General features: G+C 39.4%; 3 protein-coding genes across 3 annotated transcripts; 2 read left to right on the top strand and 1 right to left on the bottom strand.

Annotated features, from left to right (window-relative positions):
* Positions 1–84,526: 84,526 nt before the first annotated feature.
* On the bottom strand, positions 84,527–166,740 carry OTOG (otogelin). Its single transcript, XM_054390346.1, has 56 exons — positions 166,689–166,740; positions 166,540–166,600; positions 166,363–166,417; positions 165,179–165,269; positions 158,923–159,015; positions 158,548–158,702; positions 158,037–158,155; positions 157,442–157,647; positions 155,711–155,841; positions 154,324–154,430; positions 153,342–153,451; positions 152,415–152,540; positions 151,439–151,547; positions 150,575–150,621; positions 149,595–149,740; positions 146,903–147,035; positions 145,761–145,938; positions 143,880–144,004; positions 142,220–142,432; positions 139,105–139,270; positions 138,509–138,583; positions 137,351–137,394; positions 135,976–136,129; positions 133,034–133,141; positions 129,449–129,587; positions 129,071–129,202; positions 127,889–128,035; positions 127,159–127,278; positions 126,198–126,314; positions 125,276–125,432; positions 124,250–124,276; positions 121,490–121,657; positions 119,107–119,385; positions 112,246–112,363; positions 111,490–111,569; positions 107,507–111,090; positions 106,909–107,077; positions 106,255–106,391; positions 105,530–105,619; positions 104,969–105,152; positions 102,285–102,505; positions 101,281–101,419; positions 99,527–99,721; positions 98,430–98,642; positions 97,641–97,745; positions 97,158–97,268; positions 96,158–96,259; positions 95,612–95,710; positions 94,640–94,680; positions 93,577–93,652; positions 92,485–92,663; positions 91,630–91,734; positions 91,114–91,233; positions 89,771–89,816; positions 85,966–86,045; positions 84,527–84,727 (listed from the first exon to the last, which is right to left on the bottom strand). The coding sequence occupies exons 1-56, from the start codon at positions 166,738–166,740 to the stop codon at positions 84,527–84,529; spliced, it is 10,485 nt and encodes a 3,494-aa protein (XP_054246321.1).
* Positions 166,741–171,081: 4,341 nt separating this feature from the next.
* USH1C (USH1 protein network component harmonin) lies at positions 171,082–203,350 on the top strand. The gene is made up of 25 exons (XM_054390757.1): positions 171,082–171,117; positions 174,704–174,771; positions 176,746–176,889; positions 177,375–177,513; positions 182,143–182,251; positions 182,354–182,378; positions 183,036–183,093; positions 183,848–183,942; positions 184,549–184,633; positions 184,931–184,990; positions 185,237–185,293; positions 185,711–185,853; positions 186,449–186,514; positions 187,643–187,767; positions 189,617–189,666; positions 191,140–191,292; positions 191,659–191,775; positions 193,818–194,054; positions 197,097–197,216; positions 199,073–199,135; positions 201,078–201,119; positions 201,417–201,470; positions 201,624–201,723; positions 202,485–202,594; positions 203,291–203,350. The coding sequence occupies exons 1-25, from the start codon at positions 171,082–171,084 to the stop codon at positions 203,348–203,350; spliced, it is 2,316 nt and encodes a 771-aa protein (XP_054246732.1).
* A 13,596-nt stretch (positions 203,351–216,946) lies between these two features.
* ABCC8 (ATP binding cassette subfamily C member 8) lies at positions 216,947–286,896 on the top strand. The gene is made up of 40 exons (XM_054390602.1): positions 216,947–217,094; positions 218,414–218,555; positions 221,215–221,336; positions 224,816–224,982; positions 226,572–226,814; positions 227,689–227,877; positions 231,004–231,168; positions 233,157–233,312; positions 239,184–239,318; positions 240,760–240,922; positions 243,863–243,903; positions 244,208–244,353; positions 248,466–248,568; positions 248,802–248,912; positions 250,564–250,639; positions 250,730–250,835; positions 254,593–254,628; positions 256,066–256,101; positions 259,017–259,115; positions 259,966–260,050; positions 261,337–261,417; positions 264,408–264,545; positions 266,849–266,974; positions 267,632–267,731; positions 268,300–268,550; positions 268,697–268,699; positions 269,512–269,672; positions 271,265–271,334; positions 272,014–272,171; positions 273,332–273,424; positions 276,884–276,986; positions 278,331–278,444; positions 279,071–279,191; positions 279,344–279,474; positions 280,138–280,216; positions 281,057–281,165; positions 281,684–281,787; positions 282,510–282,643; positions 283,937–283,999; positions 286,735–286,896. Exons 1-40 carry the CDS (start codon positions 216,947–216,949, stop codon positions 286,870–286,872), a joined length of 4,746 nt encoding a protein of 1,581 aa, XP_054246577.1. The 3' UTR covers positions 286,873–286,896.
* The last annotated feature ends 1,462 nt before the right edge of the window (positions 286,897–288,358 follow it).

The following is a 288,358-nucleotide window of genomic DNA, read 5'->3' as shown; positions in this document are numbered from 1 at the left end:
AATGAGGTAGCACAGTGAAATGCTGTTTGTAAAATACTTGGGTTAATTTTATTTTGGAAGTAATGTTAGAAGTGCCTGTTTTCACACTCACCTCAAAGCTTAGCTTAGCTTTCCATTGCTTTCATTTTCTAGAGAGTCAAAGACTCTCTTCCTCTTGTTGATATTTCATATTTGCAAAAGATGCATCTCTGTAGCATTTAAAGACAGTTGAGGTATTTGAGGATGTTTTTCAGTTTTGCTGGAAACAGCCATGTCTTTTTTGCCTTCATCAGCTTTCCTGCTTTGTTTGCATCGGTACCCTGATAAAGTTGCAAAACTTTGTGCCTCTGATGTAACTTCTGTCTGGAGCAGTTCATGAAGTTCCATAGGCTTCCTTGACATGAGTCTGCACAGTACAGATACTCAGAACTTGTCTGACTTGTCTTTCTTCTTTTACAGTGAAGTTCTTCCTTAAGGAGCTTCTCTGAAACATGTATCACTATTTCCAATGCAGTATCAAATGTTGAAAATTTACCTGCACTGAGCTGTTCTCTCCTAGTCTTTTCCCCTGGTATTTACAAAATTATTGGGTGTGCTGATTAGGCTTTGCAGCTCATGTGTGTCTTTAAGAGCCAGATCTCTGCCAGTGTACAGGAGGCTGTGGCTTGGCTTGGCCATAGGCAGCAACAAGAGCTGCCCTGTGCGGCAGCCTCTGGCTGGTGGCTGCAGAGGGTTGGCAGCCAGGCTGAGCAAGCTGCAGGCTGGTCAGCAGTATTTATTTCTTCTCTTATTAATGTACTTAAACTGTAAATGGACTTCTAGTTTCAACTGGCATTGGCTGCTCCTACCTGTTTGATTTTTTTTTAAGAGGCTTTGCTTAGGAGTAAGTTAGATAATTGTCAGGGTGTTCACCAGCCTGTTATTTCAAACCACATTAATAAAAACATAGGCCAGCAATCTTACAGCTCATCCTTGCAATCTGTCCATGGCATATCCTAAATCCAGTCACTTATTGCAGGTCTCAGCACTGGGTCTCAGCACTGGAGCAAATTCAAGGAGGTTCTGTGGAATTTCTGAAAACATGTGGCGCACCCCAGGCAACAAGTTGCATAAGGGGGTTATGCAATCCCAAACTGCCTAAAGTCTGTCCATGTGTATACCTTGCCTTTCTGTTCTACCTTCCTTTTCACAGCTGGGGGTAAGAATCTGTACTTAGTTTTGGACGAATAAGAAAATAAGACTTGACATGTTGAAAAAGGCAGTACTTTTTTCTTTTGTACAGCCTGTGCCATCTGAAATCAGTGACTGCAGGTAATGTAATGCCTTCCAGGACTTTAGTAGGTGCCCATCAGACCTACCTCTTTGAGGTGACCATGAGCAGATGCAGTCTGCCTCTTCTCCTTGATGGAAAATGACAGGACTAGTGGAAATAGTAAAAGCTGTGCCAGGGGAGGTTCAGGGTGGATGCTAGGAAATACTTCTTCAGAGAGAGGGTTATCAAACATGGGAATGGTCTGCCCAGGGCAGTGGTGGAGTCACCATCCCTGGAGGTGTATAAGCAGTGTGTGAACTTGGTGGTTAGGGACATGGTTTAGTATTGACCCTTCAGTGCTGGGTTGAGGGTTGGACTGGATGATCTTTGAAGTCTCTTCCAACTGGATGTTTTCTGTGATTCTGTAATACTTGAGCAAGTAAAACACAGGCAAGGGGTAAAGATCCAGAAACCATTCACTATCTTGCTGCTGTATGCTACTGATAATCAGTCCCTGCTAGTACTAAGAGCACTTATTTCTGAAGTACAGGTACTCCTGGGAGTTAAATGTGCTACTTAGCTTGAGAGAGAAGAAATTAAAGCCACAGATATGGTAAGATGTGTGCAAAATGTTTGCAGGTGAAGAGGAAATGATTCTAAATGTTTTCGCTTTCGTAGTCACCAAAAAACACTGAAAGCACTCTTTTCACAGTTTTTGTTTAAAAAATAATCCTTTCAATTTTTAAATTAAACTACTTGAGAAAAATAAAAGAAAGAAAAGATTGTTTATCTGAAACTTTAATGTGAACGTTCATCAGCTAAGTGTTTGCTTAAAACTGCATTAATATGGATTCAGCGTTGGCGAATCAGACAAAACAGAAGTGGATAATTTCACTCAAACATCATAGACCTTAAAAGCTATGCTAAATTGAAATGAAGTAATTCCTCTTCTAGTGCTAGTCACAAATGACCCTTTTGTGATGCTTTCTGCTCAAAACATGGCTTTTCAGCCACCTATATGCCATCCTTCACAGTGTTAAGTGTTGTGATTGCATATGATATTCTGCCTAATTCCATTTTAATGGCTTTAAATATATTATAAAATTCTTATAATGGTGGGTGTTAGATTGTAATATGTGGCAGTATGTCCCAGACAAAAGTCTTTTGTGCCGATTTGCAGGGATTAAACAAATTATTTTTGATTTCAGCATCTTTAATGCAGAACACTTGTTGAATTGGGCATTCTCCTGATTTCATTGGGATTATGAGGTGTAACTTGGAGTGTGTTTGACTCCTATCGGTTCAGGCAGTCAGAACCATTAGTTGATGATCTTGGGGAAGTTAGTTATTCTGGTCTTTAGGGCACAGCAGTATTACTGACAGTGATGCAGTAAAGCGCTTTACTTGTTCATTTTTAAACCCACTAGCTCCAGTTGCTATCTTTTTTAGAATTTAGAAATTGCTGTGCTGACTATTTACAAATTTCACAGAACATTTTGTTCTCTGGTTTAAATCCTGCATACCAAGCGCCTGCCTGGGGCAAAGACAAAAAAAAAGTTAGCTTTGATACTCCAAAACTGGTTGAATAAATCCCATGCAGCTGGCTTGCATGAAATGTGCCCAGTGACAGCAAGCCACAGAGGATTCAGAGGGTTAGGAAGAGCTCTGTGGCTGTCAGATGCTAGGGGTGTTTTATGGCTTTTGCTGTGAAGGGCAGTAACATGTATGCATCCATAACACTCAGTGTTAAGTGTGCAAAGTGGTGATTGCCACGTGGCTCCCTCAGGCAAATATGTGGACAAACCTGATGCATAAGTGTGCAATATTGCCTTCTTTGTATGTTTATACATGCTTTGATGTTTTACAATTTTGGAACTGTGGTTAAAGCCTCAAGGGAATCAGTGAGTGTGCAGCAGCTGAGAATATGTTTCTAGCACTGAACTTTGCTGTGTGGTTCTGTGAATGTCTCGTTGTTGGCGAGGAAAGGGTGCTGTCTAGCCTGTGCTGCACTGTTTGTCAAGGAAAATTCTCAGAGACTTACCTAAATGGGCAAGCCAACACAGTACAATTTACGCTGGTGTGTACTTACAGATGAGACGCCAGCAACTGTTAGGGACTGAAGACTATTTCTTCTGTCTCTGCTATTCTCACCAGCAGCTCTGTTCCTTTAACTGTCTCTGCTTTGCTTCTTTTTGTAATGTAACCCGCCTGAGACATGGTCCCAAGGTGACTTAAACAAATCTAAGTCTCAGAAAGTCATGAATTAAAGTTCAGAAAAATAAGTTTTGGAATATGATGTTATGAAGGCTGTGACTGGTTCATGTGAGCTGCATGGAGCAAGGTTGTGTTTTCCTCTAATAGTATATTGACAATGGACAGGAATTTGTAAAGTCTGTTTTTACTCATGCTTTGTGAGCGGAGTGCCCTTGGCAGTGCTCAGCCATGCCACCTCTGTGGATCCAGCTCCATTCTCAGGCTCCAGAGAACTTCCAGGTTCTCTAGAAACAGACAGAAGAGTAACTGCAAGGATCTGCAGAGCTGACATTTATTGTTCAGAGTGAAGGACTCGGAAAAGAAAAAGTACGGAAGTTTTTGTGAATACAAGCATTTATCAGTAATACTCTTAAGAGGGACTTAAAAAATGGATTTGTATGTGTTAGGTCATATCCACCTTCTAGCAAAATGAAGTAAGAAGAAAACGTTCCTTGGAGCCAATTTGGCCAGTAATGGTTTCTGGCAAGGATTATTTGGTACTCTTCTTGTATCACTTTCTAGTGGCCATACGCTGAAATCATGCACCAGGCTATGTGGACCACTGGGCTGAGCAAGTGTGTGGCAATTTTTACAATGCCTTTGCTGAAAGACTTCTGTTAAAGGACCATTAAAGGGTTTTGTCTGATTTGTTTCAGAGTGGGATCGCCTCTGTTCCTGTTGATGCATGCTCATAATCTGGACTGCAGGACTCAAGCAGGACTGAGGGACACATCTTGTCAGGCAACGGTAAGATTGTTACCTGTGTAGAGGAGGATGTTGAATTCTGGTTTGTGACTCAGCTGTTTGATCGGAACCAAGGGACAGGAAGGTTTCTTTTCCATTTTAAGGGAAGATAAGTGCAGAGCAGAGAGGAGGTGAAAAAATCGTTAGGAAAACAAAAAAGAGACTAGGAGCAGCACAGAGCATGGTCCAGGTCTTTTACTGGTGTTTATAAGCATTGCTCATATAACTTCAAGATAGTACATGCTTTAACTGAGCATGTACCAGCTGAGGACTTGGCCCACAATGTCCTTTATAAAGCTCTGATTCCTCCCCAAATAGTTTCTCCCTCTCTCTTCAAAGAGGCACCTGTTGTTGGTGGAGTTGGTGATGATGCTGGATTAGTGCACATGCGGTCAGCCTTCTTGGCTTCGGCCCTTTGGACCCAAAATGAACTCCAGCTGCTGTTACCCAGAGCAGGTGCTTCAGCCCTAGCAGCTGCTTGAATGTACACTGTCATGGCTAAGAGGAGGGAGTAGATCTCCTGAAGTACCCAGAGGAAGGGATGATCAGCAGGAAAGAAAGAAATGGGAGTGTATTACAGAAACCTGATTTTTATCCCCAGCATTTACCAGACAAAAGTTGCTGTAGCATTTCCTTGTGGAAATAGAAAATAGTGGCTGCCACTCTGTGAGTGCTGAGCCTGCACACCATTATGGGTGATGGGTGATGGTTCGCAAAATGAGGCTCAGGGACCATTAAAGACTAACAGGACCATGACAAATGATTGATCTCAAAACTGCCAAGTCTGTAATATCAGCTGAAGATAGGATGCAGGTACCTGATGGTGTGTAAGAAATTCTGGGGGCTGGTAGTGTTTCATAGTTCAGAGTTTGGAGTTGTTTGAAAGCTCCAGTGAGCAGCCTGGCAAGAGTGAGATCAGGCATGGAGCAGTTTACTGCTGCATGTGACAGCTTGGGGCCCACACTCACACTGCCAAAGCCAGCAGCAAGGGAAGAAAACAACGGTGGAGATAACCTGGGATTATGAGGCAATCATAGGGGACAGTGTTGGGAAAACGGAGGATGAAGAAGCAAGATGTGGATATGGATGGTTAGGAGGTAGCAACCTTCAGCAGGAGTTTGAAGAGGCAGCACAGATAGCCTATGTCAGAGGTACAGCAGCAGCAGTCCAGTGTTAGAATGAAGGGGACAAGACAAGGATGCATGTTTCTTGGAGTAAGGGAATCACAGCCTTCAAAGGGAATAAAGCAGCTTAGAGTAAGGGCAACCTAGATCTGCATGAGGAAGTATTGAAGGAGTGTCTTGCAAAGCAAGGAGTCTCATGAGAGTCTTTGAGAGGTACAAAGTCATTTCCATTGCTGGCCTCGCAACCAGCCCTTCCAAGTCCATTTTAGCTTGTTTTCAACTTATGCACCTTGGTCTGTTTCCACTGACCCAGGAGAGGTCTTTGTCTAGTCCTGCACTCTCTGACTACTCGCATGCTGCCAACGACAGCTATCCTCATCTTCCTTTCCAAAAGCATGTGCCCACATAAGTCACTGTCAACATTAACACCAAATTTCATTTCACTCTTTAGGGTTCTGTCCTCTTTTTCACTAAAGTTACCAGAGTCCGTCCAGTTTCTCCAACAACCTGTTGGTCCCCTTTGTATCCCTACTCTGTCCTATCTCTTCAGCCAGGCTTTTCATTCTGTGTATGTATGCTGATTGCTCAACCAAGTTGCCACTGAACCTCCACAAAGAGGGGTAAATGCTAAGCAGGGGCGCTTTCTCTGTGTAGCTATAAAAGGATTATACAGGGCATGTCTTATTACAGCATGGCCCAAGAGCAGGGGGAAAACAGGAATATTGGAGGTCTCTCTTTGTCAGGAAATGGGATTTCCGCAGGTGCTCAGTTGCAAATGCTCTGCATGCTTCTAAGGCTTGGGATGTGGCATTGCTAAATCCTGATTCAGGATGCAGGAATGTCTCATGGCCCCTGCCATGTAAACTGGTGTCTTGCCATGTTTGGACATCAGCAGTCAATGATGACAGTAGATGAGTATGGGTAAAATGAGCAGCTTGGCTTCAGCACTAAGCAAGATGTTAAACATCATAAATACAGATGCCAGTTCATATTTGGAACAATGAAAATTAGGACCTTTTCTGTAGCAAGAAGTTGAATCATCTTTCTTCATGTCCTCACTGCCTTCCCAGCATTGAAAATGTGACAAAGTATTTTGTCCCTTTACAGGATTAAGTAAAACTTGTGACCAAAATTATTGTATAGAATTACACAGAAATACTCTAGAGAGCCAAATACATTGATTTAAGATGAGCAGTGTAGTGACAGAGAAATGATTTTCATTTTGGACTGGTCAGGTTGTCCAGCTGACTTGAGATGTTTGTTCTTCCAGAAGAAAAACTACTCAGAGTACAGGCCTGAAAAATTCCTGTCCCACTGCAGCTCTTCTGTCAGGTGCTCATCCTATTTGTATTGCTTCTACACGAAAATCAAGGAATTAGGAAAATAGCACCAGAAACCTTGTAGGAATTCAGTCCTTACAGCTGTTAAGGAAATACATGCATTAGAATTAGGCAGGTTCTGTGCTCACATCCCTTGGCCATGTCACACAGCATAAGACTATTGGAAGTGTATGATGTACATCTGTGCTAGAGGAGGTGTCATCTTATGTGCTCCTGGTTTCTGGTCCTATGTCTTTGCCACTGTCAGTAAGTTAACACTACACTTGTGCTGCTCTGGGTTTATCACCAATAGATGCCACCTGTCTCCTCATCTGCCTGGTAGCACACATTGCTGCTTCATTGGCAGTGGAGAGGCAGGTGGTACCTTGCCTTCTTCCTCTGTACCTCTCTTCCTCAGCTTCCTTCACTGTTTTCCTTATGAAAAATGGAAGTACAACTTTCTGTACTGTACTTCCTAAAACACGAAGCACTCTCAGAGAGGCCCAGGGTCTGTATATAAGTGTGGCAGCACATTTCATTTTGTTTTCCGGAGATTTTTAACTACTGACATTGATAACATTTTTTTGAAGCACCTGTTTCTCAGTAGTTTAAACGTACTTGCGTACCAAGTTGCTTTTTGGATTTCAGCTATTCCCAAAAGGTGTGTGGCAATGTCCCATGTCCTGTCTGGTGAGGAACAGCAGAGTGAAGCACTTTGGCTGTAGTAAGTCATAACTCACTAACTGCTGGATTAAGATTAAGGAAATAGCTTTTTAACAGGCCTCCATGTCTTGGAGATCTGGAGAATAGGGGTTTTTACTTTGTATGAGGCCATGTGCAGAAATTTCCCCATTCAGGGTCAAAAATACTGAAAGTACAGCCGACGATTAGCTTGCTGCCAGTAGGAGAAACAATCATTAAGTGGTGAGTGAAAGTAGCGTCAGAAAGGGACCTTGACAGAGTGGTAACATACAGTCAGACCAAGCGACATTCTTCACACCTGCTGTGCTGCATAACAGTAGCTGGCTGCCTTAACCCGTGGCACTACAAGTGGAGCATTGTGCTGTGGCACGGCCTGGACAGCGATTGAATTACACACCGATTAGGTCTTCGGCTTCTCCCTGTCAGTGTGGACAATGAAGAATCAGAGAAGTGGACATGAGAGCTTTAGCAGGCCTTGTGCTCTTGAACAGAGAAGGATTAATTTGTAAATGGTAAATTGTGTTGGGGCCAAGAGTCATAAAACTGAGCTCTTGCCCTTCTGCTCCGTCAAAGGTGCAGGCTTTGCAGAAAATCCCTTCTCCTACTTCTATGGACTGCTGTGATCAGGGGAGGGGAGGCATGTGGAATTCACTCTTCCTTATCTCTGCCAAGAAGGAAGAATACACTAGTGCAAATGTTGCTCAAATGTTGCTCCCCTATCTCTCACTATCTTAGAAAGGGCATAAGACTAAATTAATTGGTCTTCCGCCGTTTCCACAGGAGTGTGGGTTTGCCTCTCACTGAGGTGCTGCTGGCTGGGTCACGGCCTTGCAGAGGGTGTCTAAGACCTGATCTACCCCAAAGTGTACACTTTCTCAGAAGGTCTGCAACAAGCCTTGAGAATTGCAAATGTTCCATTCTTTCCCTCTTGTCATCTGCTTCCACCCTGAAACGCTCCTCATGATGGAGCTTTGTACTGAGCTGGTACAGAGCAGACTTTGCTTCTGGTGGCAGTATCCCTTGTTGTCATGTCATCTGCAGAGGAGTTCATTCCTGCCTTTATTCCATGGGGACCAGCAGCTCCACACAAAGGAACCAAAACTGGTCAATTTTCTATATCTTCTTTAGTTTTCAGTGAAGGTCTACATCATGTGAACTTCTTGGGTTTTTTTGAGAGGTGAAGCTTTAGTAAAAAGAACAGGCACTTTGAACCCAAGCTGGAGAATCATAGAATCATAGAATCAAGAAGGCTGGAAGAGACCTCAAAGATCATCGAGTCCAACCTGTCACCCTAAACCTCATGACTAAACCATGGCTCTGAGTGCCATGTCCAATCCCCTCTTGAACACCTCCAGGGATGGTGACTCCACCACCTCCCTGGGCAGCCCATTCCAATGGCCAACCACTCTCTCTGTGAAGAACTTTCTCCTCACCTCCAGCCTAAACCTCCCCTGGCGCAGCTTGAGACTGTGTCCTCTTGTTCTGGTGCTGGTTGCCTGGGAGAAGAGACCAACCCCCTCCTGGCTACAACCTCCCTTCAGGTAGTTGTAGACAGCAATGAGGTCTCCCCTGAGCCATCTCTTCTCCAGGCTAAACAGTCCCAGCTCCCTCAGCCTCTCCTCATAGGGCTTGTGCTCAAGGCCTCTCCCCAGCCTCGTTGCCCTTCTCTGGACATGCTCCAGCAATTCAACATCTTTCCTAAACTGAGGGGCCCAGAACTGGACAACAGCATTGTGTGGCTGATACAGTGCATGGGAGAACAAAGCACTCCCATTCCATCTGGTCTTGCACATCCTCTCCCTGTGGTAACTGTTAGGCATGAGTGTAAACTCAGAGATGGGCAGAACTCGTTTGCCATGCAAACATCTATGTCATGGCTCTATCCGATTTTGAAGAACCAAGATTTTCTGTAATAAAGTGAACATCTTAAAGCGTTGTAGGGGGCAGGGGGGTGTAACTGCACTTAACCTAAGTTTGGATTAGACATGCCTTATATCCTGGAGTTTGCCAGTAAATAGCAAAGTATGTGGTCGGTGTAAATAGGACCTTGTTGATCTGTTACTACAAAAATGAAAAGCACAGTCCTGAAATCTATCAATCTTTCAGATGATCTTAAGGCATATTGACTCTTAGTCATGACAGTGAAACTCACTAGGGGTATTCCTGTTGGTGACCAATGAATATAGATGTGGTTGTATACATGGGAAACTATCTTGTTACAGTTACCTCTATTGCTGTTATAAATGATGCTAACGCTCCTGATGGACCTGATCCTATTTGCTGTGTTGGCATTTCTTTTGTTTTGAGCTGGGATGCAATGCATACCTAGATACTGTAAGACTGTAAGAGACTTGGAGTATACCATTTAAAAAGAGTTGCTTGTGCTCTGGTTTGAGTGAGAAAAGATACTTATATTTCATACTCCTGAAAGTAGCAGTATCAGTTCCAGAAAACTCCCGAATCTCTTGTGCCCACTTTCTCTAAGAGGTAGCAAATCCTTATTGCCTCCCAAAAGCTGCTCACAAATCTGTAGTGTATAAAGGCTTTGCTTTGGTTCTTTTTTTTTTTTTTAAGGTTGGTAAAAGAGTACAAATGAGATAAACTCATCTCTTTCTCTACACTGTCACTACTGTCTACTGGTAATTTCTTTTCAATACTGGAAAACAAGTGCTGTTCTAAGTAGCCACTGTTGTCTTTAACACCATGGACTATTTCAAAGGTAAGTTTTAAAGAAAAAACTGAAAACCAGTCATTCACCAGTGCTGATACAGGAATGACAGAGGTTAATACCGCTGACATCATGTTGGAACTGTATAGCATTTTGTTAATGGTTATTAATGCCCTGCTGCTAGGAGACTGACAGTGCCAGCTGCCAGTTAGTGTGGTCTCTCCCTGCAAGTGTGCTTAGGCCTCTGCTTGGAACAGAGAGGGGCATGAGTGAGGTTCAGATCTGCTCCCTGTCTGGTCATCTCTGGACTGAAACAGGAGGAGAGGAGATACTGAGAGAAGGTGGATGCAGTGCCTTGCTCTGGCATCTACTGACATCACGAGAGAGTGGAGCAGGAGCAGCAAACATCTACAGAGCCATGTCTAGAATGCACTGAAGATGTGTTCAATTCATATCTTCAGGTCTGAGCTGAAGATACACATTCTTTGGAAGAAAACAGCGAGAAGTTTAGATAAACATATATGGAAATGATGCTAGAAGGCTTGGGGAAGAAGCCTAGGTTCACGTTAGAGAGCCTTAGAGCTCAGAAGTTGTATAGAATGGAGGAAAAAAGCCCTTGAGAGGAAGAGCAAGGAGCTTTGTAATGGCAGAATGATGATGGATATAGAGCAATTAATTAGCTTTGACTAAGTCATACTCATTGTACATCCTGATTTGTAGGTTTAGCTGCCTCACATGGGGCCAGCTTATTACTTTGCTTAATACCTTTGAATTTCATCCACCATAAGGGAATGAAAAAGATACAGAAAGGTGCAATATGTCAGTGTAGCATATCAAATTGGGAAAGGCATTTTTAGCAGTCTGTATTGAATAGAGATTTAAACCAGCATTAGATTATTCTTTAAGTGTATTGTTGTTATGACAAATCTGAAAGGAGCTAAAAGCATTTCAGCAGATGAAAAAAAAAAAGGAAGTATTTCCTTTCCCATAGCTTGGACCCAAAATGAGATTGGCAGCCAGGTTTGCACAGCCTGGCCTTTGTACTACACAGGCACCCTTTGGTGCATTTGAGTAGAACATGCAGAGATCAGCTGAGAGTCCTGCAGGAGGAAGCGGCTCACCAGACCTCTCCAAATTGTTCAACTTCTAGATCTCTTTAAATCTGGTGTAATGTAATGCGAGTAACACACTGAGATTGGTCAGCAAAGAAATGTCTGATGGCCCAAGGACATTTCAATGGTAACTGCTGTCTGATATGCCACACAGACTGTTGTATTCTCTTCCATGCTAAGGAAAAAAGTATATCTACTTAGGAATGCTTTCTAAAAGGGAAGATGAGTGTTACCAAGTAGTTGAAGAAGTATCTGGAAACAGTGAAGTGAATCAGGCTTTTCTTAGGAAAAGAATGGAGTAATATGTCAACCTTGCAGGCTAGCATAAGCATCTGTCTCTGAATCTGTACATAAGCCATCATCAAATTGCAGAATAGGGCTCAGAAGAACAGTGCAAGAATATGGTTAGTAAAACTTCAGGAGAAGGGTGGCTCCTTGTGTTCAGAGACTGCTTTATTTTTAAAAATAGACGCCTTAGTTTCCACTACCACAACCCCGTGGTGATTGGCAGTGCTTCAGCCTGATCTATGAACTTAAAACACATTTGATCTGTATGATGGTCCTTACTGCCAGGTCTGGCCACTCCACCTGAATAACTATAACATGCTCATAAATCAGGGGAGAGCATTCTTCTGTGACACCATCCCAAATGCCCTACTGAGCTGAAGCCTGTGTTAGCCATCAATGCCTCTTATATAAACATGTCATACTTTAAAGTAAGGTCTTACAAAAGCACAAACAATATACTGCCATAGAGGGGCCACACAAAGTCAAGAGCTGTTAAGTGGTGGGAAGAGGAGGAGAAAACTCTCTTGATGATAAATATATCTACCAGATATATGTCGAAAGAAAATAGCAGTCTAGGTTACATGCCCTTCAAAGTGAAATAGTCAAATATAGACCTGTTGCCTCTTTCCTTGTGAAACTTGGGATTTAGGAGTCACTAGCAAAATAACAGTACAAGGAACACTGAGTTCTGTTGTGTTCACTTTAGCCTGGTTGGAGACTCGGATGCCTCATGCATCACTGTTTCTTGCTTAAGAAGACCTTTGTGGAAGATTAGTTGTTCTTTAGTCTTAAAGTGGTGTAGTTAAGAAGCATGAAGGTTGGTAGATGTGGTGGCTAGGGACATGGTTTAGTGGTGTCCTGGCAGTGCTGGATTAGTGGTTGGACTCTATGATCTTAAAGGTCTCTTCCAACCAAAATGTTCCAGTGGTTCTATGATTCTGTTTCTTTACAGCACCCCTGTGTAGGTCTTGAAGTAGTCCTTGTGCTTGATTAGATAGTAAAAAAAGCTGTTTTGCATTTGATCTTCTATAGAAAGCTGATCTTAGTTCTTGCACAAGGTGATGCCACTTTTAGGCACAGTGAGAGAAATACTGAGGAGCATCTCAGGCTTACCTTCATCACAATGCACAGCTGACTGGCTTGTAAAACTCCTGTTTGTGTTGGTGCAGCCTTTGATCTGAATCGGTAAGGCAAGTGCTCCCAACAACAGCAGCTGGAACACACACAGCCAAAAGTGACACCAGGCTGTAAACAGTGGCTCCAGCCATCGTTGTCAGATGGGTCACAAATCACAGGGGCTGACAGGTGCCTGTGCTGGTGTCCTGCATACAGGGTGTGCCTTGGTGTGGAGCAGCAGGTAGGAAACCTGCGTGGTGGGTGGCCAGCTTGTGACTTCAGTCACTCAGATTCTCTGCTTAGCAGAAGCCTGTTGCACAGCTTGGTGCACAAATAGAAATATTTGCTTTTCCTTAAAGTGGGCTGACTGCTGCATGTGCTCTGACTTAGAGTGTGTTGGCAGTACACATAGCTGCACTACAAAGGAAGGGTTTTTTCTGCATCTCAAAGCAAAGCTGCTCAGATAGGTCCAGCAGCCTTGATCAGACCAGTATTTCTGTGTAGACCATAAATTGCTATCTTACAGGTTCCCTCAGCACTTCCCTCAAATGTGCCTTTAAAATTCAGCCACTAACAAGCTGACATGAGTCACTTGGAGTTAGTGACTTTAAAAATAATTCTATATTCTTAACAGTTGTGATAACCTTACGGTTAACTTGTGTTAAGGCAAGTGCATTTTGTGGAACAGAAGACTGAGCCTGCAGTTCTCCAATTGCTCTTACTGGAATCCTCTCTTCAGCACACAGGTTTCTTTCTGAAGGAGACAGATCCAGCATGCCAGAGGAAGGCATAAATATGCTTCATCCTGGAAGGGATTCAAGGTGTTTGGACATGGACTTGTCAGGGATATCTAACTTATCACTGGGAGTAATGTCTTTTTTTCTGGATGTAGCTGGAGGAATTGATGAGGAGCTGTGGGAGACTGACCTTGTTATTGTGATGACCTGATACATGGAAAACATGACACAATCTTTTCACTGCCTGCTTAGAATTGTTTTTCAATGTCTTACCTTCTGCCTGTGTACGTCAATTTCAGTGCTGCTCTTATCCCCTCACCGCCTCTTTCTGTATATAACTTAAGGCCTCCAGGGCCTGATGCAAAGCAACCAACCTGGAGTAGCTGCATATTTTTTAAAATCATAATACCTTGTTCACATTAGCTGGAAGCAACTCTCACCTCAGGTAGGCAGTGTAGTGCCTTCACAAAATCACAGAATCACTATGGTTGGAAAAGACATTCAAGATCATCGAATCCAACCATTATTATCTAACTCAGCCAGGGCTGCTACTACACCATATCCTTGAGCACTGTATCTAGATGGTTTGTAAATAATCCAGGGGTGGGGATTCAACCACTTCCTGGGCAGCCTGTTTCAGTCTTTGATAACCTTGTGGCAGGTCTGTGCTTTCACATCCCAGGCTTCAGTGAAGCAGGCAGGCTTTTGTCAGAGGGAATAGCTTCTGCATAACTTTAAGAAGCACAAGGCAAAGCCTGAACTGCAACTCTAAACATGCACTGCCCTCAGGAGAGGCTCCTCAGTGCTGTGCAGCTGTTGTGAGAGCTGAGGAGGACATGGGCCTCCATAGGGGAGCACCACATGTGCTTAGGCAGCTCCTGGCAGTCAGCAATCCTGCCTGAAGTCAACTTCTGTTTAGGTGGATTTTAGTTTTTTTGGGGTTTGGTTTGTTTTTTTTTTTTTTTCCAGAGTCACTTGATAGGGTATAATCCTGTAAGATGCTCAGCAAAGAAGCTGATACAGTAAAGTATTTCTGCAGATGCTTAATTTTCAGTGAATAAGTGGTCCTTTTATGTGGGTGGGTGCACTCATGTGCTTAAAGTTAAGCACGTGCTTAAGTGCTTTTTTGGATCAGGGCCAAAATGGTAATATGCTGAAGGTTCTCTTTCTTCCTCAAGTAACAGGCAGTGTTCAGGACCTTCATGTGGACCTTTGGAGACCTGCAGGATTACTCAAATACACCCATGACTGACAAGTATTAGAGACTTACGTTTTTAAACCTTTTCAGTAAAAACTTAATGAGTTTTTGCTATATTATGACTTTCATACAAGACAGCTCTTGGCTAGGCTTGTGGCAGACCTGAAGAAAAGCTTGTTTGCTGACTTTGAATTAGATGTATTTAATAGGATATTTTATATTTCTGTTTGAGAACAAAGTGTTTGCTGTAGCATCTTCTACTCTGACCCCACTGCTTACCTTTAAACAATTCCTGCTGCACTTCTGGAAGGGAATAATCTTTTAACAGGTGCCACTTAAATGTTAATTCAAACTACTGGGAGTCTCTTGTGTGATATTGCACTTAGTGATAATAGTCTGCTTTGATGACAACACTGGTAATGGGCCCAAAGGACATGTGTGGGGTGTAACAGTGGTATGCACCTGTCCCAGGTAGGGAGCACTAGGTCTTCCTCTAGGGCAGCCTTTGTGGTGGCTCTGCTAATCACCAAGAGTGATACTCAACATGCCCAGCAGACTGGAGAACGTAGCAGGGTGTTGTGAGTCTAAATACACAGCTGCTTCTCAAATTATAATACAGAGGTTCAGAGGTCAGTGCAGTAAAAGCAGATAAAATTATGCTTTCTACCACTACCATGCCACATCAAAATAGTAAATTGATTGTTCTTTAGTGGGTCTGTCGAGCTATTTGCCCTGAGTATAGCAAGCACATGAATTTTTCAGATCAGTTGTAGTGCTTTAAAAATAAAGGGGGTTGTTTACCACATGCCATGTTAGAGATTTCTTTCTATCCGTTGTTGTTCTTTGACTGCTGCTAGAAAGTAGAACTTTGTGACATGTTTGCTCGGTAACTAAGCTTTAAGGCTTTGGCAGCAGGTTGAGGGTGTGGGGCCAGCAGTGCTGCAGGATTTGTCTGTTCCAGCTATGCTCCGTGTGGGCATGATAGCCCCTGGCTTCTCCTTTCAGATACCTGGAATTCAGAGCTAAGCTGCAGGCAGATGGTTATACACATGAGGAGCCATCTAGGTTAATAACCTGGGCAGTGATGTTGTCAGACTTCCTGTGCACAGCTACTGCTTCTGTTTCTATTTAGCAAACAGGGCAGATCTTTATCCTGTGTGCAGCGTCCCTTCACTTTTCTCAGAATTGAACATTTTTTATTTCCAGTCACACCTCATGTTAATCTTTTGCAATCAGCAATATTTTTCAAAGGAACTGTGTAAATGTTGCTGTCCTGTCTTTCAAATTGTGGACTGCGTATTTCAGATGCTTTTCTCCAGAGTGCATGGTCCGAAAGAAATTAGGCAGTGCTCCTTGGTGATTTGAGGTGGTGCTCTGTGTCAGGGCTCAGAATACTTCTGAACATCTTGATCATAAGGGTTTGTCCAAGGTGGATCTGTTGAAGCATGTGAATTCTGTGACATGCCTCTGCCAAGTTGGTGCCTGGATCCTGTGGTGTTACTCATTTAAGAACCCAGCACTCAGTATGAGCTCAGACTGTCTGCAGATCCCACTTAGCCCTGAGGAGTGAGGGGGGTGATATTTCTCAAGCCATCATCCTCCATCACCATAGGACAGAAGTGACTAGCTGGAGGTTGTACAAAGCACCCAGGGGTGCTTTTAAGCTCTGGGAGCACTGAGTCTTCCCCCAGGCAGTCGTGCCTACCATAAAGCTGGTCATGAGCATGCTTCAGTAGATCCTGGCTTGTCTTTGGGGCAGTGTAAATACAGCCAGAAGAACAGTTTGAAACAGTTTGGTGAATGCCTCTGGAACTACTTTTTTAGTCACTCTGTATCTATTGGGAGGCTGAAGGACAAGCCTCTCTAGTGTCCTTTCCTCTGCTGTGGTTGTACTGAACAAGGGATGGGGCTTTTAAGGAACTTGCTGAACCAAAAGTGGGAACCAGGCTGAAAAAGCATAAGAATTAAAACATGTAGGGTATGTGATGCGTTCTCCAGCTTTGACTTTTTTTGAGTTCTTCTTATTGTGAATTGCTTGTTAATTTTTTGTTAAATTCTTTGACCATAACTGTGACCAAAGAGAGGAATGCATTTGACAAGCGCAATAAAGCAACTGTTCCATGTTTATGGCAAGTGCTGTACTTTTATGCTATTAATTCAAATTGCCTGGATCCTTGCAAAACTGAGACAGCGTAGGATTACCTACCTTGCTGGAATGTGGCTGAAACAGAGCATACTACAAAGTAGTACACATCTCCCTATCAAAATTCAGAGGGAACAATCTTGGAGTCATAGGGTAAGCGTGTATGTATCTGTGCACAACTGGTTTAGATGCATTTTTGTATGCTGCAGCAGCTGGAAGCCTCTACGTAGAAAAATGGCATTAGGTAAAATAGAACAGTTCAGTGTAAAAAGAGTAACAGGTACCTGATGTGTGAGGATACAAGGACAGGGGTAACTTCAAAAATGCATTTTGCTGCAGTACTGTAAATAAGCAGAGAAGGCACTGCCAGGTGGCTTCAGTAGTCAGTCCTCTTTGAAGAGGAAAATTGTTGCGTGTGTGAGGATGCTCTGGTAGTCCTGAGAAAATGTTAGTACTGAAGGCTAGCGTTCCAAACTTCCTTTGAACACGCTTCTGCTGAAAACCAGAGGCGTGAATAATTGGGGTTTGAGTTTGGTTGTTTTTGGTTTGTTTTTTTTAGTTTTGTGGCTGGACAGGCAAGAAATTTTTCCCTTGTGTATGAGAAGTGGGCTTGTATTTGAGGTTTTTATCTTATACCTGTGTCTTCTCTTCTGAAAACAGTATCCATACTAGTATTTAGTAATTCTGTTCATCTAAACAGTTTCTAAAGAAACATTTCTTCATGTATTTGGGAAGGTAGAACTATAGAATAGTGAGATTGTCTGCTCTTGTGCTGTCTTCCTTCTATATGTGCCTTTCTTAGAGTCCACTGTTAGATCCACGGTGGAGCCTGGGACAAGTAGGTCATCACATGCTACATGTTATTCTGTAGCTAATGCCAACTGTAATTTCAAGTGCTCCACACTAATCTCTTCCTCTCGTGTATTATTTCCTTGTGCAGCATTAGCAAACCGCACGCTGATCCACTGTTGCTTCATGGATTTAGAAAACAGTCTACAGGCCCACTATAGTAATGTAATGATGTAAAACATTAAATATTGTTTTAAGTATTGGAGGCGCCATCCTGCCTGCGTGGTACTTAGGGTGGGCAGCATGCCAGCATGTTTGCTGCCATGTGGCTGAGAACTGGAGCATGCCCACTCACTGTGAACAAAGCAAAACCCAGGACAATAAGGCAAGAATGATGACAGACAGAAAAGGGCTGTCCTGTGGGTTGTGCTATTTGACCATAATACCAGCTTTGGAGACTGTTCTGTCTGGAGTGCTAAGAGTTTCTTTCTACACTCCTGCCTTACTGCCTGCACCTGCCCATCTGAGGGCAAGCAAGAATGAGGACAACTTTACAGGTCTTCCAGGAGCTTGTAAGTTAGTTATTGCATAGTAGGTTTGCACTAGCTGCCTAATACTTGTTCTGTTAGTTTCAGCATTGCCAAATAACACTGGGCTGAATGCATTTCTCCTTGGTTTGCTTCTCCCTTCCTTTTTGCAACAGCAAAACGCCTGTATATGCATGCATGAAGAGAGCTGAGGAAGACTGTATGTTGCATGTGTGACTGACACAGCAGAGCCTAATAGGAGCTGTGGTGAGCATTAAGTGTGGGAGCTGGGAATAACCCTTTCATCCTCATCTTGAGGAATGCTGCTTCAAAGCTCCTCTGTATGTGGGTAGTGTTTTGGGATCAGTCCGGAGAACCTGTATGCAGACACCTCTCAGCTGTGACTTTTCTTTCTGCTTCAGAGGAGTTAATTGCAGGCTGGCTCATCTTCACTCTGTGCTAAGTTATTCTGGTTGGTGTACAGGAGTTCGGATGGAGCTCTTCAGCTCCTGGTTTTCAGCAATGAATCCATGCCTAAGGTCACCTTTTGGACAGGACCAGCTAGGAGAGAAGATGTTTTTTCTTTTCCTTGTCTCAACTTTGACCATGGCAGTTTGAGTGATCATAGGGAATCATCCTGTTTCCATACTGAAAAGCTGCAGTTGTGTGATGTCAGCCTAAAAGCTGCAGGACCTATGAAAGTGGTAGGGGTGGAGTATGCAACAGCTCACCCCTCTGAGCACAGCCTGCCCATCTACATTCATCTGTCAGGCATAAACTGTGCTGGAGTTTTATACTGTGTCCACTGCCTAAGGACCAGTGACCTTATCCTCACCTAGTATGTTTCAGATGTTATGAAAACATCAGTTGCCTTTAACTTCCTCATCTCTACATTGGCTTCTGTCTTTGCTCTCAAATTCCTTGGAAGGCTGAGCACTCATCCTTTGCAAGGTATCTCTTCACTTCTGATCTCAAGGCATAGTGCATGAGGTTTTGAAAGACAAAGCTTCAACTACTGTTGGAAGCATCTACCCATGAACTACTTTATGTAGTTCAGCATATTACAGTGTGTGTGGGGAAAAGACAGGAGAGGGTTGGCCATGAATAGTATCAGCACTAATAAGCACAGTATGGTCTATTTATAAACTCACCCTTTAATGCATGTGAATGTGCTAATTCTGTGAGGACTTGCAAAGCCATAAGCAATATGAACTTGGATGCCACATACTTCTTAACATACTATTTCTACTTTTGTCTGTAGATCCTTCTAACACCAAGTGGGCCAAGAGCTTCAAAGACCTGCCACAACTTAAATCTGTCCTTCACGCTTTCACTTCCTTCAGCATTGTTCTGTGGCCAAGTCAGCTTGTCACTGACTCTGCATCCATGCTTTAAATAAAAAATAATTATAGCAGCTTATTACCTGGCCCAGAAATAGGCACCTTATCTTACTAGAGAGGCAGTCTTTCACTGAACTCAAACTCGTCAGCCATAAAATATTTCTCACTGCTCCCGCCCACCAAGTCACAGCTTACTTGGCCAAATTCAGTAACTCTTATTTCTAGAAACTGCTGTATCTCAGTGGGCTTCTGAACTGATCACAAGGGTGACCGTAATATACATATATATAGGGTACCTGACTGAATTTTCATGTAATTGGCACAAATTACTTGCTGCAGTAGCTTTCTTTTCTAGGAAATGAAAGCAAGCCTTGCACAGTATTGATGTGCAGGCTTGGAGTATTTATATGACACAGACGAGACTCATGAGTTTTATCTTCTCAGATGCTTAAGTCTGTTTGCTTAGAGTCTTTTCTTTTGGAGAGTTGGTGTAACTAATTAAGTTGAAAGAGGAAATGAATAAAAGCCAGAAATGCAGCTTAGCTACAACCCCTTGAGTGCAGTACTCTAGTCTTTTAACCTACAGGAAGAGTGTATAAAACTGAAAACTGTGTGGGAAAGACATGAAAGATGTATAATACATTGAAAATGTTGTGGATAAAAGTATCTTGTTAAATGGACTTCAGAAATTCTCAGCATTATCATTTTAGTGTGGTTTAGTGTTTTTTTTCCTCCCTCTAATGACTTGCTCATGTGATAACATGGAGTTTTGTTCCACCAACAAAATGGGGCATTAGCTTAGAGTACTGGATTACTCATAGCACAAACATGGCTGCTATGTTCAAACTTTCTGTGTTTTGCCAAGGTCAATTTGTGGGAGTCAAGGTGAAGCTGTTTCCTAAACTATGAAAGTGATCCTCAATACCCAGCCTGCTGGAATGCCTCGAGGTTTTATGGATTCCTTCTCTGTTAAATTCACTAGTATGGTATCTGCCAACGCAGGCTCTTTCCCTGCCTGCTTCACTCTAGTGAGGCACTGCTTTGTTTTGACTCAGTTTTGTTTTCTGACTTCTTGTTTGCCTCCAGAAGGAGCACTTAGAGCAGACTTTTCTGTAGATAACTACAGCAAAGGGACTTCAGGTATTAGAAAAGCTGAATGCAACTCTCACATTTGAATATGGCACCAGGACCACAATAGGAGTTGGGAGGTGTCAGGTGGCACTCAAACCTACTCTCATAGCATGCAGCAAAGGTGCTGTCTGCCACCAGCAGTTCAGCAGCACTCCTGCTGCTGACCTGGCTCTGGGTATCTCACTTGCTGTTGTGCAGGTACAGACCAAGGGGACGTGCAGTGGCCAGACACAGCATGGCCCAGGGATTCTTGCTGCCTGTGGCCAGATTCTGGGCCTGAGAGGCTCACCTGAAGCGAAGCTAAGAGGCAGAATTAAACACAGGTAGCTTTATGTCTCTGATCTGGCTCAGTCCTTAACTGAGAACCCTAATTTGGGAAGGGCTGATGAAAGTCCTCATGTCATTCAGGTGACGGAAGCAAAAGCTAGCAAAAAAGGTTTTGGGCTGTGCCTGAGGATCTGCAGCAGGCTTGCTCTTCTCGCCAACTCAAAGAGGGTGTACACTTGCTGGTGTTTTAACCTGGCAGGTCTTAGTTGTGGGTAAAGGTTACTGGAAGAACCACTCTTGAGGGGACTTTGCAAAGCACCAAATGTGTTGGCTTCTGTGTCAGATTGCCTTTGCACCCTGCAGTTCACAAACTGTTGTTGGTCTGGCTCTGTTTGCCCGGTGCTCCTGCAGGTGACCACAGCCTCAGTCACAGCTTCTTATTTCTGATAGCTCAGAAGGGCATGCTCTGGGAAAGCTTGGTGTTAGAAGAGTGCACCAAAATGAAGATGTCAGAGTGGTTTCTTTAGTGATGCAGTTCCAAACCATGTCTGTTTATGAAAACACTTTATGGAAGAGTGGAAGACTTCATAGGATGAAGCTGATAAGCAGCACCTAGAAAGATAAAGGTGCCAAAGGACTGGTTTTCTTTATGTAATGTAACTCCTAAGGTCATTTAATGCGTCTCCTTAATGGTGACTGGGAGCTAGTTTGACTTAAATTCAGGGCTTGCATGCAACTGTGGAGAGTTTGATGCATGCTTTAGGACACCAGAAAAATCAGTTTTTGTCTCCACAGAAGCAGAGAGCTGTGCTGAGCACACTAAGGTGGCCACACTGGTGTGACATTCAAGTTGACTGGAGTGAGCCTAATTTTATCTCAGTCAGCCAGCACTATTTTGGAGCAGAAGCAAAGAGAACCAAAATCAATATCTGAATAAACAGCCAATTAATTTGATGACAACTGTTCTCCATTTCAGGGTCCAGAAAGCAGCCCAGGCAGTGAGATAATGAGAACACCAGAGCTGTGCAGACTTGGGGGAGGTGGGGGGTAGAGAAGAAAACAGAACAAACACTCTTCTTGTAGCTTGGAGCTAAGGGGATTCAGCCAAAGGTTAATTGCTTTTTACCCTAAAATGCTGTGAAGTGTTGCTGCATGGTGTCATACAGCTGCTTCGTTCCAGCCTCAGGGTGTCCGTTTCAGTGGTGGGTGGCATGAGCCAATATCCTTTTCTTGACTGCACAGGGGTGTTGTGAGGTCTCTTGAGTTAGGACTTCCAAAAATCTGGTTGAGTTTGGTTGGTATTGTTTGGGATATCTGCACCATGGAAGCACTGAGCAAAAATACCAAATGAGCAGCTCCTTGGCCTCCTTGCTTCTGCTTCACTGGCAAAAATGTGAAGAGCAAGCGAGTGGTAAATTCTTGATGGATGAGCCCTGTGTAGCTGGGAGGAAAGGGGCAGATGATCACTCTGTGGTCACCCATTTGTGCAACAAGCATGTTTGCTGCCACTGCTGCCAGTAGCCCATTACCCAATTCTGTGGGCTTGCTCAGAAACCGAGGTGCTGAGCTTGTGTGCAAACCATCTTCCCCCAACCTGCCTCCATCCATTGCAGGCTTGAGGCTCTACAGTGGATAGCTAGTCACAGTAAACATCCAAAAATCAGTGAAAATAAAGTATTTTGGGCAAAGTGTTAAGGGCAGTAAAAGGCTGTGAGTGAGACTTGAAGGTAACCCCCAACAGTCCAAGTAGGATGCCCAGGCCTGCAGCCAGCTGGTACACAGGACAGGGGAATGAAGCTTTTGAGCTCATCACATCTGCCTTGCAACTGTGCCTCTTGGCCATCATCTTCTAGCAACATGGAAAGACCTGTATGCAGCACCTGACTGTGTCCACTTGCACAGTGAAAGTTTGAGACCTTCTATGCTCAACTTTGTTGCAGTTCATTGTTTTCTCTGGCTCATCTTTATACTATTGAGTAAAAGGTGCTACAAGAATCAAAAGATAAGTACAAAAAGGAGGTCCAGAAGAGACTTCCAAAATTAGAGAAATATAAAGTCATTCACAGAAGCCCTGGCCATTTAGGGATGTCTCCCTTTAGCCTGCATCAGGGGTTAAACTACAGTGGTTATTTTGCCACCTAATGTCCCTTCTGCAGCAGAGAAAGGGAATAAGAAAAGGGAGAGGAGACTCACAGGTTGGAACAAAAATGGATTTAATGAAATAGCCAAATTAATACCAATAGAAAGTATACAAAGTTATACTTAGCCCAGCAAATATATATGGTGTTCACAATAAACAGGAAAGCAGCTCTCAGGAGCTGGGAGGTGAGGAGCTCAGGCAGGAGGCCCTTCATCCTCAGCAAACCTCCTCCTGTCTGTTGAGTGTGATGTTCATGGTATGGGATATACCTGTGAGCCAGCTCAAGGCAGCTGCCGTGGCTGATTGCGGACTGCTAACAGTCTGCAGACTGTGGCTGATCTAGCATTCTGTCCCAGCCAAGCTAAGACACCAGGGTGTAGGTGTGAGTGGGTGTGAGCAGGCTGCTGTGGCAGTTGGAAGAGCAGCAATAGAAATGTCCTTCCTTGGAATGGCTGAGCCACCCTTGGTCTGCTGCAGCAGCACCTCATTTCTGGCAGTGTGTGCAGGGGTGAGTTTTTCCTTGAACACGTGTGGGTGTGTGAAAAGTACTATTTTTAAAAGTCTGGGAAATCTTAATGTTCTCTCCTGGCTCCTCCACAGTCATGGTAGTATCACTGAAAAGGGTTTTGCACGAAATTCAGGCATCCTGTTCACTCATGTTGCTGACAATATCATGGACTACCACATCCAATTCTCTAGCTATGACGACTTTTGAGTATGTTGTAGTATTGGTTTAAGAGTATTCATATGGCTGTTGTAACCAGCATCAGATGTTGCTTTGAAGAATAAGCTTTCTGCCGTGAAAAACCTCTTTGGTGCCCCTTGGTTGAAACTTTATCTTGAACAAAGGGAGTACCATAGTGAAATTCTCCTTAAACTCTGTCTTGGTCTCTGTAAAACATGGTTGTCTCTTCTTGACCTTTCTAATGTTTTCTGGTTGAAAGTGTGTTTTTCTAATTCAAAAACCACCTAGGCTATTTCTCCACTACTAACTTGTGCTTGAGCGAGTGTTTGCTCATTTAATATTGGGGCTTGACTAGTTTCAATGGCCAGCTCAGGTAAGGTGGAGTTGTTTCCTCTGTGAGTCTTACACTGAATGACAGGATGGTCTGAGAAAGCCCTGGAGGTTTTATTAGTGTCTCTTCCTATCTCAGTCATGTGTGCATAGCTCAACCTGTGCTGCTGTGCACTTATTCTGGTTCCATCCAGCTGTGAAAAGGCAAAGTGCAGGGTCACAGCCCTGTTCAGAGAACCAAGCTTTTTACAGACACAGTGCTCCTCAGTAAGAGGAAGTTGCAGGCAACAGAAACTGGACATAGATGTGCTTTGGACTCTCATATTTGTAATCCTGTTAAGCTCTCCTAAGAGCTGACTCAGGGTTGATAGAGACAGAAAGGCTGGGGTAAGCAGGCAATGAAGCACATGAGAAGCCTGAAAATCTTTCAGGGTCTTAGTGATCTCCAAAATAGCTTTAGGCTTTTGTGACTGTTTCATGGGAAATTAATCTTCCTGTTTCTTTTGTTCCATTTGATAATAGTGTTAAACTCATTTTATGCAAGCCTGCTTTCAACTGTCTGGTTAGTTTATATTGGAACTAATTTGACACACCTAATGAAAAGCATAGTGGAACTTTGCTATGAACTGCAATGTTCTCTTCCACTTGATAACTGTCATAACAGCAGTTAAGTAACCTGACTTCTTCCCTTCCCTGCCAGTGACAAAGGCTTAAAATGTCTTAAAAACTGTAACTCCTCTCTAAAGCTTCCTTTGCAAAATGGCATTTATTACTCTCTTAATGTCTTGCTTTCTAATAATCAGATGCTGCTTAGCCTTCAGAGAGTTCTCACTGGGATAGGTAACCATGGCAAGGACTTCAGGCACTTTAGGGCCACTGCTCATTGTGAGGACTCCAAGAGGATCATGGTCATCCTGTTTGACTGCAGTCTTCTTGAACAGAGACCATGTTCACCTATTCTCAAATATATAATCTGTTCATATTATGTGCTTCTCTGTTAATTCCATGATGGGATCCTGGTCCATACCCAGAACTTTAGCATTTCGGGCCAATAGCTGTACATAACTCTGCTGCTTTGGTTGCAGCTCTTCCTAGCGTGCCCCTGGAACAGCAGGGGCCACATGTGTGGTGTATTATTTTTTTCCTCCTCTCCCATAGGGTTCACTGAAGGTTTGCTTACAGCTTGTTGTTAGCTCAGCAGTCTGTGCAGGGTCTACTTCCTATGGCTGTCCTCTCTCTGCCAGAAACGGTGTGGAGAGTGTGCTTCCAAAGAAAAAAAGAGATCTCTCCCTTCAAAGGTGTGAAGTTGGGCCTTGATGTGCCTTGTCTGTGTGGCTGATGCAGCCTTGAATGGTGCAGGCACTGCTGGCCTCCTCCTTCTTGAGGCAGATGGAAGCAGGGCTGAGAGCTTGTCCAAAGGGGCTTTTTGCCTCCAGAATCAAACTCTTGAAAGAAACTCATCTCATCTCTTCTTTGACAAACCAACTTTGCCTGTAGGTGCCATAAAAAAAATAAGCCAGTGTGGCTCAAAGGTCTCTCTCATTAACACTGTCTAGTAGAACTTCTTTTGGACTGCTACAACATAGCCTTCTCTCAGTAAGAGCTGCTTCTGCCCCATCCTGGGTCCAGCAAGGCTCTTAGCCCATCCCTGTGAGAATAGCTGCAATGCCATGAATTATTCTGTGGGGAAAGTTCAGCTACTATGCTCAGTGGGTTTACAGAAGCTTTTTGAGTCTGCTTTTAATGTATTTGTGTTGGTGGGGATTCTGAGTGGAATTACATGCTCAGGCTTTCAGATAACTGCTGTAAATACACAGATCCCCTCTAGTCTCTTACTTCACAGTAGCAGCTGCTGTGGTGTTACAGAAACTCCATAGCTTTGGCTGCATCTTATTAGTTCAGCACACTATTAATATCCCAGCAGCTTTTTTTATTAGTTTCCACACTTAATACTGCTTCTCCTTCATTCTTCTCCACCCCCTCCTTCACACTCAGTGATTAAACTGAATTCATCTTGAGGCTGTTTCATTTAAGATGCCCCTGCTGCTCACACTGAAGAGGGAAACCAGATGGGAAGCAAAACGATTGTGCTTACAGTCACCAGGTGTATTTAGTGGCAGTGTCATCTGATGTGCATTTATTCCTCAGAACTGCATCTTTCTTCTTCCTTGTGAAGGACTTGTAGTACTGGCGAAATCTTTCCAGAGAAACAGTTGCTGATTTGCTCCTCTTGCCTATTTGAGGAAGGATCTGTCCTTAAACACTTGGTTACTCTGATGCTAAAAAATGGCATCCAGCACTCAGCACTATCAGGATGGCCTTAGAACTTTACTGAGATGTATTGGCTGCATTGCACCAATGTCTGGTGAATCCTTGTCTCCCCCAGAGAAATGACTGCACACATACCAGCAAGACAGCTCTTGGGTGTAGGTACATCTTAGGCAAGTCACTGCATGAGGCTCTAGAATGCAAATTATGATCTTCCTCTGGAAGGCTTTAAAAGCAAGGGTCACATTATTAGGGTTAAGTGGCTCTGGTGAAAAGACTGATGTTCATACCAGCTACTGCCTGTTCTTTATGTAAAGAAATTCTGTCCCAAATGGCAGCAATGCCTCTTCTTGGAAGTGTTGTATCTCAGTACAGATCATCTTCTGAGTAGAGATTGGGAGCCATCTTGCCTTTGACAGTTTGCTAATAACAGAAGCAGGGCAGGAAGGAGGTCTCCATCAAACATACAGCATGACATCCACAGCCCTCAAGTGAGCAAACCCTCTGGCTGACAGCTAAGTGAGGCACAGGTCCTAGGGTGGGCAACTCCCGAAGGAGAATAGAAGTATCTTACCCCTTTGGTTGAGGGTAAGCACTCACCACTTGTCCCTAGAGCTCAGAGTCTGGAAAACATGACATCCAGACAGCTGCCAGAGTATAGAGGGGAAGGGATGGGGTTTACCCCTGAGCCCAGCGGGGTTTGATCACTTCTAAACTGTGACATCTTGCACAACTGTGAGCAGTGAGTTCACTTGTGTGATACCATCTTGAAACAGAGGCTGGCTTAGGGCACTCTCAGGGTCTAGGACACTGAAATACCTTCCTGCCCAAAATAGTTTAAATTAGTTGATCTGCATGGCATGCTGCCAACCTTCAAGGAGAACTGGGGTGGCCTGGCTACTGGTCAGAAGGCTGGGCTGGCAATAGGAAGTTATTAATAGCTGCTTTACCATGGAAAGAATGAGTTTGGCTTAGATGTGCTGCAAAGCTGCTAGCTGGTACCACAGCAAATGCTGGAAGTGTTTTTTATTAACACTTGAGGGAGCAAGTTGTGCCCTGTGGACAGCTTTGAGCTTGTGGCCTGAGGTCTTCTGGATTGACCTTTGAAACCGAGCTGTGTGGTCAGGCTGTGCAGATGCAGGGCTGAAAAGAAGAGTTTGGCAGCTCTTGGTCAGCTTCAGGGTGTGGTGAGTCTTTCCTCTTTTCCTCAACAAGTTTAGGTTCCCTCAGGGTTCCTTATGCCCCAGTTCTCACTTGTAAGAGTCAGCTCTCTGTCTCTGAAACAATTTGATTTAAGCACAAAGTAAGAAAGATACTAAAATTTTAGTAAGGGAAGATTATCTGAAAAAAACAAACTTCAACAGTGACCAGTGTGGAGCAAATGGTGGAAGAGGTTTGGAGAAGTAAACGAAGCAGAATTTCTTGAGTGACATGGTGATGAGGAGCTCTTTAGGGAGGATGTGGGTGGATCGAAGGTTGCAGTAAAGCACACAAGTTTAAGAGGCTCACTCCTCTGGAGTCAGGGCTGTCAGTGCAGTGACTGTGCTCATCTGCTGTCAGTTTGCTTAATGCACCAAAAGAATATGAAAGCTTAACAGCCTTCAAGGTCTGGAAAAGCCACTTCTTACTCAGCTGAAATGAGAGTCCAGTTTACAAGTTGCTTTGGACATGGTTTGTTTGCAACTTCACTTGGTGTATAATGAGGAAAATGCCATAAGCTTGCTGTCCAGTTCAACATCCATCTCTGGAATTGTGCAGTTGTGTCAGCCTCTTGTCTGGATTTGGGGCCAGCTGAAGTCAGGTGAATGTTTCTGGAGTGCAGTAGCTATAGCACACTCTGGCCCTCAAGAGTGGGACTAGCTCCTGATGACATGACCAGGTGGCACAGCATTTCACAGGAGGTACTTGCGGGAGTGACTTGGTCAGAAACTATACCAACAAGTCCTCTGCTTGAAATGGCTTTTGGACAAACTATCATCAGAGTTGCTTTAATGATGTTACTTCAGGGTCTGTTGGCTTTGTTCTGGTGCCTTTGATTGGGGTTTGACTTTTTTGGTGGGTTTTTTTGTTTGTTGGTTTGGTGTTTTTTTTTTTTTTGGTTTTTTTTTTTTTGTAAGGTGAAGGCTAGGAAAATAAAGTGACATTGTCTTCAGTCTGGGGCTTGTATTTTCCTTTGTATCCTTCAGTCCCCTTCAGGAACATCTACCACTTGCAGGAATCTAACACAAGGCTGTGCTTTAATACACAGAGGTCTCCAATCCAAGCTCTGTTCCAGGGACTCGCATAATACATCTATTGTAGCAACTGGTGATTCTTAAGGGAGCTATCTCCCAGAATATCTCTGTGGATCAAGTTTTGGCATCTCCCTCATCTTAAAGTTCATACTTCTGGTTGTCCTGCTTGAAGGAGGCTTGCCAAGAGAAAAGAGGAGTAGTGAACAAAAGGTGATGGAATATCCATTTCTGCTTATTAAAAGTAGTTCTTATGAAAGTAGTTCTTGTCCAGACTCTTGTAGAGAAACTGCATTTCCTTGGTGCTTTTTGTTGATCTATGGTCTTGTCTGTTTGATTTCCGCCCTGGAAAACAGGTGGAGAGATGCTATAAGCAGTGAGAAGTCTCATGCATGCGGTGAGTTCCTCACAGACTAAATTACAGTTTTCCTTCCTGTACCACAACCTCAGGTCCCTGACCTGCAACTGCAGCATATTTTCTGTGACTAACAGCTGTAATTCCCTAATTACCATGCTCTGTTCTCCTGCTGCGCTGTAGATTTTGTTACCAAGGAAGCAAACCAAGTTTCCTCATTCCTGCCCTTGCTCTGTATAGTTCCAACTGTTTTAAATCCACCATTTGATGCAGCCCATAAAGACAAATGACTGTCTCTTGTTTCAGATATTCAGAGTCTCCAGAATATATTACACATCTACATGCTAGGGAGGAAGAGGGCAAGAAAAGGCTTTCTGGCCTCTCTGTTAGTGAAGGCAGCTGGTCCAAAGCTATTCCTGGGTTAGAAAAAGTACCTTTAGTAGCTGTAACCATCCTGTGCAGAATGCTGGACTACAGGTGGTGTGCTGGACAGTAGGCCCAAGGAAACCATACTTTTGTAAGGTGACTGGCACAACTTGTGTAAACTATCAGAAGGTGAAGGTGTGTGTTAAAGTCCAAGGGCAGGCTGTGTGTGTGCTGTTAACTGGCATTCAAGCCTCGTCATTTGAGGTTGACAGATATGGTAATGGAGCCCATGGGTCACTTCCTTTTCGGCCCCCCCATTTTTGAGGTTGGGGGCAAAGGGTTTGTGTGGCAGATAAAAATGAAAATAAACCTGTACTGATCTGGATGATTAGAGCAATACAGCCAGACTGTGCTGTGACATGTAAGCAGTTGATTCAAATAGCACAGAAATGTGTTAAGCAGCAGGAAAACCTTGTTTCCACAGAAGACACAACTGCATATTAACCTGTTGAGTACCCAAAAGCATACCTGGCTTTGCACTTTGTGCTCCATTAGATGATGCCCATCCTTCTCCTGAAGGATGCTGGTAGTAATGCTCTAGACAATTGTTATCTAGGGTTTGTTCAGCCTGACGTGGGTGTGTCCAAGACATTTGTGTAAAGCCCTTGGTGGTGTGGGTGCTAAACAGGAATGCCTTCCATGGGCCCAGCCTCCAGTAATTCCTGTTTCACATCTCACTCCAGAAATATCATCCAAGTTCCAACAGTAATAATGTCTCCCAGGTCACGGGATATAAATTACTGACTCCAGGGGGATTTGCTGCTTGACTCTTCTGGCTGTTAAGCTAACATGGAGGAGGCTGCTCCTTCCTCTGGATCACTGGAATTTAATCCACAACTGGGTCTAGAAAACATGACACCCAAGGAGGGGGAGGTGCAACAAAGGAAATTTTCTGTTTGCCCTCAATCAGAGGAGAGGGAAAGAAGACCTAGAGCTGCCAAAGAAAGGGAGAAGGCGCAGACAATACAAACCTCTCTGTAGAAGTAAGCTTGCTCAGCAGCAATTTATCTACAGACTTTGCAAGAGGCTTTATACAGTGCAGTGGAGAGCTGGTAAGCGCAGGTCAGGTGTAGATGGACATAATGCTGTGGGGCCTGTTGTAGTTGTATCTGCACTACAAAATAATGGTGGGAAGAGCTAGATGACCTCTCAAGATGCTTAGTTTCAGTCTCTGCAAATTTGGTCTTGTACGTAAGTGTGTAAATGTGAAGTGTTGCACACCTTGGCATATACTCATCAGAACGTAAAATGTAGAAGCTTGCTTTTAAGATGCCTTAAAGTCAAGGTTAGAGGCAAGAAAGTTTTGTGCTTTGTAGAAAATCAGGTTACAGTGGTGGCAGCTCAGCAGATGTTTTGGCTTGGTAGCACCACACAATGTGGCATTCTTTTGTAATGTGCTGTGCTAGATGGTAATGGTAACAGTGCCTAGCTTGTGCTGGCATGCAGAGTCTGACCACAATTGAAATACTGGTGAGAACTGTAAGAAAACACTGGATTTGCAAACGCTTCAAAAAAACCCAAACTGAATTCAGTTATTTTGAGTACAGTGAACGTCTGAGTGAGAGTCAACTTGCACAAGCTCAGTGCAGCAGAGGCACATCATGTGCATGGAAGAAGCATTCTTTATCAGTGTCTATGTAATCTGTCCATGCTTCAGCTGGGGAAGAAAAGATGCTGAAATAAGGGCACAAAGAGCTCATGGCTTTGACAGTTGGCGTGGTTGTTCTAATGCTTTACCTGTACATCTTTATGTAAGAACATACCCTATGATGTGATTTGAAACTGGTTTAGGTTTCTCTGGCTGCTTGATGAGTGTCCTTGGACACACCTGTGAGGCTTCCTGCCACAGCCAGCAGGTCACAGCAGGTTTGCCTAAGTCTTCGGATGGGAAAAGTCACCAGTGCATATTGTGTTACCTGTCACATTGCTACTCTTCACCAGCAAGGTGTGCAGGTTCCCTTCACTCCTACCAGCACTAGCATTCTTTCTCTTGGGTATCAAAATCCCTTCTGAAACAGGAGTTGGATTTGTAATTTAAAGCCTTCTTTTCAGGTATAACAGAGGATCCAAGATGTCTTCTTCCCTTCAACATGGCCTGGGAGAAACTACTTTGTACCACTCTACAGCTGGTACTTGTTAGCTTGGTAACCATGCCTCAGAGGGGTACAGTTGAGGCAGTCTTGTACTCTGAAGATCTGTACTCCTTATGTAGTCAGTCTGAGTTGTTCAGTGTCTAATGGTTCAGTGGTTTCATAAACTCCACAGGTGAAGTTGTTCTCTTCCCCAGCCTGGGCTCTCATGGATGTGTGCTGCTGGTGGCCTCAACATGGAAGAAAGTGGGTGGCTGTTGGTGACCAGAGCAGCTTTTAGATGCTGAAGGCCTCCAGAAGAATGTATTCACCTGCCCTTGACTCAACAGATAAAACATTTTAAATATCGTCAAACCGAGGGGCCCTTCATCCCTTACAAAGAGTGAGTAACCTGATGAGCAGTCCTAGCAACTACTGTGGTAGCTCACTTGGAAACTGCTTGTCTTAGCATAAACTTTAGGGACTAGAATGGGTGTATAGACTTAACTGCAATCTTATAGTAGCACAAAAGCAATCGCTGTCAGGTGCTACGGTTCTTGAACTCCACTCTGGGTAAGCACAATATAATGGTTTCATCACTTTTTTATAATGTGGGTCTCAGACGGGGGGGGAGTGGAGTTAGCAAGTGGCTGAGTGCAGAGAGGTAAGCATCCAGATTTACTGATCTTGAGTTTGGAGGGCTCCAGGGGTGGAGTCATGCAGCCCTGACTGGGAGGCAATTCATGGGGTGCCTGGCCATGTATACTGCTTGGCTGCAAAGGCAACATAGGTCCTGTTCTCCTGTGCCACAGCATGGCCGTGCTCAGGCCTGCACCCTAGCACAGAACATGCAGCAGCTCTTTGAAGTGCTGGCTTCCACCAAAGTAAGCTTGGTGCTTATACCCAAGCCCAACAGAAAGCATGGCACTTGCTGCAAGCTTGGTTTGTTATAACAGGGCCAGGAGTGGTAAAGTGTGAGAGAGCTGGCCCTGCAGAGCCCCTGCCTGTGGTGCAGCCCTGTGCCTATGAGGAGTAGGCAGATACATGACCAGCCTGAATGCCAGCTGTGCTTAACAGCCGGCACTGTCCTGCAGCCTTCCTGCTGTGGCACGCTCTGAGCTGAACCGCTCCTGCTGGCGCTGGAGAGCTGGGTTACACACAGCAGCAAGCTGGCATTCATGGCTCTGCACAGCTGGGCCGCAGTGCAGACCAAGTTGCCTGGGGGCTGCCTCTGACTTGCTTCTATGAAGGTGATGTCAGCTGAGGGGGATGGCTGGAGCATGTGTCTGGTTCTCATGAGAGGGGAAGGGGTGGTGTTGGTAAGCAGCCTGTTTTGGTGAAGTGCTTTACTGGGGGAGAGTGCTTCCAATTGGCAAATAAAATAGTAAAATTAATCTTTCACTGGAGAGTTGGGACTTAAGGCAGCCAGGCTGAAACCCAGACTGCAGAGGAGTGATACCAAAAGCCAAGGTAGCAAAGCTTGTGGGGTTTGCTGGGTTTGTTTTTTCTCTTCAAACAGGTGATGCAAAGCAGGTGCTTCATAGTTATTGAAATTAACCACTGTTGGGGTCCTGACAGGGAGTATCTGTAGAGCTGCAGTGGTAAAGTGAAGTATCTGATATGAGTAAAGGGGCTAATAATATCATAATAAACGTCTTAAAACCTCTGCTGTGGTTACCTTGCAAGTCTTTATTGAGCTCAAGTTATGGAACAGCAGCTTCCTTGCACAGTAAGTACCCATAGAACACGTGTGATTGATAGAAGTTGCATGTGAGTGTATGGTGCACGTGGGTCACACAAGAACTGTGTGTGGGTGTGCAAGGTGAGGGTGCAGTAGGCATGTGTTGTGTCATATATGGCCATGCAGCATGTATTCAGGGGACTGGTCCTGTGGTCTGTGTCATGAGTACCCTGTGTGTTGGCACACAGATGTGGAGTGCCATGTGTGGTGCATCACGCATGTGCAGTATCACATGTGATTTGTGGTGTGTCATGTCTGCAAGCATGTCTGGTATGTGGTGCATGTAGGGTGTGAGGCACATGCAGCACATAGTGATGTAGGTACATCATGCATGGCCCAACAGGTGAGGTGTTTCATGGGTGTGGACACGGGGTCATGCATGTTGAGTCTGACATGCAGCATCGTACATGTGCGTTGTAATCTGCATAGTGTCATGTGGTGTCACAAGTGGTATGGCAGAGATGTGTGGCATATGTGCAACAGAAGCGTGGTGTGTCCTGATGTGCAGCCCTTCATGGTGTGTCACACATGTGGCATCATGGGTGCTGTGCAGCACACCCATGGTGTTTGTGTGGGCAGCAAATGTTGTGGTGCATAAGTGTGCAGTGCCCGAGTGTCTTGTGGTGCAAGTGTGCACAGTGCACAAGTGTTCTGGGTCATGTACTCTCAAATGGGTTGTGGTGCAGGTGTGAGTGCTGTGCAGCACACAGGTGTGCAGTGGAGTTGCTGTGGAGCACATAGGGTGCCCTACCCCGTTGTGTGACTCACCTGGCCTTGTGCAAGTAGCACACAGGTCCTGGCTGCACTGTGTGTCACTGCCCTGGTTTGTGTCCCAAGTGTGGTGCGTATAGAGCCCCACGCTGGTTTTAGTGTGTGCAGCAGGTCAGTGCTCTGTGTGGTGGGTTGGTGTGCAGGGGGTGCTGTGTGTTTTACACGTGTGCAGGACGTGCTTTGGTCTCAAGTGTGGTGTGCAGGAGTGGTCAGAGTCCACACTTGCCCCTGGGTGCCCCTGCAATTTCCCCCCAGCTGCCTACTCTGACCACTCGTCTCCCCCTCCCTCCTGCCCAGCACAGCCGCTGTCAGGGCTGGCTGCAGCTGTCTGGGGTTGGAGCTTGCTGTTGGGGTGCCAGCCAGTCTGGCTGCTGTGCAACAGGAGCCTGCTTGCTGCCCCACGGGTCTTTTTCAAGGCTAGAAGGGTTTTGTGTGTCCCACTCCCCCTCACCACCCAGACGAAGCCCTGGTGGAGTAACACACCAGCAGCTTTCTGCTACAGCAGCCCTCACCCAATCAGCCACAGTCTCAAAGTAAAGGTGCAGCAATGCAGAATGGTTCCATGCAGCATCTCCATCAAAGCAGGACACATGCTGAGGGTGCAGGAATATGTCCAAGTGTGCTGGAACAGAGCTGCAGCTCCTTGGGCCACAGCTGCTGGGTTTTTGTCCTCATGGCAGGCCATCTGCAAGACCCTAAATCCCAAGTGAAGTTAAGGGTTAGAGAGGCTCCTCCCTGCATAGGTCTGGCTGGAACTAGTAGTTTAAGGGCAGTGGTTGGCTGCTCACCCACTGGAGGAGTCTTGAAAGCATCTGTATGGGTCAGGAACCAAAAACTGAAAGGGGCCTTTAACTGTAAAGTTGCCTCGATGCTTTTGACTGCAGCACCAGGAGACACTTAAGTGCTTGTTTTCAGCCCCTTTGCTTCGGTGTCTCATGTCTGATTTTACTACCACAGTAACTGGAGCACAACTCTTCTCTGGTTTTGCTGTTTCAGTGCAGCTGAGAGCAAACGCCCTCTCCATTACACTGTGCTGAGCATTACAAGTATTTGGGGTTTATTTACCAAGGTGCCCTTTCAGTTTGTTACTAGTAACGTCTACTTACACAATCAATGAATATACACAATGGCAATTAACAAAGGAAGAAGGGGCAAGGAGTGCTCTTCATACCTCACTCAGACAGCGAGACAAACCACCCAGTGATGCTTTTCCTTCAAAGGTCTTCTAGCGTATCACCTTCCACCAGAGAAGGCTGATGTGGGCAGCTGGGCACGCGCAGGGGGATTTCCTCAGCCAGGCTCCTTGCACAGGGGCTGTTGCTCAGCTGCTGCCTGAAACGAGTGCCACCCATTAGAAAAGCTGCAAAGCTCTGACCCAACAGCTGCTGCATCTCCTGCATGCAGCCCTTTCTTCTCAGCCTGGCATTGGCTTGTTAGGCTTTTTAATAAATGCATGTACAGAAACGCTCTCTATCTGCATACACAGCCACACAAGCAGGTACATATTTACCTGTATATCCATTTATGGGCAGGCCAATGCAGATGGATGTGTGCTTGACTGGAAAAGACTCCTGGAATAGACAATTAACATCTGAGCACTTCATGGCCCAGTTCAGCAGTGGGCTGCAGTCCCATGCACCTTGCAGTCCTGCCGGCAAGTTAAAATACAGCTTTTTCAGCCTGTGTGACAAATGACATGAGTGTTCATGCTGAGGGCCAGCAGCAGGTAACCTGCCATCCCGAGAGTTGTTTCCATCTCAGCAGTTGCAGCTCTGCCCAGTGACATTTCAGAGCCCCATGTCACAATGTTTAATGAACAAAAAACTGAGGGACAAGAGCAGTAGTAGGGAAAACTGCATTTCCAGAGACATGATGGCTCCCAGAGACAGACAGCAGGTTTCCAGATCCTGTTCTGGGGCAAGGATTCTGGGTGCCAGGCTCCAAGACCTCTGAGGACACAAAAGCTGGCTTGTACCACCCAGCAGAAGCCTGGGTCAATGGCTCATAATTTCTTCCTGTGGTTCGTCACATCCTGACTTCTTCCCTCCCCTGACCATTATCTCAGGTACTCTGCTCCTGCTTGAGGCAAGCATTAGGTCAGCTTCTGTGCATGCATAGTTGAAGTGCATTCAGCACCTACTGAAACTGCCAGAGCCATTTTCAAATACACATATAGATGACATTTCATAGAGAAATAATGATGTCTATTGGTAGGTGCAGTTATACCAAAAGTAAATAAAAGATAAGCAAGACTTTTATATACATGCATTTTTTTTTTCTTAGCCTGTACAAAGACCCCTGCATAACCAAGTGCCTACCCCAGACTGTCTGAACAACCCTGTCACCCACAGGGAGCACCAAAACATGCCCCCTGAGTAAGGCATTGGAAAACCAGAGGCAGAGGGAGTGGAGCATGGCCCTGTACCACAGATGTGCTTGTAAACCTGGCTCTTGGCAGGGCCAGCACAGGGGTCAGTTCATCTGCAAAATGGGCTTGTTCCTGACAGGAAAGCATCCTGGATTTACAGGACAATTCTCTGGCTGTAACAGGAGCTGGTACTGTATGTGCCTCTTGTGGTGCTTTGTTGCTAGGCTCGCGCTATAGAGCCCTCACTTGTCTGCAGAAGACTTTGTCTCTCTGGGCATTTTCTGCACCAGCTTTACATTCCTCCCCTTCTCCCCAACCATCCTTCCCCAACAAAGACCCTTTTTTTCAGGAGAATTAAGGCACAAATCGTCATATCTGTTCCAAGGGCAGAGTGTGTCAGCCTTATTTACTTAGCAAGGAGCACTGGCATTCATGAGACCCCAACAGCTGGATCTGAGCACTTCCTTTAATTGAACAGGTTTGCAGTCTTTCTGCAATGAAGCAATTCTCCACATCACACAAGGCTGCATACCAGAATAAAACAAGAATTTAGGAGAGCTGGCTAACAAGACCGAGAAGCTCATTGTTTAAACAAGAGGCTGATTGTTTGGGTACGCGAGTGCCTCGTTCCTCCAACATGAACCCCCGGGAGGAACAGCAGCCTAATCCACAGCTTGCCGCCAGGTGGAACAGAAATTAATCTTCCACTTACCCAGGCTATTAGTTGCGGTGGTCATGAAAGTTTGCAGTCCAGCGAGACGAGCATCTGACATTTTCTCCTCGTCATGGAGGGTTGTGGCAACGTGAAGTATCAGCCTCCAGGAGTGTCCCTTGTGGTGAGCGAAGTATGGACAGCACACACTGCTGGGAGACTCTGGAGAATGGCCCCCAGGATCTTCTGCTTCAATACATGCAGCCCTGAGCTGTCCAACTGCACAGCAACTAGGTTGGAGGCCAGGAAATGGACAAGGAAAGCCCAGGCCCACCAAGGACCCAAGCATTAGTCCTCTGTAACATGGAGAGCTGATCAGGTTTGGTGTTTTATGAGCAAATTAACTGAATACTGACTTTTTCCTCACCACCACCAAAACTCCCATGCCTAGTCTGAGAGGACCCCTGGGAGTGCTGGACATACACCACAGGGACCCTTCACTAGGCCTCTTACATCTCAGGGACATACTTTAAATCTGCTTGCCAGGCCATATCACTCATCTTCCTAACAGGGTATTAGCAGAACAGGGGAGGAAAGGAAATCCTGTCCTTTGTTGGACTGCTGCTCTATTGAAGTTCAAGAGGGAAAACAGCAGCAAACAGTGATTAACACAGGGACCACACAAGCTGCCCTACAAATATTTGAAAGGGTAAAATCTCACAAGTGTTTAGCACCATTGCTTCCAGTTTTCCCTCTGATCCCATTTCCTTCCAGACCTAGTTCTTCGCAAAGCACTGCAAAGCTTTCCATAGCCCTAAGATACATACGGTTTCAGTTCTCCCCATTCTTCCCTAGTGTTTCCCCAGCATCTTACAAACATCCCTGGCTACAGCTTTTCTTACTGCCCTCTCAATGACTTTCCTAGCCCCAGGAGCTTGATCTTGTGCCATGAGAAGATGGCAACCTCTTCATTTCCCTGTCTAGTGACCAACCTACTTGCTGTGAAAATAACAGAGCCAAATGCAAGTCAGTCCTTTGCCACGCGTTTGCACATGACTCTGACTTGGTGCCCAGGTATGTCTCCAGGGCATCCCAGGTCATTCCCCATCCCAGAGAAGTGCTCTGGCAAAACACAGCTTTTCCCAAATGGTAACACCACAGTCCCCCTTCACTCCATATAGTCTTCCTGTCCATGTGGCAATGATTTAACCACCTTTATGCACCACCTTTTCCGTATCTGCTACTAAATTTTCAGCTGCACTGTATTTTTATTTTTCCAGGGTTTAATTAGGCTAAAGGTCCAAATTCTGCAAGATAACAGAAGAACTGGAAAAATCTGAAAGGATCCCTGCAGATTTTTATGGATGCCATGAATACCATCAGAGCTAATCTGAGCTTGGGTTTAGAGTGCCCCTATTACAAGAGGGATATGGACATGCTGGGAGGTGTCCAGGAAAGGGCCACCAGGATGATCAGAGGGCTGGAGCACCTCTGCTATGAAGACAGACTGAAAGAGTTGGGACTGTTCAGTCTGGAGAAGAGAAGGCTCTGAGGTGACCTTACTGTGGCCTTCCAGTATCTGAAGGGGGCCTACAGGAAAGCTGGGGAAGGACTTTTTAGGCTATCAGGTAGTGATAGGACTGGGGGCAATGGAACAAAGCTGGAAGTGGGGAGATTCAGGCTGGATGTGAGGAAGAAGTTCTTCCCCATGAGAGTGGTGAGAGCCTGGAATGGATTGTCCAGGGAGGTGGTTGAGGTCCCATCCCTGGAGGTGTTTAAGGCCAGGCTGGATGGGGCTCTAGCCAGCCTGATCTAGTGTGAGGTGTCCCTGCTCATGGCAGGGGGGTTGGAACTGGCTGATCCTTGTGGTCCTTTCCAACCCTGACAGATTCTATGATTCTATTCTAGAGGAATTTGAATCCAAATTATTTTTGTTCCTCCTTTGGCTAACTTTATAAAATATACAGCAAATAATTCCAGAGCCTCTTTCAAACTCCTTGCTATAAATAAAAATTACCATGGAAAATAAATGTATGGAGTCAGACCTGTGCTGTGAGAGATTCATGTATCACCCACGAAAGGAGCTTCCAAGTGAGTTGGGCAGAGGCTGAAAACTAAATTTCCCAAAATAGGAAACAGTGGGAAGAATGGAACAAATAGGGTGTTTAATCCCTTCTGGTGCCATCTCTTTACTTAATCTGCTATTAATCCCACCTGCAAGCACTTCCATGGGATGAGTCACCAGACAACCACACACCCAGACCCAGCCTCCAGACTAAACCTGAGAGGCAGGGCAAAGAACAGAAGCAAGTCTGGGATCCCACTGCTAACCTCTATCCATAGCTGTCACTAGATCTACCCTTTGGTAACTTGTTCTTGAGTCAAGACTAGCAAACCAGTTACAGAACCACCTGGGGTCGTGGGAGTGGCAAGGCTGTCTTTGTTCAGCCAGATGACACATCCCTGACTAACACTAGACATGATACAGCATTCTCCTTTCCCAACTTTGACTAAACTACAAGTATCCATCTTGGCACTAACCACTACCATAAGACTAAATGAGTGGTTAGTTCTGTTTAGTAAATCTAACCCTTAACCCTGCTCCAAAGAGAAGGAGGTTTCTGTCAATGGTAGCTCTCATCATATCTATGCAGGACTATGTTTCCACAGTAAGTGTGTGTCTAACAGCCATGAAGACAGCTCCAGTTCTCATGAACAAAGCCCCAGTCAGCAGACTCAGTTGCAGTCACCATGGCATTTCTGGCAAACACAAAACAGAAACACCTGCTGCTAAATCTGGCCTTTATCTTGTAGCCTCAACCAACCAGACAAGAGGAGCAACCTGTAGGACAGGTAATGTCTGCCCCTAAAGTGCCTGGCCAACACTGCCCTAAGGCAGCAGAGTTATGACCATCTTCCATTTGAACACTACCCTGAGCCCTGACTGACGCAGTGAACAGAGAGAGCCAATTGTAGAGGATGACAACTTCTTGAATTAATAATCCCTAATACTGTTGCCGCTTTAGAGGGTACCAATTTTTCCCATGTATAGCCTACAGAAGGCTAGGGCTGCAACATCCCTACAGGCTCATTCCTCCTGGAAAATTTGTTACTCAGCATGAGAAAACCATTTTGTTAGATACTGTATTTGAAAGTATCTTAGTGTTTTACAAGTACTGAGAAGTTAAGTTGTCTCTTTGTATATCAGAAATATATTACAGATAGCTGAAATTTTACAGCCAGCTCCATTTTCTGGTAAAAGAGTCACCTCTGCTACTTTATTTCTTTTGAAACACCTAACAGAGATGTGCTTCCCACCAGTGACTGGCTAATCTTTATACATAAGCACTGCTTTCTAGGAGCACTTTAAATTATTTATACTCCTCCACCAGTGTCCTAGATTAGCTATGTGCTAGTCTGGGCAGATAGAAATTAAGGTGGAAACATGAAGAACAACATTCACTGGAAGAAACAAAAATTAAATGCAATTTTTAAACTTTTTTTTAAGACTAGAAATTTCTTTTTCCAGTCATTCTCCATTGAAAAATATTCTTTATGTCCTTCATCAGTCTTGTACTTTGCTACAGATGGAAAATATTAGCTCTGGTTTACAAAACATGGTCCCGTTTCCTGTAACACAGCACAGGTTGGACAAATCTGTCATTTGAGCAGTGTGTCTATTCTGTGGCCCATTCTGTAATCTACAAGCAATGTAATCCTAAACAAGGAATCTCATGTTAGCAGCCAAGATTGGAAAATCCCTGTTTAGTGTGATTGCTGCCAAAACCATCTCACTTGCTAGGGACAAACTAATTTTCAATCTACAGTTTGAGAGCTGTTGTTTATTCTTTTTAGCTCTAGTCTAAATATATATAATAAATAAAACACACCTTGCTTTCTACAATGACACAAATACACATTTTTTTTTTAAAGTGCAAAACAAATTTAGGAAAAGTTTGCAGTCTAGGAAAAATATAACACTGCCTATAAAAAAAGATTGTTCTGTTTTTTAATATCATTTGAACAAATGCCATTGTGCACATTTGAAGATTTGTATTTCAGAGCAAACAGCAATGTGTGCAGAAATAAGAGGAGAACAGCAAGGGCACACCAAAAAAAAAGGGTTGTTACAAAATACAGATTATGACATAGATTGATGATGATCTAGGTAGAGTTTCAAAATAGAATTTGACCTCGAGGGCAATATAATTAATAGCAATGAGGATGTGAGATGATTGCAACTAAGACGGAAGCAAAGCTCAAAAAAAAAATTAATTAAAAAAAAAAAATCAATATATCCAGGCTGGTTGTCAAAGAAGTGCAAGAAAGGCAGAGAAAGCTACATGGTATTAATGGTAGGTTTTCCAGGTCAGAGATGCTTTCAGTTAATCAAAAAGCATAGAGTGCTGAAATTTAAAAGTAGAGCTCAGAGAATTACCCCACAGAATCAAATTTAAGCATTTAATGCTTTTGAAGAAATCTTGAAGGAAAGGAGAAAGAACCTTGAGAAGACAAAGGAGAAAGTGAGCACATTTAACACAGACTCCTTACAAAGTATTGTGCTTACCTGGTTAAAAGACTTTTTATTAACTTTCATTCAGAGAAAGACAATCTTTCATGTTTGGACATTAATAAATCATTTGACATGGTGACACAGGAGAAAATACTTAGAAGAAGATTAAAGATCAGCAGAGCAACTATAAATTGCATGAGAAGTTGAGCCAAGACAAAATGGAAATGAGTGGGTTTGAGAAGTAAAGTATCAGAGGTTGGGGAAAATACTAGCAGAAACTGTCAAGAGAAGCTCTGGGGTGGATCTTTATTTTCATTCACCATATTGAGACAAAAATACAAAACCTTTCAATGAATTGAGATGAAAAGCATTGCCAGCAGAAAGGAGTTTGGGGGCTGCTATATATGCAAGGAACTCTCTAAACTGTATTTTGTCACTTGCCTTCAAATGAAGGGTCACCTTGGTCCTGCCCAGTTTGATAATGCAACAGAAAAAGGCTCAGAAAAATTCCCTAAGCTGCCTCAACTCACATTTCTATCTCTTATTGAGCACACTTAATTGCACTGAAGAAATCCCTTTTAGCAGAAACTCACTGCAATTGCAGGACTCTGCTGTGCCCAGCACCTACCACTCTTCATCTCTGTCAGTACAGCCTTGTCCAGAGCAGCTCCCACTGGGAAACACCAGTCCTGAAAGCTGGTGTGTGGCAAATGGGTATGGGAGCCTTGGGGAAATATCCCTAGCCTCATATCTCATGCCATGGACCTTCTCTAGCAGAATACATGAGCTAATGATGTCCCTCTGCTTCTGTTAAACAGCATTTCCACCTCTTCATTTTAACTCTAACTAGCTGCTCCAGTTAACCTGCATTACCAGTTGCTCCTTTGCCTTACCACCAAGTGTCAAAAGAACCCAGAACTCAGCCTGTGGAATTCACTGAGTGGTGCTTTCTTCTGTTCTTGAATGACTAGAATTTTACATGCAAGCCTCTAAACATTCAAGGTTTGATTATTTTTGTTAATATTAACAAAATTTTTAAGAGACAACAGAGATCCAGCTTTCCTTGGAGAAGGCAGCTACTGTGATTTCCTCAAGAGAGTCACAACCACCAGTCAACATGAGAGGGACAAAGCCACAGATCCTGATCTGGGATGCATTGAGGACCACAGCCCTGCCCACAATAGGCAAACCCCTGGTGCTGCTGCACTCTTGAAGACGCACTTGTTGGGGAGCTGGAACTGAAGAGTAGGATGGGCACAGGCATACAGGGACCAAATCCTCCATGTATCTCACCCTGACGCTCCCTCGGGTTTTTGTTTAAGATACAAAAGCCAGCACAGCTCATGGGTATGGGGAGCAACCTGTCTATGTCCAGTGCATCCCTGTCTCCCACTGGAGGCTAGGGCCAAGAAGCTTCACTACAAGACAACCATCAGGAAAGCAAGGAACTTCCAAACCCAGTTTTCATGGTTTTCTTTCAATTGCTGTTTCTCAGTGGAGGTATTTATTGCTTCCTAATATAAATGCAGCAATTGAATATTAAACTAAACAAAGTATATGATTATGAATGTATGATACATGATCTATTATCAAATTGAATATTTATATTGAAAGGCTTTATCTGGGCTGTTTTCTGAAATAGTTTCTCTGCAGCAGTGATTAGATTTCAAACATTAGATCAAAATAAGGAATGATTGACCAAGAGGAAAAAAAAAAAAGGAAAAAAAAATAAAGCTAGACATGTTTTTTATTCAGCAAGTAATTTGGAACAACTGAAATTTAAGCTGCTTGCTATCATCTAGGAAATACTAACAGGAGTAACTATTTGCTCCCTACTAGCACTCCGTCTTCAGTTTCACATGAATGATAATCCAGGCTGCCTTTGCCTTAGGAGCCAGGGTTATGTTTCCAACTGACCTTCTACAGCAGCTTCCAAAAATAGGGGACCAGGAGGGGGATGGCACCAAGCACCCACGGAGCACAAACAGCTCTTCCTGCTTTGCTCCAAGGGTGCAAAGGATTTCAAGTTTTGTTTGAAATGCTTTCTCACCCTTTCTCTTAAAAAATGGCACTGAAAATACAAACTAATGAAAGTGAAGTTTGGGGTTTTTTTCCTGTTTCTGTCAAAAAAATCATCTCCTTTTCTCTTGTAAAGAAATAATTTTCATATGCTTCCACAAACACTCAGGAATGAAATTGGGAGCTGTCATCTAAAAGATCCTTCTTTTTAAGTGTTCACTTTCTCAAGGTACACACATTTTTATATATATATATATGTGTGTGTGTATGAAATAAAATTAACTGCATTTATGGACTATGCAAGTGTTAAAATGAAGTGACTGGTACACTGCAGACATTTTCCCCACACCTTGAAGAAAGAGAATGAACACCCAGACAGCAAGGACAGGACAGAACGACCTAATATTTAATATAAAAACTTGCATAGTATCCTTCTCTTCTACAGAAGATATCTATGAATACAGAAAAGCTGTTAATTTTTTAAGATTACTTTTAGCCCCACACTACTTGTTTCCAACGAAAAGACTAAAGGGCACTGTACATTTGGGTTGTTTCTAAAAAACAAGGGAAACCACACAATTCCCTGTTACCACTCTTGAAAAGCAAAAGCCTTTCACAAGGAATACTATAACAAATTCAGCTTTGCAAGTGACACTTGCTCACAAAGTTCTTCCATATTTAACTTTGGGAATGAAAGGATGTGTCAGGAAGCCTTTGGCAGTACATTTTCCATTCATCACACATTCTGCTTTACCACGTTTGTTTCCAGTCCTGCAATATGCTTTTTACTAAGGCACAATATGCTTCAGGGGGAAATATTGTTTGAATTGTTTGGAATTTCATACCCTGTGCAGGTGTGAAAGGCTCCGCTGACCATTCTGCAAGTGGTGTACATTTCAGTGGTAAAACACCACTAATTATCTAGGCATAAATTACACTTTTCTCTTTGTTTAAAGCGAACAGTCCTGCAGGATTTTATGTAGCACTGCCATTTCTGACATTTGGTGAATGCAGAAGTTACTCAACACCCACCCCCCACCCCCCTTTTTTTTTTAGAGCCTCATTATAAACTATGCTCGTGTCTTACCTGACAGACTTGCACAATAGAGCTATAAACAGTGCTGAAATCGTAGCCATTGCAGGCTGGCTTGGCACAACAGATGAGCTACCTAAAAGAAGCCTTGTGTGGAGATAGGGAGGCATATTCCCATCCCAAATGAGGGTGCATTTTACCCCCATGCCCTCCAGGAAACTTCTAGTGTTGAGTTTACATCACAGTGTTGGATTTCTCCACAGAGGCACGCACCAATCTGCAGTCATTTATTCCTCTTGACAAAGCAATTTGCTGTATTTGCCTGAGACTTGCTGAGCATTGGGGTCATTACCAATCTCAATCTGTTATCCAGATCTGGAAAGCATTGGTACCAAGAAGTTACATATAAACACCAGTGTGTGCAAAGGTATCTTAAGGTCATGAAAAAATTTAAAACCAAAAGCAAATTCAATTAAATTATTTTTCTGTTTAAAATAAATATGAATATAAAATACCAGGGCATACAAGAATGCAGCTTGAGAAGAACCTTAATCCAAGCAGAAGCTAAGTCTCCCAGAGGTTTTCTTTGTGAAAAGACACAGATAACGTGCATAAGGTCACTTCATATGTATACTACCTCCACGAGCTAGTGAAGTGCTTGGCCTTGGTAGTCCAGTGGACAACAGCTCACAAACACCATAGCCTTTTGTGTGGGCAATGTCAAGAAATTATGAATTTGATCATATTTTTAGATGATAAATCATCTGTAAGTTTCTACAAACAAGGCAGCCAGACCACCCTATCTCCTCACAGGCTGTGGGATACCTGCTGTCAGAATGTGCACAGCTCCTCTCACAGTGATGAGAAGATGCTCATAAAAAGAACAGACAAAGTGGTATCTGTTAGTGTGGCTGGTCCTCCCTGACAGGACATACTGAAGGCCTTCACTAAAAGAAGTTGCACAGATTTAATTATGTGTGTAGAGTTAACAGAAGTACAGCTCCTATTTTCCTGTAGGAATGATTCCACCAACACAAGTCACCTTTTCAGTCCCCCAAGATCAGTGCAATAAGCTGAGTTTCCATCACCATCTTATTTTCACCAGCTTATGTCTTCCCATTACAGTGTTAAAAAAAAAAACACTTGCCAGTAGTAACATTATTTAAATAAATGACATTATTTTAAACAAAATTCCACTCCTTTTGCATCAATGGGTGCAGCACATAAGAAAACATTGCAAAGACAGCCTGGGTCCAGCCTGGGTCTAAGGCACTCAGTTTTATTTCCAAGGCTCCTCAAACCCTTCACCAACAACCACACTGGGCCAAACCCTACCCCAGCCACACATCCAGCTCATTGGTCCTGGGGCAGGGGGACCTCACAGGCTGCAAACCATCACGAGCTGTCGACAGCCCCAGCAAATCTCACGGACATCTGTGGCTTATCAAGCCAGCAGCATTTTTCCTGTATTAATCTCTGTTAGGCCTGCCCCAGCTTTCATTTCAAAAGACTTGGCATGATATCTTCAAGGAAAAAAAAATTAAAATTGCTCAATTTCTTCAGATGCAGCTGGTTGGGAGGAGGGCCTTTGAAATCTGAGCATGTCAGAGAGATGTGGACATGCTCATTGCAGGCAGCTTGCAGCACAGAGGACACCACTAATGACTGCAAAAGGCTTTTAGATGCTGCCCCTTGGGGGAGCACACTCCCCTTCTTTTGGGGTAGTTTAGGGAGTGCTCTAAGTAGCTGTCGTGTTGGGAGGCTCATCTGGACACAGTGCATGCCTGCTGAACACCTTTCTCCAGCCATTGGTTCTGTGAATGACTCTCAAAAACCATCTGGGAAAGTTGCAGCATCCTCCCACTGTCACCAGCTATGTTGGTGCACATGGTCTCCAATGCTGGCATTGAAGACAGTGGGCAAAGTAAGGCAACAGTTTTCACTGCTAACATGATGAAAGCCCAAGAAACTGCTGCACAACCCTGCACGTGTCCACTTTGGACCCCCTATCCCACTGGTCATCCCCCTTCCCATGGCGCTGCCCATGACATAGTCCCCATATCCCTGGCTGTCCTCTGATACTCTGGGACATCCCAGACTCTGCAAGCAGGCTCTTGAAGGCATGCCTCCTCCTTACTGCCCTGGAGGTGCTCCTGTCACCATTACATGTCAGCTCATGTCACACCATGTTTTAAAATGTGAAAAATCCCCACTGCAACACTCTCACTAGAGACTGAAATTCATCTTCAGTCAACACATATCAATTACTAGATGTTAAATTCCAGTTAGGACCAGATAGCACCAACCTGACCACCTGCCTAGTGAAGTCCACAGACTTTTCTCAGAGCTTCATGAAACTACTTCATGAAGCAACACTTTACAGACAACAACTAAGTCTTACCTTTTTTCTTGCCTTTTAAAAAAATAGTAACCTGAAGGATCTCTTATGATCTTTTCAATAACAGCTAATAAGCAGTAATTAACATTCATTTTTAGTTAATAGCTACACAGCCAACAAATTAACACAACCTCATACACACAACAGTCTATCTGCCAGTGTCTCAGTTTACCTGGTACCTTTCAATGTCCCTATGGTGTGCAGGTCAGGCAAGTAGGTTACCATCCTTACATATCTAAAAGCACAGGGGGAGGGCCACACAGACCAAAAAAACAAAGGACTAATGGTGTTTATAGTTACAGGCTGTCTTGAGCCCCAGCTGTCTCAAAACAGAGTGACATAAGACACGTAAGTTGGCTGTATTTCACAAGAGGATATCCATGTGCTTTCATATCACATTAAAAATGTCAAAATATCCTTCTGTCTGGAGCGTGCCTGCCACGAAAGGGTCAGTGTGGCAGTTTCAATGCTGAGCATGTGGTGCCCATCAGCAGGCCAACTCATTTTTTCCATGAGCACCTCAAACTGAATTATCAACTTGGATATCCTTCCCTTTACAGAAAATCACTGAATTTAAAAGCAGGAAGCTTTACATAGCGTATGTGTGTGTGTATATACATACACACACACACACACACACACACATATGAAAGAAATACTTAATGTGAATCAAAATTCATTTTAAAACTAACCCAAACTTTAGATCAATCTATAGTGCATATCACCTTCTCTGGTCAAGAAAATGTTAAAAATCGAATATCTAATTGCTCTAGAAATTCAGCTAAGCAAGTACACCATTCATATGTACAAGAAAAGAACTGTTACCTGACTTACCTCTTTATAGTGGTCTGCATACATTCAAGCAATATTTATTTCATTGTGGGTTACTCACACTGAAGTAGCTTGGAAACAGCTTTTGATATGACTGAATGTCCACTGGCTCCATGAATGGGACACCAAGATTCTCAGGCTTTCACATGGGCAGGAAGAATTGTGACTAAAGTGGACTAAATTAAGATGTCTTTTTGTATAAAACTTTTCAGCTGAATCATCATAGTCCTGAAGTAGCTGAACGTTTACAGATCACTTAATGCCTCGAGGCAGGGCTGTAGTGAGGAAAGTTTGGAATCCCAATAACTTTGACATTGGAATTTACTACATTCAGAGACCCAGGAATGCAATAAAACTGGGGGGTTATTGAAAAGACTGCCAGAAACAACCAACCCATATCTCAGGGGAACACTGGTCCAGACTTAACACAGCAGCACTCAGAAAAACATAACTCTGCACCAATTGTCTAAAGATTAATCAGAAAACAAAACAAATCCTGCTTCTAGCCACAATTCTTTAAAAATTAGATTCTAATGAAACTAATGTGCCTTGTGCTCAAAAAGACAATGAACTTCAACCCTAGCCACTGAGTTTCCAGAGCATCTTCTGAGTAACATTGCCAAAGCAGAAGAAAGCCTTGGGACACTGGGATGAGCATCTCTAGGATCATACACTCTTCTTCAAATTCCATAATGCAAGTGTCCATATCTAATGATAACTCTCACATGTTATTTTCAGTCACAGGGAAAAGGGAAACAAAAAGAGAGAGAGAGAGGGGAAAAAAGTATTTCTAAATTAAAGACTTTCTCCTCTCAGCTACACAGTAGTTTTCCACTGATAACCCTCAACAGTCAGTCTATTCTTAAGAGACAGAAATTAAAGAATAACACCAAAATTAGTACAGTTACATTAACACAAACACTAAGCTCAACCATAATGAACTCTTCACTCTTTAGCTTTTGTCTTTCTCTGAGCTACTGTATATATTTATGGAGATATGAACACCCATATCTCCATGTTCAAACTGCCAGTTGGTATCAATTGACATGACTACTAAAGCTACCTTTAAAATTCCAGCACCAAACCCAGGAACCATCAATTGTTTCTTGCTGGGTTTGTTGGTAAAGGAGTTTGTGAACATCAAGCAACACCTAGTTTCACATTTAAGGCAAAGTGAAATGTAATTCCATAGGAAGGCACCTGACTGCTCTTAATGAATAGATTTTTTTTCTTTTATACATTTCACCCATGCTACCACATCTTGACCTATTTATTTATCTTAAGTTCTTATGGTCTGCTAGAGACTAGACTGCCATTTTTCTTAATATCCTTCCATGTCCAGCCATACTGATCCATTAGTTGTTTGCCATGAACTGGAGCCATGTCTATGTCTTATTTTAAATAGTCTTACCCATACAAAAAAAGAATGTTGCTTGGCTTGCCCCTGTTGCAGTAAGATTTTTGTATATGTGTATTACCTGTCTTTGCCTGACACCAACTAAACCACGAGAAGAAACATATTCCGTTTACATTCCATCTGTTCTCAGGTTTGTCTTTAAGGTCTGTTACAGTGTGGAGAGGTCATATTTTAGTAGCTCTGCTGCTTGTTCATAGTAGCTTTTCTGTACAAATCCATAGGGTTGTTAAGCTGTTCAGTTCATCCTTCCCCACAGGCTATGGGTTGGCTCATAACTGTTCTGGGCTTACTACAAGTGTCTGCTCTTGTAGCAGTAACCTGCAGCACTCCTCACTATGTTCAGTGTCCACCTTCAACTCAAATGCACTCTCGGTACTTGGGAGTGTTTTATGAAGCGTTGCTGTAAGCCTGTCACCAAGCAATTACTCCCATACAAAATTAATAGCTACACATTCTCTTTAATTGTTCCAGGCCCTTTGAAATCTCTTTACTATTCTTATCAGACTTAAGCCTACAATTCTTCTCTCTGCTTCTACTTTTTGTGTCTCCTATGTGTCCAATCTATTTTTATGAAAGCTTTTCATTAATTAAAAACACTAAAGAAGAACAGTTTTATCGTTAGCTGTTTCCACACCCCAAAAAGTTCTCTTTCCCCATTTAACACTGCAAGAGACTGGGTATGTCCAACACCACCAGGAACAGTGTGGGTCAACTTCAAAGCAGGCTCCTGTTGACATACTAATTCCCTATCACCTCAGAGAGTTCATGTGCCAATTTCTTCAATAATTGGGCTCTGCTAGAAAAGAGGTGAAATTATTATTTTAATATTAGCCTTCCTTTTATCTTTGTAAAAGAGCATTTGTTTTGGCACTATCAAGACAAACCTTAATAAACTGACTGGCAAACAGTGTGTTTAGCAATGAAAATGATACCCGAGCAGGGATTATAATGTAAGCAATAAGAGGGAACAGAGAGATTTAGGAAAGGATGTGATTTATAATGACTTTAAGGAGGATAAGCTTCTACATCTGTGATAGCTTGATTCCATAATATTTTAATTGATTATCAGAGCTAACAGGTTTATTTTTTCATGTGAATAAAAGCTGTTTTACTTTAGCTTTCGTTTGCATTTATTTTACAGCCTGTATTAGCATGGATATATTTTCCTCGATTTTGGCTCCACCATGTTGTACTCATTCCATAGGCTTAGAAGCCTAAATTAGCTGGGGCTGGGGGAGGGAGAAGGGAAAGCCTGTGGTTACACCTGTTGCTCCACACAGTAGTGGAGGGGTTTTTCAAGATTTTAGACCAAAACTAGCATCACTCTGCACTGGCTCACCCTCCTTTCTTTACTGTCCTCTGACAGGTCCCCCAGTAATTACTGCTCTCCCTTTCAGGCCAATGTTCAGCCATGCTGACAAAGTCACTGAAACACCCCACTACAAAACCAAATAAACCCCACATTCCCCCTGCAATCTGGGGAGGCACCTGAAGTAATTTAATATTCAATTTTTGCACCCTGATGAAGATGACATATTTTAAGCTGGTCACTCACCCTCCACACCTGTTTGTGAAATGGGGTAGGGCTTGTTGTTATTTATTCCTCTATATACTAACCATCCTCTCACCAACTCAAAATTCAGGGAAGATTTGAAGTCCTGGTGAGAATGGACAGAAACACACAGCACTGCTGAGACAGGGCTGCTCTTGTACAAGTGCTCTTGTACTGAAGTTTATGAAAAAGGTGAGATTTGGAAATATTTGCATGAAAGTTCTATTATTTAAAAATATCTTTTTTGGTAATTATTTACCAACAGGGCGGTGGAGTGAGAAGGGAAGTACACGCTGAGCTGTACCTTCTTCCCTTAGTGCCTTGAATGGGTGTGCACCTTTCCATTATAAACACTGGCACCTGAGGGGCACATCTGCACCATGCTTTTTATTCAGCACAGATCAGACCCTCGGCAATATCTAAGGTAAGTGACTAATATATGCCATCTGAGTTTCGCCCCAAAAGTGCATTTTTCTCTCCACTGACTACAAGGTAGTATAGATACAGTTTTTAGGTATCTAGCAATAGGCAAGATGAATGCAATGCTATATCCTCTAAGTCAATTTAAAAGCTCAAGAACTCACAATTTTAAAATTAAATAAGTTCAGAATTAAAGACTTATTTTTCCCCAGCTGCACGATTCCCCGAGCTCTGTGACTGTTCCATGAGATAAACCAATGACAAGGAGCAACTATTGAATACAGCCACAGGGCTGCTCAGCTCCAGCCTCTGCCTGGCAAATCAGCAACATGAACATTAGGCATCTGTTTCTGAGGCTTACAAGAAAATCTGCATCTTTCATACATTCCCCCAATCTCATTCAGCATACAAGGATGGAGGTGGTATGGTTGAACTTGATGATCTTAATGGGCTTTTCCAACTTAAATGATTCTAAGATTCTTCAGAGTTGTGGGGTTTCTGAAGTTACCAGTTAGGACATGATAAAATGAATCCTGGGGCAACTCCTGGGAAGGGGGTGGGAGGGGGTAGAAGCAGGCAAAAGCTCAGTGGCTTTAAATAAAAATAATAAAAGAAACTCTTTACATATTGTCTGCCATCCAGCTAACAGCTGATTGCTGTCAGCAATGGCTTTTACCTCTGAACTTCTATGACGTTTAGTAGACCTGATATTTAAGGCCTTTTCATTTCTTTTTCAAAAATGTAACCGTTCATAGCACTGCCTTTGCATGAAAATCAGCTCATATTAAGTTATTCCTGTGCATTTCCTACCTGACTTTTCCAACCAAGACTTTTATATCTTTTTCATTCTCTTAAGAGTATTCTGAAACTTTTCAACATAGTTATTCAGCAGAAAGCCCTGAGTCAAAGATCTTAAGGAAAAAATCTGTTTAATTTGATTCATGGAGCTATGGGCTCATTTGGGGGAGAAAAATTACTAACCAAGCAGTAAGCAACCCAGATATATTAAACGAGTAAAATACAGATTCAGGTTATGAGGGTTCCAGTTTCCATGGCAAAAGCAAGAAAGCTTGCCATATCCAAGACCACAAATTCTTTCAGTAACGCTTGGAAACCAGACATTAAGAGCACCTTGCTTCTAGCCGCAGGTCCCTTTTAGCATGCTGCAGTGCCAGTTTTACCTTTCAACACTTGATGGAGCAGTTTCCCTGGATTTATGCTCTGCCTGGGTCCCACTCCAGTCTACCTTCATGCTACCTCAATTCCTTAGGAGTGTTTCCTACCAGTTTACTCCCTTGGTACTACTAATGAAACAAGCCCAGATTGAGAACCTGGCAGAAAAGCATGCTACTGAGCATGACCTGAGTAAAAGGAAACTCAGGAGCTTAGTTTTCCATTCCTTGATAATTTTTAAAACTGCTGAATTCTTCTGTTGTTTAAATAGAAGTATTAAAATAGATTCTGACCTGGGGCAGGGGATGTGAAGAATAAGCCTTAGGGCTCTGTTCAGTATATCAGAAGTTGGAAGGGCCCTCAAGAGATCATCAGGTCCAATCCCCCTGCCAGAGCAGGATCACTTAGGATAGTCTGCACGGGAATGCAGCCAGGTGGGTTTTGAAAGTCTCCAGAGAAGTAGCGTCCACAACCCCCCTGGGGAGCCTGTTCCAGTGCTCTGTCACCCTCACTGTAAAGAAGTTTCTCCTCATGTTGAGCTGAAATCTTCTATGTTCTAGTTTGAACCCATTGTTCCTTGTCTTATCACTGTGAACCTCCATAAACAGCCTGGCCCCCTCCACTTGACACCCACCCCTCAGATATTTATAGACATTGATCAGATCCCCTCTCAGTCTTCTCTTCTCAAGACTAAACAGCCCCAGGGCTCTCAGTCTCTCTTCATAGGGGAGATGCTCAAGTCCCCTGATCATCCTTGTGGCTCTCTGTTGGATTCTCTCCAGCAGGTCTCTGTCTCTCTTGAACTGGGGAGCCCAAAACTGGACACAGTATTCCAGGTGTGGTCTCAGCAGGGCAGAGTAAAGAGGTAGAAGAACTTCTCTAGACCTGCTGGAGACACCTTTCTTGATATATCCCAGGATCCCATTGGATCTCTTGGCCACAAGAGCACATTGTTGTTCCAGGTATGGCCAGTATCCTCCAAAGGAGACTGAAGGAGGCCTACAAGAAGGCTGGGGAGGGACTTTTTACAAGGGTTTGTAGTAATAGTATGAGAGGGAATGGATTTAAGCTGGAAAAAGGTAGGCTGGATATTAGGAAAAAAATCTTCACAGTGAGGGGGATGAGACACTGGAACAGGTTGCCTAGGGAGGTTGTGGATTCCCCTTCTCTGAAGGTGTTCAAGGCCAGGGCTTTGAGCATCCTGGTCTAGTGGTAGATGTCCCTGCCCATGGCAGGGGTTTGGAACTAGATGATCTATAAGGTCCCTTCCAACCCAAATCATTCCATGATATAATTCTATGAAGTTTTCTCTTGCACCAGTATAAGAACAGACTTCAGCATGGGTTTCCTTACTTGGCTTAACACTGTCCAAAATGTGGATCTCTCTCTATAAAGCAAACTTTATAGGAAAGAAGAAAAAGAACCAAATGGATATAGATAGCCACAGAAATGGAGCAAACACTGAATCTCAGGAAAAAGAGACTTCACATTTCTTATTAAACAAGGTCTCCATTTCTATACAGATATACAGCTACAAGCTAATATAGAAATAAGGATACACAAGGTTTTTCTGGAGGCTTAAAAAAAAAATCCAGTGTAATCAATATAGTAGCAAATTACAACTTTAGCAGCAGCAGTTTGGCATCTGGCTTACTTCCTAATCCTTTAATCTTGTCTGTTACGACCAGGTCAATACTGCCAGCAAATGCCATGCCATAAAAGGTGGGTATTCTCACATACTTTCCTATGCTTTGCATAATTAGAGCTTAAATCTACTCATCACAAACTTCCTGAATGATAATGGGATTTGGGCAAACAGTCAAGATTTCTTGGTGACACTTGTGAACGGTAGGTTTTGGTTGAGAGGCATCCTTTTAAGCATACCAAGAATTGAAGTTCCTTCTTCTCTTTTCTGTTTGCAACTGTTTGCAAATTTTATCAGCCTCATTTGGTGAAAAGTGATTCTTATTCCATATTTTTATGTGAGGCTTCGTACAGCACCAGTGGTAACTGCTAACAACAGAGCTGATGTCAACAGGTGACTCACAGCTTGCAACCAAGCAGTCTAAGAACAAGGAGTCTCACATTAAAGATTTCTGACTGCTTGTCTGGGTCTATTTTAAAGAAAGCTGCTGTAAGTTTCTTGTAGTCTTGCACTGCAAGGTATCAATCACGTATTTTGGTTAAGAGAAAGACCTATGCCTATGAACAGGCTCCTGTCAGTTCACACCTTGGGAGATGAGCCAGAACTTCTTGTATTCCCACTGGAGTTGACATTCAAGACAAACAAAAACAAACAAACAAAACCAACACAAACACTCCAGTACCTCTGCTTTTATTTCATTTGATGCAGTTGCAAAAGACAAGAAAAATGTACAAGAGCACCAGGACAGGAGAGAGGAGCAAAAGAAAAAGAATCAGTCAGTCCCAACATGCATACAGAGCTACAGAACTTCAGTGTCTTTGAAAATAAAAGTCAGAGAGACTTTCTCCTACCAACATTTTAGCCTGACACCTTGGCCAAGCCCCTCACTGGCATAAATCACAGCAGCTTTGCAGAAGTTGCCTCTATTTATAGCAGATGAGGACCTGGCACTGCAGTTGTGCAGAAATAAAGAGCTAGTTTGTACATGTGCAGTTCCTACCAAGTTCACATCTGAGAAGGGTACAGAGGCAAACCTCACATACCATCATGGTGTCAAAAGTCTACCTACTTGTTCCTAAGCCACTGTAGTAAACTGTGCTGGTCTGGAGAAAACTTCTCACTTCTTCCTTTGCATATTTCTCCTACAACCCTGGCATTGCAGGCTTGCAAGAGCACCTTCTAAACAGTGAGGGTTAGAAATTACTCTTACCCAGGAAGATAGATGGGTCTCATTTTGGTCTGATGCATGGTATGACTAAGGCAACAGGAACATTTGTCTCCCATCACTCATGTAACAGGACACAATATGATCTGCCCCATTTTTATTAAGCTGGAAAGCACCCAATAAACTTGCTTAGGTTGTTTGCTTTGTTATTGAACTTAAAGAAAATAAACCCCCCAGACACCCAAAATAAAATCCACCTTATAAGGGAACAAGGGACCAGTGAAGATTAAAGCAAACAAAAGCAAATTTCTTTCCTTCCAAACCCCATCAGAAGGACAGCAAACTCAGATCCTTGAAACTATTTGACTTAAAGAGTGGGACTTGGCTTAGGTACAGCTAAACCCCAAGATAGTGGTCTCGGAGGAAACCCTGTCTCACTTTGCAAGCAGGAGGGCAGCAACACACAGGCTCCCCACAGACAATACATCCAACCATCCTAAAATTCCTGCTGACATAACCCAAACTGAATTGTTCCCAGCTTTACTTCCTAACTTTTTAAATGGTACTTCTCCTGTGTTGTTGATTTCCCTTTTCCAGGCAGAAACAACGTTCAAGCTCATTAATGAGCAGGTTTTATCTGAAATGAGCTGTTGTCCCTCAGGAAAGTAGTGGAAAATGTAAAATTATGACAAAAGTTATACGTGGAAACTCCACATGAAACTTTGTTATGGGAAATATGCTGCTTCTGCTCAGTGAGAGCCTTGGCAAAGTTAAACTTTTTTTTCCCAGAAATCAAGTCCCATATTGCTATGTGACAAAAGTAAATAATGACTCATTAAATGATCTTAAAAAGAAAAACTGAAGGCTTGCTCCTCTCAAAGGTATTTGAACTGGGAAATTTGATAATGTCACCAACCACAGCAGCAAACATTACTTGAAGATTTTCTTTCTTCGTTCAGCCAGCCAGCAGCATGCCAAAACCACTGCTCTGTGTGGTTGTGCAGTCACCTTCACAACAAAGCTTTGTTTTTCCATCCTCAGACAAAGTTCAACACAGAAAAAGTTGTAAGTCAGAAAGACTCTGTGCAGAATTACAGGGCATGCTGTGCTTATGAGTCCAACTCTCTCACTAGAAGGCTGTTTAAATTTCTTTAACACCCATTACCCCAGTACTCACAGCCCTTGTACCAAACTAAAAATTTATGCAAGACTCTCAGTGACAAGAGGCAAACTCATTTAACAAAAATAGGAAAGCACAATATACAAAATGTGATATTGAAATGTCTGATACTACACAGTAAACCCACCCATTTCCCATGGCCAAGTGTGATCTTGTACTGGGACTCTATTATCTTTTCCATAGCAAACTGCTTATCTTCTTTCACAATACATGACCACCTTGTGGACATTTAACACGTGCCTGTAGCAGTGTTTATTGCAAGAGGCAGAGTGAGAGTATTCCTCAGTTTATAAACAGACAGGCTCCTTAAGCCTTCCCTGACTGATAATTCTAGATATAAGGAGAGAGCAGGTTTTCTATCTGTCTGTAAAGCATTTCTAAGTAATTCCAATAAGGAAAAAGCTACTGGATTGTAACAGTTTCTGTTCTGCAAGCATCATGGTGTCGCATCGAATGTTTTCACCTTCTGGACTCTAGCTCAACCAAGCAACTACTTGTCATTCCTACAAGAGACTGCAGTTTATTGCAACTTTTCCCCTAAGTTTACTCTCCTGTACAATCTCTAGCTCACAGAACACTTCTGATAATTAAAATGACTAAATTCTGAAGGTTGCCAATGCCATGATGTTATGTATGAATCATGTTGCTGCTCTTCTATAGCTTCCTGGCACTCTTACAAGCTGTCTTTATCACTGCTCAACTTCCTAAACATACTTAGGCTCAAACAAAATAGTGTCAATACCACAGACAATAGTAACTGCTTCTTTACATGTAAAAAGCTCTTAAAAGCTTTGTTGCTGTTCTTTTGGTGTGTGGGTAGTCATTTACATAGTGGAAAGGCTTTACTGTTATCAATTCATTTTGTGGCAGTTCCATAGTATGAGTACATACTTTCTAACAAAATCTGCATAAGAAGTTTAGTCCTCTTTAAGTTGGATAAAGCCATCACCCTTTTTCCTCATCAGTTAACATGCACAGGCTTTAAATACAGTATTGTGGGTATCGCTCAGGTCTGAACATCTCCAAATTCTCTTTCACTTTCTCTCTTCTACTCCTCACCTTCCTCTTCCCCATGATCTGCCTCCTGGTTTCTCACATCTGTCTGACAATACACAGAATATTTTTGTAGGGAAATAATACCAGCAAAATTTTAAGATGCATTGAAAGCCAGAGCAGCATTCTCTTGCCAGAGTCTTGTCTCCAAAGTCAATATAATTGACAGGTTGTGCCCACATTCATATCTCATTTAACTCAGCCTTTCCAGCATGCTTGTTAGAGGACAACCTTTCTAAGGAAAAAGGAATAAGTCTTGCTTGGAAGAACAGCAGGCACAGCCCTGCACACTAGTACAGTGTACTTTCCTAAAACAACATCCAGCAGACTAAAGCAGAGGCTCTGACTACAGAAATCACTTGAGTTCTGCTCAGGTGCATGAACTGGTGACAATTCACCTGACAATCTGGCTCCAGAGGACACCCTGCTGTACCAAGTTACATCAGCACATATATTGAACCACTGTGGGCTATTTAAGCAAAAAGGTAAAAGGAACAACTTAAATGCTTATCAGGGGCTGCTTTAGCTAGAGATATGTAGCCAGGAAAGGTTAGTGGAAAAAATTGGGCTGACTCTGACAAAGACACTACCAGAGGTGCTATTAAAGGTTAAACAACTGAAGAGTAATCTTTAACTTTAATCTGCAGATGGCTATTTGAGTGGATTTTTCCCCAAGGAGCTCAAGCATGCCCCTGCACTGCCCTTCTCGCAGTAACCAGCAGCCTGCTGCAGCATAAAGCAAACCAGCTCAGCCCACAGCAGGGTAGAACTATTTTAAGTAATAGTTTCTGATACTAGAGGAGCATGAAATTCAGTCCTGTCATAGCTGAAATACCTACCCTCCTCCCCCCCACCCCCCCACCCCAAAAAAAAAAAAAGGTATTGAAAAAATCCTCCCACAGGCTTAAAAAACAGAACTCTGGAATTGGCTCTTAAGTTGTAAGCCAGTAGAAATTAAGATCTGTGTCTTAAAACTTGCTATTAAAAAAACAAACCACCAAACCACCAAAATACATCTATCCACAGCAGCAGCTGTGTCAAACCCTAAAACATACAGGATTCTGTTTAGAGAAATTCAACTCAACTAAAACTACAGAGAAAGGAAGAATAAGATACATAATTATTTTCGTCATCCCATGTAAGCAGTGAAAAAGCCTCTCTTAAGAAATGCTTAAAGCTGGTATCTGCTGAGTTTGCCCTAATAATTTTCTTCTCCCAAGGAAGCCACAGACAGTGCAATCATGGGTGGTCCATGTAAGCCACACTTCGATATATTACTCTTGTTTATTTTTATTAACCATCGCAGAAACAAAAAACAAACTAAAAAGTCAGTTGAAAAGGCAACCAAGAGCAAAAGAGTTATTTACTTAATCATGGCAAATCCAGCAACTAAGTGTCCCAAAACAACAGTCTTTTAATCCCTTCCTCAATAGTGTTTCCAAAGAGGCAGGAAAGTGGGTTGTTTCCTATCTGCCTAAAGACAGAGACAGCCAAAACCGAGGTCACCAGGGCCCCAGCACCCTGAAGGACCTCTTCTCCTTGGTGTGCAGTCAGAGGGGCAGCCCCTCTATTCCCTCCCAGCTCCTATGCCCTAAGCTCCTTCATGCTTTGCCTCCATCACAAGTGCTGGGCTATGAGCTTTAGGAATAGGCAACCTCATGCCAAAGGCAGGCACAGAACCAGGTTGGAATTTCTTGATTTTTTTTTTTTTTTTTAAACACCTGGTCCTTTACTCCAGCTTTTTCTCCAACATCATTCTTCCTGATTTCATACACATTTTAAGCTCCCTGTGTCATGGGTTATTTGTACACTCAGCACTTGCTGAATAGTGTAAGTAAACTTTAGATTCTGTCCCTGTCTACTAATGCTCTTAACAGATATACCAAATATCAGATTAACTGCATTTCTTATTCATTGTTAATAAGTCATGTAAAAATACAACTGAAGCTTTTTTTCCAGAGCTGGTATTCAGCTGATGTTGCTAATCATAATTTGCTGCACCTTCCTGTTGCAAGCAGAATGCTTGGTCAATGTAATTTGATAGTTGCGGAGGAAAGGGCAGGCCCTTTGCCAGGGTAAGTTGTCAGAAATCCACTGAAAAACACAGAGCCATAGCAAAACACCAGCTGAGCATTTGTCCTTAAACATAGCCCTAGGCACAAGATGCAGAAATCATTTCACCAAATTGTGTCTGCGTGACACCATTCTCAGTCTTAAAAATAGTAAGAATACTATTTGAAAAGAAATGGACCAGGCAAATTTTGGCACGTGATGGGGAAGCAGTGATATTGCCATGACTCAACAGATATTTAGCCAGCATGTTAAAAGTACAGTTCAGAACAGGAGAGAAAGCTAGCCCCATCTATCAGTATGAAGTAGACTTTTACTCCCACTTACAGCTTGAGTTATCAATCAGTAGAACACACCTCTAATGCCCAGCATTTACCTTCTCCATCACGTTCAGGTGGCAAAGGCAAATGCAAAAATGCTGCCAGAAGAAAAGCTGAGTGCACAACTCCAAAGGCAAGCGTTCATTACAACAGTAAATGGTCATTTTGTTTCTCATGTGCTGCTCTCTCTTTCTCTCACTGCTCATAATACTTTGGGACTTAAAAAACTTCCGTATTTAATGGAGGGACAACAAATAAGTGCGCTTCAAAAGAGCACAGAGAAAAAAGCCCTTCATCAAAATATAAAAGTATACCTAAATAATGGTGGCTCCTACCTATCCAGCAAGAAATCAGGGGACTGCTTTGCCAGACATTATACAGACACACTTTCCTTACATTTCTTATGAATGAAGAAGCCCTGTTTAAAAAAAGCAAGAGCAGCTGTTAAGTTGAACACTGAGGTCTTTGAAAGTTATGTGACATCTTCAGAAGGAAAAATCTATGACTCTATCCACACAAATGTGTTGCTTATATAAGTGATGAAATAGAGAAAAGAGTTGAAGGATTACTTTTTTAAACTGCTTATGCCATGACTAATGTGAGTCCTCTTTGGTTACTTTCCACTGAAACATCAGAGTGTAAAAATATTACCCACCTATTTGGTGTCCGTTAGAGTAAGTCACTTTGCCTGTGCTACACTATAAATAATGGCAGGGACTCAATTCCCCAAACCCTAGCAGATACCCAGCACTTTACTTGTCTGGGCAAGCAAATGCTTCAACTCCACACAAGCAACTCCTCACCAGTTATGTTTGGTTTTGGCTTTTATTTGTTTGTGATCAGCTTGGCTGCATATTCAACTAAGAAATTACCTGTACTAAAGTGAGTAAACATTTCACTCTGACAAGTTAACTTGCTAGTGTTTTTGCCAAGAGCTGCAATACAATCCTTCTTTCAACCTGGGAAGATCTGTTCGGTGAGGGTTTTCAGAACCCTTAGGACATCACTGTACCACTGCTCTGAAGTACATAAGACATCTAGAAATAATAGCACATGTACTTATATGCAACCCATTTTATGCACCCTACAGCAACCCTTGTGTAAAGCTGATCCAGAAGAACATTCTGCAGCCAAATACATTTAATGAAGTTTCTCCTCTGGTCCTGTCTGTTTTTCTAACCAAGCATGTAGTGCTAGCCCCATAAACCCAGGATCTTTGCTGCTTTTTGAGTCTATATTGTGCTTTACCTGTTTCCACACCATGCAGCTGTATAAGATAACCTACAAAGAGCCAATGCTTCAGTTAAGGCTTATATCTGTTGTTAACTTCACTTGCCTCTCCTGGGGAGAGGTAACTCAGCACCAGATTTCCCTGCAGCCTTCACAAAACAGACTTTTATAATAGGAATGATTTGCCAGTTCTAACAGGGATTTGCCAGTTTAAAAGTTGTTGTACACCTCCGGCCTGGGGCTGCTCATCTTCCCCTAATTCTGATTGCAAACATTGCCATATTTCAGAAGAAAAAACCTTGAACCTCACAAACGTTTTCATCTTATTGTATGTTAACTGCTCCTCAAGGTGCTAAATCTGGCACAATAGCCTTTCATTGAGATCTCTTTAGAAAGGCTAATACATGTAATAAATGTTTCTCCACCTGAAGTTTTAAGTAATTCTCTGCTGTCCCAGCTGTCAAAAAGTTACTTTGTTTCATATTTTTCCTTCAAGAGCAAAAGTTGCCATGAAGTGTTTTCAGCCCCATCCTTGTATATCAGATTTCAGTGTAAAGTCTTAACTCCATGTCAAAGACTTGACCATCGCACAAACAGCTCCTCCTGCTGCACCACTGCCTCTTTCCTCTTCTCCAGATATGCTTTGGTCTGTACCACTGGCTGGAAGCAGCACTTCAGGGAGCATAGAGGGGATTTAAGGACCTAACAATAGAAGGCATTTACTATGAACTGTTTCTGGGTTTGTATCCCTGGGCTGTTTTCTGGATCAAAGCAGGGGTGCAGGATGCGTTACTTCAAGTGCAATTTTGTGCGAACAGCACCACAAACAGCAACAAATATTATTTCCCATACAGCACAGTGTCACGGATTGAGTTGAACCTGCTACAGTTATTCATACCATGCTGCAGTTATGCCAGCTTCAAAAATGAAAGTGCTAACTGGAGCAAAGCATTATGGAGCTCGAAGTTCAGATTGCAACATGGGAGGCTTCCTGTTCCAGTTGCTGCTTCTGGGTTCTTGGGGGTTGGCTCTTTTCCACAGGGATGGCATGTGGGAGTCAGGTAGCTGCTGGGTTTGGCTTTCTGTTTTATGCTGGGTGTTTGGTTTGAGTTTTTTTCCCCTGTGTTTCACTCTGCTTCTGCAAATAGGCTAAGATAAGGTAATCATACTTTGTATTGTTAGATCAATGAAATTATTAGCTAAGGTAATTATGCATTGTGATTATGATATCTCATGTTATATTAAACTCTTATCTCTTTATCTGAGCCCTGAGTTGTGTGTGTTACTCTTCCCCTCACTTTCGTGCTGGGGGAGCAGGTAGGTTAGCCCTTGCGCTAAACCATTACACACAGAAATACCAGATGCTGTGTTACTAGGGGCAGGTAGTCTTAGAAGCAGCCTGTAAACTAGGATCTGTTCTAGAAATGTATAGGTTTCCTGTTCTCCTGTGCTTTGCAATAGAATGCTAGGCAGAAAAATCAGGATGAGGAAATGGGGGAAGGTCACTAAATATTAGATAGTCTTACCACAGGAAATAACACAAGGCTGTGCTAGCAGAACAGAACCACAGGCTACTTGTATTTAATTAGCAATATTTAGTAGGGATCTATAGATATTTTGTGTTGTAATTAGTATGATAAATCCAAATGAAGCCCTTTGTCATATTGAAAGGCAATGTTTCTAGCACTACTTTTAAAATTTTAAGTAATATTATTTTTGAGTCAAGTTTTGATTTACCTAAACCACGTTGGATTAAAATTTGCTAATTTTCACACAAAACAAGAGATGCTAGATTTGACTGATCTAATGTATGCATGTCCCTCTGTTGGGGAGAAGCACATTAGTCTTTCATTAAAAAAAAAAAAAAGGAGAGAAAGAGACATTAACTTTCTCGAGTTGAAGAAGGCAAATTATGGAAGCAGATTAAAAAGTGATCTGAGTGCGACTGCCCACTTTCCATTCTCATACTGAACTCAGACTGCTGCTTTTGTTTATTAAGCATCATTTATGAACACTTTAGAAGTCCTTTCAAAGACAGACAGACTTAATGTGAAGTTACCAGGTATCACCAGATGCCCAGTAAGTTTCACAAGTGTACATTCATTTTTCTACTACCAAAACTATTTTTGGTATGTTGCCATCTGATTTCCTTAGTGTATGAATATTTAAAAACAGCTCTAATGGATTTTTTAATCAGAGATTGCTTGAAATATTTAAAGGATCATGAAAAAATATTTTGAAAAACAGGATAAGAAAATAAATTAGGCTCCTTTTGCCTACTACTGGATAACATGATAGTCTGAAGTGCCCCATGGCTGGAGGAGAAATTGAAAATAAATCCATTGGTTTCAGTGTGCAACCGTACATCTCCTGCATTTCAGAAGTGATTCCCCCTAGTCAAAAAGCATTAAACAATTTTGTGGAGAATGAAAGGAGAGGGGAAAAAAAAACATACAAAACCCAGTCAGCCTCAGCCCCATCTATCTAGTGCAACACCAGTCCATGTCATCTTCTGGAAAAGTAACCAGATATCTTTGCTAGGGCAATGAGAGATCACATTTCATGGTCTATGACTTGTGAAAGTACTGATCTTTCCTTACAGCTGAAGGAGGCTGGCTAGCACTGAATGCCTTGTTAAACACGGATGTTTCCTCCCTGCCCCACATGGACCCACAGCAGTCACCCAGCTCTATGTCTGCTCTAAGGCTGCAGGTCCCTTGCAAGGCTCACGCTGAGAAGGGCTAAAGAAAAGGTTTTCCCCGTGGCTGGTTCTGCCCTATGGGACCTTCCCAAGAAAAGCAACCCAATAACATTATTTCAGCTCCCCTTTTTTCACCCTCACTATACCTCCCCCCAGCACCTGCATGATCTATGGCAGTTAAGACTGCAGTCAGGTCCATAGCACCTGCCGTGATTTGATGTCACTGCAAGAAAATCTACTCTTCTCTGTTGCTACAGGACCAGGGGGATGTAACAGCACAAATAAATCATCATGAATGACACCACATGACACATTCCCCATTACCAATTTCCTCCACATGTTGCCATCGCACACTCTGGGCACTAACAGCCCCATTTACAACATCACAAAGTTACAAGACGTCTCGTTAGGGAAACCAGTGATAGCCATGAACTCTCTGGTCACTCACAAATCATTTCCACCCTGCTGTGCTACCTCTGAGCCCCTGGCTGCAAGGCACTGCCACCCACAAAACAGCATGGGCATTCATTAGTTCTGCCCCATGACCAGTGAGCACCAACAGCACAGCCTGGCTCTTGTGACTGGGACCACCAGCTGCTTCATACTTGATGCTCATCAGAGGTCTGCCAGGGTACGCTGTATCTTCATATCCATCCTGCCCTCCAGAGGTGGGCTCAGCACACTGCCTTAACATCCAAAACAGCTCTGCCATGACCTGACCTCCAATATCTCACTATGCAGGTGGCTTCTGCAGGTACTCCCCAAAGACAGGCCACTGTCCGCTGAGGAAGGCAGTAGTCTTCCTGTGCCCTGTGAAGGTGGTCATGCCACAGCTGAGGCAGCCACGTTGCCCCCTGGGAATACATGACAAATGCAACCAACTCCTTCCAGAGGCAAACATCTTCCCAAAACACAGACTGATTTTTTTTGCCCCTAAATTTCTGAAAAATTTTGCTTGACACAAAGTTTATAACACAGCCCTGGAGACTACATGTTAGGTGACATATATAAGGGTAGGTACTCTTGGGTCTGAGTTGGCTATCAAAATAGGCTTCCACTTATACATGAAGGTATCAAATGCTACTCTCAACATATTTGAACCCTTCTAAATGGATGCTGAGCAACTTTACATCCCCTTTGGGCATAGGAATAGCAATAACTTAAACCCAACTATTCCTGCAGTAAAGGAGCTGATGTGAAGGCCTAGTAGATTACTACACTGGTTAAAAACATTGCAGGCAGGCAAGTCCAGCACCAATCTCAAGCCACCACTGCATGGCATGGGTGAGACGTCAAAGAGGTCTCACACTAGGTCCTGGCACAAGCTGCCAGGATTCTGACAAAAAGTTTTCTTGTCCAGAGACCACCCCCAGCTGCCCTTCAGGCAACCACATAACTTGGACAATCATCATCTGCCACTGAGTTTAAACTGGCATTTGTAGGGCAGAAAAGCATCAGGACTCTGCAGGCACCACAGCAGGTAAGAAGATCTGAGCTCCTGAGATCTCCTCTGGTGGCTGAAGTAAGAGAGGACTTTTTAAGCACCACTACTCAGGAAAAGTACCATGACACATGTGAGAAGTTTTAGGAGTATCCAGAAGGACCAGTGGTCACTGTATTTGCAAAAAGCATTATTAGATGTTGCCCGATTTCAATCTATGACCGAAGAGCTGCCACAGAACTTCTGTGGTCCTGCTGTCAGGCTCAAGTCCAGTTTAAATGAAGAATAAGCAGCTAGTTACATCTCAAATTAACCTGACTCACTTGCAACATCAGCTTAATTTTAGTTCTCATTCACATGCGTCTTATTCACAGTAAGTAAAGCTAGACCTATGCAAAGGAAATTAACCCAAAAATCTTAAACCCCATACCCTAAATCTAGAGCAAAGATCAAGTGAAGAACATTAGAACAGCATTGCCTCATCCAAAACATCAAGTGACCTGAAATAATGAAAAAGCATTGCCACATGGTGTTTTTTCTCCTGATTTATTGCTCAAGTCAGTCAGGAACAGAGAGGATTATCAGTAGCTTTACCAAGTACAGTGCACCTCTAGTTATCCTCTACCTTGTGTGTTACAAAGAATTAGTTTTGTTCTTCTGTTAATGTTAATCCTTAGAATATTGACTGTCATATATTAACTCAAAATTAAGAAAGGATATTAAACTTTATTTTAAGTATTAATTTTCTAACATTAAAATCTGTATTATCCTTAATTTAATTTACCTAAAGTAATAAAATCCTGAGAGTCTTATTTTGGCAGTATATCATACTTTGGAATAATTTAATTAATCTGGTCTTAGTAAAACTTGGAATCAAAGTACAGCTGTTGAGCTGTAATGATTCTTGAATCCCTGGTATCATGCTGAAAACTTCTCCTTTCTCACATTACTGCAAGATGGGCTGATATTTTGGAAAGTTTAGAAAAATAGCAGTGCAGTAAATTAATATTTGTCAAAAGCCTCATTGCTTTCCAAAGTATTGATAATCAGGTCTGAAATATATTGCCTTCCCTGATCACACCCTTTGGTAATTGTGAAGCAGTCCCAAAATTTGCACACAGTTTATTTTAGCAAGAGCCCAAATGGCAATCACTACTGCAAAAATAAGCAATGAAGGGGCATTTCAGTCAACAGCTTGAGGTTGGTTTTTCCTGCTCTTCAACACACCCAATATCCTCTCTTTGTTGCTGTTTGCTTATGGTGGATGAAGTTTGGCCCCACCTGTAACGGTCCACATTGGAAACTAAAAATCACCCAGAACACACCTGGCCACCAACCACCTTCGCTTTGCACTTTCATTCTCTCTGCACAACCCCTGCATTACAACTGCAGGCAGAAATGCATTTCCTTCACAGCAGCTTTGACAGAGCCTTCACAGTTTATCTTTACGCTTAATTCCCTGCAGCTGTCGGGGATGGTGGCAGCACTGGCTGCTCGCGGGACCCCACTGCAGCGCCCCAGAAGCGCTTTGTCATTTCTGCCTTTCTCCCCCTAATCCCCTTTGCTGGCCACAATCCGACCAGCGCCTCATGAAAAAACAGATGGCAGTAACCGATACGGTCCGTAATTGTGGCCAGTTAATAGCAGAGGATAAGACTGAGATAAGGACCAAGCGCTGGTGGCCAGCTGCTGCTGAGTTAACCCTTCCCAGCATCACCTCAGCAGGGCTCAGACGCCTGCAAAGTCCCAGAGATGAATTATGGTTATTTCTAGTTCCCCATCTCTGCTTTTTGCCATTTTGTTCACTTCAGGGCTTTTGTGCCTATTAGGATAATGAGTTTAAAATTTGATTCTTCCCTTCCACCTTCAAGCCTTCTGTTACTGAATTTCTTAATGGAGCAGGTAATCCTTGCTCCATTTTAAACAGGGATCAAAAAGGAGGAGAGAAGCTAAGCGATTTCTCTAAAAGCTCAGCACCAGATTTATGCTAGTATACACTCAGCATAACCCAGTTTAAACAAAGGAGTTGCTCTGTGTTTCAATCATATTCCGTCATCTAAGTAAATAAAAACAGAAATTCCTTCTTTCAAGCTCTGAATCCTATGTACAGTTCAGGGTAACCATAAACAGTCCAGAGGCCCATGGATTTAGTATTCTATTTTAACATATTCTTGTTGCTGTTTTTTTCTCTAAAAAAAGTTATTTCACTCTATGACATGATACGTCACTGTTTTAGTCTAAAGCCAGAGGTTTACCAAACTTCTCTACCTTGTTTTAGCAAATGAGATTGCATCATCACTGCCAATCTTGTAGTTCATCCCTGAGCACTTGCAGGCTGTACTCCAGCAGCACTTTCCCTGTCTCACCCCAGTTAGTACAGTGGGGCAGTTGCACCCCGTAGGTAGCCAATGCCATTTGCACACTTTGCTCGGAATATACTTTAGAACAGAAAGGAATCAGAATGTGTACTTCCTCTCTGCTATAAACACTAACAGATGAGTCCCTTCATATCCTCTTATATAATTTGTATCTCCCCACAAACAAAGAGCACTTGCTGTTCTTTGGCATCGATGTAAGTAAAAACTAAACACTGTCCCCTATGGGCTTCCCATTTCTTTTCCATTTGCTGTTCTATGGCATGAATAAGGCAGATACACTCTGCCATCTTAGCAGCAGGGCATGCAGAGGCATAGCCTATTCTCTTACTAATATCATCAGCATTCAACAAAACAAACAAACAAACAAAAAAAAAAAAACCCACAAAAAACCACGCTGCAGCCGAACCACAAAAGATATTGTGTTACAGTATAAACCCATCAACAAGACAGCTTCAGCAGATTCAGCAGCAAGAACTCGCAGTGGGATCAGGCTGCATGGGTCAAATGCAGAAGGACAACGTGGAGAGCACACACTACCATAAATACATCAACTACAATGTTGTATATGTAACTACTGTAATACTACACTATGCACTTTCACAGAACTGTTTTGGTTGGAAAAGACCTCTAAGATCATTGAGTCCAACCATCAAACTAACACCACCATGGTCATTAAATCATGCCCCAAAGTGCCATGTCTACATATTCTTTGGACATCTCTAGGGATGGTGACTCCACCACCTTCCTGGGCAGCCTGTTCCAATGCCTGACCACCTTTTCAGTAAAGAAATATTTCCTAATATTCAACCTGAACCATCCCTGGAACAACTTGAGGCCATTAACCTCACGGAAAAAGTTTTGAAACTATTTTAGAGACTTCAGTGTCTCCTGCTTAATAAGAAATTAATTGGGGTTTCTCTTAATAAGAAATTCATTGGGGTTTCTCTTCCTTGTTTCTGCTCTGGAGGCAGAAACATGCTTTTTGGTTATGCAGATCTTTGTATGACATTTGGATATCCTGTGCCCAGAGTCACACAGACTCAATGCCCATCCTGCAAGACAAGTGGGACTGCAGAAATTTAAGACATTAAGGGCAACAGGTAATACAAATACTGAAGCAGATTTGCATCAACTAAGAGCTGTTCAGAAAATCCAGCCTACTTAGGTAACTCAATTATTTTGTCAGTTAGCAAGACACTGAAGGTGTGGCTGCATATACTATTTGCCCCTCAAGCCTCTTCAGGCTACTCAGACTTCTGTAAAATGCAGCTTTTTCCTTCAGCTTAGACCAGGAGCTTGGCCTCTAACCAGAGTATTAATGACATTCTTTTCCACTTTCATTTTTGCTTCTTTGTGGATAAAAGATATCTGTATCAGAGAATTGGGTTTTTCTCTTATGGTTTAGTTAGATTTGATAACTTTGTTGAGAATCAGTTCCCAGATAGTAATTTTAAAATTTTTAAGCTTGCCACCGGCATTGTGGTGGGTCCCTGCAGCATCACAACAGAAAAAATATCTTCTTAAAACTACTGAGCTAAACTCTGCAGTGCCACAAATGTATTTCTTTAGTAAAACACCCCAATGACTATGGCTTGAACCACACAGACCATATGATGACTTTGCCCAAGTACAGGCTTTGGTGAGATTAATCCAAGTATGAGCCACACCAGCAATGAGAGAGGGACCGTCACTTGATGCCATATAGCACAGAGTTGTAATGATTATACATTTTCTAATCCTGCTTCCTTCTGGTGAAACAATAGATTTACTATGATTTTATAGCCACTGTATGTCAATCAGTTGGGTTTCTATCACCAGCATTCCTCCCTCACCACTGACACGTTGCTTCCACTTGGCCATAAGCCGCACACTAAACCCTTTCGTGCTGTAGAATTTGGTTCAGGCAGGAGGAACAGCCCAGCTCACGTGCCTCTCTTCCAAGTGCAGAAGGCTGCGGTTGAACATCTTGTTTTTTCATTTGCTATAGACATTTGTTCTTGCAGCTGACCATGTGCAGGAGAATTTGCTCATATTCCAGAAAAGGACAGCTGCACCACAAATTACCTTAAACCTCCTTGCTCCAGGGATTATCTGGGTACAGTGAAGTGTGTGTATCCTAGGGCAGTGGTCTTTTCTTACTATAAACAGAGTTATTAACCTCTTATTTACTAGAGGTGTTTATAAACTCAGACAGTTTACTTCACTAGTAACTTCTTTCTGGTAACTTTTTGTTTTGGTTTGGTTTGGTTTTGGTTTTTTTGTTTTGTTAGTCTCTCAGTCTACATTTGCCGGCTGGTCCCTAGCTCCCCTCTGCCACATCTTCATTTTTTGATCCTGCTACAGTAACGTCTCAGTGGTCTTCCAGTACCCTTATATTGAGCAACCTCTATAGTGATTATGCTAAGCATCAGTCTTAGCTCTCAGCATACTTAATTTTGGTATTTACAAGAGGAATGACAGGAGCAGAAGGAGCATCATTAAAGCCAAAAATAATCCAAAGAAACACTTCTAAGAGTAAATTTATAAGCACATCACTTCAACAGCACAACTATAGAAATATATCTAAATGCAGACAACAAGCACTGTCATCAACTGACTGCTGTTCAGCATCAGGGGAAGAATTAGTCAAAGAACAGGCAAAGACAAAGCCACTGACACAGGTCCCATGAGACTACCAACTTTTCACAAATCTAAGCAATAATGAAGACATAACTAAATGGACCTTTAAGACATAACAGCATCCTGGCCTCAATTTGGTTTTTTTTGTCTTTTATTCTTCTCCTTTTCTGTTTTCCATTAGTGCAAACATTTTCAATAAAGAGGCTTTCCACGTGTGCTTCACACAAAAACATTCCATCTCCCTCTGGCTGAGATCAGTGTACCTCCCCTTGGCTAAGCCAATACCTGCATTTGACACTACAGAAAATTCTCTGCTACTACAAATAATAGCCCTATCTGTTTCCAGCAGGAGAGGTCTTGCTTCTCTACTTAAATCATCACAGTAGACAAGAAGTTTATGTATTTATCACAGACAAATACATTTGTTCTATGAAACATCTATCTGAAGCTAAACTAGAAAGAAAAAGTAGAAAGGGAGTTTAATGGTCTCCTCAGAGAGCTCTATCTTACAAAATCAATCAGGCTGAATAAAAACGTGTCTTCATTCTAGCTTCAGATAGGACTCAAGTGGAAATTTCATGCATTCTCCAACTCTTCATTTGTAACTGGATGCCAGTTAAGAGATCTGTAAACACACGTCAATCAAAAAGCCAGACCATAAAGAGATAATGAACAAATAAAAAAGTACTAAAAAACACTATGACCAATAACTGTTTCTTAAAAATAATTCTGAAGAATTGCTGCTTTAAGAACAGGTGCCCAGCTGCCACAGCATTCCAGTTGATATGCCATCCAGCATGCCTAACAGGCCTGAGGCAGTATAGTCAGTCATACTGAGTCACTACCAGTTAATGGGCTACCCTGTGGCTTCAGCACACAGCTTAGGACTAGACAAGGAGCAGCGTTTCCTTCCACTGCAGTTTCCAGGTACTAAATCAATGTGCACCAGGCCAATGACCTGCCAAAATAGCAGAAGGCACCAGGAACCCACAGACCCTGAGCCCATGTGGCAGCACTGGCTTGATGGCAATTCTCAAGATATTTTAGAGGTTTTCCCTGAGTCATCAAGTATTTCTATAAGGTGTAAAATTGAATACCAGTTTATACTAGAGGTATCCCTCTTACTGCACATTTTAATAAGTCAGATTTTTGTTTCAAGACATCTAGGATCTCATGTGTAGACCCAAAAGAGAGCCAAATACAGGATATATTTAGGGAGACATTTTTTACATGCAGAAAACTCACCCGCAATATTCTCAGCAAATTCAGAAATTAGATACCAGTGGTCAAGGCAAATATTAATAGCTTTTAATTTTTTTTTTAATTACTCAGCTTCTTACCAGTAGAAAAAGCCCTTTAAAGTGGTTTTCAACATTCTGCTTCACTGGTAAAAGCACTCTGACCCTCCACATTCAGTGGCATGATGTTATTTGGCAATACTTTGGTAATGCCTATAGCCAAACACTTCCTAGATCAAGATAATCCTGTGTTTAATTTTTAGGCAACCCTTCTGTTCACATCACTTGGTAACAACAACTCTGAGATATTTACATACATCTAATTTTAAAGGTTAAAGATCTTATCTAATAAAAGCAAGGATATCACTACCTATTAATTCATCAAGGCTTTTGCAAGTACAAGCTACACCATCTAAGAAGTGTTTCCATTTGTTCCAAAACTTTCACTCCAGTTCTAAGCAACATTACCACTATGATGCTTTTATCTAGGATGTGTATTGTATCACACTTCTAAAAGTCAGGGGTTAGATACTGCTGGGAAAACTATGCAAAATGAATTCCTGAACTGTACTGGCAGCCCACAGCCACATCAAGACCAGTCTGAAAATAAGTCAATTTGCTCTGGTCCAGAAAGCAAAGTACCAACACCAACTCCTTGTGAAATAATCTTCCTTGCACTGTTACCAAACAAGCCAGAATCATTGTCAAGGAAAGAATTCCTGGAAAGAAGCACAAACCACTGCTCTTTGTTGCAGTAGTATGTAATGAGCTTCAAGGCATATTTGAAAATAAAATGGCAAAGGTGCCTCTGAGATTCTCAGTTTTCATTTTATCACCATCCTCCCTCATAGCATCTGAGACTGTCTGTAGTGTCTACATATAAATCTCAGTCTTAAGAGATTACCAAAAACTAATGCAATCCAAATGCAACCAAAGAGAAAATACACTATTTTTTCCCCCCAGAGACCAAGAAACGAACACAGATATATTCTTATGTGGTACAGAAAATTCTCTAACTTTTCCCATTACTGGAAAGTGTGAAGCACTGGTATTTGTTGACCTGATGCACATATATCCACCACTTTTGCAATAACTGCCAACCTTTTTCTTCTACCGGCAGAGGAGATCACGTCTCCATAGAGATCAAGCTGAATCCTGTTCTGGCTTTTACTATTTTAGGCCTTTTTCTCCTTAGTGAGCTATCTTTGGTCTAACATGGATCAACCATTGTTTGTCCACAAAAAAGTCTAATCCTTACTGACGTAATACAAACCAGCATCTGGGGATGGGGAGGAGACTATCTGAAATCTGACAATCCTTTCCTGGTCAGTCAGATGATTAGAAAAAAATAATAGTAGCTTATACTATGATGGATACATTTGAACTGCAATCAACAAGAATACTCAAGAAAAGGTGTACTTTGTACCATACAGAATCACAGAATCAACCAGGTTGAAAAAGACCTCAGAGATCACCAAGTCCTACCTATTACCTAGTACCTAACACCTCCTGACAACTAAACCATGGCTCCAAGTGCCACTTCCAATCTTCTTTCTGAACACCTCCAGGGATGGCAACTCCACATTTTCAGACTTTTTCTGAATGCTACGCTTACAAAAGACATAGTTCCATTAGTTCTTGAAATATTCACTGATCAGTCCACAGTTTTCTACAAGCCTGGGTGCTGGAAAAAAACACACATCTCAGGAAATGAGGGCTAGTAATTCTGTCAGCTGGAATACGTGAAAGCAAACTCAGTTTTCCCTGTTCTTCTGGACTGGAAAAGGAACAGCTGGCAGAAATAGTCCTTTCCAGGTATCTGCTTTCTTATGGGGTCCCAAAAGCAGGGAAAGGGACACAATGCCCTCCTGCTTCTGGAGGATGGGAAAAGACTGTATCTCAGCAGGGAACACAGCACTTCCTTCACCAGAGCCAGAAAAGGAGATGAGAGTTCAGGGAATGACGAGGGATCAGGGATGAGAGTTGTGGGGAAATCACTGTACCTGAATGAGACTGGAAACTTAATGGGAAGGGTTTGGCTTCCTCAGGAAGTCTTGTGGGGTGAGGAAGAGATTATTTTTGTTTGTATGTTTTCTTTCCTAGAGGCGTTGGAGGTAAGAATTTCTTCAAGATTAGTTCAACTGGGATGTCAAAGAACCTAAAGGTAACACTTCAGCTGCATGTATTTTATTAATAGCTTCTGCTCCCAAAATATGGAGCTGCCTATAGAATGCACATTGACTTTTATTACCAGAAAGGAGACAAGCAATGTAAGGATGTTTATGACCTGTACATTCGGTTGTGGTGAAGAGCAGTGGTAGAGACTCTTCACATGTGCTCCCACAGGGACCAGTGCCCCCCAGTTATCCCCACCATCAATCCAGGGCAGCCAAGGGCAGAACTCACCCTTAGCATTTACCCATGATTATAGGATCTGCATGAGGCAGCAAGCAGAAAATGTGGCACTTATCACTTACAGAAGAGCCATGTGAAGACAGCCTGAGGCATATCCTAAAGCCCATTTTGTAAACATTCACCTTTTGAGAGATGCAGTCACTGAAGTGCTAGAGCATCAGTCAGGACCCTCTTAACTAGGATGCCTTTGTGGAGCACAGGAGATCTTGCCAGGCAGTTAAATGATAATCAGGCATCCCAGACTTTCACAGCACATCCACTACATTTTGACAAGACAGATCAACTGGGGCTTTTCCGCTGCTCTGAAAGAGTTAGATTAAATTAGATCCCACACTTCCATATTGTCACATTGTCTTACATTAAAACGAGGAAATACATCCCACTTGCTTTAATATCCTTTCAGTCTTAACATGAATTAGTTAAGGACAGAAGAGGGCATTACTGTTCTTACACAAACATGGAATTAAACTATCCCAACTTGTACATCTTTTCACCTACAGATATCAAAATGCTAGAGTTTCTTTAGAAAACTTTTATCATGTGGCAAATACAAAATGATAGTAAATCAACAGGAAAGGCACACAAGAGTAGACTATGGTTTTCCTGGCATCTTGTGTCAAGCCCCTCAATGACCGATGACTGACCCACTACAAAGCATTTGAAACCAGAAAGACAGAAAGATATTCCTATCTAAAGAGCATCTCTCAGCTTATAAGTCTTGTGATTGTTATGTCTTAAAAAAAAAAAAAAAGAGTCTCATTTTGAAATGTTTAGACTCTGAAGAAGAAAAAAAAAAGGAAAAAAAGAATAGGTCTGAAAGAGTTAAAGAGTTTATTGTGCTTTTACACATTTTAAGAGATCATCTTTCAACAATGGCAGTAAAATCAGCATGTAGCCTTAATTTTCTATGGTTGAACCTTGAACGTGAATCATTATATTACAATGTACTTATTGATTTCAACAGGAAGAGGATTAAGCCCAGAAAATCAGGTTAGGAACCTGAAACTGGACTGAGGAAAATGGAATTTTTCTGGTACTAAAACCTTCTTATGTTATGTAAAATACATTAGAATTTTAAATATGAGGTTTTGTTATTTGGAAAATATTCTTAACATCTTAAAACTTGGCAGAGATGTGACAAGGTCAGTGAACTGAAAATCTGATTAGTAGCCAGTGCTTTGAATAAAACAAAAAAACCCCAAAACCCAACAAACCAACACCTCCCCCCGCCCCCCCCCAAAAAAAAGCAAAACCAAAACCAGAACCCACCATATATTATACAGTAATACCTGATTTTACCTACTGGCACAGAGAGGCACATACAAAATGAAAAGTGTTTTAATGGAATATTCAACAAGTTTAAAGAGAAAACATCTGTGACCACTGTGTGCTGTTTGCTGGCCACAAGTACCACATTACCTCATTTCCATTGCACCTCTATATAATACACACACACAATGTATTTACACCTCAAGTAGAAGTAGAACATCAAATAAGTGAAACTCCTTCCAGTTACCTGCTCACTGAGATCCAGGTGCTGCCCCTTGCTCGTCACTCCCACAAGGGCTGAACTTCCTAGAAAGTAACATATTTCAGCTGCACAGCCCTTAATCCCCCCATGCATTATTATTGTTTGCTAGAGCAGGTGTCAGCAAACCCCAAATAATTTACCCGGAACTCTCCCTTGTACGAGTCTTAATTTTGGAAGTTTAGTTTAACAAACAAATAATATGGACAGAAGTTTACTGTAATGGGCATATTCCTCTTTAAGATTGCTATGGATGCTATTGAAGATCTCAGCTGAAAGTTATTTGCTTGCCTGTATAATTAGAAGATATACATATACACACACACACACAGAGGTATGTCTGGGGAGTCATTTGCCTGAGAGTTTCTGGTACTTACAGACTGTGAAACAGAAACACAGCAAGGACCAGCCTGAGCACAAAGGTGGTCACTTTAGCCTGTAATAATTCACCTAGTTTGCCCAGACATAGTTGTTTCCCCACAAGCCAGCTCAGCCCCACTCTGCCATCTTGTATCTCATTAATACCAGCTGGATCTGCAGAAACCTGAGAGGAAGAAGAGGGAAGATGGAGTCGACGTTCAAGAGAAGACTGGATAAGGCACTTAGTGCCATGGTCTAGTTGATTGCTTAGGGCTGGGTGATCGGTTGGACTGGATGACCTTGGAGGTCTCTTCCAACCTGGTTGATTCTATGATTCTACGATTGTATGAAGAGGGCAAGTTTGGGGCAGGCAGAAGCAGAGAAAGCCAGTGGTGACGAGGCAGGTTGCTTTGATGATTTGGGGCTTTTTTCATTACCATCTGTATTGCCACAGCTTTCAGACAACCAACAAAGGAGATGGAATAAAGAATTAAAATAGAAAATATATGTGTATGTGATGCCCTAACATGCCACACTGCCTTGTCTGGGCTTTCCTAACCTCTGCTGACAGTGGCAGTCCAGCCACCTAGAGACAATGCACATGGCTTAAGCAGAGCCACTGCTTGCAGCAAGAGAACTGGGAAAAGGCTGGCATCATTTCCCTGGGAGTTCTCAGGCACTTTTCGTTCATTTAGAAGAAAATCTACCCATATTCCATATCCAACAAATACTTCTTAAAATTCTCTGAACAAGGAGTCTTACACAGAGAACAGCAGTGACTTATTTTAAAGGGTATGCTGAAAACATTTTCAACCACATTGAACTTCAAATGACCTGGTAACAAAACCAGACTCTGTAAGCACCAAACAAGTCACATCAGTTGTGTGAGTAAGCACACAACTCATTGTGATTTCCAACATATTACAAATACTTAAATTGAAATTAGCTGTGTCAGAAAAGAGGGAAATTAATTTATTGAAGTTCAGCAGGAGGCTGGGGTTGCTGGTAATGTGTGGATGTATATAATTTCTGAGGTGCCATCTCATTTTCATTTGAAGCAAACAAAAGGGTGATAAAAATAATTTAGGCTATGCAAGGTGGCTTGAACTAGAATACAGAAGTACTGGAACTGACAAAACTTTCATCAAGCAAAAGAAAAAGATGCAGCAAGGATGGGAAATTAATCCAAACTCACAATCACAAGTCATGTCTCTCTCCACCCTCTCTCATTTCCCCAGTAGCCCCCAGCTACCTGCACACTGGTGACAATTGCTACCATCAGTGCTTTGATCAATGTGTCACAGGCTCTTTGTCACCACCACAACATGTGTCCAGCTAATGGGCTCTCAAAGGCTGCACAACAGGGTAGAAAAATTGCTATTTAATTCCACTCCAGCAATACTTCACTGAAGCTACAGGTCAAAAGAAATAGATCTGTGGAATACATGCTGGGGGATGGTGCAAGCCCAGAGAAGATGATATTACCAGAGCACTCCAAGTCACAAGACAACAGGAAGAATTCTTGCTAAGCTGTAAATCTTATCTCATAAAAGACCAGATGGCACTAAGTTGGCACAGGTCGTATGAAGTTGTTTAGGGTAAACTGCAGTCTAAATCTGGACAAATATCTCACTTCTGGTTTTAATTATTCCATTGTTTATAGAGTTAATTGCATGGTCACTTGGGAATAAGCCCTTTGCACTGAATTGAATGATAAAAAAATGCCTTATAGAAATAAACAAGCACTTCTACTAGCCACTCACACCAAGCAACTTTCATAAATCAACAACAAACCCACAATTTTCTTTGGATTTTGGCATTCCATGTTTAACGTGACATTTTTACAAAGCCTTAAGATACCATGTCCTTTCTTGTGAACTGACACAGGGTAGTGCTGGAAGAACATCAGAGGAGGCAAGAGTCATGAGCACCCCAGCACCTCTGTGCCAACATGAACATAACACAGAAATCTGTATGGATCAGGAGTGTTGATACCCAACTAAGGACACCTTGTCAAAATGAAGCTTGGCATAGAGAGTAGGACATTCAAGCCCCACAAAGGTATAGAGAGATTACGCTCAGATCTTGTAGTTGAGCACAACTAGCGTGCACAAGCAGGGGCATGGCTTCCAGTCAAGGTAAATGGCAGCAATAATGAAGCTTGCTACCAATTATTCAGTCATGCATGAAGTGGAGCATCTGAAAAATTCTTGCTACATTCTGGAGATACACTGCTCTTACTTGATATTCCTGTATAAGCATCAAACTATTTTATTTTAAAAGGCATGGTAAATTTATGAATGAAACTGTGCAAGAGGGATTTAATAAGAGATCCATAGCAAGTGTTCAGTGGTCTGGACGTTGCCTGCCACCAGGGTAGCATGAAATCATTTGATAATTAGACCATGGCCATGCAGGATTAGCATACCATAAAAATGTAGGACTGCATTATTTTTATTTATATAACAGATGGACATTTTAAAAGGTCGTGCATTTTTAACGAATGCGACGTCACGCCACTGTTGACAGAAGATTTGAAAGTGCTACAATATGGCCAAATCTAAAGCCTAAAAATGCCACCTTCCCTTCCCCCCTCTCCACTGGTCATGAAGCCAAGAAACAAATGTGCAATAGTGCTGTGTATTTCATTCCAGAGATCAGCTTAAGAACAGTATTTATGGGGCACAAGGTTATATGTGCTTCCATTGTAGATAATCATGAGACTCCAATCACTAGAGCTATCTAAAGGTGCCATATTCCTCCCCAGGACACATGGATAAGACAGAAGAGTAAATGCTACTAAAAATATACAGTAAAATGCTAAATCTATATTTAAGAGCAATATTTGCAACATTTTCCATTAGGTACAGATTTGCAGAATATTTTTCTTGTTTGAAAAAAGCTGAGGAGGAAAGCTCTGGTAATTAAGTACCAGTTTCTAATATGTAACATCATAGAAACAACATCCTTGTGCATCCTTGCACGGAGATCTACAACTCTGTTGTGATGGAGATGCCATGGCTTGCATGGGACCACAAAGTTAATTCTCTCATAGCTTAGCTGTGAAGTTTTGGGCTGCCCACCAAAACACATAATTAACTTAGTGGCCCTGTGCAAGCCACTGTGTCTCCATCATTTTCTCCAGACAAGTCCCAAAACGCAGCCCTGAGAAAGCATGGACACATCCAGATATGAAATAATGCAAAGAGCCAAAACTTTTCAATAAAAATCCCACAGGTATTTGTTAGGGAAAACAGCAGCAGTCTTCAGACTCTGCCTGTTTAGCTTGCTCTAACTCTGGCACCACCAGCAAAACACATGGGCAATGGGGAACAGATACACACAGTAAAACTATATTAATACTGCACCCAGGTCTGCACGCAAGCTCATCTCTGTCAGCATAAACACAGAATGCATCAAGGAAAGGTTTTTTCCCCCTCTCTCTCTAATGTCCAAACTCACTCCTTAGGTACTGATTTCTACTCTCCTCTGCATGACAACTTCATGAGAGTTGGGCTTGCCACTCCAGTTTGAGGGCATAAACTTCTAAACATTTTCTGTCAAAATCTCACCTCTCATCTCCTTTTTCTCAGTCCTGCAGAGGAGAAGAGAAAGGGATGAGGGCCATGGATAGTTCAAATACAGCTGTCGTATGAAATGAGTATACTTCAAGACATACATGAAAAACAGTACAAGACATTACCATTTAAATATTACCATTACACCATCAGAGGAGCTGACTTTGGAGCCGGTTGAGGTCTCTTTAACCATTGAGGCTGAATTCTATTCCAATTAATTTTAACAACATAAAACCAAGGTGCCTAACCACATCTTTACCATTCAGGTTCTCTCCACAGTAATAAGGAAAGATGATACCTCTGGAAAATGATTTATCACATCAATCTTAGATATTTGTTCCAGGATGGGATGAGTCACTTTCTGGATGCACTTCTCTTTTTTTTGGTGATGGATAGAGCCTGAACACCTGAGTTAATTCAGATATCTATGTTTTAACACAGTGAGCTGACAAGCTCAAAGCCTTGGTCAAAAGTCCTTACAGAAAGCAGACCTGAGGAGATGGCAGTCTGTCAGGTACTATTTCTAGAGGGGTTAGACATCTTCATCACACTGAGAGGGCATTTATCAAAAAAAGTCACTGTCTGCAGAGCAGCTGTTACTTCATTTTAATAATTCATACCTAGCCACTTGCACTGGAGAGAGAAATGATGGTGGGGGCAGAGACAACAGGGAGGATGAAATTTTTTTGGATGATTTTGGTCTGACTTCATGGACTGCATACTTGAGAGGCCATCTGAGGAAATGCGGATTAACTTGTGACTAACAGGTCACATTAAACTACAGAACAACAGATGCAAATATTTCAGATTAATTTACCTCTAATTAAAGGAAGCATTACTCAAGAGGCTGTTATCCTGAGACCAGATCATGTACTAATAACCCCAACAGTGGGAGTTTAGATAGCACAATTATTATAATTTTTTTTAAGGCCTTTCTTAACAGCCAATATCCATCATACTTAAAGCTCCAGCTGCTAAATATATTTTCCTCTGAATCTTGGCTGGGTAAACTTGTTCGAGATAATGTAAATAAAGTATTCCTTAAAGGAGGTGACAATGAGCAACCAGCACCATAACAAACAAGCGGTGTTTCCACACTCAAATCACTAAATATTTTATTCAAAGACAGAAATCAATTCAGCCTTGGAAAGATTTTTAAATCCTAGTCTTAACAACATATAATACATATAACATAGAAACATTCTAAGCTTGTATCGGTATTATATCTGTTACATTTATGATATATCTACACTAGGAATCACTTTGGTGGAGAAACAACACATATGCAAGCACATGCAAAGTAAACATGGCCCTCAGGGGTGGACTTAAGTTTTGAGACTAGTAAAGAAACAGTTTCAGGAAGGTCAGGTTTCACACCCACAGCCTTTTCACTCACATTAAACAAAAATAATTATCCCAACCAATTACTCAGTCTCTCACCTACCTTTCAAAGAGAACTTTTCATATTTGGCTTCTTTTATTCCAGATAAGCAACTTTACAATGCACTCAACCCTGCAGAGCAGGAATCATAAGAGGTCTGCCAGAGAAGCGCTCATTAGCATTCACTTGGAATCACCTGAGCTCTATTTTAGAGTTTGATCTAAATTATTTAGCCTTGCACCTGACAACAGCACTGGAGGATGTTAGCAGCTGTGTTTTCCTCTAGCACTTAACCAGTTTCACCCACAGCAGTGAGGCAGGTGCTCCCCATCTGAGAGCTGATTCTCCCAGCAGAGCCTGAAGGGCTAATTTAATATGGCTGTACAAGCACAAAGGTTTCCAGCATTTTTATTTCTTTGCTGCTTTCACCACCAAGAAGTCAGCTTTCACAAAATAAACTATTACCTTTTCAAATTTTAATCACAGCCGCAGAGAGGCGCAAGGGAAAGGCCTCTAAGGCCACACACCTTCTGTCCCCCATTTTACAGCCCACAGACCATCTACCAACCGGCCAGGCCCCTCTCCTAAAACAAGTGGCCAGTTCTGTAATAGAGCACTCACCAGTCACTCTACCTTTCACATACTGCTTTTATCCCTCAGGCACCATCTCCACCTTCATTGCCCAACAGAAACACACTTCATGTGGTGCAAACTGGAGGAGGGGGCCTTTCCTCAGCCCCTTCGCTGAGGCCGCAAGCACAGGGCACAGCACAGGTGCTTCCTGTCCCGTGCCTGTGAGGTCCAGGCCACCACCCTACAGCTGCCCCAGCACTCACCTGGCTGAGATGGCTCTACAAAGACTACCTAATATCTGCTGGATGCACAGCTTTGTTGTTTTTCTTTGACTTCCAAAGTCAGTGTGTGGGTGGGGGTGGTGGGGTGGTGCTTGTTTGTTTGCTTTTTCTTTTAGATTGCAAATTTTAGATGAACTCAGTGAAGGATCCAGTCTCAATTTTGTGAATCATGTTCAGTGTGCTGCTGCTGTAGCAGGGACAACCATAACCTTGGAGCACCTTGTAGCGGCAAGGCTTTTAGAAAGCAAGTTTTATGTGTTGAAAACAGGACTTAAGAACTTACACAAAGGCTCCCATAATAGGATTGTACTAGTAAAATACATGTATTCTAAAGAGTATAGCTTCAATGATGTAGACTCTTCATATTACACCTACATAATCAAGCAAAAGGCAAGGTCTTAGTAAAAAGAAAGTTATTTCAGAACTCAGATACTGTCATAATCTAAGTACCTCCTGCATGGGAGGGCTAGATGAAATCCACAGCTCACTGAGGTCCCTTTGGTTTCCAAAGACAAGGAAATACAAATAAGGCAAAATCCTTTTCCAGCTGAGCTGCTTTGTGTGAACATAGCATAAGGTAAACACATGGCAAGGGCCTGGGTTGCTTTGAACTAACCACAGACAGGCAGGCTAAGCATCTGTGAAGGAATTTAAGACAGAGGCAAGAAGTATCTTCCCCCTGTCCAACCACAGGCAGTTTGGATCTTTCCCTTGTTTCTCTCAGAATTAGTCTAACATTTACAAAATCACAAGGACTTAGTACAATGTTTATTTTAAGTAGAAGCAGCAGCAATCATTCATTACAGTTAATGGGTACACTACAGTCACACTGGAGTTCGCTTTCTACTATCACTTCTAGTATTTCTTTTCAACCAAGAGTTCAAAGATTGTCTCTCAAATGTTTTTCTTTCTGAGTAACCAGCCTTAATTTGCTGGAAGCAATGAGTGCTTTGCCATTAGCTTGAGTGTCAAAGAGGAGGGATCATGCCATAGCCAAGGGCAGCATGGCAGCTGGCTAAATTCCAGCTCAAATTCTGCCCCTCATGTTGGTGGTTGGCACTTCACAGCAAATACCACCTGGCTTGAAAGCAAAAGAAATATATCTTCTTATTAACTGTCTAGGATGGTATCTGCTATCTGGTACTGAGGGAAGCTGAACTTCACTTTTGCAAATGCCAAAGATTCCATTTCAGGCACTTGAGTTTACAAGACATTGAGCAGAGTTGAGTCCTTAAAGAGCACTTTTTTTCCTCTGCTTTAATCCATAGTTTTCCAAAGGATGCACTCCTCCTAAACTCCGTTCTTTCCCCACTGTTTAGATGTCTTTGAAAAAGGAGCACGTCTTGCTAAATGGGTAGAGACAGCACATTACAGCTAGACCTTAACTACTTACCTGGCCCCAAGTGCTGAATGGTAATCATCACTACAAAACAACTGTATTGTAACATAATACTTGTATTATAACATAATACTTACTCAAACCAGTGTACTAATTGCAAATCAGTCCTGGAAGACAGTTAAGGAAAAATCTGTGGAAAGAAAATGGGCGGTGGACACTTACCCTTTCTTCCCCCCCATTTTTTCTGACACTTAAGAATCAGAAATGTGTTATTATACTTCAATGAGCAATGGTTTACCAATTTTTCTTTTGAATTAAATGAGAGTTGAATTTTGCATTTCTGTGGATAAAAAATAACTGTGATGGAATCAGAAAAATATGTGGATTTTCAAAAATCTATATGCATGTCTTCAATAATGTAGTATTAGCTCATTAGCACTAGTGATAAAAACAATCCCCGAAATGAAACACATGCACTGCTGAAAAAAAAGAAATTAGTAAACATTGGGTTGAATCGCATGACAGTAAGCTGATTTAACAATGACAGCAAAATTAAATGTAACAAAATAAGACTTTCTGTTGTTTATTAGATATTGTAAGAATGAAATGTACAGTGTACAAAATTAGTATTAAAAATGTTTGTGATTGATTTTAATGACATTTTTTCTTTGGATTAACTGCAGAAAACCAGCTTTAAGAAGTTATGCAGAGATTAATTTTCTATTATAGGATCTCAAGTGTATCACTGTGTTCTATCTACAGTTTTAATCTACATAATAAAAGCTACTTGATCTTTGCTTTGATAGCATTTGCTGAAAAAAATACAGAACAGCAACATTAGCTTAGAGGAGAAAAATATTACTTCATTATAACAAAATGCTAATTGTTCAAGTTCATAAGCAAAAAGGCTTTAGGAATTTCAAACCTTACAAATGTATATTTTCAGTATCAAACACTTGCCATAAGAAGTTGCGTTCTACTATACTGGTGACAAAAAATTTTCAGCTTTGTTTTTCTTTTAGACAGGTATATAATCCTGGTTTTATTTTTCCTAATGAATTTTCACATCTTTAAAATTAGTGTTAAACAAAGTTCCTTCTCCTAAAAGCAATAGCTTAATTGTGGTACAATTCAAGATGAATGTTTTAATTTACGATGTATCTATATAAGGAATATAAAATGGTTTTCATTTGTTAAATCTGTGTATTTTCAGTTTATGTCATATTGTTTAGCAGCAAGATAAAGTAGCCACTAGTGACTAATCTAGATAGCCTAAAAATAGTAATTTTCTTCCATACATTATGTTTGCCATAATGCTGTTCACTACATTACAAAATGCACTAGAAAAACTGAAAATACCAGGAACTGTTACATGCATTATCAGTATTGACAGGTTCCCTGGTTTAAAAAAAAGAAAGAGAAAAAAAAATGTCTTTAGCTAAATTTCTTATACATGCTCTACTTTCCAACATGATTCTTTAAACTGAAAATTCTCATGTTATCTGAACCATTTTTCTTAATAGACACAGAATGTATTTGTGCAATTGCAATGCATTTAAAACAAGGAGCTGCAGCTATGCAAGCTGGTCAATGATTTTAAAAGGGAATGGGTGTCTGACAAAGAGTGGGTCAGCCTTCCAGAACAAAAGAGGTGGTATTCCTTCTCTTGAGGAGTCTGTGATGTAAATCACCTGAAGTTGGCACATATCACAAGAAATCTTTAAACAATCCCTGTGAATGAATGTGAAGACAAATCACAACACAAACAAAGCAAAGCCATTCTTCAGAAATTTAGAAGAGTCCAAAGACATTTTTACTGTCTTATCATTTTGCATTAAACTGGTAAAATTCAGTGGATTGGGTATTGTAGTTTTAATAGGTAATTTCAATAGTTTATCATATGCTATAAACAGCTGGCCTTGCTGGTTTGTTTCCTTTCTTTTCTTTTCCCTAAGACCACTGGCAAGAACAATCTGTGGGCTCTTGAACTGAGTAGCTGACCCAGGTTGAATTACTGGTGCAATACAATGGCACTGTTCGTTTCTGTAGCCCGAGCTCCCTGCAGCATTTGCAGAATCTCGCGTACGTGTTGATGTTGTAGTTGTAAATGCTTGCTGAAGGACATTTTCCATCACATGAAACAATGTTCACCTGGTAACAAACATGAAGAACCATTCGCAAATTGAAGCAACCAGGAAATAAAGCCAGGAGTTCTCAAGGAAGTCCAGTGACATTAGACATTCAAACCAAATGGCAAAGCTATGAAAAATCTGGAGGTATTTTCTCCAGCCCCTTAGGAAATCTCACTATTTCCAAATAGTAAACTCTGAAGTGCATTTCCCAGACGCATCCCAAATTTTAATCTCTCTGAGACTAATGATGACTTTCCTGACAATTTCAGTAATAGCAGATTTTGGCCATTAACAGGCACAAAGAAAAAAAATTAAGTTCTAAAGTAACAGCCTTGGCCTAAACATAGCACCAAATGTTCTATTCACAGCTCCTTACAGTATTGATTTCAGTGATATACTGATGCAGTGTTGCTGTATTGATAAGGAGGAATTAAAAAAAAAAATTAAATCAATCTGTTGGAAAGCCAAGGGGAATTATTACTAATTACACCAGAACTGTAATACAGACTGTAACAGAAACAGTCATATAAACTGATACATTTGTCAGGTTTAATAGTCAGGATTTGTGTTTCTGTTCAATGAGACACCGAGACTAAATTTCCTGGCTGTTGCACAGTTTATTCTACAAAACATACTCTCAGAGTCATTTTAGAGGTTACAGCTGTTTCCCTACACGCTTTTATTATGGATTTTGCAGATACACCCTTACACATCTCACATGAGATGCCTGTCTGCGCCCTTGCTGCCTCTCATACTGCCTTCCAGCCCAGCAGGACACTGTTGGTGTCCTCCTACAGAAAATCCTTTGGTAGACACACAGATAGTGCCTCATTCTTCCCACACATTTCACAGTATATTCATGCTGCTGTCTAAAAAAAACTTCAGGACCCAAAATTCCTTTCTTCATGAAGTTGGCATTTAAAATTTCCCTAGAGAGATGGAAAATCAAACACACCTACAGCCATTTTAACTGTTAAGATTCAGTGATATCAAACTTAATTTGCATATCATAATTGGATTATAGGGTGAAATAAGACCTTGGATTTACACTAAATCAACATGCACCTAAATGCATACAAAAGCAGAAGGTCCCCATGTCCCTTTTTCCTACTGAGAATGTAGAGAAACATTAAAGCAGCTCCATGAAATACTGAAACCTCTGTCCCCGAGAGACACACCTGTGGAATTCGTGTTTCCTTTTTGTTTCTCATATTGTTTCCCTTCTACTAAAACAAATTGTAATAGCTATTTACTTACTGGTGTGTTACTCCTGCAGTCATTCTTGCGGATAGTCATCCTGACAGTCACCTTTTTACAGAATTTTCCATCTTCCTTACCTGCAAAATGGGCATTGATTGAAAAATATCACTCAAAACTCTAAGTGTTTCATAGACAAGAACATTCCTGAATGTTTTATGGGATCAAGAGACTTAACAAAGAAAATATCCAATACATCACTATGCATGCAAAACTTTAGCAAGGTGACATTAGCTATATATTTTATTGCTATTAAAGCTATTCTGTTTCATGTATTGTCTCCTTGTAGCTTCAATGACAGTCATGAAAAGTTCATTAAGTCCACCATCTTTCAAAAATTACGTAAAATAGATCAATCACTCCTGTGAGAATGCTTGTTAATGATGCATAAAGATGCATTTCCTATGAAATAATTGTAACAAACTTTAATAACAGCAACTGTGTTTCAGGGGGATAAGCACAGTTTAAAATCAACACTAAACAGCAGAATCTGATACAGAAACATCAAGCCCCCTGTTTTTATTAAATAAGAAAACACCAGTGAACAAATTAAATGTTTTATTTACATTTTCATTAGCATTATTTCCACAATTTTTCTCACAGAAGTATGTACAAAGAATATGGATGAAATAAAGAAGAAATTTTGAAATTAAATGAGGAGTTAAGAAGGGAATCTTGAACATTTGAAGAAAAGCGAGGAAGTTCAGTATGAAGTTTAGTTGCTAGCGATCAGAAGGCACAGCATCTTCTCACAGTGATGCTCTCTGTGCTGAAGCAAGCAAATTATGCCACAGATCTGTAAGAGAAATGAATAGTTCATTTCACTATAACAGTTTCCACAGTTTCACAGTAGATTTTACACATCATGGTGCAGTCCTACATCATTCTTCACTTACAGAACTGCATTTTCTTTCAGCCAAGAAATCCAGAGATGTTGACAAAAGGTAAATACTTTTAGCTTGAGAAAAGCAAGAGCAATGAAAGACTTCTTGGTTCATGCAATATCCAATATTGAACTACAACAGAGGTTTATTACACCTTGATGTGTAATATCCGGTTCCTTGCTCTAATCACTGTCAAACCAGGTAATATATTTTTTATTAAAACATAAAGGGCTGCTACTGTTTCTAAACATAGCAGAGGCTTCTGGAATATGAAAGAAAGGCCAGTAATGAATCTTCTTGGAAGCAAATAAAAAATTTACCATCAGAAATGGCTGGCTACTGCTAGTGATCAGCTACCATTGAGCTATATTTGCTTAGGGAAGAAGAAAATTGAGAAATGAAGAACAAATAAATTGGGTTTGAAAATTGAAAAACTCACCATTATTTTATGTTTCTCATAGTCCTGTTTGTGTCCTTTCTTCTTTTACATTATAGATGGTGTGTAGGATGAAGAACTCAGTGCAGCTGTGGCTATGACTTCATCCAGGCTATAGTGAAAGTACATTCTCATAAAGAAATAAGTATCTAATGTATTTCCATGCATGCATGCACTTAAATGCCCAGTAGCTTTTAATGAGCTTTACAACATGACATACTTTTTCATGAATAACCTTACAAAAATGTGTGCATCTTACACACATCTTATTATAATGAGGTTTTTTCTCACAGTCTGTATGGTCAAAAATCCTTGCTTAGTTTTTGGGTTGACTTTTAACAAAGTTGCCATTTAAAGTTATAACAACGTGAAAGAATAACATAGATTTCAGAGCAGTCCTCCTGGAGTCATGGCTGTAATTTAACAAAGGATGTATCACTCCACGATGCACAGAATTACAGTTAACATCAATACTATGTTTTCACAAAATAAATTCCAGAACACTTGCATTCATAATATATTACAGTTCCCCAAAGTAACCTGCTTTTTCAAAAAGAACAAAGATAACCTCAAATTTTCATGGAGAAAACACAGGCTGGCTATTTTCAGTTAACTGTCCTAACTATGGATGGGAAGGAAATTACTTGCTTCTACAGTATATGCCACTGAAAACGAAACAACATGATACATGATCTGCAAAATGTTGCTTGCATAAAGAGCTTGAACAAGCAAAGCCATTAGCCTCTATGTTCTACAGCACTGCAAACGTAATTGCAGTAGCTTACATATTTAAACACAGCAATTTTACACATGCAACAAGCTAAAGACCATGCAAGTGCGTACTATCAACAGTACATTGTTGGCTAACAACAATGCACTGCCCACACAGTGCAAAATAAAAAGCAAACCAAAACCAAAATGTGAACCGCTCTGAACCACAAGCAGTCATGCTACACTGCAGCTTTTGGCATGATTGGGTTATGTGAGGCCTGATGCTCCTATCAGGGAGTACATTGTTGGAAATCAACAATGATGCTGTTTGGGTTGGTCCTACTTATTTCCAGGAAAATGTACCTGTGTAACAGCTACCATAGGCTGTAGGAGTGACTGGGCTAACAGGGAATGGGAGGAGCATTGACACTGAAGAACCTGGTAAGAATATTACATATTGAACAGAGTACATGTTACAAAGTATTCCCTATCAGTGTGAAACATTTTGGAGTTACTAGACTTTGACATATTTGAGAAAATAATCTAGCCTTAAAATATCTGTATATTACAGGATCACAGAATGGCTGAGGTGGGAAGGGACCTCTGGAGGTCATCTGGTCCAAACTCCCTGCTCAGGCTGCTGTGCCCAGCAGCTCAGGACCATGCCCAGGCATTACTTGCATTGCTAAGCTGCATGTCAAACCAGGAAGAATCTGGTCTACACCAGTATAGCTAAGACAGTCTGGTACCCTAAATTTAAGTTGTCCTTTAGGGCTACAAGAAAGAAAGAGTTCATTTCCTCTGAGCAGTGTTTGTAAATATTATCTAGGCTTTGATGTAACTGAAAGGAAAAATCACAATGGTTTCCAATGGTAAAGTACTGCAAAAGAAAACAAAAACCTGATAACCCTTCTCATAAAATGTCACAGACAATCAGCTGGCAGCTCTCATGTCAGATTTGGATGGAGTCAGAATAAACCACATGATTCACAGAGATTGTTGTCTATAAACAGGTGTGAAATGCAAATTGTATGAATCTATTCTTAAATGCACCTTAGAAGTCACTGAATTTTTCAAGGGTTTAATTTTACTTTGTAATGTGCACTCCAGATTGATAACTAACTTTTGCCTTAATTATTTAAGAGTGTGGTCATTACCTTTCTCTAACTATAGTTATTGCTTTTTTAAAAAATCCTTTATTAGCTCTCAGATGTCAAAATATATCTCGATCATCAAGTAAGGGAGGATTTTTAATTGTAAGTTCTTTTAAAAGGTATTGCTGAAAGCTTCTGAACTACTATTATTATTCTGAACTATTACTATTCTGAAATACTAAGCTAAGACTACATTGCAATCAGTTAATTATTTACAGAATTAACTTACAAACTGCATAGATCAACCTTCATTTTTACTGAACATGAAAAATATGAATGTTGATGAAGCACATTTTCAGGTGCCTTCCAAAACACAGTACCTTCCAGTATACTAAATGCAGTAACTAATATTTTGAACAATTTCATGTAAGAATCACAAAATACTCACAGTAGCGATTTTAGTGACTTGGCCACCCACAATCACTATCAGTGGAGGAACCCCTTCAATGTTAAACTACTTTCTACTGATTTAACTCCACTAGTTTGGACTGGTATTCATGTGCAAAACTGGGAAAAACATGGCCTTTGGGATCTGTGAGTCAAGCTTTCATGCAGGAAAGTATCACCCTTGTTTCCAAGGTAACAACAAATGACACAGACTTGTGAGTGCCATTACTTACATGTTTTGCAGCATCCTTCAAGGAATGGCACAACATAGCCTCCAACCTGATCAAGAGAAAAATATAGAGGAAGAAAAATTGTGGTGTATCCCCTTCCCACCCCCCAACATTTACTCCCTCGTATGCCTGTGCTATTAGAAGTATCTTTCAGACAAAGCTCTGCAACATTATTCAGGCAAGTTGAGTACTCTGGTGAATGGATGAAGGTTTGGCTGTAAATGGTCTCACTTGACTAGTTTAGCACAAATGAGTATTAAGTGGTTGTCACTGAATTCCGCTGTACATCACCAGCTACCAAAATGCCACATCTGGAGAAGAAATGACTGTGTTAAATCTGACTCCATCATGTGTTATCTAAATTAAATCCATGACTTCTTGTAGAAGCCATATTGACAACCACAAAAAATTTATTTTGAATTTAAAGCAGGAAGAAGTCTCATCTAAATGAGAAGCCACTCACTCCCCGTAGTGGAGATTCACAGCTATATTCAGTGCTGTAATATGAAGCACTCCCCATAGCACCATGGGAAGAATAGCTGCAGCTTTTAAAGAGGCTTTCTCAGGATAACATTAGAGAGTTCAGTTTTGGATGTCCACCTCAGTATTTCAAGCCACGATGCTCCCTCCTTAATTCTGTTTGCCTAAAACAGCAAAAAGTTTTTCACCAACTATGTAACTGCAAGTCTCTCTGAAGAACAAACCCACTGTGATCTGTTAGAAGGACCTACAGCCACCTAGTTCCTACATATGTGCCATCATTCACTAAGGAAAGTATTCTCCAACCCACATGTAAATGTAGAATTACAGAAAGCAATATGAGATTGCTCTCCACATGTACTTTCTGGCACTTAGTCTAATCTCACTTAGCAAATTCAAATAGAGCTTTTGCTTCTGCTGCAAAGCTAGTCCACAAAACATTGTCTCACTGTAAAAAAGATTTTCCTGATATTCAATCTTTCCTTCTCTTTAGTGTTTTTAACCATTGTGATGAATTAAATTGCTGTACATAGAAAGCCTGTCAGAAAGGAGAAGTCTAACCCAGAAAGGTGCCCAAATTCAGAGAGCAGCAAGAGGATTAATTTGATATTACAAGTCTCTATGAAAAATAAATAAATTTCTGAGAATAATTAGAAGTCTTCAGCTGTGTATCTTGGCAGTCTGGTGGCACACTGCATGTGTGTAATTAGAGCTTTTCACCTTCAAATGTCTGTCCAAAAAAGGCAGGCATTACAAGAATTTATTATTTCCCCTTTTCTTGAGGTAAAATCATCTTTTGTCATTGTTAACCATGTAATGTAAACATAAATCACAGTCAGAATGCAAACAATGTATTGAACACTGACCTTCACACATTCAGTTTCATTAAAAGGAGGGCAGCCAACTGAAGAGGAAACCAGAACCGGTCCTATTGTTGTGTTAGTGCATTCATATCTGATGCAGTTTGAAATCCAAACAGTACCAGGCTGTTAAAAAATGTAAACCAGAAACTTTACCTGGCACCTCAGCAAAAACAGTATTACAATGTGAATTTGTCTGAAATGTAATACTTAGAAGAAAATACAATTTGATGCATGCTAAAGTTCTGTAAATATAGAACTTTAAAGTCCACTAAATAGATAATGTTAATCAGGTCACATTAATAACAATTCTTTGATATACCAAAATCCCCTAATCTTTGTAAACAGCTATATGATTGACTCTCCAATAAATTAATGTTGCATATACGCAAAACTATTTGGACAAATAAGTTGGTCTTAGCACATTTTATATGGCAGTGTCTGTAGAGTATGTTTGTTGGTTTGTGGTTTTGTTTGTTTACTTATAAATATTTTGAAGGAATAAGAGACACATAAACTTACCTTAAAACTGGAAACTGTTCCATTGCTGAAAGTGTGGAGACAAGACAAGTTCTTACAGCTACCACAGCACGTTGTCAAATCTTTTGGAGGCTGATAGACTTGGTTCTGCCAAAATCAAAGAGATTATATATATATGAGACCATCTTGAAGCTTGACATTTTGCCACTGTACGGGGTTTTCAGGTATTTGCAGGCACTTTAGGGATGCATTTTATTAAATAACTTTGAAACCCACACAGATTACATTTGTACATTCACAATGATTTTATAAAGTATCTTTGATCTTAATTGAAGTAAATGAGAAAATAAACTAGTCTTTCTACCATCTTCAAATATAAGCCTGACTGCTTATTTCAAGAACCACTAAAATTTTGACTTTTTCCTCATTAGACATCAAGTAACTCCATAATTAGAAAAAATAATCCATGTAATATTCCCATGGCAATATATCACACTATTTATAAAGACAGGGATCATTTGCTTATTTTATAAAGTTGTTTTTAACACAACTTGAATTCTTCTATTTATAATTATTCTCTTCCCGATTCTTATTGAGCTAATATCTGCCAGGAATTTGCACCAGTTTGCACATAATGCAGCTGAAGTTATACAGGGATGCAAGTAGAAGTATGCTACATAGATTAGTTTATATGAGATGTCTACAGAGGCAAAAACAATGAAGGGAGTGACATTTCTGTAAACGTCTATCAGACATGCAGTAGCACATCATTAGAGGGCAATCTCATAGTTGACTCTTTCCAGATTGTTCTATGACTGTTGTCTACTCAGCAAAACACAACAAAATGTCATTAAGACCAGTAGTCACAAAACACGTCTGGAGTTCTGAATTTCTTACAGCTTTGCACTTGACAGCACAGTCTATTGAAGATGTGTTCAGTTGGTAGTATTTAGTGGAGGGATCAATCACATCTGTACAATAAGAAACATGACAAAGGCCATCTGAGATGCGTTCCACAATTGTCTGTCCAGGAAGCAGCACACCTTGCTCGTTACTCAGGCAAACTTTGTCTCTCACTACAAGAAAATAATAATAAATGGCATGCTCAGGACAATCAGCTTGGTATCAGGATTCTCTTAAAAATGGTTTCAAACAGTAAGTCAGTAATACAGAAATAGAAAAGGCTACTCTACCCCTTTAAGAATTGTAAGTCAGACTTTCAAATAGCAGTTAATAGTGGTCTAATGCTTAATGACAAAAATACCTGTGTGTGTATCTAAATACATATATAATATTTTATTAGTTACACCACCAAAATGACTGGCCATGTTTCTTCAGCAGATTTGGTTTATAAGTTTATTTCAGAATAAGAAATGTACCTGAGAAAAGACTATTTCTCCCCACTGACTATTTAGGTCACAGAGGCCTAAATTAGTTCAGAAGCACACATCTTTGTGATGGAAATCTATTCAAGGACAATCCTAACTCTATCGGCCAACTGAGTGTCCCACAGGAATTACTTTTTCCTGAGTCTTCCCAGACACTACTGGGTATGCTCTAAGATGAATTTCCATCATGCTGAAATCTGTCCTTGACCTTGGGAAACACATAAACATGTCTACCAGATCCTGAATAGTCCCATAATGGGATAGCAGGATTTTATATGAACACCAAGTGTGTGTTCCAGTTTCTGGCTGGAGTCCTTGCTTCAGCTCAGCAAAACGCAGGCTGCTTAGTCAACTTTCCCAAAACTCTGCTGTTTCCCTGCACAGATCTCCTGCTGCAGGAGCTAACAGAACACAAGGATGGCCAGAATCAACCAAATATTTAGTGAGTGATCCTATTTTCTTGCCTTTTCTTAGACTGTTTGTGAATTACACCAGTCAATTCTTTTCTTCTCAGTACCATGTTCAAAGTGAACATCAAATTTCTGGTTTATTTTAGCATTTGAATGGGTATTTCTTTGAATTAAATTATTTTCTGACTTACCGCATTTGTACTTTACACAGTTACAGATATTTTCTGTACTGTTCTGAAATTGTTCATCTATCTGAAGTTTCTGCCCCTAAGTGTATAAAAGAGGGGGGAGGGGGAATAAAAAGAGAGAGAGAGAAATGAAACAACAATATTTTCTTCTTTGTATGATCTTTTGAACATCTTTCCTTCAGGATTTCAGTAGCAGTATTTATTGCCCCTAGAAACCTGTTTTGACAGGAAAGGCTAAAGCAGGCCCATAATGAAATGCTATAGCTTGCCTTTGTACAATCTCCACAGTGTGGAGTGTGTGAATAATTTAATGGATATAAATAGTCTTACAATAGCACAGAGGTACATTTTCATTTTGCCTTTAATTGTTTATATGTATGCATATTACGATTTTTCTGCTAGATTTCTTGAATTCCTGATTCCTAATGCCCCAGTTTCATGATTTACGAAATTAAAACACTAGAAACAACCCCACTTACAAAGTATTTTGAAATTCCCCAATAAAAAAAAGATTACTATTTTGAGTTCCTTCCTAGGACTCCAGATTATAATTTTTATCCATTATTTCCATGGCAATATTATTTTCTGGATAATGACAAGCAAAATCAAAGCATATCCTGTATTGACTGAGAATCTAATTCAGAAATATTAATTTTTGTAAAGCAGAACAAGTTGCAATATAGTTTAAAAGTTCTGCTCGGTCAGTTGTTGGCATAAAACATATTGACTATGAAAAACAATATTGACAAAACAGTAATGCTTTTGAAGTTCTGAAACTTGAAAGCCAAAATTTTATCCTTAGGCAGACAAAAGCAATTTCACTCTGCAAATACTTCAGGACAGATACACTCATAAAAAGCTCCAAGAAATACCAATACTATAAAGGTATTTTATTCTGCAAAATATTTACCCTTAACTGGTTTCATTAAAATGGATACATCTTCTAAAGCAATTAAAAAAAAAATGACATGGCATTTCATCTTTCACTGATGGAACTATTAGTAAGACTAAGAGATTCATTAAGAAATTACTAAAAGAATACTGACAAAGATGATTAATTTCATACCAGTTTGCACTGAGGTTTGGGGATTGTTTCGCATGCACATTCTAAAAGAAAATACAGAAACAATATTTTAAAAAGTAATATGCCATGTGCTTAAAAGAGAGCATCAGAGAGAACAGGAATTCCAGATTTACAAGTCATAATTGAAGGTATTCTGCTGGGTTTTGAAATTATGTTTGATTTCCATTCCATCCTGAAAGCTTCTATGACCACCTTCAGAAATTACAACAATTTACTGCAGTCTACCTGAACACATTAAAAAAATTATTCTAGTTGTTAGCCTCCTTGTAGTGATGACAATCATTACCAGCAATATAAACCAATGGAGAACTGTGTTTAAGGTATCACAAAGAGTATGATATACTACTGTCTTTGTAAACTGTCAAATTCCTGACCTGTGAACCTAACATGTTTTCTCTTTAGCCATAAATCATTTACTAACTGTGGTGGATTGACCCTGGCTGGATGCCAGATGTCCACCAGAGCTGCTCTATCACTTCGCTTCTCAGCTGGACAGGGGATAGAGAACATAACAAAAGGCTTGTGGGTTGAAGTAAGGGCAGGAAGAGATCCCTCGCCAATTACCATCACAGGCAAAAAACCCAGACTTGACTTGGGAAATTAGTTCAATTTATCAGCAATCATATCAGAGTAGGGTAATAACTCTAGCTTTGGTAGTTCTCCCTGCTACCAAAACCTTGCCACACGAACACAATGCACTTATGCAAAATTTTTCAAGATGCTAAGTTTGGACAGGTAGATTCTACAGTATCCTATCACCCTCACAAAGCAAGTAAACCCCAAACAAGCAGATTAAGAAGTTCTGGACCATATCTGACTTTTGTTTATATAATTGTTTCATGAGCAGATAACAATGGTATAGCTGGCTGAAACTGGATTCAAACCTGAAAGACCAAAGCTCTTTGTCAGTGTCTTATTGTCTAAGGTAGCTAAAATGAAAAACAATCATTTTACCACATGTCCGAAAGGGGCAGCAGTTGTCTGGGCTCCATACCTCCACCAAAGACATGCCCAGCATACATTTGAATTCAGGACAACGATGTATTTCACAAACTAAAATTGCAGAAAAGAAAGTCTGATAAAGACAAGGTTTTCATATTTTGATGAACAGAAATATGTATCAAGAGACAGTATATTACTTATTCATACTAAATATATTCAGAAAATGTCTTACTTGAAAGGACTAGAAACCAAAATTTAATCATTAACCATTGCGTAATACTAGTGTGGAGTACAACTACTCTAGACAAATATTAAAAACAGTTTTCAATCTCCAGAATCTGGGGCCTGATATTAGTCATTTGTCACCATGATAGAGATATTCAGATAATGCTTAGGCATACCAGGTTTTAAAAGTAAAGACTATCTGTTCAGGACTATAGATGATAGCTTGTTTTTATACATAAGTGGAGCGCTATTCTTTAACCAAATATTTTTTGCACTAGGCATCCATGCTACAGTATTTGACGTGTTTTCTATTATTTAAAATATCAAACTTACTGCACTGGTATGTAGGGCAACACCTCTCTGTAGTGTTGTCATCCACAATAAGAACTTCTCCTTCTTGACATTTGGGTATCTGATAGGAGCAAGGCCTGCATGCTGGAGAAAACAATTATTTAAATCTAAAGCATAGGAAGACATTTTACTACTGCCTAGGAAACATGCCCGTAAGTTTGTCACAGAGTCATATGAAAGCATAGAGATACTCTGCATTCATTCCTATAGTCCCTGTACAGGAGGCTAATTCTCAGTGCAGCTTGCCCTTTCTTTGTCCCCTGCTGTGAGTCAGATCACAAACAACAGGATTTTCTCTCCCTTTCTGTTATGAAAAATTTTGCTAGATTTTCTCTCTTACCAAGTCACCTTGTTGTCTTCAGAAATGCTGCTCTGCCCAAGCTATAGGATCCTTGACCCCCTATAACGGGTATCTCCTGTGACCCCAGTGTCATCCTCCCACCTGAACATGTGAAAACCACAAGGTTCTTTTCTGATATGTACAGCACAAAGACTCAGCATCCTTTGGTCTTTCTAATCAAGGCAACTCAGTCTTTGATTTACAGGTATCTGTGTGCAAAAAGAGCCAAATACAGTAGGACCACATTATCACATTATTATCATATAGAAAAACTGCACTGTAACATTGGAACTCCTGTACTGATGCCAGAAGTGTAATTTTATTATTGAATTAAGCAACTAAAGGCCAACCTCCAAAAGAAATGGAGAAATTTGCATAATAATCTCATGTGGGACATTTGCCATTAAATAAGACAGGTCACAGCTGATACATCAGGACATAGGGAGCAAGAGCATATATAACTTCAGTGGTCTTTCAGATAAAATATTCATGCTGCTAGTCCACACACTATACATGGATAGTTTCTCCAAAGCCTTCAACTTCCTCATGCATGGACTCCACCACCACACTACATGACCTAAGAACGTTATTGTGCTGCAAAAGCACACAGTCTCAATCTCTCAACCAGCCAGAATACTGTACCACATATATAGGAAATGCAGCAGGTACTCTCCACCCGAGCAGCAATTAGCGTCTGATCGTCTTGACAGCTCGGCATCTGCTGCATTGATTCACACTTTGCCGGATCACATTCTGAAAAAAGTACAGGAGATGTGTTTCTTTACAGGCAGTATAGCATTCCTCCTTTGTTGTGCTGCATCTCAGAGAAATAGTGCAGAGCTGAGAATCACTAGAAGATACTTCTAGAAACACTTCTGCTTTGTGTTGCAAGACAGCAAAGACACATTCTTGCCTCATTGTTAAACACAAGACTCCTTCATCATTGTATCTGCTGAGACTGACATATAGACCAAACCTGAGCATTTAGATGAAAGATAATTTTGTTAACAACCATGATAACAATAATGTCTACACTAAGTAAGTTTTTGCTTCTAAGTTGATCTACTTAGTTCACTAAATAACTTTTGCAGGGCGAACTTCTTTACCTTTTCAAAAGAAACCTACCACAAACGTAGTTCGGACAACAGGATTCTTCTCTGTAGTAAGTGACCAGCTTTTCCAAGCCATTACACTCAGGGATTAGGGAATCACAAAGGCTCTGGTTACAAACTGTTGCATAAAAAGAAAAAAAAAAACCAAAACCTTCTAAACTATCTTATACATTTATAAATCAAGTAGTGAAGCAGCAAGTGCTATTTGCACTTTGATACACAAATCTTGAAATAACAACATATGTGTGAAAACCACAGCAAACCAGCAGAAAAACCTGAAACAATATGCAGAAGTGTCCAGCATTTGCAACACTCTCCATGAAGGCAAAGTTAAACTGGAGCAGACCCCTTGTGAGAACTAAAAAAAAATAAGTAAATGAATGAAAATTCCTGTGGAAACCTCACTGCAACATCATCCCAGGTGGTCAAAAGGCAAAAACTGATTGCAATTTCTTTCTGAACCTGGACTTTCTAACCTAAATAAGGATTTTTAAAAAGAGCTTTTATATCCTCCACTACTTGCTTTGTAAAATAGACATACAGTCTGAATTAGTTATATAATTAATCTGTATTTGAATGCCTGTAGGGGGGAGAGATACACAATCCATATCCAAATAAACATAGTACTCTTTCAGTCCTTATAATCCTTGGTGTTTACAGTTTTCTACATAATCTGTAAATGCAAACTGAAGTAATTTCCATTTCCTTCAGAAGTAGGATGTGTAACAGAGAAAGAAACCACAGAGAAAGGACATCTGAATATTCCAGAGGGCAGTATCCATAATCATGAAGGAATACTTACTACAGATCTTCTGAGGACAGCATGTCTGATCATCAGGAACAAGCAGGGCCACTTCTGCAAATCGCTGACAGTCTAAACTGTGGGTATCTGAACAGTTGTACTCCACTGGAATAATGGTCTCACTGTCAACACATTTTTGCATACAGCATCCACTCAAAGAAGTTTTCCAGATCTCACCTACTGCATGAGGTGCTCCTGAGCTGTCTGTACAAGCTAAATCAGGACAACAACAACAAAAGTACATTCCTTTTTACTTTAAATTTTGACCACCACTTTCTTCTGCATTAGGTGTGGATCTATGAAGCATAAAAATCCCAGAGTTTTAAAGGCATCACCTAACCACATCAACCTACAAAAAAAGTGAAAGAGGAGACAATCTGAGACTGAGTTTGTATGGGAAAACAAGACACTCAATACCCTCCAGAGGATCAGGACCTCCACTTTGTTTTGTGCCCCCGCTGCACAGCTAGTAACTAAAAATACCAAACCATCCTTTGTTTACCATCCTTTGTTTTTAAAGTAGTGATGTGAAAAGAAGTTACTTTTGTACTTTGCACACACAAAGCTATTATTAATATACAGTGCTTTATGTAATATGATTTAACATAAATATATTTAAGGTTTGATAATGGTAAGTACTGGTCCACAATTTGCTCTGCTCAGGCAGAACTGTAATATAAATAAGTATCAGTTCTGGCAGAAAGAATTGAACACAGAACACAGGACATGAATATGAATTATTCAAAATGTGTAATTAAGTGTTGCTGCATGTTTGTTGAATGCCATTTAGCATCAATAGAGTGGACCCTTGGCAAAATGCTAGGTGAAAAAGGAGGACAAGTCTAACATAATTGGAATACTAGAATGCATAAACGTAAGCAAAACCTTCCATCTTGAAGAGCATCCTCCAGCTGATGGAAGGTAAGCAAAATTGTATGTCACATGGACATTCCTCACTTGCTCACTTGTACAGCTAACCCTCATCTGAATGACATATGCAGAACTCATACCACATCAGAACTTGATTTTTTACTAATGAATTATCTGACCACCAACTTGCAGATAATAATAATTAAGAAAATCACATTCAAATATACCACATTTTTCTTCAGGAATACAGACAGCAGTATGAGCTCGATGAAGGATGGTCCCTCCAGAACAGATGCAGCCTTCTGTCAACACTGAGCAGGAGTCTGAATCGAGAGCAGCAATCTCCTTATTCTGACAACTATCTGGAACCTCACAGGCAGCTATACAAGCCTGGTAGGAGAAATTTTCAGAGCAGGAGAAGGCTAGGAAGGAAATCAACAAAATACTCATTCTCAAGTTACAATTGCAAGGCACTACCCAATAGCACTGTTGTCTTTTTGTCAACTTGCTGCGCTTGCCAATTCAGTAGGGTCTGTCAAACTAAAACGTTGATACAAAACTTTCTACAGAATATTTTCAAAGCAAAAGGAAGCACCACTTGTAGCACCACTCTCATCAGGATTTGGTATGCATTTTAGCAGTACTGATATCAAACCATGCAACAGTGTTGAACACAAAAGTAACTTAAAATATTTGCAAACACTACAGATTAATAATACAGTGTTCTGAATCATCATGAATACTTTGCAGTGGCTAAAAGAATCCCACAAAACAAACAAAACCAGCAACAACAAAAAACCCAAACAAAACAGTGATTACTAAAGGGTGAAGCTTTACAATTACAAAAATATTTACGTAAAGGCTAATCCTGTATTGTTTTACATGGAATAGTAACAAATGGGACCAATTTATTGCTATATTCACTAGTTATCTATGTTAATTTCTCTTGTGTGTGTGCTATTTTTAAGTAAAGAACACTGGACATTCTTTATACTACTAAAGTAAATTTGTTGTCATGTTATGAGTGCATGCAGGAACGAACTAAAAAGGTACCTGATATTAATTTAACTTCTGCTGTTGAAAAATTAACATAGTTTTCATTGGTTCAAAACACCAATTAAAGCTGCATAAATATGGCAAACATAAAATGACCACAAATGCCAACAGTGTGGATCTGTGAACTACCAAAATCTACAATCCTTATGACGTAATGATACCTAAATCATAGAGCAAAACCATCTGGGATCATGGTAATGAGACAAAGTCCAGTTCACAAAGGGACAGTCTGCTCAAAACCAATGTTTTGGTTTATACTTTAAAGATTAATTGGAAGAGGAGGTTGGTTTTATTCATCTCCTCACTACTAAAAATGGCCATAATTCTCTGCAGCAAATATCTGTTAGAGCCCTGTAAATAAAGAAACTCGGGCTTTTAAAAATACGTCTACAGCATATCGTCACTTTGTGACCACAAAACCCAGCTGCGAGTGCATTACTTTCCCTGGCCAGGCATGCACCACCAGAGGTCACTCTGGTCTAGCGATAGGAGAAGTGTTCCTTCATGGTGGCTGTGACACATAACTGTATTTACAGGTAGATTTTATAAGATCGTCTATTATTTACTAGTAAAATCAATTAAAATCGAAGGTTTTTTTAATTACTATTTTTAAGCTTTAGATTCCGTGATTATTATTTGCCTGTGTGAAGCCTGTATACATCACTTAATCACTTAATAAAAGACGACATCACTTAACAATTTCTATGCACAGTGAATTCTCACATTTTTGAGGATCATACTTAACAAGCCTTTCCCTTTTCAAGCATTAAGCCTACAGACCTCCTTATATTATCACTGCATAGGGTTATTTCTAGGTGATCAATGATAGCATGGAGCGATGCTGTAATCCAAACCTTCTATTATTCAACTCTTACATTAGGCAAATCTTGAACACTAGAAGGTCAGTTACATGCAGAATACTTACGACAGTAATCAGGGCTCCTCCATTCAATACAAATATTAAATTTGTTACACATTGCCACGTAGGCAGCCAGAGAAATGCATGGATTTCGAATGTACTCAGTGTCTTGAATCCACATACCACAGAATAGCTCAGGTGGAACCTAACAAAGAAAAAAAATTTGCACCTTAATAGGGACCTTGATCTTTTTAAGTATCAGCTAAAAAGAGTAAAGCCAAAAGTTCAAGGTCCACAGAAAGCAAGAGACCACCAGCCTTTGTTGGTGTACAAAGAGAAGTTACCAGTATTTAAAAGTAAGACTTCTCTCTTATATTCCTTAGTTTCATCCTTAAAAACGCCAAAGCAAGAGTCAATACAGTTTTTCCAACAGAAGACATAATTCTCATTGTTCTTTATGCTTCCTTACCTTTATATTTTTCTCTAAATTTAGCCTCCTCTTCACCAAACTCAACAATATACAAAAGGTGAAACGGCAAATGTAGTTATATAATTACAAATAAAATTTATTTGCACACTGTGAGTTTGTTATTTGCTTTATGTTTGCTTTGAATGGTCTGGTTTACCCTTTCATCTCTCTAAGCTGGACTTCCCTCTCTCTAGAGCCCTCGAGAATGCAGGTTCTCAGATTACCTATTGCAATTTGGAACCTGTTAAATTACTGAACACTGAAGGATTAATTAAATCCTACAACTATTTTGTTTTACTTTGCTCTACATTATATTGATACAATTAAATTAGCTGGAACTGATTTATAAATTAGATTATACTATCAAAAATAAGAGATGCATTATGAATTCTGAAAGTGTTAGCTGCTTATTGCAACTCTCCTATCAAGCTGCCACAGTCTTATTTTTACCTTGAAAATACAAATGCAACCAAAAAAATGCATATATCATACCATAACTATCATTACATATAGTTTCAGATTAGTGAAATTGCCAAGCATATAATATTATATCAGAACTGCATCTCTCTCAAAACGTAAGCTTCTGAAATAGTTAACATACATAAGGATGACAGCTGCTGAAGGTCTGGTTCAACACCATTCTTAAGCACTCTGAGCAGTCCATGACCGAGCAATTAGTTTCCTGATTCCTGTCTTCTCCAACATACTTCAATGTGTCAGGCACTTGCCAGCTGTCTATAAAAGTTGATGGAGCATTGGTTTTGCTTAAAACTGTCCTGTTGGGTAGCATCAGGTCATTTTCCAAGCTTTGATCACAAAAACCTGTGCATTGCCAGGAAAAAAAAAAAAGAAAAAAAAAAAGAAGGTGGTTCGTGCCAAAATATGTTTGAAGTGGTATGTTCAGACCAATAAATAGCTTGAAAAAAACAAAACAAAACAAAACAACAGCAATATCACAACATCACAGTACCAACCCACAAAAGATGTAGAAAGTCTTTGGTAGGATAAAAATAAACAAAATTCAGACAAATCACGCAAAGCAAAAATTGGTGCACCTACAAATGGAAATCTATTGCATATCAAAATTATTGCATGCAAACTTCACCCCTCAATTGCACAAGGACTAAACAAATCTATTTTGAAAAAGGTTACAAACTTCATTCTCATATATCAACAAATGAAAACTGTGTTATCAGAAAAGGGAACCCCCACAAAATGCCAAGATGCTTATCCAGTGCTGTACTTCAGAAACATTGCACCATTCTATTTATGCTTCTGAGCAGTCTTAAGCATATATTGACTTAAGAACTAAACTGTAATTTCCAAAACTTTTGTATCAGTTTTTTAGAATGGTTTCTTCTGATTTCTCCAGAAACTTTCATGGGAATTCTGAACCATTATCTGTTCAAAAACTATTTGTGGATTTAACCCTTTTCTGGAGAACTGGACTGTTTTACCACTTTTCACACTTCTTGACAAGAAGACCAAGCCACAGACAATCAACAATAAGCAATAGGCATTCTGAGAGTAAAACACATTTCCGGTAGCCATTAGCTGATCAATCATGAGCCTATACAACATAAATAGGAAGTATTTGACAGTTCTGAGAGACTTCACAGGATTGCTGTCATGTCTTGGATATCTTTTTTCACTTCTTCTCGTACACTTTGCCAAGATGTAGCAGAGCAAAACTAAGGCTTCACATATAGCTTGGTGGGATCTGGTTGCAGCTAAAACTGACATGCTTGTGCTTGCTTTAACCAGTTTTGCTAGAGATATCCATGTTCCCTCCTCACAGGCCTCGTCTTCCACACTAGCTCTTCACCAATTGTCACATTTGCCCAACCCTTGTACTGTAAAAGACACTGTTGTCTCCTGCACAGATCCTTCCAAAGGATGCTTGCACTCCAAAATCATAATGCTGCCTTTGGTTTCATAAATTCCATGAAACTGATAAATCAGTTTCCAAAAAACTGAGAAATCAAGACCTACCAATACTGAGGTTCAGCAAAAAGATATTTGAGAAAGCAGACTAACACAGAAAGCACAGGAAACCAGGGTAGACTAATTTACCCTGAAAAGATGCAGTGCAATGATCTCGTTTAAAATAGGCTGTAGTAAGTTTTTTCAGACAGCACCATGCAGGCAGACTTATGCAGAAAGTCCCAATCAGAGATGAAAACCAGAAAAATACAGCACATTCTCTGAAGAGGCTGTACTTGGAACACCATCCACAGGAGTGTGCTGTCATCTGATTAAAGTGCCTTGCAAATCAGGAAAGTAACGTTCCCCCTTCTCCTTATGACAGCAACCAAAGAGACAAAGGCAAGAGACTTACAGGATAACTAGAAAATAAAATCTTTACTTTCTTGTTTCTGCTTGATCTAATCATAATAAACATTAGAAACACAGAGGAAGAACAACACTGAAAGCAAAAGTTAAGGCAAATTATAGAAAATAATCTAATCTCAAAATGGCAGAGAAGTACATTGCTGTCTGCAGGACTTGGAACTGGACTGAGGTACCAGTGGTATTTGATACTGAGCCGCAGGCACTTGCCCTTTCTGAAACTGGAAAGATATCCACTGTAATTATATGAACTGTGTAACCCTGGTTTCCAGCTCCAATTTACGGCAGTTAAATTTACAGATTCAGGTGTCACAGGACAGATTTATATCAACAAATACATGCCTGCGAAAGCTATAGCACCAATAGCTTATTCAAAGCTATGCTTTTTATAAAGAAAGAAACTAGGTGAAACTATTGAGCAGACCTAGAAGAGAACAACCAGATGATTATTTAACCTATTACTACCAAGAAGTTCCCTCTGAACCATTTCCTTCCACAGAGAAAGATTAGTACTCTAAAATAAACATTTCCTGTGAATTCTGACCTTTAGAAACTGAAAACAGCACATACTGCTTCCTATCAGATGAGTACCAAACACAAAATATCTGTGTGCATTATTTGCCATGACAGACTTGAGCTCGTCTTACTTATTTAGGGTTGGCTACAGCAATAATGCCTGCGGTTCAAATGGGTTACAGTCAGAAGCAATCCTATGTGTAAAAAGCAATTGCATGGATAGGCATCAAACATTATTTCAACAATTAATAAAACTAATAACAATTTCATTTTAATAGCATCTTAAACTTTGCAATGATCTGCAATAAATCTTTTGGGCAATGTCCTGCAAAAGACATAACAAATTTATATAATTAGGAAAATGTGCCTTCCTAGCAAAGCATCTGAACACTTTTATTTCTTGCACTGCTCTGTACTTACCACATAGTCCCAAAGCTCTTGGTTCTCTGGTACTGTTCAACTCAATAATCATCACTCCTGTGCTGTGAAACCACTGAATTCTGATTTTTGTTGGGGTCTCAACTGCATACTTGAAGCCTGAATCCTCAACTTTGTATCCATATTTTCTAACAGTAGGCCAAGCAGACTTTGAATTTACCATTATCTAAGACATACACACAGAAAAGAAGTTAAATGTCAGGTATTCAGAGCTGTAGGTAGAAATAAAGCCAGCTTCTTGATACCTTAGGAATCTAACTCATAACTAACTTCAGAAGTCACCCTTGTCTCCACAAAGGTAATGTAGATACTAAGGAGACTAATGCTTTATGTGCCTTGCTCTGCACCTTACCTCATTAATTGGCCTTCTATCACAGTTTGACTCTGCATTTAATAGAAGTCTACTAAATTACAAATTTGGAACAAGGAATTATATAACCTATTGTGTCCTACTCTAATCTCCAGTATCCACATGAGGAAATAATTACAGAAGTAAGATGCTATCTAGAAGGCAAGGAAAAAAAGTATTTTCAAAATACTTACTTTTCTACTTAAACGATCGATAATAACTTGGTTTGATGCATAGGTTAGATTCAACATTGCCAGACACAAAGATGTTGAGTTTGAATCACTCTGTGGAGAAAGCAAAAATACATCAATCATAGTCATACTGTGCAAAATCTTTATAAAGTAGCTGCTAATTATTTTCAGGTACTGGGAGATTAAGGACTTTTTAGGGTATATTTTTAAAAGAGGAAAACTGAGTGCAGTTTCAAGCCTGGACTACACGGTCTGCATGGACAGCATTCTTATGAAACAAACAAAGTATTACAAGCTCATTGTGTCAGCAACTGTGTTTTATCACCTGTTCTTGAAATTGCAGCAGAAATAAAGACTTTCAGGAAAAAAATAATGGGTGACTAGCTGTTTAGACACCAAAAAATATGAACATCTGAAGGTGAGCAAGAACAAGAGTGGGAATGACGGATTTACATATGTACAGTACAAAAGTAATGGATCAGAAATAGATGTTTGTCTATTCTACACGTAATAACATCGACCTACCTTCTACCTTCCAGCTGCCTCAGAAGGAATTATGCATACACAGGTGATAAAGTGCTACACAATGCATGAGTGTTGTAAAGTGCAAGTGCAATTCATAGACACTGCAGAGAAGTGTACTATGTAGCATTACTATGCTCTTTCTTTTAAGACATGTCTTATTAGCAGTACTGAGCACCATTTGTTATCTGACAAATGTTAGTTACCATTCTACAGTCAAGGACATGGATGGTTATAGTTTCATCTTGAGTTTGACTAACAATGTAGGATGCTTCTTTGAATAAAGCCAAATGATTTCCATCATAGGTTATAATGCTCAGATCAGAAAAAATTGTGCAACGACCTGAAAAAAAAATTTAAAAACTCTAACTTATTTTAGAATTTCTAAAAATATTACAAAACACAAAGAGAAACCAATACATTTTATAATATCAACTAGACTTTCATATGCGTGGCATGTATTTTCATCTATCTTTGAAAATGTTGCCTGTAAATTGACAGCAGAGTTGACATGTAGATAACAGTGTCTAGGTGATCTTCTTACCCTGAAATATATATAAGATGAACCCAAAAATCCATTGACTTTATTGAGTAGGTGTCCTCTGACAAGGTGGATAACAAGATGGGGACCCAGACATGTCCACTATAGACACCTAGAGCTGGTAATATCCAAGAAGCAATTGGATTTAATTTCCCTGGATGTAGAACTAGAATTCTAAGTTTCATTAGAGAATAACTAGTACAATATGAACCTTCTGTTTCTCTGTTATGGAATAGAAGTGTCAGTTCTTAACCTTCTTACACATGCATTAAATTACTACCTAAAGTCACCTCAAAAGTACTGCATAACCAAAACTTACATGCACATTCCCACTTTGGACAGCATTTGTCATGATTTGTTTGAGTAGCAAATCCTAGAACTCCACAGCTGGGTCGAGTTGTGTTGTATGGGCAGTTCTGCGACTTATTAATTTGTATCAGTTGTCCGTCCAAGCAAATGTGCTTTATGCACTCAGTTTCTGTGATTGGCTAAGGCATATTTAATAAAAGACATAGATTACTATTCTTAGCAAGCTAGCATCACAATACTCCAGAGTATTTGCTCAAAAAATGGGGCTTACACTGCTAAGATATAGAATACTGATGAGTGCACAGTTGAGGTACACTAGAAGGAGTGACAAAATGAAGCATTGTGTTTTGCCAAAACCCCATTCTTGTAACAGTCACACTCAGTAGTAAACTGAGACCTGGAACACAGCATGTTACAGCACTTACAAAAACCATTGTATGCAATGAAATCATCCAAAGTTTCAGACATAACTGAGAAAATAATAGGGCTCCCTGTCTGATACAGATACTTTAAATCCCAAAGATCAACCTATGCCTCACAAATTTTTTTCAGTGTGAAATAGTAACCAAGACATTCAAAACCAAGCATGAACAATGATATTTACTCACTGTACAAGTCTGAAGAGCTGCTGTTTCTCTAGGTAGCATAAAAGCTGACGCTGTGACTCCTGACACAGCTTCACGTGTTGTGAGTCCATCAGAAAATGTTGTCGTCAAGCCATAGAGTGGTTTGGTAGATAAAGAGGCAAATGATGAAACTAATGGAGCTGTTGTGTCATTTTGATGGTCAGATACCATTAGCAGTGAACTTGAAGGCATTTGTACCTCAGATGATGTTTCAGGTTTTGAAGTTTGAATAGTACTAACTGGTGATGTAGCTATAGAAGAAAAAGGTTTTGGTTCAGATGATGAATGCATTGTGGACACTACTGATACACTTATATTAGAAAGAACTGCAGTTGTGTTTGTGAAATATGGAGAGTAAAATGTCTGGGGTGTTTCTGGGGTACCGGTAGCACCCCGAGTATGGACTGCTTGGACTTCTGTGGTCAATTCTGGCTCTTCAGATTTCACTGTATCAAGGGATACAGCTCCTTTTGCTTCTGAAGTAACAGAAAAAGGGGTGGGCTTCACAGAGCTTGTGATGGATTTTGTTACTGCTTCTGCTTTGTCTGATGTTGCTGATACAATGGTATCATTTTGCCCAGTGCTGCTTATCACTGAAGAGGTTGGAGCTGCAGCTGATGAATAGGCCATAGCTGGCAACATTGTACTTGTTACTAACATGGAACTGTAGGCAGTGCTTGAAAGTGTGACTTGCTTAGGCAACACCACAGGTTTATCAGTACCGCTTTTGCTTGTTGACACAGAATGCCCAGTCCCCGTCACAGTAGGACTTTCTGTTCTTTCTAGTAACAAAACTGATGAAAAGGTCGACATAGATCCTGGTGAAGCTGTAGTCCTTTCAAGTGTCTGACTTGAATCAAGTGATTTAGTAAATGAGACCTGCTGTGTGAATTTCAGACCAGTACCAGCCTTTTGTGTGGAAAACAAAGGAACTGCTTCTTTTTTAATTGTTGCTAAAGAAGAGGAAGGGAGAATTCTGGTACCAAATCTCAAGTCAGATGTTGTTCTAACTGGCAGCGTAGACTGCAAAACAGAAGTTCTTGGTATGTGTGGCTGTGTGACTGAATCAGTTAAATGCAACTCTCTTTCGCTTGGTAAAACAACTTGAGTAGGACCTACTGAGATAGGTAATATACTTGAATAAATGCCTTCAGGTAGTGATGTGACTAGAGGGTGAAAAGAAGTCAATTCAGCTGTAGCTTCAGTTGTGCTAAAGACATGTTGTGCCTGTCCAGTGGATTTTGTTACAGTTTCTGCAGGATATGGGTAAATTGGGGTAACGCTTTGGCTTATCAACAAAGGCTCAGAAGTCTGATGATCAAGTTCTGTCGCCTTCTGAGTAGAAAAACGTGGTATAGCCATGGTCTTTGTGGTCTGTACTGAAAATTTATCTCCTAAAGAGGTCTGCCAAGAGAAGGGGACTACTGAAGATGCAGGAAAGGATGGCTGAGCTGTATCTGCTCTAAATTTTACCGTATCTGTTATACTTTGGTCTGTAGATTTCAATGCTGTAGAAGATATCTTAGTTTCTACTGGGTATTTTGGTGGGGCTGTTATTTCTGGTGTGATTTCTGTTACAGGTGGTGCAGAAATGGATTTATCGGCTATATGGTGGGAGGTGGAGAAAGTGTAAGACTTTGTTACTGGAAGTACAACAGAAGGGGACAGAGTTAATTTTTCTTTGGCATCATGGGATGTATGCACAGGACTGAGAGCTGTCAGTAATGCTTCTTTTCCATATGAAGGCAGTGAAGGAAGAGAAACTTTTAAAGAGATTAGAGAACTTGATGGTGAAAAAGTGAAAGTAGATGGCTTTCTAGTAGAGATGGAGGTAGTTCTTTCCACTTGTGATTTATCAGGCTGTGTTGTCAACAATGTGTTTTCAGTTGCACTAAGCAGAGTAACTGGAGATCCACTGACAGGTTTTTTTTGTGCTGACTCTTTTTCTGTAGTTACAAAAGGAACTGTAGTGGTTTCTTTTGACGATCTAGTGGTTTTCATTGCTGGTGTGCTAACACTTCCTGAGTATGCTGACATACTTGTCTTCACTGTGCTTGAAACCAGAGCTGACTTGTGTTTGGTAGATGTGGTTCCAGAAAACAAAGTTGGCTTTGCTGCTAAATCAAAAGGGGATGTTATTTTGGACATTACCTCAACAGACAAAGGTGTCACACTGATAGTCTCAGCCACAACAGGATATTTAGTATATGATGTAGTCAGAACCTCTGTTGAGTTTAGAAATGTGTGTGAGGGAGATGCTGTAGTTGAAACAGTTTTAAATGTTTTTTTAAATTCACCTGAAGCTGGAGAAGCAGGACTAGAACCAGACACTGAAGGCTGTTTTGTAGAAAGAGGGATAGCTTTTTCAGCTGTTAAACTAGGATGCAGTGAATACAGAAGGAAATAGGAACTTGGTGTATGCTCCACGGGAGACGTTGTTTTGGGAGTTTTCTTTGTATGAGTTGTAAATGATAACAAAGTTGTCTCTGACAAGCTCTCCTGAGCTGGCAGACTTGTTGGATTTGGACCTAGAGTTGTGGTGAAAGGTACTTCTGCAGTACCAGTCAGGGGTTGAACCATTTCAAGAGGAGGTTCTGTAATTGCCTTTGCAATTGGAATAGGTGGTGGGGTTGGTGGTGAAAATGTAGTCTTTATGCTTTGGTCACTTAAAACAATTGCTGATTTTGTCGTCTTTGGAGACACTGGTTTTAATAAAGTAGTGATTGCAGGAGAAAATGATGGTACTGTAACATTAGCTACTGTGGTAAAAGAATGTCCTTGGCTCATTTTTGTCCCTTCTGAAGTTCCTGTTAGGCTTAATGATGATGTATATGAAGGCATGCTCAGAGGTGGTGATGTGGAAAACTGAGGCAGATAGGCAGTAGTTTTTTCTGTTATTAATTCAGATGAACTGGTTGTAAACATTGTAAGTCCTTCTGGTTTTATTTGAGCTTCTTTTGTGGGAAATGTTCTTGTGTCTATTTCTGATATTTCCATTATTTTCGTTTTGATTGGTATTTCTGTTGTCCTAACTATAAGTGGTGTCCCAGTAAAAATAAAAGTAGCAATTGATTTGGTTTCTGCTTCTGTGCTTGTAGTCACTGCATGCGTAGCAGTAACTGTCAGAGGTTCTGTAGCCCTCAATATTTTAGTGGAAGCACCACTGATCAGTTTCATCTTTGTGGAAGTTTCTGAACTGCCAGTAAATGGAAACAACGAAGAAATGCCAACAGAAGATAAGCTTACATTAGATGTCATTGTCCTGGATGCTGGCATAGTGCTTCTCTCAGATGTCCTTTCTGTTGACTGTGAAGAAATATTTGATGATAAAGTTATAGCTGGAAGTGTTGTATTAGACGTAACATGTGAAAATTCAGTTTTCCCTACAGTTGCAGTGAGTTGCAATTCTGAAGCAAGTGTTGTTTCCATGTCCACTGCTTCAGGTACAGGAAACGAAGTTACCACTTTGCCAATCACTGCCAAACTTGTACTTGATGTTATGTGGGAAACTGCTGGTGTTTGAATGCTAGGTGACAAAGGTGGGCCATCATCTGCAGGTTCAATGCCTGAAATCAGACAGAAGTAAACAGTAGTCTGAAATTTATGAATTATAATCATGAAGCTAGCAGAATTAGAGGTTAACTCATAATTCTGATCTTTTCAATTACCTTTAGACTTCTAAAACTCAGAGACTAATTAAAAAAAATCATTGCATCATTTGCTCCACATCTGATATTACTGAAATGTTTTATGAAGATAGAACATCTTTCTTAGTTTAAAATTTGTCTCAGATTTTGAGAAAATTATTTTAGCTAAAATATAAGTTTAGTAAGCTCAAGATTCATGTAACAAGATCAGGTCACAGCTAAACAAATTCAAGCAACAATATTTGAAAATTTGATTAAAGATCTAAGAAATTAATAGGCTAAGTATCATACATAATAAATACAATTTTTCAAACATACAGTCTTCAAAATACACGCATCTTTGAGTGATTTCATCCAGTAACATATTGAGAGGACAGGCAGGGATGCATCCTTCCACTCTAAAAGAAAAACAGTTAGCATTAACTAGCTGAATAATTTCTTCTGGATTGAGCATTTAGTAATAGTAATACAAAACTTATTTATGAAGTATTTTGAAGTAGACTGCCTTGTTCTATCTGAATCTCATCCCCTCAGTGTACTCCTTCAGAATGCCATTGCGATGGCTTCCATTCTAAATCTGATCTAAGCTAAAGCATGAATTTTGCAATACTCAGGCTTTGAAAGAAGTGGTCATGGGTTCAATAGCGAATGCTATTGCTTAAGAAATGCCAAACACACTAAAATCCAAAAGCCAGTTTTACCAGACTTACCACAAATTCCACCTGGGAGGAAAAAGCAATGCCAGATATGGCTATTAGCATGCTATAATGAAAAGGCAGGGGTGCAACGATTGGCAACAGACTTCTGGTCACTCCAAAACATCTTCAAAGCTTGAAAGTGACAAGTATACTAGCCATTCCAGAATATGACCCTACTTACCTAGCAACTGAAATGACATTTTCATGTGGCTGCCACAGCAGGTTTTATTGCATTTCTTTTCTCCTTCACTTAGCTCCTTACACAAGAACATGGTCCTGCTCTACTGAGCCTGCATCAGGTCCCTTATATTCTTATCATGATGCATAAGAATTCTATGTAAATTACACACTTTTCCATAAAAATAAAAATACTTACTTAGGTACTCCCTGACAGTTTTTTCCCAAAGGGTCCCTACATGTCTTGAAGCAGGGGCTGGTACAGGCATCATAATGCCATTCACATGTAGAACGGGACAGAAATTTAAATTTGACATCTGAAAAACAAGATTTGTTATTCTCATATATTTCTAGAAACACACAGATACAGATCACTGCGAGGCAAGCTTTAAGTTCACTGCAGCTCTAAATCTCTTGCTCTTTCTACCTTCAGTCTCTATAAATATTTTTAATATTTTTTTACCTACTAAAGTCTTTAGAACACAGAAAAACAGCTTACCTTTAAGGAGAGAATATTAGACTATGTGGGCATCACAGCCTGGCTTTCTTTTTGCAGTATAAAAGTTGACATTGAATTAGCCACACTTAAAATTACTTGAAAACAAAGCCAGGCTAGTTAGGCCTGTTGGGTTTAAGTTTTAAAAGCTATATGAAAAATGAAATTGCTCTTATAGGCAATTATTTCTCTGCCATTATTAACCATTAATGTTTTTAAATATAGATAATTTTCTTACATCAAAGGCATAAATCAAACTCAAGACAAATGCGTGTGTATGTTGCCACCTAGTGTTGTCCTTTTAACACATCATGCTAGCCAAGGACAACTTGTCACTGCTTTTGAAAAGATGATTCTTACCACAGTAACAAAGGCCTTTATAAACTTACAATCCCACAGAAAGCCAAGTACACATCACTGAATTATTCTGTGACCTCTTCTAGTGAAATGAACTTCAGTTACTTAAATCTAATGACGGAAGGGGCTTATTTCCATATATTTTGACAACTGATATATGGAGTTTTATATGTATTGACAGGCCAGAGTTTACAGACAGAAGAAGAGACATGACAAAAAGAACATATCAGAGACCTGGCACAGGCAATGACCAACAGTAGTAATAACTAGCAATAACAGTATATCCAAGTGGAACCTAGGAAATCTCATTTAGATTACCCTAGTTTAAGTATGAAGACAGATCCATAACTTTCAACTCTTGCCACAAACCTCACCATTAATCACAGTAGACGTTTCAGACACAATAAAAGTATGAGCTTTGCAGAAGACATAGTGTAGCCTCATGAATAATGGCAAGTCTCTCAATTTAGCAGAACAGTGATTGTCAATTATCCAAACACTAGCATTAACATACCATCTCTCATTTTCCAAATAAGACTTCTACAAAATGATTGCCATGTTTTCCTCAAGCTTTCCTACAGATAAAGATCACAGATTTCGCTGGTGTTGCTGCCTGGGTAGGAAATAGGGTGAATTTGCACATAAAGGCATAGTGTTTGTTGAGTGGTTCATAAACATCTCTTTCAGTCAAGAATGAAGTGGTACTTGTCTGCAAATGTCGTCTCCACTTCTGCAAGAAGTATGGACAACAGATTAACCTGGTCATAAAAACCATTTTCCATAAAGAGCTGTAGAACCAACGAACATTTAATTTTGCAATCAAGGGATCTTAGGCTGGGCCAAGCGGTCATAGGCTTTTTTAGTGAGTAAGCTACATAAAAAAACAGACCAAATAAACACAGTAAGATTTGAATATATTGCCTGAATACTGTTTCAGTATGTCTCAGTAAACACATCAAATATAGTGAAATCTGTCCTTTAGTATGAATTATGGGAAAATGCCTTTCCAGCATTAGGAGAATGTCAGTTCAGCCACTCCTCATATTTAAAGTTTTCACGATTGGCAACATCACTGCTGGAATGCCTAAACATCCCAAGGACCTAGTCAATTGGGATTGTGCAAGCCACTGTGAAAGAATTGAACAGCAAGATGTGGTTCCTGCTTAAAATCTTTATACTAGACAGAAGTAAGACAGAAACTGAAGGGGAGAAGGAACAGAGGCACAGGGCCATGTTCAGAACTAACATAAATTCAAGATCAAGCCAAGAGAACAATAAGGTATCTCTGTACCAGCTAAACTTTCCCTCTTTTTTAATGCATCTATGTATTAACTATGACCCCAATACCCACAATAATTAGGGTATAAGGAAAAGCTGTAACAAAGTGCTTTAAAGCCCTCTCTAAACCAAGGGAATATTCCTTCCACTCTCCATAAAGATTTTAGACAAGAACTCCCACACCAGACCAGACTCATCTTTATTGTTACTATAATACTGCTATACCCATGATAAAAACTACTATAGCTCAGAAACTCTGGATTTTGCCAGTGTCATGGCACTAATGCTTTATGCTAGCCAGGAAGCTAATCAGCCACCCCCACCCACATGCCTCCCATTTTTTTAATACTTAAATTCCCCATCCAGCAAGCAGTAACATGAGCTTACTATACTCTGTGCAACAGTACAGTGCACTCACAACAAAAGAATGATACACAGTTTACAGACAATGAGTCAAGCTGCTTGTATCAGGCATGTGTTCCTCAAAAGGATTTGTCATGGCATTTGAAAATAACCATGTGTCTCCTGGTGAAGTCTACCAACATTTGTCTTCTCTTCAGTGACACAGCAAATCCTTCACAAAATGGTAAATTATGCCCTGGGTGACAGTCGCCCCAGCTGACATTCGAACTGAGCCCACAGTTCTTCGGGACATGTTGACACCAGAGGTGCATTTTCTTCCCTGTAACTTATTTTCATTCTTTGTGGCTTTCAAATATAATTCTCACCATTGTGAGAATCCACATGTTATGAATAATTTCATGTTATGCTCTCAAAAAAAAAGTCTGTTTATCTCAAAAAACCCTCTAAAATTTGAAATGTTCTAATATTAACAGAATGTTGTACTTCAAATAAAGGTTTTTAAAATAATGGGTGGGGGGTAAATACTTAGAATTTCATTCTCACCTGACACCATTTTCTGGTTTGCTCTTCTCCCAGATATTTTTTTTTTAATCTAATAGCAACAAATTTTGCTTTAGAATTGATTCTATTTATAACAGCAGCAAAACTCTGCTTAGTAACGTAGATTGCCTACCACCTCAGTTACAAGTTTAGAAACGTGAAATCCTATCTACTCACTTAACACACACAGACCACTAACAAACTCTGCCCATGACTTCTAAATTCCTGCAATGAGAAATGTAAAACAGAATCACTCCAAAAACATCTTTGAAAGCAAAGTATAATTATCTACCTACCTCTCAAATAGTTTTGGTTTAGTTTACTATTATGATGTTAGAAGAATATAATGTTAATGAACTATTTAATCTCCTACTTATTCAGTCAGAAAGGAGAGATCAAATGTTTTTGTTTGTGATGTAAATAGGTGAAATATTATAATCCTACAGTAACCTGGGTCTGATTCCAAGAGATATGCTCAGTGATATACCTGTAATTTTCAGGTACAACAGGAGTTGCTCAGCATTACCCAGTCCTAGATCCCAAATCATGATCTTTTGGACTGACAAAGCATACAACCTCAAATTAAACTTAGGAGCAACTCATTATGAATAAAACAGGACATTCCAGAAAATTAATTCTGCTTATGGAAGTGGGTAAGAGTCAATTGAAGTTAAAATAGTCAACGATCTCATGTATAGAACTGACTTAAGGTACAAGATGCTTTTGTAAAAGAATTTCATCATTAAAATTAATTCCATTTTCAGTTTTACACCATTTCTGAATGTGTTTGAGTTAAGATAGAAACACTGTTAACATTGATAAATACCTCTGTGCAGTGTGCATATACTTAGTGTATCTTCAGAATTTAACTCTAGCTGAAAATTTTAAGGGAGGCTCTATACTTACAGCAAGTTAGCTGTTAAAGTACATAACTAACATTATTAAGAATTTTGTTGCAGAATGTATACAGATCAAGTTACCTCAAATATATATAAAATTAACTCACAGTGATCTTAGAAGGGTAAAGCACATTATGTCAATTCTATGAAAGCTAAAATGTAACTAGCTTAAGCACCTTATTTTCAGAAAGGGTAAGAAAACTGCAGCTATATCCATAAAAAGATCTATTTCCTACATCCATGAATTTCCCAACAATTTCAAATGTGAACTGATGACTCATTCTATTCTATGATTCTATGACTCTTACATGAGATCTCTGTGCTTGTGCATCTGGTAGACTAAGTGCATTCTTTCTTTTGACCAATCCCATTGGCAGCAAAAACTCCTGCATAAAATGCAAAATGTATTTTCTTTTCAGTAAGCATACTCTAAATATTCAAATGCAGTTACCAACTCAACCCTTAAAAGTCTGTGGGTACAGGATAGCACACAAATCTAAGTGTCATGAAAACAACCCAATTTAAAAGCTGAACTGCCTTCTCATGGAAAATATTTAGCAGCGTTATTCCAACACTTCTGTGCAATTTATAGGTGAAGTATTTCAATGTGACACTATTTATTGCGATGAAACTGGAAAAAGTGACTCGTCAGCTGACTTGAAACTGGCACGTATCGATTGCTGTGGTGATCAGGTCATTTAAAATTCCTCCTTTTGAACATGCGTCACAGAGCACGAAGACGTCTCATGAGGAACTTTCTGGCCAAGGGGATTTGCTGGGCCTATTATTCTCCTCCCGATATTTATCCTCTGATTCCGCAGGAATAGCTACTCTTGGTTCAAGAGTTTCTGATCTAATATGCAAAGCATTTACAACAGTCAGCAGGAAACTCAATATGCTTTTGCCTGTGCACTCTGGAGCTGGTGTAACTTTTCCATTAACTTAAACAAATGCTGCTGTATTTTTAGACCATGTAATTACCCTACATCAGCAGGCTGGCCCTTGTGAAAGCGCACTGGAGAAAGATTCAAGCCCTATGTTTCTCTGCTTATAAAACTCTGAAACCCAAGCCCTCGGATGTGGTGATTAATGAAATGCCTCTTGATCATTTGATCTGATCCCACTTGCTGAGGTAAATTGTTTTAGTTTTCCATTGGCATAGATAGGATTTTTTGGTATAATGACTGGAGGGTAAAGACTTCACACTTGAAAAGACATACCACTCTGTGTTAATGGATGACCACTGAGAATTGGAACATGTTTTAACCTTCTTCATACCTCTCTCAAAGATAAAAGACTATGGAGATATTTTTGTTATGTCCAAAAAAACGTTCCCTGCTTGAAATGCTGTACGAACATCTTGGTAATACCATTAGCTCTATAATTCTGCTGTTCAAAAACCTCAACAGCTCTGTGATTACAAGCATTTGTCAAGAGGCAACAGGCATTTGGCAATGACAAAATCTGTCATGTTTTCTGAAGTTGGAGTGTGCCAGTCAACAGCTGCATTAGGCTGTCAGCACAATGCACCGCAAAACATCAGCAGATTCACAATGCCACCATTAACACTTTAATTCAATGTTTTGATAACAAAAAGCTCCACTAGTCATACAGTTGGCCTCTTCTGTCATAGAAGTCAGTGCCTGTTTTGGATTTGTCTGTGCTCAGATTCAACATGGTCATTGTAAAACGTGGTCAGGCCATGCTTAATTTGTTACAATATTTCATTTTCTTTCTTTTCTTATAAAACAAGATTCAGTCTCAAAGAAAGAAGAACTGATGTTTAAAAATGGTACTGCCAAGAATACTTATTAAAATACTCTGCTACATGAATAAACAATGCATTTAAAATTACAGCACAATAAAGGCTTTAAAAAATAAACACTTGCAGTGATGCCGGAATTTTATGCATCACACAAACGCCAGTCTGGGTTTCAGCAAGCACTAGTTGCTGCTGAAGCTCATAAATAAAGTCATGAAAGTATTTGATATATCTGATGTACCATGTAGCCACTAAAGCAAATGGTGGTTTCATGAATAATCTGCTTTGCTCTATTTCATAGGCCAGTATAGCTTCTTCCCTCTTGCTCTTGACCAGTAAGGCCATCTTTATTTTAGTGCAGGGTTCCCAAATGTTTAAGAATTTGTGAAAATGTTATTCCTATTATTTATTTTCCTTACTAATCTAAAAAAGAAAGAGCTTGATTGATTAGTGATTTTTTTTTTTTAAGGTGTGATTTTTGTCATCAGTTCTTTTGGGAGCAACTTCTTCATCCAGCTCCTGCAAAAGATCCTAAGAATATCTCCTACTTTTCTGATCCTTATGGTCCCAGTGAAACAGGACTATTACAAGAATGTAAATCTTTCAGGTTGAAACACTTTCACAGTAGTCTATAATGCATATTCAAGAGCTGTAGCTGTCCAAGAAACATTAGAGAAACAGACATCTAGATGGTGAAAAAGAGGGATCTGTCTCTATTTTGATTCATCCTGAAACGATAGAGTATAACATACCTAAAGACAGAGCCTCCGAGTGGATACGTGGATAAAAGTCAAAGTGTTTTTTCAGGAGAAAGAGGAGGTTTGAGATTTATAATCTACAGGCAATGTTCATAGCACCAGATAGCATAACCTCTGAGGAAGCCACAAAGCTTGCAATGAAAATGCACTACACAGAAAACTCTCTCCTGGCAGCAGTTGGAGGGAAAGGAAGAGAAAATGTCCTCCACAGAACTTGGCTTTTTGAAATGCTTTCAGTACTTTTCTATTCCCGTTGTGAATCCATTACTCAACACCACAATTTTTCTACTCAAGAATTTCCTCACCACCTGTGAAGCAAGTATTGCCCAGATGTATATACTAGGCTGTGAATTTCCAAAACCAGTTGGCAAATACATCAAAGTTGTGTGTTAGGCCATTTAATGTCTCTTGACAACAAAACAAGATCACATCCTCACTACAAAGCTCAGGGAAGATTTTGAGCCTGCACTTCACAGATTATCCACAGCTCCCAGTGACGCAGGAAGAAGTAAGCAATCTCATCACTTCTGGAAATGTCAATACTATTTAGCGTGTATTTTCACAGAGAGCAAACTGCTGTTCATTAAATACAAATTTAATTACCTACCCACAAGTTTAAAAAGAATTGACAGTCTGAACTCCTCTGAATGATGGTACTTCAAAAGCTCAACTGAAGAGGCTGAGATGTGGATGAAGTATCCTGGTTTTGCAAATGACTCAAAGGAACTGTATCCTGAAAGCCACGTGTTCTTATGAATGACAAATGTAGAGCTGTTGTGAAACTCTTCATTTTTTTTCCATTTGGAAAGAATGAGAGTATTATTGGAGACCAATTGAAGAAAATAATTTGGTCTCTCAGCTGTTTCAAATGAAATCAAGCTGGAATCTGAAAACAAACAACACAAACGAACAAAACAAATAAAACACAAAGAAAAAACACAGATCTTATTTACTTGCTGATATATGCATAATGAACCAAACATTCTGATGTACCTCTACTGATACAAGAGGCATGAGCAAAGAAAGCTGCCTTTGCCCTTACCAGTGAAAATAGTTTGAATCTTTTAAGGAGTGTAGAATATATGGATTTCAGAGTGATAGACTCTGATGGATATTTAGTTTTCTAAATGCACTACAGATTGCAACAGGAATACAAGCAGATTAAGACATTTGGCCCTAACAGGATAAAGGAATACAGCCCTCCAAGTCAAGGAGAATTTTAGTTGACAGCTTTCAGTAAGCCTTACTTACGTAATAAAAATTTAATCTAACTAACCTGACAAGTAACGTTTGCGATCAGGAATTAATAGCTTAAGAGCTCAGCCTTTCATTAAAAGCAAATTACAGAGATGTATTTTGCATTCAGCTTTTCTAAGCAGTCAGCTCTCTAGCCTTTCCCCTAAGAAGGTTATAGCAAAATCTGTTTTCTGGCAAATGTGCCCACATGACACCTTACCCTGAAAACAGTACTGCTGATTTCAAGCAAGGCTCTGTACAACCAACTGCAGAGTGGTTGATCTTCAGTCTGTTGCAGGCATCTGTTACTCGCATAATTACTTCATTCTATTTTGCTGTAAACCCTGCTATTCTCTTGGAAACAACCATTAAACTACTGTAAAAACGACTAACCCTCCAGGCCTGGCTAGCATTTCTTGAAAAAAAGAATGCATAGAAAACAAATTATCTCATTAAACAGATATACCCGCACATTCTGCTATAACACTTCTGGAATGCCAACTTGTCTTCTGAGCATAAACGCTCCAATTAATCTTAAAAACATAGTGGGACTTGGAAATATATGTGTTATTAACTGTCTGTAGCAATAGCTATTTAATAAGGGACAATGGATACTGTGATTTATAATACCTGCCTTACAGCTAATCAATGTAGCAATGACCTAAACTTTTCATTGTCTACAATTTGTCTGAAACTGATAAAATACACTAATTTTTCTGAGGTACCAAAGCCCAAGAATGTCTTATAAATGAAGATATGGATATAAAAAATACCATATCGATTGTACAAACTCACACACAGCCTGTAATTACTCAAATTTGACCAAGAAGCACACATTCCATTTGCAAAGTTAAATACTTAGCAAGAGATTGAGGCAATAGAACAGTAGAACTGACTATCCCTTTCCAAAGCCAAATTGAATGCAATGTACAAGTGTCTCAACACTCTGATTAATAAAAGAAGTCTGGCCCTGGATATTCTGTTACATGAGCTCTTGTGTCAGTTCTAGAGACAGCAGTATTACTAATCAAATGCTTGTCATTTTTTCAACTGACCCATATCCCTTCTTTAATTACACAAAGACAGCCACCTTCAGCCTGTCCAAAGAGCTGATCTGGGCAGTAAAATTGTGTGGAGACTCAAGTGCTCTGGTGGTATTAAAGTTGTGTCTGCAGACCACTCTAGCATTTCAATGTCACAAAGTGTTGAATATACTCTTGTAAGCTTTCTCCACCTCTCTGAAGGTGTGCAAGGCTTCTTTCATCTGCTGAATAAGCAACACATTCCTTCTGTGGAAACTTAATTCAGAACATGAAGGAGATAAATGTGCAGTACATATCCTTACACAGTTCAGGTAAGTGCCAATGCCATCTCTGTACAAGTGGCTAGACATTGAGCCGTGGTGGCAAGTTGAGTGAATCAGGGAGGAACTTTTCTCCCTAATATAATTTCTCTCCTATACTTTCCCACGATCCATTTCTGCCAGAGTAAAGGTGGAGGGAGCAATGTCTATCTGGAAGCACTGGGTTACACCACCAGTTTGATGCTTCTGAAGGCTGGGGGGAGTTTTGCTTTTTGACTGGAAATATCTATTTATAAAGCTATAATCATCTAATTAAACCAAATGAAAGCTTTGGAGAAAACATTAAGATGCAGAAACAGCTGACAGATAAAAGATTTTTTCCACTCAGGTCTATTCTTAAATGTAGACTTATATTCAATGGCAGAATTTGCCTAGGTTACATAGACTTTACCATGTGCTTTGGGTTTATAAAGCCCTGAAGTGAGCATAAAGGTCACTGCATGTCCAGGAACAATATCTTCTTTTCTCACTGAAAAAACAACACCATCCACCAGTTTCACTGCCATTACAAATTCTCCATCCAAATAGCTGACCACTTTATATGGGCCTTTGCCCAGAGCTGTTGAGAAAACAAAAAGTCTGAATTATCTTTCATGGCAAGTATCACAAATGCTTCAGCTCTAAAGATTATGACACAGCACATAACGAAAAACACATCTTTCCACTCTGAAAATAGCTCTAGGTGCCACACACTAACCTATAGCAACAACCAAATCAAACCCAAACTCTTTGAAAAAATACCTGTTCTAATAACTGCCCAAGCTACCTAGTTTCAATTTTCAAAATTCCTGATTAGCTTTTTTTTTCCCTCCCTTTCATCCACTTCAGTTTCATAGCAATTTTAAAGTTAGTTGACCTCTCAGTTATTTGATTGGAAAGTAAATGGTGTTCTACAGACCATCCTGAAATCCCTGTTAATTTGTATGGTTGAATTGATTATATGCCTCTTACTATTCTTTAAAATCCATTTTATTATTGTCCAAAGTGTGAAACATTTTGCAGGGAATAAGAGTTTGTTATCAAGTATCAAAGAACATTTTGAATGTAGATACAAACACAACACTGGGAAGTGAGGCAGTGTCCCACCTGCTCACTTAGTTTCAATTTCAGTGCAGAAAAGTATTTTAAAGTTTATTTTTAAATGTTACTTGAAATTATTTCTATTAAATCCTCTGTTAAAACCAGGCATTTCAGAGCACACCTGAGCAATTCACCTCACTACCATTTTACTCACAGGACAGGACACAGCAAGCATGTATCTGAGGCAGAAGCATCCCAGAACTTCTCAGCTTATAGCTGCAGCTAATGCCATCGAACCTTAAAATCTGTTCCAACAGGTTAAAAGTTTGGACTACAATTTGCAGCCTGCCTTCATGCTCTGGTTCTTTCTAGTCTATTTAACTCAATTTTATTAAGAGTTTTGGTATTCTGAACCTGCACTGCAAAGTTTTAGATTCTAATGGCATAAATAAGTAGCCAGCTAGAACACAAACCCACACCTAGCTAAACCTGTACAGTGATATCTGGTTACCTTCAGTGCAGGCAGTTGAAAAAACATCTTTAGAATTACTTAAAACATCCAGTGTTCTGGAAATGTTATTATATGTTTAAGGCTCGTATTTCAGGTCCATCCAAAGCTTGAGAAACTACAGCTACCAGTTGAGAATTTCCCCTTACCAAAGACAAAAGGCTCTTGCTTCTAGTAGAATTAGAACCGTTTCACTCTGGATTCATGACAAAGTTACAGAGAAAATATCTGTCTGGTCTAAGACAGTTTCTTAACCTTCCTGTCCCCAGAACTATGTAATTCTGGGGAATGCTACTACATTTGAAGTAGAAAAGAAACTTTTTTCCCCCCACTAAAAGTGGCAAGATACAAAGTGAGAAGTATATGATAACCATGTTTGTTACAAACTGATCACATGCACAGCTCTCCACTATTTCAACTAATTTCTGTCAGTGAAAATTCAGTAACAAGTAAAACTAATAACACACTTCAGAAGTACATGTTATCATCTAACTTCACTTGGCTATGACCACTGATGTAAGATCACCTACATTAAACTGTATTTCATTTATAAAACAAACCAAAAATGAAACTGGAATTACCTTTTATGTTCAGCTGGTCTTTATTTACATTAATGGCTTAAATAGTGATTTAGACAACATTTCACTTCATTAGCAGTCAGTATATGAAAAATGCAAATTTCCTGGCTGTGTTGTTTGGACCTGGAATGTTGCACAAGTGCCTCCCAATTTAAACTCTATCCTTTTCTGAAATCTTTCTGGGGGCAAGTTGCTGCAATATGGAGCCTAACAGAAGACCAAAATACCACAAACTGTCTGGATAGACAGGCTTCTACATGAGCTTGATAAAAAGAGCTATAGAATAAATAGCAGGAGTCCTGACCACTCCACACATCAGGCTGGTTTGCAGGGCTTATGTGTGTGCCATGTCTAACTATGCAGACACTCACAACAGAACTTTAAAATAGTCTGAATATGGATTCCAGTGTTAATACAGCCATATATCACCCAATGCAGGCTCAGGGTTTACTTAGCACAAGTTTTGCATCTTTCTGAGAGCCATACTAATGTCTCAGCAATACTTGCTGCTCAGGAACTTAAAGCTAGGTAAAATATACCTAAATGGAGAGTTAATCCCCACTTTGGCAGGAAAAGTTGAAATATCTTAACAGCCAGCTCCCTCTGCAGGATGCCCTGCAGAGGATCACTGGTTTAACAGACCCACTGGGCATCAATTTTGAACCACAATATGCCTTAAGCAAGTAGTGTCACTAGTACTAGTGAGTTGAATAGTTTACTAATTACTTACTGATGTAGTTGCTTAATCATAATCCATAAATGGAAAGATAATTTTAAAATATTCTTGGGAAAGGCTCCCCCTGAAACACACACACACCCCCCCCCCCCAAAGAAAAAAAAAAGAAAAAACTATGACATTAAAAGCATTTCAAAAAGCAAAATAAACCAGCAAAATAAAATCTTGTCTGTTTAAATATCTATCATTTACAATTGTTTTCCTTAACACAATTATTTTTATATAAAGCACTAAGACTTATTTTAAAAATAAATAATAAAACCCAAACAAAAATTTTACTGACTTTATATCACCTGCTTTAGGACTTACCTTTGTTGAAATATTCACAATCATAAGCTGAAAAACAAAAATATAAGAAACACATTTGCAGGCATTCTGCAGATAAACAGGCTTCCTATTACTCTTTACAATTAAGGGGTAAGCCAAATGCTTGGGCAAGTTATATCATACACAACCATACTCAAAAATTATTGCCAAGTATTTACTTTAGTGCTTTAAATAACATACTAGTTTAAACTACATTGATTTCAACAAAATATTGGTTTCTAGCAAGAAACAGTAAGCTTACATACCTACAGCTGTCTTTTTGTGACCTCTAGTGGTTAAGTTATGCTGTCTTTCCATGCTCACATTAAAACACATGTACCATTTCTACAAAAAAATTCAGAGTAATCCTCTCACTGTATGGTAAATTTGCTGTGTGACTGAGCAAGCTACATGCTCTGTGCAAGTGCAAAGTTAGAAAAACGCTTGCTTCCTTCCTTTCTTTATATCTTGTCCTTTTTAATCCCACCTTTGGGGAAACGACTGTTGCTAGGCATTTGTACTAGATGCCACAAAGACCTCAGATTTTGTTACAGCTTCTAAGCACTGCTGAATAGGAATACTAAAGTAATAATGAGGTCATGTTTTAAAAAATTACTTTGTTTTTCTTCAGAAGACCTTTACATTTCACACTTGCTTTGGGGGCAGTACCAAGGCAGCTATGTTTCCTAGACTGTTAGGATATGAAATTGTCCTGAAGTCAGAAATCGAGCTGCTGTTAACTTTAGTTTGAGGGATGCATTCTGCATCCTATCATAGGCTTCCCACAACTTTTCCTTTCACAACATAGGTCAAATAATTAAAAATAAAAGCATACCACCCACAAATATGGAAAGACACACATAACCAAGCTAGACTAAAATGAACGTGGAGGGCAGTGAGAGGCACCTACTAGCGTGGCTTAGTAATTCAATTCATGGCCATACATGACAATGCAATCGATTTTTCATGTCTTGATCTGATGAATGCAGACAGTGACAGCCACAGGCAATGCTAGTTAAGCAAACTTACGACACACTCTAGGGGACCTCCAGTCTACAGCAACTCCATGCTGGCAGCACTGATGGGCATATGCCGATACACTTGTACAGAAACACTCACAATCACCTCCTTGGTTACAACCACATGTATCTGTCAAGCAATTTGAGTAAAACCAGGTGACGTCAACCTAGAAACATAAATATCAGTATTATCAAAAATACTCGCATAGGCACTGGCTACAGTTACCTCAGTACAAAGCTACGACTCATTAAAAATTAATATATAAGATTTCAAAGTATTAAGATTTAAAAGTAAATGTTTCCTGAAACACAAGAAAAGGTTTATTAGAACTTACCATAAAATCATGTACAGTACTTAGTAATACAATTAAATCAGTGATCCATTAGGAACATGCACACTAAGATGTTCATGTGAGCATGTGTAATATTTAAACCACACTAATCTACGAAGAAGCTTCTGAAGTAAGAGAAACTCTCTCTGAATTGATTAAAAAAAAAAAATCAGTAAATCTCAGAAGCTTTATAAAAGTTAGATATACGTAAAATGTAAGCAATAATAAAGCCAAATAGGGCAACTGGTTATGCCAGTGCTTGGAATGCAAAAAGATAATATGAATTTGGTATAACTGCCTGTATTAATTACAAAGGGGACCAATAGGACTACTTGTATCACAGAATAGTAAATTGGTGACCAAGTGGCTTACTGTCTAGGTCAGCTAAGTGCAGATAGGCCTTAGAACAGGCCCAGTTAAACATTCACATTTGAGAATCAGAAGAGGTATGGATTAGACTTTCTTCACATTCTATTTTGCTATAGTATTCAAAGTTATTATATTATGCAAGAAAAGACGAAAGTGATGCCTGTTGAAGAGTAAAGTTTCTCTCTAGTGACATGTTCACTTTCAAAACTTTCTATATTGACCCTAACTCACCACTGGATGGCAAGCTTCAAATGCTTCACTTAACAATATTCCACATTCCTTCTTGGCAAATGGCTCTCTAAGAGGATTCATACTGCATGGATTTCGAATGTCAGAGCTGTCAACACACTAAACCAGAAGGCGAAATCAAGATGAGAAACTTGTTTGATAACAACTTTGTACTTGAACTTGCAAAGTTCAAAAAACTTTGTCTTCTTTAAAAAGACATGTAAAACACACACACACACACAAATCACTTCAGAAAATAAAGCCAGACTAAGATATGCAAATCAAAAGGGATGGTAATCTGCAGAAAAGGAGAAGCAAACAATCTGAAGAAATATTTCATTTGTCTGAGAGCATCAGAAAGACACATATATACATGTAGGTCTAAACAAAGCTGCCATGCAGTCCCAACCTGCAGTCCTTACACCTGAATAGTGTAGCTTATATAAACAACAAAGTTCAATTGGATCATGTATATAAGAAGTGTCTGAAATTGCATCTTTTTAATCAAACTGATAAGAAGGAACATGTCTATAACACCACTGAACACATTATATTAATTTTCAACAGTATAGCACATGAAAAGATTCTTTTCTCCTTCTATTGCTATGGTTTCACAGTTACAAATTTCCCAGCTATCTAAGATCAGCTGAACAGAAAACAGAATCTAAAGCAAACCCACAATTCTTCCTTTATGTAAAAAATTACAACTGTTCAATCAACAGTCACGAAAAGATTCTGGATATTGTGAAGTGTTTTTCTCTACACTGTAGTGCTGTGCAGGGGGAAAAAAAGAAGATAAATTCCTCCTTCTTCATGGATTATGATATTTGTAAAACACATTGATATGACCATTTGCATTGCTGCCTGTCTGACACTTCCAGGAAAGAATTTCTGATTTCATTCTAGATGAATTATATGATATAATAGCAAAAAATCTACAAGCAAATGCATTTTTAGTTTTTACCTCTACAGCTGTCCAACTGTTTCCAAACTCTTGTGAGTTTGTTAATTCAAAATTATCTGGTGTCCTCAATTCATTTACTGTCTTCAAATCAAAATTTCCACATAATCCAGTCAATTTACCCTGGGCAAAACAAACACACAAACAAACAATAGAATCTATTTCCACATGACACAAAACACCACTAGACATGACAGCTTGCAAAACTTGCTTCATAAATTCCTGTCTTCAGTGGCTTAATAAATTTGTCAGAATTTGATCCTTTGCAGCTAAATATCAGTCAAAACATTTCAGCTCTTTACGATAATAAAGCTATGGAAAATATTGTATTTTGACAATATCAATGTTATTTCCATTTAATTAAGTTTCTCCAAGCCTTTGAGAATGGAGTTGATCCTTGAACAAAAGAAGTTCCTGTTTGCTAGGTAGGTGGTTTTTTGTGCTTCAGCAAAATAACACTTACTCCACTCATACAGGGAATGGGTACTGAAGAAGAATGTTGTCTGAGATACTTATTTCTGTTGTTAGAGAAATTAGACAGTAAATACTGACTGGAAAAAAAAAGTAAATGAGAGAGATATTAATTAACAAAGTAGTTGAATGTCTTTCCTCAACTCTGCCACTGAGTTCATACATAGTTTCTAACACATTGCCTATTATCTGAACGATAACATGTCTCATACCTTTGACATACCTCAAAGAAATGCAAATAAGAGTGTTGACTTCCACTTACCTGCCACTGATGACCCATCTGTACATGAACTGTTGTTCTCTGATCCCAAAGAATGGTGATGTGCTCAGTGGGAAAATGAATAACAGTGAAAAATCCAGCTTTCCAGAACAGTATCTTTTGTAGTTCATCTACGTAACTAGATAAGCTCTGTTGGATATAAAACAAGACAGCTATAATATAAGTAATGTTTTCAGAAAATGTTCTCTTGACAGGAAGTAATGCACCTAAATAAAATTAACATGATTCTCAGACAGAAGCCCAAAAACTGACAGAAGGCCACAGAGGAATAAATGCTTAAACAAAAGTGGTCTCGGTTTTGATTGTGAACTGTGGAGAATTTTTACGATTTTCCTATTTAAAAAGTTGATTTTATATCAGATTTTACAGAATGGGAAACAGCAACTGGAGTGAAGAATAAAAAGTTAATGGTTCATTTGAGAGGTTAAAAAAAACAATCAATTTTAGGTTCCCCAGGTATGATTTTCACTTAGTTAAACATCATTGCATTCAGAAGGTCTTAGCTACATGTTCTTTTTTAAGGTGGGTAGGTATAGAGATGCATGAAGCATCATCTTAAAATAAGGAATTGTCTAAATTTGTCCAGAGATTGTAATTTTATTTACATACAGCATTCTTCTCTCCATCTAATAAAAATCAGGTTTGAAATTATTTGTATCATTGTACAATAACTTGTGAAAGCAAAGAATCACAATTTCCTTTGCATAGTCGGTCTACAAACTGTAAATAGTACTACTTACACGAAAATTACTAAATACTTACAGCAACAGATTTTGCAGTTTGGCCAAAAAAAAATTAAATTCAGGCTGTGGAGGGTATACCAAGAACTGCAATGTGTTTTTTTATGACTTTAAAGGAATATTCTTCCTACACATTCCAAACCAGATGAACCTCTTAGTTTTAGTGAAATTATTAGCAAACCTCCTACTGATTTAAAAATACCTGTATTTCTCCTAAGACATTAAACAGGAATGAAGTCTAAACAAAAGAAATACAATCACGTCATCTAACATTTTGTGAAATAGACAAGATTTTCTTTAAGCTTTCCGCTGAACAATCCAGCTGTGATCTACTACTTGTGTGGCACAGCAAGTTTTTCTAATTAAAAAACCCAAAACAATAGAGAAATACATATGCTAGCTTCTGATCAGTGCTGAAACTTACTGGATTTCCAGTTTCATCATCAAATATTAAAGAAGATTTTCCAACATCAATGAAAAGGTTTTTTCTGCATATGATTCCTGTATTAAAGCAGTTAATATTCTCTATAACAACAGAAAAACTGATTGAAGTACCCTGAAGAAAAAAAAATAAAAGGACACTTTAAAATATACTAATACACATATGTGCATCATTATATAGTTAAATTAGCAGAAAACTCAGTGTCTAATTATTATGTTATGTACGATTCAAACTCTAAGCAACATCAAAGCAAAAAAAACAGTATATAGGCCTCAATAAAACATACAGATTGGAATTAAGTAGAAAGGTAGTTTGTAAATGCCATTTGACAAAGGCTTTCAAAAAAAAAAAAAGTCTCACCTTAACCAGGTAAACCTTACAAGTTCCAACAAAGTCAAATGTGAGTCCATCAAATGTTCTGTAATGCCGATCCCCATATGCAGTACACATTGATGGGCAAGGATGGAAGGAGCATTGAAATGATCCATGCTGGCAAATGCTGAAAAATGTATGACCAATAATGGTAATATCAACTGTAGCAACAGACATATTACAGCTATTGCACTGAGAAGATGGGAAAAAAAGAAAAAAAAAAAGCCATGCCAATACGCTGACTGCAAGACAAACATTTTCAAATGCTAACTAAAAGCAGCACATATAAATTGATTTGATTGGATAAGGAGGAAAAAAAGTACATATGGAACTCATACAGCTTGTATTTATTCCTGTTAAAATTTATAGATGCTGTAATATATAGACATCAAGGGGCATTTCTTTTGCTGAAACAAAAAAAAAACATACAGTGACACTGGAAGCAATTCAATTTATTCTCTGGTCACTCACATCAGTTATGTGCCACAAAAGGTAAAGCTTTCTTTTTCAGCTTCTCACAGAACATTTATTTCAATACAAGCTGAATCCTAGAATCTACAAGTAATGTATTCCTTTTACTACAGTCTCTGCTTAAATGAGAATTTCACTGAAGTGCAAAGGAGAAATTTCAGTGTCACTATTTTGGTGCTTAGGTTGCTTTAAAAAAAAAAATGGTTTGGGTTGCTGGGCATTTTGGTTTTGCTCAGCTTTTGTTTTTTGCTGGGCTTCCAGAATAGTTCAAGTTCTGAGTATGATCTCCTTGAGCATCAAAATGTTTTAATCACACATATAACGAAGTGACTATTCAGACTTTTCTGAATTACTTTTGCTTTGTAACTGTTTAACAGTAAGGCTTTATAGTGCTCTTTCTGTATCACCCTGTTGCAATCGAAATAACATTTTCAGATATGATGCAAGATTTCTAAATAAAGGATAGAATTTCATTTCCTATATCCCAAAATCATTTTTTTTTCAAATGTTACTTTTTATGTTTCTAAATCACCTTGACAGTTAAAAAACTTGCTTCAACAAAGACAGCAGATCTGACAGCCTGATACAGCTTTACCACAGGTATATTTTATAAACATAGGTTCAAAGGTCACAGGTTCAGCATGTGACAAAATTTTTGCACAGATCTATGCTTAGTTTCAAAAATATTGAATTTTTAAATTCCTGATTAAAAGAATGCTTCACACTGTACAAGTACATACTAACCTGACTTCATAAATCACTAATGGCTGGCAACACATAACTGAAGGACCAAGAAGCAATTGTTTTGTCAGTTTAACTTTTCATACTGCTATCATACAAGACAGAGTCAGAACACTGTTTCCAAAAAATCAGCAATTATCTTACCTTGCACCAAACTGCTGCTCTGCTACCTTCAGCTAGCAGCACATAACAACAACTTCAGGACATTGCACTCAAAACACAAACTGGAAAACCTAGAACTGCAGTTCACCCAGACCCCAGAGCTTAGGCTGAACATTCCTGGCACTCCAATGATAGTTTTGTCAATTTAAGAAATTACATTATTTGCCATTTTACTGTTTAATAGACAAATCACATTAATAGGTAAGTTGCTAATACTACATCAGATGCGAATACGATGATATTAAATATCAACACAAGCTATTTCCATGCTCTAAACACTGAAACTATTATAACTGCTCTGAGTGCCTAAGTGGGTTTGTTTGCACAGGAGTATTCTCATGCTTTGCACAAGCAAACACATGCATTTCCCCTGATACATCACTACACCCTTGCACACACACAACTGTCTCAAAGACTTGCTACACTTGGTATCAAGCACAGTTCCTGGCAGACTTTCTATCTTTCAGTGAAACTGTCAAAAACCCATTATCACTTAATCTGTCTTTGCTTTTAGACATGGAAGACTAGGAGAGTCATGACAGCATTAAGGATTTGTAAATAATTTATGGGCCTGGCCTCAGGGGGAGAAAAAAAAAGTGAAGGCTAAATATCCAGTGTCTTTCTGCCTGCACTGCTGCTGCCTTTGGTGAAGTCTCACACAGATTAAAGGGATATAATAGCTATTTCTGATGCAAGCAATCCCACACCAGGTCCAATTGGAAAGGCCTTTGGAAACAAGGGGGTGAATAACCCGGGTCGCTTTACCTGCCTGCCCAGTGGAGATGGCTTGTAAGTCGCTTCACCAGTCGACCAAAGGGCTACAAATATCTTCTAGAGCAGATACTGAGGACCTGACGAGAGGCAGAGGTAGGCAGTCAGCCCAAGGCTGGAGGGGGCAATGACATCCAGACAAGGCAGTGACTAGTGCTGACTGGATAAGCCTTCACTGTACTAAGCTATACTGAGCTGTGCAGGCCAGGAGCAGTAGTTTACCAGGTGACATGAGTTAAATGTTCCTGGTGAGCTAAAAGAAAGGTACAAAAGTAACAAACTGCCCTGCTGAGAAGTTGGAAGGTTCATCACTATGCTGATGCTTGACAGATGGAGAGGGACTTTTCATAAAGGTGTCTAGCAATAGGACAAGAGGGAATGGTTTTAAGCTGAGGGAAAGTAGGTTTAAACTGGATCTTAGGAAGTTCTTCAGTACAAGGGTGGTGGGATTCAGAGAGCTTGTGGATGCCTCCTCCCTGGGGTTGTTTAAGTCCAGGCTGAATGAGGCCTTGAGCAGCCTCCCACGGCAAGGAGGTTGGAGTAGATGATCTCTAAGGTCCCTTCCAACTCAAGCCATTCTATGATTCTGTGATAGTACAGCTGATTTTTCTGAGGCTCTGGTAAGAAAAAAGGTGCTGCTTAGTTGCCAGCTTGCAACATGGTCAGAGATGGAAACAGGCAAGGATTATCATGAAAGAAGTTAGTTTCAGAATTGTGCAGACATGGTATGTTTTCATATCTTAACTCTTATGAAGCTTACTGAAGTGGTATAGGCATATAAATAGCTATAGGATACGTACACATTTACCCAGGAATAGGTTTCTGCATGTGTTTGAGTGAGCCTATCAATCTTTGTCTATTGGAATATTTCCTTTAAAAGTCAATTGATTATTTTATCCACACACAAAATCAGCAGCTGATTTATCTCACACTACGCTCAGTACATGATCCTGCTCAGTTCTCTCCTTAATTTGTCATTGCAGTGGATGTATGCTTATGGCCACAGGGCTATGTTTTGGGTCCCTAGACTGATGAGATGAAATGCTAAATGCAAAAATGAGTTAAGTAGAAAGCTTTAACTAACGTCACTCAGATGCAGTACTTGAGGGATATCACCTGCACTTTAGGAACAGTAGCTAAGGAATATGGATTTAAATGACCTTGATAATAAAAACTCCTATTTTTTAAAATCAAGCTTTTTAAGAAAAATTCCCAATAGTTCTAATTTTATTATATAAAAGCTCCCTGAAACAATAAAACCTTAAAAATGTCATTTTAATAGCTCTTTAAATTAGTATAAACACAAAGTTAGGGTAAATTATTGATCAGAGTCTATTGTGAAAGTTATGATTAAGAAACATAAAAGAATAATCAATCCACAAATACACAAATAAAATTAAATAATCACCTAAACAGATCTCTGCTTACCATGTATGACAGGAAGAAATTACTTTGTCACCTGGAAAGTATTCCTTTCCTTTCCATGAACATGGACATTCATCTGCATCCAAGCACATATCCCCATGTTTAACAAGGCTATAAAAAAAAAATTATATATATATATACACACACACACATTCAGCAGAAGTACGTTTGCTATCTAGGTACAAAAATATCTTCCTAAACTTTTAAATTATTAGGATTATGATTATTGAAAAACAACAGCTTACACTTTGGACACTGGCCCTTCAGCCACGAACCCTGTGAAGGCTTGATCATTACCATACTAATTTTGAGGACAGGGAAACTAAATTTCACCACATTTATTGTAACTCAGCCAATTAACTTTTATTTAAACTACAGCCAAGAAATCTTCCAAGAGATGCAGGAGCCATGCTTTATAATCACAACTCCTAGATAAAGAATTTGGTTATTTAATTCTGAAAAAGATTCCATTAACAGAGAAACAAGAGAGGAGTTCTTGCCTTGCAAGAGGAAATAAAGCAAATAGACTAATTTTTTTCAAGGAAATATTTGTGGCACATATTATGACTTAGTGTATTATTTACCAGGTGAAAATCTACAACACTGTAGCTCTTCTTAATGGGAATATGTAGACACAAACCTCCCTCCTCCATCAAGCTGCAAAACTGTAATTTTCCCCCAGGGTATGTGAAGTGTTCTTTGTAATCCATACTTACTTCAAGTATTGTGTCGCTTGAAGGCAATAAACTGTGAGACTGAAATTCCCATTGCTCAGAATTGAACAGGGCACATTCAGACACAAAGACCATCACACTGACAAGGTAACAGAAAATGCAGGGTTTTCCTCACACTATTACCCTGGCTAACCCAAGTGATAACAGCTTTCTCTCTTGTGAAGCCAAGCAAATGGACGGATTTCAATGATCTAAGAATTCACCATAAATACCCTACAGAGAGGCCTTGCACAGCTCCCCTTTGAACTATCAGACATTTTTCTTGATGCCTACATTTACTGTCCAACCTACAGTGAACTGCAAAGGTACATTGACAGCTGTCACGCTTCAGCTTGCTAAAGTCAGCTTTATCACTATCTCATCACGGTCTATAGCTTTATTAGTTCACATACACACAAATATGTGAATAACCTGGTAAAAGCACCACTGGAAGCAATGTGTCTCCTGTGAGTCAAACACTTCCGTGCTATTGCCCACAAACCTGGACCAGAACACTAACCAGTTTTCAACAGGTTGTGTAGCACACAGCTCTTTCCCCTTCCCTGGACAACAACAGTGGGAATTAAAGTGACTGAAAGAGGAAGGGTTAGAACACTTATATTAGCCCTTCCTCCCTCCTCCCCTGTCAAGATGTTTTGTTTTTAAGAAGTGTTTGAAGCAGAGGCTTCTCCCATGCTGCTCAAGGTCCCATCAGGCCTACAGGGGACAGAAGACTGAGCCACATCTGTACTATCTTCCAGCCTGCCTCATGAATAAGAAGTCCCTGGACTATCTATAACTATATTGGTGTGACGGCTGATAACTTTCTGTGTCACCACAGCTGTACCTCATTACAACTAACAGCACTTCAGGGCTATGACTCAATTTTTTTCAAAGCTCAAATATTTTAAATTAAGCACACTGAATTAAAACCTCCCTCTACATGCCCTCAAATTATACCATTTTCTTCATGAACCCTGTGGGTAGAATTCAGTGCTAAAAATCGTGTAAGGCATAACAAAAATCAACAACAACCCCAAACACAGATAAATTTGAGTTCTTGAAGCACACAAACACAAGAACATTGACACAGTCTCTGTAATAGAATTGCACAGCAGAGAGCACAGCTGTGACGGTATCACCACTGGGGTGTAAATCCTTATTTATCTGAAAACAGTAAATCTTTGAGACCTCTGCAAAACCCTGTCTAAACAGCAACATGGAAAACATTAAAAATATGTAGCAGAGCCATACAGAGAGAAATGTGGACAGAACACTACACTTTTATTTTCGTGCTAATAATAGTAAATTCTGAGCTTTGCTTCTGAAACTGAAGAGCTGCAGGTCGTTTGAAGAATGACGCTAAACACATGCCAAAAGGACAGCACTTGGTCATCTGAGATATATTTTAAAACATGGTACAGTTGATGTAATTACTTTTAAAAGTTAGTTTTCTAAAAATACTTGAAAATTAATTGCATTCTTAACCTATTATTAGATTTGTTTGTCCATAGGCACATTTAAGACAACAAAACTCATTGTTTTCTTTGTGTAAATTAGAAAGTGATGACTTTAAGAAAATCTTCCAGGAATGTGTTTAAGCTCCTTATCTGTTATTTGATACAATGTACCACTTCAGAAATACTTACTACTTAGAAATTTTTGGAGGAAAACCTGGCATGATATTCCTTTCTCAGTTACAAAACTTCATTACAATTATAGTATACTACAGCTTTCAGTTTTCTATCTTTTCATAGCTCTTATGAAAGCAGTAAGTAATGAAAAGAGATACACATGCATTTTCAGCATAAAAGCCTGTGATTTGGAGACAATACTGAAAATCATCCCTAAGCATTAAGAAACAAGCCTCTCAGTGAAATGTTCAAGTTAGAGGTTAGATACCAGGCAGTAAAAATGATCTAGGTAAACAATTCTACTGTAGTACAGGGATAGGATCAAATAATTTCAACACCCTTTCTATATTTCTGTTATCTTGTTTTGATAATTGTGGGATATTAGACCTTTGTCTCCACTTGGCTCTTAGTTTACCATTTCTTACACCATCAATGGCCTGTATCATTGTGTGGTAAGCCTTTACAAGTTGCATGCTCACGCTTCAACATTCACCAAGTAAAAAGGTGGTATGGCCTCAGCAGAATTAATTACTCAATTGCTACTGAAGGTAGTCCTGTATGTTTGAGCTCCAAAAGATGCCAGTCTGTCTGTACTCACCCAGGTGGGCAAACACAGCCTGCAACACAAGGAAGGTGTGCTGGGAAAGTAAGGTTTAGTAGCTGATTCTCACAAGTTCGCTCTCTGCTAAGCACCGGATCAATTTGGGGATTACTGCAGTTAATATAAATCTGTCCAGCAGGGCAGCTGTGTGCTGGGGAAAAAAATTCATAAGCACATTGGTCTTTACATCTGGAATTTTGTATTCCATAAAGGTGTGCAATAGATCTAGTCTGACAACATGCAACATATAAGTGTAGCTTCCAGTAACATCCAATTGCCTGTCTCTCCTGAGCATAGCCAGCTTCAGAGAACCCCTATCAATCTCATACAGAATACTGAAATGAATGTATTCCCTCAGTAAGTGACACGACTATCTAAACAGTCAGGAATCAGCCCTCCAACACAGAAATGCAAAATGCTACCAATACAAAAAATGAAATCTACACAAACAAACAAACAAAAAAAAAAAAAAGAGAAGAAACAAACAAACAAAAAAGGGTCTTAGAGCTGGATGGGACTTTCCATGCTGGAGCCACTGACTACCAAAACAGCTCTATTGCAATTGTTCTTAGGTTGCACTGAGCATACCGTGTACTTGCCACAGAAAGGTCCAAAGTGATGGCAGTGTTTTAAGTGGGTTTGGTTGGTTTGTGTTTGGCTTCTTTGTTGTTTGGGGTTTTTTGTTGGTTTTTAAAAATTTATTTATTAGGGTGAGAGTTTCTGAATAACTGTCAAATCAGTACATGGGGAATAGATTTCTGGTAGAGACCAAAGCATTGGCAGCTCTAGTACCGAAACTTTAAATAAAAGTCTCTCGTTGAAGCAAAAAAAGCAGATTATGGATCACAGTACTTAATGATAAAATAAAAATATACCTTAATTAAAAAAGCATTTGTTATATTTTACTTAAGTATGACCAAAAAAACCCCGTTTTCTTCATATATCAGTTACTCTGGGTTTCTGGGGGGAAAGAAAGAAAGAAAGATAATAATAATAAAAAAAGCTGTGAAAAAGTACTGCCCGTGTTCAGTTCCTACAACCAGTGTTTTATGGAGCAAAGCTAACCTTTCCTTGTCCTAATGAAGTTGTGCTGTTTGTCATGCAGATAAGCTTGTTTCCATAAGCAATGTAAAAAGAAAATAATAAGTTTTTTAAAGCATTGGGGAAAAAAACCTTGCTCAGACTTAACACTGTATGTTGCTCTTCTGCACCAGCCTTGCTTTCAAATATATAATTCCTAAACGATGGATCTCCTCCTGCAAGTTGTTTGTATGTATTACACAATCTTTACTACAGATAAGGAGTTCCATGAAGATTAGAGTATATTTATTCATTAGGACTCAAGGAACTTCCCTCCCCATTCTTTACTCACCTATGATGTTGTTATCACAATTCATTACTCCATCCCTGCAATGGCTGCAATAAAAATACATAGCAAATGTAATGAGAGTTTGGAAGGTCTGAAATATGTTTTCTGTTTAATAATGAAGCATACAGTATGAATCAATATAAATTAACTGTATAAATGTCTGCATTGAACATTAAAACTGTGGATAAGGTGTGCATTGCCTTACCACTTATTATATTAACTACACACAACAATTTTGTTTTCCGTATGTTACTATGAGTTTAAATGCCTGGGCTGACATAAAAATACGTACAGAAATACACCATTATACTGCTTCCAAAGACATCACTCCAGTAAAAATAAACCAAACTCTGTACATAACAGAATCATCATTATATGAAACAAAAATGCAAGAAGCAATAGCATCAGCAAAGCAAAACTCTAACCACACATGTATAAATTACAGCAAGCTCTGGGTATGGACTCTCATACAAACATTCTTAGCACTGTTAAAAATTCACCATTTTTCTCACCATCAGCTCAGAGCCCTGCTGGAAGGCAAGCTATGTAGTAGCACTGGCTTCATTTCAGGTTCTGTCCTTCACAAGAGAACCTGAGCCCATGAACTCCAGCACACCTACTGCTAGCCAACAGGTTCAGAATCAAAATCTATGTGTGCTACACCCACTCTGCTGTTATGTCTGGAGATGTGTATGTACCCCAAAGCACTTGTGAATGATCACATGATTCCAGCCAGCTATCCACCTCAGTCCTTAGCATAATTAGCTAAACTAGACCTTTGAGGAGGACGATGGAAGAAAACAAATGAAAGAGACTATCTGGAGAAGCCCTTTCCCATGACTGCCAGTGTTGTCTGGAATGGGCAGTGAGGAAATGTCTGGGGTTTGCTGGAGATCTCCACATTAGTATGGATCTACAAAGTGATAGTGGCTTTTCTCCGTATGCTGTACTTCAGTATATTGGATGATAAATGGCAGTCTGAAAACCTAGGCTCCAAAGAAACTCCGTCCAAACATGCACAAAAAAGCCATGTAGGTTTATTCTCGATATTAAAACCCCACCAAAACAGCAACAAAACCCCAAGAGGCTAACCAGAATGATTTGACAGAGCTCTAAAAGAGATGCCATTTACTATGGATTAAAAACAGGTTTGTATCTTACCATTTGCCCAAAGATGTCATAATATTTCCTCCAGGGGGATAGTCAATTCCTTGAAAATAACAGGGGCATTCAGTTCTGGTGTAGAGGAAGAAAACATGATTAGCTCAAACTGAAGGAACTCAAAAAAAAATCACATTGATTTAATCATTGTTCAAAGTTCAACTGGCTGCTGTGTTCATTTTGGTGAGGGTTGGTTTTTTTTTTTGTTGGGGGGGAACATGTGGGGAAAGGCTGCTTTTTTGTGGGCTTGTTTGGTTGGTTTGTTTTTAAATAGAAGAAATCAATCTCAGTATCTGCCACATAACTTGAGCACATCCCAAACCAAATCAGTAACAAAGCAGGACTTCTACACAACAACGGACACTTTCTGTACCTCATATACCAAACACCAGACAAGATGAAACACCTAGCTTTGGCAACGTTGGATGAATATGGGTGTTATAAAAGAGCTATCTTTGATCAACATACAGATTATGTACAGTTCCAAGATCCAATCACGTTTACAGATGAGTAATATCTACATGTTCACGGCTCTCTAACTTGTAAGTGCAGGGATCTAAAATAGTGAGTGTGGCTGCAACTGCAACTTTACCCACCTCTGTACACATCGTTCAGTCTTGGAATTCAAATATGTTCCAGAGGGACAAGCACAGCCTTCAACACAATCACCACTGCATGTCTCTGGCACAGACAGTGCTTGGCAGGTTCTGCCACAGGTTGATACACAAGTACTGTACTCCTTTGTATCTTCACATGAAAGAGCTGTCCAAATGAAACACATTTCTCAAATTACAGTGCAAGAGACTCGAGTAGTACCTCCCAATAGTTTTCTGATAAATATCTCTATTCTTTCATTCCCAATCACATTAAATTCCACTAAAATTGTTCTCTTGGCACTATGCTGTGTAAACTACAAAGATGTAAATCCGCAGTAATAAGGCGTACAATGAAGTCTGTGCAGTTAATCCAGATTTACACTGGGGAAAGTGAACAGTTGAAGCTTTTTTTCCCCTCGAACTGGAAACACTTGGCTCTTGTGCATGATCTTTGAGAAATGGGCAGCAACTTAAAGAAAGCATTAAAATTAATAAATAAAATGTGTATACTGTGCATATGCTGCACAACACCGTCTTAATTTCTCTTATATATATCTATATTAAAAAGCTCTACTTAAAAAAACCTGAAGTTCTTAAAACATGAAAAAAGTATATTTTAAATCAACAAGCATGAATTATTCAATATACTGTAACAAAACTATTCCTGCTGCTTAAAAAAAAAAAAAAAAGAAGAAGGCAAAATAACATGATTTTTCAGTCATAGTGGGCACAGACATTCATGCAGTAACGACTGCAAGCAAGCCAGGCTTTTTTAGACATACATACTGGTGCTCCAGCTTGAGGTACTTAACCTAGACCAACTTTTCAAAATCCTCTTTATCATGCATTACCACATGGATGAGTGTGTGATATGATCATGGAATCATTTCAGATCTAAGATCATCAAGTCCAAACCATTGACCTACCACCACCGTGGCCATTAAACCATGTCCTGAAGTGCCATGTGTACATGCTTTTTGACCACCTCCAGGGACAGTGACTCTACCACCTTCCTGGGCAGTCAATTCCAACATCTGACCACTCTTTCAGTAAATAATATTTTCTGGTATCCAACCTAGACCTCCCTTGGCACAGATAGAATCATAGAATCAGTCAGGGTTGGAAGGGACCACAAGGATCAGCCAGTTCCAACCCCCCTGCCATGGGCAGGGACACTTCACACTAGATCAGCCTGGCCAGAGCCTCATCCAGCCTGGCCTTAAACACCTCCAGGGATGGGACCTCAACCACCTCCCTGGACAACCCATTCCAGGCTCTCACCACTCTCATGGGGAAGAACTTCTTCCTCACATCCAGCCTGAATCTCCCCACTTCCAGCTTTATTCCATTCCCCCTAGTCCTATCACTACCTGATAGCCTAAAAAGTCCCTCCCCAGCTTTCTTGTAGCCCCCTTCAGATACTGAAAAGCCACAAGAAGGTCACCTCGGAGCCTTCTCTTCTCCAGACTGAACAGCCCCAACACTTTCAGTCTGTCCTCATAGCAGAGGTGCTCCAGCCCTCTGATCATCCTGGTGGCCCTTCTCTGGACACCTTCCAGCATGCCCATATCCCTCTTGTAATAGGGGCTCCAGAACTGGACACAGTACTCCAGGTGGGGTCTCACCAGAGCTGAGCAGAGGGGGAGAATCACCTCCCTTGACCTGCTGGCCACACTTCTCTTGATGCAGCCCAGGCTCTGCTTGGCTTTCGGGGCTGCAAGTGCACGCTGACAGCTTATGTTGAGGTTCTCATCCATCAGCACCCTCAAGTCCCTCTCCTCAGGGCTGCTTTCTAGCCAGTCACTGCCCAGCCTGTATTTGTGCTTGGGATTGCCTCGACCCAGATGCAGGACCCTGCACTTGGTCTTGTTGAACCTCATGAGGTTGGCTTGTGCCCACCTCTCCAGCCTGTGCAGGTCCCTCTGGATGGATCCCTTCCATCCAGCGTGTCTGCTGCACCACACAGCTTGGTGCCATCAGCAAACTTGCTGAGGGTGCACTCAATGCTTCTGTCCATGTCACTGACAAAGATGTTGAACAAGGCTGGTCCCAGGACTGAGCCCTGAGGGACTCCGCTTGTCACTGGCCTCCGCTGGGACATGGAGCCATTGACAGCCACTCTTTGGGTGCGGCCATCAAGCCAGTTGTTTATCCATCTCGTGGTCCACTCATCAAACCCATGTGTCACCAGTTTGGAGACCAGGATGTGGTGTGGAACAGTGTCGAGGGCTTTGCTCAGGTCCAGGACGTCAGTTGCTCACCCCTCATCTATTACCTATTATTATCAGATGCTAAATTACTGAATGTTGAAAATGTACAAAAACATTTTCAGCCTTGTTTATGGGGCCAGATGTACTGAAACATGAGGAGTGCCAGTTTAGAGTTGTTTCAGGGTTTCAAATTCTACTTTTTTTCCCTAAATGTACACATGAGCACTATGTGTTCTATCAACATCTTTTAAATCATTAAAAGGTTCTATAAAGTATTCCACTCCTCTACTTGTGAGGCATTATAGAAGATTACTTAAAATGACACCTTTGGCTATCTCTATCTATATTCTTCCATTCATTTTAAATTAAATGTCAACAATACCAATTCTCAACACTTATTTTAGCAGTCTACATATTTCAGTGTCAGTGACAGTAAGAGAATAAGCTGAACGATTTTCAGACATCAGAAGTTGACAATAATCCAGGTAAAATTCCTAAATACGTTGCCATCTTTCCTCTCATTCATTTACAGAATCAGGTAAGCCTAGCATCTGAGGAACACATCTCATGAATACTGTCAGCATGGATATGAGATATTCAAAGCCACATATGAGATAAAGACACATTTCTAATTCTGTATACATTTGAAACCCTTCAACTACTTAAAAAAAAAATCTTTGCATTGATTCTTAAGTCAAAAGAAGTAAAGAAAGCCAACAACAAGGAACAATCCTATAAAAACCTTGGTACTCATTCTGTCTGGACAAAGAACCTTGCCCTTTATACTAAAGATCATGCTACAATTAATTCTCTACTCATTTTAAAGATTATTTGATTTTATTTTCTAATTGTCATTCCAAAGCCCTCAAACAGTAATTAAAGATTAGAACTGAGAGGGATCTCACCACAGTCTGGAACACCTCCTCTGAAATCTATTACAACTCCAAATCTTCGGCAATGATGAGCATAATGGGCCAGAGCAGAGCAAAAGCAAGTCTGTCCACATTTGCAAGTGTCTCTTCTGCACTGCTCGAAATAGGCAACAGGACTCAAATAGGGGTAGCATGGAGCAAAAAGTTCTTTCGTAAGGATGCTACAGGCTTCTGCTGCATAAGAGGCTACACAAAAAAACAGATTAAACACTTTCAGTGACAGGTTTTTGAAAAGATTTGAAACAAGATAATCTTTTATATAATGCAACTAATCATGGTTACATACTATTGTCATATATTTCTTTCTATCTTTGATGTCTATACAAATGTATGGAAGGACAGAATACAAGTTAGGTGCTCATTGTTTTCAACTTTTTCTGAGAATAGTTGCAAGGTATTTGGAGACCTTTACAATATGAAGATAGCCTATATATAGTCTCCCATCTTGAAACTGATTCATGGACATGGGTTGGGCAACAGATGCTACACACTACCCAGTGTCTTTTGTAAACACACAGCATTACACCTCTCTTTAGTTTAAGTCATTCCTAGTAATTACCTTCAAGAGGTCAGCATTTTAAAGAATATCTGTTGTTGCCCAATGTTTCAGTTGCACAAAGCTGCTGCCACATTCAGAGCTGCTAGCTTGGGTAGCACAGGAGAACAAGAGCGCTATCAAACAGTAATATAAGCCTTGAAACACTGCACTCAATTCTGGATGCATTAAATAATTGTGCAATAATGGTCAAAAGAAATAATATCCTATATTAGCATATTCAGAGATAAATTTCTATTTCCTACAACGTAAGAGAGATGCATTCAACTAGGACTTCAAAATTCCTTTTCCATAATTTGACTTCCTGTACAGGCCACTTTTTTCTACATTCTTGGCCAAACGCATTAACAAGAATGCAGATTCTTAGTGCTGCACATCATATAGATACTCAGCAGACAGGATGATCTTGTAGCATCATGATGTAGACACAATGATTTCCTAGCACTGCTGAAATTCAGTCACTAGTTTACCTCTGTATCTTGCCTAAAAGTGTTTTGAGTCCAAGATGAGAAGTGGTAGGAACTGTGAAATGGGCAACACTGAAGATCTACAAAAGGCATCCTCTAATAGTGATAAACCAGGGACCATCTGTGCTCCTCATGACATCAGTCACTAGCATCATTCCCCATGGTATCCCTTCAGCTTAATCTAAGGGATGGCAGTGCATTAATATCTTTCTCCTACTCATTCTCCTCCACAGCAGACAACTAAATCAAATGTTTCATTTGTTCAATATTTTCAAAAATGAACACTGCAATACTTTTGAGTCTCCATCTTACCTAGCAGCAACAGCAATACCACCAACCTGTAATGGACATCCTGCTTTATACATTGTAATTGCATACCAGAAGTAAAAAGGGGTTATTTCAAGTGCCTCTGCAAGTATCAGAAAATACTTAAACAACACTCTACATGATTTGCTAGGGGATTGAACTCAACAAATGCTACCTATAACTATTAATGTTTATTCAGTGAGTAGGACTTGTTATTACTTTACCTGATCTAACTAGGAAAACTGGAACAAAACCTAGTAAGTAGAAATGCATTTGTCAGTAACAATTGACCTTCACTGCCCACCTGCTTGCAGATGAACATCACATGGATCCATTTGTGAACTATCATGCACAAGAACGCATGCTGATGAGGTTTTCCATGCATTTCCAAACAGCTCTGGGGTGCTTTCAGTTACTCCAGCTGGAGATCTTTTACAAAACAGAAGTCAGTCACAAAAGATAGAGTGAATTTACAAAATGGTCTCAGTTCTACCAGCCCCTTCAGTAGAGGTTCCACTGCTCCCTATTCTCAGGCACCCTCCCATGAAGAACTGTCAGCTTAAGTCTCAGGACTCAACTATTTCTTTCTGGGCGAAAAGACTGGAAAAGAAAGAGAAGATCTGCTCTAGAGCCTTTAGATATTCAATAAGGAAAGACAAATTAAAATAGGCCAAGTTCCATTTTCACAAAGGAGAACAGAACAGCACTGTCCTGAAAGTCTGTACTCTCTTACTCAGAATTTTGCCTCCTCAGTGATATCTGATCCATTTTTATCTCTCCTCTGCCTATAATTTCCTGTCTGTTCCTAGGTAGCTGACTTCCCAGGCTCTCTAGAGGCTGCATGAAAGTAGAAGGGAGAGAAATCCAAGATTCCAGAGGTATAACTGCAAAGGCAGTTGGACAGATACTCATGAGGCCCAGGTACACACAGTCAGCAGAAGTTGAAAGCTAGAAAGACTTTGATCAAAATAACCAAGATGCATAAATATTCCATAGGCAGAATGACCAAACCCATGCATTTAAATATGGGATGCTGCATGCTAGAGAAAATATTGCACCTGGCATACAACCAGTACCATTACTTCTGGTAAAGTAGCTGGGGGTAGAGGTGCTGCAAAAGACACCACTGCCCAGGGCAAGTCTCTGAAATCTGGTGTAGAGCTGGTGTTTTGTGTACATCTCAAGATGCTTGGGTGTCACAGTTTGTCATGTCTCAACACAGTTTAAGTTCCTGTAGTTTAAAGGCTTTTTTCACAAATATCAACTATTTTTCACTTAGTTGAGAACAGGTCCACAGACTGTCACCAAAACCACAAAATTTACTTGCTTCAAACAGAAATAAAAGTTTTACATAAATAATCTCTCCATTAATATCCTCTCTGTATATTTCCTAGTCTCATTATAAGCAATACTCTGATAATACTTTTTGATCTTTAAGATAAAAATTGTTCAAATATCCACCAGAGTATTTCTATGTTTTTTAATGGGAACTGTTATGAAAACTTTCCCCATTTTTCTATTAGTTTTGACTTCAAAAATTCCAACTGCTTTGAGAAAAATACATTCTTCTTTTTTCTCCCTTGGTCAAACAAATATTTTATCATGCTCTAAATTCACATTCTCCACTTCCATTAGGTTGCTCGATCCTCCAGAAGCCCCTTTTCTTTACAGCATACTTCCTTTAGATAATGGACAACAATAATCTGGACTGTGGTGTACAGACAGTTCTGACCACCTTTCACTGCACTACAACAAAGCAAAACTCAGGCAACAGCCAAATCCTCTTGCAGACACTAAACAATGTAGGTTCTGACAGAGAGAGCAGATCAGAATTTGCAGCAGAAAACAGGACCAGGAGACAGATAAAGAGGCTTGAAGAGAAGCAGAGGGTCTCTTAAATTTGCCACTCCAAATTTTGTACAAAACTTTTCGGATAAACTAGCACTTATGAGTCATATTTCACAATATTTTTATATTACAATATTTTAAGCAAAGTATGGCTTGATATCCTGTAGTTGAAGTCACCTATTTTTTGTTAGCAAACTAAAAGCTATCTTACTAACACAAAACTTCAAAATAAATAATCCTTGAAATCTATTGATTCAGCTTCAGTACACACTTGATCTACCACTCTAACTGTAGATATTCGTATATTGGAAAATAGAAATCTTGCAGCTATTCATACAAAAAATCATCCTCCATATTTCCATTGAAGGTTCCACAAAGGCCCATGGTATCATCTTTCCACCGTCCATCAGCTTGAAGATAAAGCCTCAGTCCTTTTCTGTCATACAGTATCTGTAATCCAATGTGTGTCTTTACTTGAAGAAATACAGAGGAGAGTTTTCGTACTTCAAATAACTCTGGGGAGCAAAACAGATTGTTGAAAGGCAAAGTAAATCTACTTGTAATTTGTCTTTTTTTTTCTTGTCATCTCACTGCTTTTGTCTTTTATATGTTTTCCATGCAAGTTACATTTTTTCCAATTAAAGCACCAGTTTCCCCCTAATCATTGATTTCTCATGAAAGGTTACAATGAATCAGTTTGAAGCAGAAACCTGTGACAGTTACCACACTTCGTAGAAATGCATCGAGTTCACCCAAAAAATAATAAAGGTTCACTAAAAGCCTACCAATTTGAAGTTAGAAACATTACTGGTGCGAGAATTAGGTTGTACAAGATGAATGGTCTGCAATGTTTTTCCTATACTAAAGAATTTTGGGGAGAATTCCCTGAGTCAAGACCCAACAAACATCAAATTTACTGAAGACTTGCATATAAAGCTCTCACTGATGTTTACGTGGAATCTCAAAGCTCAGTTATATACTCATCTGCAAAATAATCTTCCAGAGAGAGACATTTTAAAAGTTAAGGAAAAAAAAAAAAAGTTTTTTTTGTTAAAAAATCTGTAGTTTATATGTAAGAGGCAAGAGGGCTCCTTCCATATCTATTTATTCCAGCTGCTTACAGAAAAGGGAAAAGAAACTACTCAGTCAAGAATCAGAGAAAGTAATTTCCTCCTCCTCAAAGAACTGACCAACCTTGCAAATCTGAGGGATGGCATTTGGGCTTCAATTAGAGACAGAACATACTCAGACTTAAAATAAAGAGACAATAGCCCAACACAGCCACTGCATACGTCCTACCATCATGGAAAAGGTACATCAACAGTTACTGTGATTATTTCTTATGAAATGCTTATGCTGGTATTAACAATATGCTAATTAATTTCTGTATGTCAGCAATATCGACAGTACCACAACAGACACTCAGGCTATTAAAGTAGTGCTTTAGAGGAGTTATATGCTTATAATATTATTCCTTACCATCTGCATAAGGCAGGTTAATTTTGTATTGGTCATACACCAAAACATCTCCTGAATGAGTCAGAGTCACTTGCCTCTTGGGGTCCTGCTTAAGAATAAGGCTGATTGATTGGATACATGATCCATCCTGGTTCTGCAAGTATGAGCAAAACAAATTTTAAATAAATAAATAAATAAATACATTGAATAAGTTGAATGTTAAATAATACTGCAAGTAAACCAGTAATTATTGGGGAATTAAAATTTCAGTAGTATCTTGTTTGTGTAAAGAACAAATTCTACATTCACAATTTCTCAGCCTCTAAAGAAGAGAGCCACAGTAATCTTCCCCCAAAAGCTGAAATGATAAAGTGAAACTTTAAAATAGTAAATTATAAAAATAACAGAAGATATTTCATCAGCTCAGCCAGGTCTCCTGAACTGATAATGAAGACACATCTGTATTGTGAAGCCATGCTCTTTTTAGCTTGTGTTATTGTCTTTCCACTTTATTAAAAAATTGGATTTTTGTGCATATTATTCAGCAACTGCAGATATAAATTGATTTTGTTGACCTTTTAAGAAGCTGAAAATAAAAGAAAACCAGGTAGTATGCATAGCAAACCAGAACCAAGAGAACAACATTCTACTCTATGCACATTACTACACAATATTGACAAAAGCTTTATTATTCCTTCTGCCAGACAATTATTCTCTGTTTCAATGAACTGTTTCTTCCATAGCACTACCCTGTCAACTTTCAGCAGATGTTTTCACAGGAATGGCCATTTCTCTCAGTAGACACTTAAAAAATTTCTGTGCTCAGAAGACAAACTACAAAGCCAGTAAGGTTGTCACCTGAAACTCAGATAAGGTTAAGCTGTGCTGATCACTTGACTGATTCTCCTTCCAAAAAGTGCTTAAACAAAATTTCACATCATTTTGAAATAACTTGTTGCTTGATGATTGTTTATGTCACCAGCTCTAAGGCTCTAGATGACTGGATTCTTTGTGATTCAGAGAGCTAAAATCTCCCCAGGTATTTTATTTCTACAGTTTTTTTTAAATCTGCTTGATGAGATGGGACTGATTAGTTGGTTGCTGGTTTTTGGTTTTTTTAAAAACAGCACGAAAATCTCAAACCATCAAGAAATATGAGATTCTGCAGGACAAATCTTTTAGCTTCCCATTTCAATTCATTAATTTTTATAAATGGGAACAAGATAATGGATAGTGCCTAGGGAACTGTAAAGCAGCAATTTTGCCAAGTGGTACCAGCTAGTTGATAGTAAGACACTTGAATAGCTGCACTGAAGCCTCACGTTCTTACACTGTAGTAACACAAACTGTTCTCACTACTGTCTCACCATATCTACCTGCATAATTAAATCAACAGCACATAGCCCTGGAGCACACCACATAAGCCTCTGATCACCCATCTGGCTGCTAACGTCTGGAATTTTTCACTCAAACCTCTGTAAAAAGTCTCTACCTATTATGGACTAATCAAGCTAGTTTTCTTAAAGGCTACATGAAATAAGAAGCCCAACATGAAATATGAAGCCAAACATAGTAAAAACCTGGGGTTTTCCACCTACAAACCACTTGAACACAGAGACACATCAAGCAAAGCACTACAAGGCTCTTTACAGTCTCACTCATGCTTCAGAATGCCAACTATCTCATCTGGCTTGCATAGAGCTAAGCACTCTGAAGCACAAAAGAAAATGAGTCCCACAGTATATGTCCTGCACAGACCATAGCAGTACTTGCTCCAGACCTCTCTTGTCCATTGATGGGCTTTTTCTTTTTTTCAGCTCAGGCTGAAATGTATCTCACTGTGGGCTTCTGCAAGAAGTCAATCATGCCTCAACTTTCATTCGATCAAAAAGTTACCTGAGGAAATACTTTCTCACATCACCTATGTATGTTTAAGATCTAGTCTAACTTGTCTTATCTTCCTCAAAATTACAACACCTATCAAGACTATAATGAGAACAAAACACTGTAGTGAAAATCTTACCAACATTCCAAACCTCACACATATGGTCAAAAATGCACATAAACAACAATGAAGGGAAGAGAATGGGTCTTGGACATAAAGCAGATGAAATATTTTGTGTCTTCCATGTACAGTAGCAGAAACTTTTGAATATAAAGTAGGAGTACTCTTAGTATCAGATATATATATGCATAAGCATAGTGAGCTGAAATAAACCGCAGGATACCAACATAATTGATTCGTACACACACCGAAATCTAAGAGAGATGTCCCAAAGACTATCCAATGTTTTTCATATCAGTGCAAGCAAAATGAATTTCAAGATGCAAGGACAAAGCTGAAAAAGAAATCCACATTCATGGCACAAAAAAAGGTCATTCTTCCCTCAAGCAGTACTAAGCAGTGTGCTTATTCTGTGCTGGCTGCAAATTCACAAAGATGTACTCACCACACACCATATGCTGTTGAATGACATAAGCAAACAGAATCAGAATGCTACCATAACCTTTCCTATTTGTCACAAAGAAACATGATAATTTCCTTTGCACTGTTGTTCAACTATTTCATCCTTAAGGAAACTTGTTGCTGTTGATTAATACATTCAATGTAAGGTAGCATGTCTTTTTATTATTTATTGTTTAAATTCTTTCTGATTTAAAAAAAACCAAAAACTTTAGGATATAAACATTACAGGAAAGTTTGAAGCCTTACCTGCCCACACGGAGCATTTTGCAAGGATACAGTAAAGGCTCCAGAAATACGGCTTTTTGCAAGAATATATTGGCAAGTAGCTTGGAAAGTGTATTTGCGCCCATCAAAGGTCATGAAATGAATGTCTCCTGAAACTGAGCATTCAGCTTACAAAGATAACAAACAATGTATTTGAGTTTGCAGAAAAGACAGTGTGCTCTCATCAATTGTACTGCTGTAGAGTTCATGCACTCTGATACATATTATAATTTATCAAATTGCACTCACATTCTAACCAGTTACTAGAAACAGGGTTAGGAGCTGAACCTTATCCTTGCTTTTGTTATGGAGTTCCTACCTAAACATTCTTGCCCCTGAAGGAGGCAGTAACGTGTAATCCTTACATTCTGATTATTTGATTTGTGACTCTCAAACCTGATTTGCAAAATCATTAAGCACTCCCATAGTTAACTGGTAACCTTGAGACCAGTGCTTAAATCATTGTCAGCTATAGGAACCATGAGGCCATGGATACCTTTAAAATGGAAAATAATTTTGACCTTAATCTTTGTAGTTTAGCTGCCTCTGTGAGATGATAGTAACACTCCTCCTTCCACAGGCATGTTGTGAAAAAAATTAACTTCTATTTGTACACTATCTCTAGTCAGCAATACTTCAGGGGGAAAATAGTCTTGCCATATGTGTCAAGTGAAGACTGCAAGGGAAATTTTAGTTGAATGACAAGAATGACCAGGTAGTGCCATCTACCAAAGAAATTATGGTGATGTATAGGGAGAAACATTACTACACTAAACTGAAAAGCAGATGGTCTGCAATTCAAACCATTTAAATATTTATTCCTCTGTGGGTAGAGATGCATTTATGTGTAAATACAAACAAAAATAATACAGTGAAATATTGCAGTAAGATCTAACAGCAATATTTTACCCCAAGTAAAATTCATTTATTAAAACTGTTAAATATTCAAGACTTTCACATACCTGGACACGTAAGATTTGTACAAATCCACTTTCCTCCCATACAAGTGCTGAAATAAAAACAAAAAGGTTTCATACTTTTTGTGTGTGTGTGTGTGTGTGGTTAAGTATATCTATATGGCTGTCCCTCTGTTGTTCTTCCTGGAATCCATCTCTATGAAACAAGCACCAAGTATGTAAGTCTCACAAAAGGGTGCAGAGTTATCACAGTCACTAGAATGCTTGGAAACTGTGGCAAGAGCTTATCACAAGGATAGGGTCAGGTGACATTTCATCCATGCATCCAGTAAGACTTTTCTTTCTTTTCATCTCCTTGATAATCATGATAAAAGTTGAGGATGATTAAAACCAATTAAAATTATTTTAAAAACCCAGAACTGTTGTGAAAAAAAGAAGTTGCACATCTGCAAGCTCATCCATTTTCTTCAATTTGATGCAATAAAAAGTATTATCTCTTCCTGTGAAATGGGGAATTTCTCTTAGAAATTTCTCTAAGAAATTCCCCAAATAGCAGCTTAGTGTCATAATGAAATTAAAGCTCTTTGTGTCCAAGTGAAGCAATACAAAGCAGAGACAAGTTAAAGTCAAAGTAATTCTCCTGTTAAGATTTTGAATTCCAGACTCCTAGAGTTCAAGATGGAGAGTGCTAAACATTGCAGAATTCTCTGCAATATCTGACATTTGCTCTTCTTCCACATTAATAACTCTATGGTTTATCTTTCCCTTCACTGCAAAACACATAAAATGACAGGTTTTGTACGTAGAACCAATAATGACTTATTACCTTTATTCAATATAGATCTTAAAGAATTTATCTCATGACCATGAAAGGATTAATTTCATAGTATAAAATGAAAAATTGCTAACCAGTTATTACACTCCTCATACACCACTGAACCCCTTTCAAAGGAACTTCCATGGTAGTCACAAGGACAGTCCATAGGTTTGACACACAATTCATTTTCATAAATTAAACCTAGAAGAAATAAAACAAGATAAAAGTGAAATATCTATACAAATGGCTGATGGAACACTAACAATCTTGTATGATAATAAAACTCTATAAACAGTTTGGTAGTAATTTTTGCAGAACAAGCATGTATTCGAATCATACTAAATAAATTTTACTTGGACCAAGTCCCTAAATTACACTAACAACATTATGATTAAGAAGGGTTTAATATTGAGGGAGAGCAGGAGGATTCTCCCCCACAACACAACAATAAAAAAACTAACCAACTAAACCAAGCAACCAAACAACTGAAAACAACACAAAAACCAAATCAAAACAGATGAACACCAAACCTTGACACCTTTACAAATATTTGCCCCCATATTTTAAAGGCACAGTTTAGTCCTCATTTTACTATAATGTTGGGGTTTTTTTGTTTGTTTTTAATTATTTATTAAAGAGACAGAAGCTAAAATATTTTACTAACCCATAAAAGATAAAACATATGACAAAGATGACTACACTTACAAAACATCAGAGTATGTATAGCATAACTTTCTCTGTCTCTTAGACAGAAATATATACAAAAGAAGCCAGTAATAAGGGGAAAACCTGACATCAAAGTATATTTTGATAATAAGGGTAAAACTAGGCTATAGGCCACACTGGTAAACACATTACTTCCCAGAATCACATGACAGTGTAAATTTCTCAGTATTAAAATCTGTTTCTGACCATGTGAATGGGGCATTTATAAAGAGCACTGAATTTATAAAGAGCTCCTGTAAACACCTTAATCTAGCTAGGCCATACAAGTAATGTAAACTTCAGGGAGAACTATCTGAAAGTTATGTGAAATCAAATATTAGGAATCTGAGAAGTGAAACTTACCATCTGGACAGTAGCATCCATCAATGCAGGGAAGCTCACTGTCAATGCACTGTGATTGCTGATGACATGAAACAGGGCAACAGTTGATGCATTCATTGTAGGTCAGTGGTTCAGGACATGTAATCACTAGAAAGTAGGAACAGGTAGAGAAATGAGAAGACATTGTGCCACTGCTTCAGGGCTTAAATAGAAAACATATCAGGTACTGACATTTTGATAAGTATCTGTTATCTAGAACAATGAAACAATGTCTTCCATAATACACAATGAAATGTACATACACTCATGCTCTGTCCACTAAAGGTGCATTGAGAAGGAATAATCTTAAATTACACCAAGGATAACTCAGAGAGACTTTCTCACAGCAGAGTTGTTTAGATACTCAGACCAGCATAGGGAGCAGTAGAACATCCATTACAAACGTTTCTGGAAGCATAGGGGAAATCTTCCGCCATAAATGACAAAGTAGTTTTAGTCCTGTGTTCCAAATGGGTGGACAAATCAGATGATCTCTTTCAAAATTCCTTTCTGTGACTTCTAAGATGAAGACTTAGGCAAATCCAATTAGCATTTATTTCAAACTCTCATGACATTTAATATATCAGAAAGCCCCTAAGACTTTAACAATGTTTGAAAGAGTAGCTCTGTGACAAAACAAATAGTTATTTTTTTAAAAGAATCTCTGATGTTTTGGTAAGAAGGTTCTTACAAGCATTCTAATAAGCTTAGTGCTTTAAATCTATTCAGTACAAATGAGACATAAGAAAGAAATATCGTTGCATTTATGTAGCATTGAAGTGAGCCCACAGTTACTCTTTCATTCGAGTTTCCAAGAGAAGGAAGGACAAAGAAGTCAAAGTATGAAGAGCACCGTTTTCAAAAGAGAGCTAATAAGTAGTATATCCAAGTATGAAAGCATCTGCATACCACACTGCTGGAAGTGTATTCGCCAGCCATGAAGTGTTTTTCCTGCTTGGGCACATGCTCTGGCATATTCAGTTAATGCTCGACACCAAGTTGCATTATCAACTGCTGACCTTACACCAAAAAAAAAAAGTTGACATATTATTTTCTACTACATTTGAACAGAGTCATAGCCTCATGAATGCTCCTGCACTGCATGCAACCATATTGCCTGAATCTACTTTAGCAATACTCTAAATTACTGTGTTGCTTGCTACATTCGAAGTTTTAAAGGACTAAGACATTCTGCCACACTTGAAGACAAGTCAATGTATCTGAGACCTCACACTCATTTGCTTAACAAATTCATTAAGCTAGAGATAAGCAGTACAAATAGACTTAAATGAGAGTCCTGATTTTTACAAAAGGAGTAACATCCTTCAGAAAATTCACAAGAAATAAGATTTCTACCAGTGAGTCACCATGGTACAAGAAATTGAAAATACCACCTTCTGACTGTTAAATTAACTGGTCAAAAAACTCCTTGGACATAGAAGCATAGCAAGTTGTGAAATGATAGCATAAATTCAAACAGTAATCAAATTCCTCTTTTCATTACATTAAGATATGGCTTGTGGATGCCAAACTAATCTGTTCATTATTACTTTTCATTAAGGTTAGAAATACTAATGATGTTTCACACTCAGAAAAAAACAGATGCAGTGTTCAAGGGAAGGTACACCAACAAGTTATGAACCTATCTAGGTCTGATTTTTGCCATCCTTATAGCAAGAAAAAAAAAAAAAAACAGGAACAACACAGAAATTACTAGCAATAAAACCAGAACAAATTTAAAACAAGAATAATAATTAAAGTATGTTAGATAAAAACTGATACGCAGAAAGAGACATATCTTAGTTCTGTTAACATTTACAATTCATTTTTGCAATAGAACAGCAATGGTTTTTATAATAGCTTTAGAATTACCCAGAAAACATTCACTTACATGCAAAGATCATTGGTGCAGCTTGCCATAAAAGGAAGAGGACTCACATACTCATGGCATTGTTCAAACGGGGGATGTAACAGGATATTACACAGAGCATATGCCCTCTGAAATGAATGAGATAGTTGGTGTGAAGAGAAGGTTTTAAATAATAAACCTAGGCGGAATGGAATACTATGGAAAAATCAGAACAGACATCTCAGTCTGTGATTAGAAATCACTTTCTTCTCATCAGCTGGAAGCAGTGGCTAGCAACGTAATTTCTCTCCATACCAGGATAATCATAACATTTAATCTTTCATCCAAGGATATATGAACGGTGGCAAAACATATCCCTTCCCCAAGAAAGAGATGTTGCAGCTAAGTCCAATCTGAAATAGCCTTAATTTGAGTTAAATTACATTGTAAAAGGCAACAGAAATAAAACATGCCTGGCATCAGCTTTAATTTCAAGGCATTTCATTTCAGGGTTGCATCTGGAAAATATCACTTAAAAGGAAAAACTACTTCAATGTGATGGACAAAAGTAACAACAATTCATTTTTCAAACACTGGCAAATTAACTGCACTCTCATTCTAGTTTTGTCTCCCTGCTTCTTTCTATCCTTCTTAAGGGAAGGAATGGGAACCAGCTCTAGAACATGCTCCTACTTACAGAATCATAGAATCAAGAAGGCTGGAAGAAACCTCAAAGATCATCGAGTCCAACCTGTCACCCTAAACCTCATGACTATCTAAACCATGGCACCAAGTGCCACGTCCAATCCCCTCTTGAACACCTCCAGGGATGGTGACTCCACCACCTCCCTGGCCAACCACTCTCTCTGTAAAGAACTTTCTCCTCACCTCCAGCCTAAACCTCCCCTGGCACAGCTTGAGACTGTGTCCTCTTGTTCTGGTGCTGGTTGCCTGGGAGAAGAGACCAACCCCCTCCTGGCTACAACCTCCCTTCAGGTAGTTGTAGACAGCAATGAGGTCACCCCTGAGCCTCCTCGTCTCCAGGCTAAACAGTCCCAGTCCCAGCTCCCTCAGCCTCTCCTCATAGGGCTTGTGCTCAAGGCCTCTCACCAGCCTCGTTGCCCTTCTCTGGACATGCTCCAGCAATTCAACTACAACTTTTCACTCATTTAGACCCAGATTCAGAAACACTTCTAAGTTTTGCTATGCAGACAACATAAGGTTTGAGAAGAAAATTTAAATCAATAATTACAAACACATAGAAGAAAAGAGATTGTAGGGGGAAAGGGGTAGGGAAGGATGGGCACGAGGGAAGCCCTGCTGCAGCAACCAGGAGAATATTTCCAGTCTTCTTCAAAGCATTAAGTCAAACTCTCACTCTAATTAGAATCATCAACAATTGTAAGAATCATTTGGTCTGGATGCAAACCTGTAGAGATTCATGGCTTTGCGTCAGGCAGGGTGGTTCACTGAGAACAGATTTATCCCAGTTGTGTGTTCCTTGTGGAAGATTTTCCTGCCAGCTCTCTACGAACTCTGTTACATCATCTGTCAGTTTTCCTAAACAAGACACATGGAGTCACATCATGACTTGGAAGAACATCAGTATTTCTACAGGATTTCCCAGGGAAACATCTCAGTAATCAAAACCTCACATTAAGCGCAGCACTCTAAAAAACTTCCTACAGCTATATGAATCAGCTGTTAGTGTGAAGACAATCTGGTCTTTTAAAGAAACAAAAGTACTTTTAAGAGGGACTAGGGCAGGAAGCTTTAAAATGGCAGAACAAAGATTGCTCGTGATTTGGCAAGGAAAGGCATTAGGGGATGGGACTTTGCAGAGTGCTTGGATGGAAAAAAGAAAAGTTGTGATGAACTGTAGCACATAGGGCTATGCTGCTACTTTATATGAAACTACCAAGAGAGTCTAAAACCCAAGAATGATGAGACACTCTAGGGGCACTGCTGGTGTACAAAATAACTATGCATTAACCAAGGAAAGGTATGACTTTTTCACATAAGTTGAAATGTCCATGCTAGCTTTACACTAGATAAGAAAGGTATTCTCCATCATAAACAAGTGGTAGCACTAACTACTACTTGGATTACCCATGAATACATATCTTGCCATATCTTTATTACTACTGTTCCCCAAGCTAACTGGATAAAGCTAGTATGCAATGTATCAACTTGTGCTACAATTGCAGCTTTATGTGACTGAGATATCCTGAGAAAGGTGAGAGGGTAGAGAAAAGTCTCTGAAGGCAATGAGGACAATGAGCCATTGATCTTGGTATTATTTTAAGTATTTTGATTTAGCAAGCAAACTATTCAATGGGAGTAAGAGCTCATACTATGGTGAGCTGATGCCTTCTAAAACTGAGTGCCACACAACATAGAAAACCTACTACACATTGTACTATGAACATTAAAGTAAATTAGGCTGTTTCTGTACAATACTAAAGAGGAGCATCAAAGAGTTAAATGGCCCAAAGCAAAGATTTCCAGTTTTTATCACCTAACTTAACAGGGTAGCGGGGCTGATTTTCCCCTTTGCTTCTTATTATATAGAGAATTTCACTCAGTGTTTATTGAAAGCCAAGACTCATGGAGGTATCTCAAGTTGGTACCCAAGGATCACTGGTCATTTCTGAAAGTGTTAGCATAAATGAAGTGCCAGATCAAATCAGATTTGGCAATCTTCATACACTTGATATATTAATTAATATTATCACTTTATATATTATCACAATAGCAATATCTCAGGCATCCGCTGGCTTCTATAAAAGATTACTTTAAGAGTAGCAAACATTTAAGTGTAGATTTTACCCTTGAAGTCCTAAAAAACTGAAATGCAGCTATCACTGTAGGTAATGGAGTAAAACAGCTTTTTGACATGCTTTTTAAAGATTTTCCTCATCAGAGCTCCATCTCTATTGAAACTGCCCCTCTTCACTACAGTAGCACCTATTGGAAGTACTTCCATACCCTAATTTCAATTTCAAAAGTTGCCAATTTTATATTCAATTAGCAATCAAAATAATGTTTAGTTCACTTGGAAAAAAATAAAAATAAACAAAAAAAAAAACACAACAAAAAACCCACAACAAAACCAACAACCAATTAGGTTAACACAAGAGGAAGTATTTTAAATACTGACCATAACTAGTTTCAAGATCATCCTGAAGGACAGCATTATTGTTTCCACACAGCCCATGTGTTTTGCCCAGGTACTCGGGTGCCATTTTGATATACACTGCAGACATACCATCCCAAGCCAGAGTAAAGGCATACTGGTGCCTGACTAGGAAGTATCCAGCTAGCTTCTGGATGTGTAAGTTTCCAATAATAGAAGGTAACTGTACTCTGGAAGATGGGACAGAATAAAAAATTATTTTACATGGGAAACTATCACTATTAAAAATAAAACTACTTGCTGATTTAATGACGTACATCTGAAAAACCCTAATATTAAGTAATTCCACTACAAAAATATACAATTGTAAATAAGAGCAAAAATCTAAGGATCAGTGTCAATACTGATGCTTCAATACTTATGCTTCTTAAGACTACATGCCATTCATGTAGATATCACCTTCCTCAGACACTACTCTCTAGACATGGAACATTTATTACAGCTGTAGTCTGGCTAAGGTTTTTTAAACTACCAACAAGTAAATGACCTAGTTTACATCTCTATTGTCAAATCAGCATCATAAGATTTGTTACAGTAAATGCATCAGAAGTGCTATTACCGAAATCCTTTATAGGTAACTTCACTGCTCATCTTTATCTGTTCATCTCCAGAAAAAAATAAACTAATTGATCTTTTGCAGAAGTAAGGAGAAGAATGGCACTCAGGATCATTATTCACCTGCCAAATAAAATAAAATTACTACTGTCAAACCCAAACTCTTCACAATCCACATTACAAAGCTAATACTCCAAATCCTACCCTTAGCATGTGAACTCAGTACCCTCAGTTTGTTCCTACTCATCCCCAAAACCCAGGGTACAATTTGCACTCCTTTTAGAGTAGTTTTTTCAAAGTAGTGGCAGGTTTTTGAAGTAGACACACCAGTTTCTTTCCAGCTATTTACGTCTTGTGCCAAAATAACTGGGAGCCCACATTACATTGGAATTACTGCTAGATTGCATTCCAGAACCCCATATTATCATCACAAGTTATTTTTAATTTCTAAATATGAATGCATTATTAGCAAGCTAAACAACAGCTAAAAGGAACATAGAAGGGTAGTCCCCTACCTGTATGGAAAAGCTCTGCTCATCCAGCTCAGTGTGTCTCACAAGTGCATATGTGGATTTCCCAGAAAAATAATAATAGAGGCCATCAAAAGTTTCAAAATTGTATTGACCCCATGTTCTGCATATATGATCCCTTTCAGCACCTGTATTATACACTAACAAAAGGACAGTCACTTGAGAAGTACCACTGGTTTTTGGATTCAGTCAGTAGTTGAGATCTATGTATGTGTGTGGTATGGTATGAAATATAATCACAGAAAAGACAAGGAAATACAATAGTGCAAGAAGAAACCTTTAGGCAGAGGGTAGTCAATTTAACCTTTAGGTTAAATAGCACAATCCCAGAAACCCAGTTAGGTTTCTCTCTTCACACACCTGTCTGGCACCTTGGTCCAGTTGCATTAAATCGACTGCAGTTGCACAGCTCCCTGTAGTCACACTCACCACCATTAAAACAAGGCAACAAATCTGAGTGGAAAAAAAGAAGGCATGGTAAAGACAAATTATTAAAATTTTCATTCTTAAGACCCAATTCTGCCACCATATGTAACTCCATGAATGACAGACACTGGCTTAGCATTTATAACCAGGAGAATCCCACAGATCTCCACAAGTAGGAAACACTGCAAAAGCTTCACTTCCAGAAATACAACCAGATTTAAAAAAAAAAAAAGTTTTCTTACTACTTACTTTTTCTCCTCTCTTCTAGAACTCATTTGACTGATGTTTTACCAATAACAGTTATCTACCAGCATCTTTTATGGCACACGTTTTGCCAACAGAAAACATCAATAGAAGCAGCATTACAGTGGCTAGTGAGTCATACTTGCTTACTAAGAGCTTTAAATACAGTAAAATAATCCAAAAGCAAGCTACACATAGAGGGTATCCTGTGAGTGTATCCCAGCCAAAAGCAACTCAATCTCTGCCAGCAAAAACAAACCATCATGTTTAAAAAGATGGTACAAACACTGCCCAGCTTCCTTATAAGCCTCTATGTTAGCTTGAACAAGACTTCCCAATGCCTCTTAAAAAACCACCTGGTTTGCAGAAGTATCTACCACACACGGATTGCTTTCAGATGTACACACGAAGTAACCGTACATCCAACATTTAACTCACATGCAAAATTTTGTCAGAATTCATGGCTTGAATTCTGTTAGGACTTTGCCTCTTGTCAGGCTACCCCTAACATCAATATCAGCTTTTTTACCAAAGGGAGGTTGATGCAGAACCTTAACAAAGAAAAAGTTCTTCCTGCTTTGTGAGGTCTTACAAACTTAGAAAAAAGAATCTCTGTGCTCTCAGTTGCCTATAATGCTAGAATGAGTAAGAACTTCAAGAAAGTTACAGTGTGCCACAATAATAAAGCAACTTAGACATTCATCTACCTCAGGATATTACAAAATACTACCTTCAGTTACAAGTTTACAGAATCACTGCTTACCGAGTTCTACCAAAATTCATCAGTATGGTTTATTCATGTTTATACAGCCATTTCCATTTGTTTTCAACACACTCTCTCTCAAAAAAAAAAAAAAAAAAAAAGAGACCATGCTGAAAAGAACAGGGCAGGTAGATAAAGCACCAGAGAATGATCCTTTGCCTAGCTAGCCCTGGTATCTAGCTCCTTTCCCTGCCTGGCCAGCATGAGTTCAGTTTAAAAACTAATACAAGCACCATGCAGAAAGGTCCCTACCTATTCTGACTGAGCCATCTCATTTGCATACTCACAGTGACCAATCTTGTCACTACTGCAAAAGCCTTATTCCTCTTGTCAATAGAGGCAGACATTGATCTCTTTCATTGCGAGTGGTGCGAGACCTGTGTAATCAGAGCTTACGTCTCTGTTTTTTGCTTCTCAAAGATTATGCCCTGTTGCTTGTTCAAGTACAATAATCTGCAATTAGGCTGCAAGTCATGCTCCTCTTAGCTGTAGAGGAAGTTAGCCCCTTTTTGATGTTCTGGGTTGAATGATTCCTCTTAAAGCATGGCTCAGGTAACCTGCTTCAAGAGGTGCATTCAGACTGTGCAAACAGTCAGCTGATCTGGGGACCTTTGCTGTCACTGGAAAGGATCTCCCCTGGTCCTTTTTAGAGAGAAGGAGCTAATCAAATGTGAATTGAAAATCAAATGATTTGAAGAGCATTTTCTTCTTCATTAAGTTCTCTCCTATTTGTATATGTACAGTTGTAAGAAAACACGTGGCGAGTTGATGCTGGCGACACCAGTTGCCCATTAATGCTGCTCTATCACTCCCCTACTCAACCGGAGTGGGAAGAGATAACATAAATGAAAGGCTTATGGTTTGAGATTAGGACAGGACATGGACAGGAAATGATCTCTCAACATTCTCATGCCTCTCTCTGGCTGCAGCTTCCCAGTTGCACCTTCTTTTGCCCTTTCTTTAATAAGTTATCCAGAGGCATTACCACCACTGCTGACGGGCTCAGCCTAGGTCAGCAGTGGGTCTGCTGCTTGGCATTGCCTCTATGAAACACAGATGAAGCTTCTAGAAACTTCTTACAGAACTCGCCCCTGTAGCAACCCCTCTACCAAAATCTTGCCACACAAACCCAATACAACACGATATGCATAGCTCCTGTATTAGTGTATATCCCTTTTTTACATGACTATGTATAAGAGCTCTCTGTGCAAAAATTAGTTATCCTTAAGCAGATAATGAGGAGTATTGTATTGCTTGAGATCACATTTAATGATCTTGCTACTGCAAACAAGGTAGCCTCCTCAGATCATCCAATTCCATTCAATTTACATAGAAATAATTCCATGTGTATCCAGTATAAATATCACATAATACAGGCTTCCCTCTGATCTGCTAAGCTCCCTAAATAAGGTAACCCATGGTCTCTTCTGGGGGATATGAGAAATACTGTTACATCTGCAGAAAGGAAGCAAACATCAAGACTATGCAAAGGTTATGGAAGAACATTGTGTCCTTCATTTACCTGAAAGGGACCTCTATTAAGAGTCCTTAGCTCTGATTTTCTCTTTCACATTATGCCAGTTAAATGTATTGGGTTGGAATCTGAAATTGAAAACTGGTGAGACTTTCCTAGCAGAAAGTGGTGAGCCTAAGTAACATGATTCAACTCGCATAAGTAATAATGTGATTTCTAACCAGCGATACCATTACAACCTGCAGTCACTCTGATAATATGACCATTGTTGCCATGAAGCAACGTCTCAAATTCCTTCTTCATTGAACAGAGTGAAGACTTGGGATCATCTTATAACACAGGTCTGAACTCCTCTCTGCTCCCCTCATTGCTCAAATACTCTAACCATCTGGTAATTACTGAACAGACTATAATACCACTTAATGTGTGGATGGGGTTATTCTAGGCCTCTGTTTTGTTCATCCTCCTTAATTGTTCAGTATTAGGCAGTGAAAGCCTGCAAGTGAGAGCTAGCACCCTAGAAGCAGCAGCAGAACCTCATGTCTTTTATTTACCACAGCCGTTGAAAAAGACAATGTAACCTGTTTGCATTTCACAGAAAATGTTCTTTGAGATCAGTGCCCAAGCTTCACAGAGGCAAGTAACAGTTGCAGTGACTAAAGAACAGCTCTCAGAGCACAAAGACATTAACAGCAAAGAAAGCAAGGACCTGTACCCCATACAAAAGCTAAGATACTAAATAAAAATGTTTTAACCTACGGAAAAGTTTTTTCATAGAAGTAAAAGCAAGTCAACACTTTCAAGAACATGTCCAACTACTCAAATAACCATGCACATCAACTGTGAAGCTTTTTTTAACCATCACATGAATCCAAATGCTTAACCTGTGTTTTGACCTGTCTGTGACACACCATTATCATCATTCTTGAAGATTTGTGACTGATGCGGACCTTCCTGTTAACATTTTTCTCTAAAACCGTAAGCATGTTCTAGTGTTGGAATTCTGGATTTTGTCATTAAGGCATGGCATTAAAATTTGTTTCATGCAAATCACTGAAGAGGTTTCCTTTCAGGATGTGCATTAATAGACTCACTTGGACAGAGAAGTTGAAATATGAAAAATTAATTTAAAGATCTGAAAGTGATCAAATTTTACTTAAAGTAGGTACAAAGCTCATGCTGTCCCCCCAGTTCTTATGATTCTAATTATTGACTTTGGTCCAGTTTCAGAGCTTCAGAGAGTCATTTGCAGAAATAGACAGAGATCTCCCAATTTTCAGGATTCTTTAAAAGATGATACTTTTTAAACTTGCAAGAAACTTCAACTAGCCCTAGAGCTGCATAAGAAAGTAGAAGAAATGCTTAAAATTGAATATTCAAACTCTTACTGTCAATATTCTTGATATTTTATATTTTGTAACTCTGCATAATTTCTATGCAAGAAATCTATTAGATTTTATCCTTCACTTTCATAGTCTTTGGAAGCATTTGCCTGTAATGACAAATTTTCTGTGGCATACAGGCTTTGGCAGAATGCAGTACAGCCCTGACATGGGGACAAAGATCCCCTTACACCAGGATGTAAAATACTCCTTTTTGAGATTCTAAGGTGAATAAGTAGGATGTAATTTTAATCCTTCAATGTCGAGAGCCTTCTAAGTAACCTGTAGATTTTCTGCTCTGGTGCATCTCTTGGAATCAGCACTCACATCGTAAGAGACAAGTATCATCTATAGTAATAGTAGCTTTAAACATTAAAAGCTCATGCCTGCTAGGGCATTTCAACACAAGGAAATACAAAGTGTTTAAACTGTTAGGAGTTTTCAACAGTAGTTTGAAACTTACTTCCAAAAATAATTTGTTTTGCTTGTCCCATGTAACTACAAAGCATTAACTCTCAAGTTTGCTTTGGTTTCTTTGTGTTTTTTAACTTCACATGAAAATCAGATTTGTGTGGAAGAAAGTTGCAAGTAAACTCCATGTTAACTGCTGCCAGTTATTGTGATGAGTGTTTAACTCAAATCCTGTATTGCCTGGGTATGAAACCAGAACATCAGAATTTATCTCTTGACATTACTTCTACACCACCAGCTTTTTAGTTCTGCTGACATGAAAGATAATACATCACTTTCTAAACTGCTGTCAGTTGACTAATACAACACAAAGGTAAAGAACAAGAACTGACTGTAATAAAAGCTTGACTATTTCATATATCCCCTGATTAGTGCAATAAGCAGAGCTCATGGGCAGAGCTATGTCAGCCTAGATCTCTCTTCAAACAGGAAAAGCCAAACCAAAATTATTGTTCTAAGCATTTAGAGCATGTTATTGAAACTCTTGTACAAAGCGTATCAGGTTGTTCTTTTGTTTTGCTTTATTATGTCTTTTGCAAACAGACAGCAATGGATTCCATTTCCCACACAGTTTACTAGGATTTAAAAAGGAAACTTCCATGTCTAGGTATTCTACTGTGTAAAAAGTTCAATAAACCCAATTTTATTTGCCTTCAAGTATGAGCAATCATCAATAATTTCTAAAACATGTCTCAAACAACATTGTCTTGTCAAAGCAAGTACATCAGAAATGGAAAATGATTATGAAATATTTTTGCCCGATAGAAATACGAGTTATAAAGAAACCAGGAAGTTTATGCTATTACTTATGCAGAGGGCAATGAACCTCAGTACTTGCCATACTACATCTTTCTTTTAAAGCTTAGACACATGATCAGTTGCCATGAGATACTTGCAAGCCATTTCATTCTCTCTCTCCTTCCAGATTATCATATATTATATAGATTTCGTATACTGGAGAAGTTCACAAGTAATGTTTTTTATCTGGCTAATATCACGTTTCTCTAAACTTTTCCGTTCATTCATCTACACACTTCTCAAAAGCTGTCGAAAAGCATATATATTTAAAAAATTAGAAGCTTTTGGAGATGACACAATCTTGATCACAACTGATAAGAGCCTAGTCCACACCACTATTGAATTTTGTGCTATAAAACCGGGGATGCAAACTTTTAACTATTTACTCTTAGGTGGGTCCCACATCCAATACCAATCAGGCTAACCAACAGAAACTAGAGGTTTTGCATCATTAACTAGAATTACTATGAATTACTTTCTCATTTTTCTCTTTTGTACAAGACAAGAATAACAAACAGACTCTACAGAACAGCTAACAGAAGATCTTCACCCTTGATCAAAGAGTTACATAAGCCAGTTGAGTCCGAAAATAAGATGAACCGAAAAAGCCAAGATGCAAATTTCTTAGGCAAGGAGGGCCCCCACTGCAAGCTTGTGGCTGTCTCATCTTGCTAACCCATAGATCCCACACACAAAAGGCAGCCATAGACTACCTCAGTAAAAAGGTAATAATCAAAAAACCTCCAAGCACAGAATAGATACAGGACAGGTAATTTAATGACAACTAGGCAGCAATCCACATTTTCAGAGCAAATTTGCCTTCTGAAAGCTCTTTCTTAATAAAAAATTAAGTTAGAGACAGTCAGATCAGAACCAGGTGTAAACTTAAAGCTAAGGTAAACTCTATAAAAGCTGTCAAGCTCCTGTACTTCTTTGAGAACAAAGGTAGAGATCTCTTACCCTGAAGATGTTTGTTAGCTATTAAAGATTTTTCTTCAGAAAAATGATGCAGAGTATAAACATAATTGAAGTTTTCACATAGAGACATAAATAACTTACTAGATGGTCCACATTTCATACTGTGAAATCTCCTGTTTTGAGATAAGGATATCATAGTAGATGAAGCATTGGGAACCGCCATCTCAGATGCCTTTCAGAAAGAACAACGAAATCATTAGCTATAACCAAGATATCTTAAAAAAAAAATTCAGATAAGCCTATGCATTTTGCTTAATGACTTTGGGGTTAGTTTTACTGCATTTAATCTTCATGTCCTAGAAGCTTATCATTCATATTTTCCAGTCCTATGTATGACTGTGTAAGGTATTTTTAAAGAAATACTTTTCTGTGTTCTAAATATCTACATTTGACTGAAAACTGATCTTGGAAGCCATGTCATTAACTTCATGGACATAAAATACTGCAGAGGGCTTAATCTCCATCGCTTAGTGTTGCTTTACCTCTTTCTTGGAGATGCTTATTAAAAGCAAGATCATGTAAAATTGCATTGTCAGTTTCAGACAGTTCAAGTAGCTGGAACTACTAATCTTCAGGTTCTTAATTTTTTTTTTAAACTAATGATGAGTTGTCTTTCCCCCCCCCCCCCCTTTCCCTTAGGCTTATTTCTTAATAAAGTTTTCTGCTCAGTAGCCTAGCACAGAAGGAAACCAAGAGCCTATTACTGTATCTTGAATTCTTGAGAGGGGACCTCAATTCACAAGCATTTGCTCCTATCAGCAGTTGATGCTGTTACCTGTTTGCAGATACGTGGCATATTTTTCTCTCTGTTGACCTTTCCCCACAGTGAGAAGAAATCAGAATGAAAGGCAGCTCCTCTGCAGAGCCACGAATAAGGACTATAAACCAAATTTCCCTTTTCCCACCCTCAAACAATGGATAGGGAACCACACAATCCAATTACATTTCAACAACACACCATGAATTATAGAGACAAACCACACCCCAGCAGTTGTAGCGATCTGATACTGCCATCTCGTTCACTTTTACTGAAAGGGAAAAGACTCCCTTGTGGGAGTGGGATGAGCCAGTCCAGACCTCAACGTTCCTTGAGGGATGACACTTCATATCATATAACTATTCCTGAACAAGCTGAAGTTCTAGTTCCCATCTTCTGCTTAAAGACTTTAAATCCCAGGTTTCCTTTCGTTTGTGACTGACACATCTTATGTCCAAGATAAAATATATATGAAATGCTGTCTGAAGGACAGCCCCTAGACCCGTACCTGCATCTCCACGGCGTAGCCTCCCGCTCTCCGAGGTCCCGCGGCGCTGCCTCGGCTGAGGGCAGGAGAACATGGAAGGGTTTGCTTGGTCCGGACAGCCCACCCCTCCCGGTCTTCCTCAGGACTACCGCGTGCGGCAGCAGCGAAGAGGCGCCCTGTGCCCCGACTAGCTCTTACCTGGGGAGCGGTAGGTCCCCGCCAGCAGGGAGCTGCGCCCGGGCGCCCCACGGAGACAGGGCTGGAAAGCAAAGGCGACAGGTTAGTGATGCCCAAGACCGCCCTGTCCTCCCGCCTCGTCCCCGCACTCTGCCCGGCGGGAGGCTCACCCGGCGAGAGCCAGGCGCACAGCAGCGCCCCGAGGAGGAGCCGGGGCTCCATATGGGCTAGCGCGCGGCAGCAGTTTTCCACAGAGCTCCGATTTTCAGCACCATCCGCTACCTGCGCCCAAAGCTCATCCCGCCCTCCCGGGCGGGGCGGCCTATGAGGTTTTCAGCCGCCTGCCCGCTCTCCGCCCCCGGCCCTTCCCCTAACAGAATCACAGAGAACATCTGGTTGGAAGAGACCTCAAAGATCATCCAGGCCAACCCTGGACCTAACACTGAAGAGTCAATGCTAAACCATGTCCTTAAGTGCCAGGTCCACATGCTGCTTAAACACCTCCAGAGATGGTGACTCCTCAACTGCACTGGTCGGACCATTCCAATGTTTGATAACCCTCTCTGTGAAGAAATATTTCCTACTATTCAGGCTAAACCTCCCTTTGCACAGCTTTAAACCATTTAGTCTTGTTGCTTGCCACCAAGGAGAAAAGGCTGGCCCCCTCTTTGCTCCAACCTCCCTCCAGGTAGCTGTAGAGAGCAATGAGGTCTCCTCTCAGGTTCTGCTTCTCCAGACTGAACAACTCCAGCTCCCTCAGACTCTCAGGCAGGCCATGTGCTCCAGGCCTTTCACAGGCCCTGCTGCCCTTCTCTGTGAATACGTTCCAGCATCTCTTGTAGTGAGGGGCCCAGAACTGAACACAGGACTTGAGATGTGGCCTCACCAGTGTACATCTGCATGCAGGGAATGACCACCTCCATGTTCCTGACGGCCACCATGTTTCTGATACAGGATGCCACTGGCCTTCTTGGCCACCTGAGCACACTGCTGACTCACATTTAGTTGACTGTCAACCAATACCCCCAGGTTCTTCTCTGAGTTGCAGCTTTCCAACCACATATCCCTAAGTCTGTAGCTTACCATGAGGTTGTTGTGACCCATGTGGAAGAGCTTGCACTTGGCCATGTTAAACTTTATACAATTAGCTTTTGCCCATCAGTCTAACCTGTCTAGACTAGTTGTAAAGCTTCCCTACCCTCTAGCAGATCGACACAGACACCCAGCTTGGTGTTATCTGCAAACTTACTGAGGGTGCACTCAATCTCCTCATCCAGATCATTGATCGATTTAGATATTAAAGAGGACAGGCCTCAGTACTGAACCCGGGGGGACACCACTAGTAACTGGGATACCCACCCCAGACACCACCTCTCGCTCTGGAGTGCTTGGCCTGGCTGAGACTTCTCTTCCACAGAATCACAGAAACATTCAAGTTGGAAAAGACCCTCAGGATCACCAACTCCAACTGATAACCCTACTCTTTGACTGTGCTCAATTTGTTGGCTACTCATGTTTGGCTACTTCCACTTTCCCGCTCTTTTGGGGTTTAGGAAATGGTTAGTGTCACTTATTCTCTGCAGGAACTGAAACCCCTTGGTAAGGTGCGGTGTAAGGTAGTGCCTCACTGTAACGCGAATAAAGCTGGGACTTTGGGAATATTGCACGGCTGAAAACTGTTAGCTTGTGGATAGCTGCCTGCTTGTGCTGAGAGGCAGCAAACGGTGTTGATGCCTAACACAGAATATTTGCTCTGAGCCACTAAAACAGATGCCAGAACCTAAGAAAGGTGTGAGTCAGAAATGAACCTAATGCAGCATGCATGCAGTATGCTAATGTATATTGATTATGTCCATAGCTTCTGATACCTTTTTTTTTTTTAAACTATAAATTCAGTCTTGTATTTGGGTCTCTCTGTGCACCTTTTTCTAGGTTTATTGTTTTCTTTTCATTTTCTTCCCCCTGTGATTAAATTTGCTGCCTGGTACCTTCCTTCCATTATTTTTCTTCCCTTTTCACAATTCCTACCGGTGTTGAATTTTTTTCCTGTTCTTTTCCCTTTCCCATCTGCCGCTGCCTCTCTCCTCATCATTCTTCAGGTTTGCATATCTTATAACAGAAGCTTTAGAAACTGCCCATACCAGGTGAGAAACTCTCTCAGATGAAAAGGGGCATTTTCTGACTGCTTTGAGAAGTCTGTTAACAGTAAGTCATTAAAAAGATCTCTTTTCGGCTTTTGTAATTCGTCCCCGTGGATTGTGTTTCTTGCTGCAACAAGTGTTTAATGCAATGATGGAAAACTAGTGATGTTTTCACTGAGAATTCTGTTCTCTCCAGTAAATGTTAGAAGCAGAATGTGTATGAGAAAAAAAGTAAGACAGAAAAGTTATTCTTTAACTTCCAACACAGCCTTTTTCCAATAAACCAAAGAAGACGTTTGGAATTCTGTGCAAGCCTCATCCTGTAGCAAAACCCACTAGCTTTGGTACACTTTTCTCTGATCCAGATTACATTAACAGAAGTAGAGAAAGCCAATCAAAAGCAACAGGAATAATTTTACACAACACAACATTTTAATGTATTTCTTCTCTATGGCTAAATGGGCTGACCACTATATTAATTTTCATGCCACAATTAAGAGACAATAACTGAAATTAGTTTAAAGTGAATTTAGTTGCAGTTTGCTTTCTTGCTATGAAAGATTTAATTATACAAAACCAATAAACAGTCCTAATTGCACCATATCTTAATATTACATACTTGAAGTAATGGAAACTTCAAAACCATCTCATAGATTTTCTGATGACCAAACTTCCAGTTTTGTAGCATGGAATAGGTTTGTGTGTTGGTCTGCATTGTGTTTGTGCACAGGACAGCACAGGAATTCATTTATCAGAGCAGAGTAACAGACCATCAAGTTCATTATTCATGTGTATCCTTTACCTGATGATTTAGTGCAGTTTTCACCTCACCTAATGGACTTAATTCCACAATATGGAAGTGCTTCTGACTTCTGGAAAATTTGTCTATATGGATTTTAAAAGCTGCTTTCAAATATATATAACTTCCCATTTGGAAAAGTTCTGTTCCTGTAAAGTCTTCAAGAAGTGATTGATACGTAAATTTAAAGGACTCATACATGGTATTTTATGGGTCCTTTGCATTTAATTTATCTCCTTTCTCCTCTTTTCAAATATAATACAAATACCTCTGAAATGTTTTGCCTATGCAGGGAAGAAATTCTATAGCTGTGTGACTAATGCTTGGATAGGATAGCTTTTCAGTATTGTGTGGTACTAGAACTTAAGTAGAAACAAATTATTTATGTCTTAAAGTTGTACTTCTAAGATAAAACTTCTTTTTTTTTCCTGAAATCATTTTTGTATTTACTTATACACGGGCTTCAAATGTGTTCCTCTCTCATTCCTGACACCAGATATGAGACATGGGTAGTGCACACACTACTGAAATGTTCCAGTGCAGCAAGGGCTTCTCCTGAAGAGGGTAAGAGAGATTTCTAAAAGAGCTTGTGTAGCTTACATAGGTTATCACACAAGTGATAAAACAGATTCCAATTTGTATTTAGCAACATGGATTTTTTTTTTTTTAAATCTATCATGCCTTTATGTGTATTCAAGTTTCACTTGCATGCAACTTGTGTATATAAGTTTCCACTCTGTTGGAAAGAAGAGCTGGTAAACTACTTGCGCTTATGGATACCCTTCTGTTTCTGGAGTTAACATGGACAAAGCTGGTTGTGTGTGGAGACTAAGGGATATAGCAGGTCTTTCCCACTTGATTCCAGATTTGTTTGCTGAAGTCTTTATTATTGTATACTACATTAGGCAAAGTGGGAGAAGAACCAGTCCAACACAAAATTGTCTACAAGACATTAGTCTGAAATAGGCTCCTTTTCAGGTGTTCTGAGCTTGATTCTTAGGTGGTTACTCACAGCAGGCATGTCAGAGGCTACATTTGTAAGCAACAATATTCTGCTAGTGGGAAAGGCTGATGGAAATCAGACATAATGATACATGAGATTCACCCTACTTACCTAAAAATATAAAACTGAGATTATTTACAGTAGAGCAATTTATTCTTTTCTTCTTCATCAAGGTGTTGGCATGCTTTAAATTTCTTATCTTTATGCTTTTCTTAACTAGGAGGATAGTAACATACATACCTACAAAGACAAAAGAGAGATTTGTGTGCGGGTGCTGTGCCACATGAGAAACATCAGTTGTAAAGATCAGCCCAGGTGGAAGGTGTTCGGCACAAGGCCAGGTAACACAGTGCAGCGGCAGGGAAGGATCTTTAACTTTTTATTTCTCTTTTGCTTTGGCCTTAAACAACCAAAGCTTGTGGTGGCTGGGAAGTTACGGTTACCTGCCGGCTCCTGTCCTTAAAGGAGAGAGGTTGGCAGACGACGAGGACTAGAGATGCGGTAGACAGTGGCGGACCGGAGCGCCGGGCGCGCCTCCCACTGCCCCGGGGCGCGGCCTCGCCGGCGCAGCCGCCCCGCGCAGCGCCCGCACCCCTCACAGCGCCCGCACCCCGCGCACCATGGAGCGCCGGGTCGCCCGTGAGTTCCGGCACAAGGTGAGAGAATCGCGGGGACCACGAACACTAGGATGAGTGCGCGGGCGGTGGGCAGCGCTGCTTCCCGCGGCCTGGAGGCGAAGCGCCAGACTGGGGTGCGGTTTCTGGGCCGAGCTGCCGGCGTTGGCCCGGCTGGAGGAGGCAACAGTGTGACGGAGTGAACGACGGGGAAGGGAGAAGCTCGGGGAACTTGGCGCGGAAAAGCAGGTGGCAGCCTCCTCTTAGAGAATGGTTGTAACACTTAAAACCCTTAAAAATGGACGGAGAGAAGAGGAAGAACGTTCCCCGATGTCTGAGCTTTTTCAGGGCTTGCTACGATTTGTTTTATTTGAATGTCATATAAAAAACGTTGCGCCCAGCCCAGTTCAAGGAAAGCAAAAGTACAGGTGCTGAAGTCCAGGCCCGTGCAGTTCACATTTGCAGTTCAGCGCGCTGCCAGCGGGTCTTAGGAGACTTCAGCTCCACCTTAACATTGGCGTGTGCAATTGTGCCTGTTCAGTCATGTGCGAATGTATTTGATACATGGAGCGGCTCAGTCTGCCTGGCACGGCCTTTTGTCATTTGCCTAGTTAAGTTCGCAGCAGAACTCAAAACTGTATGAGCCACTTAAGCTCAACAGGCCCTGTTTAAAATCGTTTACATGTTTAAGGGATGTTTTTAAAAAGCCGTTTAGGACTTTATTCTCAGAATAAAGCTTTCAGTACTGCTTTATGATTTATTATTTTTTCCCCTGTGGAAGAATTTGGTGTTTTTTTCCGTGGTTTGTTTGTTTTGTCATTTGTCGTCTAAGGAATGGAATTTCTCAGAGGTAGTGTAATGTTGTGTTTCGTAGAAGTATCACCTGGTGGTAAACCAACTGACTAAAGAGTTGTTAGGATGAAGTAGAGAGGCTGCAAAAAAACCCCATCTGTATGAAAAATGGAAGTTCAAAAGCGTTAAGAATCTTCATACAATGTAGTGATGCCATCTAGCAAGTTATTTCTGCCATGCTACCCGTTAGTGTGTAAGTCAATAGTAGATTGTACAACATAGCTATATGGTTCCTAGGCAGATGGTTACCATCTTGAACATTAAACCTTTACCCTTTCACTACTGCTGTAATTCATAAGTCATTCTAGTCTCACCCCTGATAATGAAAGACTTATTGTCCACATTTGTTGATGCAAGTAAATAGGATACACATCTAAATGAAAACTCTTTATGAGTAAGAGGCTACTCTAACAGGTATTTTCTCAAAATTATATTTTGTATTATCCTGTTTTTAATGGTTTCTACAGCAATTTTAATGTCTCAGATACTTAATTCTCCTGTGTTAGACCAGTGAAAATGCTCAGCTACAGAATATGAGTTTCCTCAATTATTTGCCACATCAATTTCTTTCTTTTTTTTCTTAGTAGTTTCAGTCAGTTTTCCCTGTGAAAACTAGTGCAATTTATGTAGTGAGAATAGTGAGAAACAGAGCATAAGCAACTCTTGTGTTCTGGGGTCGTAAATGATACGGCTCTGAAGATACCTTTAAATAATGACAGAAATTGTTGAGGTTGGGAATGACTTTTGAAAGTCACTTACTCCAATCACCCTGTTCAAGCAGGGCCACTTAGAGCAGATTGCCCAGGACTGTGTCCAGACGTTTTTTAAATCTTCTGGGTTTAAAAGCTGTTGCAATCATCTATCCCATACCTCCACAGTTATTTTCTCGAGAAATAAGCAGATACTAGAATACTTGTCTGACCCAAGTTACACAATGTCACTGCTGCTATCGATGTAGATTTTTTTCTTAATGTGGGTTTTTTAGGGTTTATGACATTAGTCAGCTCTTAGAAGCCATTGATAAGGCTATGTAAAGTGTATGTCTACAGTAAGACTCTGTCCCAAGGAATTAATAAATTAGGAAAATGCTAAGAGATGCAGGTGGCTACAGAAAGTGGTAATTGGTGGCACAGAAGGCAGCAGGAGAAGAATGACCTAATGAGAGGGATGATTTAGGAAGATTAACCCATCTGTAGCATTCTGAATATGTAAGAAGTCATTCGGGTGTTTGTTTTTGCTGAAGGGTAAGGAAGTTGCTGGTGCAGAGTGAGAAGAGCACGGATCAAACAGGAAGAAATAATGTGTGGTGAGAAGAAATGGCAGAAGGTAGATAGGGCACTTCAGTTTCTGAGAGGGAGTAGAGATATGTCCATCAGCTAGTATGTGAGGAGAAAATGTCATCTTGTTACTGCTTGCTTTCCCAGTCAGGAGAAGAGACAATGAATATTGTGCTCTATGCTGTGTAGTCTTGATGTGTGTAAACATTTCATGTTCTTCATGAGACCTTAGTGTTCCAGATTGAGCTCTGTGTACCAGAACCAAGCTATTCATGTTGTGTTTTTCGTGATGAAAAAGGGGAAAATGGATGTTGGACTTAATTTTGCATGTATCACTTTGCCTTGAGTCTCTGCACAGTGCTGGTGTCCGTTTAGATTTGATTGCAACAGTTCTTTTCTTTTAGGGCAATCGTCGTCTTCTGTCTTTTGAAATTGTCTGTGAATAAATTGGTTTACTCAGTAGTATTGCTGTCAAGCAGTCTTGTCCTGCATGTAACTTTTTGGCCTTTAGGTGTTTTGAAAGTGTCTTTTTCCAAAGGAGACAAGTAACTAAAAAAAACCTGTATGTGAAGTCTTGCTGGCTTCAGAGATATAAAAGGGAAAAGGGGTATACGAAGCAGGCATTTAGTTTAGAATATAATGCAAACCTTTGCAAACCTAGAAAGAAAGAGCCTGTCTTTAAGTATGCAAATTGGTCCTCAGACTTCCTGTCACAGTAATACTAGCCTTTAGGTCAGATGTAAATTGTTTTCTTAAACATTAAGCTTGTCCAAATGTAAAACCAATGTGATGTGACCTCTCACAGTAAGATCAGTGAGGATCTTACTGCTATTGAATATAAATTTAACTCTTCATATGACAGTTCCTGGAGTTTATTTCTGCTCTATTTTACTGTCATTATCCAAGAGCAGTCATAGTAATATGACACTGGTTTAAGTAAACGTACTATTAGCAGGGGGGAGGAGAGGAAGAGTGACTAGCAAGTTCTATCAGTTAAGAGCTGGAGCAAAGAGGAACAGAGGTGTACCAGTTTGCATAATGTTAGAAGTGAGATCCTGAAATCAGTGGCTTGGATGACAGAACAGAGATCATAATCATCTCAGTGTGGTGGCTTTGTCTGTGACAGCATGTGTTATATTAACGAATGGCCAAAAAGGTTTCTGAAAACATTTATTCAACAGTACAGTGATTATCAGGTAAGGCAAATAAGATATTACTGTAATAATAATATTACTGCTGAGGGGAAATGTACCATACAGAATATAGCAGTATTTGCCACCTTGTCCAATTGTTGTAATACTCATTTTAGAAAGTCTTGTTACAAGCTTCAGCTTGTGAGGTAATGCTTTGTTGCAAAAATGTGTTTATCTTTAAAAAAAAAAAAAAAAGTAAAATCCTGTTGAATTCCTTTATGGCTTAAGAACTAGCAAAAGTCTTGCATGTTCAACATTTTGTGGCTATTTAGTCAGATGTTTACAATATCATCTTTGGGGTTTCAGGTTAATCTGCTAATTGACAATGAAGCAGAGAAGGATTACCTTTATGATGTGCTGCGGATGTACCACCAGTAAGATCTATCTTTATATATGTTTCTGTAAAATTTACTAATGCTTTTACATGTAATGAGTGAATATTTAAGATTTTGTGGTCTATGTGCTACTAGAAAAGTAGCTTGAAATGATAGTTTTTATCTTGTTTAATGAAGTATTCTACTTCATAGCCTGCCAACATAGCCTGACTTTGTAGTTTTGTAACAATTTGGTGGATTCATATTAGGGGAGAAGCATCAGTACGATAAAGCTGTTCTTAGGAGTATGATAAAACTGTTCTCAGGAAGAGAGGATAAATCAAATTCATTCATATTTCCAGACAATACTTCCTCACTTGCAACAGAGGTTCTCATTGGGTTCACTGTTAAAAGATTTTTGCTAACTATTCAAAGATTTGTTTGAAACTGTTTTATCTGAAAGCTGAAAAAAATTTAGTCAGGGAATCTATTTGGCATGTTTAACAACTTCGGCTTATTACGACCTCATGGGGGGAAAAAATGGTAAGGTGATAGGCCTATTACTAGTCCTTTTGCTGAACTGATTTAAGCCACAGTTGCATAGGACCTGTATTGTTGCAAATTAGCTCAGCGTCTCATCCATTGTTTTTTCAAAGAAGATGAAAATGCATTTTCCACTCATCACAGACAAGTGGCTCTGATGAACATTGTTTCCATTCACATCTTAATCAATAGCATCTCTGCTGAGTGAAATGTAGATGTTTCCATCTGATGTTTGCACTGAGCTACAGTTATGGGTGTATTCAGCTGCATATCTGTTTCAGTTTCGCTTACGTCTGTCTCATTGCTTCTCCATTCATAAAGTCTCTTGTTTGGAAAGCTGGTTGATTCAGTAGTTCTTAATTATTTAAAATCTTCCTGCGATTACAAAATTAACAATGCATACAGTAACTTTTCTTCAGCTGCCAAAGTTGCAATGACTTGAGCAAAATTTCCTAAATCTCTGAACATATATTAATGATTTATCACTTTTTTGGAGTACATTATGAAATATTCGAGGACAAAAAAATCTGCAATTGCTGTTGGAGTTAACATTTATTGTCTGCTTAACGGTGACCATCAACTTAAAAAGCATTTGACCTCTAATCCCATTCGATATACATTCCTGGTCTGTATTGTCAATGAACATGCCTCAGAAATACTATATGCCGAGAAATGTAAATTATAAGAGAGATAATGGCAAATAATACAGAGTCAGTTTAACTGGATGTTGTGTAGGAATTGTCCCATTGAGCCTTAGGGAGCTGCTCCTCCTCTCTTGCAGCTGGTCAACAAAGTAAATTTTTTTAGACATACAACCATGCCAGTGCTGACAGTATCGGGGAGACTGCTTTGTACAGCTCTCATAAATCAGATGTGGTTTAACTTCTGTAGATGTTTGTTTATAGGTTGATGGCTCTTCAATATAGATTTGAAAAGAAATTTAAAACAAATCTTTGCTCTAGCCTCATGGTTTTTTTCAGTCCCCCAAGCTCAGGAAAGGAATCAGGCTGTAGCCAGATGCACTTTGAAGGATTCCTAACTAGTAAGGAAGCAACAGTCTAGGAGGCAGGTATATCTGATCTGTGAAGTTATTTCCAAATGGTTCTGTGTGTCTTTTGGGGACTCTGGAACTGAAGATGTCATCTATAAAAGTGGTGTGTGTGGCATTTAAAATTGAAGCAGTATATAGGAGATTTCAGTTATCTTGAAGGCTGCTTTTCTCAATATTTGGCTTTGGTTAAACTAGTATCTGCATCAATAACTTCTTCAGTAGATTGAAGTGACATGTAAATTGAAGCCACATGTACAGAAAGGTATTAAATAGTGCTGTGTGTTGATTATTGTGCCTGTTTTCTCACTGGTTTGTTTTCGTGTTTTTTTTTTTTTGTTTGGGTTTTTCTGTGGTTTGTTTGGGGTTTTATTTGTTTGGTTTTGTTCTGGTTTGGTTTTGTTTTGTTTCCTGTGTGGATTTTTTGTTTGCTTGTTTTGTAGGTCTATGAATCTCCCAGTGCTTGTGGGGGACCTAAAACTTGTGATTAATGAACCAAGCAGATTGCCTCTATTTGATGCTATCCGCCCACTTATCCCATTAAAGCACCAGGTAGAATATGATCAGCTTACTCCCAAAAGATCACGGTAAGAGAACGCAGAATAGTACAGCTAACTTAAATACAAGTAGGAAATAATGCTTGAGTTTTCAGATAAATACTGAGGAAAATATTGTTCATCTGTGCAGAGATGGGTGCAATTATTTCAATTCTACTGTATTTGCTAGAAGTGCAGTTTTGAGCTAGCTGAAATAGGTTGCCAAGTAGTTTAATCTAGTAAAAGCAAGGTAAGGGAGTCAGGAGGAGTGCTTTCCAGTTGAAACCGTCTTTTCTCATTTTTTCTGCATTTAATAATAAAAAATTCTTACAGCACTAGAGCTTCAATATTTGCAGATGGTTTATGAGAAATGCTTGATAACTTTAGCTGAACCATGTCCATCCAAGCTTCCATTAACTTGCTTTTTTTAATGTCTAAATGTTACAAGAGAAAAATTTGCTGTAACTTTCATTATGAAACGTTATTGCCATAAAGTGTTATGCAGCTGAACAGTCAAGTATCTTTTACATTCACAGAAAGCTGAAAGAGGTGAGATTGGATCGTTTGCATCCTGAAGGACTTGGAATAAGTGTGAGAGGTGGAGTGGAATTTAGCTGTGGCCTTTTTATCTCCCAGTTAGTTAAAGGAGGCCAGGCAGACAATGTTGGACTTCAGGTAAGAAAAGTATATTCGTGGATGTTGTGATGCAGAAAGCCTTTAGCTACAATATTAGGGATGAGGGCGGTAAGAGTTGTTCTTCTGTATTAAGAAATAGCTTTTTGCTAAGGTGCTCCTTGTCGCTTGTAAGAGAATCACAGAATCACTAAGGTTGGAAAAGACCTCAAGGGTCATCAAAGTCCAACCTGTCACCCGAGACCTCATGACCACTAAACCATGTCACCAAGTGCCACGTCCAATCCCCTCTTGAACACCTCCAGGGATGGTGACTCCACCACCTCCCCGGGCAGCACATTCCAACGTCTAACAACTCTCTCCGTGAAGAACTTTCTCCTCACCTCGAGCCTAAACCTCCCCTGGTGCAGCTTGAGACTGTGTCCTCTTGTTCTGGTGCTGGTTGCCTGGGAGAAGAGACCAACCCCCTCCTGGCTACAACCTCCCCTCAGGTAGTTGTAGACAGCAATGAGGTCACCCCTTGAGCCTCCTCTTCTCCAGGCTAAACAATCCCAGCTCCTTCAGCCTTTCCTCATATGGTTTGTGTTCGAGGCCTCTCACCAGCCTCATTGCCCTTCTCTGGACACGTTCAAGTATCTCAATAACCTTCTTAAATTGAGGGGCCCAGAACTGGACACAGTACTCGAGGTGCAGCCTAGCCAGTGCTGAGTACAGGGGCATAATGACTTCCCTGTTCCTGCTGGCCACACTATTCCTGATGCAGGCCAGGATACCATTGGCCTTCTTGGCCACCTGGGCACACTGCTGGCTCATGTTCAGGTGGCTGTCAGTCAGCACCCCCAGGTCCCTTTCTGTCTGGCTGGTCTCCAGCCACTCCGACCCCGGCCTGTAGCACTGTATGGGGAAATTCTGAAGGAGTTATGCTCAGTTGTTGTGCTACTCTAAGGATATCAGGTTTAGTTTCTTCTCGATATGCAAGACTCTACTGGCTTTCTGTGACTGAGCCCATCATACTACATGATGACAACGAACAAGATTGTAAAGGATTTTTGGGCTGGCTTGTATCAGTTTTACTGCACCTCAGAAGGTGGTGAGAGTTCGGCAGACAAAGCAGGGACAGTAAGGGGGAAATATGCTTCAGACTGACTATGAATTTGTTAAGGTTAGATTTTATGTATTAACAGATGGTGCTTTGCAGCTCATTCAACTGTCTGACTTCCTTTTTTCTGGTATGTGGTGTTAAAACTCAACCTAAAATGCCTTCATAATAGGTAGCACTAGGGCTTTCTGAACCCCACTGAATAACAAGAGCTGACAGGCAGCCCATTGTTCTAAATTGCTGTCCAGAAGTAGAGCCAACTGCTTCTGAAATTTCACCCACCTGCTTTATTTAACATTTTCTATCCCAAAAATGCTGTCTGAGGAAGGTATTATGATCTTCTATTATACCATCAGTTTTACATCGTCCTGCTTTTGAAATAAATTCCAATTAATTTTACATTATTTCTCCTTGAAGTACATTCCAAGCTACATTAAAATGACTGAGTAATCATGAAGGCTTACTGAGGCATTTGTAGTTTTGGCCTTTTTTTAACTACAGTTTCTCTAAAAGGCAAGTGTTTTGTCCTTTCATGAAGACATGTACTTCATTTTTTAATCTTTTTTCCCCTCTGATTTCTGATACTTTATGTCCTTTGGGATTCTGCTGAATACAAAGAGATGGAGTGTGAGTGATGAAAGTGTACAAAGTATACAAAATGAGTGCTTTGAAACAGTGATGTTATTATGTAAGGACCCTTCAATCTCCTGGAAGCACTAAATATTGTATTTCTTATGTTAAGATTTACAAATAATGGACATTTTCCTTGGGAAAACTTAGTTTTGCAGCTTTTTGTTTTGAAAGTCTGTCATCTCCCTATTTAATAGGAAAAGGGGAAACTGATATATAATAACAAAATAATTATTACTGGTCTACTCTGCTCCATCCTGCTGACTTTTATCTCTACTACTTCTGATTTAGAAGGTTGGTATACAATGATACCAGCACTAAAGTACCAAAATACATTAAACCAATTATTAATTCAGTATATGTACATTAGTGTGAGTGAAGACTACCAGGCTGTCTTTTTGTTTCATGCAAAGAGGGGTATTAAAATATCTCTATGAGAAAAGCTTGTTCCCATACAGAAGAAAAAAAATTCTCTTTGTTGTATTTATAATTTCTTTTAATATGCTCCTCTTAGGGAGATGGTATAGTACTGAGAGATAGGACTTGCTTTGTGAATGATGACATCCTCAGATCAACACTAGGTCTGCTGATAAAGGAGCTGTAGGGAGACTCACAAACGGCACTGCCATGTACAGTCCTGAAACTAGGATGCTTCTTTACAGTTATTAACAGTGGGTTTGTGGTTGGTTTGTGCAAATCCGGGCTCCGTGATCTGTTACAGCCTGCATGATGCAGAAGATGAGTAAAAGAGAGATCTTGAGATGAACTAAAACAGAAGAACCCAACAGATAAACAGAAAAGTCTTAAGTAGATCAAATTATGTTAACCTTACATGCTGAGATTAAATAATCGTGCAAATTCCTCGTATTTTTGCAAGAGAGTAACACAGAGATGGGAATACAGCAAAAATGCTTTTTGAGCATTTTACTATTGAGGAACTCGATGTTCCTTTGAAAAGCAGAGGTTACTCACTTTCCTACCATTTCCTAAAACAACCATCAGAATCCTAAATAGACTGGAAGTCTTTATTTTTTTCAGTACTGGTTTGTAGAGGGCATGGAGCCTTTATGCATAGGCTACAAGTCTGACTTAACCTCTGAAGCATTTCACTTCTTGGCAGTACAGTCACATTGCCAGTGCTAATCTCAGTCCTAAAAATGCATGTGCAGTGGTTTTGCTGAGGTGTATGGCTGCCAGGCCTATGTAATGGTTGGGTGGATTTTGAATGTTTGGAGCAAGATGAATGCTTTGAATGCTTAGAGCAAGTTGGTTAAATGAGTGTTCTTTCATAGCAAGGGCTATCAGTGGTGCAACACTAAGTTATAGACCCTGCGTGCCTTTCATCTTCTGATTCTGCATCAGGGTGTACATTCAAAAGCCTTCAGTGCCGACCTATTTCTGCTTCGATTAAAGATGATATTAAAAATCTGACTAGCTTAAATGAAAACAGGTTCTTAGGAGAGCTGCATATTGCAGGCAGGCCATGGCCCTGGGTGAATTTTTGGATGACCAGCAGGTGGAGCAGCAGTCTCACTGGTTGGGGAGGGGACCCACTGCTTAGGGGCTGGGGACCACAGTCGTCTGCCTCTGCAAATTTGCTCTCTCCTAGAGAGCAGTCACATGCTGCAGTTTCTTTTATAGTCTTCTGATGATGTGGTGCGTCAAGTAAAAATCTTTAAGTTCAGTGGAGAGGAAACTGCACTACATGAGCTATGCTGGTACAGTGGATGTGTTGTTAATGTTTGTGTACTACTGCAGAGTGTATGGCACTACTCAGAAGCAGCAGTTTGTGAAAGAAGTGAGAAGAATAAGCAAATGGTTTGTTGTTCCGTCATTCTGTGGTTTTGTTTTTTTTTAGCTGAACAGATCACAGTAGGAAGATTCAGTAATACTTCATACATATGAAAAAAAGGCAGAAGGTGATGGCATGGCCAATGTCCTGTTGCCCAAGTGTAGACCAGTCACAGTGTGTGTTAATGTGACGATTTTTTAGGACACAGGCCATACTGAGGAATTAATGCTTCCAGCTCCTCTCCCTCCTTTCACATAAATGCAGTGATGCAAGTTTAGGCTTTTGGAGTTGAGTTGTGCAGTGCAGTGCTCCATCTATCAGTAAGGTACAAAGAAGTTGGTCTGCAGTGAGCTAGTCTGTGACTTCTTTACATTTTTCCAGGCAAATACTACCATCAGACTTGTGTGGTGGAGGAAACAGTGGATACACTGAAATTTGGCAGCTTGAAACTTAAGTGGAATGTGTTAGGCAATCATTAACTAGGGTTTAATACTGCTGTGAAAACAGACATATTTGCAAGGAAGCACACAAAGTTTCATTAAGTAAGAACAAAGTCATGTTCTGCTGATTTTATTGAGAAGAGCCCTGACAATTCTCAGGGTGGCATTTTGCTACATTTTACATAATTATCCACAGTAGCTCATAAGGAACACTACTGGAGAGGAGTAAAGCCAAAGTATTTAGCTTTTTGTTCTTGTAAAGATCTAAGTACAGAGGTGTAAGAGGATATATTTGATAGTTTGTTGTTGAAGCCATTTCCTGGTAATCGTTTGTATATCCTGCTGTGCAGAGCATTGATTTACACTGTCTGTTGGAAAAGAATATGTACCAGCTTCCACACATGTCATGTGGTTCATGTGATGTGCGAGTCTTTGCTTATGATCCTTTAGCCAGGGACCATCATTTTGAGCAGCTAATAAAATACATTAAATGAAGTGAACAATGTCTCCCATCACTGATTCCTTCTCAGTCTACCTAGCTAAGGGGATCATTAGGCAGAGTTCATAGAAACTTGGAAATTTCTGGTCTAGTCATATCAAATCTGGATTTATATAAAAATAAAAGCTTTCCAATGATCTATTGTCATTTTATCACCAAACCTTTTAATGTTAATTTAGAACTTATTTTTAATTCTCTCTTTCATCATGAGGTTGGAGATGAGATAGTTCGTATAAACGGATATTCCATTTCTTCATGCACACATGAAGAAGTCATAAACCTCATTCGCACAAAGAAGATAGTGTCCATAAAAGTAAGACGTAAGTAAAAAGAAAATTATCTCTATCACTAAAGATTGCTCATGATAGGTTGCTGGTGATCTGTAGAAAGTGTTACTTAACAAAAGTATTTTTCTTTTTCAGATATTGGCATGATACCTGTCAAAAGGTAATGGTAATTAATTTGAAAATTCATTTTCACAAAGCCTCTTCAGTATCCAAAGAACCTCTCTGTTCATCTCTATATTTGAAAATCTGTGAATGAGCATCTCCATAGCTGGATAGACAGGTGTCTTTTTTGATGAATTTGACTTTTTATGCCAGTTGCCTCCTTAAATGAAGTGTCATTATCAGTACATCTAGCTTAACAGAAAGCTCCACTGCTGCTCCCTCTACATAAGACTTGAGAATTGCTTCAGAGCTTAGAAAAAAATCAAATTATTTTCCTCTTTCAATTTTTATTAAAAAGTAAAATTTTAAGTGGAATGTTTGAGAAATGTTAATGATGGCAGGTGCCTCTCTGCATAGACGTTTATATAATCTATTCAAGTTGTCCCGATTATTTTCACAGTCTTTCTTAGAGTTTCTTAAAATTGTTTCATTTACTGAGTACCACTTTTCTCAGTGTTGTGTTTGACCACCTTTACTAGCCTAAATAGTGGTATACTTATTCAATGTTCTGTTCAAACTACTGGAAAATGAACCAGCTGTTGTGAACAGTATTCAGAGGAACTTGTGGATACAAGGAGACCACATTCTAAAGTAGCTTCTTCAATACATTCATATTGATTTTGCCCCATTGTTTTGAATTGCTTTTTCCTTCCAGTTCAGCAGATGAACCCCTTAAATGGCAATACGTGGACCAGTTTGTATCAGACTCTGGGGTAAGAGATAAATATCTTATTAACATGTCTTCTGGGAAATCTGTACTAGTTCTGAAGCACTTTTGCTTTTGACCTTATCATAAAAGTTATTGTATGTGTTTCTATGATGCAGCATTTTGTTACAGGGTTTCTGGGAAAAATTGCCTTTGTGGCATGAAGTTATTCTAGACACATTAGATAAGGAAAGGGCAGGATACTAATGAAATATCATTTCCTCATTAATGCTACTTTATTTTGCTAAAGCTTATTAACTTACCAGGCTATAGTTCTACTGTATAAATCTTTAACAGATTATTTGGACTATATTAGCTATATTAGTGGAGGAATGACAGATTATCAATACAAGGGACTTCTGTGGGTTGCAGCAGTGAAAGGAGAGACCACAATTACTGTTATTTTGCTTTCAGGAGGAAAAGCTCAGTTGAATGGGGAGCACTATCATGTATTTTCCAGCTCTTTTATCAGGAAACATCTAAATTATTATTTTACCATATCACTTTCCTATAATTTTCCTTCATCCTTTTCTGAAGAAAGAGTTTGACTATTGAAACAATCTTCTCCAACTAGAAAGAGAAGTTCAATCTTTAACCTCAGCCGTGCAGTTCCACTGAAATGACTGTTCCTCAGGATCAGGAATGTTATTTTGATGTTGGCAGATTTTGATTCCTGGCTTCATGAAGTTCTATAGTATTTTTGGTACAAGGTCAACATAGAGTAACATCAGAGTTTTTTAATCCCCCTACAGGAAGGAAAGGGCAGTGTTGCTGGTCTTGCTTCTTCTGGAGGGAGAGACAATAAAGAGAAGAAAGTCTTCATTAGCTTGATTGGTACAAAAGGCATGGGATGCAGGTGGGTACATGTTTCTTACTTAATATCACCATTTTGTTAAGTGAGGCATCCAAGGGTGTTATTTCCCTTCTTCACTGATATCAGGAAAATGGAGATCCATACTGCATCAAGAAGGCAAACTGGAACAGACTCTTACCCTTGCAGCTTGTTGTTGGAGGTTTTGGAGTAGAAGTGCTATTGTAGGATTTCTTACATAATTAGTAATATGTAGTTGATGTTATCGAGATTGAATGTTTTCTAAAGCGTAAGTTTTTGTAATATTTCGAAGATTTAGATGTGTGGGTTTTTTTTTTTTTAATTATTTACAAATCTGGAGTGGTGGTATATCCCCTGCTAGATATATTAGCTACAAAAATAATTGCTGTGTTTGGGCCCAGCTTAGACTGCAGCTTGAAATTTCCAGGCTAGATGTTGGCCTTTAATTAAAATATCCTGTTTCCTTCTAATTAATAATCCTGGGAATGTTTCAGAGTAGGTTAATAACACAAAAATAGTGTTTATTTAGAAACAGATTATGACAAAACAAATAAGAATTCTCACTGCATTACACTGTATTAGACTATAAATATTATCCTATAAAACTTTCCTTTTTTTATATTACACCAGTATTTCCAGTGGTCCAACCCAGAAACCAGGCATTTTTATTAGCAATGTTAAGCCGGGTTCTCTTTCAGCAGAGGTGGGCTTAGAGGTAAGTATGCCACCTTCCAAGGTAGGTACCAGAAGGAAATCTTATTTGGTACTTACTGCTTCAAGGATTATGGATCACTGTGAAGTCACTAGCTGAGGGGAGTTTTACAGGAGAAAGGAATACCTTGCGTTTTGGAAACGCTTTTCATTTGTAATTTAAAACATGAGATGCTCTCCTGGGTCAGAGCAATAGTGCATTGAGCTCAGTACCTATGCCAGTATATTAAGAGTGTTAGAGGTCATATTAATGTATGTCCTAATTTAGCATCTGTACTAAACTTTGGATTAACTCCTTTAGGTTGGAGATCAGATTGTTGAGGTAAATGGAGTGGACTTTTCTAATGTGGATCATAAAGAGGTAAGATTATGTCTTCCTAATTCCCTGAATTCATAGCTGTCAGCTCATTAAGCATCTATCTGATTTTTCTTGCTGAAAAAAATACATTTTGATACTGGGTTACTTAACCAAGGAGGTTGTATAAGAAAAATGGAGATCTGAATACCTACTGCCTTACTTGATTCAGGTAGTTGTGGAAAGTCCACCCTTGAGAACCAGCATCTTTCATCCTATAAATACTGACTTTGGTTTTGTTTTAATTTGCAGGCTGTCAGAGTGCTCAAAAGTAATCGTACTTTGACTATCTCTGTGGTAGCAGGTGCTGTAAGTACTAAATTTATAAAAGCAGAGCATTTGTGAAAATTATGTGGGCAAATAAATGGTGAAAATAAATAGATAAAAAGTAAAGCTGCACTTTTTTATAATGTGTATACCACTGAATTCTCTCAAATCAGAGCGGTATTGAGTGCTTTTTGATTATTTCAGTGATAATTATTCACTGTTGCTGCTGAGTTGAGTAGTTGCATGCCTCCTCTGAGATGCTGAGCACATCGTAACTTTAAGACTGAAACTGAAGTAGCTCTTTGGAATGGTCAGATCTTTCAGGGTTTTTCAGAGAACATTCTCAGAGTGAGGAAATGGCAGGTGTGCTAGTATATAGTTAGGTTTTGATTGTTTTTGATTAGAGCTTTGTTCATGAGACTTTTCCACAACTGGTTTGGGTGGCGTTTCTGATTTTAGGGAAAGGAGCTGTTCATGACTGAAGAAGAAAGGCAGAGAGAAGCACGTCTCCGTGAGCAAGAACGCCAGGAGCTAATGCATCAGAAGCGACTTGCGCTGGAAACTAACAAGATCATCAAAGAGCAGCAAGAGAAAGAGAGACTGTAAGGACTATGTATAGGACAGTGAGGAATTTTGCTTGTATTTGAAAAGGGTGTAGAAGACAGGAGCAACTGTCTTTCCCAACTTAGATTAACTTAATTTTGTTATTGCAGAAACTCTGTTCATAAATCCTTCTCCTGTGGTACTCTGGATGCTCCAGGTTTTTAAAGCTGGTATCATTCAGTGTGGCTTGAGTAGAAGGGTCGCTTTATTCCCTGTCACGCCCCTGTGGATCAGTGTGATATTAATTATTTTCCTGATACCATTTCCTCATCCTTTATTTTTAGCAGGACTGTTACAAATGTTATGGTCTTAAAATAACACTATGGAACTGTCTCAGAAGGAAATAGTGACTTACAAAGTTAAATAGATGATATGCTGTGGCTCTCCAGATGGTCCTGAATCGCCTCAGGGTTCCTGTGAAAGTATATTGAACCCTCAGTATCTTGAAGATGACTTCTTAAAAGGAACATTTTCCCTCAAAGCATATGTATTTACTGTCTGTATCTCTTACCAACTGTGCTGACACACTTTGTGCAAGTTCTTACTTAGAAAATACTATTTTTAACATGGTGTCCTGATTCCTCTTTATTATAGAAGAAAACTGGAGATTTCCCAGAAGGCTGCAGAGGAAGAAGAGAGATATCGCAGAGAAATAGAGCAGTAAGTAAAAGCCTTACATAGGCATTATGCAGCTTGAAAAAGGATCCCTGTTTATTAGATCTGACGTGAAAACACTCTGCATGTATTACTGTGTAGTATTTTTGTAATTTGTAGCTTGTATTTTGTGCAGCTTATATTAGAAAAAAAAGGCAAAACAGTTTGTTGTGAGAATGTACACAGTGTGGAATTTTGGTGCCTTTTGAGTCTATCAGACAGTTCTGAAAACAAAAGCTATGTAGATTTAGACTAAAATAAAGACTATATGATGCTATTTGTCTTGAGTAGAAATTTCAGCCATGAATTTTCAGTAGGAGAATGAATTGCATTAAAGCAGGAAATTCTATAACCTATTTTATTCAGGAAATCTGATGGAATTTGTTATCCCAGTTTATTAAGGTTTAAAAAAATCCGTGATTCTAGGAACTAGACGCATTCAAAGGTTGTATCATAATGAAGTCAGTACTATAAATGTAACTTAAACATTGTTTTACATTTGCAACTTTAAAATTAACCTGTATAATAACATCTTGTATCCTAGCAATTAATTTGCCTTCTGAATGATGTTGGGCAATTGCATGGAAGATAGCGTGAAATTGCACAATATCTGTTTTGGTGGTAGCCTTTTAGAGCTAGGATTGAGCCTGAAGTATGCATCTTTGCACCTTTGACATCTTAAACAGTTTTTAATTCATACTCATGCCTGTAAGTCTCTTTTCATGTACCTATACTCTGATAGAAAAAATACAAGGATTTATGAATCTGTGAGTTGCAAAAAGGGACATATTCCCCAGCTGTCACTAGGGAAAAAAAAAATCTGACAGTCCTGCTGTGGGCACTGCTGCAGCACATGGATGAATTCTTACCCATTTTCTTTTTCTAACTCCTGGAGAATAGATAACGTCCTGTTCTTTATTGTAATCTTCTGTAGGAAATCCTCCATTAGCCATGGAAAGCTGCTATAAAAGCAGCTCAGGTGAAGAATGATTCTGTTCTCCAAACCTAGATTGCTTGTCTGTTCTAAAGAACGTTTGATTATTTGCAGTGTCAATCCTCTGGGCATAGAGGAGGGAGGATGGTAGTTTTTATACTCAGAGTTCCTAGATGTGTTTTGTTTTTTTTTTCCTATAGGATAACAGCAGAAGAAGAGAAATTTAAACGGGAGTGGGAGGAAGACTGGGGTCCTAAAGAACCTTCTAAATCTCTACAAACTGTAACTGCGGAAGTGCACTCTGCCCCACAGTCCAAACACAAAAGTAAGTGGTTGATTTCAGTCTGCTTCCCAGGAAAAGTAATTGTTAGGCGTATCACTGAGCTGGGTGGGATATACCACCAGTCTGTGTCCAAGCCAAGCTAGCTGTGACTTGGTTATTTTGTTATTTTCAGAAGGCTGGAAGCATATGATAGACCAATAGCTTTTGTTTAACAGGTATCTAATTCACCAAATCTACATCCACTCAAACAGCTGCAGTAGAAGTGTTGTCTCTGTTTGGTGTTTGTCCTCTCATGGTTTTCACAGTTCTTGAATCAGTAGGTCTGTACTGATTTCCACTGATGCCCAAATAGAAGTAATGATGCATTCTTTTTTTAATATGATATGAAATTATGGTTTTATATCCATGTGAATAAGCTGATATTGCAATACTAGGTTATGCACATATCAGTGCTTTCATCTCAGTGAAGAAAGTGTAACTTATCATTAATATTATAGGGTTTAGTTTTTTGTTAAAGATTTTTAGCTTTCAAAAAGAAGGTATGAACAAGAGAGAAGGCAAGTGTTTGGTTTTGTTCTTCAATTTTGAATTAGCTTCAAGTTTTCTGCATTAATCATATCGGCAAATAATTTAATGTAATTTTGTATTTGAGATGAGATTTTGGGAGGTAGAATGTTTGAAGGTAGAAAACTAGTACTAGATTTGCAATCTCACTGGGAGTGAGTGAATGCATTTCGTACTATTCCTATCATTACTTGTAACCATCTTTTATCCATTTAGTTCTGTGATTCTTTAGCACCGTGTCTTCGCTGTATAGCATTTTCTTCAGTCACAGCACAGTAGAAGGCTTTGAAGCCAGATATCCCAGAGCTGATGGTGCTTTCCTTACAGGAAAAGCCAACTATGTCTTGCAGCCTTCCCTTCATAGCAGAGCAGACTAATTGGCCATGTGCAGATGCTAACTGCTCTGTTCATATTGCTGCTCTCTCTTCTGCTTCATGGGAACCTCCAGTTAGACTGTCATTTCTCTCTCCTCACTCCTTTCCTCCTTTGTTTCTCTAGTAGATGTAAAGGGAGTTGCACATGACCAACTTGAGACAGATGACATGGATGACGTGATCATGAAGCAGAACAAACAGGTTTGCCACTCAGCCTTAACTCCCTATCCTGATTCAGATTCTTCCTGTTCTTCGCTTCCTCCTGACAGTCAGTGTTGACATGGAACTGGTTTTGCTAGAGCGATATGTGTGGTCCTGTGGTAGACATTGAAAGGTTATGACACTCTTGCTGTCATTGCTTTCTAAAGGTACCTTGATAAAAATAAAAACTTCTGCCAATCCTGCAGAGTGGTGGAATAGATTGAGAAATCTCTGTGTTAGCAGTGTTTCTTATGTAAAATTGTGGTACTAGATTCTTTTGTATGTTTTCATTTAGCAATGTGGTTTTTCATATTTATGCACTTGGCTTGAAATACTTTATGCTAGGAAATGGAGCTCTTCTTGCCTTCACAAATGCCACTGTGTTCTTCCACAAACTCAGATACCTGAGTTTGAATAACTGTTTTATTTTAAGAGGCTTGTTAAAAGTAATGTGAAATAGGACTGTGACCATGGTAATCTTAGCAATGCGTATGGTTGTATGGTTCTCTATGAAATTTACTTTCTGCCATTGCTTTGTTTTATATAAAGTATGTATCAGTAAAATAAGAGTAAAGTGTCTAAATGTCCTAATATGATCAAGTTGTCTAAGAACATGTTGTGTAATACTGAAACTTTGGTGTTTTGCCTTCAAATAAATTTTAAACAGTTAGATGTATCGCCATGGATTGAGCTGAACCTGAACCAGCCCATGACTTTTCTTCAAAAACCATCTTTTCCTTTACCTTTTGTAGCTTTTGGGTGGTTTTATCGGTATGAAGGAAAGTTTCCCACAATCCGTAAGGTACTAAGTTTGATATGTAAATGTTTGCTGTGTGTTTGAATTTTAATTCCTGGTATTTTCTTCTTCCTCTTTGTAATTACTATACTTTTTTGTTTGTTTGTTTGTTTTAAAAAATTAATTCACCTCTATACTAAAAAATTCTATAATAGGAAGTAAACTGAATCCATGGGGAAGATGAATGGAGAGGATGACTCATCCTGTTGTATCTGAATGCAGTGCATGTAGCTGAGACTATCTGATATGCATTTATACTCTGGAACACTTTGGCATGTGTACTGCTCAGTGTGCCTTTAAGTTCAGTCATTTTTCAAATGTTGATGCTTAGAACCTTGACCTGACATTTAGCAGACAGTACTAAAGTTAGCTTCTGGTTTATTAGAGGATAATATAATATCAGCAATTGTTGTTAAAGTGTTTTCCAAGGCTTCATTATCAGTATTACATGTAACAGGTGGAAGGAAGACAAAAAAATACTGTTTAAGGTGAAGCATGTTCATGTTTTGAATTCTCAAAACCACCATGAAAAGTCAGTAGCTAATGATAATGAAGAAAAATCAAAGTGTAGCCTCTCTGGGCACTGGTAGTAATAGACAACAAGTGGCCAGCTATCCCTCTTTTTTTTTTTTTTTTTTTACTTCTGCATAAATAAAAGGAGAACATGGGCTTTCTGATACAAATTAGGCCCTACCAGTACAAAAGGGAAAGGGAGGCAGAAATGTGATGTCATTAAAGTAGAAATAAGGAGCAGGGCATATTTCAAAGACCAGAGGAATGGAGGCTCCGAGAAGACTATGTAGGTTTCCCTTTTGGTTGCACTGCACATGTAACATTTTAGAGTTTCTTTATGCTGTATGAGTTTGCTCACCAGGGTAAATGTTACGTTATGCTTGCAGGAGCTGCTTGGTCTTTGTGATAGTCTTTTTTTCCTGTGAGCAGTTCAGTTCCTGCACTAATCTAAGCCTTCCTTTTGTAGGAGCTTATTTCGGTTGTATTAAGGCATGCAATGCTGGTTTAGGACATATGCATGAAGGTGTTTTATGTGTGGAATATTCATATCTACCTATACATGAGCATCTGTCACCTGAAAGCAGTCTTGTGCATATATAACAATGCCAGAAGAGAGATGGCAAAACAAGATCTAACCCAAACTGTTTGAATGTTTCAAATTTTGTAGTGTGCCCTAGTGTTACAATTTTGCAGAGATGCAAGAGAGTTGATCTGTCTGATCTTGTCCAACTTGCGTTAATGTGCACAGGCTCTCAACGCAGTTGAATTTCCTGCAATTTACTAGGGAAATGGACATTAGATTTTCTTTAAAAGACCATCCTCACACTTGCTAGAACTGTAATTAAATTTTTAAGGCAGGTACTCATGTATTGAGCTTGAAGTTCGCAGTGGTTTTAGCCCATGTAAAAATCTGTTGACTGAAAAACAAACAAAAAAACTCAAACCAAATCCACCAAAACTTCCCAGAAAGGGAAGGAGCGAAAGAAGTCAAAAAGTGACAGTCTATGTGAACAGAAGAAGAATAAAAAGGAAATGGAGTTTGAGCAAAAACTTGCCAAAGAGAAGGAAGGAATGTTGGAGAAAGAAAAACAACTGAAAATAAATCGTCTCGTGCAAGAGGTATGTTGTGTTCTCTTACCAAATGCAACATTATATTGAAAGAAAATGAGCTGACTCTTTAGTGGAATTATATTTGTGTAATTATATCAAAGATAATAAGGTTTTCAAAATTGCTGTTTCACTACAAAACTGTTCTCACCTTTGCTGTTTTTTATAACGATTTTTTGCTCAAATGAGGATACCACTGCAGTTAATGACTGCCGATCTGTAGTGATAAATGTAATGAGAGACAGCAAAATAGGAAGTAATTCTCAAAATTTCTTATTAGTTTTAAAACTAATTTACATGTCATTTCATAGGTTAGATATGTATTTGTGTTGTAATGGTACCTATAACTTTTTCTCCTGCACTGATGTTATGGTTAAGGTATCTGAGACAGAACGAGAAGACCTGGAAGAATCAGAAAAGGTGCAACACTGGGTGGAGAGACTTTGTCAGACACGGTTAGAACAGATTTCCTCTGTAGAGAATGAGTCTCCTGAGGTAATACTCTGGCTTCTCCATGCGTTGCACAATCTCAAACTTACTAGTTTTCCCCTAAAAGCAACAACGTTTTACCAGAGAAAAATCTGTCTTGATCCTTCCATTTCAGCCTTTATACTGGGAGGAGAAAAAACATCTTTAATTGATGAATTACAATCACTAGAGCATTTCCTGTTCCTATATTTAATGAAGGGTTTTTTTAATTAGTTTAATGAACTGGGTTTACTTTGTCTATGTCTTTTTAAGGTATATTATTACCATAAAATTAAAAACTTTATTAGCTCATGAGCTCTTTGGGTTAGGTGGGACATGCTACCAATAATAAAAATGAGACTAGAATATCCAGCTACATTTTTAGTATCCTATGAAAATAAAAACATCATTGATGATGAGCTCTTGAGTGGAATAGGGTTTGGTTTTAAATAGTCCCCTCAAACAAAAGGAGTTGCAGACAGTGATTGTGCCTCAGAGTCTGATGGTTCTAGATGTGGAGTGAGGCTTTCCCACCATCGTGTTGCTCTGGCTTTCTTCCGAGCACAGCTGCTTTCAAGAGGAACACTGCAATCTTCTGAACTCCCCCGAGATCCCCAAAAAATTGCAACCACAAAGGGGACCCTTGGGGAGCACGTTCGCATGAATTTCCTTCAGGTCAATGTGGAGCAACTCTGAAAAAAAGCAGCTGGTCTTCTGTTCTTCCTGGCCTCAGGCTCAGATCTCTGTGGCTTTTCAGTGCAGGTCTCTAGGACAGTGGAATCACTACTGAGTGAAAATACTGAGTTTTTCACTGTCTTAATTTTGACTACCTGGATTCTGCTAGATCCTTGTTCCACTTTTTAAAGTAGTAGGGGAAATTGCATGTTAAAATCACTATTGCATTCCCAGAACTCTACCCTGATTTAAGACAAGCACTCTGTTTTGTTTGGTCAATCAATTCTTCTATTGCATTAGATAAAAATATTCTATTAAAATTCTACAAAACCACCTAAGGAGTTAAACTCATATAAATCACAAAACCAGAGTGCTTCTGAGGGATAAATGCAGCTGAGCAATGTTGAAGTAGTTCATGCTTGAACTTCTGCTAGTATACAAGAGCAGTCAAGATCTCTTGACCTCTGCCAAAAAAATACCTATTTTCCAGTACCAAGGAGTGACAGGCATGTAAGGAGATCCCAAAGAATGTCAACAGAGATACCCACTTGAGGAAAGTGTTCATTAGACTAAGATGCATATGTCTGTAGTACAGCTCATCTCTCTAATGTTTCTTCAGCTGAGTCTACAAAATAGCAAAATGCAAGAGTTATCAACTGGGTTTTCTTAAGTACTTTGGTTTGATCGCTGATTAAATGTTAGAAGCTCTAACAGCATATGCAGAATCCTTCTTTGTACATACAACCTTACGTTTTAGGCAAGCCATTATGTTCAAACTATGGAGTTTGTTTGTCCCACAATGCATCTGGTGTTGATTTGACAGAAATTAGAATGTCCAGAACCTCCTGAAGATCTGAATTTTATAGCATTCTAAACTTTTTGTTTTGATAGCTGCTTACACTTATTTCTCCCCCTTGTATTAATGTTTGGTTTTGTTTACACTAGACTTTGACTCCTTTCCCTTTTTCAATGGCATGGGATTTCAGGGCTCATCTTCAATTCCTTTCCTTTTATACAATAACTTCTGCAAGGGGCAGAGATTGCTTTCTCTTTGTAAGAGCTAGAAAAGCAAGAATTGTGTTAGCTATGATTTGTCCTATGTTTTTTTTTCCTTCCTGAAGACACCATGCAGTTGAGTAGTGTTTTTGTGTCAACTCACCTGCCCCACAGCTGTCACAGCACTCCAATTTTCTTCTTTTTAAACTGGATGCCCAAGGAGTGCTTTTGAAAAAGCTTTCAGAGAAGATGTTTACATGTACTGTGTGTGGGAGAAGCCAAAAGCTTCCTGCACAGGAGCAGTTAGGCTGGGTGATGTTCTAGTGTGTGCCATTTATCACTTCAGACCTGTTGCGGACAGATCAGCTGTTGAGGCAGATTTTTGTTGTTGCACGTAGTTGGTGAGCGGACGTCCTTCCGCTTCTCCTTCTGCCATGTCAATGAGGCGTTTTGCCGGTGGCCTGCAGCTTCATACCACAGATCTTGATGATATAAATTTAGATGAAGTTGACAAGCCTAAACAACGTGTGGCACCACCACCCCTCGTTACTCCAGCACCATCAGCTCATCCACTTCCTACATCAAATGTTCCACTTCCAAGGGCTCCAACCTTGGCAGTAACACCACCTTCCCAGGTGACCTTGTGATTTGTTTGGATGCATGCAGTTTTTTTGAGATAACTTTCTCACTTTCTTAGTAAAAAAAAAAAAAAAAACAACTAAAAGAATTTTATGCCAGATGTTACTTCAGGAGAGAAATGGCACCTGTTTCAATGTAGTGCCCTTTGGTAAGCGTTGTAGTAGGATTCATGTACCCTGTTTTGTGGCAAAAGATTATTTGTTTCAATTAGCAGAAGAGGATCCCATATGGTCACTTTTTTCTCCCCATAATTGTCTGCATGGATTGACTGATTAGCTTGTGGGTTTCCTCTTTATTAGCATGTATATTTGCATGTTTACTTGTGAATAATGGCTTTGTGTTTGCATGGTTGGAGTGGAGAAGGGTATACAAATTAATTCTCAGAAGAAACAGGCAGCTTATGCGAATAATTGCCCTAATGTTTACTATAAATCTCTTCTTAAAAACTTAAGTAGGCCTCTAATAGTGCTTTACCTATGTAGTTTCTGTCTTTGAAGTGATAAGAATATGGTAGATCCACTTACACAGAAATGTCAGGTGTCCTTATGGATCAGTGTCCCAAGCTATTTGTGAAAGAAAAATTACATGAAATGACACAAGAGTACAAAATACTGGTGTTGAGAGGACAAATATGTTCTCCTAATGCTAACAGAAATATTCAGATGAAACAAACAATACAGAAATTGTTGTACTGGTCCTGACTCCAAACCCATATGTTCTAATATGTTTCTGTCAGTTTTTTACTGCTAGTTTTATTGGAGAAAAGAAATTAATAAATCAAAATATACCAGGTAATAACAATGAAATAACTTAGCCATTAAAAATTGTAAGTCAGTTTTCCCTGAATATTTTTAGTATATGTGAGAAGACAATGTAAGCTCTTAGTAATGTATTAATAGTGAGCCAAAATCTGCTTTGTTTACAAGTAGATAACTTGGTATTCCTTGTGTGGTTTCAGGATTGGAAGGAAAATTAGAAGCTGGACAATTGATCTTTGCTGCTTTTAAAAAGTTGATTTTTAACACCACACATAAGCATTTATTTGACTTCACCTATTAAAGATCTCATGTTTGTGCCTGATAAAGCCAAAACCAGACAACTCTTGTTTTCCCATAATTAGTTCTGTAGTATTATTCAAACGAGTAAATCTTAAATCAGCTGCTATAAGTTGTTGGGTTTTTTTTCACAAGATCATTTAATTTCAGATTTAGCTTGAACAAGTGAAAAATAGACAAAAGGAATGAAATCTTGCTAAATATATTTTTGACAGCTAAGTATTAAGATATCTGGTATAAATTGGTCTGTTTCTCAAAAGTATTGTCAGGTTATATACTTTATAAGAATCTAGTACTAAGTCTGTTACTGTTTAGGTTGTAAGAAACACCTCCCATGTTGGCAAAGCATCTTCTGTGTCAAGCAATCCACTGGTATGTCACTTACTAATAAGTGTAGTTTTGTGATCTTTCATGGAATTCTAATGTCAACGAATTGGCTTTGCATGGCTAATTTACTTAAAATTCAGCCCATGCATTCATGTTTGTGAATCCTTTGCTCTGGTCTGAGGACTTCATGTTTCGATGCTTCAGCAACATACAGTTGATGTTTGTGTTTTCTGGATGTCTGTATGTCACGTAGCATATGCTTTGTTGTTCTTTGAAGACAGACAAAAAGAGCTAGGACCAAACTATATTTTAAACATAGTGGGTGCAAAGAAGCAAGTCGTCTTCTCAAAACAATCACCATTTGTTTGATAACTCTGCACTGATTTTTGTTCAGGATGGCTGGATCATAGAATCATAGACTCATAGAATGGTCCAGTTTGGAAGGGACCTCCAAAGGTCATTTAGTCCAACCTGCTCTATAGTAAGCAGGGGCATACTCAACTAGATCAGGTTGCCTAGAGCCCTGTTGAGCTATACCTTGAATATTTCTAAGGATGCAGCCTCATGCACCTCCCTGTGCAACCTGTTCCGGTGTTCCACTATGCTCATGGTAAAGGACTTGTCAGGTTTCCCCATTCTGAGGCACTCTAGAAAAGTCTGTCTCTAAATTGTTCAACTCCAGGAGAAATCCAGTTCTAGTGCAGCTTCAACAAGTTGATAGCTGTGAATCTTAATTTTTCTAATACTAGAGAGGTTAATAATATGATCTATTTTGTGGAGTGGAACACATTAGTTGAGAGAGACCCACAGGGACTTTTAAAGATCTGGTTTAAAAAAAGAAAAACAAAGAAGGCAAACAAAAAACCACACATCCCCTCAAAGAAATAAAAAACAACAAAAAAAGCTTAACCAATTTGCTGGAAGCAATTCAAATAATTTCAGAGGATACAGCTTGTACTATATGAAGATATCTGGAGTACATCACATTTCCTATGAGAAACATTGACAAGGGTGTGCTGAGAGTTGCTGGGGTTAAGTCAGTTTTGAACTCTGCTTGAACAAAACTGTCCTTGGTGCGAGTAGGAGTTTTGAATAAAGTCTACAGTTGGGTTAATACATACTTGATGATTAGGTCTCTTATGCCTTTGGGTATCTGTACTTTTCTAGAGTCAAGCGTAGATAATTAACATAATTACCCCTTGCTCTTAAGCCAGGATAAGTTAAAAGAAATTTCTTTAATGAAAAGCTGATTGTTGCAGTCTTGGTGAAATTCGTCTTAAAGGATCTATTTATCCATAGATAGTTAAGACCTCATTTGAGATTCACTGTGTTCTTAGGCTAAACTTTAGCAATTTTTCCCTGTAGTTTGTCATTTATTTAATTGCCTTTATAGGATAAATATCAAAATCAGGGATTAAATTTTTCCATTATCTTGAAGTCAGATTTTAGGGGGGAAAGCTGCTATTTAGATGCAAGAGAAGTTACATTTTGTTTTGTTGATTTTAAGTCTTAGTTAAAATAATTCTGTAAGCCTTTTGTGGTATTCATGTCATAAAATTCCTTACCATAAACTATTTGATTTGAGGCGTCTTGGTGAAATGATGGATTTGCACCAATTACATTGTGAATTGTAATTTTCTTAAATTAACCCCCTAGCAACTTGCTCCAAGTCCACCTACCCAACGACATCCAGGGGTACCAATAGTCTCTAAACCAGTCATGCTGCATCCTGACCCAAACTACATGGTCAGGCCAACACTCAAATCAGAGGCCCTGGTAAGCCTTTTAATGTTCTTTCTTTTTCTGAATGCTGCAGTACCATGGGATTTGTTGTTGTCTTGTCCTCAAAGAATCAATGCTTACCTCATTTTCTGCTAACAAACTCTTGTAGATTTTCAAGTGATCACTAATGGTAAGTGTGAGAGTATTATTCCATGATCTAAAAGTCAATTTAGTGACAGTTTCTGTACCAGAGTGCATAATTCCAGAGCAGTGTGAAGCCTTTGACTCTGTAGATGTTATTTTTAAAATTTATTTACCTTATGGGTTTTACATTTTTTTTTAATTTTAAATTCTGAATTAATGTTTTAAAAAAATAGTAAAAAATACTTGCTTTTGTTTTCCCTTTGTAAATAGTCATGAACATACTTGAAATGTAGGCATAGACCTTATCATTTCATTTCTAGAAGAAAAAACAAAGTGTGCTTTGTCTTTCCTGTCAGTATACTGGTCATACAGTGTTACTGCAAAGCTGACTTAGAGACACATCCTTTTTCTTACTTCTTTTCCATTCCTGTTTCAAATATAAATGCAGAAGAACCTCTTAGGCGGAATATTATAACACCAACCATGCAGCGTCTTTGGGAATTGTGGTGTATGAGGGAAAGTGAGCCAAGGCTTACTGAAAAAAAAAAAAAATAGAAATACTGCTCAGACAGGTGACAACTCCCAAGTGGCAGCCCTGAAACTTCATCTAAAATATCTGGTGGACCAATTAGGAGTATTTATTCTTTGGGGTCATAATTATACTTATTGAAAGTAGAGTTATATCTGTTGCATGCATGGTGTAGGGGTATGTATCTATGCATCTATATGAGCAGGTCAGTGTATTGCAACATGAGCTAAGTGATGGACAAATGTCATGGTTGTATTTCGTTTATTTAATTACAAGCTTGTCCTGTACCTTACAATAAATTAAACCCACAATATTCCTAGCTGTTTTTAATGAAAGTGCAATGGAGGTTTTTGCCATTTTCTTCAATAATTTAGATGTTCTTGCTCCTTCATTTTCCCAACTACGTTTTGGATAAACTTAAGTGATACATCATATTTAGTTTTCCCACAGACATACTCATCTTGAATTTTCTCTGTTATAAGTGGATTAATATGATAAATTAAAGCAGTTTTTATAAATTGTTCAAGAGAAGGCAGGCACATGGGCTGAAAATAAAAGCAGATATCTGCATTGTAGAAACTCCTTCAGTTGCAGGCACCGAAGCTTTCATGTGATGGTGTTCAGTGTTTCAGCATCTCTAAACAATATGAAATTCCTTAGGGGAAGAATGAAGAGAGTAAAATAATAATCAGCAGTTATTCTAGCTCTTGGCAATAAATACCTGGTGTGCAAATATAAACTAGTTTACAAAGTTGCTAATACCCTTATGTGTGATTAGACAGACATGGTAAAAATTAAAAATGTTGTTTGTTGGTGTTTGGGGTTTTTTTTGTTACTGACTGTGTACAATCAGTTTGATTGATTGGCAGTAATATTCACCTCCATAGGGATATTGCTTATGATTTGTTATGTATGCACATTTTCCAAATCACGTCTGCTGAAATGTTTCAGATGTCAACCATCTTCATTCCCCAAATGCCTCATATCACATGGAAGATAACAGTTTCAGTGGGAGTAATATTCTGGTAGGACTTTGAGAGAAACATGTCTGTAAATTGTTTTAGTAGACCTATTACTTCTGTTTATGAGTTAGTGCAGTAAAGAGTACTCATTCTTTCTCAATGAAGTCACAGTATGATGTGAAGGAAGACTTGAAGAGAGCTTATTTTTGAGTGGATGGTACTTATTTACAGCAAAAAGTTAATACCTGGTTTGGCAATTCTTTTATCTTTTGCAGCCACAAGAGATGTTTAAAAGGATGGTGGTTTACAATTCATCATTTAGATCTAACAAAAACCAAGTAAAATAATATTTTCCATGTTTTGTGTGGTACTTCTTGTTTTGACTGATCATAGAATTAAACCTTTCCTTTCTAATCCTGTTGCTCAGTTTCTAAAGCAGAGGGTGCAAGACAGCCCTAGTGCATGCTACTAGTCTTTGTAAACTTCCAGTGTGTGTCTGTGGCTTCTGCTATTCTAGACAAGTAAAGGATGAAAAAATAGTAAATCCTTCAGGTTGAACCATAGGTAACTACTTAGATGGTCAATGCAATCTTTAAGACAATTGAACACTAGCTGGTAAGATTTTTTTTTTTTTAATGTATATATATATTTTTAAGTTTTCCTTGTTTCTTGTAGTCTCCAGTTGCAATGCTTTTGGTAGTTAAATATTTTCTTGGTTTAACAAATAGAGCTGTTGTCATAATATAGTCACTGGCAGGAAATGATGGGAACTGGTGGTGGAAAGCACGTATTTATAAAGTCTTTGTGTATTGTGTAGGGATTTTCTGCTGCATTACTATTTTTATTGCTTTCCTCTGACATTTTCATATCTTCCTCTCTGCGTGACTGGTGGTTCAATAGAAGGTCCCTGAAAGAAGATAACTTCATGCTTAACTTCTCTGATGCTCTTAAATGTGTCATTTCCTGTGCAAACCCCCTTTATTAATACAAGTGAAGTTGGATACATTGACATGTTACATGAAGATGCTGGGACACAGTTGTGACCTCAGAGTGTGAACTTTTCAGTGGTAAACCATTAGGAATAATAATGATTTTTTTTTCCTTTTGATCAGTTTCCATCTAGATATAGAAGGGAAAACTGAGTTTGAGATAAATCAAACTTCGAGCTTGTTCAGCTGCGTTGAATGTTAGTGTGTTCTGTGTATGTAACAGTTGTGTTTTCAGCAAATGTGGTTTTTAGAAAGTTGTTATATCTGGTCATGGATTTATCTTTTAATTCTGCTTTTATTTCAGCCAAGTTTCAATTGCTATGGTCTCTTGATGCTAGAAACTTCAGTGACCAGTACATTTAGTTGTCCATATTCTTCTTATGGTTCAGCAATATGAATATTATTATAAGCCAAAAATTTATTGGAAGAATCTTAACTGTTTCACCTGAGAAGTCTTTAGTAGTTGCAGAGCAGGCTTAAGACTGTGGTTTGCACTTGGTGCTGTTAGGTTTGCTAGTCCTTGTTTGGATATGGAGGGTACTCTGCTCTGAGAATTTGTGATGCCTATTTCTGACAAGGTTTATTACAGTTCAGTGGATGTCTTCGTTGTATCACTGCTTTATTTGTATTTATTGCATCCAGATCATATCACTTCTTTGCTTGCAGGTTTTTTGTTGTGGGCTTTAGTGATTTGGGTTTTTTCCCCCATTTAAAAATTATTTTCCCAGGAAAACTTTCTTTAAGGCCTAACATCTGGTTTTCATGAGGGTGACCTGGGACAAAGAGAGTTCAATGACTTCCTTTAGATTACATAATGAATTAGTGACTTGGCTGAGATTGGGATTCTTTCTTCTAAGTTGCTTGTTCCAGGACTGTAGATAACTACTTCAGCCATGATTCCAAAGATCACTACAAACTCAGCTATTAGTTGTTGAGATAACTATCATTGTAAAATGTTTCTCTTACACTTTGGTAAAACTATTCATAACATTAATGCACCTTGTAAATGAATGAATCATTGGGGTTTTTTCCCCCTAGGATGATATTGGAGCTGACAGAGTGGTAAATGTCCTCAAAACTACTCCATAGTACAACTGACTCAAACTGTTTGAAGTGTCTTCTGACTGTCAGGATGGGCTATTTGCTGCCTTTCTGAGCTTTTCTCTTTTACTGTCGTCTTTCATAGCTTACAAAATTCTGTGTTAACTCACTAATCAATAAAACGGAGTTTGCGTGTGTGGTGTGTGCATGAATCTGATATTTTTACAATTAAGTATTGTTTTATTCTCAGGGCTTCCAGAAATATTTGGAAGATTTTGATCCATATTCAATGGTAAGGAGAGAACCCAACTATATCTCACTGTTTAATATGAAAGACACTGAAAAAACACATCCTTGATTTTGAGGACTGAGAGGATGTAGGGTTCTTGGTTTGCTGGGGCTTGTGTCTTTTTTACTCATGTTGAAAAGGAGATTTCTACAGAAAATGTGATCTAGTGTTCTGATCTTCCTCTAATACTATTTTGGAGGAGGGAAAGGGAGGTTCCTTTTCTCCTATAAACAACATGGATCAGCCTAATTATTTTGTATTTTGAAGGTGGAAATGACTAATGCTTATATCTTTCCACAGTTTACCCCAGAGCAGATTGTGGGAAAAGATGTTCGGCTATTAAGAATTAAAAAGGTAGATAACTGTATTATTTGATTAGTCGATATGTAAAGGGTTCATGCAAGCATTTCTTCTACAATCCCATGTACTGGGAAGAAGGAAAGATTAAGCTTCTGCTGATGGTAAAAATATAACAGCCTTTTATGAACTATAACATGTTTTTAATAGGAGGGATCATTAGACCTTGCAGTTGAAGGAGGAATTGATTCTCCTGTTGGAAAGATAGTAGTGTCTGCCATCTATGAGGGTGGTGCTGCAGACAAACATGGTGAGTAAGAATGGGCAATTTGAATGCTGCTGCAAAATGGCTCCTTACACTGAGAGCTGCTGGCTGATTTCATAACTACATAGCACTGAGAGGCACACTTATATTGTCCAAGGCAGACAAGTTCTGTCTTGGCTCTTAAGGGCATCTCAGAGAGAGGCTATGATTTGAAAGGTGCTGTTCAAATCAACAACTATGTAAAATTTATGAATAATGTTTAAGAGGAAATGGTCACTGCTGTTGTAGTTTTATCATTGCAGAATTTTCAATAACATGTCCTGAAATTGTACAGCTGTTCTCTTAACAAGGTCTCCCTTTTCTCTAATCTTATTTACATATATATATATATATACACACATATATACATAGATATATATATATACACACATATATTTATAAAACCAACACTTGATTCTCTGGTGTATTCTGGAATTCTGTTAAGGCAAACAGGATATGATCTCCATTATTTCCCAGTTTCCAAACAGTGACAATTCTGGTACTTCTGTGTGCAAAGCAATTATCTGACTATGGCTGTACTACACTGCTTAGTTTTGTTCTTAATGTTATTTTCTTTAGTAATTTGTTTGGTAGTATACCTGGCTTAACTTCCAAAATTCCACTGTCTCTCTCAATTTTTAGTGTAAACCTTCACATATAGTGAAGACAATTTTCATCATAATCAGTACTGCATAAATATGGAACAGAAATGACTCACAGAATTTTTGTTGCTTACATGTATGTATACCATACTGCTCTTTCACCAGGAGGCATAGTGAAAGGGGATGAAATACTAGCTGTAAATGGCAAGATATTAATTGACAGCACGCTGGCAGAAGCACAGGCAACTCTAGCAAAAGCTTGGAACATGGGTGGGGTAAGTGACCTGGCATTACTTCATCAGTCTAGCCATAATGCTCATATGATGTATTCTTTTCTTTCATGACATTTTGCATCAATATAAATCAACTTACAAACATCAAAACTAACAAGTATGTCATGCACTGCCAAAGTGAGTTGAAGGTACTGGTACACTGTGAAAACCATGCATGTAATTTACTGTGGAAGTTCATATCATTTAGCTACTTGTAAAGATGGTATTTAAACACATTACATTCTGAATGTTTATAGTATGTTTATCTGTAAAATCTCTCTTTGAGATGGAAAATTACTTGCAGGCTGATTGGAATGTTATGGTAATAGTTCATTTTATCTTTGATTTCTTAATGTACAATAATACTGCAATTCAGCTACAGTGAATGCTTTCTCAGCAAGAACTGTAATTGCTAAAATGGCCAAATACAGGATGATTCTTAGAATAATTATTTTTACAAGCTCATTGCATGAGCAGCAGATTTTTCTTTGATAGATAGAAACCAAACTGCTCAGTCTGGAAATGTTCTTCCGGTAGAGCATCTTTCTGCTGCTCCTTGTGGTTTTCCAGGAATAGATTGCCTTCCAGATTCTCTATCTGGTATTCCATGGCATTCTACTAACCACCTCTGAAATCTAAAACGTCTAGTCTCTAGAAGCAGTACTTAGCAGCACCTTTGCTTTTGCATTTCTTTTTCAGGATTGGATTGATTTAGTCATTGCAGCATCACCTCCAAAAGAATACAATGATGAACTGTAAGTGCATCAGCTTTCTTTTTCTGGGGATCAAAAGGCTAGTAACAATAGCTTATAAGGTTTGCTTTTATCAGATCTATTTCATGTATTTACTTCTTGTGAACTACATAGCCTTCTGCATCACATAGTTGCTAATTTGATAGTTATAAGTAGCTGTCATGCATTACAGCAGTGGTTCCCAGACTTTTCCAAATGTTGATTCTCAGAACTGGTTATACATGATTACATGCTCAGAATTTCAGTTCGAAGTTTGAGGGGTTTTTGGGTTTGTGGGGGTTTTTGTGGTTTGTTTGTGTGGGGTTTTTTTTGGTTTTTTTTTTAATTATTACTTGAGTCTGGATCATTTACTGTGGTCCCATGGATCATATCTTGAGGAAACAAATGCCCGTAAGCTTTCCTCATCACAACCTGACATTTAATTCTGGAACTTTTCTTGTTTTTAGCTTAGATTGCAGTTACTAGTTACAGTCTTGGTCAATCTAAGTGTTAAATTTTCAGAAGAGTTAAGCGATTTGGGTGTCTGGGCATGTTCTTGTTCATAAAGTCCTTTTATTAAAGAGAATAAGTATAGGTGTGAAAGAGAAGAATCCATAGTTTAAGTGTGATAGAAGTATCAAGTCCATGCAACTTGCTTTACCGAAGTTTCAAAGGAGTTTCTAAACAAAACCCAATGTCTCCTAGTTCGACTAAAGGAAAAGATTTCAAGATATCCTTTGTACTGAGTAAAATGGCAGAGGAAAGTTTTGTAAGCATTGTTAACTTAGGCTCTTGTTCTGTGCAGAGTGCTATAGTACTGGTAGTTGTAAATCAATAGAGTTTTGCTAGCTAACAGCGACTGAAGACTGCTTCAGAATTGCATTTAATACCCATGCAAAAACTAACAAGCAAGGAAATGACTGTTGCTGTTATTTTTTTCTTTTTTTCTTGTCCTGTATATCTAGCCCTACTATTATCTCATCAACAGTCAGTCCCAGCACACACAGAAAGGTTTTTGAAGGCAGTGCACCCGTGTACAGACAAGGGTATCTCCTGCAGCTGTAGCCACTGCAGTGTTCCCTCATGGTGAATAGCAGACCTGGGTTAACATGACTGTCCATTGTGAGGCTGCGTTATTTTTTCAGCATGTGCCTGCCTGTGCATTGCATACCATGTGTGCTTTTATTCCTGGCATGCTGGAGTGTTCTTTGGGCTTTTGCTATGCCTGTCCTAAGTATTTAGTTTCTTCTTCATAATGTCCCTTAGAGGTCCTCTGTGGCATTGGTTTATCATCTACCAGACTATAAATTAAATAGGCCCTTCCTAAACAAGTAGGATTAATCCAGTTTACTTTTTTAACCTTATCTGTGGACCACTGCTGTGGCTTCGTGAATTCATGAGTGTATAAGCAACTACAAATTACTTTCTCGTTAAGGCTTGTCCAAAGAACAAGTTCCCATGTGTTTTATATGACAGTGTGCCTGTAAACAAAGATTCATGGCTGTTTGGTTTTCACTGAAGTTTGTATTAATTTGTCACCATACAATGGGTTTGTCTCAGAACTATCCTTGGGTCGCAAACTCAGTTTATTGTGGTTTCTGTATGCTGTAATCACTGTAAGTGCAGTCATAGATCTCTAGAAGAGCCATCTTAAGATTTTTGTTGCATGTGGGTATTTGTGGTCTTCTTAATTATGACTTACTATACAAAACAAAATGACTCAACTGAGATCCAGTCATATGAAATTGTGCTTACCAGAAAGATTAAAAATTGGACTATTGCTAACAGCAACTATTTCACTATCTTTATTTTTCTTTTCTTCTGCAGGACTTTTTTTTAAATAAGGCTACATTGGAGAAATGGAGTATTCACTGGAGAAATGCAGTCTTTCTCCTGCAGCAACCTGCTACTCTGTAAAGTAATAGGAAATGCAAACCCACATGAAATGCATCTTTATTTGAAAGAAATGTGATCAATCAGACCTGTAAATTGAACTAGAGACTTCAGAATCTTAAGGTAATTTGCGTAATTTCAAATAATTTTATAGCCATAGAGCAATAAGGTTTTGGAAGATCACTTCCAGTGAGCATAGCTGGGTTGTGAGAGCTCAATTTATTTAATTCTATTTTGGGAGGCCAAATTCTCAAAATTATCTTCCACTTTTCCTGGAAATAGACACCAAAATGACAAATGAAGATGGAACACAGATGTCTGTTCCCACATGCAACACTTATGATAACATGTTCACAGGCCAGTTCGGGTGTGAAAATGATTATATTTTTATTCCATACATAATGACTTTTCCTGGGAAAATGGGAATGTGTATAGGTAACTTCAGTTCTCAGTCATGTATCAGAGCTCTCCGTGTCCATGTCTGTTCTTAGTTGTAAGTTGTTCTGAGTATAAATCCTTGTTGTTGGAAGAGCTGGTAATACCAGGAGTACTATCATGATAAGGAATAATTTTGGTGATGCTTATACAATGTAAAGAATCTTCTCAATCAGAAAAGTAAACAGCTATCAAATAGTCCAGATAAAATTATTACGGTAGTCACAGTTATGCTACCAAGTATTTGTATTGGTAGGAAAATTACTCCCTCATATAGCCAGGGGTGGAAAATCTGGGTGTGATTCACAGCCTGCACTGGTGTACTTTGTTCTCAGTGAGGCTATATACATGACTAAACTGTGCAGGAAGTCACTGTAATATTTTGCTCTTGATCACTATGTCTTCTGTTGAAGTAAATTCCTCAAGACTAAAAAATCTGTGCTAACCTGGCCTTAAATAAGGATTATTACTGTTGCAGACTTGGTAATTTTGTTATAATATCTAGAAACCTCCTTAGAAATGTTATTGTCATCCTTCCTTCCTTGAATCTGACAGTTTATATTACATTTTCCATGTTGTGTTTCGATTTTTCTTACCTGGATTAATGACAGCCAGTTGTACTTCTTTGGCATATCAAATTTCCGCTGAAGTCTTGCCTTTTCAAGGTTTTGAAGCCCTCCTTTCTGTAACACAGAACTCTGTGCTTATATGGAGATGATTAATTATGTTGACTTTCTTCATGTGCAGTTTTGTTCCAGTATGCCAATTAATGTGTCTGGCAGGGTACACATGTTAGAATGTTAAAAATTTTAACTCTTACAACTAATCCAGAAATAAAATTGCATTTGCCAAATGGAAGAAGTCTTGTTTCCTCTTTGTCTCTGGGTTTGTAAATTGTTAGGTGTTAATCTGCTACAGTACTCTGATTTCTGACTTGAACTTCAGTAAGGCTCATTTGCCACCCTTGTGGAATTTCAAAGAAAATTGAGTCTGCGCAGTAGGGAACTGCACTTGGCTGAGCTGCAGTAATCTTTTACTGACTTTTTTTCTGGGCAAATATGATCATCTGATAGTTGGCAAGCTACTGAGTCCAGCTGCTTTGGTTTATTTTGTTTGCTAGGTCTCTGGGTGCATCTACCCAGAGCTGTAGACTCCCTAACCAACAGACTAAACACATCAAGATTAGCACCAGAGGGAAAATTGCAGCAGGATGTATTCCTCCTGCTGCTCTGGTTCCCAGTTTCCTACGTACTGCAACCATCTGGTCTGTGTGACAATGCAGATGAGTGATGCCATCAAATGTTCTTGTAAGGGATACTCTGACGCTATGTACCAGCAATTAGAGAGCCATAGTATTGCACCAGTAATGAACTTCAGCCTGCAACCAGTACTTGATTGTGCTAATCACTGTTTCAGCACACTAAGAAACAACACAGAAAACTTGAAGGTTAGCTATTAGAAATAATTTTACTGGTGTTATTTTTTCAGAGGCAAAAGGAGCACTGAAGACTGAGCTGGGAAATCTGTGGGAGTACCAACAGTGGAGTTGCAGCCTTGCTTCTTAGTCAGAAAACTGCCATCTCCTCATCTACCCTGTTAACTTAATTTGCTTGGATACACTTAAAATACATGAGAGGTAGTTCAGGAAATAGTTACTGCTCATTGCTTCATGTATATAAGAGAATGCTACTTAGTGTGTGTAACCTCTGTTAGGGCAAAGTCATTTTAGGCAGTTTAAGGAGATGGCATTAAAGAAAAGAAGACTGACACCTCTGAAATCTTAAAATTATCTTAAGCCAATAGTCAGGTAGGGGGTTTTGTTTATTTGTTTTGGGTTTTTTTGGTGGGTGGTTTTTGTTTGTTTGTTTTACTTTATTTCTGGCTTTCAATGCTCTAGGACTAGATCACATCTTTCATTTTCCAGCTAGCTCAAGTTGTTGGAAGAATGCTGCAAGAAAATAGTTTTCAAGAAGCTTCCCTTTCATTTACTTTGGTCCCAGAGGTAAATCATCTAAACAGATGTCAACAGGCATGGCCATTAGAGTGCTACCGCACTGTGTTCTGGTGGGTGTAATAGCCCTACATGTGCCCATGCCTTACCCCTGTTCAATGAAGCCAGCTGTGAAAAGAGAAGAGTAAGGGTAAATGAGACTTTCTCTTGTTTTTTTTCAGCCAATGCTTAGTTTCCCTTGGGAGTATGGAAACTCTGACCTGATGCACAAAGCAAGAAGTCCAAGTACTTCACTGATAGTGTCATGAATGCTTCAAACCACTTTTAACATAAGATGGGTTTTTTTGGTTTTTCAGTTGCTGTAATCTCAGAGGGAATATGTCTAGTTTCTCAGAGCTGTTTGTTTGGTTAAGACCGCTAAAACCCACTGTCTCTGTGGGATAATAACCCAGAGGAAGAGTTTCTCAGAACTGTTAACAGTCATTCTTATTCTCTCAGGAATTCTTGGCCATGTTAGTCACTGCATTGTCTTCAGCGTACCCTTGCAGTTGCTGAACTGGAGCATGAATTACATTAGAGACTTGTGACTTTCACGTCTGCTCTGTGAGCCTGTGCGTGCCTCTGTGCAGGCAAAAAAATGTGAAACCTTACGGATCAGAACCGTGACATGCATTACAGGGTAGGAAATATTGTTGTTACTCATGGATATTAGCATAGAGAAGTCTTTGATCTATTTATTACTGCCACTCTGCTACTTTTAAGAACTAATCATTTAGCCATTATTTATCATGGCATCTTTTAAAACTTGTAAGAACATTCCAAAGAAATTATGATTTAGTTTTTTAAATGTTCTATTAATGAACAAACCTATATACCTAAAGGAGGCATGTATATAAAGATTTTTTTAATCAATTTAGTTTGAGTAGCACATGGACAAATCTCAACGCATCACAAATATGAAGTATAACCTCAATATAAATAAGTTTTTATAAATCCTCTTATGTTAAAAACAGGACTGAAACCCATGGTTTCATGTCAGAAGATCTATATCTGTTTGTCAGGAGTTTGGTAGACAATAGCTGATAAACATATTTTCTGTATACTTTTACATGTATGTTGACTTTGAAGCAGGGTCACACCAGGGTAGCTGCTAAAGAATTCTTAGCTGCTTCTCACCAACGTGAAGTACTGAATGAATTACAGATCTTCTCAATGATAAAGTTACCCAGTATTGCCTTTTCTAACCCCATGTACGTGAGTAATTATATTTAAAATACTGTAGTAAATAGATGGAGAAAAGTGGCTAGATTTATAAATCACAAAATCACAGAAAACATCTGATGGGAAGAGACCTCAAAGATCATCCAGTCCAACCTGTGATCCAGCATTGTAGAGTCAATACTAGACCATGTCTCTAAGGGCCGGGTCCACATGCTGCTTGAACACCTCCAGGGATGGTGACTTCACCACGGCCTGGGCAGTCCATTCCCGTGTTTGAGAACTCTCTCTGTGAAGAAGTATTTTCTAGTATCCAGAGTGAACCTCCCCCGGTGTAACTTGGAACCATTTCCCCTAGTCCTGTCACTTGCCAGGTTGGCCCCCTTCTCACTCCAGTGTACCTTCAGGTAGTTCTAGAGAGCGATGAGGTCTCCCCTCAGCCTCCTCTGCTCCAGACTGAACAACCTCAGCTCCCTCAAATGCTCCAGGTCGTGTGCTCCAGGCCCCTCACGAGCTTCTTTGCCCTTCTCTGAACATGCTCCAGCCACCTCAGTGTCCTTCCTGTAGTGAGGGGTCCAGAACTGAACACAATACATGAGGTGTGGCCTCATGACACAGAGAAAAATTACTTGCCCTTCTCTACACTAGGACGAGTAACTTTTATATGACATCATTTTGCTCAAAAGCAGATTACACCTGAGGATTTTATTTCAACTCTTCTTTATTATGGATGTAGTCTTTTAATCTTAGGTCAGTGACCAGTATAGTCAGCTGTTCCCAGCAGTGGAAGAGACCGGAGTTTTTATCTGGTTCTAGCATGATCTCTTTGTTATGCTACAGTATGTTGAGCCTGTGCTCTTTTATGGTGTGGGGAAAAGAATAGGCAGGTCAGCATCTGCTGAAGAAACCCTGACCAGTTTCAGGACTGGAAATATATAGAAAGCAAGCCTAGTTCTTCTGCCCAGTTCCTTCAAGCATGTGCAGAGGATGTATCCCTGGCACATGTCAGAAAATCATCACTTTCAGTGCTCTCCAGCTGGATGCAGTTGTTCTTGTCTCCACTGCATTGCTGCTATGCTGTAGATGAAAACCAGACAGCAAATGATTGTACGTGAAAAACTTCCATGCCTCGGCTCTTGACATCTGCCTTTTGGACTGCTAAAATGCAGATGTGCAGAAAGCTTCCACTAGCTTGTATTGCCTTCTTGTCACAGGAGATAAATATAGCCTGGAGAAAACATTCTGAGGCAGGCTACCTATAACCATGAGAAAAAGAGAAGAATCGGGAGTAACTCCATATAGAAGGAAAGATTTAGAGACTGGAAGTTGTACTAGGTGATTCTGACACATTCACCTGTGTTATCAAGTGGGCACACAGAGTGTTTGTGCCTGCCCAAGTGACTACTGAAGAGCCATGGACTTAGGCTGAGAAGTAGCTGGCACTGTATTAGGACATCAGTCTCCTTCCAAGGAGACTGCACGCTGTTTCCTACAAACTAATCCTTGTAAAGTTAAGTCATATCTCTTGACTCTTTTATAAACTGGTCTTACAGGCTGTTTATGGTAGAAATTTCAGAACCAAACACAACGTTTATTCATGTTACTTGTCAGTTCTCATTATACGCTCAGTGTGATTTTTGGCTTTATCAGTCATGGTTGTGTGCAGCTTTAGCACGGTGCAAATTAATTGTTGTGCATGTGAGGCAGGATTATTTTCTTAACTAATGCTGTGGAGTGAACCAGAGGAACATATGCTGTTATGGAAAGAAAACATTCAGCTTTGAGAAAATAGAAACTTTGGTTATTTTTTTCTTGTTGTTATTTGGTTTGGGGTTTGTTTCGTTTTCAGAAAATCTTCTACAACAAAGAAATAGGGCTTCTCTTTTAAGAAAATATATGTAGTATATTATCTTTAGTCTAAAGCATTTACCCTGTGTTACCACCAGTCAGCAAAGCTTTGATACAAGTGCTGAAGAAGATAATTACTTTTGAAGGAAAGGGAATTTTTCTCTTTATAGGCATTGTCAGGGAAAAAAGAAGAGGGGCAACTTTTCCAACTTTTTAACCAGAAGAGGTTTTTTTAGATTTGGCTTTTTCTAATTGTAGGATGAAGTTTTGTATTTAGGCACCTAATATTTCTACCAATGGCTTATACTTTCCTGAGAGCAGTTCTTACAAGGGGAGGATCTACAGCTGCTTCATATCCTGCAGTGAAGTGGATACCTAGTTGTTTGCTGCCATTTGCAGTCATTCATGTGGCCCAAACTTGCAAATAGTTCTAGTGTCCTTGGTGATGCGTTATTTTGCCCATCTTAAGGGTTTGGTTGTTGGTTCCCCTCCAACTTTCACAAAAGCTATTTGATTTCTTCTAAACCGTGACAGTTTGAAGAATCCCTTCCCAGAGTAGAGGTCTCTGGTTAATATGAAGGCTTAGACTGTGGAGCATCTGTCATAAGTGAGGAAATCCATGATTTAGTGCTGCCAGGTAACAGTGTCACAGGTTAGAGTTACTTCCATGCAAAGCTTCCACAACCTATGAATGCAGATTCATGACTTTAGCTATATGAGAACAACAGTGCACTGCTCCAAAACACAAGGAGCTTCAGGTTAAAATCCTCATGGAAAAAAATGAGAAACAATAGGAGGGAAAAAGTTAAATTATTAAGTAGAAAGTTAGTAAATTAATTTTCTTTGTATTTTGTATGGGCATTGATTGCTTTAATTGAGCCTCTGAAAATCCCAAATGTCATCTGCACATGGGCTGAGCTCAAGAGGAAAGGCTCCTGAAAGAGGCCTCTGACAATTAATTAGTTATGTGATAAATCACAGTAGGGAATACACAGCCTTGACTATACAGGATCAAGCTTGTTGTGCATACTTACAATCTTTTAAATTTATTTTTAACAAATGCACACTGTGATTTTTATTTCTTTTGGTTATCATTTTGTTTTAAGAGTTAGCATAAATGCCATATTGCAGTCTGTTAAAAATAAATAGAAGAAACCTCATTTAAACATCCTTTTTGATAAACTTTTGTATAATTTTGTCAAACAGCAGCAGAAGAAACATTCCAAATGCAAGTCTGAATTGGTAGCTTCAAGTTTCTCTCTAATTATTGTGTTGATTTTACGCACTGCATGAATTGAAGATAGTCTGGAAAAGTTTCTGGATGAAGAATAAAGAAATTGACTAACTACAGTTCTATAGTGTGCCTGGAGAGAAAACCATTTTCTGTTCTGAAAAGGAAAGATGGTAGCTTTATTCTGTTTCTAATAATCTTTAAGAAACAATTAAAATCTAAGTTTTCAGTCTACTTTCTGTTACTTGGAAGGCTTCCTAGAAAGGCCAGTGACTTTTACCCCTGTTATATTTTAGAAATTAATCCTGGTTATGTGTTTTTGTTAGTGTGTGTGATCTCTTAAACAAAAGTTTATATAAAGACAAGCATCCTGAGGGCGCTTAACTGAATCAGTAATTAAAATAACATTTACTGAAGAATACCACACTGGAGCCAATACGCAAGTTGTTTATTGGTGTGAGTTAGTTCACAGCACTCCACTTATTCTCCTGGGGAAAACACAGCACTTGTACTACAAGTACTACACAGTACTCAAAATATTAACCATTTAAATGCTGGGAAAATAAACTAAGGTAGAATGTGATCAGTGAGATCATGTGGAGATTGTAAGAGTACATCTATATAAAAAGATAGTCAGGAGTGAATAGAAAGTTGGTTTAAGCCTATTTTTTCCAAAACTCTTGCTGCTTTGGTTGGCTCAGCATTTCTCAGCTCATCTTAAAATATCTTCAAATGTTGAGCGCCAACGAAGCACACGGAAACTCGGTAATAAGTTACCTTCCAGAATATTTACAGGATGAATCAGAGCTGTAGGTGAACTAAGCAAGTGGGCAGGCAACAGGAAAAGCAAACCTTTTACTGAAAAGTTGGTTTTTCTTTTGGAAGGAGAAGTGGATGCCCAGAGGACAGAGAACTGATGAGTGTAACAGTAACATCTCTGCCTAGTGAGAGGAAGTTGCACAGTACTGCTACTCAAGGAAGGCACTGTATGTGGAGAACACTGTCCTTGTGGTGAAGAGTCTTGGTGATGCAAAAGGAGCATCAGGTATATCCTACTCAGGGGAACAGCCTGCAGCCCTTCAGCTGATTCACCATGGTTTTGCCAGGTATCACCAATTGTATGAGTGTTAAATGCTTCAAAGGTGAGTAAGCAAAGGGAAGAGCAGGCTTTTTCCCCAGGTGCTGGGTGGTATTGCTAGGTGAGCAGTGCTCTGGCTGTATTGAACTAAGGAGCTAGTGTTCAGCTGAGGAGCTAGTTCAAAGCAAGTATAACTGCCTGAAAGTTATGTCCTTCATAAAAAGACTTAATGGTAGAGGTCTTGTATGTAGCTGAAGCTGCAAGATGCCTGACAAGCGTTCAAGAACTACAGCAGCGTAGTGTGACTTCCTCAGTCATAAGTATAGGAGAATGGCATTTTGTGACAATGTGGACAAAAGAAGTGCTCATGAGCATTTTGCCATGCAAGATAAAGGAAACAAACTGAATATCTGAGTCAGTACACCACGGGTTTTGGTGATGAAACAAGTGCACACAGAAGAGTCCCCATTCATTAGTTTCAATGGAACTCTGTGGCACAAACTTACAAATAAGCTATTCTAATCTAAAACATTTATCTGAGTATTTGTCTAAAGATGATTGTCCAACAAACAGCTCATATTTTGTTTCCATTTCCAGATAGAGCTGCTTAATCAGTAATTTTTTCTTCATTTTTAATGAGACAGCAATTAAAAATTAATGAGATGTATTTAGAGAAAAAGAGCCATTTCTGTGAAGCTCTACACTATTATGCTTATTTGCACTATTTTTAATAGTAGTACCTTAGAAAGTTTTTACTAAGAAGTTTTGTTTTGTCCAATGATATCTTCTATGAAATGATGGAATGGGATTCTTTGTTCCACAAGAACAACATAACAGGTTTCTTTAGAGGTCATTTTCTCCAGTGTTTTTCCTCTCAACTTTTCCGAGTGTGGACTTGAAACGGATTAATAATTCCTTCCCATTTGTGTAAATTGCTTTTTCTTTCTACTTCCCAAGAGAAAGTTTAGTAGGAAGCAAAAGTTACAGCTCAGTACAAATTCTAAACCACAATAAGGATTTTCTTTACTGAGTGTTTTTTTTCCTGATTAAGATTTCATTTTGATACTTGGTCCTATTATCAGCTTTAAAATACACAGGAAAGTGAAGTTTTCCTGCTTGATGCCTAAACTTAAAATGTCTAACTGACTAAATTTGAAAATGGGCTGTGGCTGTTCAGAACTTTCAGAGCTTTATTACTGTTTTATATCTGTGTCTCTAGATGCAAACCCAAGTGAAAACCTGCAGAGTGGTCCGTAGGAGCAAAACATCATTTTGAGGGATAGACCATTTCCCCTACATGGCACTGGTGAGAGAGAGGTTAGTGCAAAACAGCTGAAGGTGTGACAAAAAAATTACAAAGGTAGAAAAGAAAAATTATAATTCCACAAAAAAATACTGTTTGTTAAAAATAACTGTCAGGTTTCAAAGTTATTTGAAAAATTTGAAAAAATTATTTGCAATAATTTATTGCAAATGCCACAGCCTGTCTGCATCCTGTAGACAAGTTCAAATTCCAAGGCAAACATAAAGTGATTTTTTTTTTTTTTTCCCCTTCATTAAAAGTGGTGCCCTCACCTGTCTGGAATTCAATTTCAAATAATCAAGGTTCTTCCAGAATATTTCAAGTCACCTACTGAATATGCTGATGGCTGCCAGGATCTAACCTGATTTCTCATTTCTAATAACGGCAGTGGTGAATCAGAAAACTGATTTCTTGCAATACGGAAATAGTCAGAAAAAAATGAGGGAAATGAGATTTAGGTGACAAACAAGGTTGCATTTGCCACATGCTTATAGATAAACGTAGTTGTCTTCCTTTTGGTTTCATGATGTTCTTTGCCTTTTCTGGTTTTTTTGAGAAGTAATTCTGTTCTCACAAAGCTTCACAAAAAGGCAGCTTTGAGAAAAAAATCATTCTATGACCTGCTCCAAAGCCCACTGGACACAGGGCTAGCAGATTCAGTCCATTGATACCACCAGCAAGCATGGCTAAGCTTTTCATACAAGGAAAAAATTCTGCGTTAAGAGTTGCTTTGTTAAGTCACAGAATAGCTCTCTCAACATGAAGAAATTGCTGTTTGATGCTTTAGTGAGCATTACCAGTATTAGCCCAAATTCAGCACTCCTGATTTCATTGTTAGAGCAGGGACAAAATTATGGCATTGTTACTGGAAGTGTGAGTTCTTCAAAGAGTTTTTGTCCATTTGTGTGCATTACTTAGTATTCTCCATACCGTTTTCTCTTTACCAAATGTCTCGACTCCTGTCAGTGAGGGCTTTTTCAGTATTTCTTTAAGTAGCTAATTGCAGTCCAAGACTCTTCCCCATTCAATCATGTTTCTGTTTCTGACTCAACTTTAGCCCTGTGATGGTTGCATATCTGTTGAGGGACCTGAACTGAGACTGCTAATTTGAAACCATGATTTTAACTATGTCATTTTGGCTGCATTTGAAAATCCTGTTAAAAATACATTTCAAATTTCAAACTAGGAGATCTCATGATGTGGTGTTTGGGAAACATGCTTTTTTTGACACTTTCTAATAAGGAAAGGTGGTCTTGTGGTTCAGAGAGCATGCAGAGGCTGGAGATGTGAACTCAGTTTCCAGATTCATCTGGAGAGTTTCACAGACTTCGATTTCTGTTTTTAGTTTTCTAGCCACGTTGAAGGCGATGATCATTCTTCCCCAAATCTTATCCCATTATTTCAGTCTCTAAACTGTCAAGAGTTCTTTGCTGCTATTTGTTCATCCATAACATGTAATCCTTGTGTTAATTGGGGCCCCAGGAAATACTGAAAATACAAATATAAATTTTAAAAATTATCTGCACACACTGTTTATTAAATAGCTATTAGGATAACAGAGACGAGCTTGACCAGAAACTCAGATGAATGCTGGCTTTCATCCAAAACTTAAAATAATTATAGTCTTTCCAGTGTGGGTGTAACTTTACCACTGGAAAATACATATACACAAGATTTGGCTTGGGGTTTGTCTTTTAATTTTTATTCCTAATCACACTGTCAAAAGACCCTATATGGGGAATAACGTGTTGCATACAGAGAATTCCTCCTCTACGATAGCAAGATCAATAAAAGCAACATGACAAAAGTAATTTGCAGATCTAATAGAGGAGATGTCTAATCAAGCACCCACAGTTTGATTGTTAAAGGATAAACATGGAAAATTTTCATTTATAGGATCTTTTCCCTTAGAGGCATTCAGCCAACTTGTAGCTTTTGCATTTTGAAGAGTTAAGCCTGGATCCCTGGGCATTATTTGCTTGTACTCCTGTTGGTAAGATGCGGCAAGTTTGCATTAAATGCTCAGCTGAGCAGCGGATAAATGCGATTGAGCCTGCGAGGAGCAGGGAGTTGAACTTGATCATCCTAATGGGTCCCTTCCAACTTGAGATACTCCATGATTTTGTGACCAGGAAAGAGAGGAGCTCCAAGCTAAAGGATTTGGATAGAGATCTTACAGCTGAGTATTTAGTGACTGCGTCCAGAGACATGGGAACCTCCAGCTTTGACTCAGCCTGTGCTCAGGTACTGGCTGCTGATGAGCATCATGCTTTGCCTTGCAATTTTATCGCCCAGCATAGAGGTATGTGGTTAGAGGTTTTGGCTGGCGTTGGCTCAGCTGATGCTTCTTAAGACAAAACAGTTTGAAAAGTTTGATTTATAGCTTATTTGGTATACATAAAACCGCTTAGGGAGTGATGGGGAGCCCGCTTAAAGTGGCGGTCCGATGGTCGGATGCTTCCAACAGTCCCGATGGATAAAGAGTTTTGCTGGAGCCCATCGGGGCGGGGCGGGAGGCGGGGCGGAGTTCGGGGGCGGGCCTGATGCCGGTGCGCGGCTGCCGCTGGCCGCAGGTGCGGGTAGAGCTGCTGCCGGCACCGCGCAGCCCGCGCCAGCCCCGCCTGGATGTGCGCGGAGGCGGCGCCGGGCTGCGCGCAGGATCCCGCCATGGCCTTGGCTTTCTGCGGCGACGAGGGCAACTCCACTGCCTACAACGTGGACCACGGCGTGCTCAACAACGGCTGCTTCGTGGACGCGCTCAATGTGGTGCCGCACGTCTTCCTGCTCTTCATCACCTTCCCCATCCTCTTCATCGGTGAGTGCCTGCGGAGCTCCCGTGGCCGCCTGTGCCTCGCCTTCTGCCCTGCCCTGCTCTTCTGCACCCCCCACTCTCCGGTCTTGCCTTGTCTTGTCCTCCCCCGGTCCTCCCCCGCCCTTTTTTTTCTTGCTGTGGGTTCCCCACGCTTTGCCGTGTCGCTTGTGTCGCGTTATTCCCCCAGCTTCTCTGGCCTTGCCGTGTTCCCTCCAGCCTGGCCTGACCCCTATAGCTCGGTCCCCGCCGCGCAGCAGTGCGGGAGCCTGCGGAGGGTGCCAGGAGGCGGCGCGGGCTCCGGGATGCCTTCCCAAGGCTGCCCCCGCACCGCCCCCTCAGGCGGTTCTCCGCGCCTGGCCGCGCTTGCCCGTTTCTCGCTGCCGGGGTTTTTGGAGGGGTATCCTGCGGGGCTCCCTGCAGGCGATATTCCCTGGGAGGGGTGGGTTGGGTTCTGGAGAAGGCTGCAGATTTTGATTAGCAGTGCGGGAAGCAAAATAACCGTGCTTTAAAAAGTAGCAAACCTGGTGGTTAGGTCTTAATTATCAGATGATGCTCTCGTCAACTACGGAAGAGTTTCAGGCTCCGGACAGCCCTCTCATTGCCGGGAGGGCTGTCCGGCTGCTGCAACTCTTGCCATATCTGCAGCAGATATTATTTGATAGCATAAAACTGGGGTTACCAGTAGGTGGCCCGCTGGTTTAATACATGTGGCTGTGACTCCTTCGAGTACCCTTCTGCCCAGCCTGATCTGTCCTCTAGATAGTCGGGACATGAGTGGCGTGACTTAACCACTAGTTTTGTTCATCCTAAAAGGTCGGGTGCTGAAATAACAGTACAACTGTTAACACGGGATCAGCTGGATAACTGTTCAGGGTAATCTGGCTTTGTCAGACATTTCTTAATATTGCTAGTTTTTATCTGCATCAAGAGAACGAGTTACTTAAAAAAAAAGAAGTCAATTTATCTATAAATTCTTTAATGAAATATATTGAAATAAATTACTATGTGCATTTGTTCAAATGTTCATTTGTTGCTCATTTAAACTGTTCTTATATTTGAAAGATATTTAATGCATGTAATTACATGATAGAAAGTTGCTAAAAGTGTAGGAATTCAAGGCTGTTTCTTATCTGTGTCACTGATACAAATATGTATTCAACATTTAAATACTTGCATGTTCAACAAATTAGTTTTGTCAACTTTAGTGCACTGGTTTGTTATACATGTGCTCTTCTGTATGCAGGAGCTTTGAATGTCACTCCTGTTGCTATGAAAGCTCTTAACAAATAGTAATCATTTAATAATTTTATTTCCCTGCTTAGGATGGGGAAGTCAGAGTTCCAAAGTACATATACATCATAGCACATGGCTTCATTTTCCTGGCCACAATTTACGCTGGATATTGACTTTTATCCTCTTGTTTGTGCTGGTGTGTGAAATTGCAGAGGGCATAGTGTCTGATGGGTAAGTGGATGTCTACCTTCTGATAGCATTGAGCATTTTAAAGATTTCAGGGTAGTTTTTTTTCTCCCTATCTAAATTCTCATCTAGACCATACTGCTTGTGGTTACAAACAATCTGTGTTCTTGGTGATTAACCTACTGACCTTGTATCAGAAATTCCACATACCCTGCCAAGTTATGTGCACACACACACTGACCTTAATAATTTTTTAGTTCAGCTTAATGACAGTATCTTTCCAAAGAGTAATCACAGCTAAATCCTAACAACTAAAGCAGATGGTGACATTTTCATGATATGTTTTATGTCCATGGACCCAGTCCCACAGTCCTTACTCTGACAGAATTCCCACATGCAGTATATATCATTCCCTTGCAAGCCAAATTGTGCTCATCTTAATAAAAGAAGTGGGTCTATTGGACCCGTGCTCTTTTGCACACCCCATAGAGGTGCTTCTGATGGTTGTGCAGTACATCTGATCTGTTACCTTGTGCAGAGTACCTCACGTTCTATGAGTGTGATCCATCATCTGTTACTCAATTTAGGATTCCTTTAGAAGTAATCTGTGGGGAAAAAATCGTCCAAGTAAAACAAGTGATATAGGAAAGGGATTTATTGTGAAAAAAGCTTATTCTGTGTGACAGTGACTGTGATCATCTTCTAAAGAAAGGTCTGATTTTCATAACTACTATGAATTTTCAGCCTAAAGATTATAAAGTTGAAGCTCCTCATTAAGTGCAACCAAGCCTCATTGTTTATCCATCTGTACGACAACTCTCCACCAACCAGTGTGAAAGGCACTGCACTATTCTGCTGTAGAAGCTGATATCATCATTATTATTGTAACTTCTCTACAAAATATAGAAATAGGGTGTTTCTTAGTGCTAGTTTTTAAAAAGGAATCTTTTTTCCTTCTTATTCAGTGTGGGATGCTCAGAGCAAAATCTGCTTTGAGATTTCTGGTTTGTTTTACTCTTCAGCAGTTATCTTCTATTTTTCTTTACTCTTCTTGTTATGTTTATTTGCTGTTTAACTTGACTCAGAGTGCTGCTGTTAAGTACTAAGTGTCACCTGATGAGAATCAAAGCTCCTAGCTGTACTGGGGGAGTGCCAACCCACAGTCCTGCCTCCTGAGCATTCAGCAGGCTAGTAAGTGCTCCAGTGAGTAAAAGTAGATTTTGAGACTCATCAGCTTTCTAAGACCAAAATGGATCATATTGGTAAGTCCTTTTGATGTCATTAGAGTACCATAGGCTTCAGCACCTCAGCAATAGGTGCAGCCTATTGCAGATATGGTTATATCAGGGAATTCCAGCAACTTCTATCTGAAATGAATAAATTCTTAAAAACCAAAAAAAACAACCCTCCCACTCTTGCAGTGTAACCTACTGAAGTTTAGGCTGCGTCAAATCTGTTCTTGTTGCTTAATTTTCCCTACTCAGAATTCAGCCTTGATGCACATAACTCCCGGCGTTACTGGGAGTTCAGATTGGAGGACCTTATTTACTGTACACAGGGACAGCTAATTGTCAACAAAAGGAGTTAAGTTTTCATGACACAGACTATTAGCATGCCTCTCCAGCCAGCTCTGCAGAGTTCATCACAATGTCCATGTGAGGGAAGGCTTTCCTGTCCTTGTTCCAGTATGGGAGGGGGTCCTCCTGAGCTCCTACGGATCTGTTAGACATTTGGGATGTTCCGCGCTCAGAAATGTGATGTCCCAAGGTGACCTTCAGCTCCCTGACAGCACAGATCCTTTTGTCCCTCCAAACTACACAAAGGTAGCTTTTGCTGCAACAGGAACAAATTCAGAGATGTTAGCTTACTTTCCATGAGATTCAGAGGACAAATTGTGAGTTTCCCTGAGTGTTTGTGTCCTGAAGGCTTCCTTTTGGTGCTCTTTTGAACTGGATCGGGAGACAAAGGGAATAGTACCTCTTAACAGCACAGGGTACTTCATTGCTTTTGTGGAAGAAAGAGAAGCATAAGAGAAGATGACATGTAGGAAGGAAGAGGAGAAAAAAGATGATTCTTCCCAACTCTGCACGAACCAACAACATTGCCCAACAATTCCCATATCCCAAAGTGTTGCAGCTGGTAGGATCCCATCTGCTGCTACTTGAAGCAATGTCAAGAGAGTTCTGCTTTATAGGACAAAGCTTAAAGGTCTGTAATTCTGTTGTAGGTTTTGTTTGTTGGCTGAAAACACAGGTCACTGTAAGTACTTCTTATGCTGTGGTGCTCTTCCTTCTCCCAGACTGGAAAAAGAAAATTAAGCATTTCCATAAAATATTTCTGTAGGAAATCTTCAAGGGTGCTATCAGTTGGTCTTATCTGCATATTTTGATGGACAGCTCCCAAACTAGTTTAGCTTAAATTAACTTTTCTCATTTTGGAGCTGAGCTGCTTATCCTAATTTAAACAACATTCCAGTTAATTTCAGTAGGAAATAGGAATGAACACATACAGTTTTCAGCACAGGGAAAGAATCTGAAATCTAACTACGTCATTTAAGAGCATAAATCCCATTGAAAATAGGAAAGATTTGCATCCATAACTCATTTTAAGAAACTGGATGTCTGGGCTGGGTACAGGATATAATTAACCAATTAAAAGCCAAGAGGATTTGATTTTAATAGTTGTTCACTTCTTTCTTTTTAAGGGTATCTGAGTCTCGCCATCTGCACCTGTACATGCCAGCTGGGATGGCTTTCTTGGCGGCCATCACATCAGTTGTCTATTACCATAACATCGAGACATCCAACTTCCCCAAGCTGTTAATTGGTACGTCTCATACCTTGCAAGACTGAGAAGTGTGACTCTGGTGTCTGTGGTGCTGTGTGTCAGCTCATTCTGTGGCAGGTTGTGACAATCTCAGTTCTGGCTTGTGTGGCTAAAGCTGCACTTGTACTATGGTCTGCTGGCTGCTGTTTATGGACTCAATTCAGATTTTTCCTGAGCCAGTTCATTGTTCTCGATGCTTGTCACTTCTAATAGTATTCTATATGGATTCAACTGGCCAAAGGCATCTCTGGGAAAATGGGATTTGGGAGAAAAGTCGAGCATCAAATTCTTCACTAAAAGATATCTAAACCTTCCTCTTGTCAGCATGTTGTATTTAAGCACAATACAAGATTGGAGCCATTTTCATGTGTGTGGTCTGTTGAAATGTGCAGGGAGTCGTGGGAAATGAATGGTTGCTGACTTTAAGAGTGACCTTCAACACATTACTCTGTCTGCTTGTTCTTGCTTCCTTTTGCTTAAAAGTCCCTTTGTAAACTGCTTTAAGGTCTTTTGTATAGTAAATGCTATGTATAAGGACTACCTAGTGTACTATGTACATTCTGTTAGGTTCTCTGCAGCTAGCTATAGAAAATCCATTACTGCTGACAACCATGCAGCTGGTGTTCTTTACTGCCTGAGTGCAGACTGTGAATGTCTACATGTTTAGTCATCCTGTCAGCTGTTTATTTCTTTGGTGGTCCTGGCTCATCAAATTTTGTTTGAGATGGTTTTCTTCATTAGTGGATTCTGCTGAGGTTTGTCCTATGTCATTGTAGCTCTGTGTATCAAAATTGTCTTCTAGTTCATGTCAGATAGTAAAAAGTCAGTAACAAGTGGATTTGAGAAAGCTTTTAAATATGGAAGATTATTTTGAACTCAATGTTGTGGTAAGCAAGCATCCTCTTCTACAGAAGGAGCCTCTAACTCCTGTTTGAAAACAAACAAAACCAACCAAACAAAACCAACCCAATTGTTGTTCTTCAAAAACTTCATATTTCTGTCTGTGCTTGGCAAACTTTGTCTTTTCTCTTGACTGCTTTTCTTCTTGTACCCTTCTTCTAAGTAGGATCTATTTTGTCTGTTATAACCACGTGGGGTCATTTAGTTACTCTTTAAATAAGTCAGCACAGTCTATTTAATGCCTTTTCATGGGTGCAGATGTTACGTGTTAAGAAACCATTGCTAGCCTGTTACGATGACCTGCAGAAAGCAAGCAGTAGTGTTACTGTTTTGTTTGGTTTTGTGGTTTGGTTTTTTTTTTTTTTGTTATTTCAGAGGTATAATGCCATGTTTAATAATTGGGTGTCACTACCACATTCCCACTGTTAAGTCATTGAGAAGGGAGCACAAATGTACAACTGGTAGTCAAGTACCTTGCTTTGCATAATCCTTTCTCTGTAGTGATCTTTTTATGATAATTTTGTTCAGCTGATGCTGGGCAAGCTCTGGACACTACTTGAATAGTAAACAGTTATATGAGTGAATGCCAGCACTTAAGTGTTATTGGCACGTAAGTTAATAATCATGACTTTCTTTTTTTTTCCCCCAGGAATTTTCAGGGAATAGACTCTTAGGAAAATACAATCTTAACAGCTAACTCTTAGGCAAGAAAGAAAATTAGACAACCACAGTCTTTCCCACTTACTTGTCCTGATTTGAATTTTAATACAAGCTGATGGTCTTTTATTTCTATTTTATTCTTGGCTTTTCCATTTTTTTGGTCTCATGTTTGTGAGAGAACCTAAACTGTATGTTTCTAGAAGTATCCATCCTTTGTTCTTGACTACACATTTATTGTTATACAACTGTGAAGACTGTTGTCTTCCAATGCTAATTGCAATACTCTGGGATTGACATCTGGGATTAGGAGATGGTAACTTTATGCAAATTAGCCTAGTATGAGATAGTTACATTATACCTATATTTAGGGATCAACCCATTATAGTGCAGTGTGGTCATGACTTTTCTTTTAGAGCCTAATACTAATGAGGTAAATTGGAACTATGAGGAAAAGCTGAAGTTTGGGCTAAACTTTTTGCTGAGTGTATGAGACAGGAAACCAAAAGATGGTTCCCAGTTTGTAAAATGTTGTGGAGAAGTTCTAATACTACACAAACAGAGTAAAGGAAATGACCTGATATGGCATGTTCTGCTGCTTCTGACTGTCAGTGAAATCCCACTGAACTTGAGGGCATCTGCCTCATCCACAGGATCAATGCCTATGCTTGCAGAGTTGGTAGCTGTATAAAGCAAAGGCTAACCAAGTCTTATCCAAAACTTACTAAATCCAGGGGGCAAACTCTCACCAGTGCAGCAGAGAAGACCCTTAAAAGCCCTTTTATTAATTCTGGACAGGAGAGAATTTTCCAATCCTGTGGAACTTTGAGATGTTATTGGGTTTTTTTAAAATCTTTTTCACTCTGTACCTTGAAGAAACCAAGTCCATTTGTAGCTCCTCATAAACAAGCAAGAGACAGATATCATACCAGACCTGGGGATTAATACATTCCCTTGGCATATGCAGGTCAAGGACACAAAGTTCCTGTACTGATCCTGCTTCTCAGCTTTACGCCCAGGCCATTGGCTGGTTTGAAGTAGTTGTTATCTCTTATTAAAAAAAAATGACAAAGATTGGAATATTTGTTCTCTGAAGATAAAATCACTTGTAGTTATAACAAGCATAGCTCTTCCCGTGTAGTGCTATTTACTGGGGTACTCTGGTAATAAAGCTACTTCTGGTGTTCTTTGCACAGTGTTGCAGGATAGGTGCATGGTAGCTGTACAGTCTAGCAGTACAAATTTTAGACTAGTTTTCATACTGAATTGGAAACATCTGCTTGCTTTCTCAACCTCCAAAGTACACAACTGAATAGGAGAATCTGACTGTATGAGTTCTTGAGCTAGTTTATTTGTTTTGTAGCTCAATAGACCTCAGAAATTGGACAGTAGGAGAAAATAGTAAAACAATAGGACTTTGATCTGAAAGGGGTACTAGGATGGGACTTTTTTTTTTTTTTTAAGAAAGCTGTCCTTTTTTGAACCAGTTGTAATTGTAGGCCTGCTTTACAATTCCTGATTGTAGTCTGAGGGAATGAGGTAAATTTTCATTGAAACCTAATTCATAGCAGTCTTGTAGCATTAACCAAATTTGAAGCGATTCATTCACAACCTTCGCTTGTGGGGCAGCTCCCTGCCTTGAACTTACCATGTGGACGCATGTTTACAACAGATGGAAATTTTCTTCAGCAGATTTCATTTTGTAAAACTTCGCAAATATCACTAAATCCAATAGCAGAAACATTTGTAACTAATAGTATCTTAATATTTCCATGTTTGTGGAATTGAATTTGGCTTCTGTTTTGACATGAGAAGGTCACACTCTGGTTTTTATTTTTTCTTGTGCATTATTTCTGAATATTTATTACACTGTTGTATATTTTTGCAACTGTGGAGCTGATTAACTTTTTTTTCCCTTACAGCATTACTGTTCTACTGGACTTTAGCTTTCATAACTAAAACCATCAAATTTGTAAAGTTCTGTGATAATGGGGTTGGATTTTCTCAGCTTCGATTTTGCCTCACAGGACTCCTGGTTGTTCTTTATGGAATGCTACTAGCTGTAGAAATTAATGTCATCAGGGTGAGGGTAAGTTACTCTCCTGCAAACTAAAAAAAAAAATCTAAGTCTCCTATAACCTTAAAAGTCTCCTGCTGTGTTTTTTGTTGGTTTAATTTGTTGTTGTTGGAGGGAGTTGAGTGGAGGGTGTATTCACATTTCTGGGTACTTAGTGTAAAATGCATTTCTAAAGGAGAGAGAAAATAGAAAACTACGTGAGTCAAAGGCTAACATAATTTCATTAGGCCAGATGAATCCATAATTTCAAAAAATGCCAGAATCCATTGTAGTTAAATTAAGATGAATTTCACCTGTTCAAGTTCTATTTAAAAATGTCTATTACAATTTACAGTTTCAGTCATCAGAACCAAGTATTTCTGATGCAAGGAAAGTATGGGTGAAAGGAATCATCTGCTCTATCAGAGAATATCTCAGACACACAAATAACATCTCTCTAGGAGACAACCACAATAAGTGATTTACTGGAGAAACTGGGACTGCTATGAAACCTCCCAGCTATATATGTATATTGTTTACTTCTGTGGTTATCATCCAAAATGAGAAATAGCTTTGGAGACTGATGGATATATAAATACTGAAGTTCTTCCTTTCACCTGTCCATCACTTGACTGTGTGCACAAATTAAACTTGGTCTCAGGAGGAAATGAAACTTTTCTATGGAAACTTTCTTTTGGCTTCTCTCACATCAGTATATGAACTCTTTCTACTGAGCAGTATGGTTTTTTTTACTGCCTATTGTGTCTTTGGCAGAGTTTGGAGAGCCAGGTTTGTTGCTACAGCTGGAGGAGGAAGGGATTGGGGTGCATGGAGAGCTGGCTGCTGCAGAGGTGGGAGAAAATAAGGGTTAAGGCCTCTGTGCCAGCAGAAACAGATGTTAGCCTCACCTTTTTTTCTCTTACCTTCCCCCATCTTCTACCAGAAGACAGAAGTTTGGCTTGTTTGACTTTCACTCCCAGCTGTATTGCCTATCTTCCTTCCACTGTTCCCATTGTTCTTCTAGACAGCCTTTCCCAACTCATCAGCATTTTTTCTAGGATCTGTGCATTATTTGGAGAATAATATGGTTGGAGAAAAGATATCACTGAAGTATATCCAGAAATCCTACTAAGATTAAAAGGATTTAGGGGCAGTCAGGTATTGAATGACTGAGTACTTTTCAGAAGGAAAAGGTTTACTTTTAAGAGGCTTGGCTTTGCATTCCCAAATAATGTCTGAAAAAAGTTTTATCTTGACAATAGCAAATCCTCATCAGTCTGCCCTTGCTCTCAGTGGCTTAAATGCTACCAAAAACATTTGCTAGTGCCATATGCAGCCTCTAGTGCAGTGCTTTCCCAAACCTGTTGAGGCCAGCTTAGGTGGCTTCATGTTCTTAGCTAATTACAGGTGAGGCAGCATGGTGGGGAGGGTGAGTGACTGTGAAAACCACAGGGCTGGGCCTAAGCTACTGTGTTCTATGGTGCACTCTCTGGAACTGGGGGGGCTGTGCTTCTTGAAATGTAAGGTGATAGTTATTTTACTGCACTAATGCAAATGAACTTTCATTTTCCATGTGTTTAGCGTGATACATTGGGTATTTTTTGTATTTTTCTGAATTTCAGAGGTATGTTTTCTTCAAAACTCCCAAAGAAGTTAAACCTCCTGAGGACCTCCAGGACCTTGGCGTTCGATTCTTACAGCCTTTTGTGAATCTGTTATCCAAAGGAACGTACTGGTGGATGAATACATTCATCAAAACTGCCCATAAAAAACCAATAGACTTGAAAACCATAGGCAAGCTTCCCATTGCTATGAGAGCTCTGACCAATTACATTCGCCTTAATGAAGCCTTTGAAGCACAGAAGGTAGGCAAAGCAGGGAATTATGTCTGTGCTGACTCAGTGCTTGTGTTTTTCATTACTTTTTATGCTGTGAACATGATATAAAGGTCTATCAACAGACAGGATGCAAGTGAAGTATCCATTAGCATAGCTTTCCATATATAGAGAGATCACATCTTCAGTTGTACCTTGTACAAATAATGTCATTTCTCTATCTAAGCATGCATGTCAAACAGTTACTGGTTACATGTGTGTAAAATCCATGTAGTCTCTCTTTTGATGTGGAAAGTAATTATGGACTGTATTCACTCAACACCATCATTGTTCTTCCTAATTAGGTACTGGAGTCATTCATTTACAGAGTCAATATTAATGAGATGTCATAGGATGATCTTTTTTCTGTTATTTCAGTTACAGTTTGTCTGTAGGAGACTTCAGAGCTGAAGTTACATCAGCTCAGATTCTCTTTGATACCCTGGTGGGAGTGTATTTAGAATTTTAAGAGAAGTCTTTTGCATCCTGTCTAAAAAGACAGTAGGTTTCTAGTCTCGGTGTCCCCAGGAAAACAAAGCCTGTTGATTCCCTCCCTCTTTTTTCCTTTCTCCTTCAGCAAGCCGCAAATAAAACACTTACTTGATCCCTATTAAGGGTAGGAATGAAATCATGGTTCTTTTTGTGATGTGGAGAGGAGTGCAAATTAATGCTTTGTTCTGATTCTGAAAAGAAAAGAAAAAAAAAAAAAGAAAAAGAAACAATTGTGGTTCCTGTACTTTTTTAGCCATAAGATTGCAACTGATTGTCAATGAACTAAAGCAGGAATAAAAGTACCAATCGTTTATCAGACCTGAGGTTATAACATAATCCTTACTACATTTTGGGTTTTTTTCATTCCGAACAGAACAAAAGGTCGTCATCTCCACAAGGATCCAGATCAATTTGGCGTGCTCTCTGCTGTGCTTTTGGAAGACCCTTACTTCTCAGCAGCACGTTCCGTATACTGGCTGACTTGCTTGGGTTCGCTGGTCCGCTCTGCATCTCTGGGATTGTTCACAATGTCGGAAAAGGAAATAACACCATCCGCCCACAGGTACTTCCAAGTGTCATAAAAACAGAGGAGTCAAAAAAGTAATGCTATGACTATGGATGGCCCCAGTATAGAAAGTGACTCTGCGGTGCGTTTGTGAATGCTAGAATGACAGTGAATATGTACTGCGTATTACTCACTGTTGCAGTGTGATGGGGAGCAAAGCAGGTTACCCACGCGTCTAGTCAGACTTGAACTCTGGAAAACTACCTCGGTCAAGATAATGGTCAAGAGTGTCCAAAACCCACTAGTATCAAGGATTTTGTGTACAGTCTTGAGAAGAAACTGAATCAAGCATGTGACTGAGTGCTTTTCAGAAAGGAGAAGGTGTGTTTTTAATAGGCTGGGCTTTCCATCTCCAAAAATGAGTGATGTCTAAAAAAATTAAAGCAGGCTTTGGTCATCATAATAAAATGACAAGTAATTTAACTGTGACACAGAATTTTCACCAGTGTCTTTGGGGAGTTTAGTTCTGGAAGATCAAATGGCATTTATTTTTAAAAGATGCTACTGAAATGCATGTTCTCGGGAAAAAAAAAAAACCAAAAACAAAACAGCCATACTTCTTGATTAATTAAAAAAATATATATCACACTCTCAGAAAGCATTTTCTCATTATAAGCTCAGGTTGCTCAGGCTGAATTTCTTTGAGAAAGATCAGTTTATTTCTGCAGCTCACTTACTATTTGATATAAGACTTTATTTTCAAAGTCTGTTGACACTAATGGAAATATACCCATTAACTCAAGTACACTTTGAATTAGATCCACTGTAAATACTGAAATACATCAGATGCATTGCAGAAAATTTAACAAAGGCCTCAGGCTAAAATTAATTGTTTATCCATTTTGCAATCCTTATCCTAATATTTGGAAACTTTAATATAGCAAGTAGATTCAATGAAGGCCAGTTAAAGCAGGAAATTAAAAAAATTAAGACTCCAGGGCTATGTTGCAGCAAAGTACTGCAGAAGCTTTTGAAGTCTGCTTCTTGATGATTTGTTTGGAATGCTGCTTTAGCTGAAATTATACCAAATCACAGTTTATGGCTTATCCTATTTAATTTTCCTATTATAGTGTCAGTGGTGCTTCTCTGTGAGAACAGCTCAGGTCTGATCCATATAGGGGATCACCTAACAGCAGTATTCACTGATGATGATAGTCCATGAGTGGCACTTAAAGGTCTATTTCACCTTTGCCTGACGTATGTGAATTGCTTTTCTGTAAAGAGGCTAATTACATTGTTTTCCTGTTAAGAGGCTAATTACCTTCACGTTTGAAAATTGCTTTTGCTGGATTAGATGAAAAATCTTTCTGAAATGCATGAAGGCTTTCTGTTCAAACCACCTTTAACCAGACTGGGTTGTTCAGGCAAACTCCCACATAGCTAGCCAACGGGGTCTACTCTGGAAAAAGATGCACCCTCTCTACTGATAGGAGTGTTACATCCTTATTTGTAATCACTCAAAAAAGGAGAACTTCACCTTATTAATTGTTTGCTCCTGAGAGCCACATAGGTGTGAGGAAGGCCTTCTAAAATGCTGTCTTAGGAAGAAAAGATAAGGTGGAGGAAACATTGGTGTCAGATGTGCTGCTGAGTTTGAGAATGTTGGAAAGACTTGCCATACAGTGGGATAGAATTGGGCAAACAAAGTAAGGTGCAAGTAGAATGGGGAGCATCTTCTATTCATCTCTTAGTGACAATTCTTAATTTTAAATAGTTTAGGTTGAGGAGATGTTGAAATGAGTCAACTGTGTGTTCCAAGCACAATTTGTTTATGAAACTGAAGGCAAAGAGATAAATCCTAAGATAGAATATTTGCTCTAATCTTCAGGGCCTTTGTGATAGATATAAACTACCATGGAGCTGGAACTCTGAGATCCCATGGGTGTCACAGGCAGTATTAACTGCCGTAGAGCACGACAGCATCTTAAATTCTGTCACGCTCTTCCTTTTTATTTATAACTCCAGCATCAGTATTTATGGTCACCCCGGAACATTCTTATGACATGAATGTCTCTGAGTGTTAATCATTTCACACTGAAGAAGAGACTGACAGAATGATAACCTTTATATTTTGCTTGTAGCATCTTCCATATTACAACATTAGGATTAGCAGTTCCAGTATTCGGAGTATCTGCTGACAGCACATTCAAATTTTGCACCAAACCCCATTATTTAAAATAAGTTTAGTCTCTACATTAACTTGTCATGTAGGATTTCTAGAAGCAGTTAACTGCAAGGTGCAGATCAGATCTAATAACTTGCACAAACAGAGTTTGTGAAATACAGTTTAATAAATGTTATATCAGCCTTGAAATCAGCAACAGCAAAGGGACTATGTAGGCCAGAAGAAATGTGTGAAGCAAAGAACACAGCTAGAGTGTAAATGATAAGAAGCCCTGAGAGGGAGTGGAAAGAGGTGTCTTCCTCATTTTGGCTTTAATGGCATTATAAGCAAAGTTTTGAAGGAGCCAAGGGTAGAAGGATAGGCAGCCAAGGAAGATCAGAGGCATTTTAGTTCCATAAAGCTTCACAAGGAAAGCTAGTCTCACAACTAGTTGTGGCATCTAAAGTGTCAACTTGTCAAATGTGATCTAACATAAATGCACTGCTTTCCCAGCAAGCTACAAACATGCTTCAAAATGCACTTTGGTGAACTTGCTGGAGGTGATGACCATAAGTAAAATTGCAAAACAAGACATTGCAAAACAAAACAGCATGTAGTTCCAGGAGTTGAAAGGAAGGGTTTTCAGCAGGTTGTGAGGGTCATTTTAGTGTTCACTAACTTGAAGTGCTAAAATAAGGAGACTCGTATGTCTGAAAGGATGTCTGCTGGTCAGTGTGTAGTGCACATCCTTTAGCAATGACCATATGGAGTTACTCAAAGTGTCCTAGCATTTTGGAAGGACATCAGAAATCTTATAGTTGTCATTCTGCATTTAAGTAAAGCTTACTGAGTTGGCACATTATAAGTCTGTTCCCTTGAACTGTGAGGTTTGGGGTAAGGTTGGGAGCACTTTCAAGGTAATAAACTGTAGCTGTCTCTAATTAATTGTGCAAAGCTGGTAACTAAACTACCATTGCATCTGATTTCTACCTTTTTTTTTTTTTTTTTTGGTTTTATAGACTAAAATCCTTGGTGTTTTCTTTATTTCGTCTCAAGAGTTCCTGTCCAATGCTTATGTTTTGGCTGTACTCCTGTTTTTTGCCCTTCTCTTGCAAAGGACATTTCTCCAAGCATCATACTATGTTGCTATTGAAACAGGAATCAACTTGAGAGGTGCAATACAGGTAGCCGATATTAAGTAATTAGTAATTATTATTAATTAATCTATTTTAGTACCATCATGTCTATTTGTAAATACCAATTAGAGTTTTTAAATTCCAAAATGCATCTCTCATAAAATGTGTTGCATGTAACCATTGTCATTAAAGACTGCGTTATCTTAGGCCTGCATTCTCTTTCCTCTGCAGCTTCTTTGATGATCTTATATAAACATTTGTCTGTAATATCTTAATGCTGTATTTCTTATTACCTTTGGGCAGAAATTTGCTGGCAGTAAAGCTGAATGTAACTTTTGAAAGAGTTTAGGTTGTGACTACACCTCTTCTGTCTCAAAGGTGAATCTTTGTAACACCCTGTGCTTTAAAATACTCTTGGAAGTGTACCTGGGACAAGGTTGTGTTGTATTCCCAATATATGAAGTAGTGTCTTATTCCGTGGGTCTTGCCACAAAATCTACCAGGTGTTGCAGAGTCTGTAATTACTGAACAGAAGTAAGATTGGTAAAATGGAGTCCAAAATCACTGTAGAACTGTGGACAGCAGATCAAAGCTTTACATGGTATACAGAGCTCTGTGCCTGGAAATGAGAGCATTAGGGGTAAGATTACAATGTGATATTGCCAAGTGCACTGGCTGAAATCTACCCTCTGACAGCTTCAAAGCCAGCCTTAAGTTATGCTATTTATCCCCTGAACTACATGTATCCTGTGAGAGTCTGTGTGATGGATGGATGCTTTCAATAGCACTGTAATTGTTTGATCCTCTTTTGATTGTACACTTGGAGACAGTTGTCAGCTGCCAGACTTCTTGATTCCATCCATTGGTTTTCCCTTAATAGAGTGAAGTAGAAAATTCCTAAAGAAGAAAAATTTGATCCAAGATATGCATTAAAAAATTGTATGTCTTGTATCTAGCAGAAGAGATGCAACTAACCAAAAAACATATGGACTACACCAAGTGTAAAAGGGGTATTGTTTGGAAAATATGGATACACTGCTTTTGTTTAAGAACAGCTTTCTGTTCTCTGCTCTGGATATTACTCTGAGGCCCAGATAACACAAGCAGTCAGACCATTCAAACTGAACAGTGTAGCCATCACTCTAAACAGCAGAATCAGTATTCATGGCAGTCTCAGTGCCAGTATTTTTATACACTTTTTTCCTATAATGTTTCAATTTTCTTTAAATCTTCTATCTTCTTTTCTCCCCTGTGTAAAACTGCACCTGTTTAGCAAGCCCTGTATGACTTCATGCTTCACAATGAATAGTTGGCACTTGTTCCAAAGACACTTACCGAGTCAGAGTGGCTCCTGTCAACTGAGTCTCATGACTGCAAAGCAGCTCTGTGTAGCTTTTTCCCTAACCAGCTGGTAAAAATATGCTTTGATTATTGTGTATTAAGTTATTGTCATAAATGGTGCTTGATTCTGCGCTGACATAACTACTTAAGTCAGTACAGGACCTGTCACGTTAGTTGTCTGTGAAATAAACTTTGTAGCGTGGCTGAGCTCTCTAGCCAAAATGTGTCAATGTTCTCAGCCAGGACTGTGGTCTTGAGGCTGGATGAGACCTGAATCAATTGCCAAAAAAAATCAAGAAGGATTATAATATATTGAATGTAGTGATGTGTAGTTCTATTAGCACTAGTTACAGCAATGAGAAGCTGGAGGTATCAGTCATAGTAAATACAGGTTTTGGGGCCTTTTGGACAGTAAAGGTTTCATTCTCTTGCTGATTTGCAGAGTTGCAAAAATGGAGTGCTGAGACAGCCATCGTGTACCTAACTGCACTGTGCCCTTTCTGGGCAAATACGAAGACAGTATTTGCCCAGCTTAAAATTGTCATCGTAACACAGGAAGCCAAGCCTTAAGCTCTTCATTCAAGTTACTGGGAACGTTGGTTTCTCTTTGCATGCTGAACTACACCTGTGTTTTAGATGGAGCCGGAAATCCTATTTTATTTCTGAATGTTAACACATTTTGATCTCTCTTCCAGACAAAAATATACAATAAGATAATGCAGCTTTCAACCTCTAACATGTCTATGGGGGAGATGACTGCAGGCCAGATCTGTAACCTGGTTGCCATAGACACAAATCAGCTGATGTGGTTCTTTTTCCTCTGCCCTAACCTTTGGGCTATGCCAGTACAGGTAAGAGTAGAGCGTGCTTTTGTTATTAAAGTGCCTCAGTCTGTAGTGATTGATTGCTTATCAATTTTATGAAGGTAGGCATATTGAAGAAGTGAAAGAATAACTTTAAACCACATTCAAGCTGTTAATAATATCTATAAACTCTGTATGTAATATGCTCCACATCTGTGACAGGACTCTAGGTATTTGGGGTTGCATTAGGATCTTGAGGGCTGCCAAACGTGCTTTGCATTTTCATGAGATCTTGGAGGATGCAGCAAGTTGTGCTATTTCAGTGCATTTATTCCTTCAGGGAAGTTAACTGCAATGTATTGCAGTCATTTGTCTCCTGAATCCCAGCAGAAGCAAAAGAAATAGCAGTTCATTAAAAAATGATTGCTTAGAGTTGATCCTTTGGACATCCCTTCAAACTATTGCTGCCTCATGGATCACTGTGTCAGTGTGAGCTGAAATTCCCCCCCTCACTGACAATAACCAGGCTAGCCCAGCCTGGAAGCAAATGAAAGCTGTATTTACAAAGCAGAATCTACAATCTATGATGAAATGCAATGAATATGTACAAATATACAAAATTCACATACAAAATTCACAACATTTACATATATATACAATCAACAGAAAAGCACAACCAAGCTCCCTTTGCTTCCCCCCAAAGGGGACCCTCCCAAAGGGGCCTCTCTCTCCCAGGAGCTTCCCTCCCAGACCCCCCTTGGACAGAAAGCAGAGTTAGTTAGAGTAGAAAGTTGTTAACTTAGCTGCCAAGGTCAGTGTGTTATCTTCTGCCAGAAGAGAAGAAGAAGAAACAGCAGCCAGACAGCCCAGCAACTGCCCCCACTGCCGAACGCAGAATGTGCAGAGTGCCCACTTTGTTTTGGGTAATAGTTCTTAAACATTTCTATCTATCCAATGGAAGTGTTTAGAACAATCAGGATTTTGTTTTCTTACACCCAATAGTGACTTATTTACATTCTTTCACTTTCTCTGTTTTGAACTTTGCAAGGTAAAAAATTAAAAAGACAGTTTCAAACCATCACATTCTAGCACATAAAATTCCACAGATTTATTTGTTATATGAAATGTTTGCTACTTTATCTTTGGTGTCTTTCATCTCCTGTCTCTAAATACTACTCTCTTCAGTCTCCTTTCCCACATCTGTGACGTGGCAAATCACTGTTCTGAGTTGTGCTCAATCCCCTGGTGACTTTTGGTTCCCTGTCCTGTAGCCTCAGAACATTTGTAATGCCCAGTGAAATACACTGTGTCTTACTGAGTCTTCAATGCAAAGAAAGCAGAGTCCTAGCTCAGAGGGTACTTTTTTGATAGATTAAAATAAACCTAAGTCTGTTGCCCTACTAAACAGGAGTTTGTAGGCAGTGTCCAACGTAGAAACATGGTGTTTTTACCAACTTCATTGTTCCAGTTCTCTATATTGTGCATTGTGTCACATGAACTTGTGGAGCTACTGAAAGACTGATCAAAGCTAGGCTTTTTTCAGTGAATTAGCATTCCTCTGAGTCTCTGAAGTGGTCAGTCTCACTGAATGGCCACAGCATTAATGTAGGTTTACGCTAGTAAAAGGGTAGAGAAGACATAGAGTAGAAAGAGGTCAGAGCAATCTCAGTATAACCTTAAATCATTTTTCAAAGCTTACCCTTACTGAAACAGTGGGCAACTGCAAATTGCTTTGGGAGAGCCAGTACTTAAAACCATAGAAGCCTGCTGCACTTCCATTTAGGAATTTCATGAGAAAATTGACAATAAATAAAACACACAGCTTCTGCTTTCTTCCATCTGCTGTGAGTGTTGTTGTGGATGCTTCAGTGCTAGCAGTAAATACAGACGAAAGAGGCAACAGAGTTTAAATTCACACAGTGTTTTCTAAAAGTCATTTCAAACCCATTCATTTTTTAAAATTCATTTTAAAAACATGATGAAAATCCCACTGTGTTCCTGTCACAAAGGTGGTCTGATTCCAGCATTATGCAAAGCCTGGTTTGGCTGGCATGGAAGTTAGAAAGCTGCAAGTTATCTACCCAGGAATGAAGGTTCCTGTCAAAGACAGTGAGTTCTTGAATGCATCTTGTGTCCTCTCACACAGTCTCTGCCTATGGGGAGTATTTGTTCTTTGGAAAACCAGTTAGTGTCTTCCTGAAATACTTACAGTCCTCACATTTTTGCTGTATGCTTGAAATCTACTGTGGTACCATATGTCTTTTAGTATCTCTGTGCTAGTGAGGGGTACATTGCTTCCAAGAATGCAGTAGGACCTGGAGGAAAAACAAATCTGTCTGAATCTCTGGTAAAACTTTCTGACTCCTAGGAGAGTTGTGTAAAGCTTCAAATCAGGATACTGAACATGTTAAGATGTAACCAGTCAGCATCTTACGAACTGATGGCTTCTTACTAACTAACTGATGGCTTCTTTTAACTGTGCTTTCATGCCCAGGGTTTGTCTTCATGCGAGAGCTGTATGTAATTATAGTTGTTAAAATATTAAGATTCTGAGTGCTTGTAGTCATACAGGTCATAGTGTGGCTGCATTCACACAGCAGAAATCCATTTGTTTCTCTCTTGTGCAGGAGTAACGGCAGCAGGATATAAACTAGTATTCCTGATCTACTCTGGAGAGGTTTATATGCCAGTTAAAAACATTTTACTTAGTAGTATTTAGAAAAGGCTGCTGGATACAGGAATTATCAGAAGGAAACAGTATTTTTTTTTTTTTTAGCATCAGTATGGTTTTCTTGAAATTATAGAGGGGGGAAAAGTGGGAATCAGATTATTTTAAAGTGGGGGGGAAAACTCACAATGATCACGGAAGATGTGCTATGATGCCTAATTGTAAAAGAATAGACAACTGTAATAAAAAAAAATTGTATGAAATATTACATTAAATATGTTTACAGGTTGGCAGTTTGTTAGCAATTCAGTTATCAGAGTATTTTTTGTCCGTTGGCTAGAAGCACCCTGCAGTAAGCAGTCGGTGATTGTATGCTGCTAAAATGATATTTCTGTGTGGCCTTAAGAAGAGCCTGCCCCTTTAATGATAACTTCTAGGGTATAAATAGTGCTAGGCTTAGTCCCACTGTAAGTCTGTTAGTAAAACAGGCTGTGAGAGGTACCCATTTCCTGCATTCTTTTGTAAGACTGCTCTGGCAGCGCCAGGTGGTGAGAGCCTTAGTGCAAGTGAGAGTTAAGCCAAATTCATTGCGTATTCTCTAACACTTTGCTCTAAAGTGCCAGAAGTCACGGACTCAAAGTTTTTTCTGAATGTATGCTTGTATTTGCATTAGAACTCACCCTGCTCTCTAGCAGGTCAGGACAATCAGTGCCAAAGCATGCTCCTGTTTTGTTGAAGGTGCACACGTTGCAAGGCACAGATCAGTGAGTCGTGGTGGGCACAAACGTTTCTCCAAAACATGTTTCCACAACGATCATTCAATACCTTGTTTTAGGAGGCAGTGACAGCAATTACTGGGTGCTTAAGAGGTGGCTAATAAAAAGCTGAACAAGCTTCATTATTAGTCAAAACAAGGTTTTAATTGTTCTGTAGCTTTTGACTGAACAATCAGCATTTCAGCTTCTGCTGTGGATTCTGTAATTATCCCTGACTTTGAAGAACTAGCCATTCATGACAAGTTAGGATTTCTATACAGAACAGATAATTTGAGCTCCATCTTTACTCTGACTGGAATCAATAGGAGCTTTATCATTGCCTTAAGTTACTGTTTGAAGGCCATTGAAATGTATGAAAAGAGGCCTGAGGATGTCCATAAATTGAAAGATGCCCTCAGTAGGCTTGGCTCAAACCCTGGGAGCAAAATGAGGCCCTATAAAGGCTTTTCCCCTGCTTGCATTTCATAAACACCCTTTTTGGTTTCATTGTGATTATTAAAAAATCCTGTATTCTCATCTCTGGTTCATTGGCAAGGATAGCTTACAGTTGGAATGAAAGGCCATTTGTCTATTTCAAAACTGGCTATAAAGCAGTTTCTGGCTGAAAATATTTGCTACCTTTACGTAAATAATCAAGACAGACTAACTAGAGCTATTGGTGAATATCTTACTCATGATATATCTCTGGCAGGTAAGAGCTTTGGAATTTTGATGAAAGGGTAGCAAAGTGTTTCATTAGTTTTCTAAAAAATTGTCATTACCATCTCAGAAATGTTAATGAGAGCCTTCCCATCTGCCAGATGCTGTCCTCCAGCAGTTCAGATATTAGCTATGTACTGTTTATTCTTGCCTGTGTAGTGTGCAGTATGATAAATATAGAACTACTTGCAATGATGCTTACAGATTTCAGCATTTTTCAGATACAAGTATTCACATAATTAAACTGAGAATGTATTTTCTTGGCCCATACCTGACAAGTTTGGCCCTATTTGCAATATAATGGAAAAGAATTTTTATAGCAAAGACTGAACCTTTCAATAGGCAGGATGGGAAGGGGTTGGAAGCAGCTGCAAGCTAGTAGCTCCTCCCTCAGGATCTAACAGCTGGAACAGCTTCCCCCTGTATGTGTGAGAAGCTGAGGCTCTGTTTCTAGACCCAGCCAGCCCCATAACGTCCTTGACAATCAACCAGTAGTGGTGGAAAGCAGGGTTCAGTGTTCTGTGTTGACTTTGTAGTTTTAAACATCTCTGTGTGCTGTTCTGTTCTTTCCTGTATTTGAGCATCTAGATTGCCTGCCCATGAAGGAGCATTTGGGAAGGAGTATCTTGATCTGTAAAGAACAAGACCATTTCATGTTCTGGAAGAGAGCTCTGCCTAGCTCTGCCAGGGCTATCTGACAGAGCTGTTGCAGATTTTCTTTGGCTTCATGTATACTCATGGATTTCCTGACTCCAGATAGAAGCAGATTTCTCATGTATTCATCACTAAAAAAAAAAAAAAAAAAAAATCAATTTACAGTTTAGGCTTTCCTCATACTAGATTTGTGGTGTGTATACAATAGGACTTTACCTTTGTGTTACTGCATATTTAAGTAAATACTGTGACTCATTTTGAAGAGTTCCATTTTAGTTTAATTAACCTGCAAAGAGGCATCAAAGGATTGTTAAGGAAAAAATTAAATCTGAATTTTCATGGTGTGCCTTAAATTCATGAAAATGTCAAAATGGAAACGTGGAAACTAAGGACTTTGTTTTCCTTCATGGAAACACCCAGTTCTCATACATATGTGTGGGAATGGATGGGCTTATGACTACTGAGCTTCAAAATGATGGAAGGAAGTGTTTCTATGAAGATTGAGAGTATGTAAATATAGCAAGAGAGTAGATAATGCATTAAGGAAATACTCAATTTATCCTTTCTTTAATTAAGGGAAATGATGTATGAAATTAACTTTCTATCACTGTCTTCTGATTAATCTATTGGCTTAAGTGGATAAATACGTAGAGTGTGGGTGCTCCAGATTGTTCAGGAGTCAGTCATTAGAATAGCGGTAATTAACACTTGGTGGCTTCTATATCTTGTTTGCATTTATCGAGCTGCTTACAGGAATCCTTTCCATCCAGGCTATGTCCCCAAAGACAAACCGTTCTTTCTTAAGCTGTTTCGCTAACCTTTTTTTAAGTCATGGCCAGTCTGGTACAGAGCCTCCTTAAAACAATTCCATGCAAGTTAGAGTTTATTTGAAGTGAAGATTCTTATTGATAGGATTTATGACATCCCTTTTTGGTCCTCTGGCAGAATGATCAAACTCCACTGTGCCAATGATGCAGAATGTATGATGTTTGGGGGCAGAGTTAGCTGCAGTGGCTGTTGGGTTTAAATGTGCCATCCGGTTACCCTGTGATTGCTCTTTGTATTGCATACACAAATTGAAGTTATCCCAAGCCTTCCTTTCACTTTCTTTTCTCCAAATAGATAATTGTAGGAGTTCTTCTGCTCTACTACCTTCTTGGAATCAGTGCCTTAATTGGAGCAGCAGTAATCATAGTCCTTGCACCTGTTCAGTACTTTGTAGCCACAAAACTCTCACAGGCCCAGAGAAGCACATTGGTAAGTGTCTTCAAAATCATACGTGATGTAAGTGAGGCCTCTGGAAATTATGCATTGGTCTGTGTTTGGAATTGCAAAACTAACCCTGGATATTGACCAGGAATCCATTCTCAAACATTTTGTAACGTTCAAGAATGTGAAAACATGATCAACATAAGCAGTAAAGATGCTGGTTTGGGAGGTTATATTTTTCAACAAGTATGTATTTCCCTAAGAGCAAAAAAAAATCTTAAGACCTTTATAACTTGCAAATGTGCACTGTCAGTAATCGTGGACTGAAATGACTTTGTGCAGTCAGATGGTGCACATAAAGTAACTCATGCAGGGCAAGCTGTCCAAGGGGAAAAGAAGTAGAAATGCTGCATCCAAACTCAGACACCCAGATATATCAAGAGATGTGGAAATTTATCAAACTGATTTATATAAATTACCAGCAGGCAGCCCTAACTCCCACAGCATGCTCCTCAGCTGGGGAGCTTAGGGGTCTGCCAAGTTCCGAGCTGTTGCTTGATCCCTCACTTGTCTATAATTTAAATTGCCTGCATCACTGCTGAGAAAGTTGCCTTGGTTCATAGGAATTACCACACCCAGCTGCTCTGAGCCTTATCCCCAAATTCAGTGACTGTTGCACTGCCAAGCAAGCCATATGAACCTGGATAACTTGCTGAACCCTCTTTCACCACAAATCATGGGTGGTAATGAGAGTTATTTGTGCACCTTGCTGTTTGAGAAGTAATGCCTTCCCATCAACAGTATACACCCCTCTGGATGTGTACAGCATTCATCCCATAGCACCCAAGCAGTCAGCATTACCTAGAAATCACTGCAGATGGGAGCAGCACACTCAGTGCTAGAACTTTTTCCACTGTGCAGTACAAAGATCCTCGAGCTAGCCTGAAAACGGGAAGCAGCATAGCTTCCAGTTGTGCTTTACTGGAAGTATAACTCTAGCAGTGTATTATTGTGCCTGAGTCAGCTGGCCCTGCTCAGCTGCCTGCAGGATCACAACTTCTTGCTAGTGTGGCCTTGCTGCTTTGTAGGCTGCAGCGATATTTCACTTCACGTTGACAGGGCAGAGTTGTGTGCCCAGTTGCAGCTTTATCTGTGTGTTCTGATCTCCTCTGTACCCTGTCAGTGTGCCTGCTGAAAATCCAGCCAGTGTGCTGGGTGGTATCAGTCATGAGAGGCTGCATTGCAAGCGATCAGAAAGCTGACTGAGTAAAATGTTCAGTACAAGCTATGTGATTTAAGAGTGCAAACCGACTGCCTATTCACTTGAGCTCTAGGGAAGCTCACCTTTGTGGAGAACAGTAACAAAATATCTGAGTGGGCAGAACCAGTGAAGTTCACCTGACTGATTACAAAGGGCTGCATGTAATTTTTGTGTGATACAAGTTCTTTAATTATAGTCTTTAAGTAAATACGTATGGAAATCTTGCAGGAGTACTCCAATGAGAGATTGAAGAAGACAAATGAAATGCTTCGAGGCATTAAGCTCCTTAAACTCTATGCTTGGGAACACATCTTCCACAGCAGCGTAGAGGAAACCAGACAAAAAGAAATGACTAGCCTCAAGTCTTTTGCCCTTTATACCTCCATATCCAGTAAGTCTCTTCCTTCATTCTAATCCACTGTTCAGCTGAAGTGCTACTACATTATTAGCTGCTAATGAGTTTACCATTTCTCTGTTAATATTGTTTCAGTTGCTTTAGGCTCTGATCCATACTCCTCACTTTCCATTTAGTGATACTTCCCATTTAATTGAGTAGATTTTTGCCTGTATGGAAAATAGGCCTGAAAGAGAAAATCAGGATTAATGCTTCACAGGACATAGTTGGAGAGAAGCCTTTAAGGGACAAGGTACCTTCAGCCTGCAAAATTCTCCTTTCTAACAGAGCTTTCAGGTGGAAACTTTTGTTGATGCTTCTTTCTCTTTCCTCCTATATTTTGCACAATCCAGTGTGCAACTCACGTTGTATGTGTTGTCTTTGCACTGAAATTCTAGCAGATGGTACTTAAACTTTCTCACTCAAAATTCTGATTCCCTCTAAACCCAAGTGATTCCTAAGAGCCTTCCTAGATCCTAAAAAGGTAAAACATGAAAATCATGGAAATTTCATCAGTCCCTGAACAGATTCTTTTGCCTCATGTCATCTTTCAAGCTGCTATAAGGCATTTATCATCCTTTCAAAAAGGCTACGCCAAACTGAACTCTGTATTTGAGGAGACTATATGCAGCATCTGTAATACTTTAAAAATGAGTGAAGTCATCATGAAGAACCCTTTTTTGTAATCTGTAAGATATTAATGGAATAGAAACTTACAGTGAGAAGTATTTAAATGCCCTAAGGTACCTGTGCAAATATCTTCTAGGCTAATAAAGAAGGCTGTTCCTTAGGAAAATAACTTGCAGACTGGTTGGTATTGTTTGATTTCATTCACCCAAAAGATGCAGCTGGCCAAATGATCACAAAGGCAATGCACTCTGAGGGAAAGATCCTGATCTGACCGAATTTGACTGATGTTACACGAAGGCTTTCTGTGACTTCTGAGGTCAGAATTCATCTCTGGAGATGCTGAACTTTCTGTCTGGAGAGTAGCTTCCGTTTTGACATAAACCAGAATCTAGCTGGAGTAGATGGTGTGACTGGAAACTTGGTCATACACCTGGCTCAGCACAGATGGGCTCCCTTTGTTTGCATTTCTCCATGTGGCGTTAAAAGCTATTTATAGTCAGAGCCACAGGTTCAGCTGTAGGATTGAAGGAGCTGTAGAGGCTTATTTGATTTTTAAGTCCTCACAGCATCATTTTTAACACCTACAAAAAGGTATATTCATCCCAAGGGTACTGCCTAGTCTGTAAAGAAATACTGACATAGTTTGTATTTGTGTTATTAAAAACAATTCTGAATATATACCGATGCTTCTTGAAACACTTCTTGCATGCATTTGTGTTTTTGTCTGTATTATGTTTGATATTTATGTGCATGCAAGACACAGTACATCAGTTTCTCTGCTGGGCTAAACCAATGCAGCTTTTTAGTGTTGTTATGTATCACTTTTGGCTTATAAAGAGTTCGTATAGTGTCAACCTAGGAGTTTCTCACACTCTTTAGCAGAAATTACACTGATCTTTACAAACCTGCACTTGAGCAGACTGTATAGGGAGCATAGATCTAGGAGAATTTCCCAGTTTTCTTACTACACATATAAATAGAATGATAGGCATAATCAGCACGAAGTGTCTGCTAATATTATCGTGAACATGATTTCATTTTTTTAAAGAAAAAAAAATCTAAGAAAGAGGAAGGCACACTTCATAGAACAGTAAGAAAGCAGAAATTGGGAGGGTTATATATACTTTTTTTTGTTGAATCAGCTCTGGAATACTTTATAACTATACTTGCCTATTAACATGAGTAAAATAATGTGTTTGGAGCTATTTCAATTCATGAGGGATAGATTGCATTGGATTACAGAAAGTATACATACAAGTTTCAGGGAAATATTGGATAGACAACAAAAAAATTCAGTTTCAGGACCACACAGGAACTGAATCTCATTTGCCTCACCCCTGTGCCTGGGTCTGTTTTGTACATCTCTGGAACTGGTCATGTTAGCTCTTTCTATAATTTTAATGAAAGTCACCCATGAGAATCAAAGCTGGGCTGCAAAATTAATAGTGACACCTTTTGAGTTTTACCAGTGAATTCCTCACCTGTAGCGAAGATGACTCCTATGTAACATTTAGTCCTGTGTTTGGTTTTACGGAAGTCCTATGTTTGATGTTACAGGATCCTATGTTTGATCCTATGCTTGGTTTTACAGGGTTCAGTATACACATTTTAATAACTCAAGACCTAGCTGAAATCAAACTCTACCACATATGAGTAGTTAGAACCTGTACCAAATTCCCAAGGACACTCACAGAGTAGCCAGTCCTAATGAAGCAGGAGTTACTGAGTAAATCCTCCCTAAAAATAAACTGTCAGTGGTACAGCACAGGGCTGCCAATCTTTCCTTACCCTTTGAGCTGCATTCTGAAACCTGAGGGAACAACAAAGCTGTGAACTCCAGAAGTGGTACTCCAGAAGTAGGTCACAGCTTGATGCATGTGCCATAGCTCTCCTAGAAGGTCCTGACACAGGGCTGGGGGATGAGCCAATATGTGTAGCCGCTGCTGGGTCTCCTTTCCCTTCGCTATCAGGTATTCAAGTCACCTGCCAGACCTTGTACCAGCTTGGCCTTTCTGCCTGTCATGAGATGGAGAACTGCAGCACCCCTCACCTGAGCCACATGTGAGCTGCTGGCAGCTCACACTCAAATCATCTTTCTTAGGGTGCATCGCTGGGTTCTGTTCTGATAATATGAAGGGAAGTAAACTGTAGGCATTTTAAAGCAATGTGTTGTGTGGAGATGCTTGTACGGTTTTCCTATTTTAAGCATAGAAAATACCATTGTAAAGCAGCGCTAGTAGTATTTTAGCTTTTAGCATGTCTGAATGGAAATTGTTTCTAAATGTTCCTACATGTTTTCCTTCACAGTCTTTATGAATGCAGCAATACCAATTGCAGCTGTACTTATAGTAAGTATGGACTTTCCTAAGTAGTGTCAATTACAACTGCATTATCAAGTATAAGTGATGTGGAAATGAGGAAAGAGGAGGACAGGATGCAAACCTGCTACCCATTTGCAATTCCTCTGGGAGAGAATGGAAAACGCCCACTTGTCATCCTGAGCAGAAGCAGCCTGGAGCATACAGCACTCCCCTAAACTGTTAAGAGAGTATAATTTAGATTATCTAAATTTAAGTGCATATGAAATATGACATGTTTGTGCATTTCCTTCTTTATGACAAAACACTGATGGTGATGCCTGTCTCTTTATAGACATTTGTGGTCCATGCTCATCTGACAACAAAGGCTGACTTCTCCCCATCTGTAGCATTTGCTTCCATCTCCCTATTTCACATTCTTGTGTCTCCATTGTTCCTGCTCTCCAGTGTGGTCAGATCCACTGTCAAAGCATTAGTAAGGTGAGAATGGTAAAAAAGACTTTGCTACCACCTCTCTGACTTCTGAGAGTGTGTCTGTGGCTCATTCTATAGTTGTTAAGTTTAGGAATAATATGATGATTATTTCTGTGTTGTTGTAAATTGCTTCCCAGCTTTTTACCTTGCATGGCTCCCTTGGCTGTAGCATGTGGGCCAAGTTCTTTGCTGATACAGCTGTCACAGACAATATTTTGTGATCCACAGCTAATACCTCATTGAATAGAGTGGGCTGAGCTACACTGATACTGCATGCAGTGTATATGTGGTAAAAAGAAAGGAAGCCAAAACTTGCTTAAGATTTAGTTTTGCAAATCACCCAAAGGTTTCCTTCCATCAAGCATATAGAAGGGAACAGGGTAATCACAGAAGCATGTGTTTCAGTATACATCTCTTGGTCTATGCTCAGCCGTCACCTCTCTGTCTGAGAGGTTGCCTGTTGGTGGGAAGTTAGACTTAGACTTAATCAAATTTAAAAAAAAAACAAAACTCATGTGTGAGAGTAAGTTCATGACAAAATGTCTACTCCAGACTTGAATTTTTCCTTTCTTATGAACATGTTAGTCTGAGCATTCCAAAGGTGAGAAAAAACTCCCAGTGCTCTTTTGCTGGGAGCTCTGAGTATCCACAGATCTGTGTAAAAGCCTCTTAGCGCTTTTTGTATGCAGTGTAACTCTACCTGACTGATAGGGGAGGAAAAGACAATCTGGACTTCTTACTTTATTAGGACTTCTTTGTGACCTCCAATATAGCTGTCTGAAGAGCTTGTCTAAACCATGGAACAGATACTGGACACCAGCCCTTGCTTAATTGCCTTTGGAGCCCTTGCTTAATTGTCACCTTGGAGATGAAGACTGCAGCAGGAGGCTGAGATTGACCTTGCTGTTTCAAAATTCGCTGACAGTGCAAAGCCACAGCTGTGTCCTCTCCTTACAAGTGTGACATCTGAGAGCATTGGCATCTGACATGAATTTTTTTGCAGCCACTGTGGTAGTCCCTAGAGTCTTGGCAAGTTCACATGCTAAGATTGCAAACCAGCAAAGCATCGGAGGGCCTGCACTGGTAGTGGGCATGTAGTTTGGCTTCTCTGAAGATTTCTTTGTAAATGTGGGTCTTGGTGTGCCTGTTAATGCTGCTGGAGCAATTCTAAATTATTAGTATCAAGCAAGTGTTAATTGTTGCTATCTGGGAGTTCTTCATGTGTTATTCTGTGGTTATCTTCCTGTTAACAGGCTGTTCCCCTGCCACTTGTAGTGCAGGCAGGAATTCCTGGGTTCATACTCTGTAACACAGTTGACAGGATCCTTGTCTTCCTGGCTGGCTATATCACAGTAACCCAGCACTGTTCCAGAGTGCACTGCTCCACAGTGCTGCAGGTGGTACTCTAGATGTGGCTTCTGAGTACTCCATCCTTTGGTGCAATGTTTTGGAAGGAGGCCCCGGATATTTTCAACACATGCAAACACGTGAAGCAGACAGCTATTAGAAAGCTGTGTTTCTGCCAACTGAGCACAACTAATGTTTGCTTGCTGTAAGTGTGCCCTACTGTTAAACCTTTCTGCTAATAAATAGCTGAGCAGTAAGATCAGGTAAAGGTAACCTAACTCTGAAGAACACTGACTTTCTTTAGCTTGATATATTGTAATTGGATTTTAGCAAGCATACAAGACAGTTCCTTTCTGTGACTACAGGAGAAACTAAGTGAAGCAGATGATCCAGCAGTGAAAACAGCATGTGAAGGACACTAAGAGGATTCTGTTAATATTGGCTACAGTCTCTGATGACAGGTGCTAATAAGGACAGTATTCTCCACAAATAAGCTTGTCAGTATCTTCAATGTGCCCAATTGCAAAGATTGTCATTGACACTATCAGAACTGTGTGATTAATCCCTATAGTAAAACAGATTTAAAACTTCTGTTCCATGTAGGGGTCCTGCAGACTTTCACCCCTGAGACCATCTACAGGGCTAGATTGTTTGCATCTGAGAGTGGGAACTGTTGAAAGTCTTTAGGAAGGTGAAAAATTCTGTTATCTCTTTGAAAATTTTGGTTTAGAATGGAGTGTTTGTGTCACTGAAAGTTAAAGCTGAGCAGCCAGTTGATGGATTTCTCAAGCTCAAGGCCTTCAAGGACAAAGTGTGCACAGTTTTCCATCAGCAAAGGTCAAGTAGCAAGAGTGGCATTGTGTATCTTACTGGATTTAATATGAAACCACTTTTTCAGTCAGCTGTGCAAATAACCCTGTGTTAATCAATGCATCTATTTTGTGGCTTAAGAGTAAGCTCCCACTTGGAGATATTGGAATACTAGTGAAATTGCAATGTCACTGAGAGCTCTGCAGAGAACATCTTTTTTTTATTCTTTAAGAGTGTTTAACAGTGTGTTATTCTGAAGTGGAAGTTGCTGTCTCTAGCAGAAGATTTTCTAATAGCTGTACTGTGTTTTTTTCAGTAAGTGCCACAGAAGCAGTGATTCCAGAAGCAGAGCATTGGGCAGGGAGATACACAACCAGAGACCAAAAAGCAAAATCAAACTATTGAATGGCTTAATAAAGACATGATCTTGTTTGGGTATGCGTGGTTTGCTGTCTTCTTCCTCCTGGAGCAGACAGACAGGGGACTTCTTTATCTGCTCTGTATACCTTCAGAGCAATTATTCTAATGTGGGACTAAGTCTCCTATAGAGATGTGGGTGCAGCTGCATACCAACTCTCTATATATTCAGCATCTAAACCATCATTTGCTGGAGCTTCTAATTTCTTCCTTTGAGATAACAGACCTTCCCATTAAGGAATTGTGGTTCAGCATGAAGACTGAATTAATTGTTGTGCTTCTTGCCCCACTCCAAGTAGTTACTCTCCTCCTTTTCAGTTGCTTAGACTGTAGTACCTGCTATAGCTAAATTTACTTCACTCTGCTGTCACTCGCAAGCAGGCAGGTTGTCAGGAAAGTTGTAGAGCCAGTTCTCTCCTAGGGAGTCCTCAGGTGGCTTCCATCTCTACTTGCAGGACAAATACTGACAGAGGGTCTGCAGTGCTCTAATGCTTTAGTCTAAGCACTGCTTTCACACCAGTTGGGTATCTCATGAAGTTCTTAGAGGAGAGTAAGTTTCCTTCTGAATAAGAAATTCCTGGCAGTGGAATGCAAAATAAATGCTTTTATTAAAAAATATTACTGGTTTTAAATTTTAAGATTTCTATATTAGCAGATAGCTACATATCACTATGCTACAGAAGCATCATTTGACTCTTTCTTCCCAATTAGCCTAAGGCTAAATATTGAAATCAATTTTTTCAGTCCTTGTCTGTACATTTATTTTTAGGAACTTAAAGACCTTCTGCAACTTTAGCATTTTGGAGAGTGATAGTTAACTTATTTCCAGCTAATTGAGCCCCTTTGATCTTGAGTTTATGATTCAGTCCACTTCCTTTGCAAATTTCATTTGCTGTCCCTGAGAGTAGATCAGATACACATTTTATAAAGTCAGGTACAGAGATAAAATCGATGCCATGATCTGTTAAATGTCATAATAAAGGGACATTATCTCTTACCTAATTAAATCTTCAGCAGCTTGTGAAGATTTAATGCCATCTCCTTTGTTGCTGGTTGTCAGGATTCCTTTTAATGCCTCATCTGTTGAATGCTGCTCTGTTATGATATATTCCTTTTTATTACCTTATACACTTTGTATTTCACCATAGCTGGTTGGATTTGTCTCACCATGTACAGATGTCATCAGGCTGCTAGTGTTCATAAGGCCGGTCAGCAGAACTGACTGTGCCACCCTTCAGTAACATAGGTAACATTAATTCTGCTCTAAGCATGTAGCTTCAGAAGGAGCTACTACTGTAACCCAATGCCTGAAAAAACCTTTTATGTAATCTTTCTGGTGGTACAGAAAAGACAAGACTTAGGAAGCATCTACACAAACCATTAAAATACTGTAGCAGTACCTTCTTATTGCAAGTTTTCATATACCTATAACAAAATGAAAGCAAACAAGCTGCACAGCAGGCAGTGGCTGAAGTACTAAAGGGGATGCTCTATAATATACAGAAGTTTTGCATCCACATTAAGGTGTGATTCTGTCTTTTCAGTGTGCAGAAACTGAGTGAATTCCTGTCCAGTGAAGAAATTGGAGAAGAGCATGATAAATCTGAGCTGAGAAGTGCAGATAATCACAGCAAATACCAGGCAGTGGTGAGTAATGCTGTTTACCTGCAGATGAAGTGGCCGGAGTCATCTGTGCCCAGAATACTTATTTTTATTTTTATTTTTTAACCTTTCCATCTTCTAACAGTTATTTCCTGCAATTGCAAAAACTTTTTAGCACTCTGAACTGTGTATGTCATAACATGGTTGTTTGTGTTTAGGACATTTTGCTGGTACTGCCACCAATTACAGCTTATTTCTGTCTCCTTGATTTTACACAGCCACTCAAAGTTGTTAACCGCAAGAGGCCTGCCAGGGAGGACTGGAACAATTACAGCTCTCACATGAGAAGACCAATTAACATCACAGAAGCAGATGATTTCTGTGTAAAGGTGATATGAAGGTCACTTTAATAGCACTTACTTCTAGCTCACTAATAGTTACTTTTGTATTCTGTTGGCAGTTTCAAATTCAAGAACCAAGATTTGACATGAACTGTCAGACACTTGTGCTCATGTCAGAGATTAACCCTCACCGTTCTTCTCAATATCTTCCATTTTAACAACTGATTACTGACCTGTGTGTTATGATTAGCTGTGTGTATTCCTCTAGATTTCACTCACCAGTTTTCTATTTGAATTGTTTAAGTTATTAGCAATGTTCTCATGAAGAAAAAAATTAAAATTACCCATACCACTTTGAAGACTGATGCTCTTGCTTTGCTATAGAGATGGACAGAAGTAACAAGAATCTTGATGGCTGTTCTGGTGATTCTGTTTATTTAGTCAGTCTACTACATTTGCATTTCCGGCACAAGAGAATGAATAATTCAGTTTCATGGGACTAAGTAGGACAAATGGCAGTACTTTCAGAGGTTTTCAGAGGCTGTGATCTGACATGCTGCTTTGGTGCAGTATCCTTCTTGAGAAGACGTGCAGGAAAGTAAGAGGAATGTGAGAGAGAGGGTTTTGGGGAGGATGATGTAGGAGTGGCAGACTGCCTGGAGTGAGAACAAAGGAGTTTGTCTCAAAGGAGAGCCCACAGCAGTAACCTCTGTCTTAAACAGAAAGCCAGGGCCAGCTGTAATCTTTGACTTCATCTGCTTACATCCTTGTCACCAGTGGCACCTAGGCCTGCAGCTCATTGCCAACGAAGAGGCATTTTTAAAAAGAGGGTCCTCTGGCAGCCTTTGGTAATCTAAAGGGAGGAACACTGTGCTTTCTTTTGCTCTACTTTTCCCAAGAATTACCTTTTTTTTTTTTTTTTTTTTTAATCTCTCCACAGTAGGATAAAGGTGCCCCATTCTACTCTTCTCAGATCAAAAAATGTACCTTGAGTTGCTGAAAGGCTTTTAAGGCTTCAATGACTTTGAAAAAGTGTGAGAAGATCATTCTATATAAATATAGACCTTATAAAATTGTTTCACCTTTCTGATTTTTCACAGTATTCATGGAAATCACTTCCACTTGAAGTCCTGAGCAGGTTTTGCTTTCTGTTTTTGGTCTTTTTCAGGGAAAAGATTTCTGTATCTAGCAAAGTCTAGATTAGCTGTGAGTCAATATCTGAAATATAAAGGAAAATACTGTAAAAGGCAAAAACATCTAAGTTCTGTGACAAGTTCTGCAAAATCTACTTGGGATTTGGGCTGAGTAATTTCTTTATATGCTGCAGTGTTTAGGGTGACATTCGGTGCTCAGCAGAGAGCAAACTGTAACTGTACATAATTTAATCATGTCATAATCATTTCCTGGTTTTGAGGTGCCCACCTTACAAATAACAAAACAGAAGAAACCCTAAACAGAAACTTATTTTTTTCCTGAAGGAATTTCTCATAATTTCATAGTTGTTGTGCTTGTTTGAGTCCAGAGGTTCTTGCACATCAGAATATAAGCCTTTACAAAACCTGTCATTTGCCTGTTTTCTGCAAAGGTTGACTGTTCCTGGACCCAATGTGATGAAAACAGAAGTGCCTGTGATGTTGAAAAAATTAAGTGAGCTCTAAAGCTGGTTCTGTGTTTCTTTTTTCCTTCCATATTGGTATAGATCACAAATGGATTTTTCACTTGGACACCTGAAGGTCCTCCAGCATTGTCCAACATTGATATCCGCATCCCTCAAGGTACAAAATGGCATCAGGTATACAAAATAAGTTGTTTTTCTGTGAGCATTTGGTAAATCAGATTTTTATATATGCTTTCTTCTCTCACAGGTCAGCTAACAATGATTGTAGGGCAGGTTGGCTGTGGTAAGTCATCTCTCTTGCTAGCCATACTTGGTGAGATGCAGAAGATCTCTGGGAGCATATTCTGGAGCAGGTAGTGCTATTTAAAAATTCAAGATTGAGTATTGCAGAAAAGAGGCAAAGTTTATCCTGGGAACCATTAGGTGGAGTCAAGGGTTTTGTAGGTGTACATTCAAGATAAAAACCTTATCCTAATGGTAGGGGAGCACATCAGAAAGAACCCTGGCAGGGTCAGACAACCGATCTAGTCCCTGAATAGGAACAGATAACCATACTTGGGCATTCTGCACCCCAGTGACATAACCTGCATGAAATCATCGCTTACCAGGGATCAGAACTGATTAGCTCAAGTGTTGTGTTGCTATGGAATACATTTGCCCTTTCAGGCCTGAACTCAAGTCTTTGAATGGGCTGACCAGGAGTGGTCCTTGGCTATGCTTTTAGATGTGTGCTCCATCTCAGCTGATCTGGCACCTGAGAAACTGAAGACTTTTCTTTTAAGTGATAGTGACCTCAGGGTACTCCCCTAATTTGACAAGAGGGAGGTAGTCATGTCCTTCCTTCCTTTCCTAAGGGCACTCAAGCAGCTGTGCTCTGACAGCCAGATATAGGCTATACTTGTGTCTCACCTTTGTACTGGCCGTGAGGGGAGGGAAGACAAACACTGCCCAGCTCCAGAAGCTGTACTGTTAGGACTTGGTTTCCTGATCCTCCATCTAAGTGGCAGATGGTATATAATAGATTGCAATTGCTGTGTGTGGTTTCTGGTAAATTACTGCCATCTCCTGTACACTGTCTGATCAATGTGTGTGAACATTTTTTGCCCTGTTTATTTTACAGTACTACACTTTCTAGCCATACAGATTACTCTTTCCCTTTTGAGATACAATTATCTGTAAGTGTTGCAAATTGCAGAAGAACCTAGAGAAAATTCAGTTTATTTCCAGATGATTGGGAATGAAGGAACAGTGAACTATGTCAAGTCCAGACACTATTGTGGACAGAGAGTCATTGTTACTCAGTGCAGTGTTATGCACTGATTTTGGAAACAATTCTCACCAATTCCTTGAGAGTTTGTAGAGAGATGTTATTGATATCAGCCTTCATGCATAAGCCAGTCATGCTACACATTTACACATGCTTTAATAGTACAAGGAAGGAAGATTCCCTATTTTATAGGTGAGGAAAATGGAACAGAGGAAGGTGACCAGCAGGTGAGGGAGACAAGAGCAGAAGCCAGATTTCCAGAATGTGGTGATCTATCCCTTAAAACGTACTTCCCAAGGAGAAAATCCGAGTATGGTGAGGAACCATACAGAATCCCTGCAGCCTTATTGGGTGAACTAATTTCATTTCGGTAAGGCTGTAATTTTTTTACAGATGACATAACATGATTAAGAAGTGTAATTTGAAAGTCTGAAGCTAAACTAAAACAGATGACATGATGGTTCCAATCAGACTGTGGTTTTAAATAGCACTTGTTTAGAAGTGGGTGCTTCACAACATTGTAAAGGTCAGAACTGGTTTTCATGTCTTCTATATGTGCCAAAGTATCACAAGGTAAAATTCAGTTGCTGTCTGTCAGATGTGCATAAAGGGGCTGTGGCTGAAACAGTCTCAGCACTGTAAGTGCTGGCTGCAGTGGGACAGATTGTTTTATCTCATCTTCCAGGGCTATTGCCATGTGTGCTGGTCTATTCAGAATGGTAGATGCAGTCACTGCGGGCTGCACACCTGTGTTGTAAAGCTATCTGATGATCTAAGAATACTAATGCCTGACCAGGTACATGCAACATTATCCCACGTTCCAGGAGAGTAGTCACCAGAGCTTGTAGCCTTAGCTCAGGCAGTAAAATGTCACCAAAATCAGGAAGACCTTTGTTACAGTTCTTTGTTTGGCATGAGATGAATGCTTGGCTTCAGTCATTCACATTACAGAATAGTCCTGAATTATTTCATTCCAAATTTCCTTCCCCTTCCCTTCCTCCAAGGTCACAGCTATGAAGATGAGGGATGCATCCTGCTGACAAGACACTCAATGCTCAGGAAATCTGGGTTCTATTCCTGGCCCTTCCCTTGGTCTAATGGATAACCTTGCATAAGTCATTTCCCTCCTCTGTATCTCCATGCTATATTGATAAAACTGGGTTAAATTCATATCATCTTCATTTGCTTCCTCTACAAATTGTTTCAAAACCTTGAAAAGAAATGTAATTTATTCCTGAGTTAGTAACTGGCTAATCACAAGTGAGCACAGGCTTGTTTGTGATTTTATTTTGTTGTTTGTATTACGGTGTGTGCCTGGAAGATCCATCTCAGATTACTGTTGCTTGTCCAAAGCAAGCTGAGAGCATCTCAGCATAAATATTTTATAATATGGTTAGAGATTAACAAAAATAGAGAAATCGTTACTTATATTCTGAACAGTATTGATTTGACTGGTTATTGAGTAAATAATTATAGTATATGTCATGCTAATTTCTTCTGGGCAGTATCTCACTTAATTCACAGGGAGCAATTTATAGCATAAGTCCTTTTGAAGTAAATAATATCAGAAGACTGACCTACATAAGAAATAGTTTACTCAAGCAATTATGTCATTTTTTTTCTAAACAGGACACACATACTCCCATGTGAATCTAGAGTCCTTATAATATGAAATGCTAGATTTAGTAAGGTTGTTAACAGATTTTCTTTTCTTGATGTACAGTTGACTGTTTTCAAATGGCAATATTTGAAAAGTTATCTTGATGCCTAAAAAGTACATTGATTTTTACAAAAATGTGTTTGGTGGTGCTTACTTTTAGAAACACTCAGGAACCTGATAGTTTCTGTAAATTATGTGTTGCTACTTAATGATATGCCGAAGGTTCATGGGTTCTTGCCACCGAGTTCACAGTGTCACTATAAAGACAAAATGTGAGGTAACTGGAAAAGCTTTGTTCAGTACTCTGGCATAAAGATGCTAGTGGCTGGCTGCCCCTCTCAAATTCTACAGTAAAGTGAAGTTAGATATGGTCATTGCTCACTATGCCATAACTTTTTGGAAGGACCTCAAACCAACCTTTTCGCCTGCAGATATTTTCTTTCTTGGATATTTATAAGCAAATGGTGTTAGCATAAAGTTAGTATGTATACTCAAAGACATGGACACCTGTGTTCCTCCTTAACTTCATTTACACCATTTGACACACAGATATTTTAATTCTTTTCAATGGAACTGAATCTAGTATCAGTACTAGGGATGACCAGTCATCCTTCAAACAACTGGCTGTGAGCATTTAAGTACACATACAAAAATGGCAAACCCAAAACCTGTCTGTCCTTCAGGCCTGACTTATACAGGCACATCCCCCCAAGAATAGGGCTGATATAGAATACAGCATGTTACAAGTCAACTGAAAGTGGGATTTGGGGTTCAAACTAACCTATTATATCTTTGAAAGGTGAAGTTACTGCTATGGAAAAATACAGTATCACAAATTATTGGTTTGTTTTCCCTGAAAAAGTCCTTTTTTTACTGGAACTACATTCTTGTCACACTAGGACTTCTTAGTTCTGTTGGCACGTCCAGGACAGAGTGGGGATAATTTTGTTTGTGGAGTCAAATTAAATGTTCATAAGAGAAAAAAACCTGTCCCAAAATGTTTGGTTTTACTACTAAAATCAAGTCAGTTTGTGTAGAAGGAACAGACGCTGCACTGCAGCTCTGTGATGATAAATACTGTTTGCAGACTGTGCACTAAGTGGAATTTAATAGTTTTGCTTTCTAGGGCAGATTGCCTGTGCTTGCTTAAGTAAACAATCTTTGCTTTCTATTTGTGATGCAGCTGTACTTCTGACAGTGAGACGGGGGAAGATGGCAGGTATGGTATTGCATTGGTCTTCCTACTAAATCCATTGTGATAAAAGGAACCAAAGGTTTCTAAAATCTATGCTCAGGGTTTTCAGTCAGAGTTCTGAAAACCAGTGAAACTCCCACTGTATTAATTAGATTAGGATGCAGTTTTTGAAACCACTTCTGTGACTTATGAAAATGCAGGATTTTTATTGAACCATTGCTGCTTTGCAAATCATATCACAACTTTCCTCTACGTCTATGAAAATTCTTCTTAGAGTCTGAACCAGATAAGTGCCTATGCTACACCATAAAACCCAGTATCAAATATTGCTTTAAATGTTTAATTTATTAAAGTAAATTCTCCCTGTTACCCTTCTTTTTTTTTTTTTCCCCCTACATCCTGTCATAAGTTTTTTCTCACCTAGCATTCTTCAGGCACACACAAACTGAGAGGTGTGGGGAGCAGCAGATTAGTCCATCTGTTGGCAAGGGATACTTGCATGGAAATTATTTTTACCTGATTAACATAGTTCAGCTTGGATTTTGGGAATAGCTACAAAATCAGCTGAGAGCAAAGCTTTCTTACATGATTCTCATTTTAGTGTGGTGCACAAACCTCTAGAAGGGCAAACCTTGTCTAAGTGACAATCCTGTCCCTTCTGAAGTCAATGACAGCTTCGCTCAGCAGAGGAAAAATACCATATGATATCCATTTTCCTGACTTTACACTGTTTTTTCTGTTGACCAGAATATTTTCTTGGTTCTGTGTTGCACAAGCTACTACCTTTACTTTAGATTTATCAACCTCTTTTCCCACTTACCTTATTTCTCACACGCATTACCTAGTTGTCAGACTGAGTCCTGCAAAACTTCTGCTCCCAGCCATGTGTGGTAGAAGAGGTACTTTCAGGTGTCTAGAAACTAAGGCTCATGTTAACAGATTTTAGAAATCACAGATCTTTCTTTTGGGGACTGCACTTTCTGGGCCAGTTTAAAATGAAACCATTTAGACCTGTTAAGATACAAGAGAAATACAATCGGAATTAGACTTAACATGTTTGAAACCGTTATATGGGGGTGGACAGCAAACAGTAAGAGGTAGCATGTACAACAACATGGTAAGCATATACAAAAGCAGGAAAAGTTACTAGACTGCATGAAACAAATACATGTCCTGGGAATCCTATTCATGTTGGGTAAGCTCTATAGGAATATATCGGTTCAATGCTTTTCTACAAGGTTGTTTAGTGCTTATCAAAATTGAAGCTTTAACCATATATTTATTATTTTTTAGGTTAGTACAGATTTTTAGCGTACTTAAGAGAGTATTTCTGTTACGCAGTTGTTTTGTTGTATTTTTCACTACAACGTAGTGATAGTACTTTAAGGTATTATTTGCACTCTCTGAAATCATTGAATTTCTTAAAAAAACCCCAAGCCAACCCTTGTTTGTTTTCTGCAGCCCAGAGAAGGAGGTTCCTGTTGACACAGAATGCAGGTAAAACACTTTCAAAGCTGATGGGAACCTTCAGAGGTCCCTTCCACTGTCTTGAGTTGCTTCTCCTTAAAAAGCAAATGCGTTTTCTCTATATGGAGCTACTGCAAGATTTGGAAGTGAAAAACAAGCAAGTGACCCTTGCAGTTTGAAAATGGCAAAAAGTATGCTCCTGAGTACTTGGGACTGCCAATAGCAGAATGTTCCATTACCTATCTTCAAGCTGAAAAAAATGGAAGCATATTATTTTGTTCATGCAGCAATAGTACAGGACAGTACACATTTGTGTCATATCTGAGAACATTTGATTTTGAGTTGTTGGCCTATATTAGAAATTCACAAATTGTGCAAAATAATCAAGATAAAATTGAGTCAGCAGTCCAGAACATACAGAAAAGGCTTTGCAATGTGTTCTTTACCATTAGAATCATAACTCCATTACTTTTTCATAACTTTTTTAAAAAGGGCCAACATCTCAGGCTGGGTAGGTTATTGAGCCATGTATGTTTATATGTGAACATCCCTTAATTATCTTTATTTCCAGTCATCTTGAATCGTTACTGAGTCTGCTGGACGTAACAAAATGAAATGTGACAGTAGAGTTAGATTAGTAACTTTAAGCTAACAACCTTCACAATGTTGTTTCTGATTCTAAATTAATGAACAGGCCTGCTCCTATATTAGCCAAAGCACATAGCCTCCAGGGAGCTCAGGAAAGGTTTGTCTTATTTATTGTAAGGTTGAATTTTGCTGTCTGAGTCTATGTGAAAAGAGGCTATGGTTAGTCTGTCTTGAGTTATTGGAGGACAAAAAATTACCCTTCCTTGGTGAAAATGCATGTTTATGCAGTCAGGAGATAGGATGTAATTACTTGAACCTCCAAAATAAATTCCTCATCAGGTCTTTGTCTGCTAAGGCATTTACTTGCATTCAGTCTTCTGAGTGTGAAACCTTAGGCAGGTTCGAGGCAGGATTTTAGAGAAAGTGTTGCACACTCAGTTCCAGAATATTTTGTTCTCTGGGTTTTTGGCTGCATGTTTCTCATAGTTTCAATAGAAGTTTTGTTTGACTGCACCTTTACTGTAAGAAGCAGTGTACAGATGCACTTGCAAGCTTTTTGCAAATGTCAAAGTATGGTCTGCCCTGATATGTCATACTAGTGTCAATTTGCAATTAAAATTAATTTAGAGAGGCTTACTAAATTCTAAGTCCATAATGAATTTCGGCAAGCTCATTGCTTGTTCCCAAATTCCTTGAAGGAAGTGATTCTTACTGATGGCCTAAAAGCAGAATGGAAGCCAAATGTGAATGGTTTTGTAGAGCATTGTGCTGGTTCTCTGCGTGGAATGCACCTTACTGGCAGTGCTTATATCTTCACGGAGCAAAAGAACACTTTTTACAAAAGTTATAAAATCAATGTCCTCAAAATGTTAGTACTGTTCTTCAAAAACTAAATTAGAAGTAACTTTTTATTTGCATGGAGAATTAAGAGAAGCAAAGACACAGTTTAAGACAATGAAAGGGCAGGGAAGGGAAATCATGTTTGTCTTGGGATGCTCACAGCAATTATTTCTCGATCATTGGGATGAGAATTTCATATCAATTAAAATAATGCTTCCCTCTTGAGGCAGGACTGAATGCTCTTAGAATTAGATTTTGGGACTGTGACCTGGGCTGCCTAGGGGATTTTCTTCTGTCTTTTTTCCCTTTTTTGTGTGTGTGTTTCTGTTTCATTTTCCAGTAATGATACTTTATAAAACATAATTAAATTCTAATGAGCCATCAAACATTTGAACTTGGAAGCATGTTAGCAGGGTAATATAACTGTGTATTCTTCTGGGTTATCAAAGAAAATTGGATCCTGTAAAAATTTCTAAGCAAGTTTGGTGAAAGCCTGAGCAGGTTGACTGACCTTAACTCCTGATAAAAAGATAAAATGCCTGAAGTTTTTTGCCTGCTCATGGTTTGAATTGCATTGAGATCCAACTAGAAGGCTGTAATGGCTGTTTAGCAGACAAAAGGTACATTTGGGTGAGAGGTCCTATCTTTTTATTGTATTATCTGTTTTCTTTCCAGCTATATCAGCTATGTTTTTAGGTGTATGATCCCTCTTTTGGCCTTCTTCTGGAGACACAGTGATATCTCACTGAGTTTTCCAACAGTACTGGTTGCACTGATAGAAGATTTCCTTTCTCCCAGCTCTGCCTTAGTCCATGACAGCCAACAAGAGCATCACTAGGAGGCCAATATTTTTGTTTTTAAAGAGTAGTAATAATCCCCATGAAATAAAAAAACATATCAGCTGAGTCATCCCTTCTGAAGATACATTATGAGGGCAATTCCACAAGGAGAAATTTACCAGATATATTTTGTCTGTGTTCTCTTTTCTTGTCTTTGTAGACATAGAAAGATACTACCCATGGCCACACTTTTTTTCTTAGACTTGACTTCTCAGAATGGGGAAAACAAATGTTTGGGGCAGGAGAAATTGCCTTTGTGTATATGTGGAGTTAATTTAATTTTAAACACTTTAAAAATATCTTTTTAGAACATCCTTCCTTAAATGTGTTGCCTAACTACCAACGTTTTGTTGTTCTTCTTCTTCTTCTTTGTTAGTCTATCCAGAGCTGAGATTCCTGGTAATTTTCTTCCTGACATCTGTGCTGCTCAAGAGGCAGGCAGCTTTATTCAGCTAGTCTCTCTAAAAAGCCTCTCACAGGGAACAAACTGAAATTCAGTTTCAGTATTGTGCAGAGAATTTAACATCTTATTTTTTAACTTGATGAGAGACAAGAAACGAAAGACAGCACTTTTGAAACCTTATTACCAATTTCTTCCTTTACAAAGAACACAGTTTCCAAAAACATCTACTGCACTGATAAGCTGGGAACACTGTTTCATTGTTGTGTTTTTCCTAGGAAAAGAGGATCAGTAGCATATGCATCACAGAAACCTTGGTTGCTCAATGCCACAGTGGAAGAGAATATCACCTTTGACAGCCCTTTTAACAAACAGAGGTAAGAGGTTTCAGCACTGTCACATGCTTTACTCTCCTTTAGACAACAATGAAATTGCACTACCCTCAGTTCACTTAAGGCTCTCCATCTCCTGCTAATAAAAAATGTACTGCACCTGCCTGAATCGTGGCAAAAGACCCTGAGTCCTTCATGGTCCCCCTTTGACCATGGCTTTCCTGAAGGGCACAAGGGTCAGAGTTCTGTCTCACTTGAACTTAAGTGCAGAAATTGTTTCATTTCCAAGGAGTGTCCTTGCTTAGCATAGAGCATTTTCTTCTAACACCTACTCAACTGGTTTAACTGTCTTAAAAGAGCATAAGCCGTTTGGGAGTGGGAATGTTGTTTATTACAGTTTCAGTGTTTGGGACATCGTGAAGGATTAATGGACTGCCTTTTTATCCAGTCTAAATGCCCACCAAACATTCTAAGATATTTAAAGTTAATTGCTGGTATTCCCCCCACGCCAGCACTTAAAAAATGGTTGGCTATGCATTCACATCCTACATGCATTTTTCTGTCATCTTTGGATATTCAAACAAGAAACAAAGGTCTTGGGCATGAAAAAAGTTAAATGCTAACCAATAACAATATACCAGAGAAGAAGTGGTGCTTGTTTTGCTTGGTTTTAACTATTGGATATTTTTAACTGGAAGCTGCTTTTTCTTAGCTGAAATACTATTTACTTCCCTGTAGTTGAAAGAGATCCCATTAGAACAATTAGTGGCTAACAAATATGTTTTCCACTGTGTGATTTTTTCCAGCTGGTTAATTTTTGTTCCTCTGCAGGTAGGAAATGTGCTTCTTTAGCAGTATCTGTGTGGATTTTGCACTACCTTTTTTGTTTCTGCAGGTACAAAGCAGTAATTGATGCTTGTTCCCTCCAGCCTGATATTGACATTCTGCCTCATGGAGACCAAACCCAGATTGGAGAGAGGGTCAGTAAACAGCTACAGGCTTCTATTTTTGTTTTAAATATATAGAAGGGGTTTTATTATTTTGTTGTGTTCTTAAAATCTTACTGGTTATTTGGCAACAAAGGTAATCTTTTAGTGAAGTGTGTGTTTGGGTCATTAGTGTGAAAGCTCATTGCTCAGTAAACATGGAAACACTGTCATTTATGTCAGCTGCAGTGGTTCAAGCGTGCTGCTATCAGAATGTTTGACTCTTCTGTGGCCGCTGTCTCAGAGATCCTGATTTCACAGTGCATTTTTGGTTTCTGTAAGAGTAACATAAATAATTCATCGATTTGTAGAGCCCCTTCATTTCAAAAAGGACAGGTGTTTAGTCAACAGCAAACCAAACTTTAGCACATCAGGGCAGATTAGGGAGTCACAAGAAAGGAAGCAAGTCACAGATCAGTAAACAATTTACTCAGGCGTATGCCAGTTCTGTTGCAAACAAACAAAACCCCCCAAATTCTCAAACCGTAACAATCCACCCCATGTATTTAGGATACATTTCATACCTAATCTCCACACTGGCTAGCATGTTAATTTTACATGGATTAGTTCCCAATTCCTTGTGTAGCCAAATGAATGGTTTTTGACAGGAGGTGGAGTGAAGGGAGAAGGTGGAGTAGTGTTTTTGGCAGCATTTCTGGCTTATGAGAGCTTCAAGTGTTTGTGAAAACTGCAGAGGGACAACAGGGAGGATAAGTAACTCAGAGCAGGGGACTAAAGGCCAAAACCAAGTACAACAGCAACCAGGTAATGTTCACCTAGGCAGGGTCTGACCTTCCAGTTAGCAATTGCTGATGTCTCTGTATGATGGAGCTGGTAAGACAGTATACAGTTAGAAAAATAAACCCCAGGACACAGCCAGACTCATAAGGCTGACTTCTGAGTAGAATTCTGGTTTGGACTGTCTGCAGAATATCTATGCCACTTACACCATGATGTCACCAATGCTATTAAACATTTCCTGCCCCTATGGCATGTATGGAATACAGCTTCAGACATGCCATCTACACCATGATGTCACAAAAAGCATTAAACATTTTCCACCCCTCTAATGTGTGTGGAGTACAGCTCCAGATGGAGCACTCTGGCTGTCTTAACAATTTGTTTATTGTGTTCCCAGATGAATTGCAGGCCCACACTTTCAAAAAATTTCTCTGGGTTTCTTTGTCCAGAAAGACTTCTGTGGATAATTTAATCAGAATCTGAATATTCAGTTGATGTTTTTATAAGTGTCTGATTGTTTTTCTCCTGCTTATCTCCAGGGTATTAATCTGTCTGGAGGGCAGCGCCAACGCATCAGTGTGGCAAGGGCACTTTACCAGCAGACAAATGTTGTGTTCCTGGTGAGTAGATGCCATTATGTTCATGGTCCAAACAGAAGCACAAGATGTCAGCATTTGGAGTAGTACACGGATAACGCACAGAGGTCATTGTGGTTCACTGAGCTAAGCCAAGTGTGCACTGTTTATTCTATATCTGTTGTTAGCTAGTCTGCAGGTGGGGAGTATTTTGTAAATGCTGCAGAGAGACACAGGTATTAGGATACCAGCTGAAACGCTGATGCTTCCCCTCTCAGTCTGCTGACATTTGATTCTGCTCCTTGTGTTTATCTCTGATATGTAGAAATTTAGTAGTTTCTGCTGTATTAGTGGAATTCCTAAGATGTCTCAGAACTAAAATTAATATTGTCCTGTGTCTGGGATGTTTCCTTTCTGCAACAAACTAAGCTATCTTCCCACCCTGAAATGCTTGTGTATATCCTGTCCCAGATTCAACAGAAGTGCTATGGAAAAACGAGTGAGAGCAGGCTATGAAAATTTAGTAGGTGGGAAAACAGATGCATCCTACACATCCTAGTAGTGAATTTGCTAGCTGTCCAATTTAGGGTTTCCTTCTTACACTTAATTTTCAAGGTGCTTTGAATGCAGCTGTTATGGCAGTGAGATGTGAGTCACATGGGATTAGAAAAGTTGTAAACATTAGAGGTCACCCCTTAAAGTCTTGGAGGTTACTTAGACCTTTTCCTGTAATTAGGGTGATCAATATGTGCTTCCTTCATGTGTAGAGCATTTCCTGGAAATCCTAGAACTGGAAAAGAGTAGAGAATAGTTGAGCCAGGTGCTGCAGGTCAGCAGATCCAGTATTGGGTTCTAACTTGGCTGTGTCACTTTTCCCCCTTTTGTGCAGGGCACCAGTAGTCTGATAGTAGAAGGTTCTCCTGTAGTTTGATAATGTGAAAGCACCTAGGAATACACTTCTTTTCCCAGTTAATAGTCTTTTAAAAGTAATCAAGAATACCATACATTAGTATTTGCAAAGAGTTCTTTTAAGACTGATTTTGTAAACAAGTGCTTATGAAAATTCTGTCTTACAAGAGACAGGAAAGTACTGGAGAGCGTGCAACAGATGTTATGAGGATGATTAAGGGAATAGAACATCTCTCATATGACGAAAGGCTGGAAGACCTGGGGCTGTGTAGCCTGGAGAAGACCCAGAGCAGATCTTATTAATGTTTATAAATATCTGAAGGGTGGATATTAAGAAGAAGGGGCCAGGCTCTTTTCAGTGGTGCCCTGTGATAGTATGAGGGGCAATGACTGGAATACAGGAAGTTCCACCTCAACAGGAGGAGAAACTTCTTTGCTGTGAGGGTGCTGGAGCAGGCTGGCTAGAGGGGTTGCAGAGCCTCCTTCTCTGGAGGCTCACCTTCAAAACCCACCTGGACCACATTCCTGTGCAACCTGATCTAGGTGAACCTGCATTATTGGGGGGCTTGGACTAGACAATCTCCAGAGGTCCCTTCCAACCCCCAGCGTTCTGATTCTGTGACAAGAACACACCTCATAGTCAATAATCTTCTGTATTCTCTGGACTCGTGATCACTGCAGATACAAAAAAGGGGTCATGTGATAATTCATTACATATTTTATTCTTAATGACATTCATTCACTCAGCATGTTTTATTTGTTGCATTTGGACTAGTCCTATAACATGAACAGACTTGGGTTTTAGATATCTCGTAGTCAGTGCATCGTCATGTGGTGAGTGCCACCTTAAATAACAGCCTTGCCTGACTCCACAGGGCAATGTCCTCTTCCCTCAGCTGGCATTTACAGCTTACAGAGCTGCAGCATTGCATACGAGGTGGCTGTGCACAGACTCAGGGCTCAGGATGATGTTAAGTCTGTGCCAGATCAGAAGAATGCAGCAGTGAAGCTCAGTGAGCAAAGGGCACACACGATTTGAAGAATAAATTCTATATTGCAGTCAGAAGTAGCTGTATTTCAAAAGCACCTTTCAAGTGCTCCGTTACGATGCTCTGCTTGATTAGAATTTCAGCGATTTATCTTCCTACTGATGGCAGATATTTTTGATTTTGCGTGTACATTAAAGAAACGGTATTAAAGTAACACAGTCACAATAAAAATTGTTGCAAACCTAAAAGGAATAAAAGTTGAAGGGTATTTTCTAGAGCATTCACATGTTTTCTTACACCTCATCATATCTAACTGGTGGCAATGATGTCACTCAGAGAGCAGATCTGATTCAAATTCAGTCCCACTTTATCAGCAGACTTCTGAAGAAAACAAAAATATTTCTAGGAAATCCTGGGTTTAGTAAAACAGAGTAGTATGAAATAATATGCCAAGTAAATCATACTACCAGTATGACTAGTGCAAGCAAAAATAACAGATTATTCCATATAAATAGGATTAGGTAAACAAGTCCCCTAAAAGATGGTACCAATTAGTTTATGCCAAAATTGATTGCATATAATTCATTGATTCAGTAAATTTAATCTAGGTTGTAAATCAAGCATCTAAGCAGAGTGATCAAATTAACATTTCTCCTTTTGTGTTTCATTGTTAATAGAGTTTTGATTTATGGATCAAAACTACCCCAAAAACCTAAACCAGAAGACAATTCTGTACAAGGGAAATAAAACAGTGCTCTGTGTCACCATTCTTGGAGCAGTTATATAACATATGCCACAGGCTTACATTGCTGCATTGTCTTGAGTCTGACAGCCATAATGTGCTGCAGTTATGCAAAGCTGTGAAACACATCTGGGGAGAGGAGCAGCTCCCCAGAAGCCTTATGAAATCAGCATTTACACACAGCTGACATTGCCCTATATCTAAGTACTCACTGCAAAGACAGTGTGAGGTTTGTTGGTGTATTTAAGAAAACCATTCCTCAGAACAGTTTTGATCGTTGGATGGTCTCTTTTGCTTGTTTGTAGTTATCTAACTGGTTTTACTAGTAGTGAAATCTGTTTGCTTAAATCCTGTAAGTGCTGGCTCCAAAATCTGACCTCTTTTCCTTGTGGCAGGATGACCCATTTTCTGCACTGGATATCCACTTAAGTGACCATCTCATGCAAGAAGGGATCCTGAAAATGCTACGGGAAGACAAGCGGACCATTGTGCTAGTAACTCACAAGCTGCAGTACTTGCCTCATGCTGACTGGGTGAGAAAGCTCTCCTCAGTTTTTCAGGTGGCACAAACAAGGCTTTTGCTTTACCCTTCCAACAAAGTGGTATTTTAGTGAGGAGAAACATAACAGACATTTTGAAAATTAACCAGTGAGTTTTAGGTGCCATAATTTTGGGACTCCCATCCCAGAACACATAAATCAGCTGGATTTTCCTAGAGCTGAAAGCAGGATGCATTTAAAATATACAGAGTACCCAGAAATTTATACAGGAAAATTTTGCTCATTTTTTGATCTCAAAAAACAGTGACATGTTTGAATAATATATTTGCCTCTGCTGGGATGTTACTGCCACAAAAAAAAGTTATGTTTATGGATGTTGAGTTGCATGGAAATATAAGAATGGTATTTCCTTGTGGTTAGTACATAATGTATCAACAACAGCTTAACTCTTTGTAAACTGGCAAAATATTAAGAAATGTGGAGTATTCCATTGTTTGGTTAGATTTCTTTGTTATATCTTGTAGTTTACAGAGAATTGAAGGTATGCTGTCTGTAACAGTTTGCAGTTGCAGGTGTCAAAGATGAAGCGAATCAAGTAGGATATGGAGATTTGGGGGTTTGGATTTGTTGTTGGTTTGGGGTTTTTTTTTGTTTGTTTTGTTTCAGTTCATTGATTCATACTGGCCTTGCACTTAGTTCTCCTGCAGTTAGCCAGCTACAACATCGCAGGTTGTCTTGCCCTCAAGGATTGATGACTGCAGTTATGCTCCCTAGCAGGACTCCTCTCATTTGCAGCTTGCACAGACTATGTATCATCAGTTACTCCCTCTCAAAAACCAATCATATGTCAGCTGCTTTCTCTTCTTCATATTGTCCTGCTATAAAGTTGCAGACAGACATTAATCTTGTTCTGATCATGTTGTTGTGGGCAGCATTTATCCCTTATGGTGTCTCCTCTTTTCAACACAGTTCTGGTTTTGCGGTTAGTGTCTTTCAGGATACAGGAATTTTCTGCCTTTTTCCCCTCCCTGTGAGGTTTATCTTAACTTTCTCTTTTTCAATTATTATATATTTGCAATTTTTAAAATCCACAGCCTTGAATCAGTGTAAACTTTGGCATTTTCATTATGAATAGCAGACCCATTTGTAGGCATTCATGTTTTATGAGATAGTTTGAGAATTATTTTATTTCTGTTATCTTCTAATTGAGTGTCAGTAATGCTTTCTGAAATACACTGTTTCAAAGAGCCTGTAGGGCATGAAGAATTTGTATTAATTAGATTTATAATTTAAAAATACGTAGAAATAGTTCAGGAGGGTTTCCTAAGCACAGGACTCATTGAGCCTTAGCAAGTCTTACACAATGGAATGCAGCAGGGATTTTTATTTTGTTAAGGAATTTTAAATAAAAATATAACTTGAAGGATAGGTAATGGCCTTCCTAATTCTTTGTAGTTAAACTCTCAGAAGAATTTAAGGCCTAGCCCAATTAACAGGTTTCCTAATTAAATTGACCAAAAGCAGATTCTTGCTTGCTTTATTTTTCCCTTTCCTCTGGTGTCTTAGCAATAAGTGGAATACATTATTTTTCCACCCTCTCCATCTTCTGCCCATGGAAATTTCTGGGTTTCCAGGGAGAAAGAAAAATAAATACTTCATTAAGTATTTTCTAATGATATCATGCGAGTTCACATCCATATGCCTCATTTTCCAGTTCTCCTCATCAGATCTGAAGTGAAGGTAGATCCATTGAGTGTATAATATAGTTACACTGATATAAACTGGGAACCACACCCTTTAGACTGCCTTGCATATATAATTTTTTTCAAACTCTCCACTGTTTATGCTTTTAAAAGCTTTAGAGTTTCAAATTCCCTAGCTTTTCCTTATCAGGTCCATGATACCAAACAGACGGTGAAGCCAGCATGCTCATATCTAATTGCCTGACTGAGGGCAAAACATGCTGTGCACAGTGTGGTGCTAAAAGCCTTTTCCTTTTAGGAGGTAAGAGAACTCTAGTATCTTATCTTGCTAATGACTTGTAGTTAGGAAGAGTAATGCATTTTTCTGTCTGTTGACATGGACCCTGTTCTTCTCAGTTAAAGGAGCCTTCCTTTCTGAAAACCTGAAGCGCAGGAAGTTTTGGGGACTTGCAGCATCTTGTGCAAAAGGGGTAGAGTCAAGAGATAAATTCTCAGTCTTTTTACAAGACAGATTTGTTCTCAGAAATGTGATTTATTTAAGAAAAAAGAAAATATTGTCCAGGCTCAGCAATGTAGCTCTAAAATAGAGATGCATGGCTATTTATCTCACTACTCGTGTTTCCAACTTTTTAGATAATCGCAATGAAAGATGGCAACATCCAGAGAGAAGGAACACTCAAGGACATTCAGAAATCAGAGACTGAGCTCTTTGAACACTGGAAGACGTTAATGAATCGACAAGACCAAGAGCTGGAGAAGGTTTTTAATTGGCGGGGCAATTAACATTTGCAAAAAATTACTTTTTTATTTTTCCCCCCTTAGGTTGAAAGCAGTAGCAAGGATTGAGGAGCTGTGTGTGATTTCCGAATTAGTATTATCATAGTATTACTACTGCCATTATTATTTATCTATTAAGATAAATTCTTTCATCTGGACATCTCATATTGCCCCGATACTGTTGCTTCTGATCCATTCTTGATAGGAAAGCTCTATCAAAATATTCTTGTCTGAAGTCTATCGAATGGGGCAAGCATTGGTAATGTGCAATTCTGACAGCTGATTCTATAAAGATGCCTCCATTTTCTCAGCTTCTCAGACGTGCTTATATCAAGCTCTCTTAAATTAACACATTTTGTAACACAGTATGATGAGACATTGATCTTAATTCTTATTGATTCGAAGATACCTGTCCAACCTAAGACTCCAAGAGGCTTGGGGTTAGCAACATGAAATTTATGTCAGATATCTAATCTATGTTTGATTTACTACCTCTGTGTATAACCAATGGACACTTATGACTGCCTGCTGTAACAGTCACACTTTTATTTTTCACTGATGTTCTGACTTGGAAACAAATTTTGCCACACTAATACAGTAATTATTTGGTTAAAAACATGTGAACTGTCCCTTTTTTAGGAGACGATTATTGAAAGTAAAACTGTTTTGGAAAGAACAAATCTCCGAAGGACTATGTACTCCCGTGAAGCTCTGCTGAAAGACGATGAAGAGGATGAAGGTAAAAGGGCCCAGTGCCACTACATTACTGTTCACAGCTAAATTATATTAGAATGGATTAACATAATTCAAACTGGCAAAAGAAGCAATGAATTTTTCCAGTGTGTTGAGTGCTATTTCCATTGGGTTTATCTATGGACCACAGTGATTTCAAGCATTCAGCAGTCACAGCTTCCTCCCAACTTTGAGGTTTTTCCTTGTAATTGAGCATGATTTGATAACGACAGAGGACTAGTAGTGAACAGTTTACCCTGGGTGAGCTTCAAGCACACTTGTTTATGGATTTGTGTAGGTAAAAATTGCAATCAATTTTTATCAATTGAGTACTTTCAAATTGCAAAAACATGATTGAAGACATTTATCACCAAGTGCTAAGGTTTTTTGCATCTTTTTAGCATGCATTACTAGTCATTTTAGCAGGTGAGCATGTGCATGCTTGAGCAGTTAATTTCACCTTAAAGCCATATCATGTGTGGTACACTTCATTTAGCTGCTGCTCACCAGTCCCTGTGAAAGGTGTGTACAAGTAAGTCAGTGTGGCTGTACTTTTTTTTTCTTGCATGTTGCAGAAGAAGTAACAGAAAGTGATGATGAAGACAACCTGTCTTCAGTGCTGCATCAGAGAGCAAAGATGCCCTGGAGAGCCTGTGGCAAGTACCTCAGTGCAGCAGGAATCCTCCTTCTGCCGCTGCTGGTGCTGTCCCAGCTCCTGAAGCACACAGTAATGGTGGCCATCGACTATTGCCTGGCATGCTGGACCTCAGATGCCATTTCTTGGAAGGCAGAGCTAGAGCTGAAAAATTGCTCTCACTGTGAGGAGGTATGCAAGGCCTTCTTCACCTTTATCTTCTGATTTAACTGGTGGTAAACATCTATCAACCTCTGCTCCAAGATTTGTATGTAAGAGTATTGAAGGTTAATCCATTTTGGGGTAACAGTGCAGTAAAAACTAACAGTTAAGTTTAGTGTGTTGTTCACCTCCTTTTGCTAGATATGCTGTATTTTCATCATCTAGTTGATATGCCTAATCCTTGGTCTGTAAAGGGATTTTGATATTGTAGTTAATTTTTTTGTGGTTTTGTTTTTTATTTTTTTCCTGTACTATTGCATTCTCACTGCAAGCAGGGCTTACAGCTTTTGTCACATATGGGAAAGACAGGCTAGTTTTTCTTTTCATGACAGGCATGGGGTTTTTTGGTTGATTTTTTTATGAATTCCACATGTAACTGACCACAGAATTATCTAGCAGAGTACTCTGTATGTATAAAGCAGTAGTGGAAGGATTTTATTACAACTGGGATTGTTTTCTTTATCAGGATTTAGTGCCTACAAATAATCCACATTAATGTTGGGAAGGGCATGTATGATTTCACTGGAGTCATGCTTTCATCTCTAAAAGATGCTTTATTGATGCTAGGTTTTACCATAAAATTAGTATTTTGAAGTAAAAAATATTATTTTTATCAAAAAGACAAAAAAAACAAAGCCATAATAAATGCTTTGAAGATGTTTTTTCTTTCAAATGAAATTATCCAATGTATCTTTCCAGAGTTTTAAATATTATTTTAAATTTCAGATCTCCTCTTTTCACCCAAACACTCTTCTCTCTCAAAGATAATAAATTGTGGTTTAATATGTTTGAGAATGATTGGCAGTTTAATTTAGGGAGGAGAAAGGATTTGTTCCTTATATTTGTTTTTTCAGTTCTGTATTTGTGTTTTTACAATAAATTTTAAATGTTTACAGTGAATAATTTTTGTTATTCTTTCTTTGTTTCTTAGGATTTCAACCATTCTTCATATTCAAAAATTTTCAGCATTCTCTGCTGCCTTGGGATTGTATTGTGTCTTGTCACATCAATAGCAGTGGAATGGACTGGCTTGAAAGTCACCAAAAAGCTACACTCTTCTTTACTAAATAAAATTATTTTGGCTCCAATGAGGTACTCCTCCGATTCTAATACAGAGTGTTGTAGTAATTTTCTGTTGCTTACTCCAAGGCAGTCTTCTAAGCACAACTTTCGTTAAGAATTGTGAATTGTGTCATAAGACTGTGAATTACATTGGTTTTAATGTGTCATTGAAAGTCACCAGAAGTCAAACTACTGAGCGGTTTCTGAAAATGCTACCCAGGCTGCTCCAGTTCCTGGACACTGGTCAAATACATGACTGCAACATAAGAGATTTACTTTCTTGCCTGTTTAATTTCTCTTTGCTGTTTTTAATTAGGGAGAAAACACAATTATTGATCAATATGTTTTAGACTTCCATCATAGCATGCATCATAATTTTAATCACTGTCAGGCAGCCTATGATAATGACCTTAGACAAATATCATCAGTGGCATCATTACATTGGGATGTACATACTGGTAAAGGCCTTGGTTGTCCTGCAAAAACTTGCTTTCTACTGCATAAAATAAAAGTTGTAGCTTGAGTCAAACCTGCAGGTCTTCCTGAACATTAGGAAAAATGCCTTGTTGATTTTAAGCTACCCATATATAGTCTACTGGGATGCACTAAGTAGTGCGGCCAGCAGGTCAAGGGAGGTTCTCTTCGACCTTTGCTCTGCCCTGGTGAGGCCACACCAGGAGATTATATCCAGTTCTGGGTCCTCACTTTGAGAGACTAGGAACTACTGGAGAGAGACCAACAGGGCCATGAAGATGATGAGGGTGCTGGAGCATCCCTCTTGTAAGGAGAGGCTGAGAGACCTGGGACTATTTAGCCTGGAAAAGAACAGACTGAGAGGAGATCTTATCAATGCATATGAATATCTAAAGGGGCAGAGGTCGAGAAGATGGGGCTTAGCTCTTTTCAGTAGTGCCCAATGATAGGACAAGGGGTGACAAGGACAAACTATAACACAGGAGGTTTCACTTAAATGTGAAGAAAAAGTGTGAAGGTGCCAGAGCACTGGACTAGGCTGCCCAGAGAGGTTGTGGACTCTCCTGGGAGACTTGCCAAACCCCAACCTGGGTTCATATGCAACCAACATGGTCTGGGTGAACCTGTTTTAGCAGGGGAGTTGGACTAGATTATCTGCAGAGGTCTCTTCCAACCTCCACCACTCTGTGAGACTTAAGGTTCAACATGACTTAGGGAACAATTACAGAGCAGTAATGAAGTTTGCATTTTGAATATGAAAATTGAAAGGGTTTTTGCTGTATTATTCCAACAACCTTTCTTAGTTACGCATTTCTATTCCCAGAAAAAATGCATTCACTTCATTTGCAGTTTTAATGAAGAGTTCTCAAACTGAAATACTGGTTTTTTATGTAATCATGTGATTTGCGTTGCTTAGGCAGCAGAGGGAGCGAAGGCTGTACTTGCAGTTGTTGCATTATGTTCAAGATGCAAGATGGCATCTTTATTGGAAAGTCACAGATACAGGGAAAATGAGAGAGTTTACCGTGGGTGCCGATTTATTTCTGTCTGTGATTGAGTACCTAGCTTAAGGAGGATGGGAGGAAAAGAAATGTCGACCCATTCTGGTATCAGTATTGTAATCTTTCCCGTTCCTTGTCTCACTTCAGGTTTTTTGAAACAACACCTCTGGGAAGTATACTGAACAGATTTTCAGCTGACTGCAATACCATCGACCAGGTACTCAATAAATATCTTCAACCTCCCAAGTTATCCTATCTTTCCCAATCTGAAAGACTGGATTTTCCTTTATTGTAGACTTAGATTAAGTTTACTGATGATGTATATATTTGACTACTATATCAATTTGTATTGATGTTTTTCTAGGTTTGGAATTAATTCCACTTCTTAAATGCACAGTTAAAAACAAACAAAAAAACCCAACAAACCACCACATTTATTTGGGAAAGGGAAAGTGAAAATAGACCAACAGTGATATCCCCAAATTAAGAGGATCTTCTTTTTTCTAAAAAGTGGGTAAACATATTAACTCGACACATGAGCAAATGAAATGAGAAAAAGGCAAATGCTGTTGCCCAAAACAAATGACTGAAATTCATATTATCAGTATTAACCCCAGAGTACAATGCCAGTCCATAGGATCGATTCAGATGCCAAAATCAACTATTGCATGCCATCTGTGGTCCTCAGACATGAGGATTGTCATCTACAGTGCAGACACCTGAAGCATCTTCAGACTTTTCCAAACCCAGCAGCCAACTCAAAAGCAGCCCTGCGTGTTTAGTGCTTCAAATCCTCAGCATTTTTATTTTGTGTAAGTGGGAGAACAGAAAATAAAATAATACTGTTTTAAACTTGATAAGTTATGAAAGATTGTGTGGGCTTATTCTTTATACAGCACATTCCAGCCACCCTGGAGTGCTTGAGTCGCTCCACTTTGCTGTGTGTATCTGCTCTTGCTGTCATCTCGTACGTCACTCCGATGTTTCTCATTGCCCTGGTTCCCCTCGCAATCATGTGTTACTTCATCCAGAAGTACTTCCGAGTTGCATCACGGTAAGAGCACAGACCAGTATCATTCTGGCAGTAGAAACATCTTCTGCAGTGCATGATTGCATGGCAGAATCACAGTGCTGGGGAACTTCATGTTTAAATCTCGTCCTGTCAAAACCCCTCTGAAAGTGACCCAAATTCACTGTAGTGAAACTGTGTCATTTTACAAGTGCCTTCCCCTGTAGCTTTTGAAGCAGAACTTCTAGGAAGCATGAGCAAGGTCTTTGACCCTCATCAAAGTTTCTTAGAGTTCACATGACACAAAAAAAACCAACTGAATTCTGTCCTCCTCAAAGGCTGCATGATGGGCATGTCCAAGAAAATGTGATGACAGAAAAGGAAAACTGATGTCTGCCTATTTAAGTGGAAGAAATCTGTAAAGCCAGGGAGAGGCTGGAGAATGCAATATAACCTTGGTGATATTGCTGTCCATTTTGGATCTCTTGTTCTGGTCATCTTTTAGGCTTTTTCACAAGTTGAAAAAAATTTAGCCACATCTGATTTTTCTCGTCTCAAGTCACACAGTGTCCCTCCCCATGGAGCTCAAGAAGCATTTGCATGGATCAAGTGGGAGTCTGCAACCAATTGACTTCCTACTGGAAGGAACTGAGACTAGATAGAATTGCACCCTGTCGCAGCACCCCACATGTGCTTCAACTATTTGATGACTAAATGTGAAACTGAGAAGCACAACCTAATGATGAGTGTGGGCTCCCATTTACTGAATGTATGAGCTCAGTGAGAAGTCATGCATCATATGGGGATGGAGAGCAGAGAGAGGAATTTGCTTTTTGCCTTCTGCTCAGCTCGTGCTCTTATTTGCTGTGCCACATTAAATTTATATTCAGTATAGAGCCAGAATAATATTTAAATAAATAAAGAACTGAGCATGAGAAATAGGAACATAGGAGAATCAAGGGAAGGCAGTGAAGGCAAAGACCCATTCAGAACTCCAGCACTGTTTGTATTCAAATTTCAAAAGAAAAATCCTCCTGGGTTATTTGTTCCTTGTCTCACAGTCTGTCTGAACATATACATATATATATATATATATGTAAAATTGTTGTGATGATATTACCTTTCATTCCCTAGGCTTCTTTCAAGCAAATAACTGCACAACAAAACTGATTTTTTTACAAAATTTCTTTCATAACCCCCTCCAGGGACCTGCAGCAGCTGGATGACAGCACTCAGCTACCTTTACTCTCCCACTTTTCAGAGACTGTTGAAGGTCTTACCACCATCCGAGCCTTCAGGTACAGTTTTTTAAGAAACGTATGTTACTTCACTTTTGAATATTGATCTTTGATTCTGTTCTACAACTGTGCAGTTATAAGTAATGGTTATTTGGATCACCTGGAAAATCCATAATCTCCAAAGCGTTGGTAAGGGGGAACTCCAAAACACTGAAGAACTGTAAGAGTTTTGCATGTGAAGGAGTTGCTGCAGAACAAGCTAATGCGTGTCATCTGCTCTGTGCTGACTCTCCATACACTTGCACACAGCCTGAAAAACACTTGTGGGAAAATGTGATTTAAGAAGCTAAATTAGCTTGCAATTGCTGCAGTGTGTGGTGTGGCAGACTATGTATTTGGAAAGTTTCCATTAACCTAATATACACTAAGTTGTTATGCCAGAGCAATCTGTGCATGAGTCGATATCCTGGTAAGGTAAACCACACATGTGCTAGTGGCTTCAGAGGCTACAATAGCACCCAAAGTTATTTTTCAGGTTGCTAGCTAAAGATGTGGTTGTTGATACTGATCTTGGAAATGCACAAACTGGAGACAAAGTCTTTCATCACCTGTTTTGATCTATTTTTCTATCCACATTTGCTCACGGGAGCATCCCAGGAATACCCAATACCATGCCTGGGCTGTGTGTCTATGTTACAGAAATGGCAGTCATGCTGATACCACCAGAGGTACCAGTAAAAGCACTGCTGAGCTTACCACTCCTTTCCCTACACTAGTGCTATTCTTGTCACTCCCATGTGGTCAACTGGCCTCCACACCTATCTCATCTAGATATTGACATGTTTTGTCATTGTGTCGGTGTGAGCTGAAATTCCCCCCCCCCCGACAATAACCAGGCTAGCTCAATCTGGAAGCAAATGAAAAGCTGTATTTACAAGCAGAGTCTAAAATCTACGATGAAATGCAATGAATATGTACAAATATACAAAATTCACAACATTCACAAATATATACAATCAACAGAAAAGCACAACCGATCTCCCTTTGCTTCCCCCCAAGGGGACCCTCCCAAAGGGGCCTCCCTCTCTCCAGGAGCTTCCCCCCAGACCCCCCTGGACAGAGAAGCAGAGTTAGTTAAGCAGAAAGTTGTTAACTTAGCTGCCAAGGTCAGTAGTGTTATCTTCAGCCAGAAGAAGAAGAAACAGCAGCCAGACAGCCCAGCAACTGCCCCCACTGCCGAACGCAGAATGAGCAGAGTGCCTACTTTGTTTTGGGTAATAGTTCTTAAACATTTCTATCTATCCAATGGAAGTGTTTAGAACAATCAGTATTTTGCTTTCTTACACCCAATAGTGACTTATTTACATTCTTTCACTTTCTCTGTTCTGAACTTTGCAAGGAAAAATTAAAGGCAGTTTCAAACCATCACAGTCATTAATTATTGCTGTTACAGTAATGATAGCGTTTATTCCTCCTAATCTATGCTTTTTATTTTATAATAGAAGTAATGCACAAAGTTAACTCTTCTTGAACTATTCTAAATAGGATATGAATAGCTCAGTGAAAACAGTTTGAAAGTTTCTTCTTTTTTTTTTTTTGACTGGAGAGATCTCCTGAAGTATTTTCCATTAATAATGGAATTGAATATTTAAGTGCCAACAATATTCTACAGTTTGTAGGTATGTCTGTGTTCAGTTTTAAGGAAATTCAATTTCTCTTTTAATTGTTCTTTTACATTTATCAACATATTCTTCTACTTCATCAAAAGGATCTTCAGCTGTATATTGTATCAAGTATTGATACAGTAAATAATATTCAGCGACATCTAGCTAATATTTTCAGCCTTTTGGAGCATTCTCTTTTGATTCTTCCTGACCCCTTGAAATGAACACCACTGTCAAAGAATTGTTTGGTGCCTCCTTTTTCTAAAATTCTGCAGTCATTGCTGTGTGTCTGACCCAAAGAGTTATGTGTGCTCAGTAAGTTCTGTATTTCATCAGCCTCCCACATCAGCTGGTAACCTGCTATTTTTAGGACTATGTAGCTTTTCAGCTGCCTAACATATTAGTAGCAGTGGAGTTCAGACTTGCTAGCTTGAGTATCCCTAAAAATAACACTAATTCAGGAATCCAGTCATTAAGTTAGGAGGTGCTAGTTATTTCTGGACTGTCCCTTCCTTCGGTAACTCTCCATCTTGCACTTACTCAGAATGTATAAGGAAAGAAATGTGCAAAAAAATTCAGAGGGAGATCAGAAAGACAGCTACTGCAGCAGATATAAATAAACCAGTAAATGCCCTGGATTGAATATAGTTTGCTGTCCAGCACCTCAGATAGTATTGGTACTAACTAACCAATAAAATGTATATGTGAAGGCTTCTCCAAAGACTGGTCTGTATTCTGAGAGGCCTGCTCCTCTGGGGACTCTTCTGAAGAGAAATTCTGATAATGCTGACTTTCAGGAACAATCACTCCAAGGCTACACAAACACCAACACGCTCGGGGCCAACCCAGGCCATTCTCTATCGCTTGCTGTGGTGGGTTGGAAATCCCCCCCCAGCTACCACACTTGCAGCAGTCATGTCTTTCGTGTCTTGGCATATTGGCTAACCTGTGAGCAGCCAAACTACTTCACAATGTGGCACTTAGTTCTTACCCTAAAATCATACAGGACCTATGTGAAGTTGTAACTTTATTATACTGTACTCAGAAGAAGGATTCACTCCACAGTGAACAAATTTGAAAGCTTCTCAAAGCTATGTACTTCATATTTAAAACACTGTCCTCTCTTTCTTTCATATGAGTATAAGGAAGGCTGAGTTTTATAAGTAGTGCTTGTTGCAGCCATAGTAGCTAAGGGCCAAGTTTGTTAAACTTGCTAATGTAATAAAGGGAACAAAAGGGCAAGCTTTGGGTGCTTAAACTAGAACTTCAAGCCTTCAAGCTTCCTTTACTACCCTGGAAAAAAACTGTTATGCCAAACTTCTCTCTTATATTATTAGACATAATTACTGATACACTTTACTAGTAACATCACACCTATGCAAACAAATATGCCTGTGGTGACTTGCATGCTTTCCAAGACCCTGGTCTAAATAAAAGAGAGCCAGGAATCACCTTCCGTATCTGCTGAATTCAAGGCAGAATTAATTCACTGATGCAGCTGTTCTATGAGTGGGTGCAGATCCTCTGTAATAAACTGTAAATAGACCTGTTTGCCATTAATCTTATTTTGTATTCTGTGGCTAATTCATTTGGGAGGGAAGGAAGCTTTTTCCAGTCTGTTACTTATTGTTGCACCATGTGCCTGGACTTCTGTTTTCCAAAGTGTTCCTGTTGTTTAGTGGTAAGGACAAACACCTTTGTGTAAGGCTGGAGTTACCATGACTGGAGGTACTTTGAATCGATGCTTTATAAATTGTTACAATTTCCAGGCACTGCAGTGATACAAAGTTTAAAACTTGAGCTTGTATGATTGAGAAGAGGAACTTCATTCTGCTATTTCTGCTCCTTTTCCTAGGTATGAAGCCAAATTTCGACAAAAGCTTCTTGAATACACAGATTCCAACAACATTGCTTCCCTTTTCCTTACAGCTGCCAATCGCTGGCTGGAAGTCCGCATGGCAAGTACATTCATTTTGTATATACACAATTAATTTCTTTGACTTCACTCCGAGCAATCTGAGGAGGCATCCAACAGTTACCCAGCCTCATCTGGATTTTGAAACTATACCGTTTACCCTTTGCACCTATATAGCTCTGTATCTGTAATGGAACATGTGGCCAGCCCACCCTGGAAAAACTGAATGGAGTATGAATTTTCCCCATAGCCTGCAGCTGTTTCTCCAAGACAAGAATAGTGTTCACAGGTCACATTGACTCCTCTGTGTGTGAAGAGTGATCAGAGCTGGTTGAGCTGTGTCACCAGCCAGACTGCCTTTATTGGGACTGTGTTAGTGCTAGCAGGCCTTTGCCTTGTGGCTTCTTACTAAGCAGAAGGACATTGACAGGTTTATGTCTGTTTTGGGTCATCTGAAGAATGCCAAAAGTATTCAGGTGCCTGTTTCCTTAGTGTGCGAAGTGGCCTGGCATGAGAACTACTTATTAAAATAATTCTTTGAGAAGCAAATCGAGGAATGGTGTCTTGTGCATGGTGATATTTGTATCAGACTTTGATAAAGGTGTAGCATTGCTGCTATGGTATCATGGGTTCCTTTTATATGCACTAACTGTATGTTAGTTCTCCTCATGCTGTAGATCTCCATTACGGATTCTATTCTAGCTGGTACTTTTTGCTACGTACATTCAGGCATTTTATGTTATTAGCTTTTTATATGTCAAGTCCTGGAGACCACCGTATGTTCCTAACTCTGATCTATGCCTAGATCACTCAGTAGCACAAACGTAAGAGAAGTGACAATTTCCCTCCTGCACCATTTGTTTTCCAGTCTGTCACATAATTTTAAAGAAAGATTTGTCTGTGGGAAGTCAAATCACTAATGATTTAAAGTAGCAAAAGCCCATTATGGGTGGACACAGTCCAACTAATAGACCCACGCTGTGCAAGAACAGCTTGTTTGAACAACTATGACAGTAGCCACCCAGAAGCAACTGCAGTGACTCCAAGCAGTTCATCATCAGCCAGAGGGGATCACATGAGCATTCCCCTCCTACCCCAGGTACAGCAGCTGCATGGCTTCAGCCACCTCCACTACATGCTAAGATAGTTATGTTGGCTTCTCCAGAAGATAAGCAGTGTTGGTACAACTTCTCCTGTGTGCAATAGCATCTCCAAATAGCACATCCACACTAAAGGGTTCCTAGGCAGGGTCTGTATGGAGTTATGTTGGCGTTTTCTGCCTGCATTTCAAACTGTGCAATGGATTTGTTGTTTGGTATGCAAAGTTATGAGAATGTTTTAGTCATTTGTAGCATTGTAATGATGGAGCTTATTCATATTCCTTCAGGAGTACATTGGAGCATGTGTGGTACTCATAGCAGCTGTCACTTCTATTACCAGTTGCCTGTACAGTAACCTCTCTTCAGGACTTGTAGGCTTGGGACTAACATATGCTCTTATGGTAAGAATCTCAGGACCCTTTTTGTCTCTCCCAAACATTTCTTTGTAATTCTTCAGGGCACAGAGATGAACAGGAAGATCAAAGGTGTCTGTATATCTGTAGTAGGTACTATAACATCACTGAAACCATGTGTTAACTTCAGTTCACATTCAGTGGTTGATATATTTGAGTGTGTGCATTATTCAGATTTTAGATAAAATATTCATTGAAGTGTTAGTTTAAATATGTCAACAAAACATGCCAAGTTGCATCATACTTTTTTGTCTTCCATTATTAAGAGTAATTTTTTTCCAGTGCATCAATTGTAATTATGCCCCACTGCATCATTCTAGACTGTCAAATCTTGTTACCAAGATGTCTCTTGGCCTGCCTTTATTGCTGCCATTCCTTTTTCCTGTTGGTGTAGATCAGATCTACAGAGTACCAAACTATCTGTTCACTGCAGTTAGAAAATTCAACCTTTAGACATTGCTATCACTCTGTTGATGTGTATCATACAGCTCACTCACAACGTCAGCGTGTTAAGGCTGCACAAGTGTAACTGTGAAGGAATATAAACTGCATGCTGGTCAAAGGTTTCAGATTTCTAAAATCTGGTATTTAGTAGTGTATTTGCTTTACATCAGGTGTCTAACTATCTGAATTGGATGGTTCGTAACCTGGCTGACATGGAGATCCAGCTGGGTGCAGTGAAAAGAATCAATGGCCTTCTCAAAACAGAAGCTGAAAATTACGAAGGGCTCCTTTGTAAGTGCAGTTTTCTGCAGCATGCAGAACGAGCTTGCTGAAATTTTAATGATTTTGCAGTGTATTAACATGAAAAACATAATAAATCACTTAATGACCTAATTAATTTATTATGAGGGTTCATGTATTTTTTCCCTATTCTCCTGGTACAGCTTCCTCACAGATTCCCCAGAACTGGCCAGACAGAGGCGAAATCCAAATCCAGAACCTCAGCGTGCGATATGACAGCAACTTAAAGCCAGTGCTAAAACATGTCAATGCCCACATTTCTCCGGGACAAAAGGTAAAGAACTGCAGGGATTCTGAGAAGCTCTTTCGACTAGCACATAATGGAAATCACACAGTTGAAAAAACATACTGCAGTGCATTTTGATTTGCAGAATTTTTACACTAAAAGTGTAATGCACTGGATTTAGGAGTCTGTGGGTTTCTTAGTTTGTTGTGTTCAGGCATATGTTAGAGTGAGATGTTAGAATTACACACTGTTTCTCAGTGTCCCAGTGCCCTGCTGCCAGCACACAGTGCCAAAAGAACTGACAGTGGCCCTTGACTGAGTTAGACCGATTTTCCACCATTCCCATGTGGCTCTGTTGCCTTTATTCCCATCACTTCTTTTCTGCTGCATTGTCTCTTCTCTCTCTGTTGTTTGTCTCTTTAGTCCTGTTTGTCTGTCTGTCCTAGTAAACTAGGCCACCTCTGGATCTTAAGTTTTGCCTGCAGCACTGGCTAGACCTTCCACTCCTCCATGTCATTCTCCTGTTGTTCCTGTATATATAGAACTGGTCTTGATTTATCTCTACATTGCTTGGACCCCTAAAGACAAAGAGTGAACTTAGAGACTCTCTGTTATGGCCAGTTGAGTTACTCCATCCATTCACCTTAAGTGTCAAATGCAGACATTATCCATTTCTGTTCACTTGATGTTCATCTGCTTTCTGTGTCACAGATTGGGATCTGCGGCAGAACAGGCAGTGGAAAATCCTCCTTCTCTCTTGCGTTTTTCAGAATGGTTGACACTTTTGAAGGTAAGGTTAATGCTTTTTTGTGTTGGTCAAGCTTAGCTCTTAGAACATGCTTCGGTAGTTCTTAGCAGCATCTTTGAAGTGCAGTTTTTGAATCTTGTTTAAACATGCTATCATCTGTCACATAACAGCTGTGCCATTGATATGCTGGATCAATAAAAATTCTGCTTAGCAGAAGTTCTTTTGTGCTGTTAAATCATAGCAGTAGAAGCAAACCATAAAAAAGGAAGGTGTTAAGTACAGTGAAAGATACTTACAATAAGGCATGGATAGGACCCAATAGGGCCCAGAAAACTCAGTAACTGGGGACTGCAGTTTGGCCTGCTGCCCTGGAATTTCCTGCCATATTTCCTGCTACGTGTGCCATATCATGAAGTATCTTCCTCTGCATCTCAAAAAAATTTATCCTTGGTTTCCAGCCACGTTGCCCCCAGGACCCTTATGCAGAGCCAGACAGTTGTACTTGGAGATAAAACTTCCAACTGCTCAATAGCAATTTGACTTTCCAAATTGCTCATTTTCCCTGCTAACTAGTCCCTGATTGAAGTAATCTTTTATCTTGTTGTTTGAGAGATGATTATAACAGTCAGGCAGATAAGTAGCGTGTCTAATTATTTATAAAGTATTACAGCTACAATTTGTATTTTTTCCATTTAAGGCTTAGTCTCAAGATGGTTCTGCTTGCTGCTTAACCAAAACTTTTTTCATTAGTGAATAAGGGGATATGCAATTCAAGGTCTGTTCCTACTGTACTGTATTGCAAGCTGAAAGTGAGCCATGTCTTTGCAGCAGTGGTGTGTCACAATAAAGAGGCTAGCAGACTGTCCGTTTTCTTTTGAATAGGAAGGATTATCATTGATGGTATAGATATTGCTAAGCTCCCTTTACAGACGTTGAGATCCAGGCTGTCAATCATTCTCCAAGATCCTATTTTATTCAGTGGAACAATCCGGTAAGCCTTAAGCACCAGCAATAAAAGCCATACAGTGACTGATATGCCATTACATATGATAATGATATCTCACAGTATGACTTTTCCAGAACTGCTGATAGCACACCACTTCTTGTCTCCTCAGTAGGAGCGGACAGGATCACTGCCTGTTAAAAAATGTGTTAATTTGAACTGATGATATTCACAGATGATATTTTTTTTTTCTTCAGAGTTTTATGTAGTAAAACATGAGCATTTCTTTAGTTGTAACAAAATTACTTCTAAAACCACAGAGATATTTGCAAAACAGAAAACTTTTCCCATTCTGCTCAACTGAAAGTCTCGTTTTGTTCTTAATCACATTGGTGTAAATGCTTACCAAGCCTAAAAATTCAGTAGCTTTATACCAATGATAAATCAGAACAGTATCTCTAGCATATGATTCTGATTATTTGCAACTTTGTTTCTAAGCACACTAAAAGAAGAAATGCATTGCAGAAGTTTATATTTACTGATATTCTTGAATTATACATAACTAGGTTTAACTTGGACCCTGAGAAGAAATGCACTGACAGCATGCTGTGGGAAGCATTGGAAATAGCACAGCTCAAGCATGTGGTGAAAGCACTCCCTGGGGGCCTAGGTAATAAGACTTCCTTCTTGAGAAGATAACTACCAGTGTTCACAGTGCTCCTCTTTCATGTTCACTCATTATTAAAAACATAGTTGCTCAAAAAAAGGGCTTTTTAGGTTTATGGAAAGTGACAAGAAATGCTTGCTGCAGGCAAAGGTCCTACATCCTGCCTTACCAACTGCGCTTGTGGGGCAGAATCCTGCTCCTATTCAAATCAGCAGTGAAATTCTTAATTTTATTTCAGAATGTCCTCATTGTGAAGCGTTGAGGTTTATGGGTCTTAAAGGTGTCAACAAATCAGTGTTATCTACAATATGTTCTTTTGTATTTTCCAATATTCATGTCCATGCAAAAAAAAAAAAGAAAACCAAGCCAAATGGTAAATGACACACTGCCCTAGGGTAAAGAAATGGTAGATGTCACTGTGATGGAGAGATGCAGTACTCTAGATAGCACATCTTCCAGAGAAACTCATTCGTAAACATCCTTAGCTACTCTGATGTCTAATAGATATAAAGAGTATCATGAAACAGAAGTACCAGTTTTGTGTTGAAAAATGCAAATGAACAGGCAAAATTGGGTCACCGGCCACTGTAGACCTAGGAAACATTACTTTGAAAACCTTTATGCTGAAAGTGAGGTGTTTCCAAGCATATGCTCTACTCTGACCTGACCCTCCTAGACACACACACGTACACCCATAGATACATTTTGTTCTGTATCATTTCTAGATGCTATAGTCACGGAAGGAGGTGAAAACTTTAGCCAGGGCCAAAGACAACTGTTCTGCTTAGCAAGGGCTTTTGTGCGGAAGACAAGCATCTTCATCATGGATGAAGCCACAGCATCTATTGATATGGCAACAGTGAGTTTTGAGTGTTTCTGATTTCTTGGGGTTTTGGGTTTTTTCGGGGCAGCAAGGCAGGGCAGATGCAACACCCAATTGCTAATATGCAAAGCAGAAGGTGGAAAGCAATTTTATCTTCTCTGTAATACATTTACATAATATTTAGTGCAGGTGTGTTTACAAGTCCAGGTAGTTCTGAGTCATTGCTCACCAATCTAAAGAGCTTTTTACTAGGGGTTTAATAGATATTTCAGCACTGCTTGCATTAGGAAAACGAAGCATGTTATTTTCGTTAGCAGTTTGATTTCCTAAAGTAAACAAAGCTTTGAAAGGTCAGCTGGGTTGGTCAGTGAAAGGTAAATTGGCAAGCAGACAAGATTTCCCCAGCATAGTAGACAGGACAAGTCAAGAAGTTAGAAGGGTTGAAACCAACCCTGAACTTGCTAGACAGAGGTTAAACTACACAGTAAAAGTGCACTAACTGGATTTTAGCCAAATAAAGCAGTACATTCTTAAGATTTCCCCCCTCCCCCCCTCCCCCCCCCAGTAAGTTAGGAATATAATTAGATGAGTTTATTATAACAGATAACAGGTTTTAGTTCTGTAAAACTTTAGTGTGTTGTGTGTCAGAAAGGTGGGGAATTAGATTGTAAGTAGCTCAGTTAAAATGTATTCTGAATTTTGACACATTGAGGGTATAGTTCCTCCCTTGAGATACATCTCTAAAGAGCAAATAAAGGTATCTGTGCTAGTGACATTTCTAGGCAGGTTTTGGTACACATCATGCTGCCTAAATAGTAAAGGATGAGTACTTGTTGAGTGAGAACTATGTATATTAAGACCATCTTAAATATCATCTCCACTGTTAAATATGCCAGGTACAGCACACTCCTTTAGTTGTCTCTGCCACCCTTTGGTGTTAGAAGTCCCCAGTGTGCTGGGACATTCCTGGGCTTCCAGCAGGGTGAAGAACGTGCTGCAGAGGTGCCAGCATGCAGGCAGCCTGGCAGGATACTGAATTAACTTCTGATTCACACTGTACAGCTGAGGTTAGGACAGCTGAGGCTTGGGGTCCAGGGCACACAGATCTTGTGTGTGCTGAAGCCCAGAGGCAGTGCGGGGTAGCAGGAGCGAGCAGGGCTAACAGGATTAGGCTCTTAGTTCTGACATGTAGTTAATTTTTCATTTCTGCAACGAAGAATCAATAAAAGCATGGAGTAATCAGTGGTTACTTAATCCTTCTTACTATCTGTGTGTTTATCATGTAACTTCTGTTGTCTAAAAAGCAACAAATGTTTTTTCTTTACATAGGAGAACATACTGCAGAAGGTAGTCATGACTGCATTTGCTGACCGTACTGTGGTTACAATAGCAGTAAGTACAGTCCCTGCTGCCATTCGAATGTGAACAAGAATCAAAAATGCCACTTTTATTAATACTGACAAGATTTGACTATGCTAATTTGATCACTAATTTTTTTTTAAACAATGTATAAATGTGAGCTTTCTTTTCCATTTAAAACTACTCATTTAAATATATAACAACAGTTTCTTAAATGTGCTGTGTGATGATGCTAGGTCTGTTTGCCTGTAAAGGCATGTAATCTAAGTATGGGTCTACTTTTGTTACCCGTTTTAGGCTCATTTAAAGTATGAGTCTGACTACCAGGGAATCTAAGTTTCATCAAGCTATACTGAACTACAGACAAATCAAGTTGTATAATAGTTCTGCCACTGCATAAAGAGGCAGATAAAATTATGTTTCAGAATTTAAATAAACAAGATTCTTACTAACTTCAAAATAAACATTCCATCCCTGTTGACAGTGATTGAATTTAAGTTTGCATATTCTTGAAGTCATTATATAAAGATCTTGAGTATGTATTAAAAAAATTGTTTATGAAAGACATTTGGCCTGAATCAGAGCAGTTCGTTCAACAGATATGCCAGAAGCAATACATATCTTTCAGTGCTCTATTTTCTAAAAATACATATTTCAGAGAGGGGAAATAATGTCACTATGCTTTTAAGATTTAAATATTAAATACAACTCAAGAAATATATGCTTAGGAATCTTAAACCATCTTTTTATTTTCACCCAGCAGGTGTAAAATAGAAAACCTGATTTATCTTAAAATAGCTGTTCACCAAAGAGATCACAAACATGAAATTTCCTTATTTCTCTGCCTAAAAATTCAGACTTGCACTGTATCTTGCATTTATGTATCTTTTCTAGTCCATTTGGGGGTATGAGAGGAAAGTTCATTAGTGTTTAGTAGTTTTAAATTGCATAGTTCAAGGAAATAGCATTTTGGAACAAACTTACTTTGTTTTTACTTTCAAAATGGTATTGGTATACAAACAGATGGGTTTGCATTCAAAATGCTACATAGCAGAAACACTATGTGGAGATTTTGAGTAGTGGTTTGGGGTTTGGCTTGGTTGGTCGATTTGGTTTGCAGAGTAGTTGGGTTTTTCCAGAGAAAGCCATATATTCCTAATTTGTGCCTAGGAAGAATAAGAAAAGGAAGATCAGAGTATTTGTCCTATGTTATCACTTACCAGGATGGCAGCACTGATTGTGTTAGCCTGAAAGATACCAGACACTAAGGGCAGCAAGTATGACTGGAATGTGATATTTCAGTCCCTTCCCCCTGCCTGAGAACTGGATGAATGTCAGCAGAGATGAGATTTGTAGATGCCATCAGCAGTTATTTTATGGAATATCTGGCTAGGAAGCCACAGAAGGAAATACAAGAACTGTTTTGGTATTGAGGGTGCCCAAGATATCACTAGGAACTTTATGGTGACTGTATAACAGGGACCACAGTATTTTGAGCTGAAATATCCCTGCTGGAGTAAAGCAAAGGCAAAAAGTCCAATGCAGTTACACTCAACTTTTAAACACGAAACCCTGTAAAAAGGAGGTGGCTTGTTAAAAGCAGAATCCAAAAATAAATGGAGGGGGAAAAAAAAGCTAAAAGAGGAAGTGAGGAAAATTGAATGATTGTGGAAATTACTGAAGGATTATATTAAAAAATATCAGAGCTAATGTGTGTTATGTATTAGGAAAGGTTTGATTAAGTGTAGAAAGAAGCTGGTAGAGCTAAATGAGAAAATATTATTAGAAACATAAAGGCATTCTTGAAAAAGCTGAACTCTTATCCAAAAAAAGCAGAAATTATGCTAAGTTCTGGCATGTTACATGTGAAAGTGCAGTAAGGCAGCCACCCCCACCCCACAAAAAACGAATCCCTGTGATCAATACATGAAAGAAATGATCAGGAAAAATAATGGCATTGCAGAAAAGCCAAATTAACTATTTTCAGTATTTTCAGTATGTGGAAAAAAAATGGGGTGGTTTCTTTCTTATAAAATAATCAAATCTTACAGCTTACTAAGAAAAGGGTCGAGAACAAAAAAGAAAACGTTGTGTAAGCCACACACATCTTGAATACTGTTTGTAGTTCCCCATAATGACACGTTATACTGAAAAAATGCTCAGAGGCACAAGAATGTTCAGAGGTGTGAAACTGCCCCATAAGGGGAGCAGATGAATAGGTTAGGCTTCTTCTGCCTGGAAAAAGAACAATGTAAGGCCATGTGAGAGTAGTCTGCAAAATCGTTAGGCAAGAAGGAAGAGGCATCAAATGAAGCTGAGCAGTAAGGCCCAGAGCATACAAAAGGGGAGATTTGTTCACACAGTGGGGAACAGAACTGGAAAATCTTTTCCAAAAGATGTAGATGGAAAAATGTAAGTGAAAGATCAAGAGATGAGTTGGAAAAGGTCTTAGAAGAGAGATCTATTCAGTTTCACAATCAGACAAAACTGCACCAGGCTGAGGAACTCCCCCTGATCCTAGAAGCAGTCCAGAACTGGGAGAGTACTTGCATGGAGTACCACACTCACATGCCCTGTTCCTACTCTTCTTGGCTATCTTGTGGCAGGTAGCAGGACAACAGGTTAGAGACATCGCATGGTGAACTAACACGACTCTTCTCACTTAAGTACCTAATTCAGGTACTTAAATATATATGTGGCTCTGTCTGGATGTTTATCAGCATGGTATGTGATAGATACACTGACCTGGCATTTTGTTTGTTTTTCAGCACCGTGTGCACACGATCCTCAATTCAGATTTGGTTATTGTAATGAAGAGAGGGGTTATTTTGGAATATGACAAGCCTGAAGTTCTGCTAGAACAAGAAGACAGTGTCTTTGCATCTTTTGTACAAGCAGATAAGTAATAAATAAAGCATTTAAAAATACAATTGTACTATTTTCTAAAAATGTAAAATATCTGTAAATAAACACTATTTCATAAGAAAATGAGATTTTCTTTTTTTAATAAAATGAGGCATTTTTCTCCATCTGAAGCATTAATAAATTATCCCTGTACTTTCTTTTTTTGTATACTACTACCCTTCCTTTTACTTGCTACTAAAGAATCATGAAATACGGTTAAACTACATGGGTGAACTGTGACAGGAAACACATCAAAGAAACATAGCCAGTATGGAGTTTTGGTGTAACTCTTCAACTTCTCCTGTCAATTTACTAACATGTTATTTTGTAAGTATCAGAGCCCTACTGTAGATAATGCTTATGATTTAATAAATACAAAAGGAAGAGCAATATACCAAAGGTATTTCTCAAAAGCTTGTATATCTTTTAATCATATGACTCTGTAAAGCTTTAATATCTAAATATAAAACCTGTAAAAATTATACTGTGGTTTACTGATAGTGCCTGTGTCTCTTGGTCTCTCCTTTTAAAACCTTTTAGAAATGAATCACAAGTTGGTTCCCTCAGTCTTTCTTAGGCTGCCTCAGCTCTACAACCACTGAAGCATATCATGCTGATTCCAAAAGGGATTGAGCCAGCCTTCCTCCCAAATTGAGAGGAAGTGAAGAAGCAGCAGGTTGTGATATAGTATCAGTGTTCAATACACAGTTTCCAGACCAGTACAGATGTATCAATTAATCTGGAAATTATTCCTCCAAATCTAGTAAATAAACACTACTCAACCTTTCACTGAGAGCTTGACTCATTGCCTCCCAGTTTCACATATTTCACTCACTGCCACACTGTTTCTAGATTCACTGTGATTTTTTCCAAGAACTTACATACTACACGTTTTTCACCATTGTTCTGCTTATAGCAACTTTGGCTTTACATCTGTTTTTGTCTTCTTCCCCTTTTTGAAGAATTTGTAGAACTTGGGAAAACTCCTTTTGTTTTGCTTTAACCTGATAATTTAGAATCTTTTTAAAGGCTTTATTTTCTAGAAAGAGACATCTTGGTGTTCTTATGGGATATATGATATTTTTCATGCATTGCTTCTAGCACAGCAGCAAAGAGCAAGAAACACTGAAGAACCATTGTTGCTGCACCAGTCCCCCAGCAGTGTGTTTGCAGCATCTGCCTGCTAGTGTTTATGCAATACCAAGGGCATTAGACTGGTGCCACAGGACACATAACCAAACAGCAGAGGGTAGGATGCACAATGGTAAAAGGAGGTAGAATACAGTGATGCAGATGAGATACTTCAGCCCTGTCATTCCCTAGTACAGAAAAAGAGAAAACAGGCAGTAGGAAGTATCTCCTCCTCCAGGGAATCATTTGCTGGGCAGCATCAAAGGAAAAACACCTGCAAGGGCTACAGGTGCATTTCCACTCTGGAATTCTCTGGCTTTCTGTTAGGGATAGAAGAGAAGGTGACCATCCTTCCAG

This window comes from Indicator indicator, chromosome 21 (genome assembly GCF_027791375.1).
Source record: "Indicator indicator isolate 239-I01 chromosome 21, UM_Iind_1.1, whole genome shotgun sequence".
Classification (NCBI taxonomy): Eukaryota; Metazoa; Chordata; class Aves; order Piciformes; family Indicatoridae; genus Indicator; species Indicator indicator.
The sequence above is the reverse complement of the archived record's forward strand: the minus strand, read 5'-3'. Positions and strand labels throughout refer to the sequence as shown.

Coding starts and splice junctions, on each gene's coding strand:
- ABCC8 (XM_054390602.1), top strand. CDS start 216,947: ATGGCCTTGGCTTTCTGCGGCGACGAGGGCAACTCCACTGCCTACAAC. Junction 217,095..218,413: donor CTTCCCCATCCTCTTCATCG/GTGAGTGCCTGC, acceptor TTCCCTGCTTAG/GATGGGGAAGTCAGAGTTCC. Junction 272,172..273,331: donor TACTTCCGAGTTGCATCACG/GTAAGAGCACAG, acceptor AACCCCCTCCAG/GGACCTGCAGCAGCTGGATG.
- USH1C (XM_054390757.1), top strand. CDS start 171,082: ATGGAGCGCCGGGTCGCCCGTGAGTTCCGGCACAAG. Junction 183,094..183,847: donor AGTTTGTATCAGACTCTGGG/GTAAGAGATAAA, acceptor CAGGAAGGAAAG/GGCAGTGTTGCTGGTCTTGC. Junction 197,217..199,072: donor CACTCAAATCAGAGGCCCTG/GTAAGCCTTTTA, acceptor TATCTTTTGCAG/CCACAAGAGATGTTTAAAAG.
- OTOG (XM_054390346.1), bottom strand. CDS start 166,740: ATGGAGCCCCGGCTCCTCCTCGGGGCGCTGCTGTGCGCCTGGCTCTCG. Junction 158,703..158,922: donor TGGACCAAGGTGCCAGACAG/GTGTGTGAAGAG, acceptor TCCTTTTGTTAG/TGTATAATACAGGTGCTGAA. Junction 147,036..149,594: donor AAAATGCTCCGTGTGGGCAG/GTAAGGCTTCAA, acceptor TCATACTTGCAG/AACCAGGATGGATCATGTAT.